At 43.5% G+C, this 288,358-nt stretch overlaps 1 protein-coding gene across 7 annotated transcripts; it reads left to right on the top strand.

Annotated features, from left to right (window-relative positions):
* The first annotated feature begins 118,511 nt into the window (after window positions 1-118,511).
* Window positions 118,512-283,981, top strand: LOC137322503 (glutamate receptor 4). 7 transcript variants are annotated; one of them, XM_067985432.1, is made up of 17 exons: window positions 118,512-118,640; window positions 120,221-120,379; window positions 140,353-140,592; window positions 175,191-175,375; window positions 184,319-184,372; window positions 187,175-187,324; window positions 191,369-191,377; window positions 201,473-201,640; window positions 204,717-204,821; window positions 218,930-219,040; window positions 242,976-243,182; window positions 251,395-251,768; window positions 268,938-269,136; window positions 276,425-276,672; window positions 281,440-281,554; window positions 283,105-283,239; window positions 283,595-283,981. In XM_067985432.1, the coding sequence occupies exons 1-17, from the start codon at window positions 118,553-118,555 to the stop codon at window positions 283,757-283,759; spliced, it is 2,712 nt and encodes a 903-aa protein (XP_067841533.1). In that variant the 5' UTR covers window positions 118,512-118,552; the 3' UTR covers window positions 283,760-283,981. The 7 variants fall into 7 exon arrangements, with proteins under 7 accessions (XP_067841533.1, XP_067841531.1, XP_067841530.1 ...); XM_067985430.1 differs by lacking the exon at window positions 281,440-281,554 and adding an exon at window positions 280,740-280,854; XM_067985429.1 differs by lacking the exon at window positions 191,369-191,377 and having other exon boundaries at window positions 187,175-187,336.
* The last annotated feature ends 4,377 nt before the right edge of the window (window positions 283,982-288,358 follow it).

Genomic DNA, 288,358 nt, shown 5'->3' with positions numbered 1-288,358 from the left:
TTCCTTCCATTCTTCATTCCTTCCTCCCTTCCTTCTATTCTTCCTTCCTTCCTTCCTTCCTTCCATTCTTTCTTCCTTCCTTCCAGTCCTCCTTCCTTCCTTCCATTCCTCCTTCCGTCCTTCTTTCCTTCTATTCTTCCTCCCTTCCTTCTATTCTTCCTTCCTTCGTTATTTCCATCCATTCTTTCTTCCTTCCTTCTATTCTTCCTCCCTTCCTTCCATTCTTCCTTCCTTTATTCCATTATTTCTTCCATCCTTCTATTCTTCCTTCCTTCCATTCTTTCTTCCTTCCTTTCTTCCTTCCATTCTTTCTTCCTTCCTTTCTTCCTTCCATTCTTTCTTCATTCCTTCCTTGTATTCTTCCTTCCTTCCATTCTTTTTTCCTTCCTACCTTGTATTCTTCCTCCCTTCCTTCTATTCTCCCTTCCTTCCTTCTATTCTTCCTTCCTTCCTTCCATTCTTCCTTCCTTCCTTCCATTCCTCCTTCTTTCCATTCTTCCTTCCTTCCTTCCTTCCCTCCATTCATTCTTTCTTATATCCTTCCTACCTTCCTTCCTTCTATTTGTTCTTCCTTCCTTTCATCCTTCCATTCTTCTTTCCTTCTATTCTTTCTTCCTTCCATTCTTTCTTTCTTCCTTTCTCCCTTCCATTCTTCCTTCCTTCCTTCCATTCCTCCTTCTTTCCATTCTTCCTTCCTTCCTTCCCTCCATTCATTCTTTCTTATATCCTTCCTACCTTCCTTCCTCCCATTCCTCCTTCCTTCCTTCCATTCTCTCTTCCTTCCATCCTTCCTACCTTCCTTCCTTCCATTCCTCCTTCCTTCCTTCCACTCTTTCTTCCATCCTTCCTACCTTCCTTCCTTCTATTTGTTCTTCCTTCCTTTCATCCTTCCATTCTTTCTTCCTTCCATTCTTTCTTTCTTCCTTTCTCCCTTTCATTCTTTCTTCCTTTCTTCCTTCCATTCTTTCTTCCTTCCATTCTTTCTTTCTTCCTTTCTCCCTTCCATTCTTTCTTCCTTCCTTTCATCCTTCCATTCTTTCTTCCTTCCATTCTTTCTTTCTTCCTTTCTCCCTTCCATTCTTTCTTCCTTTCTTCCTTCCATTCTTTCTTCCTTTCTTCCTTCCATTCTTCCTTCCTTCCTTTCATTCTTCCTTCCTTCCATTCCTCCTTCCTTCCTTCCATTCTTTCTTCCTTCTATCCTTCCTACCTTCCTTCCTTCCATTCCTCCTTCTTTCCATTCTTCCTTCCTTCCTTCCATTCTTTCTTCCTTCCATCCTTCCTACCTTCCTTCCTTCCATTTTTCTTCCTTCCTTTCTTCCTTCCATTCTTCCTTCCATCTATTCTTTCTTCCTTCCATTCTTTCTTTCTTCCTTTCTCCCTTCCATTCTTTCTTCCTTCCTTCCTTCTATTCTTCCTCTGTCCATTCTTACTTCCTTTCTCCCTTCCATTCTTTCTTCCTTCCTTCCATTCTTCCTCCCTTCCTTTCTCCCTTCCATTCTTCCTTCCTTCCATTCTTCCTTCCATTCTATTTTCCTTCCTTCCTTGTATTCTTGCTTCCTTCCATTCACCCTTTCTTCCTTCTATTCTTCCTTCCTTCCTTCAGTTCCTCCTTCCTTCCTTCTATTCTTCCTCCCTTCCTTCTATTCTTCCTTCCTTCCATTCTTCCTTCCTTCCTTCCTCCTATTCTTTCTTCTTTCCTTCCTTCCTTTCTCCCTTCCATTCTTTCTTCCTTCTTTCCTTCTATTCTTCCGCCGTCCATTCTTTCTTCCTTTCTTTCTTCCTGCCTTCCTTTCTCCCTTCCATTCTTTTTTTCCTTCCTTCCATTCTTCCTTCCTTCCTTTCTCCCTTCCATGCTTTCTTCCTTTCTTCCTTCCATTCTTCCTTCCTTCCTTTCTCCCTTCCATTCTTTCTTCCTTCCATCCATTCTTCCTTTCTTCCTTCCATTCCTCCTTCCTTCCTTCCATTTGTTCTTCCTTCCTTCCTTTCTTCCTTCCATTCTTCCTTGCTTTCTTCCTTCCATTCTTTCGTCCTTCCTTTCTCCCTTCCATTCTTTCTTCCTTCCTTCCATTCTTCCTTCCTTCCTTTCTCCCTTCCATTCTTTCTCCCTTCCATTCTTTCTTCCTTCCTTCCTTCCATTCCTTCTGTCTTGCTTCTTTCCTTCTATTCTTCCTCCCTTCCTTCTATTCTTCCATCCTTTGTTCCTTCCTTCCTTCCATTCTTTCTTCCTTTCTTCCACTCCTTCTTCCTTCCTTCTTTCCTTCTATTCTTCCTACCTTCCTTCTATTCTTCCATCCTTCGTTCCATTCTTCCTTCCTTCCTTCCTTCCATTTTTCCTTCCTTCCTTCCTTCCTTCCTTCCATTCATACTTCCATGCTTCCTTCCTTCCTACTATTCTTCCTTACTTCCTTCCTTCCATCCATTCTTTCTTCCTTCCTTCTATTCTTCCTTCCTTCGTTCCTTCTTTCCATTCCTCCTTCCTTCCTTCCATTCTTCCTTCCGTCCATTCTTTCTTCCTTCCTTCCTTCCATTCTTCCTTCCTTCCTTCCTTCCATTCTTCCTTCCATTCTTCCTTCCTTCCTTCTATTCTTCCTTACTTCCTTCCTTCCATTCTTCCTTTCATCCTTCCATCTATTCTTTCTTCCTTCCTTCCATCTTCCTTCCTTCCATTCTTCCTTCCATTCTTCCTTCCTTCTATTCTTCCTTCCTTCCTCCCATTCTTCCTTCCTTCCTTCTATTCTTTCTTCTTTCCTTCCTTCCATTCTTCCTTCCATTCTTCCTTCCTTCCATTCTTCCTTCCTTCTATTCTTCCGACATTCCTTCCTTCCTTCCTTGCTTTCTTCCTTTATTCCTTCCTTCCTTCCTTCTTTTCCTTATTTCTTTCCTTGTTTCCATTGTTTCCCTTCTTTACTTTCCTCTTTCCCTTCTTCTCCTTCGGTTCCTTTCTTCCTTCCTGACAGCTCACTTCAAGCAGGGTTGGTTAGATGTGAATGATTGCTCAGAGATTCAGTGATAGGGTTACAATATATTTTTCACATTCCCTCACATGAACTTCTCCAATGTTTCAGTCGGCAGATCGAAAAACATTTTAGTGAGATGAATTGTTAAGCTGCACTTCACTGGCTGCCTATGTGTCTCTTTTCTCCTGTAGTGTCTGAGTATTCACAGAAAGTAGAAGGGTGGGACCTCTGATGACTTTCATGTTCGAGGATTCACCAGTAGGCCTGTCATCAAACTGACTACCCCTCTCCCAGAAGTACATTCTCAGCATACACCTCATACTGGGCTCACATGAATAGAAACATCCTCAGCTCAATAGATGTGAATGCCCATTGTCTGAAACACTCTAGTTCAGAAGCCTTATCTGAATCCTAATCTATATTCCCCAGCTCTGCTGTACTGTGAAATTGACCCCTTGACAGCTACATTTAACTTAATAGTAGCATTTTTAACATAACGTACACCAAGATCCTCCTAGATCCTAGAATAGTCATAGATATCAAAATGTGATGGTTAAAGAAAGAGCTTGCATTTATAAGACATCTTTCATGACCTCAGGATGCCCCTAAGTGCTTTACAGCCAATGAAATATTTTTGAAGTGTAGTTGCTGTTGTAATATAGGAAGTAATGTAGGTTGTTAGTTGTAGCAAAATTATAGACCTGTTCTATATAAATATGTTTGCAATCTTTCTATACCTGGTGCACAGAGGAAGTTTACCCCGCCTGAAGGTTATAATTCTATACCTATGAATGCAGATAAAGTTTACATTCTATATAATGGATGGGCAATGAATATGTGCCATTGTTTCCCATGTATATAAAGCATACTTAAATTAGTTATTTTGGTGCATAATGAGATCATATTGTCAAAAACATCACTCCATAGTGCTTTATTTTTGTATTGTTCTTCACTCCATTCTGGAGTAAGTGGTGGTGCACAATATAAACAGCTGCTGTTTTCACAATGTTTTTCTGATTTGACCATAGGAGCCAACTTTCCTGGGTACTTGCATTTATATATTTCAGTAAAGCCGGTGTCTTGCAGGATTTGTAGACACTGCATTAGTTTCATCAATTGGTCTGTCATATTATTATAAGAAATTTAAGATTGGCAACAAAATACTACATGAGGCATGAGGAAGTAAAATGGGATTTAGTGGCAGATTCACCTAAATTATGCCCTATTGATGACAGCAAATGAGGCTGTGGTGCTCACCTTCTCTGCTACGCTCACCTTTAACCCCTGTTGACCACAATGAAAATCAATCAGTCGGTGATGTTTATAGTTATTTCTCAAGTAATCACTGCTATGTCCTGGAAGACGCAATGCTCTATCCACATTCTAATATCCCCACAACATTAACAAAGAACTGAAGAGACAACCTTTGCCGTGTTAACTTCTCTAATGTCTTGGGTTTGATTGACTCTATTCACATACCAATCAGTGCATCTGGTAATAACATGCATAGCCACTGTAACCATATTAATGTTCAGTGGCTGTGTGACATCAGGAATATTATAATGGATATATATGAGTGCCACTTTTCTTCACAGTTCATTCATCCTTTCCAATTCAGAACTGCTGCGGAATTTGTTTGGAGGAAAGATTGACTGGTAACAGTTTGCTAAGTAAGAAGTTTACCTATAGTGTGCTTTTCCACTTGAACTTAATGCGACAGTTCACAATGTCGCCAGAAGTAAGCCTGTGGTACTAGATTGCCTGCTGTAGCCTGCACACTGTGCCAGCTTTGTGTTATCATTGGTGAATTGTCAAGGTGCACCAATGACAAGTAAATGGGAGAGGTTAATGACCAATAAAAAAGTGCGTCCAATGGACTAATGTACTGTCACCAACAGTTATCACCTTTCTTAAGCGGTGGCTTTCAAACTTTTCTGTATATGGAACCTACTACAAATACTGACACACACCCAGGAGCCTCATTTACTAAATTTCAAAAGGCAGCATCAGTTAGCCAAAGGAAAATAATAGGAGTGAATTTCCTCAAAGCCGCTCCCGCTTTGACGCTGTAACTTTGCCAGAAGTGGATCTGGATCATTTTACATGGAAAATGCAAGGTGTGGGCAAGAAAGCAGCAATAGAAAGAGAACCATTTTCCACCTTGCAGTAAGAGATGCAGGGGCTGAGTTAATTGCACAATGGTTCCAGTCACATTTTCTTTCACTGCCCTGACAATTTACAGAGCCCCTCTGCATTAACAGCCCTTGTTACATCCTTCACCACACTCTTAATTCTGCATTAAAGAACATTCATACCATTCAGCCAGCTTCTGTATCAATGACATTCTGATAATGCAGGGTTACAAGTAATAAGTAAACACTCTGCTCAGATGATCTGCCAGCCTTGCCTTCTCCGATGCTTATGGCTTTTCCTGAGTCGTAATGTCTTCTTGCTCCCTTTGGTTGAGGACTATGTTGTCAGGTACTTCTCCCGCTAGTCTTGTTCCTCTCCCTTGCATTATGCACTGTCTTGCCATTCAGAAAGAGAGGGCAAGAGTTAGTGAGTGGCTGTTGAAAAGGTAAATGGAGATGTGTAGGGCTTGTGCATATAGTGCATGTGCGGAGAGGTGGAGAAGAAGCAAGATGGAAAGAGTATGGGGAGGTGGTGAATGTAAAGACAAGTGTGTGGAATGTGAAGTGAGGAAGATGTCCTGGGAGGAGTTGCTGGTTGTGCATGTGCTGAGATGTGAGAAGAGAATGGTGTTAGTGTGTGGTGTGAAGAGAGCAAAGGAAGAGGTGAGTGTGCTTGGAATGAGAAAAAGAAGGTGTTGCACTGCGCCCTTGTGATTGTGTGCTGAAGGATGCGATGGAGGGGAGGGAATTGTTGAGAGTGGTGGGGGAGAGGTGAAAGGAGTGTTGTCAGGTGCTGTTGAGAGAGATGGCGAGATGAGGAGCTGTACTCACCCTTGATGCTCCTGTGAACTTCTTTCTACATTGTATCCAGGTCCTGGAGTAATGCTGCTGGCACTGACCCTCTCAGCCACCTCTGTCCAGGCCTGCTGGATAGTGACCCTGTGGGTGCTGGGAACCATTACCTCCCACCTTGCCCTCACCTCCTCCACCAGGGCCTCAAGGGAGGCATCAGAAAACCTGAGGCCAGCCCTCCGATTCATTACTGCCTCCAGAATTCTGTCTACAGTGTTGGAACAAAATCTGAAAGTAGGGAATGAACCTCACTTTAAGAGGTGCATTCCCACTTTAAATAGGCTTCGAGCAGCCCCCAGGAAATTGCGGAGCAAAAATGAGCGGGCTGCCCATTTCCTGATATGATCGAGTGGGAAAACTCGTCAATCAAATTAAAATGAGGCCCGGGAGCTAAATTGCCTGAGCCCCACACTGGCAATGTCACGAGGGCTTGATGCTCACCTTGCCTCCTGATTCCACCCTGAGTTAAAATCGGGGCTTCAGTTTCTCTGGTCTCTTCTCATAAATAATGCCTCCCATCCCTGGTATCATTTTAGTAAATATCTTCTGTACCCTCTCCACAGCCCTGACATCCTTCCTATAGTAGGATGCCCAAACTAGACACAATTGTCCTGAAATTCTGCAGGGGTTCTCCCTATCTCCTGTCAGAATACCAACATTTCGGCATTTCTCTGAGAGTTCCATTGGTGTGCCATTGGAGTTATGGTGGGGGAGAGAACCACCACGGAACTTCAGGGCCAATATTCTAATTGTGGCCTAACAATGTAGAGGTTTAGCACTACTTTTTTGCTTTTGTACTCTAAAGCCCTATTTATAAAATCTGAGATCCCAGTTTCAAAGATTTGTGTAACTGAACCTCTAAATGACTCTGCTCTTACATTCCTTTTAAAGTGTTACTAGTTATTGTATAATTCCTTTCCACACTCTTCCTCTCAAAATGTATCACCTCACATTTCTCCACTTTAAACTTCATCTGATAACTGTCTTGTCCATGGCCTCCTGAAGTTCCTTGTGGTCCTTTTTCAGTGTTTGCCACCTGCAAATTTTGATATTGTGCTTCTCACCCGATTCAGATCATTTATGTGTATTGTGAACAGCAATCCTCCTACTACTGACCCCTGGGAGAATATCACTGTTTACATCCTTCCAGTTTGAAAAACATCTATTAAGCGCTACTGTTCTCTGATCTTTAGCCAAATTCCTGTTACAAGTTTCTGGTTTGCTATAGATTTCTCCTCGGACTCAGTGGCGTATGTCACTCCCATAAGCAGTTTGCATGCCCTTAACATTCTGGATTTGACTCATGTTGCCCAATATCTATTTATATGATAGTGTAACTCAAAGGATGAAACAATGAATTCCCCCTTGACATATGAATTATATATCCTATCTTTCTCATGTGCTTCTTCAATCCATGCTGCCTGCCCTTAATTAATCTATATCTTTCAAAGTGAGTATTAAGTTTATCCTGTATTATGGGCTCTGAAAACTTACCCGAATATTACTTTGGCAACCAACAAATCCTCTGGCACAACATTCATATCCAAGGATATTTGAAAGTTTGCGGTCAGAGCCTTTTGCTATTTCTTTTCTGTGGTTCCCTCAGTATTCTAGATGCGTGTCATCAGGTAACACATAAATGTATTGGATACACTTGCCCATGATTCCACTTTGCAGAGCATAAAAATATTTGACAGATGCAGTTCAACATAAAAATATGTAACAATATATTTTGGGAATAAGAATAGGGAAAGGAAATATACATTAAGAAAAAGACTTGCATTTATATAGCACCTTTCACAACCTCAGGATATCCCACAGTGCTTCAGAACCAATGAGGTACTTTTGAAATGTAGCCACTGTTGTATTGTAGGAAACATGGCAACCAATTTGTGCATAGCAAGGTCCCAGAAACAGCAATGAAATAAATGTCCAGATCATCTGTTTTGTTAGGTCAAGGAATAAATGTTGGCCAGGACACTGAGAGAACTCCCCTCCTCTTCTGCAAATAGTGCCGTGGGATCTTTTACGTTCATCTGAGAGAGCAGACAAAGCCTCGGTTTAACATCTCATCTGAAGGAAGGCACCTCCAACAGTGCAACATTCCCTCAGTACAGCACTGAGCTGCCAGCCCGGATTATGTGCCATTTTAACTTGCATTTATATAAGGTCATAAGATCATAAGAAATAGGAGCAGGAGTAGGCCACATGGACCCTCGAGCTTACTCCGTCATTCAATCAGATCATGGTTGATCTTCGACCTCCACTTTCCTGCCCGATCCCCATATCCCTTGATTCACCTAGAGTACAAAAATCTATCTATCTCAACCTTGAACATACTCAATGACTCAGCATCCATGGCCCTCTGGGGTAGAGAATTCCAAAGATTCACAATCCTCTGAGTGAAGAAATTCCTCCTCATCTCAGTCTTAAATGGCCGACCCTTACCCTGCAACTATGCCCCCTAGCTCTAAACTCTTCAGCCAGGGGAAACAACCTCTCAGCATCTACCCTGTCAAGCCCCCTCAGAATCTTATATGTTTCAATTTGATCACCTCTCATTCTTCTAAACTCCAGAGAGTATAGGCCCATTCTACTCAACCTTGCCTCATAGGACAACCCTCTCATCCCAAGAATTAATCTAGTGAGCCTTCGCTGCACTGCCTCTAAGGCAAGTATGTCCTTCCTTAAATAAGGAGACCAAAACTGTACAAAGGACTCCAGGTGAGGTCTCACCAAAGCCCTGTACAATTGTAGTAAGACTTCCTTACTTTTGTACACCAACCCCTTGCAATAAAGGCCAACATTCCATTTGCTTTCCTAATTGCTTGCTGCACCTGCATGCTAACTTTGTGTTTCTTGTACAAGGACACCAAAGTATCTCTGAACACCAACATTTAATAGTTTCTCACCATTTAAAAGATATTCTGTTTTTCTATTCTTCCTACCAAAGTGAATAACCTCACATTTCCTCATATTATATTCCATCTGCCACCTTCTTGCCCACTCACTTAACCTGTCTATGTCCCTTTGCAGACTCTTTATGGCCTCTTCACAGCTTACTTTCCCACCTAGCTTTGTATCATCACCAAACTTGGATACATTACACTTGGTCCCTTCATCTAAGTCATTAATATAGATTGTAAATAGCTGAGGCCCAAGCACCGATCCTTGCGGCACCTGACTAGTTACAGCCTGCCAACCTGAAAATGACCCATTTATCCCTACTCTTTGTTTTCTGTCCGTTAACCAATCCTGTATCCATGCTAATATGTTACCCCCAACCCCATGAGCCCTTATCTTGTGTAATAACCTCTTATGTGGCACCTTATCGAATGCCTTTTGAAAATCCAAATATACAACATCCATTGGTTCCCCTTTATCTACCCTGCTAGTTATATCCTCAAAAAACTCTAATAGGTTTGTTAAACACCATTTCCCTTTCATAAAACCATGTTGACTCTGCCTAATCATATTATGACTTTCTAAGTGCCCTGTTACCACTTCCTTGATAATGGATTCCAGCATTTTCCCAATGACTGATGTCAGGCTAACTGGCCTGCAGTTCCTTGTTTCCTCTCTCCCTCCTTTCTTGAATAGCGGGGTCACATTTGCAACCTTCCAATCCGCTGAGACCATTCTAGAATCTAAGGAATTTTGGAAGATCATAACCAATGCATCCACTATCTCTGCAGCAAGCTCTTTTAGAAACCTCCGATACAGGCCATCAGGTGCAGGAGATTTATTAGCTTTTAGTCCCATTAGTTTATCAAGTACTTTTTCTCTACTATATTAATTACTTTAAGTTCCTCACTCTCATTAAACCCTTGGTTTCCCACTATTTCTGGTATATTTTTTGTGTCTTTTACTGTGAAGACAGATACAAAATATTTGTTTAACGCATCTGCCATTTCCTGATTCCCCATTATAATTTCTCCTGTCTCAGCCTCTAAGGGACCAACATTTCCGTTTGCTACTCTTTTCCTTTTTACATACTTGTAGAAGCTCTTACAATCCGTTTTTATATTTCTTGCTAGTTTTCTTTCATGTTCCATTTTCTCTCTTTTTATCAGTTTTTTTGGTCATCCTTTGCTGGTTTCTAAAACTCTCCCAATCCTTAGGCTTACTGCTCTTCTTGGCAACATTATAGGCCTCTTTTTTTAATCTAATACTATCCTTAACTTCTTTAGTTAGCCACGGGTGGATCACTTTTCCCGTGGAGTTTTTATTTCTCAATGAAATGTATATTTGTTGAGAATATTGAAATATTTCTTTAAATGTTTGCCATTGCTTTTCAACCATCATACCCTTTAATTTGGTTTCCCAATCTACCTTAGCCAACTTGCCCCTCATACCTATGTAATTGGCTTTATTTAAGTTTAAGACTCTAGTTTCTGACTTAAATACATCACTCTCAAACTCAATGTGAAATTCTATCATATTATGATCACTCTTCCCCAGAAGATCTCTTACTATGAGATTACTAATTAACCCTGTCTCATTACATAATACAAGATCTAAAATAGCCTGCTCCCTGTTTGGTTCCATGACGTATTGCTCTAGGAAACCATCTTGAATGCATTCCATGAACTCGTCCTCCAAACTACCTTTGTCAATTTGATTTGGCCAGTTTATATGAAGATTAAAGTCCCCCACGATTACTGCATTACCTTTGTTACAAGCTCCTATTATTTCATGATTAATACTCTGTCCAACGATATTGCTACTATTAGGAGGCCTACAAACCATTCCCACCAATGTTTTCTGCCCCTTGTTATTTGTTATTTCTTGATTCTACTTCCTGATCTTCCGAGCCAAGATCCTTTCTCACCACTGTCCTTATGTCATCCTTTATTATTAGGGCTACATCCCCTCCCTTTCCATTCTGCCTGTCTTTTTCAAATGTCAAGTACCCTGGAATATTTAGTTCCTAACTTTGGTCACTTTGCAACCATATCTCTGTAATGGCTATTAGATCAAACCCATTTATCTTGACTTGTGCAATTAATTCATCTATCTTGTTAGGAATGCTCTGTGAATTCAGATAAAGAGCCTTTAATTTTGACTTTTTATCATTTTTTCCTGCTTTGACGTTATTTGCTGATGCACTATTTTTGGTAAACTCTCTGTCCCTTCCTACTTATCCTTACCCAAATCACGACACTGCTCTGTTGCCTTTACTTTTCTCATTAAATTTCTAAATTTCCCCTCACCTGACCCCTCCCGTCCCCTTTTTATTTTAAAGCCTTTCACGACCTCAGTACATCCAATTTACAGCCAATGAAGTACTTCTGAAATGTAGTCACTGTTGTAATAACAACATAAGAAATAGGAGCAGGAGTAGGATATAGGGCCCCATGAGTCTGCTCCATAGGAAACGCGGCAGCCAATTTGCGCACGGCAAGGTCCCACAAAAATCAATAAGATAATAAGGTACTGCAGTACTACCACAGTACTCACTGAAATGTCAGCCTTGATCATGCATTGAGCCAAGCTGACAGGTAAGGTGTCGCAGATTTCAATAATCTTACATGTCTTACCCAGGCTGCCATGCTAATACTTCCACAATGGTTCGAGGTATTAGAACCTTTGTTTCAGCATCTCAATAGCCTGCCACATCAAGACCCTGGTAGTCCTGTGCCTCATTGTATTTCTGTTCCAATCTAGTCTTGGAGTGTGTCGAAGAGGTCACAAGCAGCTAACCAAGGGGTAGGTAATGAAATCCCAGTACCCATGTGAACAATGTATGCTCACCTGCATGATGCAGTTGTGCACTGACAGTTATCTGCTGGAGTTGTTTGAAATGACCCAGTCACGTTAAATTTCAAGGCAGCATTCATTTTGACAGATTTTAACAAAGCTGTCCTTATCCTCAAAGTGTTTTCAAGCTCTAGCTATTGGAGACTGCCCTGTTCGATCATGGTATCTTTTGGTAAATCATATTCTCGACATAAAAATATCCTCGTGTATGTGGATACATGAATGCCTTGGCTTGTATAAATGGGTGCCTTGGTCTTCAGTACCTAAAGTGTAAAGGTATCTATCTACCTTATATGCCTCAACTGATGTTTCACTTCCCCCTTTAGTACCTGTGGATAGAGGAATGCCCATAGATGCAATATAAGCTCTGTGTAATTGCAGCTTCCTTGGTAAACACCCACAGATGGAAGTAGAGTTGTGACTTTTAGAATGTGTGCTTCCATAGCTTCCATACTGAACAGAGACAATAAATAGAAATACATAGAAACACTTGCCTGGATGAGTGCAGCTCCAACAACACTCAAGATGCTTAACACCATCCAGGATAAAGCAGCCAGCTTGATTGGCACCCCATCCACCACCTTAAACATTCACTCCCTCCACCACCAGCTCACCGTGGCTGCAGTGTGTACCATCTACAAGATGCACTGCAGCAACTCGCCAAGGCTTCTTTGATAGCACCTCCCAAACCTGCAACCTCTACCACCTAGAAGGACAAGGGTAGCAAGTGCATGGGAACACCATCACCTGCACGTTCTCTTCCAAGTCACACACCATCCTGACTTGGAAATACATCATCGTTCCTTCATCATCGCTGGCTCAATATCCTGGAACTCCCTACATAACAGCACTGTTGAAGAATCTTCACCACACCGACTGCAGCAGTTCAAGAAGGAAGCTCACCACCACCTTCTCAAGGGCAATTAGGGATGGGCAATAAATGCTGGCCTTGCCAGCAACGCCCACATCCCATGAATGAATTAAAAAAAATAATGATATGGAGACCAGAACTGTGCACAATACTCCAAGTGTGATCTCACCAAGGTTCAAAATATATTGCAAAAAGGCAGAGAAAAGGCTGGGTGAAAATGGAGCTGTTTGTTACATCTACTAAGCAAACTCTGATTTAAGAAAGAGGGCTCAGTAAAATTGATTACTCTCTCATGTCCCTTTGAAATCAACATTGGCAGAAGGATTAAAGGGGACATGAGGAAAAACTTTTTTACCCAGAGGGTGGTGGGTGCATGGAATTCGCAGCCCTAATTGGTGGTAGAGGCAGGGACCCTCAACTCTTTTAAAAAGTACCTGGACCTGCACCTGAAGTGCTGTAAGCTGCAGGACTACGGACCGGGTGCTGGAAGGTGGGATTAGAATGGGCACCTGGCTGTTCTTCGAGCTGGCACGGACACGATGGGCCGAATGGCCCCCTTCTGTGCTGTATCTTTTCTATGGTTCTATGGTTCTATGAGCAAAGACAAAACTGTTCAGGCACTGAGAACACATTATATGGCCATTGAGTCATTAACACAGTTCTCGGGGCTTTAATGAGCTTAGCGCACAACAGGTGTGCAGGCTTTCAGTGCCACAGGAATTTCAATGTGAGGCACAGTCGGTGCTGAGCAGACGTCAGCATCCAATAATATGGGACACTGCTGCCAATGTACATCAGTGCTACAGGCATCGATGACTGCACTATTGGCTCCCTGGCCTCTACTAAAACACTCCTGCCATCTTCTGTATCTCCTCATTGACTGCATCCTATTCTAGATTTTTGGAACTTTACCTTCCATGCCAATTGCCCCAGAACCGACCTTTTATTTAATTCAGTTTGGAGACTAGCACCAAAAGTAGTTGCTGAACAGCATGTTTGCAGCTGATCTACACATCTATTAATTTATAGGGAATCGGCTTACGTCAGCTGTGTTGAAAAAGTGTTGATAGTCACACAGCAAAGGGTTTGATGAAAATTATGTGGAGAATGGTCGAAGTTGTGGTATTAGTGGTGTTGGTCCAATTGTTGCTGTATCCTGGGATCCTATGAGCTAAACAAAAATAGCCAGGTATTAAGCAGTGAGCTTTATCTAGTGAGCATTTATACAATGTATTGCAAAAATTAAATTTGTAAATAAAAATGCATGTTCTGACATACTGTTGAAGATGGAACGGCCTCAATAGTGTAACTTTGGCATCGTGACTAGATGACCAATGTTGGAAGTTGACAGGAAATTAGGACATGCTGACCGCTTGACTGTGGCTGGACCTAAAGAGGGTTGAGGCTCTCACTTTATGTACTCCAATTAAGAACAGATATACCTGCACCTCAGATTTAGTGGATGAACATGTAGATCTCATAAAGAAGGATAGAAAGAACTTGCGTTTATAAAAAATAGTCTCAAAATAGCCTGCAATCTCATAACCACATTTTTTGTGCGACATTTAAATAAGATTCATTTCACATCCTTTCACATCCTCAGCATGTCTCAAAGCTAATCACAGCCAATTAATTACCCTTAAAATGCAGTCACTGTTGTTAAATAGGGAAACATAGCAATCATAAGAACATAAGAAATAGGAGTAGGAGCAGGCAATACAGCCCCTTGAGCCTACTGCACCATTCAATAAGACCATGGCTGATCTTTGGCCTCAACTCCACTTTCGCACCTGATCCTCATATCCCTTCATTCTCCTAAAGTCCAAAAATCTATCTATTTCAGCCCTGAATATAGTCAATGACTCAACATCCACAGCCCTCTGAGGTATAGAATTCCAAAGATTCACAACCCGCTGAATGGAGAAATTTCTACTTAAATGGCCGACCCTTATCCTGAGACTATGATCTCTAGTTCTAGACTCGCCAGCCAGAGGAAACAACCTCTCAGCATCTACCCTGTCAAGCCCCCTCAGGATCTTATATGTTTCAATAAGATCACCTCTCATTTTTCTAAACTCCAGAGTGTATAGGCCCATTCTAATTAATCTCTCCTCATAGGACAACCCTCTCATCCCAGGAATCAATCTAGTGAACCTTTGTTGCACGACCTCCAAGGCAAGTATATCCTTCCTTAGATAAGGAAACCAAAACTGTACACAGTACTCCAGGTGTGGTCTCACCAAAGCCCTGTACAATTGTAGCAAGACTTCCTTACTCTTGTACTCCACCTCCCTTGCAATAAAGGCCAACATGCCATTTGCCTTCCTAATTGCTTGCAGTACCTGCATGCTAACTTTCTGTGTTTCTTGTATGAGGACACCCAAATCTCTCTGAACACCAACAGTTAATAGTTTCTCACCATTTAAAAAATATTCTGGTTTTCTATTCTTCCTACCAAAGTGAATAACCTCACATTTCCCCACATTATACTCCATCTGCCACCTTCTTGCCCATTCACTTAAACTGTCTGTATCCATTGCAGACTTTTTGGGCTCGATTTTAAAATGGAACTGTGGGTGGGTTGGGGGCGGGGGCAAAGAAAATCGCAATTTCCAGGAGCGTGCAGAAATCCCGGTTCCGACACACCTAAGAATGCGTATGACCCAGAGTCATCTGGGTGCACAAGCCGTTCCTGAACTCGGCAATTAAAGCCGGCGGGATGATATTTAAACAAGCAATTCAAGTACTTGAAGTAGTTGAAATGTGCATGAATCTAATTAAGAGTGAAGGCAAGCGATTTCAATGCTGCCTCAGCGTGTTTCCCGTGCTGTGTGAAACACACCATGGTGAATGAGTCGTGTTTCAGCTGGCAGCCATTTGGATATTTAAATGCTTGTTTGACAGATGGGGATAAAAGTTGAGTTATTGCAGCAAGGCACTCAATACTCTCAGACAAACTTTTGGCTGGGAGATCTTTGTGTTTAGACTGAAAATTCTTAGTTTCCACTCAGAACTGTTCTGTTTACACATATTTACCAACTTTTCCGTCCCCCTCAAACCGACACCATAAGGATGGGGGGTACAATAGCTGCATTCACCAGTACATCCAAAGACGAGCAACATCACCAGCCTCACCAGGCACAGCGTGCACTTCTGCCACTTGCAGCTCCACAACACGGTGCTGCGCCACAGGCACCTGCACAAGACCACAGAGGGCAACAACAGAGGGAGCAATGTCGCAGGGGGCATTACCCTCGTCAGAGGGTCTACAGGCCAAGGCTCAGCTTCCTGGACCTCTCTGAGGAGCAGTGTATATGGAGCCTGAGAGTGAGTCGCAAGGTGGTCGCAGACATCTGCAGCCTCCTTCATGCCGAGCTGCTCCCGGCTGGGCCTTGCGGCATCTTATTACCCGTCGCAGTTAAAGTGACCACTGCCTTCAACTTCTTCGCCTCCGGATCATTCCAGGGTGCCACCAGGGACATCGCCGGGGTCTCTCAGTCGTTTGTACACAAGTGCTTGAGGCAGGTCACCGACGGCTTGTTTCGCAGGGCCTCGCAATACGTTAACTTCCCCATGGACGACCTCAGCCAGACGGAGAAGGCAGTGGGATTCCACTCTGTGACTGGCTTCCCTCGGATGCAGGGTGTAATCGATTGCACCCATATAGCAATCCGAGCACCTCCACACGAGCTAGGACTGTTCATCAACAGAAAGCGGCATCAGCTCGTTTGTGATCACCGCAAAAGATTTCTTCACGTGTGCACCAGATTCCCCGGCAGCTGCCACGATTCCTTCATTCTGAGGGAATCCAACATTCTAGCCCTCTTCCACGCACTGAACACCCTTAAGGGCTGGCTCCTTGGGGACAAGGGATATCCCCTGCACACGTGGCTCATGACACCTCTGAGGAACCCCATCAGCGAGCAACAGTGTCAATACAATGACAGTCACATTGCCACCAGGTCTACAATTGAATATGCAATAGGGCTGCTCAAGATGCGATTTCGGTGCCTCGATTGTTCAGGGGGAGCGCTTCAATATGCACCAGCGAGAGTGGGTCGCATTATAGTAGTGTGTTGTGTCCTGCACAACACGGCGCAACAGAGAGGGGTACCGGTTGAGGAGGCCCCATGCCCTCATCCACCAACCACATCTGCCGTCCACATTGAGGAGAAGCAGGAGCAGGAGGAGGAGGAGTAGAATGAACCCATGGGCAGAGCAGCGGCTCACCTGGCTGCTCATGAGGCCAGGGAGTCACTTATATGTGAACAGTTCTCATAAGATCAGAAAGTGAGAAGAGTCCAGTCCTCACACCAACTGGAAAGACCAACGCCAACACCAGCACCTCCCAACCCTGCACAAAACAGTCCTGCAACTATACATACATCCACTGTAAAGTGACCCATTGGGTGGCATCTAGTGTGGGTGTTCATGGTGAAGCACATGAAAGGGCGTTATCACAAAAGCCAGTCAAGAATGGGCAAGATGTGACAGTTGTGGTGAGAATGATAACATTTAATGTGATTTCAACAAAAACCAAATATAAATGAAAAACATGACAGTCTGTCAGACACCCTTGTGCATACCCTTCGTGATCACAAATCCTTAGCCTTTCTCTTCCTACCGCTTCTACGTGTTGCATCCCCTATCGCTGCAGCAGAGGTAGTGGCAGGTTGCTCAGATTGATGCCCGGACTGCTTAGTTGCTTTGGGCCTACGCCCGTGAGGGCCCCTCCAAAGACTGCTCCACCTGCACCTGTGCAGGGGCAGACTCGGCCGCATGGAGAGGAGGCAGCTTTGCGGGTACTGGTTGAAAGGGGGCAACCGGTGAGACATGGGAGCGCTTTGAGTGGTGTCCCCACTTCCACGTCCCCTTTTTCATCATCCCTCTCCTGGGCCAGGCCCACATCAGTCCTACCACCCTGCTGGAGAACAGTTTGGAGGACATATATGATGCCTTGGATACCCAGTTGTAAAGTTTCTGTCTGCCTGTCACTATCTCAGACATTTCAGCAGTTACGTGCAAAACTATCTCAGACAGTTGCTCACATCCCTGCAACACTATCTCAGACATTTCAGCAGTTAAGTGCAAAACTATCTCAGACAGTTGCTCACGTCCCTGCAACACTATCTCAGAGATTCCCTCCCGTACCTGTGCCACCATTCCACTAATGCAGGAGTTGGACTCTTCCATCCTCTGGGCTATTGTGGAGAGTGTGCTTGGCACTTGTTTCAGTACCTTGCAAATGTGCTGCTGTCCTTCAATCATTTTCCTTTTAAGGGATGCCCCCCTGGGTTAAGCATCTGCGTCCAGCTGAGCAGACCCTGGAGAGGAGTCGCCCACCGACGCAGACTCTCACAGTTGCCCCTGCCACCAGTGTCTGCTCGTGCTCACTTGTGTGTGGTGACTCACCAGGTGCCAACCCAACTAACTCACTACTAGGACCCACCAAGGTGAGTATCTGCTCTGGTGGATGGCTCGCTAAGACGTGACGGTGCGCCCTCAGAGGCCGGCAGGTCCTCTGAGGAATCGCCCTCTGCCGTCACTTTGGTCGTTGAAGGGCCTGTAAGAGAACAGAAGGCAATATTAAGCATCATCACAAATGTGCCATATTACAACGAGCATATTGAGGTGTTGAATATGCCAAGCATTGTTAACATGAATTCATGTGTGTGATGAATGTTAACGTTGTGTCACCAGACGTTTGTGGGGTGCCAGCCTCGGCATCCCCGATGGACAGGCACTCGAGGGTGGGGCTGATCTGCAGGACCTTCTCCTCCGCGTCTGTGAGGACTCCCCCTCCGGTCCTCGCTCTCTTGCATGCATTTTGCGCTCTCCTAAAAGGGGAGAAAGTACAGACATGTGAATGAGTGATGGCGAAGTGGCCAACCGACTAATGCATTGCTTTGGGTGAGGCTGACCGTGAAAGAGGTGCATCAGAGGGTGAGTTTGAGACAGAGACATCACATTGGATGAGGATTGGGGTGAGCGGCAGTGGTGGGGTCACAAATTGGGAGGTGAGGAAGTGCTCAGAAAGTTGAGGATGAGCCTTAAGTAGGTGTGAGGAGTGATGTGATGGAGTAGTGTTGGCAGTGCAGAATGAGTTGGGGGGTGGGGGCTGGGGTTGATGTGCAACACGGAATGCAGGAGAATCAGTAAATGTACTCACTTTTGCTGACCTACTTAGGTTACTGAAACGCTTCCTGCACTGGGCCCACATGCGGGTGTTGCTGCTGCTGGTGACCTCCTCTGCCACCTCGAGCCAGGCCTTCTTGGTAGCAGAGGTAGGGCGCTTCCTCCTGTCAGCTGGGTAAAATAATTCCCTCCTCCTCCTCACCCCGGCCAGTAGCAGCTGAAGTGAAGCATCGCTGAATCTTAGAGCAGCCTTGCCCCTGTGCTACTCCATTGGGTCTTCTTGCTCTTTGCTCCAGCAAAATCCAATGGAGCAATGGCCCTTTCAATCCAGACGCTCCAGCTGACAGCCTGTCATGCGGGTGCGCAGTCCGCCCAATGCGCAGCTTTCGGACAGCAAACCCGGAAACAAGGTTAAGGGGCATCAAGTAAGTCGCGATCGTGTAGGGAATGGTAAGTTTTTATTAGTCAGGTTTGCTGCATGCCCATTGAACCCCCCCACCCCGCCCTTTTAAAATCGAGCCCTTTGTGTCCTCCTCACAGCTTACTTTCCCACCTACCTTTGTTTTGTCAGCAAACTTGGATATATTGTACTTGGTCCCTTCATCTAAGTCATTAATATAGATTGTGACTAGCTGAGGCCCCAGTATTGATCCTTGCGGCACCCTACTAGTTACAGCCTGCCAATCTGAAAATGACCCATTTATCCCTACTCTTGGTTTTCTGTTCGTTAACCAATCCTCTATCCATGCTAATATGTTACTCCCAACCCCATGATCCCTTATCTTGTGTAGCAACCTTTTATGTGGCACCTTATCGAATGCCTTTTAGAAATCCAAATATACTACATCCACTGGTTCCCCTTTATCTACCCTGCTAGTTTCACCCTCAAAGAACTTTAATAAATTTATTAAACACAATTTACCTTTCATAAAACCATGTTGACTCTGCCTAATCATATTATGATTTTCTAAGTGCCCTATTACTACTTCCTTAATAATGGATTCCAGCATATACCTGACGACTGCTGTCAGGCTAACTAGCCTGTAGATCCCTGTTTTCTCTCTCCTTCCTTTCTTGAATAGCAGTGTTACATTTGCTACCTTTCAATCTACTGGGACCATTCTAGAATCTAGGGAATTTTGGAAGATCACAACCAATGCATCCACTATCTCTGCAGCCACCTCTTTTAGAACCCTAGGGTGTAGGCCACCTGGTCCAGGGTATTTATCGGTTTTTAGTCCCATTAGTTTGTCTAGTACTTTTTCTCTACTGATATTAATTGATCCCCACCATTTTTGGTCAATTTACACACACCAAGGTCCCACAAACAGCAATAAGATAAATGACCAGTTCATCTGTTTTTGGTAATGTTAGTTGGGAGGTTAGGAGTGAGATACCTCAGGATGCATCTTGAAAATCTTGTTCTATTTAATATACTAGCAGGTCTCCAGTAGAGCTACCCCCAGGGAGTTGGAGGATATGCTGTTTTATTACAGTAGGGATGTCACGTAATGCACAATGGGGTTGAATTCCCACAGGGGTTCTCCTGATTGTCCTTTGTAACTTCAGCGGAAGATTAGCAGAGACCCTGGAGAACTGGCATAAACAATGTTTACAGCGGGATATCAGGAGAACCCTTGCGGGAATTCCAAGCGGTTGAATTGTTAGTATAAAATGCATTGGTCAGGCCCCTCCTGAAGTATTTTGTACAGTTCTGGTCGTCTAATCACAGAAGGGATAGTGCTCCTCTTGTGGGCATTGAAAGGCAAGCAACACAGATGATTCTGTGTAGTAAGAATTTAGGTAATGAGGAGAGTTTAAAGTTGAGTTTGTTTATTATTCAAAAAGAGTCTTTGGGGTGATTGAATTGAGGTCCTCAAAATTATTAAGTAAATTAATAAAATAAATAGAGGAAAACTAATCGGTAGACGCCTAACTTTAAGAGTATTACGAAAAGAACAAAGGGAAAAGTCAGGAGTTTTTTTTTATACAGAAGGTTGTTAATACATGGAATGCCCTACCAGAAATGCTGGAAGTAGAATTCATGCTAATTTTTAAAAGGGAAGTGCATAAATATTTGAAAAAGAAAAATCTAAAAGGGTACGACAAAATAGCAGGGGAATGAGACTACATAAATAGCTCTTTCAGAGATCTGGCACAGTTATGATGGGTCAAATGGCCTCCAAATGTGCTGTAATTTTCCACGATTCTATAATTGACAAGTTGATTCAGGCAAATAGGAATTGAAATACAAAATAAAAATTAGGAAGTTAGGAGTAAGAAGACAAGTCAGTTGAATCTTTGGAACCCAAAGCGTTTCAGAGCTATGGAGTAAGTAATTGGGTGAGTCCATTGAAGTGGATAGTATAAATGGATACATGACAATTGGATGTGTTTCTGTAAAGAGAAGGTATTTAGCGATTATGGTGAGAAGGTGAATAGGTGGGACTGACCTATGAAAAAAGAGCATAGGCAGTTGGATCTTTCCTGTTTTTCAACTTTTATGTTCCTATATTCTTAACAACAATTATTTGTAGGGGACAATATGGCCAATTATTTCTTGACACAAGCTGTTAATTGTATCCATGTGATTTATATCAATTAGTGTTATTGTATTCAGGTGGTGCATATCAGTTAGGAACTCTCTTGTATCCATTTATAAGTGAGCTGATCTTTTTTTTATTCGTTCATGGGATGTGGGCGTCGCTGGCGAGGCCAGCATTTATTGCCCATCCCTAATTGCCCTTGAGAAGGTGGTGGTGAGCCGCCTTCTTGAACTGCTGCAGTCCGTGTGGTGAAGGTTCTCCCACAGTGCTGTTAGGAAGGGAGTTCCAGGATTTTGACCCAGCGACGATGAAGGAACGGTGATATATTTCCAAGTCGGGATAGTGTGTGACTTGGAGGGGAACGTGCAGGTGGCGTTGTTCCCATGTACCTGCTGCTCTTGTCTTTCTAGGTGGTAGAGGTCGCAGGCTTGGGGGGTGCTGTCGAAGAAAGGTGTGGTATGGGTGTAATGTGGAGCTCTGTGAATAAAGACTTGGAAGCAACTGAAGACTAGGCTCTCGTGTTCTATCCTTCACTACCTGGCTATCCAATTTATAGTACAAGCCACCTTTTCTTTGTTGCAATGCTTTATATCATTCCATAAGGTACTGATGCCTTTCCCATCCCTTTTCAAAGCATGCGTTGTCTTATAACTATACCAGCCTCAATGTTTTGAGATTTTGCTAACTTCAGAACTCTTGTTTACAGTGCAATATATATGTATCTTTATTTTTCAGTCCTTCTGCTACAATATAAACAAGATCTGAATCACTGAAGTATATTATTGTCCAGCTGGATCTCCCACTCTTAGTGCTGCATCTGTGTGACAATTTGGAGGCCTAGTGCTGAATCTAGCCGTTTATTGAACCACATACATCACTGGCATACATTTCAGTCTCATTTCCACCCAATTTACATTTTGCACACAATTCTTGAGCACATGTATGCATTATTGAATGCTAATCCAGAAAATGAAATATTAATCATTTGCACTGAGCATATCCAAATGCACTGATGCATGGATGCGTGGTGCACGCAAAAAATTAAATTCAACACAATTCTTTTAGATGTAGAACTTCTCAAAAATTCAGTTTTTTAGTGTTTCACACTCTTTGCATTTTCAGCCAAATTGCAATAGATTTACAGTATACAAGAAAATTAAGTTGAACAATCAAAAATATGATTGTGGCAAAACCTTCATTTCCAAAGCAGTTTGACAGGTTTCTGTACAAATGAGGCACAAACATTTCTTAGGAGGAGAGAAAGAAAAGCTGTAAACTTGACTTCGCAGACGAGCAAATTGTCCGTGCATAACTGCCAATGAACTGAACAATCAAATAACTGACCGTACAGCACTACAGTCATCAAAAGGTGACAAGATCTGCCTATCAATGATGAATTGCTTCTAATAAAAATCTTTCATCAATGGTGTCAGCATCATATCCTTGTCTGACGTACGAAGTGTTGGTATTCTATAAATAATCGGTCTTCAAAACAAAAATAATCTTGTGTACTTTTTGATGCAAGAGTCTCCAGATTATCAACCGTATTTTTATGGTTTCTCCTGACCAGTACAATCATGAGTGGAATTAAGAATTATACTTCAATCATTCCACCATTCACTGTTTCCAATTTGATCACAATGTCTGCATCAGAGGCATCAGACCAGTTGCAATTTGGTCCAAATGATATGGATCATCAGTCTCATTTAATACATGATCATCTAACAATTCAAATCACTTTAGCTCAAATGACATGCCACTGCCTGTGAGTAACGAATTTTTGATTTTACCTACTGCAGCAGATTGCCTGAGTACCAGTGGTGCCTTCATTCCATTCCCTACAGCTGCCATCACATAGCACTGAATGCCAGGTCCAAGAGAGACTGAGGGAAATTATTAGACTTGTTCAGAAGATATATGTTTGTGGGGTTGATTACAACTGCAGATGAAGAAAATTACAATGAGAGAATATTAGAAATTTGTGCAATTTATTAATATGTACTGAAGAAACAGTCATTTTGTCCAGTAAGTTGTAAGTGAAAATTCTTTCAAAACAGTATAGAAAGGTGGAACAGCACCAGATTTCCAAAGAATCCCTGGAGATTTCAAATAACATCTGTGCAGTTTTTCCACATGAAAAATTATGAATTTCTGGGAGTGTAAATATAGCGCAGTACCAAATCTTTCACATATTCAAACGTACTTTAGAAATACAAGTCATGTATGCATACGTGATTTCTCTTTGTTTTTAAAAAATGTGACATCTCCAATGTTTTGAAAATTGGAAACCAAGGTTTTTTTGGAGATGGCTGGAAATGTCTGTCATGTTGATTCTTCTTAATTAACTAACTAACCTGTTTGTGGTACAGTATTGCTCATTTAGTCAGATATTCACTTGACCAGGAATCAAATTAGGACATAATTATGTTTGTTTTCAAACCACAGATCAATACTGATAGAGGAATTTATAATGTGGCACAACTATAAATCTGTGAAGTCCCATTATTTAGTTTCATATGCATTCATTTCAATCACCTAAAACCAATTTTTTTCACCTTTTTCTAAAATAGCACATGTATTTTCTCACCAGAATGAAGGATGACAGCCCATAATTCTTATATTTCCATTTTAGATTCATATTACACCAACCTCCTGAGATCACACAGTTAGTCATGCACTAAGAGCAGTAAGATGTTGGTTCACTCCCGTGTTTTTAAAAAAATTCATTCACGGGATGTGGGCAATGCTGGCAAGGCCGGCATTTATTGCCCATCAAGGTTCTCTGATGATGCACTGGAAGCCTTGGTGGAAGAGGAGGACAGGAGGAGGGGCATTCTATATCCGCAGGGGGCAGGAGACCCTCCAGACATATGCTCAAGCGGCAGTGGGAGAAAGTAGCGGATGAGTTCAATGCCAGGAGCATAGCGCTAAGAACATGGATGCAGTGCTAGAAAAAGTTCAATGGTTTGACATGAGGGGCCAAGATGACTGAGGTCAACTGTCAAGTGGCATTTTCTACAAACTGCACCACTAGCCGCATTCACTGCTGCATGCACTACACCCCCATCACCCACCTAACAACAAACCCTTTCAATCAGAACTCAACTCTTCAAATCAGAAGCTTCATCTCACCCTCACACATTACCATTGTTGCAAGCCACACACCCAAAACTCAAAGGTCACACACACTGGCAGCTATTCAACCATGACTGCCACATCACCCAAACATCTTTCAGGACACTCACTGACACACTTCCCTCTTTCTTGCAAGAGAAGATGGTGCATAAGAGGAGGCAGCAAGAAAGAACTGGAGGACAGGTGAGCCTATGTATCCTAACTCGATGAAGGATACAGTTCTGGTCATCGTTGGAAGGGCCATCGTTGGACCATGGCCACAGGCGGTGCTGGAAGTACCAATGATGAGGGTCTCTACATACCGAATCCTACTTCTCACTTCCCACTTCTGCCTCAGCCCACAATCATTTATGACTCATGTGCTGCAGATGGTGTAAGCACGCACGTCTTACTTTCTCCTCTCCCCACACCACAACTCAACCAGTGACCCTTTGTCATTTCAGATACCCAAGAACTGGAACCTGCACAGTCAGAGGAAGGTGACAGTGATGATGAAGACACACCGTCACTCGATCTTACACTCGCAGCCACCAGCTCAGAGACTGACACTACACGTAGTTTAGAGGCAAGGATAGAGGAGGGATCTGCATGTGGTGAGAGACCGGGCACAAGTGCGCAGGAGCCAGGGCGGTGGGGGGGGGGGGGGGGGAACAGGTACCGCAGGTGCCAGCTCGCCGGAGGGCGAGGTCACAAACTAGTTCTGCAGCAGAGGAGTCAGTTGATGACTTCGATGGGCCAGGCTACAGAAGAAAGCTGATGGGCATACACCACCAAATGCTCAGTGCACTGGAAAGCCTGCTCACAATGGCAAGGGGCATGGAGGAGTCCAGCTCCAACCTGGCACAGGGCTTTGCGCAGAGCTTGGAGCTCATCCTTTCTCACATGGATGGGTGGTCACCTCCATCAACGCACTTGTGGAACCCACCATGATACAACGCCTGATGACCGATGTCACAGCTTCCATTGCAGCACAAACATCTTGCCATCAAAGGTCTGACTCCTGCATTTGGAACTTAGACTGCTGCCTTAAAAGCTCAGACTGCTGCTATTGTGGCTCTGGGTACCACTATTGAAAGGGGCTTCCAGGGCATCACAGCAGTAGAGCAATCTGTTCTTCAACAGATCACCAGGATTGCTGAGGCGCCGCCCCGGGAGAGTGGCAGTGGCACCATGGAAGAGGAACCTGCTGTCTTCTCTCAGGATGACAGCATTCCTGACCCCACCCTTGCCACTCTGCCAGTGCCCTTGCTGTTGCCTGTCAGCCAGCCAGCCCAGATTACTGCAGTCCAGGCCGAGATGGTGCAGTCTGAAGCCGGGTCCTCTAGGTCCAGAGCTGCTCGAGGTCATCCTCCAAGGCCATCTGCATGCTCCTCTATTGAAGGTTAGCAGCCTTCCACCACCCATGCCCCAGCCACTGGGGATGTACCTCGTAGCAGCACTAGGAAAGATAAAGGCACATGAATGACAGGCACTAAGGGAATGCACAAGGGTGAATAGTCTTATTTTATTTGCATTATTTCCTGTGTTAATTTATAAATATGGATTTGAATTTGCATTTGGTGGTGGTTTCTATTTCTGTGAAGAGCTGAGGGAGGATGCGATGTGTAATCATAAAGAGGACGATTTGATGGTCATTTAAGAGAGGAAAGGTAAGAAGTGTGGGACTGTTGGTGATTGGGGAGGTGTTGTTGAGGTTACTGGTATCACTCATTAATAATCTGATCACACAGAGCCCTGGCAAACAGGGCCTGTCTACCTTGTAGCCTCCCTGTCTCGTCTTCCACTTCCTGCTGCACTTCCTCCTCCTCTTCTTCCTCCACATCTTCCTCCTCCTCCTCCCTCTTCTAGCACCTTGTCCTGCTCTGCATGGCCTCTCTTCATGCTCCCAGTCATGTTCAATTCTCAGAGAAAGCCCGAGCAGGCCACCCATGTCTGAACGCAACTTTTTCCAGCACCATATTTTAAATGCCACTAAAAGTACTGTAAGATCAGCCAGACCACTCTCTATAGAATATTGCAACTTTAGCCAAGTATAGGAAACTTCCAAAAACATGTACAATTGCACCAGCAGCCAGAAGAAATAATCCAGTAACTAACCTGTAACTCCTGCACGATCCCTTTAAATAGCACTGGTAGGTGATCCTTCATGCCATTTAAATCCTGTTCAGCCGTGCGAAGTTAAGACAGTGCATTGGCTGGAGCGTAGAGTTGCAAAATGTCGCCGGCAATGCACACTGATTTACATCATAATCTCCCTACTCTACATGCTGCCGGCAGTCATTAGGTGCGTGTGCACAAACCCCGTTACCAAGATTTCACATCGGAAGTGTGCACGCACACCTCGGACGTCATTTTCAGGGCTTAGGTGTCTGCGTAGCACCTACAAAATGGGCGCTACACGGCCCAATTTCGTCCTCATAGTCTCTATCATCTGATTTCTCAACAATGCCCCATGGTTGGTATCTGACAAAGTTACCTCAAATAAGATTCAAAAGTGTATGCTTTCTGTTTTCATGGTGTACAAAAAAACACATTAAAATTCCCTTAGCTGCTTTTAATAATAGCTTCATTGAGGATTTTAATCTTCAGTCCTTCTCCATCAATGAACAGCAGGTGAAGAAGGGACAGGGCTTACAAACAATTGCCATGCTCTGCGAATATCCAATCTTACAAAAATATTCTATTAAAAAAATTCTGGAAGTTGTACACTTAGATGCACAGTGGGAGTGTGTGTCTGCTACTGTATTCTCTTTATTTGATAGTGATAGTTCTTTGAACTCAGTTTCAGGCTCAGGCCTCCAAAGGAAAACATTGTTAAATATATTTCAAACATAGAAACTGCTGTTGTGTAGGCATATATACTAAAGAATTTTCTCTCAAATGTTTAATTTTTGTGTTAATTACATTGTAAACCTTATTTCCTGTAGAAACCATCAGCTTACTGGAGAAACCATGATTTCAGCCAAAATGAGTTTCAAAAAATATTTGGAGCGTTTTCATTGGTTTCCCTTCTGATCCTTGCTGTTGCCAGCAATCTGTTGACACCGATTTCCGCTTACAAGCTTTTTGAAATTTGTAATTGGCAGTTTTTATTCTCACTTTCTATGTGTTGATTGGTATGTTTTGGAATTGTTCAACTGTGATTTGTCACTCTTTTATGAATATGAAATTTAAACCAATCAGTTGCAAGTATGACACAGAAATTTGCATGAGATGAACAGTGCAGTGCGTGGGTTTGACACCAAAATGTGAAACAGGAATTATGAAGAACAAACAATGCACTGCTAGATTTCTTATGGTGTTGCTCACAATGAGCCAGAAGTTACACAGTTGCAAGGGGGTGCTGCAGTGTGACATTGGGAGAGGGATGCACATCTCACTGGAAGAATTTGGAAAGAGGCTTCCTCCAGAAGCAGCAAAGTAAGTGTTTTTTGATTGGTTCTTGGAAAATAATTAAATGGTATTTTCTTTACCCATTGCAGGTAGATAAATCTATTATATATTAAAAACTGTGAGTGGTCGCAATATTCATTACATAGAATTAACATCAAGAAACAGGCCATTCGCCCCAGCTGGTCTATGCTAGTGTTTATGCTCCACACGAGCATCCTCCCACCCCTCTTCATCTAACCCTATCAGTATATCCTTCAATTCCTGTCTCCTCCATGTACTTGTCTAGCTCACCCTTAAATGCATCTATGCTAGTCACCTCAACTACTCCTTGTGGTAGCGAGTTCCACATTCTTACCACTATCTGGGTATAGAAGTTTCTCCTGAATTCTCTATTGGATTTATTGGTAAATATCTTATATTTATGACCCCTAGTTTTGGTCTCCCCCATAAGTGGAAACATCTTCTCTACATCTACCCTATCAAACTTCATCATAATTTTAAAGACCTCTATTGGGTCACCCCTCAGCCTTCTCTTTTCTAGAGATAACAGCCCCAGCCTGTTCAGCCTTTTCTGATAAGTAGAATCTCTTAGTTTTGGTATCATTCGTGTAAATCTTTTTTGCAGCTTCTCCAGTGCCTCTATATCCTTTTTATAATGAATCTTACAACACCAGGTTATAGTCCAACAAATTTATTTGAAAATCAATTTTCAAATAAATTTGTTGGACTATCACCTGGTGTTGTAAGATTCTTTACATTTGCCAACCCCAGTCCATCACCGGCATCTCCACATCCTTTTTATAATATGGAGACCTGAACTGTTCACAGCACTCCAAGTGTGGTCTAACCAAGGTTCTATACATGTTTAACATAACTTCTCTGCTTTTCAATTCTATTCCTCTAGAAATGATCCCCAGTGATTGATTTGCTTTTTTATGGCCTTATTAACCTGTGTCGCTACTTTTAGTGATTTGTGTATTTGTACCCCTAGATTCCTTTGCTCCTCTACTCCATTTAGACTTATTTTCCACGCAGTATGTGGCCTCCTTATTCTTCCCACTAAAATGTAACGCCTCGCACTTATCTATATTGAAGTTCATTTGCCAATTACACACTCATTCTGCAAGTTTATTAATGTCCTCTTGTATTTTGTCGCAGTCTTCCTCAATATTAACTACACCCCCCAATTTGGTGTCATCCGCAAATTTTGAAATTGCACTTCCAATTCCCGAGTCCAAACCGTTTATATAAACTGAATCACAGTGGTCCCAGCACCGATCCTTGTGGAACATCACTTCCCACCTTTTGCCAGTCTGAGTAGCTACCCTTAACCACTGCGAGAATTCCAATGTCATTGCATCAGTATGTGGAGATGCTGGTGATGGACTGGGGTTGACAATTGTAAACAATTTTACAACACCAAGTTATAGTCCAACAAATTTATTTTAAATTTCACAAGCTTTCGGAGGCTTCCTCCTTCCTCAGGTGAATGTTGTGGAAATCAACATTCACCTGAGGAAGGAGGAAGCCTCCAAAAAGCTTGTGAAATTTAAAATAAATTTGTTGGACTATAACTTGGTGTTGTAAAATTGTTTACAATTGCATCAGTAGGTTGCGCTCTCAGAGTAACTTTATGTAACTCATAAACGTAAGTGTCACCCACCTACACGATGATCAATCGACTGATTTTAAGCCTCTTCTGTGAAATCTGAGTGCAATTTCTAACTTTGTCCACGAGGTGGCGATGCAGTAATCAACCCAAACTCCCTCATCCTCCATTAAAAAAGAATTCAGGTACAGGATCTCAAACCATTTTACCTCAGATCCCTGCCCCCTCCCCCACACAACTGAGCAGAAAATCAGGCATGAGATCGTAAACCAACATTCAACCTCAACAACTCCACTCCCCATTGAGCTGAAATTTGGGATGGGATCCCAAACCTACATATAATCTCAACCCCACTCCCAGCAGAATATTTGGATGGGACTATAACCCCCAATACCATTCCATCCTCCCACTGAGCAGAGCAACTGACCCATTTCCCCCCCCCCCCATCACCCCCGGTGGAGCAAAAATATTGAGACCATACCTCAAAACCCGCACTTAACATCTTTCCCCTCACACTGAGTAGAAAATTATCATGCCCCCCCACAGAGCATTTCTTAGGTGATTGGAATCCAGCCTCCTCAGACAAGCAACACCTCCTCCCACACTGACCATTGTTTGAGTGATAGGAGCCCACAAACCTCACCACCCCACCAAACCTGAGCACAGAGGTTGGTAAAGACAGAGAGTGAATTACTAACAGAATGAAGACTTCCAACTGGAAATTTGGTGAGCGTGGGAATTAGGTTCCGGGGGAGAAACAGGTGCTAAGCAATTTAAACCAAAGGATTATAAACCAATCTATCAACTTTTAAAACTTAAATAAAAATACATAAAATTTTTTAAAAGGCTAAGTAATTACTAATTATTTTGAAATCAAGCTAAATCCATTTACTAAATATAATCCAGATCTCAAATGATTATATTAGTCCTAGAAATAAACTACTGATTAAATAAATAAAAACTAGAGATTGCAGTACCGGCTGTATGTCGGTGTAATATGTGGGAGTTCATGGACTGCGAGGCGGTCCCAGATTGCCACATTGCCATATCTCTGGCTTGAGACACTCTGGCTCAGAGTCTTGGAGCTAGAGTGCGAGTTAGAGACACTCCGACACATAAGGGTGGGGAAGGAGGTCCCCACAGACACAGGTCCTATGCAGCAGGGATGAGGTACTTGATATCTGTGAGGATAAGGATGAAGGCTGCAGGGAGTATGCCCAGAATGTTAACTATGGCACCGTAGAGCATGAGGCAGTCGAAGTGGGGGAGGATCAGAATGTAAAGGTAGTAGTCATAGGGGATTCTATAATCAGGGTTATAGATAATGTCCTCTGCAGTTGCGACCGAGAGTCCAGGAAGGTGTGTTGCCTAATTGGTGCAAGGGTGAAGGACATCTCGGAGCAACTGGAACTTGGAAAGGGAGGGGGAGGATCCAGTTGTCATGGTCCGTGTCGGCAGTAATGACATAAGGAAGGACAAGGAGGAGGTCCTGCTAAGGGAATATCGGAAGCTAAGAACTAAATTAAAAAGCAGGACCTCACGGGTGTTAATCGCAGGTTTAATAACTGAGCCATGTGCTAATTGGCATAGGGATAGGCCGATCAGAAATGTGAAAGAGTAGTGTGGGAAGGAAGGGTTCCATTTCATGAGACATTTGCACCAGCACTGGGACAGGAAGGAGTTGTACCGCTGGGACGGGCTCCACTTGAACTGGAATGGAACCAGAGTCCTAGCGGAAAGGATAAATAGGGCGGTGCATAGGGCTTTAAACTAGCAAGATGGGGGGAGGGTTCTGGTAGCAATAATAAAAGCTTAAAGATAAAAGAAACAGGAGATGAGATTAAAGGTCTGACTAGCATAAGGAATAAAGATAACATAAACAGTCAAGGAACAAATACAGTTATAAAACAGAAGTATAAAAGGACTGTTAAAAATAAAGTAAAAGGAACAACTATTACAGATGAATTAAACTGCCTGGACAGCAATGTAAACAGTGTTCAAAATAAGATGGGGAAACTGGAGGCAATAATCCGTAGTGAGGAACAAGGTGTAGTAGGAATAACTGAAACATGGCTACATAAAGAACAGGACTGGCAACTAAATATTACAGCTATAACATAATCAGAAAGGATTGGAAAGGAAGAAAGAGGGGGTGGTGGTAATGTAGTTCCACTAATTAGAAATAATATAATGGCAGTAGAAAAAAGGGACGTAACTAACAGAAGGATAGAAACAAAATCCATATGGATTGAAATAAAATATAAGAAGGGATCGATAGCGCTAATAGGGGTATACTACAGACCACCTAATAGTGGAAAGGAGGTGGAAGAAAAAATATTAAAGATAAATTTAATTCAAACAAATATGTGAGCTGAGTAAAAGACATAGAATAATAAACATGGGAGATTTTAACTATCCCCAAATAAACTGACAAGAAGAGGTAGGTAAAGGGGTAAAGGGAATGGAGTTTTTATAATGTGTGCAGGACTCCTTTCTTACCCAGCGTGTGAAAAGCCCAACAAGAGAGGAAGCACCGCTGGACTTAGTAATGGGAAATGAACCAGAACAGGTAAGAGAAGTAAATGTAGGGGAACATCTAGGCAATAGTGATCACAACATAATATGGTTTAAGATAAAGATTGAGAAGGACACAAGTAAGACAAAGACCAAAATAATAAATTGGAGAAAAGGTGATTTTCAGGGGATGAGAATGAAACTAGGGAAAATAAACTGGAAAAATTTACTGATAAACAAAGAAATAGAACAGCAGTGGGAAACATTTAAAACAGTGATCAATAGAGTCCAGGAGAAATATATCCCACTAAAAAGCAAGAACAAACTAGTCAGTAATGATACACCATGGATGAACAAAGAAATAAGGGCAAAATTGAAACTAAAGAAAAGGGCATACACTAAATACATAGACAACAAAGGAAAGGATGACAATAGAGAATATGCAGAGGTTAAGAAAGAAGTTTAAAAAAAACAATTAGGAAGGCAAAGAGAAGCTACGAAATTAAATAATCAAGGAATATAAAAAGAAATAGTAACGTATTCTAGAAACACATAAATAATAAAAGAAAAATCAGGATAGGGATAGGACCACTAAGGGATGCACAAGATAAACTCACATGTAATGACAGCGAAATGGCAGAAATATTAAATAATTACTTTGCCTCAGTATTTACCAGGGAGACTAACATGGTGGGCATGACATTAGAAGAAGAGATCAAAAAAGATATAAAGACATTTAAGATAGAAAGGGGGGAGATAATTGATAAACTAATCAAACTTAGAGAGGATAATACCCTTGGTCCAGATGGATTGCATCCGCACATTTAAAGGAAGTTAGGGAAGAGATAACAGAGGCACTATAACATATATGTAAAAATTCATTAGACAAGGGACTAGTGCCAAGGGACTGGCAGACGGCTAATGTAATTCCTATATTTAAAAAGGGAGATAGAACCAGTCCAGGGAACTATAGATCAATTAGCTTAATGTCGGTGGTAAGAAAGATAAAGGAATCCTTACTCATAGATCTAATAAACATCTAGAAACTGAAAATGTGATTAAAGAATAGTCAGGACGGATTTCAAAAGAGTAGTTCATGCTTGACCAACCTTATTGAATTCTTTGAAGAAGTAACAGAAAGGGTGGACAAGGGTAATGTAGTAGATATAATGGGGCCGATTTTCGGATGGCCGAGCGATGGCGAGTAGGGGGCGGGGGGGGGGGGCTCCTAAAATGGCGGAATCCCGGAGCGGGTTCGGAGCCTGGCTCCAACCCACTGACTTCCGGGTTCCCCAGTGACGCATTCGAGTGCACACGCAGCTCCTGAACGCAGGACTCTCACCGGCAATTAAAGCCGGTGGGATGATAATTTACATAGTTAGTTACATACTTGAGGTACTTGACAGACCTCATTGAGTGGCGATTTTGGCAGGGGTGCAATTTTGAAGGATCCTCAGCGTGTTTCCCATGCTGTGGGAAACATTCCCTGTTGGAGCAGACGTGTTTCAGCCAGCAGCCAGTGGGAGATGCAAAGGATTACTTGACAGGTGGGGGGAAAACCTCATTTATTGCAGCAGGGCACTCTGTCACTACAGACAAAGTTTTGACTGCAACACCTTTGTCTTTCCACTCAAAATGCTTAATTTATACCCTAAACTCTGCTGTGCAAACATATTTACCTACTTTGCGGACCCCCTCAAACTCACACCGTCAGGATGGGGGGGCGCCATAGCTGCATTCATCACTTCATCCGAGGACGAGCAACATTACCAGCCTCGCCAGGCACACCATTCACCCCCGCCATATGGAACTCCACAACACAGTGCTACGCCACAGGCACCTGCACAAAATAGTTGTGCAACTACACATACACCCACTGTAGGGTGATCCAATGGGTGGCATCAAGTGTGTATCTTCATGTTGAACCTCATGAAAGGGACTTATTACACAAGCCAGTCAAGAATGGCCAAGACGTGGCAGTAGTGGTGACAATAATAATATTTAATGTACCATTAACAAAACTCAAGTATAAATAAAAAACATGACAAACCGTCAAACACCCTTGTGCAACCCCTTTGTGCTCACAAAACCTTCACCTTACACTTACGAGTACTCCTACGTGGTGCTTCCCCTGTGGCTGCAGCAGAGGTATTGGCAGGTTGCTCTTGTTCATGCTCTGACCAATTAGATGTTTTGGGCCTACGCCCTCTGGGTTTCGGTGTCCGCGAGGGCCCCTCCAAAGATTGCTCCACCTGCACCTGTGCAGGGACAGACTCGGCCACCTGAAGAGGAGGCAGCATTGCGGGTACTGGTAGAGGGGGGGCGACGGGTGAGACATGGGGGCGCTTTGAGTGGTGTCCCCACTTCCATGTCCCCTTTCGCCATCATCCCTCTCCTGGGCCAGGCCCACATCACTCCTACCACCCTGCTGGATGACAGTTTGGAGGACATGTGTGAAGCCTTGTAAGGCTAGTGCCGGAGTATCTGCCTGCCTGTTTAAGGCAGCAGAAAGTTGCTCACCCTGACTCTGAAGGGCCGTTGTCAGGGCCTCAATGGAATCATTGGTGAACCGTGCTTGAAGCTTCATGGAGGCTAGCCTTTCCTCCATCGCAGACATTCCCACACTTACCCATGACACTATCTCAGAGATGCCCTCACGTCCCTGTGACAGTATCTCAGAGATTCCCTCCTGTACCTGTGCCACCATTCCACTCATGCAGGAGTTGGACTCCTCCATCCTCTGGGCTATTGTGGAGAGTGTGCGTGGCACTTGTTCCAGCACTTCACAAATGCGCTGCTGCCCCTGAGGGATGGTGACGTGGCCAACCGCTGAATGCATTGGTTTGGGTGAGGCTGACCATGAAAGTGATGCATCAGAGGGTGAGTATGAGACAGAGCCATGACATTGTATGAGGATTGGGTTGAGTGGTAGTGGTGGGATGTGTACTGGGGAGGTGAGGAAGTGCAGGTAAGTTGAGGATGAGGTTTGAGTGGGTGTAAGGAGTGATGTGATAGAGTGGTGTTGGCAGTGCAGAAGGAGATGTGGGGTGGGGGTGGTGATGTGGAAGACGGAGTGTAGGAGAATTAGTAAGTGTACTCACTTTGGCTGACCTAGTTAAATCACTGAAGCATTTCCTTCACTGGATCCATCTGCGGGAGATGTTGCTGCTGCTGGTGACCTCCTCTGCCACCTCGAGCCAGGCCTTCTTGGTGGCAGAGACAGGCCACTTCCTCCCGTCCGCCGGGTAGAAAATATCCCTCCTCCTCACCCCATCCAGTAGGACCTGGAGTGAGGCATCAGTAAATCTGGGAGCAGCCTTGCCCCTGGTCTGCTCCATTCTATAATTTTGGTTGTTTGCTGCAGGACCAGCATTGGAGGACTGCCCCTTTAAATAGGGCTCCTCCAGCTGACAGCCTGTGATGCGAGTGCACAGTCCGCCCGCTGTGCAGGAATATGACGGGAAACCCGAAAGCAACAGTAAGTGACTTCAATTTACCCGCGATCACGTGGGGAACGGACCGATTTTACTGGGCGGGTTACCCACGCACCCAATTGCCCCCCCCCCCAGCTGCTATCCCGCCTCCCTGGTAATATCGGGGCCAATATATTTGGATTTTCAAAAGGCCTTCGAAAGGGTACCACATAGTTGACTCATGACTAAGGTCAGAGCATGTGGAGTCAGAGGACAAGTAGCAGAATGGATAGCAAGTTGGCTACAAAACAGAAAAGAGAGTATAGTTAACTCAGACTGGCAAAAGGTGGGATGTGGTGTTCCACAAGGATCGGTGCTGGGACTACTGTTGTTCACCATTTACATAAACGATTTGGACTCGGGAATCAGAAGTACAATTTCAAAATTTGCGGACGACACCAAATTGGGGCGTATATTTAATACAGAGGAGGACTGTGACAAAATACAGGAAGACATTAATAAACTTGCAGAATGGGCGTGTAATTAGCAAATTAATTTCAATATAGATAAGTGTGAGGTATTACATTTTGGTAGGAAGAATAAAGGGGCCACATACTGCTTGGATGGTGAGAGTTTAAATGGGGAAATGGGGTAAAGGAGCAAAGAGATCTGGAGGCACAGATACACAGATCACCAAAAGTAGCTACGCAGATTAATAAAGCAAACCAAGCACTGGGGTTCATTTCTAGAGTGATAGAACTGAAAAGCAGAGAAGTTATGTTAAACTTGTATAGAACCTTGGTTAGACCACACTTGGAGTACTGTGAACAGTTCTGGTCTCCATATTATTATAAAAAGCATATAGAAACACTGGAGAAGGTGCAAAAAAGATTTACGAGGATGATACCGGAACTGAGAGGTTATACCTATCAGGAAAGATTGGGCAGGCTGGGATTCTTTTCACTAGAAAACAGAAGACTGAGGGGTGACCTGATAGAGGTCTTTAAGATTATCAAAGGGTTTGGTAGGGTAGACGCAGAGAAAATGTTTCCACTTGCGGGGGAGACCAGAAGTAGGGGCTATAAATATAAGATAGTTACTAATAAATCCAATTGGGAATTCAGGAGAAACGTCCTTACCCACAGAGTGGTTCTAACAGCTCATAGGGTTGGGGTAATATATTAGCATGGATCAAGGATTGTTTAACGGACAGAAAACAGAGAGTAGGGATAAACGGGTCATTTTCAGGTTGGCAGGCTGTAACTAGTGGGGTGCCGCAAAAATCAGTGCTTGGGCCTCAGCTATTTACAATTATATTAATGACTTAGATGAAGGGACCGAGTGTAATGTATCTAAGTTTGCTGATGATACAAAGCTAGGTGGGAAAGTAAGTTGTGAGGAGGACACAAAGCGTTTGCAAAGGGATATAGACAGGTTAAGTGAGTGGACAAGAAGGTAGCAGATGGAGTATACTGTGGTGAAATGTGAGGTTATTCACTTTGGTAGGAAAAATAGATAAACAGAATATTTTTTAAATGGTGAGAAATTATTAAATGTTGGAATTCAAAGAGATTTGGATTCTCTCATACATGAAACACAGAAAGTTAGCATGCAGGTACTGCAAGCAATTAGGAAGGCAAATGGCATATTGGTCTTTATTGCAAGGGGGTTGGAGTATAAGAGTAAGGAGGTCTTACTAAAATTGTACAGGGCTTTAGTGAGACCACACCTGGAATACTGTGTAAGGAAGGATATACTTGCCTTAGAGGCAGTGAACAAAGGTTCACTAGTTTGATTCCTCGGATGAGAGGGTTGTCCTATGAGGCGAGGTTGAGTAGAATGGGCCTATACTCTCTGGAGTTTAGATGAATGAGAGGTGATCTCATTGAAATATATAAGATTCTGAGGGGGCTTGACAGGGTAGATGCTGAGAGGTTGCTTCCCCTGGTTGGAGAGTCTAGAACTAGGGGGCATAGTCGCAGGATAAGGGGTCGGCCATTTAAGACTGAGATGAGGAGGAATTTCTTCACTCAGAAAGTTGTGAATCTTTGGAATTCTCAACCCCAGAGGGCTGTGGATGCTGAGTCGTTGAGTATATTCAAGGCTGAGATAGATAGATTTTTGGACTCTAGGGGAATCAAGGGATATGGGGATTGGGCAGGAAAGTGGAGTTGAGGTCGAAGATCAGCCATGTTGTTATGGAATGGCAGAGCAGGCTCAAGGGACTTTATGGTCAGCTCCTGCTCCTATTTCTTATGTTCTTACGTTCTTATGGTTAGGATGTGGAACTCCCTACCACAAGGAGTAGTTGCGGCAAATAGCACAGATGTATTTCAGAGGAAGCTAGATAAACACATGAGGGAGAAAGGAATAGAAGGATATCCTGATAGAGTTAGATGAAGTAGGGAGAGTGGAGGCTCGTGTGGAGCATAAACACCAGCATAGATCTGTTGGGCCAAATGGCCTGTTTCTGTGCTGTATATTCTATATAAAACTGACTATCACAGGTGATCAAAACCCACACTCCTCAGCCTAACAATTCTCCCACCCACTGAACATCATTTTGATGACTGGAACCCAGCCTCCTCCTCCTCTGAGTATCCCACTGAGCATCATTTTGATGACTGGAACCCAGCCTCCTCCTCTGAGTATCCCACTGAGCATCATTTAGGTGATTGGACACAAGCTCCTCACCCTCATCCTCATCTCTCCCACCCTTTCCATCCTCTCCACTCCCTTTCTTCCCCTCTCTGTCATCTCTCCTCTCCCTTCATCTGTCTCTTTCTTCCTTCCGTTTCCCATATTTCCTACCCCCCACTTCCCTCCTCCCTTTACCTCCCTACCTATTTACCCTTCCCCGGCCCTTCCTCCACCCTCACATCTGCCTCCTTTCCCCCCCACCCCCTTCTTGGTCTGATTCAATCATCCCCTGACCTTTAACTCTGCTTGACCTGAATACTGCACTCTCCATGAGAGATTGACAAGTAATTAAATACATCTCTGCATGCAATGTTTGAAGCAGCTCTTTATCTGTACTGTCCATCTATTTCGGGTATTTTTTTTAATAGCAAAGGCCGCAAAATGAGTATAAGCTATTTGGTTAAACTCTGCTGACTTGCAAGTACTATCTATCATCACTGGATGCCAGTTTCATACCAGCATTACTAAGAATGAATGTAAATGACAGAAGGTGAAACATATAATGCTACTACTTCATTGGAATGCACCAACTCAAAAATGGATGAGCACTTCCATTACCTGCTGGAGAAGACTGCACAAAATGGGATGGGTGCAAAAGTGACTGGGATCCAGCATTGTACAACCCTGGACCATTTCCTGCCCCCATCTGCCCAATTAGCACCACAAAATTAGGCAAAGACCGAAACTCAAGGCCACTGATTGCATTTGAAACATTTTTGTTCCAAAATTTCTGAAACGCCGTCCTCTTGGTTTCCCTTACACACCTGTGATTAATTAGAATGTTTTCATTTTCAAACTATAAACAAGGCCCAGGTGTTGCTAATCAAAGCCTTTATCTTTACCTGAAAAGCATCCTAAATTCAATTTGCTCCCCAAAAAGTCAGGTATTATTGCATAGATTGAAGAAAGGCACAAAGAATAGTAAATAGAATTTAAGAACAATGATTAATAGAAATTTAACTAAATTAAAGCACAGGGGCTGGTAATGAGTGTTCTCTGTCTGCCACTCTCTCCCTCTCTCTGACCCACCCATTCTCTCTGAACTAAATGTTAAGCTGTTGATAATAACTGAAGCTGTAACTGAAAAATGTTTTAAAATTAATTCTGAACATTGTTTCAAATTATTTGGAAAAACTCAAAAATTGTTACCTCGCTGGGCAGACCGCATCCTTGTGATGAATTCTGGGATATTCTCTACAGTGTTCACAATCTGACCACGGCATTCTGGGAGCTGCAGACACGGTCTTAGCTTCAGCTGAAAAAAATCTGCATGAAGAATATCAACCCCAGCCCGAGGCTTTGGACAGAGGCTTGGGCCTCAGAACAAAAACATTAACGTAGGTGTTTAAAAACACAAAAAACATTCAGTTCCCAAGTTCAATCATATTATTGTAAAATATGTCATTTTTAATATCTTTATTGTGTTACAAGCCATTTTTTGGACAGTAGAAATGACAGTTACTCAAAAAAATGGTAACTGAAAGGATTTTGAAAATTGATCAGTTTGATTGATTGAGTTTCTGATTTGCCAGTTTTTCATGAGTCTGGAAAATTAGAGGCGAATCAAGATAGTTACAGATTTGTACTTTTTTTTATTTTAGTCAATCAAAAGTAAATTTTGTTCTCAAGTCCAGGATCCAGAGGCAAATGATAGGATAGATGACCCAGGTTGCAGATAGGTAGATGGTGTGTCGTAGTACTGAATTGGGATGGGACATCTCCTTGCAAACGATTAATCAGCTCTGAAACTGTCTCATTGCTAAACTAAAGCCTACAGAAACAATTCTCCTTGGTCATTGCCAAATAGCTGCGCCCGCACTTGCAGATATTGTTACTGGTATAATGGAGAGTATGGGCAGTCTGCATTGGTATCACCTGATATCATTGGCATCTTCTTTATCCTCTTACATAAAATCCTGTGGTAGAAGTGGGTTGAAAGCATTCCAGATATTTTGACCTAGAATGGCAGGTAAAAAATTCAATGGGCCGGAAATTGCTTCTAAGATAAGAGTGAGCCTAACAGTGCTCACCGTTATTAATGGGCAAATCGAAGAACAAGTTCCAGCATGTGTGCATGCACAGTCAAACGCAGAAATCCGGAACTTGCTCTTCCTGATTCCCTGCTGATCTGACAGCTTCGCGTTAAAGGGACTTCGCAGGCGGGAATTAATGGACCAACGTGAACTTGCTCTCTTGCCCAGTTGGAAACAAACTAATCTCGCCAGAAAAACGGTACGCTGAGTTATATCAAGTCTAAAGTAACTTTTAATGGTGTGGTAAGTATTAATGACTGCTGTACAACCTCTCTGGCACAGAAAATGAACTTTTAAAAATGTGGAGTCTCATTACTTCCGATTTTAATAGTTTTTGGACATTTAAAAAAAATTAATTGTAAAATTTTATTTTTTTTACTTTTTCTTTCTGTCTCTCTTATATCAGTCTTTTACTCTTATCCTCTCTTTATTTCGCTTTCGCTATCTGATTTTATAGTACATTTACTAATCTTATCTGACACTTCCTGGTTCTTGCTTTGTTTGGTTTGTGAATGAGCTTCACTTCCTGGTTCTCACAGCGTGGCTTGCTTCAAGCTGATTGGTGGAGGGGACAGAGAGATGCTTTCCTCTCTCACACAGCCCTGGAAAGATCGCTGTAGTTTTTTGAACTCGCATTTGAAGTAAGTTGCTGCCAAAAAGACCGTGGTAACTTAGTGGGTGAATTCATATCTAAGGAGTGGAGGGCACTGTTGGTTCGCTGCTCAGAGCAGATTCTGGGACAATGTAATTTAAGAAATCCCTTCCCAAGAGGTAATAATCTTGCTGGTCTTTAATGCCAATTTTAAATGGGCAGACATTGCATTGTGCAGAAATTGGGCACAAAACCAAGGCAATCAAGGCCAGCTTATAAAGCCCTCATTTGAATGGAATTTCAATGTAATGTTAGTCTTGTTCGTTCTGTTTGGATAAGAGATATGGAATGTTACACTGGTGAGTTTTAGCATTCAGTCATATGTTCTATAAACATATTATCCAGTGTGGAATTATTGAAAACATAAATTATTGTACTCATGAGGAAAACCTTTTTAACTTATGAATTATTAGATCTTCTAATAATGGAATAAATTACACATTGTTACACTCCCCCAATACGCATCTATTATGTTGAAAAGCTTGGCCACTGACATCAGGTTAAAGACTAAGCAATCAAACAAGAATTTTGACTATCAGATAAAATGACGCTGGTGCCAGAACAACAACTTGATACTCGTTGAAATTGGCAGATGTCATGACCAAAACGTTTCAGTTTTCATTAACCTCTTCAGCTTGATTTACACTACATAAATGGCAGATTTCCAGCTGATTTGAAACATTCAGATATAAGTGATGCACCCATCCCAGCCTTAGTAAAAATTCTCTCACGTTTATACTGGAGCTGTCCTCATTGTGCAAAGCAGTAGATTTGTATAAGGCCTCGTTTCACCGCAATTGACTCTTGGCATTCTCAGTGTGGGGAACAAAACTCAGTCCATGCATTGCCCAGTAATTTAATGTCACCTGCAACACAAATCCCTTGGGCTGCTACAAGTGTAATCACATTCAGTTCTGATCATCCAACACCAGATTGAATGGGATCTCTGCGAAGCTATAAATGCAGCTTTGTTAAAATTTCATCTTATAGTGTGTCAGAATGCATATCACATCAAAATTACATTCAGTAGTTATCCTACTTAATCTTTTTAAGTGCACAAGGTTTCAATATGTATTCCCAATAAGTCTGCAGCTGATTACATTCTTAATCATATTTAAACCACATTTACCTGAGGAAGGAGGAAGCCTCCAAAAGCTTGTAGATTTCAAATAAAAATCGTTGGACTATAACTTGGTGTTGTAAAATTGTTTACAATTGTCAACCCCAGTCCATCACTGGCATCTCCACATCATATTTAAATCTAACTTGACTTACATTGTTGTGGTATATATACAGCAGTTTCTGGATTAGTGAAATTTTAATAATGTTTTAATGTGTCACATCTTTCATTCATTTTCTTATTCCCGTTTGTGTTTGTGACATGGAAAACAGAGAATGTTATTGTTTTCAATATAAAATATAACAAGCCATGGTTCATCACATACTAACAGATATTACCTAGATTTACATAGAATCTACCATACAGAAACAGGCCATCTGGCCCAACTGGTCTATGCCGGTGTTTATACTCCATACAAACCACCTTCAACTTTAATTCTTCCCACCATGAGCTCCCCATGACTGCTTTCCCTCTATTCCCTCCTCCCTTAGGTGTGTATCGAGCCTCCACTTAAATCGATCAATGGTATCTGCTTCAACTACTCCATGTGGCAACACGTGCCATATTCTCACCGCTCTGTGTAAAGAATACCTCCTGAATTCTTTATTTGATCTGTTGGTGGCTATCTTATATTTATCCTCCTTTTTTCCTATTGTCTATTGTAATGCATAATAATGTATGTATAATTGTGTGTACATAACATCATATAAAAACTCACACAGATAATTTTACACAAGTACCATTATTTAATGAGCATCTTGGAAAAAGACCTTCACACTTCTGTTGCTATTTTTATATCCTGGAGGCTTGAAATTTAAAATATCAGATAATTTAATGTGTTATTATTTAGATCTTCAGCTGAACTCTAGTTACATTAGCCCCCAAGAATACGCAGCACAACATACAGCACAGTACATTAGTCATCACAGCAGAATTAAAGGACATGTACTTACATGGCATGGGTGCATATTTTTCCCTAACATCCAAGAGCCAATGGTATTAAATGTCAAAACAGAATAGTACCTATTTAAGGGTCTTGTCTTTTACTCAATTAGACATTGTTATTTTGAGTTATGTTATATTTACTTTGCCTATGCATGGCAAAGTGTAAGAGTTATAGCAGTAGATTACATTTTTCCAAGGTTGTATTATTAACTCAAAAAGCTATGGACTGGATTTTCTTCCAATTAATGGTTTAGGGGTGGGTGGGACTTCAGCCTGCCCATGTGACTCCATCATTACTTATACAGGTGGGTTTACAGCAGTAAAACTGCTGATCATTGTCAAAATCAAGGTGTGCTGCAGCATTTACCTGCTGCAGCTGATTAAAGAGCCATGTGCCTTTTGTGAGTTCTGCAACCACACCACTGGAAATGGAAGGTTGCAAGAATGACTGAAGGAGGGGCAGCCTCGGAGGTTCAGGAGCAGGAGGAGCCCTCGGGTATTCTGATGCATTGATGGCATAAGGTGAGAGCTAAATGGAATGGACTCCTAAGAACTGAGAACAGGAAACACCTTATTGAAGTAAGAGAATTCTACTAGCTAGAGTAAGTTAATTAGTTGGCACAATGGGTAGACACAGTGGTAAGAAGTAGCTGTGGTTAGTTTCTGAAATCACTGAAATATTATACTAGAAATTAAAAGTTGATTAACCACATAGACTTCAGAGTTAATTTTTTCTGAATACTGCAGCTTATTGGTTTAAGATGTTGAATGTGAAAGTGTGAGAGGTAAGGTACAGATGAATTTGGGAATGCAGGTCTTAATGAGATAGTTGGGGTGCAGTGGGAGAGGGGGCACCCAGCCATAAAAGAAGGATTTCCATTTGCCTACTCAACGTTTTTTTATTGAAAGCAATTGGTATTGGGTCGGAAATTGCTCCGAGCAGTGAACGAATGGTGCTCGCCGCTCCATAGATTTATTCTCACCCACAAACTTACCATGGTCTTTACTGCGGGAACTTCCTCTAATGCGAACCTGAAGAAAGTCTAGCATTAACTCCTGTGAACCTAGGACCTATGTGGCTGACGAGAGGATCTCTCTCTCCCCTCGACCATTCAGATTTCAGCATCGTTGTCAAGCCGCAAAGAGTCAAAATCTTGAAGTACAAGCTGCAACGAGTCAAATCCAGGAAGTGAAAGCTATAACAGTAAAATCATTGTAAAAACAGTGATGTAGAGACAGCAAAATAAAGAGAGGGTAAGAAATATCGAATTAAAAGACAGAAATAAAAGGAGCAGAAAGAAAAAGAAAAAAAGAAAAAAAAAATGTTTTTTTTAAATGTCCAACATATTAAAATCACAATGAATGAGACTCCACATTTTTAAAGTTTAATTTTCAGTGCTAGGGAAGTTGTTTGGCAGTCATTAAGACTTACCAAGCTGTTAAAGCTTAGTCTAGACCTGATATAACTGAGTGTATTTGTTTTGTGGCGAGATTAGTTAGTTTCCAGCTGGGCAGGAGAGCAAGTTGGCGCTGGTCTGTTAATTCCATTGATTTTAGCCAGCGAGTCTCCTTTAAAACGAAGCTGTCAGATTGCCGGCGAACCAGGAAGAGCAAGTCCCAGATTTCCACGTTTGGTGGCGCATATGCAGTAGCCAGAACTTGCTCTTCGATTTTGCCATTAGTAACAGTGAGCGCTGTTAGGTTCATTGTTAATTTAAAAGCAATTTTTGGCTCAATAAGTTGCTGCCTCCTCTCTCTGGCTGTATTCTGATGGACTTCTTGCTCCTATCTCCTCTCTATCCTGTGCAGTCTCCTCCTAATGTAGGTTTGAAGGGACATCTACATCTTCTTCATCAGCTTCAGAAAGGAGTAATCCTTTCTGCATTACGACATAGTCCAGCACAAGACAAACTACGAGAATTCTAGACCCTCTTGCTGGGCTATACTTATCCAAGCACCTAAAACAAGACTTCAGATTGCTGAGGGCACTGAGGACACTCTCCATCGTGTCGTGTGGCACTAGCACTGAGCTAAGTGGGATAGATTAAGAACACACCTAACAGCTCAAAGCTGGGCATCCACAAGGCTCTGTGGGCCATCACCAGCACCAGAATTGTTTGCCACCACAATCTGTAATCTTAAAGCCTGGCATATCTATCACTCCTCCATCATGATGAACAGATGACCAACCCTGGTTCAGTGAGGAAAATCGAAGAGCATGCTTGGAGCAGCACCAGAGGTACCTGAAAATGAGGTGCCAACCTGGTGAAGCTACAACACAGGACTACTTGCAAGCTAAACAGCAGAAGCAGCATCTATAGACAGAGCTAAGTGATCCCACAAGCAGTGGATCAGGTCAAAGCTCTGCAGTCCTGCCACATCCAGTTGCGAATTGTGGTGGACAATAAAGCAACTAATGGGAGGAGAAGGCTCCATGAACATCCTTAATGATGGTGAAACCAAACATGTGAGTGCAAAAGACAAGACTGAAGTGTTTGCAATTATCTTCAGCCAAAAGTGCTGAGTGGATGATCCTTCTTGGCCTCCTCCTAAGCTCCCCACCATCACAGATGCCAAACTTCAGCCAAGTCAATTCACTGCACATGATATCAAGAAGCAGCTGAGAGCATCAGACACATCAAAAGCTACAAGCCCCAACAATATGTAGCGCTGAAGACCTGTGCTCCAGAATTAGTTTTGCTCTTAGCTAAGCTGTTTCAGTACAGTTACAACACTGGCATCTACCTGACAAGGTGGAAAATTTCCCAGTTATGTCCTGTCCACAGAAAGCAAGACAAATCCAACCCGGCCAATCACTGCCCCATCAGTCCATTCCCAATCATTAGCAAAGTGATGGAAGGAGTTGACAACAGTGCTATCAAGCGGCACTTATTCACCAGTAAACTGCTCACCGATGCTCAGTTTGGGTTCTGCTAGAACCACTCGGCACCAGACCTCATTGCAGCCTTGGTCCAAACATGGAAACATGGCTACTACAGCAGGTCAGAGGCTGGATATTCTGAGGTGAGTGATTCACCTCCTGACTCCCCAAAGTCTCGCCACCACCTACAAGGCACAAGTCAGACGTGTGATGGAACACTCTCCACTTGCCTGGATGGGTGCAGCTCCAACAAAATTCAAAAAGATCAACACCACCCAGGAAGAAGAAGTCCACTTGATCGGTACCCCCGTCCACCAGCTTAAACATCCATTCTCTCCACCATCGGCATATCGTGGCTGCAGTGTGTCCTATCTTTCGGATGCACTGCAGCAAGTCACTAAGGCTTCTTCGCCAGCACCTCCAAAATCCACTACCCCTACCACCTAGAAGTACAAGTGCAGCAGGTGCATGGGAACACCATCAACTCCAAGTTCCCCTCCAAGCCAAACACCATCACGACTTGGACATATATCAACATTCCTCCATTGTCACTGGATCGAAGTTCTGGAACTCCCTACCTAACAGCACTGTGAGAGCATCTTCACCACACGGACTGCAGCAGTTCAAGAAGTAGGCTTAACACCGCCTTCTCAAGGGCAACTAGATATGGGCAATAAATGCAGGCCTTGCCAGCGATGCCCATATCCCAAAGAATGATTTTTTTTAAAAAGATGCCTGTCACGCCTGATAAATGGCAGTTGCTAGATCAGAGATCAGGGACATGAGGATTTTTGGCCATTGGTCTGTAATGAATGTGTCTGAAACAGTTCTTTATAACGTGTAGTAAATCCGCACGTGTCTCCTAACCCAGAAAGACACTCCAGTGTATAGTTTATTTACTACTGCTGGCTATGTATTCAAGCAAGTTTTCATGAAGCCACACTTTCCAACTGAGATTTACACTGCAGTAAATTGTTTCAGTTAATCCAGGTTGATGGGAAATTTTGTTTTTCAGATGCACTGAATGGAAGTTCACTGAACTGAAAATAAGCAGACTAGATTGCAGAAACAAAGAATGATTTCTCTCTTTGAAGAAAGCTTTCTTCTTTTTCTATCCACCACTTCAAACACTAAGGGATACAAGTTAAAGAATAGGAAGTTATAGTAAGAATGGAAGTCTAACAGATGTTTTTTACACCAAGGGCCCACAAATTTACTGACCCATTCCAACGGTGTCCCACCATTGCTCTAGCGGGAACCCAGTGGAGCAGCCAGAAACATCAGGACATGGCCTTCCACAAGAAACTCCTGTGGCCTTGTTTGGGGGGGTGGAGCCTCCACCCATCCCCAAACGAAGTGACTGACATTGGAGCGGTTGGGGTCATGGCCAGGGACTCTCTATTCTGGGAGTTCCTGTTCCCTTGGCCTTAATAGGACTCAGTATATGTTTGGAGGCAGGTAAATGAGTGAGATTTGGTGTACAAGCCGCCAGGAGAATGCAGGTAGACCCCTTTTGTGTGGGAGGGCCCAGGCTACGATCAGGGCTTAAATCCCCATAGGTCATAGAGAATTATTTTAAATAACATTTTTAAGCAGTTCCCTGACACACTGTGCACTGCTTGGGTCTTCGATGGGGGGCAATGCAGATGCACCCCTACAGAGGACCATTCCTTTAGGCTTCTCCTCCTCACCCTGCAAACTTCAGTGGGGTCAGCAGTGGAGATCCGCAGTGGACGCAATCCCGACATAATTTTCAATTTTCAGGGCCAAGGTAACAGCCTTGTGGAATAAGGTAACAAGGAAGCTATTGGAACAAATTTTACAAATGTGTTTGTGAGATATTTAAGTGCATTTCTGGGGAGAACGGATGGGCGATGTCGCAAGAAGACAGCTATGTGTGGTTGAGATCTACCAAAACAGAAATGGCCTGTTGGATCAAATAGCCTTTTCCTATTCCTAAAGGTCTTTATTCATAGTGTTCTTTTCATTTCAACAATCGAAATTTCATTCAAAAACATTCTTATAAATTGTAGTGCACTAAAAAAACTGTCATTGGGGAGATGCAGAAATAGTTTTGCGATTTAATGAGTCTTTTCATATGCGAGACCTGGGTTGAATGCAGCCCACACTAATTGGATAAAATTCCTTCTCTCTGCCAGCTATAAGGGTCCTATGTGAAATGAGTTTGGGAAATCTCAATCAGTTCCCAGAAGGCAAAGATCCACAACAAAAAACTATTCATACTACAGTACCAATTTGTGCTATATTGGCAATCTCACTCAGAAAGGCAATGGCATGTTGTTCTGAAATTACCCTGCTTAGACATCTTAGGGGTTAAATTGGGCTGTATAGTGCCGTTTTTTAGGTGCAGGATAGCATTTTGGTAAAGGCGTTGGCGTGCGCACGCCTAACGACCGCCGATAGCTTGCAGAGTCAGGAGATTATGATGTGAATCATTGTGCAACTGTGATTTGAAGCCACTGCTGCCATTTTGCAACTCCACGTTCCACACAATGCCTTGTCTTAACCTCACACAGCTGAACATGAAGTTAAATAGCATGAAGTACCCCCCCCCCCCCCCACACCAGCACTTTTTAAAGGGATCATGAAGGATAAGAACATAAGAAATAGGAGCAGGAGTAGGCCAATCGGCCCCTCGAACCTGCTCCGCCATTTAATAAGATCATGGCTGATCTGATCCTAACCTCAAATCTAAATTCATGTCCAATTTCCTGCCCGCTCCCCATAACCCCTAATTCCCTTTACTTCTAGGAAACTGTCTATTTCTGTTTTAAATTTATCTAATGATGTAGCTTCCACAGCTTCCTGGGGCAGCAAATTCCACAGACCTACTACCCTCTGAGTGAAGAAGTTTCCCCTCATCTCAGTTTTGAAAGAGCAGCCCCTTATTCTAAGATTATGCCCCCTAGTTCTAGTTTCACCCATCCTTGGGAACATCCTCACTGCATCCACCCGATCAAGCCCCTTCACAATCTTATATGTTTCAATAAGATCGCCTCTCATTCTTCTGAACTCCAATGAGTAGAGTCCCAATCTACTCAACCTCTCCTCATATGTCCACCCCCTCATCCCCGGGATTAACCAAGTGAACCTTCTTTGTACTGCCTCGAGAGCAAGTATGTCTTTTCTTAAGTATGGAGACCAAAACTGTATGCAGTATTCCAGGTGCGGTCTCACCAATACCTCATATAACTGCAGCAATACCTCTCTGTTTTTATATTCTATCCCCCTAGCAATAAACGCCAACATTCCATTGGCCTTCTTGATCACCTGCTGCACCTGTATACTAACTTTTTGATTTTCTTGCACTAGGACCCCCAGATCCCTTTGTACTGCAGTACTTTCCAGTTTCTTGCCATTAAGATAGTAACTTGCTCTCTGATTTTTCCTGCCAAAGTGCATAACCTCACATTTTCCAATATTGTATTGCATCTGCCAAATCTCCGCCCACTCACCCAGCCTGTCTATATCCCCTTGTAGGTTTTTTATGTCCTCCTCACTCTCTACTTTCCCTCTCATCTTTGTATCATCTGCAAACTTTGATATGTTACACTCGGTCCCCTCCTCCAAATCGTTAATATAGATTGTAAAGAGTTGGGGACCCAGCACCGACCCCTGCGGAACACCACTGACTACTGGTTGCCAGTCCAAGAATGAACCATTTATCCCAACTCTCTGCTTCCTGTTCGATAAGTACTTACAGGTTAGTCGCTGGATTATTTCTTCTGGCTGCTGGTGCAATTGTAAGCTTTTTTGGAGGTTTCCTATTCTTGGCTGAAGTTTATTTCAATGGTCTGGCTGATCTTGCAGTACTTTTTGTGACATTTAAAATATTGTGCTGAGAAAAGTTGCTTCCAGAAATAGGTGGCCTGGTGGAGTTTCCTATGGGAATTCAACCTGACTGGGAGAATGAAGCGAGGCCCACAGAGCAGGACAAGCTGCTAGAAGAGGGAGGATGGGAGGAGGAGGAAGTGCAAGAGGAAGTGAAGGAAGAGGAAGAGGAAAGGAGTAACTTTAACTACACCTCTCCATTCACCAAAAGTCCCACACTGTAAGGAAATATAGGTTAAGGTATTTAGGGGAAGCAGGCTCAAACATAAGAACATAGGAGCACAAGAGATAGGAGCAGGAGTAGGCCATTTGGCCCTTCGAGCCTGCTCCGCCATTCAATGAGATCTTGGCTGATCTGATTCTGGCCTCAACTCCACTTTCCCACCTGTTCCCCATATCCTTTGACTCCCTTGCTGATCAAAAATTTGTCTAACTCAGCCTTGAATATATCAATGACTTCGCCTCCACCGCTCTTTGGGGCAAAGAATTCCAAAGGTTCACAACCCTCTGAGAGAAGAAATTTCTCCTCATCTCCATCTTAAATGGGCGACCCCTTATTCTGAGATTATGACCCCTAGTTCCAAATTCCCTTATGAGGGGAAACATCCTCTCAGCATTTACCTTGTCAAGCCCCCTCAGGATCTTATATGTTTCAATAAGATCTCCTCTCATTCTTCTAAACTCCAGTGAGTATAGGTCCAACCTGCTCAATCTTTCCTCATCATAAAACCCTTCCATACCTGGAATCAACCTAGTGAACCTTCTCTGAACCACCTCCAATGCAAGTATATCCTTCCTTGACTAAGGGGACCAAAACTGTATGCAGTACTCTAGGTGTGGTCTCACCAGCACCCTGTACAGTTGTAGCAAGACTTCCCTGCTTTTATACTCCATCCCCTTGAAATAAAGGCCAACATTCCATTTACCTTCCCAATTACCTGCTGCACCTGTATGCCAGCTTTTTGTGCTTCATGTACGAGGACACCCAGATCCTTCTGTATCGCAGCATTCTGTAGTCTTTCTCCATTTATATAATATTTTGCTTTTTTATTCTTCCTATCAAAGTGGATGACTTCACATTTTCCCACATTATACTCCAACTGCCAAATTTTTGCCCACTCGCTTAACCTATCTATATCCCTTTGCAGACACTGTGTCTTCACAATTTACTTTTCCACCTATCTTTGAATCATCAGCAAATTTGGCCTCAGTACACTCACTTCCTTCATCCAACTCATTGATATAGATTGTAAATAGTTGAGGCCCCAGCACTGATCCCTGCAGCACCCAGGAAGCTGTGGAAGCTACATCATTAGATAAATTTAAAACAGAAATAGACAGTTTCCTAGAAGTAAAGGGAATTAGGGGTTATGGGGAGCGGGCAGGAAATTGGACATGAAGCTGAGTTCGGATCGGTCAATGCCCTGTGGGTGGCGGAGAGGGCCCAGGGGCTATGTGGCCGGGTCCTGCTCCGACTTCTTGTGTTCTTTAGATTTGTGGTTGGGATCAGATCAGCCATGATCTTATTGAATGGCGGAGCAGGCTCGAGGGGCCGATTGGCCTACTCCTGCTTCAATTTCTTATGTTCTTATGTTCACCCCACTAGTTACAGATTACCATCCTGAAAATGACTCCTTTATCCCGACTCTCTGTTTTCTTTAAGTTAGCCAATCCTCTATCCATGCGAGTATATTATCCTCAACACCATGAGCTCTTACCTTGTGCAGTAACCTTTATGTGGCACCTTTTGGAAATCCAAATGCACTACATCTACTGGTTCCCCTTTATCCACCCAGCTCGTTACTTCCTCAAAGAACTTTAATAAGCTTGTCAAACACGATTTCCCTTTCATAAAACCATGTTGACTCTCTTTGATTTTATTTTGAGTCTCTAAATGTCCTGCTACTACTTCCTTAATAATCGATTCCAGCATTTTGCCAATGACAGATGTTAGGCTAATTGGCCTATTGACCAGCTTTCTGTCTCCCTACTTTCTTGAATAGGGGCGTTACATTTACGGTTTTCCAATCCGCTGAGACCTTCCCAGAATCGAGTGAATTTTGGAAAATTACAACCAATGCATCCACTATCTCTATAGCCACTTCTTTTAAGACCCTTGGATGCAAGCCACTGGGTCCAGGGGATTTCTCAGCCTTTAGACCCATTAGTTTACCTAGTACTTTTTCTCTAGTGATAGTGATTGTTTTTAGATCCTCGCTCCCCTTTGCCCCTTGATTTTCTACTATTATTGGTATGCTTTTAGTGTCTTCTACTGTGAAGACAGATACAAAATATCTGTTCAATTCCTCTGCCATTTCCTTGTTTTCCATTATTATTTCCCCAGTCTCATCCTCTAAGGGACCTATACTTACTTGAGCTATTCTTTTCCTTTTTATATACTTGTAAAAGCTCTTACTGTCAGTTTTTATATTTCTTGCAAGTTTACTCTCATAATTTATTTTCTCCCTCTTTATTATTTTTTTAGTCCTCGTTTGCTGGTTTCTAACATTTTCCCAATCTTCGGACTTTCCAGTAATCTTTGCCATGTTGTATGCCTTTTCTTTTAACTTGATACCATCCTTAACTTCTTTAGTCAGCCATGGTTGGTACACCCTTCTTGTGGAGTCTTTCCTCCTTACTGGGATATATTTTTGTTGAGAGTAATAAAATATCTTTTTAAATGTCTGCCACTGCTTATCCACCACCATACCTCCTAATCTGTTTTCCCAGTCCACTTTAGTCAACTCTGTCCTCATGACATTATAATTGCCCTTATTTAGGTTCAATAGTTTCAGTAATTTCAGATCCAAGATCCTCACTCTCAAATTGGAAGTGAAATTCTATCATATCATGATCACTGCTTCCTAAGGGATCCTTTACTTTGAGGTAATTTCAGAACAGATCCAGCAGCTCAAAACTGGGCATCCATGAGGCGCTGTGGGCCATCAGCAGCAGCAGAATTGTATTCCAGCACAATCTGTAACCTCATGGACCGGCATATTCCTCACTCTACCATTACCACCAAGCCAGGAGATCAACCCTGGTTCAATGAGATGTGTAAAAGAGCATGCCAGGAGCAGCACCAGGCGTATCTAAAAATGAGGTGCCAACCTGGTGAAGGAACAACTCAGGACTACATGCATGCTAAACAGCGGAAGCAACATGCTATAGACAGAACTAAGCGATTCCACAACCAATGAATCAGATAAAAGCTCTGCAGCCCTGCCACATCCAGTCGTGAATGGTGGTGGACAATTAAACAACTAATGGGAGGAGGAGGCTCTGCAAACATCCCCATCCTCAATGATGGCAGAGTCCAGCACGTGAGTGCAAAAGGCCAGGCTGAAGCGTTTGCGAATAGAACTGAACACTCTGCAAAGGCTATGGGCCCTGACAACATCCCGGCTGTAGTGCTGAAGACTTGTGCTCCAGAACTAGCTGCGCCTCTCGCCAAGCTGTTCCAGTACAGCTACAACACTGGCATCTACCCGACAATGTGGAAAATTGCCCAGGTATGTCCTGTCCACAAAAAGCAGGACAAATCCAATCCGGCCAATTACCGCCCCATCAGTCTACTCTCAATCATTAGCAAAGTGATGGAAGGTGTCGTCGACAGTGCTATCAAACGGCACTTACTCACCAATAACCTGCTCACTGATGCTCAGTTTGAGTTCCACCAGGACCACTTGGCTCCAGATCTCATTACAGCCTTGGTCCAAACATGGACAAAAGAGCTGAATTCCAGAGGTGAGGTGAGAGTGGCTGCCCTTGACATCAAGGCAGCATTTGACCGAGTGAGGCACCAAGGAGCCCGAGTAAAAATTGAAGTCAATGGGAATCAGAGGGAAAACTCTCCAGTGGCTGGAGTCATACCTAGCACAAAGGAAGATGGTAGTGGTTGTTGGAGGCCAATCATCTCAGCCCCAAGACATTGCTGCAGGAGTTCCTCAGGGCAGTGTCCTAGGCCCAACCATCTTCAGCTGCTTCATCAATGACCTTCCCGCCATCATAAGGTCAGAAATGGGGATGTTCGCTGATGATTGCACAGTGTTCAGTTCCATTCGCAACCCCTCAAATAACGAAGCAGTCCGAGCCCGCATGCAGCAAGACCTGGACAACATCCAGGCTTGGGCTCATAAGTGGCAAGTAGCATTCACACCAGACAAGTGCCAGGCAATGACCATCTCCAACAAGAGACAGTCTAACCACCTCCTCTTGACATTCAACGGCATTACCATCGCCCAATCCCCACCATCAACATCTTGGGGGTCACCATTGACCAGAAACTTAACTGGACCAGCCTTATAAATACTGTGGCTATAAGAGCAGGTCAGAGGCTGGGTATTCTGTGGCGAGTGACTCACCCCCTGACTCCCCAAAGCCTTTCCACCATCTACAAGGCTCAAGTCAGGAGTGTGATGGAATACTTCCACTTGCTTGGATGAGTGCAGCTCCAACAACACTCAAGAAGCTCGACACCATCCAGGACAAAGTAGCCCTCTTGATTGGCACCCCATCCACCACCCTAAACATTCACTCCCTTCACCACCGGCACACAGTGGCTGCAGTGTGTACCATCCACAGGATGCACTGCAGCAACTTGCCAAGGCTTCTTTGACAGCATCTCCCAAACCCGCGACCTCTACCACTTAGAAGGACAAGAGCAGCAGGCACGTGGGAGCAACACCACCTGCACGTTCCCCTCCAAGTCACACACCATCCCGACTTGGAAATATATCGCCGTTCCTTCATTGTCGCTGGATCAATATCCTGGAACTCCCTTCCTAACAGCACTGTGGGAGAACCGTCACCACATGGACTGCAGCAGTTCAAGAAGGCGGCTCACCACCACCTTCTTTAGGGCAATTAGGGATGGGCAATAAATGCCGGCCTCGCCAGCGACGCCCACATGAACGAATAAAAAAACAGTTAATTAAGCGTGTCTCATTATTCATTACCAGATCTAAAGTGGTTGGTTCCACAATGTATTGTTCTAAGAAACAGTCCCAAATACAATCTATGAACTCCTCCTCAGGGCTACTTGCCAATTTGATTTGTCCAATCTATATGAAAGTTAAAATTGCCCATGATTATTGCATTACCTTTTTTACAAGCCCTTACTGTTTCTTGATTTATATTTTGCCCTGCAGTGTAGCTACTTTTAGGGGGCCTATATACTACTCCCACCAGTGATTTCTTACCCTTGCTATTTCTTACCTCCACCCAAATTGATTCTACATCTTGATCTTCTGAGCCAAGATAATTTCTCACTATTGTACTAATGTCATCCTTTATTAACAGAGCTACCCCAGCACCTTTTCCTTTCTTCCTATCCTTCTGAAATGTCAGATACCTCTGAATATTCAGTTCCCAACCTTGGTCACCTTGCAACCACGTCTCTGAAATGGCAACGAGATCATACCCATTTGTTTCTATTTGTGCCATCAATTCATCTATCATATTACGAATGCTGTGGGCATTCAGATAAAGAACCTTTAATTTTGTCTTTTTACTGTTTTTTCTGACCCCATTTGCTGGTGCACTCTTATGTTTGTTTGCTCTGTCCCTTCCTGTCACACTCTGGTTATCATTACCCCATCTCTTCCCTGTACTACTTCCTTGTCCTTTCTCTTCAACATTCTAAATTTCCCCCCCACCTGAACCCTCCCCCCCCCCCCCCCCCCCCCCATTTAGTTTAAAGCCCTATCGGTAGCCTTAGTTATTCGATTCGCCAGAACACTGGTCCCAGCATGATTCAGGTGAAGCTCGTCCTGACAGAACAGCTCTCTCTTTCCCCACAACTGGTGCCAGTGCCCCATGAATCAAAACCCACTTCTCCCACACCAATCTTTTAACCACGCATTCATCTCTCTGATCTTACTGACCCTATGCCAATTTGCTCGCGGCTCAGGTAATAATCCAGAGATTATTACCTTTGTGGCTCTGCTTTTTAGTTTAGGCCCCAGCTGCTCAAACTCTCTCAGCAGAATCTCTTTCTTAGTCTTACCTATGTCGTTGGTACCTACGTGGACCACGACAACTGGATCCTCCCCCTCCCACTCCAATTTCCTCTCCAGCCCGGAGATGCCCTTAACCCTGGCATTGGGTAGACAACACAGCCTTCGGGACTCATGCTCTTGGCTGCAGAGAACAGTGTCTATCCCCCCTAGCTCTACTGTCGCCTACTACTACCACCTTTTTTTACTCCCCCCACTTGAATGGCCTCCTGTACCATGGTGCCGTGGTCAGTTTGCTCAAAAGAAAAAGGGTGGCTAAGGCAAATGTAGGTCCTTTAGAGGATGAGACCGGGAAATTAATGGTGGGAAACATGGAGATGGCAAAAATGCTGAACAAATATTTTGTTTCAGTCTTTACGGTAGAGGACACTAAGAATATCCCAACACTGGACAAACAGGGGGCTCTAGGAGGGGAGGAGCTAAATATGATTAAAATCACTAAGGAATTGGTACTCAGTAAATTAATGGGACTCAAGGCGGATAAATCCCCTGGACCTGATGGCTTACATCCTAGGGTCTTGAGGGAAGTGGCAGTAGGGATTGTGGATGCTTTGGTAATAATTTTCCAAAATTCTCTGGACTCGGCAAAGGTCCCGGCAGATTGGAAAACTGCTAATGTAACACCCTTATTTAAAAAGGGTAGTAGGCAGAAGGCTGGAAATTATAGACCAGTTAGCCTAACATCTGTGGTGGGTAAAATTTTGGAGTCTATTATTAAGGAGACAGTAGCGGAACATTTGGATAAACATAATTTAATAGGACAAAGTCAGCATGGCTTTACGAAGGGGAAGTCATGTCTGACAAATTTGCTTGAGTTCTTTGAGGATATAATGTACAGGGTGGATAAAGGGGAACCAGTGGACGTAGTGCATTTGGACTTCCAGAAGGCATTCGACAAGGTGCCACATAAAAGATTATTGCTCAAGATAAAGAATCACTGGATTGGGGGTAATATTCTGGCATGGGTGGAGGATTGGTTATCTCACAGGAAGCAGAGAGTTGGGATAAATGGTACATTCTCGGACTGGCAACCTGTAGCCAGTGGTGTTCCGCAGGGGTCGGTGCTGGGTCCCCAACTCTTTACAATCTATATTAACAATTTGGAGGAGGGGACCGAGTGTAACATATCAAAGTTTGCAGATGATACAAAGATGGGAGGGAAAGTAGAGAGTGAGGAGGACATAAAAAACCTACAAGGGGATATAGACAGGCTGGGTGAGTGGGCAGAAATTTGGCAGATGCAATACAATATTGGAAAATGTGAGGTTATGCACTTTGGCAGGAAAAATCGGAGAGCAAGTTATTATCTTAATGGCGAGAAACTGGAAAGTATTGCAGTACAAAGGGATCTGGGGGTCCTAGTGCAAGAAAATCAAAAAGTTAGTTTGCAGGTGCAGCAGGTGATCAAGAAGGCCAACGGAATGTTGGCTTTTATTGCTAGGGGGATAGAATATAAAAACAGGGAGGTATTGCTGCAGTTATATGAGGTTTTGGTGAGACCGCACCTGGAATACTGCATACAGTTTTGATGTCCATACTTAAGAAAAGACATACTTGCTCTCGAGGTTGTACAAAGAAGGTTCACTTGGTTAATCCCGGGGATGAGGGGGTGGACATATGAGGAGAGGTTGAGTAGATTGGGACTCTACTCATTGGAGTTCAGAAGAATGAGAGGCGATCTTATTGAAACATATAAGATTGCGAAGGGGCTTGATCGGGTGGATGCGGTAAGGATGTTCCCAAGGATGGGTGAAACTGGAACTAGGGGGCATAATCTTAGAATAAGGGGCTGCTCTTTCAAAACTGAGATGAGGGGAAACTTCTTCACTCAGAGGGTAGTCGGTCTGTGGAATTTGCTGCCCCAGGAAGCTGTGGAAGCTACATCATTGAATAAACTTAAAACAGAAATAGACAGTTTCCTAGAAGTAAAGGGAATTAGGGGTTATGGGGAGCGGGCAGGAAATTGGACATGAATTTAGATTTGAGGTTAGGATCAGATCAGCCATGATCTTATTGAATGGCGGAGCAGGCTCGAGGGGCCGATTGGCCTACTCCTGCTCCTATTTCTTATGTTCTTATGTTCTTATCCTCCCTGCAGTCCTTGCTCTCGTCCACACAGCTTGCAAGAACCTCGTAACTGTTAGACAAGTGCAAGGGCTGAGGCTCCTGAAATGCTATCTCCTGGATCCCTGTATCTGCCTCACTCACAGTCACATCCTCCTGTCCCTGACCACGTGCCAAATCTAAAGTATTTAGTCTAAGGGGTGTGACTGCCTCCTGGAACAAAGTGTCCTGGTAACTTTCTCCCTCGCTGATGTATCGCAAAGTCTGCTTTGTTCCTCAACTCTGAGCCGAAGTTCCTCGAGCTGCAGACACTTACTGCAGATGTGGCCGTCCCGGACAAGACTGTCCAGTAGCTCCCACATGTCCTTTAATTGATTTTGTCACTGTCAATCAAATTATTTATAATTTTGATCTAAGTATTAACCTTGTTTAATTTATTTAATTAAGTTTAGTTAATTAGTTAACTATAAATTTAGTTATATGCTATACGGTTTTACTGTAACTTAGCCCACAGTCCTAAGAAAGAGAAATACTCACCACCAATCACCCACCCGCTTCACCTGTGACGTCACTCTTTGATTTTTATCGGAACGCGGTCGTTCCACTCCCGCTCTCGCTCTGCGCTGTTTTTATCCCCGCTCCGCTCTCACTGTTTCCCACCGCTCTGGTGAACTCTCGCTCTCGCTTTGGTCAACTCCCGCTCTCGCTCTGCGCTGTTTTTATCCCCGCTCTGCTCTCACTGTTTCCCACCGCTCTGGTGAACTCTCGCTCTCGCTTTGGTCAACTCCCGCTCTCGCTCTGCGCTGTTTTTATCCCCGCTCCGCTCTCACTGTTTCCCGCTGCTCTGGTGAACTCTTGCTCTCGCTTTGGTCAACTCCCGCTCTCGCTCTGCGCTGTTTTTATCCCCGCTCCGCTCTCACTGTTTCCCACCGCTCTGGTGAACTCTCGCTCTCGCTTTGGTCAACTCCCGCTCTCGCTCTGCGCTGTTTTTATCCCCGCTCCGCTCTCACTGTTTCCCGCCGCTCTGGTGAACTCTCGCTCTCGCTTTGGTCAACTCCCGCTCTCGCTCTGTGCTGTTTTTATCCCCGCTCCGCTCTCACTGTTTCCCGCCGCTCTGGTGAACTCTCGCTCTCGCATTGGTCAACTCCCGCTCTCGCTCTGCGCTGTTTTTATCCCCGCTCCGCTCTCACTGTTTCCCGCCGCTCTGGTGAACTCTCGCTCTCGCTTTGGTCAACTCCCGCTCTCGCTCTGCGCTGTTTTTATCCCCGCTCCGCTCTCACTGTTTCCCGCTGCTCTGGTGAACTCTCGCTCTCGCTTTGGTCAACTCCCGCTCTCGCTCTGCACTGTTTTTATCCCCGCTCCGCTCTCACTGTTTCCCGCCGCTCTGGTGAACTCTCGCTCTCGCTTTGGTCAACTCCCGCTCTCGCTCTGCGCTGTTTTTATCCCCGCTCCGCTCTCACTGTTTCCCGCCGCTCTGGTGAACTCTCGCTCTCGCTTTGGTCAACTCCCACTCTCGCTCTGCGCTGTTTTTATCCCCGCTCCGCTCTCACTGTTTCCCGCCGCTCTGGTGAACTCTCGCTCTCGCTTTGGTCAACTCCCGCTCTCGCTCTTCACTGTTTTTATCCCCGCTCCGCTCTCACTGTTTCCCACCGCTCTGGTGAACTCTCGCTCTCGCTTTGGTCAACTCCCGCTCTCGCTCTGCGCTGTTTTTATCCCCGCTCCGCTCTCACTGTTTCCCACCGCTCTGGTGAACTCTTGCTCTCGCTTTGGTCAACTCCCGCTCTCGCTCTGCGCTGTTTTTATCCCCGCTCCGCTCTCACTGTTTCCCACCGCTCTGGTGAACTCTCGCTCTCGCTTTGGTCAACTCCCGCTCTCGCTCTGCGCTGTTTTTATCCCCGCTCCGCTCTCACTGTTTCCCGCCGCTCTGGTGAACTCTCGCTCTCGCTTTGGTCAACTCCCGCTCTCGCTCTGCGCTGTTTTTATCCCCGCTCCGCTCTCACTGTTTCCCGCCGCTCTGGTGAACTCTCGCTCTCGCTTTGGTCAACTCCCGCTCTCGCTCTGCACTGTTTTTATCCCCGCTCCGCTCTCACTGTTTCCCGCCGCTCTGGTGAACTCTCGCTCTCGCTTTGGTCAACTCCCGCTCTCGCTCTTCACTGTTTTTATCCCCGCTCCGCTCTCACTGTTTCCCGCCGCTCTGGTGAACTCTCGCTCTCGCTTTGGTCAACTCCCGCTCTCGCTCTGCGCTGTTTTTATCCCCGCTCCGCTCTCACTGTTTCCCACCGCTCTGGTGAACTCTTGCTCTCGCTTTGGTCAACTCCCGCTCTCGCTCTGCACTGTTTTTATCCCCGCTCCGCTCTCACTGTTTCCCGCCGCTCTGGTGAACTCTCGCTCTCGCTTTGGTCAACTCCCGCTCTCGCTCTGCACTGTTTTTATCCCCGCTCCGCTCTCACTGTTTCCCGCCGCTCTGGTGAACTCTCGCTCTCGCTTTGGTCAACTCCCGCTCTCGCTCTGCACTGTTTTTATCCCCGCTCCGCTCTCACTGTTTCCCGCCGCTCTGGTGAACTCTTGCTCTCGCTTTGGTCAACAACCGCTCTCGCTCTGCACTGTTTTTATCCCCGCTCTCACTGTTTCCCGCCGCTCTGGTGAACTCTTGCTCTCGCTTTGGTCAACTCCCGCTCTTGCTCTGCACTGTTTTTATCCCCACTTTGCTCTCACTGTTTCCCATCACTCTGGTGAACTCTTGCTCTGCGATGTTTTTATCCCCGCTCCGCTCTCACTGTTTCCCATCACTCTGGTGAACTCTCGCTCTGCGATGTTTTTATCCCCACTTTGCTCTCACTGTTTCCCATCACTCTGGTGAACTCTCGCTCTCGCGCTGCGATGTTTTTATTCCCACTTTGTTCTCACTGTTTCCCACCGCTCTGGTGAACTCGCGCTCTTGCTCTGCACTGTTTTTATCCCCGCTCCGCTCTCACTGTTTACCGCCGCTCTGGTGAATCCATACTTCCGGGTTTCCAGTCTGCAATTTGAGCCCCCCGCCCCCTTCCCGGCTCGGAGTCAAAATCAGCCCCAGGAGACTAACACAGGATAACACTAATCACCGTTAGCCTCTGTAAGGTGTTCCCTTCCACCCTACACTGGTTCTTGGACCTCGGAATTACAAGAACAAAATTGCACGCAACAAACAGGCAACCCAAACTTGTTAGTTTATTAGACCAACAAAACCCTCACCCATGTGGCTAGTCATTACCAATGCTGATCGTAGGCCTGGACCTGGAAATGACTGCAGCCTCCAAAGTGCAAACCCCTTACCGGTTTGCCTGGAACTTACAATCACCCATGTGCTTTGTCATTACCGATGTTGATTGTAGGCCTGGATCTGGAGGTGACTGGTCTCCGTCCGTCTTCACCTGACTGCAGCCTCCACGTGCAGCTGTTGTACCTTCTTAAAGTGTTCCAGTCATGCAAACCACCACCTGGGCCTCATCTGTGGTTTCAGCTATCAATCTGTTGGATTGTTTGACATTCACACCTTTTCATCTGGGCATCTCGGTGATTCAAAACTCCTTAGTTGTGCAGAGCTGTGAGGTCAAGAAACAGCTTCTTATCTCCTCCCCCGCAACCTGCACAGCATCAGGACAATGCGGTATTCCTCACTGTGATGGACCTTTGGCTCACAGCATTGTTTAGGTGTGAAAGGCCTTCCGTTCTTGTCTGAGACTCAGAGGCTCAGTTTGATTATACGTTGTCTCGCTGTTAATGTGTCTTCGCCATGGGGATCATTGTTTGATGTCAATGAGTCTCCGAACCTGATCATGGGCTGGAGAATGTTTGACTGGCACTTGGGGTTAACTGTTTCATATCTCGCAGCCTGTTTCATGTCTTGCAGTTTTACAGTATTTTCCATATTTTAGTCTTATATCTCACCTACCTTCTATAACTTGAGAGGTCCCCCACTCGCAGAAACTCATCCAATTCCCTTCTGAAAGCCCGTAGCAAACCCATAGTTATCGCACATTCTGGCAGTTAATTCCAAGTGACTTTCTGCAAAAAGAAGTCCTTCCTGACATCCAATTTTCTACTGATGCCCCCTCATCCTCCATTCCCTATTTAGGAATGCTCAATACTGACATTAGGTGCAAAGAATGGAAAAACATTGAGAATCATTCAAAGTTTTAATAAAATAGTAAGCGATGGAGCTGTCTTTTCAGCGATTGCTGTACAGAAAAGCACAGTAGTGAGTCTTGTCAATTAAACACAATGTTGAAGGCGATTTGACCGGCTTCATTCTTAGCTACAGTTCTCATATTTGGTACAATCCCGTAAAGATCCTCAAGTCCTCCCACATAAAATTATAACTTTTTTAAACCAATCTCTTTTTTTCTGTTGTATTTTCTGTCTGATAAGCAATTCCCCTTTAATTCCATGTCTCATTCCCTTTTCTAAAAGTTGACCTTCTTAACTGCTTCTTAAAAGTTATTACATTGGTGTCATTTTCAAAAATGCAGAGCTTGTTGTGTAAAGTTTTCAAGGTGTTAGGTTTGCTGTCTTGAGAGATTTTAGTTAATTTTTTTTCATTTTTACAACATTTGATAAACACCACAGTACAATAAAGAAAGTAGAAGAGAAACAAGCAGCAAATTGGGATATCTACAAATCTATGAATGGCTATCGAGAAAACATTGAACAAACACCACCGAAGCAGACTGGCCAGGAAGAGATAGGTGAAAAGAACTGAAACACTAATTGTACATATGGAGCAGGTTTCATTGATTTTGTTTTATGGGATGTCTTATATATGTTCTGTTCTGGGTGTTGGGTAGAAACCTTCTCCTGGTTTGATTGCACTCTATTCACTGTGATTAACGGATACCTGCAATTGAATTGTGAGGCAGTAATCCAATCAACACACTGCTTGAGCAGTTTATGAATTCTATCAGAATGCTGAGATTGGATTAAAATCTTAAATTCATTTAAAGTTATCTGTTACTGTTTATGAGGCAGTGGTGCTTGTTTCTTACCATGATGGTCCAATGTACTGGTAATTTGGTTTGCCATTCATAGTGTTATGAATTTACTTCCTTGACCATGCTTTTAGTCAGCTCCACACCATCTCTCTCAGTGTCTAGTTCTCCCACTATAAAGCAGCTTGGGCCATTTTGTTATGTGAAAGTATAAAAGTTGTTGTTGTCATTGTCCTTATTGTTGTTTCTGCACAACATCAGATAAAGCGTATTGCCGACTTAATGACCTCGGACCTGAAAATGTTTCGTATCATGTGCCAGAACTTGGAATAGTGTACGGTTATTTTCAATAGTAAATTTGCAGGAATATTTGTAACTTGTAAGTCATACAATCAACCTAGATCAGAGAATTGACAGATTCTGGCAGGCATCAATAAATCTAGCATCGATATGTTAGTCAAGGCACTTGTGAACAATTTAGCAGATGTAGTGATATTTTGAAATTCTGAAGCACAGAGTAGAGAACTTGTTAATTTGTCAACGCGCTTCAAAGACAATTTGACAAAGATTGATGTATGGGAAAGTTTATATGATGTTTATTGCTATCTCCCTTATAGGAACATAGGAACAGGAGTAGGCCATTCAGCCCCTCGTGCCTGCTCCGCCATTTGATAAGATCATGGCTGATCTGTGACCTAACTCCATATACCTTTGGCCCATATCCCTTAATACCTTTGATTGCCAAAAAGCTATCTATCTCAGATTTAAATTTAGCAATTGCCGTTTGCGGAAGAGAGTTCCAAACTTCTACAACCCTTTGTGAGTAGAAATGTTTTCAAATCTCACTCCTGAAAGGTCTGGCTCTAATTTTTAGACTGTGCCCCCTACTCCTAAAATCCCCAACCAGTGGAAATAGTTTCTCTCTATCCACCCTATCTGTTCCCCTTAATATCTTATAAACTTCGATCAGATCACCCCTTAACCTTCTAAACTCTAGAGAATACAACCCCAATTTGTGTAATCTCTCCTCGTAACTTAACCCTTGAAGTCCGGGTATCATTCTAGTAAACCTACGCTGCACTCCCTCCAAGGCCAATATGTCCTTCCGAAGGTGCGGTGCCCAGAACTGCTCACAGTACTCCAGGTGCGGTCTAACCAGGGTTTTGTATAGCTGCAGCATAACTTCTGCCCCCTTGTACTCTAGTCCTCTAGATATAAAGTCCAGCATTCCATTTGCCTTCTTGATTATTTTCTGCACCTGTTCATGCCTTATTCCATAGCTTTTCTTCTATTTCCCCTTTGCCCCCATCAAATTCATTTTGTCTGGGAGGAGGAGGCTCTGTAAACATTCCCATCCTCACTGATGGCGGAGTCCAGCACGTGAGTGCAAAGGACAAGGCTGAAGCGTTTGCAACCATCTTCAGCCAGAAGTGCCGAGTGGATGATCCATCTTGGCCTCCTCCCGATAGCTCCACCATCACGGAAGCCAGTCTTCAGCCAATTCGATTCACTCCACGTGATATCAAGAAATGGCTGAGTGCACTGGATACAGCAAAGGCTATGGGCCCCGACAACATCCCGGCTGTAGTGCTGAAGACTTGTGCTCCAGAACTAGCTGCGCCTCTATCCAAGCTGTTCCAGTACAGCTACAACACTGGCATCTACTCGACAATGTGGACAATTGCCCAGTTATGTCCTGTGCACAAAAAGTAGGACAAATCCAATCCGGTCAATTACCGCCCCATCAGTCTACTCTCAATCATCAGCAAAGTGATGGAAGGTGTCGTCGACAGTGCTATCAAGCGGCACTTACTCACCAATAACCTGCTCACCGATGCTCAGTTTGGGTTCCGCCAGGACCACTCGGCTCCAGACCTCATTACAGCCTTGGTCCAAACATGGACAAAAGAGCTGAATTCCAGAGGTGAGGTGAGAGTGACTGCCCTTGACATCAAGGCAGCATTTGACCGAGTGTGGCACCAAGGAGCCCAAGTAAAATTGAAGTCAATGGGAATCAGGGGGAAAACTCTCCAGTGGCTGGAGTCATACCTAGCGCAAAGGAAGATGGTAGTGGTTGTTGAAGGCCAATCATCACAGCCCCAGGACATTGCTGCTGAAGTTCCTCAAGGCAGTGTCCTAGGCCCAACCAACTTCAGCTGCTTCATCAATGACCTTCCCTCCATCATAAGGTCAGAAATGGGGATGTTTGCTAATGATTGCACAGTGTTCAGTTCCATTCGCAACCCCTCAGATAATGAAGCAGTCCGAGCCCGCATGCAGCAAGACCTGGACAACATCCAGGCTTGGGCTCATAAGTGGCAAGTAACATTCGCGCCAGACAAGTGCCAGGCAATGACCATCTCCAACAAGAGAGAGTCTAACCACCTCCCCTTGACATTCAATGGCATTACCATCGCCGAATCCCCCACCATCAACATCCTGGGGGTCACCATTGACCAGAAACTTAACTGGACCAGCCATATAAATACTGTGGCTACAAGAGCAGGTCAGAGGCTGGGTATTCTGTGGCGAGTGACTCACCTCCTGACTCCCCAAAGCCTTTCCATCATCTACAAGGCACAATCAGGAGTGTGATGGAATACTCTCCACTTGCCTGGATGAATGGAGCTCCAACAACACTCAAGAAGCTCGACACCATCCAGGACAAAGCAGCCCGCTTGATTGGCACCCTATCCACCACCCTAAACATTCACTCCCTTCACCACCGGCGCACTGTGGCTGCAGTGTGTACTATCCACAGGATGCATTGCAGCAACTCGCCAAGGCTTCTTCGACAGCACCTCCCAAACCCGCGACCTCTACCACCTAGAAGGACAAGAGCAGCAGGCACATGGGAACAACACCACCTGCATATTCCCCTCCAAGTCACACACCATCCCGCCTTGGAAATATATCGCCGTTCCTTCATCGTCGGTGGGTCAAAATCCTGGAACTCCCTTCCTAACAGCACTGTGGGAGGACCTTCACCACACGGACTGCAGCGGTTCAAGAAGGCGGCTCACCACCACCTCCTTAAGGGCAATTATGGATGGGCAATAAATGCTGGCCTTGCCAGCGACGCCCACATCCCATGAACGAATTTTAAAAAATGAAGTACACTGCTGGCCTTTCGTGCCCTACCCTCCCAGTTACTTATTATCCAGAACCCCTCTTCAGCCCTCTGCTTGCTAACATCATCAGCCTCTCTCCAGCCTTTGGTATTTTCCCTACCTCTTCAAGAAACCGATTGTAAACTTTTCCACCTTCTCTAATTATCTATGTGCCTACCTTTCTCACTGCTCCCTGTTTGAAACCCTGTAATCTGGTTTCCACCTTTCCCATAGCACAGGAAATGCTCTGGTCCAAGTCACCAATGATATCCCTCCCTCACGCTTCTCAATCATCCGACTGCTTTTGACAGCATTGCTCATTCCATCTTCCTCCTGGATCTCTCTTTGGCAGGCTACTTTCATGGTACAGCTCTCTCCTAGTTTCATTCATAACTGTCCAAAAGATAATATCACAAAGGTAATATTGCAAGCTCCATTCCCATCATGTAGCCTCATTAGCAGAAACGTGGTATCCAGAAAGGGCTACAACATGGCAGCCCTGATTTTCTAATGTGCATTTGTCACCTGTGAGGCTCCATCCAAAAGCAGAGACTCAAAAGTACCTCCACATATCTTCCAATGGTTTCTTTTCCATTGACTGCATGGTCACCACTGGTGTAACCTAGGATTCTATGCTTGGTTCACTCCTCTTCATCGTTAGTATGCTGCCTCTTGGTGACAGCATCAGGTTCCGTATATATGCTGATGATACTTAACTTTACCTTTCTGCCTACTCTTTTGATTCCAAGGCTATCATTTGATTCTCCAAATGTCTGACATCAAGTTTTAAAATAATAAAAATGTCCTCTAATTCAATGTAGGCAAAACTGAAGGATCTTTTGTGGCTCCTGTCAGCTCCTATGTACTAAGACTGGTAGTGCAGAACCTTGGCATGTTGCCTGATGCAGACCTTAGTTTTCTTTCCCACATCTATTCTGTCACCAAGAATTACTGCTTCCACTTTCAGAACATTATCTTCCTCTGTCCCCACCTCACCCTCACAGCTGCTGAGACTCTAGAGCAGGAAGGGCACAGGTTCCTTCCAGGGCCTTAGGTATGTTAGTTCATCTCGCTCAGTGTGGTACTGAGCCCCGTACAGAACAGGAAAGGCCTAGGTTCCATTTCCAGCCTGTGCTGAATTATTTGATCTCACCTGATGTGGTCCTGAGCCCCACACTAATTTACACTGTTACCACCTGGTGGCTGGACTTTTCAAAAGCTCTCTAACCAACCTCCCCATTTCTGCTCTCCTTAAACCACAGCTCATACTTATCTGCTGAATGCCCCACATTTCCATTACCCCTATTTTTTCCAGGCTCCACTGACTCCCTGTGCCTCTTTGTATCAATTTCAAAATGCTTGTCCTTACCTTCAAATGCTACCACAATCTTGCTCCTCCATATGTCAGTGACCTACTTCGAGTTTATGGCCTTGCTGAAACCCTTTGCCTCTCTCACACTGGTATCTTCCTCATGCACCATCCTTTTTGCTACACTATTGGTGGCAGCTCCTTCAGCCATCGTGTCTCTGCCCTCTGGAACTTTGTCCCTAAGTTACTTCCTCCCTTCCTGCTTTCAAAAGCCTTCTCAAAACACATTTCTTCAACCAGCTTTTTCAGCTCAATCCCCTAATTCCATTTTTCTGTCCTTCCCCTTTTGATCAGTGTCCATTTTTTTCTCCTTCACACTGTAAAACATTCTGAAACATCTGGCCAACGGGAAGAACACTATATAATTGCAAGTTCTTGTAATTTCATCAATATCAAACACATTTTTATTTTAAGCAATGTCGGATTACCCAAACACTTTTGGAAAGTTAAAACATTTGACATTCCTCATGTAAACACCTTACCTAGAATTCTATTCCTTTTGCACCAGTGTTAAATATAGTTAGTACTTCAATGAGTTCAGCACCAACTGAGTTCAGTGGACACATCAGTTTTGACTAGGTCTTGGCAAATGAAAGTGGCTTTAATGGAGTTGTTACTTGTTGCTGAGAAAATGATTCATCAACATTTTTAGTGTGTCATAACAACATAGGTAATATCATGAAAGGAATCCTTTCCGTTGAGAGCTTTTTTCAGTCATATAAAACAATTTCTCCAATGCCAAATAGAGTGAGAACAGCTTAACTTATTAGCACAATTTGATCTATACCTCTCCTGGGATCCTTACTGAGAGGGAATGAAGCATTTACGTGTCAGAAATAACAAACATTTGTAAATTCAAATTTCTATTTTCAGGGGAAACAGGGGAAAAATGCACCAATTTTTGCTGTGCCGGAAGTACGTCTAATGTCATATTGGATCAGACGATATTTAGGTGACCCTGGTGGCTGCTTCAAACAGGTATTGGGCCCCTTGCTTATAATAATGAAAGGCCTAATACTTGTTTCATGACCCCGCTCCAAAATTTAGTAAAACACCGAGTCGAGCAGCCTAACCAGTAAGGGGACCTTAAAGGGACTGCTAGAGGCCATTAACAAAACAATAATTTATTGTTTTTAACTTAGCTTAATATGGAGCCTGGAAGAGCACTCCGCCCCTCCCCCCCCCAACCCAGGACCTAGCTGAGGGCCGCTGACTGCTTCGCTGCTGGCCCAAATTAGTCTGGAGCACACCGACAAGCTGTCTCTGGACACCCAATTGATGTTCGCAACTTGCCAGAATTATGGTGATGAGGCCTGAGGCATAATTGGGGACAAGTCTCTTCTTCCTCCTCCAAAACCAACAAAAGACAGGTATATCTAGTAGGATGCTCAGTTTCAGTACTGTGGTTATGGCAACTTAAATTGAGGCTGGAAAGCAGTCACAGATGAAAATAAGGGGTTGGTAATAAATCCAAAAATTGTAAAACTAAGCAATAACTGAAACCAGCAAAAAAACCTAAACCAACAATGAGAACTGTAGAATAAAAAAGTTCTCCAGCTAATACCTGCACTCCACTTTAAGAGTGCAAGCTCTAAAATGGCTGCTCAACAATAGATGCTCAACAATGTCATCATGTTCCCAGCACTGAACAGAGGAAATGGCTCTACCATTGAAGCCTGAATGATGGTATTGCACAAAAATTGTAAGTGCTTTCTACTCTAAAAATGCAAAATGTTTGCAAAATGGTGCTCTGTCCACCTTGGAATGTTTTATTATACTCAGGCTGCTATACCAATGGAAGGTGTTTTTCTTGTTTAAATTGTGACCTATGTATTGCAAACGTGAACTGTTCTGAGGCCAATTTTCCTGTCAATTCATGGAATGTATCACAGGCATAGGAAATCACCAGCTGAAAAAGATAGATGCTTGCAAATGGCAGTGATGCCTCCCACATCATTTTCTGGTCTATACATTGGGTGCATGGCACTTTTAATTACAACCCATCTGCTGGACTTTGTGCCGAATATTTTTTTTTAAATTTTGCACTCAGCCCCATTAATGACATGAATGGATTTTCCAATGGGAGTTCCCTCCCCCCATCTAAGGAATTAGAAAGAAGAAGAGGACTAACAAAGTGATACCAGGCACGTCAGGCTGCATGAGAGGTATTGCAAACAGAAGTGAACATATCTCGCTTTGGAAAATGAGTGTGCAGGCAGAAGCTCCAGCTCTGAAAGTAGATTGTAACAGCAGGCCTGACGGCTCAGATATGGATGAAGGCCTGACTAACCGTTTTGCTCCATGGTTCTTCAAAAGCACACTGATGACAGTATGCTTTATATCATAGTGCATGAAGAAAGCATGAAAGAACTTGACTTGCATCCAGCAAAGCCTGATTGGTCACACCGGCCTAATTCCATGAGCCATATTTATACATCTCAGCCATCAGCGTTTCAGACTGTCAGCATTTTGGCAACCCAAACCCCGTGTCAGTATTTGCTGACAAAAATCAGTGCAGGCAAATCCCGTCTCCCCTCAGTCCCACTCCTGCCTGAGTCCTGCTGCTAATGGAAGAGATCACAATCACAGAATAAAGTCGATGGGAATTCTCGTAAGGCTAGGAATTCTTACCTACAGTCGACAGCGGTCAGAATCAATTCCATTAGTAGCAGGACTCAGATAAGAATGATGCTGAGGGGAGAGGAATGGTAGGGAAATGGATGGCAATGAAGGAGACAGGGAGGGGGAGAAATGAATGGTGATCAGGACCATTTTCTGTCAGCTTTTATCCCCATCCCATTAAATTTCACTTACACACAATCTTTCATTCTCACCACTGGTGTACTCCCTACACCTGTCCACAGCTGTACCTGGATCTGTGAATAATTATACAAATGGGCTGATGCTGAAAATGTGAGTGCTATTAGCACTTTACTATTCTGTTCGATAACACCGGTTCTTAATCATTTAGAATACCCACAGATGAAAATCAGGACCATAAAGATTTAACTGGATTTAGTACTGGAACATTTATTTCAGCTCAGTGGCTCCACCTGTGTGACATTATGGCCTGAAAAACATTCTTGCAATAATTTATTTGGCTATGACTTCTATGGCCAAGAAGATAATTTGTTGAGATGGGTCTTTTTATAGATGAGCATTAAGACTCTTTCTGTCAGTAGTTCAGCAATAAATCCAGTGAGTTGCTGCCATTCCCAATGAGCTCTATTTTTCTTTGAAGTGTGCAGTTGAGAAACCACCAGTGGTTGCATATCACCAGCCAATGAAAATGAAACTACAAGCAGTCTTCTTAACCAGCCTCACTAAGCAGAGATGATCCAACTGATCTATATAAATAGGATTACAGGAATACTCAGGTATAGAAAAGGAACATGATAACCATTGTTTCAGCAGAAACCAAAGCAATGATAATATTGCCTCTGTGAAAGCCACGTGGTACTGCCAAGTGGAATTTCTGAGCCATTAAGATAATTGGGGCAAAAATTGGATAAGGGTCTGTTCTGGGCGATGGTAGCGCGATGCGTGACCACCCCACATCTGACAGACCCTATTCAGGCAGCACGTGAACTTCATGCTGCCTGTTACTTACCATGAAATCTCCGTGCAGCAAGTGCAGCCCTCACTGCTGAGAGGCTGCACGGAGAATGAGGAAGTTGGAAATGGGGCGTGCACAGCGCACGTCATCAGCAGCCTGCATTACTTAAAGGTGCAGGCACATTTCCAATGGCAGATACACAGCCAACTAGGAGAAGGGAGAATGGCATTGCGAGTAACTGCACCGGCAAGAGAGAGAGTTCCACGATTCGCGGACGATGCTCTAGTGGAAGGCATGGACCAAAGGAGGGCAAGCATGTACCCGCAGGGTGGCCGGAGACCCTCCTGACTACAGCTGCGCAGGCATTGGCAGGTTGTAGCGCAGGAGGTGAATGCTAGGAGCATTGCACCACACACGTGGGTGCAGTGCCGGAAGAAGTTTAATGATTTGACATGAGTGGTAAAGGTGAGTGAATACAACTGCACCAATACTCCATGCATGACACCTCCCGTCACCCACCCACTCACCAACAAACACTGCCCATCCATACGCAATGCTGCATCTCACCCGTACATAGTACCACACTTGCAGGCCACACAACCACCATTCACAAGTCACACAAACTGACGGCTATTCGACCATGACAGGCACATCACCCACACACCTTGCAGGACACTCACCGACACACTGTCCTCTGCCTGGAAGGAGCAGGTGGCGTATAACACCCAGCAGCAAGAGGGACCTGAGGCTGGACGGGCACATCTGCACATCCTCACCCCCCTAGAGGAGACGGTGCTGTGGATCATTGGGCAAGCCGTCGCTGCAGCCGTCGCAATGTGCTGCACTGGAGGTCCCGGTGAAGGAGGTCTCTGCATGTCTAATGCTCCATCTCCTTTTCCACATCTCCCTCCTCCCATAATCTTTTCCGACTCACGTGCTGCACATGCTGTCAGCACACACCTCTTACTTGCTCCTCTCCCCACTCCACAACTCAACCTGTTTCCCTTTGTCATTGCAGATACCCTTGAACACGTGACGGCACCTGAGGAGGAGGAAGAGGAAGAGGACACTGAAGCCACAGCGTCACTCGATCTGACACTTGCTTCCACCAGCTCACAGACTGACACTGCGCATCCTTTAGAGGTTAGGTTAGAGGAGGGATCTGCACATGGTGAGACACCGAGCACAAGTGCGCAGGAGCTGGGGCAGATGGAATGGATACCACAGGCGCCAGCTCGCGGGAGGGTGAGGTCGCTCACTAGTTCTGCTGCAGAGTAGTCAGATGAGGACTTCGATGGACCAGGCTACAGAAGGCGGCTGATGGGCGTACACCACCAAATGCTCGAGGCACTGGAAAGCCTGCCAGAAAGCCTGCGCACAATGAGAAGGGGCACGGAGGAGTCCAGCTCCAACTTGGCGCAGGGCTCTGTGCAGAGCTTGGAGCCCATCCTTTCCAACATGGAACAGGTGGTCACCTCCATCAGTGCACCTGTGGAACCCACCATGATGCAGCGTCTGATGACTGATGTCACACCATCCATTGCAGCACAAACATCTGCCATCCAAGGTCCGACTACTGTATTTGCATCTCAGACTGCTGCCTTGGAAGCTCAGACTGCTGCTATCATGGGTCTGATACCACTGTGGAACGGGGCTTCCAGGGCATCACAGCACTCCAGCAATCCGTTCTCCAGCCGATCACCAGGATTGCTGAGGCGCTGCCCCGGGAGAGTGGCAGTGGCGCCATGGCAGTCGAACCTGCTGTCCTCTCTCAGGATGACAGTCTTCCTGCTTCCACCACTGCCACTCCGCCAGTGCCCCTGTTGTTGCCTCTCGGCCAGCCAGGCCAGACTGCTGCAGCCCATGCTGAGATGGTGCAGTCTGAAGCCGGGCCCTCCAGGCCCAGATCTGCTCAAGGTCGTCCTCCAAGGCCACCTGGGCGTTCCTCCACTGAAGGCCAGCAGCTTTCCACCACCCATGCTCCAGCCACTGGGGAAGCACCTCGTAGGAGCACTAGGAAAGGAAAAGGCACATGAATAACAGGCACTAATGGAATGCACAAAGATGAATAGTTCTGTTATGTTTGCATAATTTCATTTATTCATCCATAAATGAGAATTTGATTTTGCATTTGGTGGTGGTTTTTATTTATGCAATGAGATGAGAGGGAAACCAATGTGTAATCAGATGGAGGGCGATTTGATTGTCTTGTGGGAGGGGAAAGGTGGGGAATGTAGTTCCAATTATTGATAGCGGGCACGGATCAGGCGAGCACGCACAGCCCTTGCAGACTAGGCGAGTGGTTCCTGCTGCATTCTTGCGTCTTCCTCCACCTCCTCTTCCGGCTCCACCCCCTCCTCCTCCTCCTCCTCAGCCTCTTCCTCCTCCTGCTCCTCCGCCTCTTCCTCCTCAGCCTCCTCCTCCTCCACCTCTGGCTCAGGATCTTTTGCAATCATCGGTGGCAAAGGCTGGTCCCTCATGATGGCGAGGTTGTGCAGCATGAAGCAGACCACCACAAATCTGCCCACCCGCTCAGGGGTGTATTGCACGGCTCCTCCAGACCGGTCCAGGCAACAGAAGCGTTGTTTGAGGAGGCCTATGGTGTGCTCCACGATGTTGCGTGTGGCAGCGTGGCTCTCATTATAGGCCTGCTGTGCACGCGTGCGTGGATTCCTGACCGGTGTCATGAGCCATGTTGTGAGGGGATAGCCCTTGTCGCCCAGTAGCCGGCCTTTGACTTGCCGAGTCGGATGATAGCTGGCACGTTGGACTGCCGCATGACGAAGGCGTTGTGACTACTCCCAGGGTAGCGGGCATCGACCTCCAAGATGCGATGCGTGTGGTCGCACACCAGCTGCACGTTGAGGGAGTGGAAGCCCTTTTGGTTGACGAAGATAGCCGAGTTGATGTCCAGGGCACGCAGGGCAATATGTGTGCAGTCCATAGCACCCTGCACCATGGGGAAGCCAACAATGTGGGCGAACCCCTGTGCTTGCTCGTTCTGATTGTCCTTGTTGAGAGGGAAGGTGATGAACCTGTTCCTCATCTGGTACAGTGCGTGTGTGACCTCCCTTATGCAGCAGTGCACTGCATACTGCGAGATGTTGCACATGTCACCAGCAGAGGCCTGAACTGATCCTGAGCTGTAGAAATTCAGCGCCACATGACTGAGGAGGATTGCATCCGACCTGTGACCTTCACAGCCACAGGCAATGCTGTCCTCACCCTGCTCTGAGGCTGCAGTTGACAGATCTCGGTGACGGCTTCCTTGGTGAACCTCAAGCGTCAGATGTAACCCTCCTCGGTCATGTTGAGGTAAGAGAATTGATCCGGGAAGGCCCTCATTGGGTAGGGTCTCCTGCTCAGTGCCCTGCGCCTCCTCGTCCTCTGTCTTCTCGCAGCTTGACCTTCTGTGTGTGGCCTCTCTGCATGCTCCCAGTCATGCTCAATGCTCAGAGGGAGCCCTAGCAGAGTGCCCATGGTTGGCAGGAATGTTGTTCCACCAGGGTTGTAACTTTCCAAACCCGTAAGTCAATACCTGCCAAACCACTCTCAAAAGTAGTGTAGGAACTCTCAATAAGAATAGGGAGATTCAAAAATCACTTGCTACTCCTCAAGCAGCCAGAAGTAATAATCCAGCAACTAACCTGTAACACATGCATGGCCCTTTAAATAGCGCTGGTGGGGGGTCCTTCAGGCACTGTAAGAAACGTTTAGATGGTCGGGGATAAGACTGTGCGTTGAGTTGAGCGTTAAGGTCAAAAATGGTGTGTATCCCTTTAAATCAGCATTGCACACTGACTGCAGCCATTTTCTCCGTAATTTATATGCTTCCAGCGTCCGGTATTAGCGCATACGCTAACTCCAATACCAAGATGGTGTCTGGTGCACGTCACACAGGAAACGTGCGTGCGCATCTAAGACGCCATCTTGAATGTCGGACAGGCCGTGTAGCGCCGAAACAACGGGCGCTACACGGCGCAATTTAGCGCCCATTGGACCTTAAAGCAACGTCTTTTCTTTCCTCCCACTACCCAACCAGAAGAAATAAATGCAGTTTATCAGGTAAATGTCCATTCAATATGAAAAAAGAGGGTCCACTACCTTCATCACTACCACCAACATAGATAACATAGCCTTCACTCATTATTATCTCTTTCCATATACGGTGGAAACCACAGTGTGCTGGAATATTCAGATGCTCCTGATGATACTGTTCAGCAGGACATTCTAGTCCAAAAGAAGAGAAAATATCAGATGAGGAGATGACATTATCTTAGTGGAAAAGACCTTTAGAACCTGGAGAGAAAGGAGGACTATTAGCCTGAAATAGATTCTGCATTTTCCACGTATTTCTTGATAGAGGAGGTATTTGTCTAACTGTATAGTGATCTAGGTGTTTTGAAGTATCCATTCAGATTAAAGAAAGAGTTTGCATTTATACAGCACCTTTCACTGTCCTCGGGATGTCCCAAAGCATTCAAAACCAATTAAGTACTTTTTTGAGTGTAGTTACTGTTGTAATATAGTCAAATGCCGCAGCCAATTTACACGCAGCAAGGTTCTACGAACAGCAGTGAGATAAATTACCATATGATCTGTTTCTTAGTGATGTTGGTTGAGGGATAAACGTTGGCCAGGATAACAGAACTCCCCTGCTGTTTTTTTTTATTTGTTCATGGGATGTGGGCGTCGCTGGCGAGGCCGGCATTTATTGCCCATCCCTAATTGCCCTTGAGAAGGTTGTTGGCCAGGGGTTGCAGAAACTACTGAGTTTATTCCGAACTGCTAACACACAGGCAAAAGCAACTTTTGAATTGAAGTCACCTGAGATTCCGAGCTGCTGACACACAGGCAAAAGCAACTTTTGAACTGAAGTAACCTGAGTTCAGTTGCTGGCCTGAGCTGGCTGGAACCGGTTTGAATTAGTTAAGTTTTGTGAAAGACAAAGGAGATGTGATAAGACACAAGTCCTTATTTATAAAAGGAGTAATGAGGTAATGCTAACTAAGTCCTTGGGACAGAGCCAATGAGGAGAAGACACATACTAGGCGAGCAAGCCTAAACCAAAGGGAGAGAGAGACAGCACAGCTTGAAGCGATAAGATTCGGAATAAGAATGAAGAATCTGGGGCGTGGAGCCAGAGCGAAGACTCCGGAGACCAACCATCGCGGAAGTGGAAGAACCTACGTCAGGGACGTAGAGATGACGTCGAGAGAGAGAGAGAACGGAACGCCTGGCCAGCATCAGCTCTCCTTTTCGGGTATTATCCTTTATATTCTGTGACCACTCAGGGAGTGTCAGAGAAACCTGGTGGGTGTGCGTTTAGATCCTAGTTTGGGTATAAAACTGTATAACCTGGTGCAAACTGCATGTCCATATCTAACCAGATGTATAAGCTATATGTATATGATCTAACGGCGTGAATAAAGTGAATTGAGAGTTAAGAGAGAATTGACTCTTCTCCTCTTTGTACTAAGCCAATAACCGTAACCGGTAACCTCCGGTCAACAAGGTGGTGGTGAGCCGCCTTCTTCAACCGCTGCAGTCCACGTGGTGAAGTTTCTCCCACAGTGCTGTTAGTTAGAGAGTTCCAGGATTTTGACCTAGCGATGATGAAGGAACGGCAATATATTTCCAAGTCAGGATGGTGTGTGACTTGGAGGGAAATGTGCAGGTGGTGTTGTTCCCATGTGCCTGCTGCTCTTGTCCTTCTAGGTGGTAGAGGCCGCGGGTTTGGGAGGTGCTGTCAAAGAAGCCTTGGCGAGTTGCTGCAGTGCATTCTGTGGATGGTACACACTGCAACCACTGTGCGCCGGTGGTGAAGGGAGTGAATGTTTAGGATGGTGGATGGGGTGCCAATCAAGCGGGCTGCTTTGTCCTGTTATTCATATAGTGCTGTGGGATCTTTTACATCTCCCTGAGAGGGCAGATGAGACCTCGGTTTAACGTTTCATCCGAAAGACGGCACTTCTTCAGGAGTGTACTAAAATGTCAGCCTAGATTATGTGCTCAAATCTCTGGAGGGGGCTTGAACCTACAACCTTCTGCCCCAAGGGTGAGAGTGGTACATTGAGCCAAGGTTGACATCAGGTGCTGCAGAAAATCAGCAGAATAGACTCTGCTCTGCAGAAGGCGGATACTGACGCTCATCCAGATTCACTAGCCTGTTCGGTACATAATGGAAAATTAATAGTTCTCTGGGCGCTATTGTGGCTGTAATCTTTGCCGGCAAGACTCGCATCTCTCTAACTCTTAAGAACATGACTTGTTAGACTTCCTTTCAACTGCTCTGTACCGACCACAGGAGGCCCTAACAGTTGATATGCTACATGTGGGGAACAGTCCTCATTATTCTTTCCAGGCATAGCTCAACGCTTGGTTCTATGAATTTCCTGAATAGTCTGAATCATTGGCCTTGATATTAACCCACCCACGACAGGTGGGAGAGGGTTGAGGGGGTGGGTGTTAAAAATTAAAAATCGGGGAACGTGTCCCCAGCCTGCTGCGTATGCACCTGCCGCCATTTTTACAGCGGCGGGTTGGGTGCCAAGCGTGTGTCCCGTCTTGGAGAGGCGGGATATTTCATTTACATATTTAAATAGGCTTCCACAGTGCAGTTGGGATCCTGATTTAAATTTAACAGCTGCTGGCTGGGTTTCCCAAGGGTCGGCGAAATGGAGGCGGGAGCTGCCGGCTCCAGCAAGTGCTTTTCAGAGCACTCCTTGTGGGCCATGAAGAGCAGGAGTGCTCCCCACGGCCCATCAAGGAAGCCTTCGGACTCCTTTCTGCCGATCGTGGCCACTCCTCCCCGCCGCAATCGGTGACCTCCCTCCCTCCAGCCTCGATCTCTCCTTTGCCATTGCCAGGCTGTCCCCCACCAAGCTCTGATCTCTCCCTCGCCATTGCTGGGCTCTCCCTGGCTGAGGCCTCCTGCCGTTGGTTTTCCCGCCTGGCAGCCGGCCAGCCTGTCAATCTGGCCAGCTGCCAAGTGGGAAACAGAAGAAGAAAATTATAATACAGTCCTGCCGTTAAATTTGGCAGGACCTCCACATCCCTGGCCTCCCCGGGTTTCCCCCATGCTGCTGCACTTCCCCGCACCCTCCCCGCATCCCCGTAAATATCGGGGCCTTTATCTTAAATCATTGTTAGATTAATTCATTCAGGTGGGGTCTACCTATTCAATCAGCAGGGTAGCGCCTCTGCTAAATTTGTGATAATTGATGATCTCTGCATTTTCCATGGACTAAATAGGGCTTTGTAGTGTTGTTTTTATCATGTTCTGAAACTGTGAAGACCAGATGAATATTGATCTTACTGCAGAAAAGAACTTAACGTTCGAGTTGGAAAGCAAAAAAAATACATGCAACATCTTCTCTTCCACTATATTTGCCACAGATTTAAAAATAATGTGTTTCAACCACATTAAAAGAAATATTTCTTTGCCATCGTGCAGTGGTTATATAGAACAGACTCTCAGGAAAAGCAGCTGCAGCTGATTAACTCCTTCAAATAACAACTGGATGAATATTTGTCTGGGGAAAGAACTGGTGGTTATAGGAAGCAGTTGTGGCTGAGATAGTGATCAAATACTCCATGGGGTGTAATAATTCCAGTGATACTAGGGCCAGGGAGATACTGGCCTAGATTTTTCTTTATTTTACTGCCTGTTTTGGGTAGATTGTGGCAAATGGATGAGGAAAATGGGTCAGTGAGACTTCGAATTTTTTTATTATTCATTCTCAGGATGTGGGTGTCAGTGGCAATGCATTTATTGCCCATCCTACTTCCCCTGAGAAAGTAATGGGTCACTTTCTTGAACTGCTGCAGTGGTGAAGGTGGGAGTTCCAGGATTATGACCCACTGATGATGAAAGAATGACAATATATGTCCAAGTCAGGATGGTGTGTGACTTGGAGGGGAGCCTGGTGTTTACCATGTTCCCATGCACCTGCTGTCCTTATCCTTCTAGATGGTGGAGGCCGTGGGTTTGTGAGGTCTGCTGAAGAAGAGCCTTGTTGAGTTGCTGCAGTGCATCCTGTAGTTAGTACACTTTGCAGCCACAGTACCTTAGTGGTAGAGGAGGTGGACGTTTATACTAACTGATGAGGTGCCAATCAAATTCATGGCTTTGTCCTGGATGATGTTGAGCTTCTTGAGTGTTGTTGCAGCTGCACTCATCCAAGAAAGTGGAGAGTATTCCAGCACACTCCTGACTTGTGCCTTGTAGATGGTGGAGAAGCTTTGGAGAATCAGGAGATGAGCCACTCGCCACAGAATAACCAGCTTTTGACCTGCTCTTGTAGCAATGGCATTTATACGGTTGGTCCAGTGAGTTTCTGGTCAATGGTGATGCCCAGGATGTTGATGGTGGGGGACTTGATGCCATTGAATGTCAGGGGAAGGTGGTTATGCTCTCTCTTGTTGTGGCACAGATGGCGCTTTTATGGCACGAATGTTACTTGCTACTTATCAGCCCAAGTCTGGATATTGTCCAGGTCTTGCAGCACGTGAGCACGGACTGCTTCATTCATCTGAAGAATTATCAATGGAGCTGAACACTGTGCAATCATCAGCAAACAGCTCCACCTCTGACCTTATAATGGAGGGAAGTTCACTATGGAGCAGCTGAAGATAGTTGGGCCAAGGACACTGCCCTGAGGAAATCCTGCAGCAATAATCAAGGGCTGAGTTGATTGGCCTACAATAACCACAACTATCTTCTTTTGTGCTAGGTATGACTCCAGCCACTGGAGAGTTTTCTCACTGATCCCAATTGACTTCAGTTTTACTCAGGCTCCTTTGTGCCACACTCGATCAAAGGCTGCCTTGACGTTAAGGGCAGTCACCCTCACCTCACCTCTAGAATTCAGTTCTTGTGTCCATGTTTGGATCAAGGCTATAATGAGATCTGGAGCTGAGTGGTCCTGGCAGAACCCAAACTGAACATCAGTGAGCAGGTTATTGGTGAGTAAATACTGCTTGATAGTGCTGTTGATGACTCTTTCCATCACTTTGCTGATAATTAGAAGGCTGATGGGGCAGTAATTGGCCGGGCTGGATTTGTCTTGCTTTTTGTGGACAGGAAATACCTGGGCAGTTTTCCACATTGTCGGGTAGGTGCCAGTTTTTTATCTTTACTGGAACAGCTTAGGTAGGAGCGCGGCTAGCTCAGGAGCACAGGTCTTCAGCACTACAGCTGGGATTTTGTTGGAAGCCTTCGACTTTGCTATGCCCAGTGCACTTAGCCATTTCTTGATGTCATGTGGAATGAATAGAATTAGCTGATGGGGACCTCAGAAGAAGATCGAGAACCATTGTCCACTCAACACTTCTGGCTGAAGATGGTTGCAAATAAATCAAACTTGTCTTTTGCACTCGTGTGCTGGGTTCTGCCATCGTTGAGGATGGGGATTTTCATGGAGCCTACTCCTCCTGTTAATTGCTTAATTGCCCACCACCATTCATGACTGGACGTGGCTGGGGTAAAGAGCTTTTTTGAGTTGAGGTATTAGCTCAGTCTAAAGCATGCTGCTTTTTCTGTACAGCATGCATGTTGTCCAGTGTTATAGCTTCACCACATTGGCACCACATTTTCAGGTATGCCTGGTGCTACTCTTGGCATGCTCTTCTACACTCCTTATTGAAGCAGGGTTGGTCACCTGGCTTGATGGTAATGGAGGAGTGAGGGATATGTGTGTGGGTCACCAGGATGAAGCATTAGAGAGTAGATGCAAGGTGCACAGAGGACTGGGGGAGACAAACAGCATTAGAATAAAGAGTAGCTTAGAAATAGGAAGGATCAGACAGGGAGAAAATGTGAGGCAGACTAAGATGGGTTTAGAGTGTAGTGCGTAAATGCATGGAGTGTGGTAAATAAGGGTGGTGAGCTGCAGGCACAAGTAGCCATATGGGACTATGATATAGTGGCAATAACGGAGACCTGACTCGAACAAGGGGAGGAATGGGTACTTAATATTCCTGGCTACAATGTGTTCAGGAAAGATAGGGAAGGAAAAAAAGGAGGGGGGGTGGGCATATTGATCAAAGATATTGTTACAGAATGAGAAAGGGATGATGTACTTGACGGTTCAAAGACAGGATCTATTTGATTAAAATTAAGGAACAATAAAGGAGCTATTACGCTTCTGGGTGTATAATATAGGCCACCAAATAGTGGGAAGAAAATAAAGGAGCAAATTTGCAGGCAAATTGCAGAAAGATGCAAGAACTTTAGAGTAATGATAAAGGGGGACTTCAGTTGTCCTAATATAGACTGGGAAAATAACAGTGTAAAGGGCAAAGAGGAGAAAGAATTCCTGAGGAGTGTACAAGAGAACTTTCTTGATCAGTATGTTTCCAACCAAACAATGAAGGAAGCAGTGCTGGATCTAGTTCTGGGGAATGAAGTGCGGCAAATGGAATATGTTTCAGTGGGGGAGCATTTGGGGAACAGTAATCACAATATCATTAAGTCTAGAGTAGTTATAGAAAAGAACAAGGGAAAATCAAATGTGAAAATACTCAGCTGGAGGAGAGATAATTTCAGTGAGTTGAAAAGGGATCTGGCCCAGGTGGATTGAAATCAAAGAGTGGCAGGTAAAACAGTAAATGAGCAATGAGATGCCTTCAAAGAGGAGATAGTTTGGGTACAGACTAGACACATTCCCACGAGGGAGAAAGGAACGGCATCCAAAGCTGCTGCTTCCTGGATGACTAAAGATATAGACACCAAAATGAAATAAAAAGGAGGCTTAAAATAAATGTCATAATTCGGTAGAGAAAAAAGCATACAAAAAGTACAGAGGAAAACTGAAAAAGGAAATAAGAGGGGCAAATAGAGTGTATGAGTATAGATTAGCAGGTAACATAGAAGGGACCCCAAAAGAGTTTTATAAACATATAAATAGTTAAAGGAAGGATGGGGCCAATTAGGAACCAAAAAAGAGATCTTCTTATGAAGGCAGAGGGCATGGCTGAGGTACTAAATGAATACTTTGCATTTGTCTTCACTAATGAAGAGGATGTTACCAATGTCACAGTAAAGGAGGAGGTGGTAGAGAAATTTGATAGGATAAAAATAGATAAAGAAGAGTTACTTAAAAGGTTGGCAGCGCTCAAACTCCAGTCCAGATGGGATGCATCCTAGGTTGCCGAGAGAAGTAAGGGTGGAAATTGTGGAGGCTCTGGCCACAATCTTCCAATCCTCCTTAGATGTGGGAGTGATGCCAGAGGACTGGAGAATTGCAAATGTTACACCCCTGTCCAAAAAAAGGGGAGAGGGATAAACCTGGTAACTATAGGCCAGTCAGCCTAATGTCAATGGTGGGGAAACTTTTAGAGATAGTGGGCTCTAAATTGGGCCGCGTAGCACCCATTGTGTAGGCACTACATGGACTCCTAAGGATCTAAAATGGCGACCGGAATGCGCACACTTCTAGCGTGATATGCGCCGGACGCCATCTTGGTAAAGTCGTTTGCGCACACACAGATAACGAACGCTGGCAGCATGTAAAGTAGGGAGAATATGAGGCAGATCAGTGAACAACGCTGATTTAAAGGGACAGATGCGATTTTGGAACGCAACGCTCCAGCCAACGCACTGTCTTAACCTCACACAGCTGAACAGGTCTTAAACAATAGGGAGGACCACCCATCGGTGCCGTTTAAAGGGATCATGCAGAAGTTACATGTTAATTGCTGGATTATTGCTTCTGGCTGCTGATGCATTTGTACCTGTTTTTGGAGGTCTCCTATACTTGAATACTAGAACTAGAGGACATAGACTAAAAATTAGAGCCAGGACTTGCAGAAGTGAAGTTAGGAAACGCTTCTACATGCAAAGGGTGGTAGAAGTTTGGAACATTGTTCAGCAAATGGCAGTCGATGCTAGCTCAATTGTTAATTTTAAATCTAAGATTGATAGATTTTTGTTAACCAAAGGTGTTGAGGGATATGGGGCTAAGGCGGGTATATGGAGTTGGGTCACAGATCAACCATGATCTCAATGAATGACAGAACATGCTCGAGGGGCTAAATTACCTACTCCTATTCCTATCTTCCTATGATAAAGTTTCAATACTCTACAGGGACTGGGCTGGCTTGCTAACAGGCAACAGCAAGGGCACTGGCGGAGTGGCAGGGGTGGGACAGAAATGCTGTCATCCTGAGAGAGGACAGCAGGTTCATGTTCCATGGAGCCACTGCCACTTGCTGCCTTCTGTTATGCGCCACCTTCTCCTGCAAGAAAGCAGGACGTGTGTTGGTGAGTGTCCTGCAAGATGTTTGGGTAGTGTGCCTGTCATGGTTGAATAGCTGCCAGTGTGTGTGACCTGTGAGTTGTGGGTGTACGGCTTGCAACAGTGGTAATATATAAGAGTGAGAGGATGCATCTGATTGGAAGAGTTGAGTACTGATTGAGTTTGTTGGTAGTTCGGTGATGGGGGGTGTAGTGCGGGGAGCAGTGGATGTGGCTAGTGGTGCAGTTGGTAGGAGATGCCACTTGAAAGTTGACCTCGCTCACCTTAACTACTCATGTCAAAGCATTGAACTTCTTCCTGCACTGCATCCATGTTCATGGTGCTGTGCGCCTGGCGTGACTTCATCCCCTACTGCCTCCCACTGCCTTGGGAGCATATGTCTGGAGGGCCTCTTGCCCAACTCCCCCCCCCCCTCACCCTGCGGATATAGGATGCCCCTCCTTCTGTCCACCTCTTGTACCAAGGCCTTGAGTGCATCATCAAAGAACCTTGGTGCACGCTCTCTCGCAGGCCTGATACAAACTCAGATCGGCAGATTGTGAGGTCTGGCGTGCAGATTGGAGGATGTGGGATTTAGTAGTGCACAACCTTTATTCAATGTTTTAAAATAACTCAACAGTTTGTACACATAGGGACGGGACCTGCATCTGTGTTTTACGTGTCTGATGTCTGATCTCCGTTCAAACTCCGTGTGGACCCATATCTTATATTTTGCAAATATCAGAGTCCTACAAACGTTGAGCAGCCCAGTTGTTGCTCATTAAAAATTCCAGAGGTCCCATCATCACCATGCTGCACTATATTGCAGCACAGATTCACTTCCCAATTAACTTCCACCACTTCCTGCAGCCATACTGCACCTTTCATTTTAAGAGGTGCAGGCTGCCTTTAAGTGGCGCGAGGCACTCACGATATCTGGGCCCCCTGCTGGTGAGCAGCCACTCAGCAGTGCCCGGTTTCGGGGACTATCCAATATAATCCCCAGATATCCGGGATAAAATTAATCAGCACTTGGAAAAATATGAGTTAAATGAAAGCCAGCATGGATTTGCTAAAGGCATCGTGTTTGATTAACTTGATTGAGTTCTTTGATGAAGTAAAGAAGAGGGTTGATGAGGGTAGTACAGTTAATGTTGTATATATGGACTTTCAAAAGGAGTTTGATAAAGTACCACATAATAGACTTCATAGCAAAACTGAAGCCCATGGGATCAAAGGGGCAGTTGCTGCATGGATACAAATTAGCTAAGGGACAGAAAGCAGAGAGTCATGGTGAACGGTTGTTTTTCAGACTGGAGGGAATTGTGCAGTGGTGTCCCCCAGGGGTCGGTGTTGGGACCACTACTCTTTTTCCTATATATTAATGACCTGGACTTGGGTATACAGAGCATAAATTCAAAGTTTGCACATAACGCGAAATGCGGAAATGTAGTAAACAATGAGGAGGATAGTAACAGACATAGGAGGACATAGACAGACTGGTGACATGGACAGAAACATGGCAGATCAAATTTAATGCAGAGAAGTGTGAAGTGATTCATTTTGGTAGGAAGAATGAGGAGAGGCAATATAAATTAAATGGTACAATTTTAAAGGGGGTGCAGGAACAGAAAGACCTGGCAGTATACGTACACAAGTCTTTGAAGGTACAGAATAAGTTAAGAAGGCTGTTAAAAAAGCATACAAGATCCTAGGCTTTATAAATAGAGGCATAGAGTAAAAAAAGCAAGGAAGTTATGCTAAACCTTTATAAAACACTCGTTAGGTCCCAGCTGGAATATTGTGTCTAATTCTGGGCACCACACTTTGGAAAGGATATCAAGGCTTTAGAGAGGGCGCAGAAGAGATTTACTAGAATGGTACCAGGTATGAAGGACTTCAGTTATGTGGAGGGATTAGAGAAACTGGGGTTGTTCTCCTTGGAGCAGAGATAGAGATGTCCAAAATCATGAAGGGTTTTGATAGAGTAAATAAGGAGAAATTGTTTCCAGTGGCCGGCGCAGACACGATGGGCCGAAGGGCCTCTATCCGTGCTGTATAACTCTATGACTCTAAGGGTCAGTAACCAGAGGACACAGATTTAAGATAATTGGCAAAAGAAACAGAGGTGGCATGAGGAAAAAAAAATTTATGCAGCGCGTTGTAATGATCTGGAATGCACTGCCTGAAAGGGTGGTGGAAGCAGATTCAATAGTAACTTTCAAAAGGGAATTGGATAAATACTGGAAGGGGAAACATTTTCAGGGCTATGGGGAAAAAGTAGGGGCATGTGACTAATTGGATAGCTCTTTCAAAGAGCCGGTACAGGAACGATGGGCCGAATGGCCTCCTTCTGCACTGTATTATTCTATGATTCTATGTCAGGCCATGACATTACACATTGTGATGGTAAACAATTCTGCTGCAGCAGATGGCCTACAACGCCTCATGGATGCCCAGTTCTGAGCTGCTAGAACTGTTTGTAATCTATCCCACTTAGTGCGGTGCTACTGCCGCACAGTGTGAAGATGTGTAACTTCTTACTTTACGGTCCGGCCTTTAATCAAAAAGACTCGCAGGTGATTTGTTCAAAGTATTAAGGTTTATTTAAGAGTTACCATACAAGATACAATTGTACAATTATAATACATTAAGTAAGGCGTTAAACAATAGAACCTGACAAAAGATTTACACAACAAGGCTTCCGGGGTGATCAAACCCGAATGACCCTGAAATAACAAGCAGAATCCTCTAACAACTACATGTTATGCTGCTACCTATATACCTATAATCACACAGTAAAATCAGCTGTATCCCAAACAATCTTGGTGTTCACAGATCAATCAATTCCTCTAGGTCAAACACCATCTGCTGACTCCGTATATTTAAAACAGGCAACTAACGGTTTCTCATGCTATGACACACTATAAATATTAGATAATAATGGAGAAATGGGCACAATTTTAATATGCTGGAGGGAAGAGTCTGGGGGGGTGATTTGCGGCACCAAACCCAGAAGGGAAGTAATGAGGCCAATCAAAGCCTCTTCCAGGTTTCGCACCCGGCAGCCAGCCTGATTGGTTTCACCAGGCATGAATGGGAAGCCCTGGGAAAGTTGCCCAGGTAATGTTAATATCTTTTTAGCTATCCAATAAACTACGTTAAGTATCTCAATGAGGTACATTTGCTCCTTTAATTATTAGCCTGCCAGATTTAAGTGGGGGCGGGACTTCCTGGTGACTGCTGTGCGACGCATACAGGTTTGCCTGAGTCTCATTCAAAAATGTGCGGGTTCCAGCCAGGATGTCTGCCCGCTCCCAAAAACAGAGATTTTGTTTGCCTCCCCTGACCTCAACCCACCCATTTTTCCATTTTAAAATCTTGCCTGGATGAGTGCAGCTCCAACAACACTCAAGAAGCTCAACACCATCAAGGACAAAGCAGCCCGTTTGATTGGAACCCCATCCACCACCCTAAACATGCACTCCCTTCACCTCCGGCGCACGGTGGCTGCAGTGTGTACCATCCTCAGGATGCACTACAGCAACTCGCCAAGGCTTCTTCGACAGCACCTCCCAAACCCGCGACCTCCACCACCTAGAAGGACAAGGGCAGCAGGCACATGGGAACACCACCACCTGCACGTTCCCCTCCAAGTCGCACACCATTCTGACTTGGAAATATATCGCCGTTCCTTCATCGTCGCTGGATCAAAATCCTGGAACTCCCTACCTAACAGCACTGTGGGAGAACCTTCACCACACAGACTACAGCGGTTCAAAAAGGTGGCTCACCACCACCTTCTCAAGGGCAATTAGGGATGGGCAATAAATGCCAGCCTTGCCAGCGACGCCCACATCCCATGAACAAACAAAAAAAAACAAGGGTGAGAATTTTAAATTTGAGCCGTTGCTGGTCTGTAAAAACATGACATCAGGTTCCACATGTACGCTGACGACACCCAGCTCTACCTCATGACCAACTCTCTCGACCCCTCCACTGGCTCTGTGTTGTCAGGTTGTTTGTCTGATATTCAGTCCTTGATGAGCTGAAATTTCCTCCAATTAACATTGGGAATACCAAAGTCATTGGACTCAATTTTAGGTGCAATTACGGGTGCGTTGGGGGCGGGGGGCTCCGAAAATCGCGGAAATCTCGTTCGGGTTCGGAAGCCAGCTCCAACCCGCCGACTTCCAAATTTCCCAGGCACACACCTGTGTGCGCGCGGGCGTCCCGAATCCGGAAGTCCTGCCGGCAATTAAAGCCGGTGGGATGACAATTAAAGAGCCAAATGTACCTCATTGAGGTACTTGAGAAACTTTACCTGTGACAGAGTAAGTGATTAGAACGATTTTTAACTTACCTGGGCAGCTTGTCCACCACTTCTGATTCACACCTGATCAGGGAAAAAGAAACAAAATTAATTAAATAAAAAACCATAGAAGGAAGTTAAAACACAAAATGAACCTATCTTTCCATCCTACTCCGATGTCCAATGTCTCCCTCTCCAATCCCCCCCTCTTCATCCCCCCCAATGTCCTCCCGATGTCCTCTTCTTCACCCCACCATGTCATCCCGATGTCTCCCTCTTCACCCCCCTGATGTCCTTCCGATGTCCCCCTCTTCACCCCCGATCTTCCCCTCTCCCCACCGATCTTCCACTCACCCCCCCGATCTTCCCCTCTCCCCCCGATCTTCCCCTCTCCCCCCAATCTTCCCTTCTTCCTCCCCAATCTTCCTCTCTCCCTCCCCGATCTTCCCCTCTCCCCCCAATCTTCCCTTCTCCCTCCCCAATCTTCCTCTCTCCCTCCCCGATCTTCCACTCTCCCCTCCTGATCTTCCACGCTCCCCCATCCGATCTTCTACTCTCCCCCCCGATCATCCACTCTCCCCCCCCCCCCCCGATCATCCACTCTCCCTCCCCGATCTTCCACTCTCCCCCCCACCGATCTTTCACTCTCCCCCCTGATCTACCATTCTCCCCTCCCGATCTTCCATTCTCCCCTCCCGATCTTCCATTCTCCCCTCCCGATCTTCCATTCTCCCCTCCCGATCTTCCATTCTCCCCCCCCCGATCTTCCACTCTCCCCTCCCGATCGTCCACTCTCCCCACCCCCCCGATCTTCCACTTGCCCCCCCCCGATCTTCCACTCTCTCCTCCCGATCGTCCACTCTCCCCACCCCCCCGATCTTCCACTCTCTCCTCCCGATCTTCCACTCTCCCCCCAAATCTTCCACTCTCCCCCCTCCCGATGTTCCACTCCCCCCCCCGATCTTCCACTCTCCCCCCCCTCCCGATCTTCCACTCTCCCCCCGGATCTTCCACTCTCCCCTCCCGATCGTCCACTCTCCCCCCCCCGCCCGATCTTCCACTCTCCCCTCCCGATCGTCCACTCTCCGCCCCCCCCGATCTTCCACTCGCCCCCCCCCGATCTTCCACTCGCCCCCCCCTCCCGATCTCCGACTCTCCCCCCCTCCCGATCTTCCACTCTCCCCCCGGATCTTCCACTCTCCTCCCCCGATCTTCCCCTCTCCTCCCCCGATCTTCCCCTCTCCCCCCAAATCTTCCACTCGCCCCCCCCGATCTTCCCCTCTCCCCCCAAATCTTCCACTCCCCCCCCCCGATCTTCCACTCTCCCCCCGGATCTTCCATTCTCCCCTCCTGATCTTCCACTCTCCTCCCCCGATCTTCCACTCTCCTCCCCCGATCTTCCCCTCTCCCCCCAAATCTTCCACTCGCCCCCCCCGATCTTCCCCTCTCCCCCCAAATCTTCCACTCCCCCCCCCCGATCTTCCACTCTCCCCCCCGATCTTCCACTCTCCCCTCCTGATCTTCCACTCTACCCCCTCCGATCTTCTACTCTCCCCCCTGATCTTCCACTCTCCCCCCCCCGATCATCCACTCTCCCCCCCCCGATCTTCCACTCTCCCCCCTCCGATCTTCCACTCTCCCCCCCGATCTTCCACTCTCCCCCCCGATCTTCCACTCTCCCCCCCCCGATCTTCCACTCTCCCCCCCCCCGATCTTCCACTCTCCCCCCCCCGATCTTCCACTCTCCCCCCTCCGATCTTCCACTCTCCCCTCCCGATCTTCCACTCTCCCCCCCGATCTTCCACTCTCCCCTCCCGATCTTCCACTCTCCCCCCCCGATCTTCCACTCTCCCCCCCGATCTTCCACTCTCCCCCCCGATCTTCCACTCTCCCCCCCCGATCTTCCACTCTCCCCCCCCGATCTTCCACTCTCCCCCCCGATCTTCCACTCTCCCCCCCGATCTTCCACTCTCCCCCCCGATCTTCCACTCTCCCCCCCCGATCTTCCACTCTCCCCCCCCGATCTTCCACTCTCCCCCCCCGATCTTCCACTCTCCCCCCCGATCTTCCACTCTCCCCCCCCGATCTTCCACTCTCCCCCCCCGATCTTCCACTCTCCCCCCCCGATCTTCCACTCTCCCCCCCGATCTTCCACTCTCCCCCCCCCGATCTTCCACTCTCCCCTCCCGATCTTCCACTCTCCCCTCCCGATCGTTAACTCTCCCCCACCGATTTTCCACTCTCCCCCCTGATCTTCCACTCTCCCCCCCCGATCTTCCACTCTCCCCCCCCCGATCGTCCACTCTCCCCCCCTCCTGATCTTCCACTCGCCCCCCCCCGATCTTACACTCTCTCCTCCCGATCTTCCACTCTCCCCCCCTCCCGATCTTCCACTCTCCCCCACGATCTTCCACTCTCCCCCGCTCCCGATCTCCGACTCTCCCCCCCCCTCCAGATCTTCTACTCTCCCCCCCGATCTTCCACTCTCCCCTCCCCCCCGATCTTCCACTCTCCCCCACTCCCGATCTTCCACTCTCCCCCACTCCCGATCTCCGACTCTCCCCCACTCCCGATCTCCGACTCTCCCCCCCTCCCGATCTCCGACTCTCCCCCCCTCCCGATCTCCGACTCTCCCCCCCTCCCGATCTTCCATTCTCCCCCCCCCGATCTTCCATTCTCCCCCCGGATCTTCCACTCTCCCCCCGGATCTTCCACTCTCTCCCCTCCCGATCTTCCACTCTCCCCCCTCCCGATCTCCGACTCTCCCCCCCTCCCGATCTCCGACTCTCCCCCCCTCCCGATCTTCCATTCTCCCCTCCCGATCTTCCACTCTCCCCCCCGATCTTCCACTCTCCTCCCCGATCTTCCACTCTCCCCCCCCGATCTTCCCCTCTCCCCCTCCGATCTTCCCCTCTCCCTCCAATCTTCCCTTCTCCCTCCCCGATCTTCCACTCTCCCCTCCCCCGATCTTCCACTCTCCCCTCCTGATCTTCCACTCTCCCCCCTCCGATCTCTACTCTCCCCCCCCGATCATCCACTCTCCCCCCCCCCCCCCCGATCATCCACTCTCCCCCCCCGATCTTCCACTCTCCCCCCCCGATCTTCCACTCTCCCCCCCCGATCTTCCACTCTCCCCCCCCGATCTTCCACTCTCCCCCCCCGATCTTCCACTCTCCCCCCCCCGATCTTCCACTCTCCCCCTCCGATCTTCCACTCTCCCCCCCCGATCTTCCACTCTCCCCCCCGATCTTCCACTCTCCCCCCCCCGATTTCCACTCTCCCCCCTCCAGATCTTCCACTCTCCCCCCCCGATCTTCCACTCTCCCCCCCCGATCTTCCACTCTCCCCCCCCGATCTTCTACTCTCTCCCCCCCGATCTTCCACTCTCTCCCCCCCGATCTTCCACTCTCCCCCCCCCGATCTTCCACTCTCCCCCCCCCCCCCCGATCTTCCACTCTCCCCCCCCGATCTTCCACTCTCCCCCCCCGATCTTCCACTCTCCCCCCCCGATCTTCCACTCCCCCCCCCCGATCTTCCACTCTCCCCCCCCCCGATCTTCCACTCTCCCCCCCCCCGATCTTCCACTCCCACCCCCCCCGCCCCCGATCTTCCGTTCCAGTGCCGGATGACGTCTCGCTCTCTCCCTTTCTTGCCCCCCCAACTTGCGTTGCAGCTCCTGACGCCAATCAGGCTGGCTGCCAGGCGCGAAACCCAGAGAGGACATTAATAATCAGCAATCACCATGCGATCGCGTTGTTTTGTTTATTCGGGTTTGCCACGCGCACCTTCACCCCGCCCCCCCCACCGCTGCCAACCCGCCACCATTGTAAAATCGACCCCATTGTCTTTGGTCCCTGCCACAAACTCTGTTCTCTAGCCATCAATTCCATTCCCTTCCCTGCCCACTGTCTCAGGCTGAACCAGACTGTTTGCAACCTCAGTGTCCTATTTGACCCTGAGCTGAGCTTTTGACCTCATATCCTCTCCATCACAAAGACCGCCTATTTCCATCTCTGTAATATTGCCCATCTCCACACCTGCTTCAGCCCATATGCTGCTGAAGCCCTCATCCATGCTTTTGTTACCTCCAGACTTGACTATTTCAATGCTCTCCTAGCCGGCCTCACATCTTCCACCCTCCATAAACTTGAGCTCATCTAAAGCTCTGCTACCCATATCCTAACTCGCATCAAGTCCCGTTCTCCCATCACCCCTGTGCTCGCTGACCTACATTGGCTTCTGGTCCGGGAACACCTCGATTTTAAAAATTCTCATCCTTGTTTTAAATCCCTCCAATGGCCTCGCCCCTCCCTATCTCTGCAACCTCCTCCAGCCCTACAAACCTCCAAGAACTCTGTGTTCCTCCAATTCTGGCCTCCTGCGCATCCCCGATTTCCTTCATCCATCCTTTAGTGGCCGTGCCTTCAGCTATCTAGACCCTAAGCTCTGGAATTCCCTCCCTAACATACTCCACCTCTCTCCTCCTTTAAGACGCTACTTAAAACCTACCTCTTTGACCATGTTTTTGGTCACCTGTCCTAATATCTCCTGATGTGGCTCGGTGTCAAATTTTGACTGATAACGCTCCTATGAAGTACCTTGGGACATTTTACTACATTAAAGGCGCCATATAAATGCAAATTGTTGGATTATTGTTTTCGGATGATGTTGCCGAGGGGCAGCATGTAGATGAGAAATAGGAGAGGGCCAAGGATAGATCCTCAGTGGACTCCAGAGGTCAACTGCAGTCACAATACCTCAGCCTTACCTTGTTCTACACCTTTCTACCATATGACACAACAGCAGATCTCTTTGGCCAAACAAGGTTTTGCCACGATGCATCACCTCAGTAAAGAAGTTCACACCAAATGAGTGCTTCTTTTCCTGAAAGACTGTCAGGAACATAAGTAACAAAGCTCAAGATAACTGCACATTGTATTTCAAACAAAACATTTATTTTATTTACAGAAAAACATCATTTGTGTCCAAACTATAAGACTTTTTACTCTTAGCACTGTGTTTCCCCCTCATGCTTAACCGTGCTTTCCTATCTCCTCTCCTAATACCTCGTCTAAGTGCTTCTTGAGGGCCTACAGCATGAGGTGTAATTGGTTGCTCAGACTGCCAAACGGTCATGAGGCTGAGGTGGCCCTCGACTCCTGGCAGCTGGCTCCTGAGAAGGAGGGTGCTCCTGGGCAGCCTGGTCTCATCTGCCACCATAAGCAGACGTACTTTGAGGGGGATTACTGTAGTCCTGGCATCTGCTGCTGTCCTGAGAATTGGCAGTTTCGGCCACAAGGACTTCAGCTGCCACCATTCCACTGGACCCCTGGATCAGCAGCCCCACTGATCAGTTGGATGGCTGGTTTAACAGCAGCTTTCAGAGCTGTCCAGCCCTGAGACACAGCATTGGCTACAGTCTGGAAGCTGTAACCATTGCTGCACTCTAATTTGTCCCAATTGCCTCCAGATCTATAGTCTGTACTTCTATGTAGGTGGAAGCCCTGACTGGTCCCTGGCTGCCTCTCATCTGGGGCTCAGTTGCAGATGGGCCGAAGGGCCTCTATCCGTGCTGTATAACTCTATGACTCTATGACTCTATGTCAATATGGCTGCCACTTGCTGCATTGTTGCATGCAAGGAAGAGAAACCTTCTAAGATGTTGCCACAAAGGAGAGATGTAGACTCAATAGTCACACCTATGAATTGTCGCATATTCTGAATATTGTCCTCAGAGCCTGCACGTGTTGATGTTCATTGAGCATCCTCTTTTGAGGCGAGTGTCCACGAGTTCTGGGTCCCATAACTCTGAAGTCATCGACTGCCTTCTCCTCTGCTTCTGCGAGGAAAGTGGCATGTCCTCGCCCACTCCCACTCCTCCAGAATCATCTTGTGACAATACTCACTATCAGTATCTAAATCTCCTCCATGTGAATCTAAGTCCCTGAACTGGCGCATGTAACAGATGAGTAACAGAGATGGTAATCTGAGGGATGGGTTTGGGCCAAAGCTGGATAGGCTGGGATGGCTTGGCTCTCCCTGTTGCCATGGCTTTTTGTCCCCTCTTCCTATGGCACTTAGCCAAAGGATGGGCCCTCTTCCTACTTCTCCACCTCCTCCTCCTTCTACAGCCTCCATGGCTGTGGTGGATTTGTAGGAAAGGCTGGCAGATGTTGAGAAGGAGTGAGCTTGACCCACTCATGATAAAGGAGACATGGGGGTAGAAGGTTGTGTGAGTTTATGCAATTAGAGCTGGTAAGGCAACATTGTAGGTGCTGTTACTAATCTGGCTCCAGCGCAGCCATGATGGCATGTGTCCCCATGAGGGCCTTCTCCTCTTGGGGTTGAGGGAGCACAGTGTTTGAATGCCCCCTCCAGTGACCTTGCCTCTATCTTCAGTTTTGCGCTTGTTTCTCCTGCAATGACATAAGTAAATAAGGGTAAGGCTGGCAGTGAAGGAGTACGTGGTGAGCGTGATGGGAGAGGTGAAGTGAGAGATGTGGGAGTTTGATGTTAGAATGGAAGAAGATATTTTGGGGGTTGTCAAGTCAGCTTTTGTGTGCTAAGGAAGGCATATAGCCTTAGTGCAGACTAGGGAGCTAGTAGATGCTCTTAACCAGGGTGCAGTGTGAGGGGTTAATAGTGTGAGTGTTGCTTTAAAAGGGTGAAAGGTGTGGTGGTGCCTAGGGTGGGCAAGGAAGAAAGGGAGAGTGTAGTGCGCATGTTACCTTGCCAGTCCTGCTGGGGCTGTTGAATTTCCTGTGGCACTGCTTTTTATTCCTTGTGGTGAAGAAATTGCAGTCATTGTCTGTGCCATCTCCCTCCAGGCAGCACAACTTACTGCTCTGTGAGGGACGAGTGTAGTCCAAAGAGCCTGTGTCTCCTCTCTTTCGCCTCTTGCAACAGAACAGGGAAATGTAGCGAATTGGATCCAAAATTGGCTCAGTAACAGGAAACAAAGAGTAAAAGTCGATGGACGTCTTTGTGAATGGAAATCTGTTTCCAGTGGTGTGCCACAGGGCTCAGTGTTGGGTCCCTTGCTGTTTGTGTGGTATATATTAATGATTTGGACTTGAATGTAGGGGGCATGATTGGCAAATTTGCAGACGTCACAAAAATTGGCCGTGTAGTTGATAGTGAAGAGCATAGTTTTAGACTCCAAGAAGATATCAATGGGTTGGTGGAGTGGGTGGAAAAGTAGCAAATGGAGTTCAACCTGGAGAAGTGTGAGGTAATGCACTTAGGGAGGGCAAACAGTAAAAGGGAATACGCAGTAAACGGGAATATATTGAGAGGGGTAGAGGAAGTGAGAGACCTTGGAGTGCATGTGCGCAGGGCCCTGAAGGTGGCAGTATGGGTAGATAAGGTTGTGAAGAAGGCATATGGAACGCTCTCCATTATTAGCCGAGGTATAGAATACAAAAGCAGGGATGTAATGATGGAACTGTATAAAACGCTGGTAAGGCCACAGCTGGAGTATTGTGCGCAGTTCTGGTCACCACATTACAAGAAGGAAGTATTGCTCCGGAGGGAGTGCAGAGAAGATTTACAAGAATGTTGCCAGGGCTTGAAAATTGCAGCTACGAGGAGAGATTGGATAGGCTGGGTTTGTTTTCCTTGGAGCAGAGGTGGCTGAGGGGAGACTTGATTGAGGTGTACAAAATTATGAGGGGCCCAGATAGAGTAGACAGGAAGTACCTGTTTCCCCTAGCGGAGAATTCAAGAACTAGAGGACATAGATTTAAGCTGATTGGCGGAAGGATTGGAGGGGACATGAGGAAAAACTTTTTTACCCAGAGGGTGGTGGGTGTATGGAATTCACTGCCCAAATTGGTGGTAGAGGCAGGGACCCTCAGCTCTTTTAAAAAGTACCTGGACCTGCACCTAAAGTGCTGTAAGCTGCAGAGCTACAGACTGGGTGCTGGAAGGTGGGATTAGAATGGGCACCTGGTTGTTCTTCGAGCCGGCACGGACACGATAGGCCGAATGGCCCCTTTCTGTGCTGTATCTTTTCTATGGTTCTATGGTTCTAACATCAAGATCCTCTTCAGTGAAGTTCCTATTCTTCTCCCACCTCTTCCGTCTGATGGCCCAGTGGGCACGGTGCTGCCTGCATTGTCGTGCTGCTGCCAACATAGGATGAAGATGTGGGTTAGAGATTTCGTGGCGAGACTTGAGCAGAACTGGGAGAGAAAACATTTGCTGCAACCTTACTTGCCAGCCTCTCAGAGTTTTGTTGAAGGCAGGAGTCTACAGAGTGCTTTTAAACAATTATACCATTATTGAACTCAAGTTTTCTTGGGGTTCTCTGCGTATACTCATTTTACATGTGACTTATGCCAGAGCGTACACTTGTTCATATGCAAATTAACTTACCCAGGAAACTTGAGTGTAACTACCTCTGCTAATCAATGGCATAACTTTCCTGCTCAACTACAGTGTAACTGTGACGTAAATTCAGCGCCATTACATCAGTAATAACAATCTTTAGGGAACAGAATTTTCCCACCATGCCTCAGCTTGGTAAATGCTATTTTGTCACCTTTCAGTGCTAGCCTCCTATTTCTCCTCAGTGCTTCCTCAGTGACAGGAGGCTGGGAAATATCTAGCTATTGCTTTCCTTCAAGACCCTTTAGAGACTGAGGTGGCCCCTGACTTACAGAGGCTGGGGGAACTCTACTGCAGGCTGCGTTTTGCCTGCTACTGCAGGCTGCGTTTTGCCTAGTCTTAGCTACTTTCTGGATACGATGGGCCCCTAAACAGTAGGAAAGCCCAAATGGTACCAATCAGATCCTTGAAATTCTGAGAGACACTTGTCTGTATTCCAACCCCCATTTCTTGGAGGCCAGAAGAGACAGCCTTCTCCACTTTCTCACCCAAGGAATCTATGATAGCCGTCACAACTTCCGTACCATAAGGTATGACAAGCACCAGGCCCATTGATGGAGAGGGGCATGTGCTGCAGCTTGTTCTGGAGTTGCTACGTGTTCCAGAGTTGACTACAGCACTGAACACACATCCATCATGGAGCCGAAGATGTATGTAATGGACTTTTCTAAATGAGCCATCATCTGAAGTATATTTAAGGACACCATCTCCAGTTTGAAGCTTTACATGCATCTTTTTTTAAATGCAGAAATCTCTTATCCGTCCAGTCAGCGATGCCTGCCTGTTCATCTTTCACCTCCAGCTCCTCTGGGGCACTCATGCTCTGTGCATCATTCGTTGCACTCCCCTCAGACTCACTATTGCCCCTGGGTGGGTGTCTCTGGGCTGGTGCTTGGAAGGGAGAGCGTGTATGATGGGGTTGGTGTAGAGTGGGTGGATGGCCCTGAAGCAGAGGTGCCACATTGCTCTTGCTGCTGTTCCTCTGCTTGTTGCTATGCACACCTAGGTGGGCACAAAAAGAGAGGTTAGCATAGATGAGCAGCATAGTGGCTACAGCATATTCAATACAAGGTATTACCTTCAGTATTCATGCCGTATTGTGATGAAACATATGTATTTGCTGCATGAGTAGAAGAGACATAAGAAAATGAATTTTAGGACCATCCCTGCCACTGCCACCTCCCCGCAACTTGTCCATCTCCCATTTCATCTCCCGTTTACCAGCCTAGGACTTCCAGAGTTTCATTGTTGTATCAGTCAGAGGCTAGAGGCTGGAGGTACTGCCACCTGCAGTTGGTTATGGGGCCACTTTCTCCATTAAGGATAAAATAGATTGAGTAATGGTCCTCAGTTTGCCATCATATAGAATCTGGACCATTTTCTTTGGTTCGCATCCTTCCTCAATGTCAAAAAAAACTATTCTCTCCTTTCCCTTCTGTGGGCCAGTAAAGCCTCCTTGGAGCAGTGTGTGAGCTTGCAGCCTCTGGGCCCTGTTGCGTCACCGTCACACATGCTTCTTGTTGCTCCCAGTTTTAAAATTGATGGCCTGCCTTTTTTAACAGCTGCAGTCAATTAACTGCTGCAGCCAGAGCCGCATTAAGAATTGTTGGAGCCCTGAGCACCAAAAACACCACAGGCAATAGCCGAGGTTTTCCTCAGTGGCAGTGTGCCCACAGGAAATGCATCGAGGCAAAAACTCTGCCCGCCCATATGACGTAACTTTGTCTCTGTTGCATTTTTCTGGCCATGGGTTATTATCCTATTCAGGTCGGACTCACAGTGCTATCCATGCTCACTACTGGGGGCTCATCTCTGGGGGGGGGGCTGTGGGGGGAGGGTGGAGAGGGAGGAAAATGCTATTGTTGCAGTCAAGGGCCTGTGCCCAAGGGCTAGCAAAATATGGGGCCCCTTCCAGCACTGCCTGCCGGTTGTGTTAATTGCAATGCACAGCAAGCAGTCACTGCCCCCCATCCATTAGAACATAAAAATATCCAACCTACCCTCACGAAGAGCTGCTAATTAGAAGAAAATCGCTTTTCAAACACTTCTCAAAGGCTTCTTCGACTGTGTTTTCCTACCCTGCTCTCAGGTTCCAACCATGTCTTCCTGCCGCTGGGACCACATGACGGACGCATGGCGCCGGAGCGACCAGTCTCCAGGACGTCTACTCAGGTAGCTATTCCCTCCCTCCCCCCATCCCCCCCAACGCTCAAATTCCAGTGATTGCTTGCTGTGCATTGCAATTAACACAACAAATGCAACAGAGACAAAGTTATGTCATATGGGCGGGCAGAGTTTTTGCCTCGATGCATTTCCTGTGGGCACACTGCCACTGATGAAAACCTCGGCTATTGCCTGTGGTGGGACCCAGACCAGAGTTACATGGTGGAGATGTGAGGATTGATGAATATTGTGGAGTGTTGGTTGATTGCTTTAGGGCATCAGGGAGCATTACCCTCAGGAGGTTAAGGTGCCAATCAGTTACAATTAGGTTTTGAAGCAAGCAGAAATTTGGTTTGGCTATAAATCAATCACAGGTAAGAAAATAGCTGGAGGTTAGATACAAAATACATCACTCCTGGTACTGACCGAGCACTACTGAAAGCAATAGAAAAATCTAAATCTTTGAGTTTTCCTTTAGGTATTCTGATTGAAACAAAACATAAAATGCTGCAAAATATTACTTAACTGTTGAGTTGATTAAACTGATAAAATCTTTTCACTAAGCTGTATTTGTTGAATTCAGTTTATAATATTAAAACCTCAGCTTATTCATGATGGAGGTACAGAGATAAATGGATGATCAAAGAAAAATCTGACATTTCCAATTATTGTGATAATTAACGATGAACGACAGAATTAGCAGTTTTACTGTAAAGTCAATATTGCTATCTACAAAGTAACTGCAAAGTTAGGGCAGTGTTTCTGTGTGTGACAAAATTGCATGTATTATTCTTGAGAATACATTAGCCCTAACGTTCCTCGGTTCCTAGGATGCAAAGCCTCTGTAATCCAGGTGGGTGGAAGAGGAGTTTAGGAGAGGACCTGGTTACACCAGGGGCTCTATTTTCGCACCCGCGATCGGGTGCGTTCGTGGCGGGGGAGCTGCGAAAATCCGGGATTCCCGGGGGGGGGGGTCTGGAGCCCGGCTCCAACCCGCCCCATTTCCGGGTTCCCCACTGACGCGCTCACATGCGCACGCAGCCCCTGCATGTGGGACTCCCACTGGCAATTAAAGCCGGCGGGGTGCCACTTAAAGTACTTCAACAGGTACTTCAGGTTGTTTACAGACATGATTGACCTGTTATTTTAGCAGGGATCAGATTTTGCAACTTACTGGGACTGTTTCCCGTACTGGGGGAAACATTCCCAGTTCAAATGGACGTGTTGCAGCCATCAGCCTGTGGCAGCTGCAAAGGTCCATTAGACAGGTGGGGGGGTGGGGTGGAGACCCTCACTCATTGCAGGAGGCCACTCTATCACTTTGGACAAAATTTGGCCTCCACCACCCACCTCCTAACAACAAAATTCACCAACTTGCACACTTACCCTGGTGTCCAGACACATTTATCTACCTTGCGGACCCCCTCAGATGTACATCTTCCGGATGGGGGCCGCTATAGCTGCAGTCATGACCTCCTCGAAGGGCGAACAGCATCACCAGCCTCGCCGGCCACGCCATCCACCTCTGACACGTGGAGCTCCACAACACAGTGCTGTGACACATCCACCTGCACAGCAGGAGGGAGGGCAAAGGCAGAGAGAAATGCGCCGCAGAGGGCACTACCCTCGCCACAGGGTCCACAGACCGAGGCTCAGCTTCCTGGACCTCTCTGAGCAGCAGTGCCCACGGAGGCTCAGAGTCACTCGACATGTAGTCGTGGACATCTGCAGCCTCCTTCATGCCGAGCTGCTCGCAGCTGGCCCGAGCACCATCTTCTTACCTGTCGCTGTCAAAGTCGCCACTGCTCTCAACAACTTCTCCTCTGCATCCTTCCAGGGTGCCACCAGGGACATCGCCGACGTCTCTCAGTCGTCTGCATAATAGAGCCCTGCAAATACACCTACACCCACTCTGCAGTGACACAATGGGTGGCATCAGTTGTGGGTCTTCATTGTGATCCTCAGGAAAGGGCATTATTGCACAAACCAGACAAGATTCGCAAAGACGTGGCAGTAGTGGTGCCAATATATGTAATGTGAGTTGATCAGAAATTAAATATAAGTAAAAACCATGACAAACCCTCAAACACCCTTGTGCATCCCCTTCATGCTCATGACACGTTTGCTTTACGCTGCCTACTGCACATATGTGATGCATGCCCTGCGGCTGCAGCACAGGTAGTGGCAGGTTGAGTGAGGCTGACCGTGAAAGAGATGCATGAGAGGGTGAGTATGAGATAGAGCCATGAGATTGTATGAGGATTGGGTTGAGTGGTAGTGGTGGGATGAGTACTGGCGAGGTGAGTAAGTGCAGCTAAGATGAGGATGAGGTTTGAGTGGGTGTGAAGGGTGATGTGATAGAGTAGTGTTGGCAGTGCAGAAGGAGATGTGGGGTGGGGGCAGTGATGTGGCAGACAGAGTGTAGGGGAATGAGTAAGTGTACTCACTTTGGCTGACCTACTTAGGTCATTGCAGCGTCTCCTGCACTGTATGCAGGTGGGCGATATGTTGGTGGTGCAGGTGACCTCCTCTGCCACCTCGAGCCAGGCCTTCTAGGTGGCAGAGGCAGGCTGCTTCCTCCCGCCCGCTGGGGGAGAAGATCTCTGTCCTCCCCCTCCTCCTCACCCCATACAATAAGAGCTGGAGTGAGGCATCATTAACCTGGGAGCAGCCTTCCCCCGGGCTGCTCCATGAAGGGGATGCACAAGGGTGTTTGAGGGTTTGTCATGGTTTTTACTAATATTTAATTTCTGATCAGCTCACATTACATATTATATTGGCATGACTACTGCCACGTCTTTGCGAATCTTGTCTGGTTTGTGCAATAATGCCCTTTCCTGAGGATCACAATGAAGACCCACAACTGATGCCACCCATTGTGTCACTGCAGAGTGGGTGTAGGTGTATTTGCAGGGCTCTTTTGTGCAGACGACTGAGAGACGTCGGTGATGTCCCTGGTGGCAACCTGGAAGGATGCAGAGGAGAAGTTGTTGAGGGCAGTGGCGACTTTGACTTTGTAATTTTTCCTATTTCTTGCCGCATCAGTCAGTGGAGGACTGCCCCTTTAAATAGAGCTCCTCCAGCTGACAGACCTTACTGCGCATGCGCAGTCCGCCCGCCGTGCAGCTCAGCAGCGGGGAACCCGGAAGAACAGGTAAGTGGATCCAATCAGCCTGTGATTGAGTGCGGAGCAGACTGATTTCACTGGGCGCATTACCCACGCGCCCAAACTACCCCCTGCCGCGAACCAGCCGCCATGGTAATATCGGGCTCCAGGTCTCCGTCCCTTTTATGGTTTATGCAAAATTCGCTGGAGGTGGGGGCTGTATACTCACTTCAGTGCAGGCATCACAGAAAGAGGCGGGACTGACAGCAAGATATTATCTGCTGGAATTGCAATCAGTTCTGCCTCCATTCCTCCCAATACCCAACATGGAAAAGTGTTCTATTTCCTGGCAAGATGATTATGTGTCAGCCTTGGTTTAGTGGTAGCACTATCACCACTGAATCCAAACGTTGTGGATTCAAGTCCCAGTCCGAGGACATGAGTAAATTAGGCTGGCACTTCATTGCCAAATGGGGGAGTGCTGCACTGTTGCAGGCGCTGTCTTCCAGATGAGACATTAAACTGAAGCACCTTCTGCTCTCTCAATGAATATCCCATGCTGAAAGAGTGCCGCACTGTCGGAGGTGCCATATTTCAGATGAGGCATTAAACCATGGTCTGGTCTGCCCCATCAGGGGCATGTAAAAGATCCCTCTGCACTTGTTGAAGAAGAGAAGGGGGTGGTCCCGGCCAATAGGATTCATTGACTGAAGTATCTTGGAATGTCCTGAAGATGTAAAAGGAGCTGTAGAAATGTAAGTTTTTTCTTTATATTTTCTTCTCCGTCAATTTCCAGATTTTTGTTTTACTTTACATTTATTAAAGAAGGACTAGAGTGATTTTATTGAATATTTCAGTATTCTTTAAAATTGTAGGGCAGATTTTGGGCACTCAGTATCCATCCATCCAGGCTGCTTCCAAGGCTACTTTGAGTAGTATTGATAAAAACTGCAACTGCTGGAAATAAGCAGCATCTGAAAGGAGAAAAGAGAAATTAAAAGTTTTGGTGTGGGCCCTACGTCAGAGCTGAGAAGGGTCTGACAAAGTGTCCACATCTGAAATGTTAATCTTTTCTCTTTACAGATGCTAATGGACCTGCTGTGTATTTCCAACATTTTCTGTTTTATTTTGGGCAATATTGTTGACAGTTCACATATTCTAATGCATATATAATGCAGTGGAATTCCCTCCCTAAACCTCTCTGCCTCTCCTCCTCTCTCTCCTCCTTTAAGATACTCCTTAAAACCTATCTCTTTGACCAAACTGTTGGTCACCTGTCCTAATGTCTCCTTCTTTGGCTCGGTTTCAATTTTTTTTGTCTGATTATGCTCCTGTGAAGCGCCTTGGGACATTTTACAACTTTAAAGGTGCTATATAAATGCAAGTTGTTGTTGTTTTGGTAAATGTTTTATACCAGTGGACTAAAACATTAATTTAGCCAATTAGTGGGGGCGGGGCATCCAATGAATTTAAATTGTGATGTTGCAGATCCTCTGGCTTGTATGGATAGTTGAGAAAAGGCTGGATTACTACAAACAGACTGAAAGACCCTGAGGAAGATCCGGTGGCAGGTAAAAGATCTTCTCACCACTCAGCAGCAAGGTTGATGAGTTTGTTAATGAGAATAAATGGTTTAGTGGGCTAACATTGCCATTTCATTTTTGTTTTTGTCTCCACTTCCCTTCTTTAATGCCGCCAATGTACAATGTCACATTCATTAGCATCAATCACGTACTTCATTGATACATTAAGTTTGAATAATTTGCATAAATTCGACTATTATCATAGGAACATAGAAACAGGAGAAGGCCATTCAGCCCCTCAAGCCTATTCCGCCGTTCAATGAGATCATGGCTGATCTGTATCCTAACTCTATCCACCCGCCTTGACTCCATATCCCTTAATACCCTTGGCTAGCAAAAATCAATCGATCTCAGATTTAAAATGATTAATTCAGCTAGCATGTACTGCTTTTTATAGGAGTTCCACACTTCTACCACCCTTTGCGTGAAGAAGTGTTTCCTAACATCTCTCCTGAATGGCCTGGCTCTAATTTTAAGGTTACGTTCTCTTGTTCTAGACTCCCCCAGAAAAAGTTTCTATCTACCCTATCAATTCCTTTCAAAATCCTAAAAATCACAATCAAATCACCCCTCAACCTTCTATGTTTCAGGGAATACAAGCCTAGTTTATGTAATCTCTCCTCATAATCTAGACCTTGGAGCCCTGATAACATCAGATTTGCTGTTGTAGCTCATGTTAAAGGGCTACATATTGGAATGTGCAGAATCACAGCTGGGTGGTAAGAATATGCCCTAATAATCCCATATTGGTCTAAAAGTGACAAAATGCCCAGCGTTCTGAAAATAGCCCCCATCATGTTTTGTTATGAAATGGCCTGAAAGCGGAAGTAAATCGGGTTTTAAAATGCATTTGTTTGCTATCTGCTTCATTTTTTTTGTAAGTTCACTTGTAGTTCATATCGTTGAAATAAATAGAAGCCTCAGCAAGATTATCCAGTGAGTGGCTGAGCAATCCAAGAAGGATGGTCAACGGCTGATCTCGGTCTGTGCTGAGTTAGCTGATCTCAGTCAGGAGAGCAGCAGGCACACTATAATTGGCTTCCAGACCCCTGGGCCAGAAAGGGGAGATGCAAGCCTGTTGGTATCAGGTGACTACTGATCGGGCTCAGTGTGTGAAGTCACTCACAGTAGAATAGCTGGCTACTATTCATTGTTAAGGCTCATAAATAAGTAATAGCTATTCGGCGAGGTATGGTGGGCATCTGATGCCAGCAGAACTGCACCCCACTGTGACTCACTGCCTTCAGAAAGACAAGATAGAAAATTGGGAGAGAATGACCATGAAAAGTGATAAATATGCTGGAATGTATTATACTTAAACTGCTCGTAATTATGGTTTAAGTTTTATTGTGATATTATTCACTTTATTCTCTAAAGATGGGCGAGTAAGTATCCCAGGATTTATTTTGTGTAGAATGTTTCAAATCTTAACTTCTTTAACAAAAGTGTTAATTTTTTTTCAATTGAATGGAAGTTTCCAAAACTAATATCATATAAGCCATAAAGTATATTATTTTATGCAGCTGGATCTTCTCCACAATTGCACATCTGATGTGTAGAGTTCCTGTGTACAATGAAAATATTGAAAATAAATAGCAATTATCCCATCTTTTTAAAGAAACCTTAAAATAAAGTAGGAATTATGTTGTACATCTCCCATGCACTGGTGAATGAAAAAGAGAGAGAGCTGAATAAAATAATATATATATCTGCTCTGTTTAAAATTGGGCTCAACAAACTCAGTGAACAACATTGACTTTGTTTCATGTGATGCTTTAACGACATTCTCCATATATCCGAACAATAGATTGTATAATCTTCTATCAAAATTACTTATACCCCTTCCCCTAACAGAATCCAATATTCAAACCTTAGATTTTAAACACAGGGAACTATCTATGAGAATTAATATTACCCATTAATAAAAGACTAGTAGACAGGTCTCCCTGATAGCTCAGTACATTTAATCAGTGATTACAGATGAGGATGATCCCTCATTTGTATCCCAGTCTGTGCTGAGTTAGGCGAGTTCAGTTGGGACCAGAGCAGAAGCACTACAACTGGCCTTAGCCCTCCAGGAGTTCCTGATCCCGATCGATATCCATTGATTCATTCTGGAAACGTCTATGTGTGGATGTCCACTGAAGACAGGATCAGTGTCTGCTGTGATCCATCCTTGTAGTTGATACTTACAGGCTCACACATGAAGAATGGTAACTTGGGTGAGATACTAGCACCCATAGAAGTACTCTCCAGCAAAGAGTCAACCCCTTTAGCAGAACAGAAAATTCAGATGGATTTTTTGATAAAAAGAAACAGAAAACTACCAGATCTGACCAGCTCCTGTTGCACTGTTATCCTATGACAATTTATACTCAACTGTGCATCATTAAAAAGCATCCAATCAGGTGAGATTATCTACCAGAAATTAGTGATTTACTGTAGTTCACCAGGAAATGTATTTTATATGGAATTATTATATAAAATACATGGAATTAATAGACAAATGCTTAACACATTCATATGATATCCATTATTTGAATGAAGGTATTACCCGTTTATTTTAAAAGGAGTTACCAACAGCCTTAAAATAGTGGACAGAGGAATGTCATATGAATATGTTAAGTGCATCACCGAATTTCTCCAACAGTAATTTCTAGGCTCACATTTCTCATTCAGAAACAAAAATGTGGTTATATATAAAGGGATGGATTTTCCTCCATTTTGCTGCCTGATTTCAAGTGGTTTTGGGCAGCCAGTAAAAGAAAATGGGATGTTGACACATACCATTGCATTGTTGCCTAACAATGCTTGAAAAGGTTTCCACCAGAAGGTAAGCAGCCAGAAGCACCTGCCCAAATACTGACAGCCGTATCTAAATTAAAACTAAATGCTGCTGTGAAGTCATCCATTGGATTTCTAATGTTTCCACCTATGCCCCATCCATCGCTAAATACAACAGGATATAAGAGGTGCTCAGCATTGTTACGTGCTGCGAACTTTGTAAGTTTGCTTCTCAATAATCATTTTGTTTATTGTCATTAAAACCTTGTACCTTATAGTCTGGGACTTCCATTCTTTATATGGAAATATTCAACAAAGGAAGCAGTAGTGTATCCTTTAGAGATTCCTCTCTATTTGTGTTATTTAGAGGAAGAAGACGAAGATGATGTGGAGGAATGCAGTTAGGCAATGCTAATTAGACACTACAAGAAGCATCTGGCACCCACCTCACACCTGTATCTAGAATCACAGAAAGTTATGGCACAGAAGGAGGCCATTCGGCCCATCATGTCCATGCCGGCCGATAAAGTGTTATCCAGCTTAATCCTGCTTTCCAGCAGTTGGTCTGTAGCCCTGTAGATTACGGCACTTCAAGTGCACATCCAAGTACTTTATAAATGAGTTGAGGGTTTCTGTCTCTCCCACCCTCTCAGGCAGTGAGTTCCAGACCCCCACCACCCTCTGGGTGAAAAAATTTCTCCTTCTACCAATTACTTTAAATCTATGCCCCCTGGTCATTGACCCCTCTGCTAAGGGAAATAGATCCTCCCTATCCACTTTATCTAGTCCCGTCATAATTTTATATACCTCAATTAAATCTCTCCTCAGCTTCCTTTGTTCCAAAGAAAACAACCCCAGCCTACCTAATCTCTTCTCATTGCTAAAATTCTCCAGCCCCGGCAACATCTTTGTAAATATCCTCTGTACCCTCTCTAGTGCAATCACATCTTTCCTGTAATGTGGTGACCAGAACTGTATGCAGTACTTAAGCTGTGGCCTAACCAATGTTTTACACAGTTCTAGCATAACCTCCCTGCTCTTATATTCTTTGCCTCAGCTAATAAAGGAAAGTATCCTGTATGCCTTTTTAACCACCTTATCTACCTGTCCTGCTATCTTCAGGAATTTGTGGGCATGTACTCCAAGGTCCCTCAGTTCCTCTACACCTCTCAGTATCCTCCCATTTATTGTGAATTCCCTTGCCTTGTTTACCTCATATTACCTCACACTTCTCTGGATTGAATTCCATTTGCCACTTTTCTGCCCACCTGACCAGTCCATTGATATCCTCCTGCAGTCTACAGCTTTCCTCCACACGATCAACCACACTGCCAATTTTTGTGTCATCTGCAAACTTCTTGATCAAGCCCCCCACATTCAAGTCCAAATCATTAATATATACCACAAAAAGCAAGGGACCTAGTACTGAGCCTTGCAGAACTCCAATGGAAACAGCTTTCCAGTCGCAAAAACACCCATCAACCATTACCCTTTGCTTCCTGCCACTGAGCCAATTTTGGATTCAACTTGCCACTTTCCCTTGAATACTTCTTTGACCAGTCTGCCAAAAGCCTTGTCAAAAGCCTTGCTAAATCCATTCACACTACATCAAAAGCATTACCCTCATCGACCCTCCTGGTCACCGCCTCAAAAAATTCAATCAAGTTAGTCAGACATGACCTTACCTTAACAAATCCATGCTGACTGTCGTTAATTAACCCGAACCTTTCTAAATGACGATTTATGCTGTCCCTCAGAATCGATTCCAATAATTTGCCTACCACCGAGGTTAGACTGACTGGCCGATAATTACTCGGTCTATCTTTTTCTCCCTTTTTAAACAACGGTACAACGTTAGCAGTCCTCCAATCCTCCGGCACCACGCATGTACCCAGAGAGGATTGGAAAATGATGGTCAGAGCCTTTGCTATTTCCTCCCTTGCTTCTCTTAACAGCCTGGGATACATTTCATCCAGGCCTGGCGATTTATCTACTTTCAAAAATGCTAAACCCTTTAACACTTCCTCTCTCACTATGTTTATCCCATCCAATATTTCACACTCCTCCTCCTCAACTACAATCTCTGCATTGACCCCCTCTTTTGTGAAGACAGACGCAAAGTATTCATTAAGAATCATACCCACATCTTCCACCCAGACCTTTTTGGTCTCTAATAGGCCCTATTCTTTCCTTAGTTATCCTCTTGCTCTTTACCTATTTATAAAACATTTTTGGATTTTCCTTAATTTTATTTGCCAGTATTTTTTCATGCCCTCTCTTTGCTTTCCTAATTTCCTTTTTAATTTTAACCCTGCACTTCTTATACTACTCTAGGCTTTCTGCAGTATTGAGCTCTCGGTGTCTGACATAATCTTCCCTTTTTTGCCTTATCTTACCCTGTATGCTCCGTTTCATCCAGGGGGCTGTAGATTTGGAAGCCCCATCCTTTTTCTTTGTGGGATCATGTTTACTCTGAACCCCTTGAATCTTCCCCTTGAATACCTCCCACTGCTCTGATACTGATTACCTTCAAGTAGCTGTTTCCAGTCCACTTTTGCTAAAGCACTTCTCAGCTTAGTAAAATTGGCCTGTCCCAATTTAGAACTTTTACTCCTGTTCTATCTTTGTCCTTTTCCATAACTATGCTAAATCTGACTGAATTATGATCACTACCACCAAAATACTGTCCCACTGATGCTCCTTCCACCTACCCAGCTTCATTCCCCAAAACTAAATCCAGAACTGCCCCCTCTCTTGTTGGGCTTGCAACGTACAGGCTAAAAAAGTTCTCCTGAATGCAATTTAAGAATTCTGCACCCTCTATACCTTTTGCACTGATTGTATCCCAGTTAATATTAGGGTAGTTGAAATCCTCTACTATTACTGCCCTATTGTTTTTACACTTCACAGAAATTTGCCTGCATATTTGCTCTTCTATCTCCCTCTGACTGTTTGGGGTTCTATAGTACACTCCCAAAAGTGTGACTGCCTTTTTTATGTTCTTTAGCTCAACCCATATGGACTCATTTGATGATCGTTCTAACATATCATTCCTCCTCACGGCCGTAATTGTTTTTTAACCAATATTGCCACCCCCCTCCCTCCTTTTAATCCCCCTCTCCATCTTGTCTGAAAACCCTGTAACCAGAAATATTGAGCTGACACTCCTGCCCCTCTTTAAGCCATGTTTCTGTAATAGCTAAGATATCAAACTTCCACGTGTCTATCAGTGCCCTTGGCTCATCTGCCTTATTCACTATATTACTTGCATTGAGGTATATACCATTAAGCACTACTGGTCTACTGACCAAGGTGCACCTATCTCCACCTGAGCAATGGATAATACGTTTGAGAGACTATACAAATTATGCCACATGTTCATCCCAGTTCTGCAGCTGTTCTTCTTCAGAGCTCTTTATTGCCCGTGTCTGTGAAGGTTACCACTGAATTTCTGTGCTTCAGAATCATTCAGGCTGCATGTTGGGACACTTGTAACATCAGTCAATTGGCACTACATAGTTGCATGCTTTGATACTGCAGGTCAGTATAATACCTTCCACATACTCATTGCTTAACATCATCTGACAGGATTTCCCTAATCACCAGCTGCACCCAGATCACCTTGTGTGCACTTTTCCACAATGCAATCAACTTTCTAAACTAGAAGGAGTTTTGTCCAGTTAATTGTTGTTTTTGTGTCTTCACTCTCTTCCCTTGGACAACAGTGTGAAGTAGCATAAGGATTAACCGTCTGACAGGCCATGGCGTGAACGCTTCTTCCGTGGCTGCAACCATTTTTGTACCAGCCGATAAGGTGGTTACAGCGGGAGGGTTTTATGGACTCCCACAGCCCATATGACAAGGAGGCCACCCACACCCTTGGGTATCCCGCTGAGATTCAACCTAGAATTCAGAGCCAGAGCTCAAATCTTCACTTGTTGGGGCTTTGGAGCGGGGTTTGAACCCTGCACCTCTGACTCAGAGGCAGGAATGCTACCATTAAGCCAAAGGCTCACTCAGTCCAGCTAGTTAGTGATCACAAACATCAGGTATTGCATGTAAAATGCTTTCTAACCATAAAGCACAATTCTTTCATATTGAGGCAATCCATCATACCACGACTGCATGCAGCTGAAAGACAAGTATCAGGGTAGCTCATTGGAGATCTGGGTTACCCTCTGCAGCAATGGCTGATGACCATAGTTCCCTAGGACTCCAAATGAACAGTGATATAATGAGGCTCTTGGTGTCTATCAAATTTTTATAGAGCAGACAACAGGCATCTGAAGACATGCGTCAGATATCTTAAAAGATCTGATGGAACTCTGCAGTGCACGTTCAGCCAAGGTACCAAAGAACATAGTGCATTCTGCACAACTTTGCCCTTCAAAGAGGATTCTTGATGCAAGCACCAGAGGAAGAAGTGGAAGGAATCCCAGGCCAGCAGAGTGAACAGGAGGAAGGAGCATAGAAATACCCTTTGCCAGTTACAAGACATCTACTGGAAGAGCTAATGAGGGACAACTTTTTCTAATTGTTACCTGTGGCCACAACAATCAGGTTGCAATGATCCTCCTTTCCAGAAACACCAATCATTCGCATGCAGAGATTTGGCTTTCATATACGACTTCCAAGCCTGCCATTTCTGTAACATTCTCCGACATTCCCTTACTTAGCCAAATCTGCACATATAGCTCAGCTGCAAACCATTTTTCAATTTACAAAGTTCTGTGTGCCTTCCAACTCTTTCGTTGCACTATGGTGCCTGGTATGGTATTCTCTTTAAATTTTAATCCACTTCTTCTACTCAGAACTCTCTCAGTGCAGGAGGGTGTAAAGTGGCTGGCTGGTACTACTTTTTGGGGATGAAGGTGGCACTCCTCTCAGGGCAGCTGAGGCTCCAGACAGTTCTGCTACAGGCCGTGCCTTATCTACTGCTTCAAGGGCACTAGGGCCTTAACTAGTTTCTGCCATATGTGTATGCATCTGAGAGGACTGGCAGTACTACGTGTGTGCAGGCCTGACAGAATCATACAGCAGAGGAGGAGGCCATTCAGTCCATTGTGTCTGTGCCAGCTCTTTTGAAAGAGCTATCCAATTGGTCCTACTACCCTGCTCAATCCCCATAGCCCCGTAAATTATTCCTTTTCAAGTATATATCCAATTCTCTTTTGAAAGTTACTATTGAATCTGTTTCTACCACCCTCTTAGGCAGTGCATTCCAGATCAGAACAACTCACTGCGTGAAAAAATTCTCCTCATCTACCCTCTGGTTCTTTTGCAAGTTCTGAGGGATACCTTTCTGCATTCCAGCCCCAGTGTCTTGGAGAGCAGAAAAGACATCCCTCTCTATTCTACCACCCAAAGCCTTTATGGCAACAGTCACAGGGTCAGTGTCAGAAGGATTAATTGCCATTAAGTTCTCTGTAGGGTTTGCGGGGGGGAGGGGGGTCTTTGCTGAAAATCATTCTGGAGTTGCCACACCCTCCAAGTTGACCACAGTGCTGAACACATACCTATCAGGATGCCACAAATGTAGGTAATAGACTCATTCAGCTGAGCATCACATTCTAGGACATTGTCTCCAGTGGAAATGAAAATCAGGAGAGATGTATAACGGTCGGCTGAACCTGTTTTACACTATCACCCAAAGTCAAAATTACCCCCAAGTACTCATTTGGCTTAGTTTAGCTGTACTTTAACCATGGGTGAGGATATTACCATGAATCAAACCTATCAATATATTACTGCTGGTGCTAATACTGTTGCCCTCTCCCAGCAAGATCTTTTGTTGATTAAGATGAAAGTCTACTCCACATTACAAATTCAGGACTACTTTATGGATTCGTTCAAGGATGTTTAAAATCAAATTCAGTTTTACAAGAATGTTTTATCAAGTAATAGTTAAGTTTAACACTTCACAGCCTCTTTATGTCCCCTCAGATCATTTTGGAGCTTTTGCTGTAAAATATGAAAATTAAGTTGTTACTTCATTTTTAACCCTTCAGGCCACCCTGAGAATTATTGATCTTTATATTCAATATAGCCAGATTCTTCACGTACACTGTTACAAAAACAGAAAATGCTGGAAACAATCAGTAGGTCAGTCAGCATCTGTGGAGAGAACAGATGAGTTAACGCTTCAGGTGTAGATCATTCGTCAAAACCTTATTACACTGCTGCCTACTCTCTCAAACTCTTTTCACCTTTATCCCTGGGAAACAGTAATATAAACATGGACACCATTGTCCCTACACATATCCTGCCTTGGTTTCTCTGGTTGACTTATCTTATTCTGCAGTTCTGTACTAACAAGAAACTTAGAGATTGATGTTAACTCCTGGACAGGAATGTGGCCCAACAAGCAGCAGGCCTGTCCAGAACAGCAGCGGGAAAGCTCAGCCGTTTTTAATGGCCGGACCTCATTAATGTGCCACTGGCTGACTTCCCGACCAAAATGGCATGCCCAGATGTTAAAATTGTGCAGCAGGAGACCGCCATCGAGGGCCAGAAAAAACGGTCCCTGGCACTAAGGTAGGTGGTAAGGAGAGGCGATTGCGGTTGGGGGAGGGAGGCCCGGGTCCGAAACTGGGCTCACACGATGAAGCTGTTCTAACGTTACAGCCAATTTCCTCTCTGGAATGTGTTAACAAAGCTCATTGTCTCAAACTGATGTGGTATGCCAGAATTTCCATCCTTGAAAAGACACTTCAGCTAGAGTTAATTTGCATACGCATAACATAGTTGTTCTGTAGATTTCATCCCTTGTGAGCTGAAGTTAACTTAACAGCAATATCTTAATACAAATTAGCCCAAATTCCTCCTCGGTCAAATAGTCAAAAATTCCAACACATGCACAACTGAGGTAAAGCTCACAGGTCTGCAATTTGAGGGTTTGTTCCTTGCCTCTTTTTTAAAACTAGGGGTCGCATTTGCTACTTTCCAATTCATGGGATGTTACCTAATTCTAATCAACCTCGGAAGATATTAGTGAGGGAATCTGCAATCTCCCAGCCAACTCCACCAGTACCCTTGGATAGAAATTGTTAGACTCTACAGCCTTGTTTAATTTAAGAGTCTTAAATTTGCTACTATACCTTTCCTTCTGATACCAGGGGTTTCTATTCTGCTCTCTCCCTTATGCTCTCTGTCAACTTGGGCATTCTCCCCACTTCCAATGGTAACAACAAAGGGATATAAACAGTGGGCAAGAAGGTGGCAGATGGAGTATAATGTGGGGAAATGTGAGGTTATTCACTCAGCATCTACCCTGTTAAGCCCTCTCAGAATGTTTCAATGAGATCACCTCTCATTCTTCCAAACTCCAGAGAGTATAGGCCCATTCTACTCAATCTCTCCTCGTGGGTCAACTCTCTCATCCCAGGAATCAATCAAGTGAACCTTCGTTGCACTGCCGCTAAGGCAAGCATATCCTTCCTTAGATAAGGAGACCAAAACTGTACACAATACTCCAAGTGTGATCTCACTAATGCCCTGTACAATTGTAACAAGACTGCCTTACTCTTGTACACCAACCCCCTTGCAATAAAGGCCAACATACCATTTGCCTTCCTAATTGCTTGCTGTGCCTTCATGTTAACATTCTGTGTCTTGTGTATAAGGACACCTAAATCTCTCTGGACACCAACATTTAATAGTTTCTCACCATTTAAAAAAAATGTTGTTTTTCTATTCTTCCTACCAAAGTGAATAACCTCACATTTCCCCACATTATACTCCATCTGCCACCTTCTTGCCCACTGTCTATATCCCTTTGCAAACCCTTTGTGTCCTCCTTACAACTTACTTTCCCACCTAGCTTTGTATCATCAGCAAACTTGGATACATTACACTCAGTCCCTTCATCTAAGTCATTAATATAAATTGTAAATAGCTGAGGCCAAGCACTGATCCTTGCGACACCCTACTAATTACAGCCTGCCAACCTGAAAATGACCCGTTTATCCCTACTCGCTGTTTTCTGTCCGTTAACCAATCCTCTAGCCATGCTAATATATTACCCCCAACCCCATGAGCCCTTATCTTGTGTATCTTCTCCCTAATGCCTTCCAATACCTCTCTTTTCAATCATATCAGTTTTACTCTCCTGTTTGGTCCTTGACTTGTTCCTTGGATAAAGTGTCTTTGTAATATAAAAATGATCTCCTAAAAACATTCCATTTCTCACCACATCCTTCCCTTTAAATATTTCTCATTATATTCCTTTCATATGGCATTTCATCTGCTCAACACCTGCTCTCCTGGAATCCAGTTAATTAAGTTTAATTAATCTTTTCTTTCACTGTTTCAACCTAAAAATGAAGCCTTCATGATCACTAGATCATAAGTGTTCCCTTACTTCAACTTGGCTTATTACTCAACTTGCTTTTCCTAATCCAAACAGTAGACTATAAACTATAGATGTAACTAAATTGGAACAAGTTATACTTACTCCAAACATGGCTTCACCAAGCAACAGCAATAGCTAAAATGAAATTAATTTTTCTACAAAACCTATTAAAACCTAACCCTCATAACCATGTGAGAATTAGAAAACGTTTGATCTTGTTTTAACATTTAAGCCTAGAAATTACTGTTGTCCTCTACTAATACTGCAGAAAAAACAATGTCATACAAAAGCATTAATGTCTGGAATTTCTGTGGGGGTTCTCCCGATCGGAAATTACTGGCATTAATGCTTCTGTATGACATTCCTCTAACTGCAGTAGCAGCAGGGGACAACAGTAATTTCGAGAAAGATTGACGGAAATCCTGGAGAAATGGCACAAATGGCCATTTATGCCATTCCTCCAAGAGTTTCACCGATCTTCTGTTAGAGTTACGGTGGCAGATCAGGAGATCGCATGGCCAAGGAAGGTAGGTCCATTAGGAGAGCCCCAATGTTTGGAGGGTGGGGGGCTGGAGTGGCAGCTGTGGAGGCTGGATTTGTGGAGCCTGGAGGAGCACTGCAGAAAAAGAAAGAGGAACTTACCTTTGGGATCCTCTTCAGCCAGGCTGCCAGCTGGTATTGGTCAGAGTGTGCATGGCACATGCTCTGATTAGTTCATTCAAGAATGGCAATCGGGGCCCCACTGACGTCGTAGGAGCCGATTTCCATTTTAAATGGACCTACAGCCTGACTCCAGGTGCTGCTCCAGCCACCCAGTGGTAGAACCCGGTGAACGTTGCCGCAGCCACAGCAACAGTGGGAACAGAACGGTTGGTCATTATCCCTATTTACATTGCTTTCTGATTGTTTTATGTTGGTTTTTATGCATTTTCTTAAACATGCTGTGCTTAATGGGAATAAGTGATGGTTTGATGGCTTCAAACTTTAATTTTCATGACATCAATAAGATAAAGAGGGACTTAAAGAAGGACGATGGCGTATGTTACATAGGAAACATAAGAACAGGAGTAGTCCATTCAGCCCCTCAAGCCTGTTCAATTAGATCATGGCTGTATCTCAACTCCATGATACCCTTACCCAACCAGAATCTATCGATTTCAGTCTTGAAAATTTCAATTGACCCAGCATGCACAGCCTTTTGGGGGAGGGAATTCCAGATTTCCACTACAATTTGCGTGATAAAAATGCTCCCTGATTTCCTGAATGGTCTAGCTCTAATTTTAAGATTATACTCTCTTGTTCTGCATTCCCCGCCAGAGGAAATAATTTCTCTGCACGATCCTATTGAATCCCTTTATCATTTTAGACACCTCGACTAAATCACCCCTCAACATTCTAACTCAAGGGAATACAAGCCAAATTTATGCAACCTGCCCTCATGATTTAACCCTTTAAGATCTTCCGTGCTTTCCTTGGGCCATGATTGTTTATTTTGTTTTCTGCTTGTTTTACATTGGTTTTTACGTTCCGGCATATGCAAATGCGATTCTCAAAAAATTTGGGGTTAAATTCCCATTGACGAGATCGGCGTAGAAACTGGCTTAAATTTCAGCATTATTATTGCGTAAGTGTGAGCCAGGAAATTCCAGGCCTTCATTGGATGAAACATTGCTTCACATTCATGAAAGCTTTTTTTGCTCAAATTAGCTATGAGCAAACAAAAAAAAACAGAAAGAGAAAGGGGAAGAATAACAGATGTTCAAATAAAGTAACATAGAAAGATAATTCTATTAATCCAATAAAAACAGGATAAAAACTTCAGTAAGATCAGTGAAACAAATGGATCTTGCCGGAATATAAAAATTGGAACTCTTGGCTTATGTTGTGCCTGGAACAAAAACAAGTAAATCAATAAATAGAACAGGTAGTGCTCCATTCCTTCAGTTGCTGCCCGTCACCTCTGGGAGCCGAGGGGAAGAACATTTGAATTCAGGATAAAGTTAGACATTGTGAATGTGTGTGAGAAATAGAAAGAATAAGAACTTCTGATCTGCAGACCTGCAATCCTAAATATTGTGGAAGTTTCCTTCATGTCAATCAAAATATAGTGGACCCTCGATTTATGGCTTCACATTTAAATCACTGCAAATAGCAGCTGTGTTTCTTCGTTGTTTTGCCCAGGAAAACTGATGGTCCAGTGCACAGTTACACCAACATCACAAGTAATAGGCAAACAAAATATATGCACTATGGCAAAGAGCTTAATTTATATGTTTTATAAGGTTACATTTAAAAATACAGTAAATTACTTATGTTTGAAAATGCACAGATTACTCCATTGTACTTGTAAATTTATAAATAATGCAGGGCCTACAAGCTCTGGGCACTCCCCCCTCCCCCCACCCCAACCCTAGAATAGCAGTTCAATACTTCACTCCTTGACTAAAGAGGAGTGCCACAGAACCATACTTTCAGGGGGCCCCCAAACCCATTGAATCAGCTCTCACTCTGAAAGCATGGCCAAGAGTAAGTTGCAGCACAATTCAATGGAGAACAGTAGAGAGCTAACATGAAGTCTTAGATCTATGACTTGATATATTGACCAAAATATAGCGAAATACCTGTTTTGCAAAGAGGTTTTTTGTAACCTTTTTCGTGGACTAAGATGCATGAGCCACATTATTAAAACCACAGCACTAAGATCTAGGGCGGAACTTTCAACTTCAGTGGGGGCAAAAGACGGCTTGTAGCAGATCGGCCCCCATTATACACCCCACCTGATTTTCCTTTCCATTGACTTCAGGTGTTGTATATAATGGGGTCAATCTGCTACAATCCGTTAATGCCCCCGCTGAAGTTGAAAATTCCATCCACAGAGGCCCAACACATTCTATTCTGAGCCAGAAACAGAAAATGCTAGAAATACACGACAGGCCACTCTGTATCTTAAAGAGAAAAGAGAGTGAATGTGTCAAGTGTGTAATCCTTCATCAGCATGATTCTGACAAAGGGTCACATCAGAAATGTTAACCTACCTTTTCTTTTTACAGTTGTTGACAGACTTGTGTATTTCCAGCATGATTCTGTTTTTGTTTCAGATTTTCAGTATTTGTAGGTTTGTCCTTTCTTTCACACTATTTTGTGTTGAGGTGTCCTCATGAATTTCATTCTTCATCCTTGCCAAGTGTAATTTCAAGTATCAGTTCCATATTACACATACACAAGACAGCAGAAGTTTATGCAGTATATGTGGCTAAAAACACATAATAAATAGTTGTTGTCTCATATATATGGAATACAGAAGAATTTAATACACATATAGTGAATGATACCATGACCAGAGCTATGACTGGAGCCTCAAGAACTCAAAAAAATCAAATAGCTATGTGTCATTCTTAACATCTCATTACAGCAACTTGTGCTTAATAACTGCACAGTGTTTTACATATGAAAAGAGATTGCCATCCCAAACCATAATTCCACAATGAAAGGGCAAGAACATAAGGAATTATGGACTAAGAAAAGTCCAATTGTCCATCAAACCTATGCCTTCTAATGGACTATACACAATCACACGTCCATGAACTCAACTCAACTCTGAAGCAAGGTGAATATTGGGCAAAACTTCCAAGAAATGAGAAAAGCTCTATGATATTTCTCACTAATCCTTGAAAGTAACTGAGCAAATATTCAAGGAGATAAGGACCAATCCTATTCTCCCATAAGGGAGCAGCAACTCACATGGAATACATCACAGTAAGTTGCGGGCATACAGCCTTTGATTTTCCATCCATCATCAGCAGACAGAGAATCATAGGTTGCACACTCATGATTTCCAGAGATGTGCTGCCTGTGAGAGCTGGGAAGCCCCACTGGGAAGCTGGATCCAGATCGTGGCATCACCCCCATAGATCCAACATTACAGTTTACATTGTTCAATCCCAATGAGTTGAATTTGCAGATCATATTGTCATAATCCTAGTAACACTAAAACTGTAAGGTTCCATAAGACATTTGATCTATTTCTATACTTATCCCTATGACACTCAAGCAGGTAGCCTTCTATTGTGTTTGGAATCAGATATTCATGCAACCTTGTTTTTAAGGAGTTGGTTTATAAAGCTTTAACTGATTTTGATGGAGGTAAATAACAACCAGTATGGTGAAGCTTCAGTGTAGTAGGGAGGGAGTGCTGCACTGTCAGAGGTGCTGACTTTTGGATGAGGCTTTAAACCAATACCCCATCTGCCCTCTGAGGTGGGCATAAAAGATCCCATGGAACTATTTCAAAGGCGAGCAGAGAAGTTCTCCCGTGTATCCTGGCCAATATTTATCCTTCAACCAACATCACTAAAAAAATACAGATTATTTGGTCATTATCACATTGCTGTTTGTGGGACCTTGATGTGCGCAGATTGACGTTTCCTACATCCCCACATAGTGAAAAAGCAATATTCAAATAAACTATCTAACAGAAGCAGGATGTTGGATTTACATGGTCCAAACCTAAGTACATACATGGATATATATATGCACATTCACACGGAGATTTACACACGCGCACAAACACATATACATGCAGACGCACATATGGATATAGTAGCAGTAGCGGAAGGTGGATAGGCAAATATTGAACTAAATAGCCGTCACGTGAAAACTCACGTTAAATTCTTTCCTGGGGATCCAACTGCATTATGCGTGTGCTGGGAACATGAGAAGGGATCAGTCTTAAAGCGATCATTGGTTCCAGGGTGGGAATGATCCCATGCAGCTTAATAAAGCCTGCGATCATCTCTGGTCAATAGGGCTGAGTGAGAGTGCCGGAGATAGATAGCGCATGTCTCATCTCTCCTGCCAGCCACTAGACGCTCCCAACACCACCATCTTGCATGTGCACCGATCCCAGCGCCACAAGATTCAGCTTGGACACATTCTCTCTGACTGTGGAGACTGCGGAAAAAATGCCCAGGGTGGATTGTTAGGAGACCGCGCTGTGCCCTGTGTGTTGCCATCCTCGATGCCTCTCAATCACATCTAACAGAAGAAGATGAGGCGGATCGGCAGGCAAATTGTCTTGCTTTGCTCTGGCTTTTTGGGGCTTGCTCTAGGAGCCTTTCCCACCAGTGTACAAATAGGTAAGACAATTGATCCGATTTCTTTTTTCCCAAAAAAAGTATTTCTCGCACATTGTGAATATGTGTAACGATCTGTCAATGCGCCCGTGTATCTTCGGCTGGTGCATTTAAAACACAATAACCAGGATCTCTTTTTTTCGCTCAAGAATTTGCGATTATATATAAATATATATATATATTTGGAAAATCGGAAGTTAGTTATTTTGGAAAGGTCGAGGTTTGTAACATTTTGGCCTCTTATAATGTTGTTTAGAGGCAGTAGTTCTTGGCGTTTTATTGTGTTGGAACACTGCAGCAGTTGTGCTGGCGAAGAGCTTGTTAATGGGATGCTGCTGGCTCATTCGGACTGTTGTTGCTGCTCGCCAGTTGCTCAAAAAAAAGTTGATCTTCTATGTGTATATTTTGCATTTATTTCGTTCGCATTATGTGCTGTAGTATAAAGGAAAGACATTTTAAAATCAGTGTAGCATTGCATCAGATCCCAGTCAGCGGTTACTAATGAGATGTATTACCTGATTCTGCTATTTTATATTTATATATATATATATATTTGGTCATAATAATGAGATTGGCTGAGGGGAAAAAGTTAGCATTGTATGTGGGTTTTTTCTGTATGCGGGCAAGTTCTGGAGAAAGGTGATTCTGTTAACATTGAATGGTGTAAAATGTAATACCAGTTATCCCGCACATGCTGCAAAGTTAGTTATTATTATATCTGTACCGCTTTCTTTCTGCTGATCTTTTTTTAAAGAGGTAATGGATATGTCTGGTGTTTTCCAATGTGTGGGACATTGCATCGAATGTCATTTACCAAGGCCGTGTTAATGAGATGCTTCGGATTCCGCCTCCACTGCAAAATGAGCCATGTTCAAAAGTTGATTTTTCATGTGTGATTGGCCTTTTTTTTTGTCATGGCGACGTTCATTTTAAGTGTGGTTTGAATTTCTTAATGGCTGTGGAAGTTTTCTATACATTAGGATAGTGTATTTCTAAAAATCAGTGCTTTTAGCTAATAATCGATGTGTCCCATTCTGTCTTCATTGCACGAAGAGGCACGGCGAAATGCTGACGTTATTTGATCTGTAAACATTTTGATTGGGGGGGGGGGGGTTGGAAGCCGTGATGGTTTTATGTAAGAGTTTAGGGTACTTTTTAGATATAGGGCTCTTATAGATCATAATATTGCATCAGTTATATTACTAAAGACTACAATGAAATATTGCTATTCAGACCCATCTTCTTTCGCACAATAATACATTCACACCGCATTTTAAAAGTGGATCACTTCTCTTGTTTTGATTGGATGGAGTGCTGATTGTCGGGTTTTGTGGGATGACAATGTCTTCAAACCGTACAAGTTTACAAGAAGAACTGTAACCAACATGCTCCCCCCATCAGAACAATGTTGCTCACCGAATAGGCGCTACTATTACCTGAGTTCTATGTCGCTTGTTATTTTTGTAGCAGTATGATGGGTTTCCGATGCATTAATACATCGAATCAGCTTTGGTACCACTGAGGTTGCTAATGGGATGCTATTAGCTGATTGTACTTCCATTGCTTTTTTGTTCTTGTTTCAGGAGGGCTCTTCATGAGATATTCTGACCAGGAATACAGTGCATTTCGTTTTGCAATTTATCTTCACAATACTAACCCCAATACGACTGAAGCACCTTTCAATTTGGTTCCTCATGTGGACAACATTGAAACAGCCAACAGCTTTGCTGTAACAAATGCCTGTGAGTAGAAAATGCTTTGCTTGAGCCGTTTATCGAAAAGAATTGATTGCCACAGGAAAACTCAAGACTGCGGCGAGTGGCCTTTTTAACATTTACTGAAGCCTTTCTGTTGTGAGCACGTGATTGAAAAGAGTAATTAATAGTTGCAGTCACTAAAAAAATGTTTTTAGACCAGATGCCACTAAGTGCTTTTTACATATGGTTACAGCTTGAGGATTGAAGAATGTCAAGAAGCTTTTTCTTCTAACGCAGTATTAATTTTTTTGCTTTTGCAGACGAAAAACAGTTTGGCTGAATCATTACATTTTATGATGCTCTCACAGTTTTTGGCCGTTGCAAGGAAAATGAATAAAGGAATTTCCGCGTAATTTTTCCTTTAAATACTCTGGTGTCAGCAAATATAGTTTTTATTGTAAAAATAAACTGGTTAATCACTCCCATTTGAGGTTAAAAATAGAAACATCTATTGAGGTTCATAAATAATGAAAAGATCTTACGTTGCAGTTGGATTTATAAACGTCGGTCAAAGAGCATTCTGCTTCCAATGTCAAGAGTTAGATTGTCAGTTTCCATTGGTTCGTCCCCACATCCTCACCTTGGTATCAGGGTGACTTGTATCGTTTTTGACTCGTGCATCCATTCTTGATGGTACCTGAACTGGAATTAGTACCCCGGGTACATTCACTTAAAGCAAGATGGCTAAAACAGAACTGTTGGAACATCATATTTAAAAGAGCAAGGTCTCCTGGGCAGACTATCAGCAAATCTAAATTATTTGCTAAATTTCTGTTTCATTTATTTTGTCATAATGATTCATTTTCTGTCTCAATTATGATATTTAAAGGCAAAGGGAAAAATGTAGCAGCTAGACACCCATGAACATAATGTATGGTAGATACCAAGTCTTCCTGAGGCAATTGATGACCAACAGCAATGGTCGTAGAATAAAGGGAAAGGCTATTTCCATATATGCATTAAAATGAAGATTGTATAATTTATAATGAGTGTACCTGAATTTAATTACATTACAGCCTTGAAGGTCGAAGTGCTGTCTTACACTCATTTTAATAAATATTGAAAAATTTAAATAACAATAATTTGCATTTATATAGTGCTTTCAACATAGAAAAACATCCAAAAGATGCTTCCTAAGGTGCAAGGGAAATGATGGAAGCTGAGCCAAAGAAGAAGGCTTGGTCAGAGGTGACTTTCAAGGACGGTCTTAAAGGAGGAGAGGAAAGTGGTGAGGCGAAGCATATTAGAGTGGGAATTCCAGAACATGGGACCTGGCAGCTGAAGGCACAGATACCAATGGTAGAGTAAAAGGAAGGAAGATATATAAGAGGCCAGAGTAAGATAAACAGAGAGATCTGGAGATTGGGGGGTTGCAGAGATTAGGAGGGGCAAAGCTATGAAAAGATTCAAACATGAGGGTGAGAATTTTAAATATGAGGCATTGGGAGACCAGGAACCAATATAGATCACGGAGGGCAAAGGCAATGGGTGAAGAGGTCTTGGTGTGGCATAGGTTATGAGCAATATAGTTTTAGATGAATTGAAGTTTACTGAGGGTGGAGGATGGGAAGCTGGCCAGGAAAGCATTGGAATAATCAATATCTGGAAGTGATAAAATCATGGATGAGAGTTTTTGCTGCAGGTAGGCTGAGGAAAGGGCAGGCGAGATTATGGAGGTGGAAGTAGGTGGTATCTGTGATGGATAGGATATGAGTTTTGAAGCTCAGCTTGGGGTTGACTAGGATGCCAAGGTTGCGAACAGTGTAGTTCAGCCTGAGGCAGTGGTCACGGAGGGGAATGGAGTCAGTGGCAAGAGTACGAAGTTTGTGGTGGGGTCCCAAATCAATGGCTTCAGTCTTCTAGTGGCAGGAGGAAATTGTGGCTCATCCAAGACTGGATGCTGAAGAAGAAGTCTGACAGCACAGAAGCAATGGAGGGGTCAACAGAGGTGATGGAGAGGTAGAGTTGGGTATCATTAGTGTACATGTAGGACTGACCGCGTGTCTGCAGGTGATGTTACAAAGGGACAGCATGTATCTGAGGAAGATGAGGGAGCCAAGGATGGATTCAGTGCAGGACTCCTGAAGTGACAGTGGAGCAATGGGAGATGCTCTAGCTATGATTAGAAAGGTAATAATGGAATGAGGATAGTCCCACCAACCTGCGCAATAGAGGAAGGTGTTTGAGGAGGATGAAATGCTTGACTGTATCAAAGACTGCAGAGTGAATAAGGAGGGATAATGCACCATAGTCACAGTCACAGAGAATTGTCATTCATGACTTTGATTAGTTCCATATCTATGGTTTTGGTATAATCTGCTGGATGTTTTGAGCTGAATTAATTAAGATTGTAAAATGAACAGTTATATGGGATAGAATACTAGCAACACAAACTCCGATAATAAATGATCTGGACATGCACTGTAATGTCACATTTTGACACGTGGTTGCTAGTAATGGTGCTGTGAAATGGAGCATTGAAAATGACAGGAAAAAGGTGTCAGGTGCCTCTTTGTGCAGTTGAGATGATAAACACAGCCATATGTCTGAAAAGTGGAATTTAGATTAAAGAATATTTTCTTAGCACCCCTCATGTCTCAGTGAGCATCTGAACCATGCACACTCTGGAGGATCCCAGCTTCAATTCCTGATTTGTGCTAAGTTGGCTGATCTCAGCTGGGACGGTGAATTGAAAACTGCAGTTGGCCTCAGCACCCCAAGTTTAGGAGGAGTAAATCAGCCAGAGCTCCTGCTCTTGCAGCAACTCATGCCAGAAGCAGATAGGCATGGATGTCAGACGAGGACAGGTTTGGGCTTGTTTGGGATGCCCCTCACAGTTGACCAGCCTGTAATACTCACTATCAAGGCTCGTACGTGAATAATGGCCATTTGGGCGAGGTACTGGAGGGTGATCAATACCTGTGGAACTGTACTCAGCAAAGAGTCAAGGCCTTCAGGTGAGGAGGTAAAATTGGTAAGATAAAATAAAATAAAGAATATCTTCTGTTTTCAGTTTCACTGAATAAACATTCATGAAATATAAAGCAGTTCATAACCAATATCTCATGAGCTATGAAAGTAAAGGGATTCTCTCAGACGGTCCTGTCACTATACCTTCAAATTCACCCCTAACAGGAACACAGATTCATTCACATCTATCTCCAGGAAAAGGGTCAAGTGTTGAAAGGAGAGATGAAAAAACACACAGATGTACACAGAAACATATAGTGCAAGTACACTGCTGAGAAGCCCATAATAGTCACATCATTTACTGGTACTTATGATAGAAAAAGAATTTCCAAGTGGTACCTGCTTGGAAGATATTAGTCATTGTCTGAGGCAGGAATTCTTGTTTGTCAGTTTAAACAATCGAATAAATAAGAATGTAAAGCTGATCCAGTGGTATTTGAGATGCTGTCTTTCAGTCCTTTCATCAGCTCTCTATAAAGCAGTTTTAGGAGTTCTCAGCCACAACACTTGAGTGGACATTTAGATAAATCTAATTAGACCCAAAATGGTCCAATAGAGGTAAAAACAGAAAATGCTGGAAATACTCAGCAAGTCAGGCAACATCTGTGGAAAAAGAAACAGAGTTAACGTTTCAGGTCAATGACCTTTTGTCAGCATCCGCAGTATTTTGCTTTTGGTCCAATAGAGGTCTTGTCTTTGACATCTCGATGGTGTAGCAATAATAATTTCCTTTCTTTCAGTGTGTGAATCCAATTAGCCTATGATGCAATTGAAAGAGATGTACTGATCTTGATTTGTAATTTCCAATGTTTCAGAACCTGTCCCTGTAGGAAACTTGCATCTAGGTGTTAGCAAAGATATACAAAGCAAGTGTGCAAGTTCAAACAGAATATTTTCTTATTCTGTGCATGTGCATGTAATGAACAACAAATATAAAGACATGACACACACATAAACAGATTGAGACACAAAGTACAGAATCCAACTGACATATATGAATACAGTGACTAGCATGTACACATAAAACAATTGCAAATGGGTGACTTATGCAAGATAGACAGTGGACACATAATTACATATTAGCAAACATTCGACTGTTTAGCCTGTGCCCACTAATCAAGTGTTGTCCAATAGAAATTGCTGACTAGCCACAGGTGTAGCTATGCAAAATGATTTTAGCTACACGCACTCATTTTAGTAGAAAATGCCTTACATACACACACAATGCAGGTAAATGTACTTCAAATGTACGTATTTATTTAACAAACATCTACTATCATTCAGTAACCAAGGAAGTAAAGAATTCACAATGACCATAAAACACTCGCACCACTCTATTTATTGCCTTACCATTTTATCAACAAATGAACAAAAAGGTTAAAGTGCATACACTGTACGATTATGAGTACTGAGGTGGTGTCTATTACTTATCTTTTATTTACTAATCAGAAATTAAATTAGGCACATCTGGATTCCCAATTAACCACATGTGGCTAGTGGCTAATGTATTGGACAACAGTACTCTATTCTTCCAACTGTTGGACTTCTGTGCTGCCCCTTTCCTGCACTCCACCATCAGCAAAAGAGTCTTCAGATATGTTAGCCGTCCTCTCTAAACCCCTTTGCCTTGTTACTTCTCTCACCACCTCCAGAGCCTTTCAAAATCTTTCTCATGGTCCTTTTTTCCTACTACTGCTCAATGTCTCCTCTATGAAGTGCTTTGGGTGCTATATAAATGCAAGTTGTTATTAAAGGAAATATAACTTTATGTAACCATGTAAACAAACAGAAGCCTAGCTACACTGAAGTATGTATAGGTAGATATGAGAAAACAGATGCACAAAATAAAACATGTGTGTACAAAATTATGAATGGACTTCAAACCACATATACAAACTTCAAAACCATTTAGTGACATAACAGTCACAATCTTAGAGGACGTGTTCATCACTGAACTGTGTACACACAAACACATCAAGACAAATACAATATACATATAGATGAAAATAGATAGCAACATTTACCAAAACATATATATGTATATACTCTATTCAGTACTTGTATGTATGATACAGAGCAAATAACACAGATAGTTGTAGTCTGAAAAATGATTTTACAAATATCTCTATTTTTGGCTTTGTTCTGTGTGAAATCTGGAAGCACTCAAGTGAATTCTATTAAGTGGCTGCTGCATATTCCAAAAAATATTGCAAAGCTAATGTAAATCAAATGACAAGGCAATGAACATAACACTTGCCCCTTAAGCCAAAGCTGACCAGAATCCTTAAAAAGATCAATTGTCTGATGGCTGGAGGACACTGGCATCCATGTAATTGAATCTACTGAGATGACGTGCACTTCCACAACCTGGGTGTACCCACTACTGTCCAAATAAAGAATGAAGATGAAACATTTTGTAGTATTCTACCAGCAACGTACATTAAACAAAACCTCTGATTGGCAGTTGATCCATGATAGGTGCATATTGCTAATCTCCATGTTATATAAATACTGACTTAACACATCTTTCTGCCACATCTGCCATTTAATCTGAAAGTCATACTGAATTATAAATACATATGCAACCTTTTGGATTCTTTATCCTATTTTTAATCTATTTCATGTATTTTTTTCACCTTTTGTTGTCACTAACACTCCAATGGCTGTGTCTGCAATTTGTTTCAAAACATCTAACACCTGGACTATGCTATAATTCCAGGTTTCCTTTTTGACTTGATGAGGCTTAAATGCATCTAATTAGTCTGAATCTTTTTATAATCCCTCAGCTGAACTTGAGAATACTGGGATGACTTTTTCTGTTGCCACAGTTGTTCATCCCTGAGCCATGGCTTCATGCTTCATCCCTAAGCTCTAGAAGATACATAGTCACTGTTACAGTTAGTTGAGGCAGACAAACCACTGCATTTTCAATTGATACAATGGCAGTGTTTGGTAAGCCCTGTACCACATTCAATCATACACATAGCACACTAGTGGAGGAAGTGATGGTTCTTCCCACTAGTTGTGATACTCTATTTAATGACACATATAACAGTAGGCCCTCATTGCAACATGCAACTTTAGAGCCAGTCAAATGTGCCTTTATAATGATGTGTTGTGAATAAGATGACTCTCAGCTGGCACAAACAGAATGCAGAAATGGAAAGTGATGTTAAAAGTAATCACAGTATTGTCCTCTGGAGTCAATTGTTGTACCTGCAATGTGGAGCCATGCTTTGATCGGCATCTAGCTCATAGATCTGAGGAAGCCAGGGTCAAATAGACTGACTTTAAAGCATCGCTATTTGAATGGGAGTAGCACCTCTTCAAAAGCTGTAGAGGACAAGAAGCTAAGAAAGGGTTGGAGACATATTTGAAACGTAAGACTTTAAATGTCATGCTGAGTACTCGGAATATCTGAATGCAAGTTCAGTTACAATCGTGCAGTGCTGCTATCTACTGTTGGCTTTTCACCTTTCAGTTCATTGAGCTGTCGCGTACCTTTCTGCAGGAAGGACTGTTGCAGATAGCAGAACTCCACATCTATAACCTGAAATTTTATTCGGGTATTTGTTTGTGCCCTGCGTGAAATTTTTACGCCTCCAGTTTTTAATCTCAGTTTCCGATCCTCCACAATTTTATGAAAAAGGCGCAGCCACAGCTCAAACAATAATAGCCTGCAGTCACTTAGTCTCACCTTGGTTTCCTTGAAGCTTTCAAACTGATCGTGATTGCAGCTTGTGTGACGTTAAAGGGAAAACAATGTGCTTGTGTTTTTTTTTAAAGCTGCTGTACCCTAAAATAAAAATAGCAAAACCACTTGGTGGATAAAGATTACCTGCAGAATTCACACTCCTAATGGGATTCATTTTGAAGATATTTGCTTTTTGGTAGCAGAGATCGATAATAGGAAATCTAGCGTTTGCACGCTTGCAGCACTGCACTCTGCTTTTAGGAGCTGATTTCAGGAATTGAGGTCAAAAAGTTCACTGCTGTGAGTATACGATATTCACACGTCCGCTCCACTAACAAATAAATATTTTCAAAACATACCACGTTACAAATGAGTTTTTGCCCTTTCAAGAGAGAAATGTCATTGCGGGGCCCAACACCTTTAATAACAAATTGCCTGGACTTAATGTTTCGGCCTGTTAATAACAGCAGGCATTTTAGGACGTAGATTCAGGAAACTCAGGCTCATCCCATGTTGTAAGTGAGATCACCACCTGAATGTTGTGCTCAGGGGAGGGGGGTTTGCATGACATTGCACGTGATTGTGAAGTCTGCGCTGTTTAAACACAAAGGCTGAGGAAATAGTTTCCAGCATTCAGTATTGATTAGAACTTTTCATAATTTTTATAGCAGCCCACTCATGATAATCGAGTTGAGATTATCATAGAATCATAGAAGTTTACAACATGGAAACAGGCCCTTCGGCCCAACATGTCCATGTCGCCCAGTTTATACCACTAAGCTAGTCCCAATTGCCTGCACTTGGCCCATATCCCTCTATACCCATCTTACCCATGTAACTGTCCAAATGCTTTTTAAAAGACAAAATTGTACCCGCCTCTACTACTGCCTCTGGTAGCTCGTTCCAGACACTCACCACCCTTTGAGTGAAAAAATTGCCCCTCTGGACCCTTTTGTATCTCTCCCCTCTCACCTTAAATCTGTGCCCCCTCGTTATAGACTCCCCTACCTTTGGGAAAAGATTTTGACTATCTACCTTATCTATGCCCCTCATTATTTTATAGACTTCTATAAGATCACCCCTAAACCTCCTACTCTCCAGGGAAAAAAGTCTCAGTCTATCCAACCTCTCCCTATAAGTCAAACCATCAAGTCCCGGTAGCATCCTAGTAAATCTTTTCTGCACTCTTTCTAGTTTAATAATATCCTTTCTATAATAGGGTGACCAGAACTGTACACAGTACTCCAAGTGTGGCCTTACTAATGTCTTGTACAACTTCAACAAGACATCCCAACTCCTGTATTCAATCCGAATATAAGTTATCAGTATAATGAGTTACATTGTTTTGCTGAAAAAATTATGAATGGGAAAATAAATTTGAAATCTCTGTCAATTCAGTCAAAGTTATGATTTTTTATTTTCTCTTGCCCCGTCAACAATGTCCAGACACAAGTGTGTTTAAAGTGCCTAGCTTTGTTCTCATAGAGATAAAGAGGAATATTTTTCTTCTCTCACTATTTTTAATGAAAAATTAGATGTGAGGTTAAAGCAGTGTGACTATTTTTTCTCTAATTGCTCATTTTATTGGATAAAGTATATGTGAGTAGATACCCGGGGATGTTGCCTTTATACTCATGTATACTGTCTCTGTAAAATTAGCAAATGGAGAAAATGTAGCCTTTCAGAGTTTAAATATCTGAAAATGTGGTAATAAGAATGAATTGTTAAAAAAGGGAAAGAGTTAGGAGTGGTTTCTGCACTCCAAGTGACCCAAGTTGGATTTCTGTGTTGTTTAGTAAACACCTGAATTTTAGACCTCCTGAAGACAATGGAATGTTTGTTCTTAATCCAATAATTAAAATGGATCAACAGGAGTCTTTATGGAAAGAATTTTAACCCCCCAGGATGAGCGGGAGAGGGGTGTGGGAGGGGAGGGGTTAAATTCTGAAAAATCTGAAACTCAACCCCAACCTGCTGCGAACGTGCCTACTTCCAGTTTAATCGGGGGGAGGGGGGCAGGGGAGTAACCTACTCTCGAAAGGCGGGTCAGTAAATTAAATATGTTAATGAGGCTGTATACCTCAGATTTTAACAGATATTTACATTTAATGGCAGCGGGCCAGGTTTCCCAGGGCTCGGGAAACCCGGCAGCTGAAGGGAGGCGAGAGCGGCCTGCTCAAGCAGGTAAGTGATTTTCCAGCACTGCTTGTGGGCCGTGAGGCTAACCTGCCGCAATCGGCCTCCCCCACCGTGAACCGCCTCCTTCCTTCGTGATCCCCCAAGCGCCCCCCCGAACATGCGATCTCCCCCGCCCCCCCCCCCCACCAATCTCTCCCTCCCTCCCTCCTCTCCGTTCCCGGACTGTGGCCTTCCAGCACAGGCCTTCCCACCCGATAGCCAGCCAGCTATCGGGTGGGAAGGCCTTTGCTGGCTGCTGGCAGGGAAATGGAGAAAAAAAATGCAAATGAAGTCCTGCCTTTAAATTCGACATGACCTCCACGTTACCCGCATTTCCAGGGTTCTTGGCCACTACAAACCCCACCCCACCAGCTCCCTCTCCGTTTCCCCGTAAATATCGGGGCCTATGTGTTTGAATGTTAGTGTCATTCAAATACTGGAAAAGGGACAAATGTTAACTTAGAATGTAGTTAATCAGTGACCTATCATCAGGTCACTGAGATAGATCCCGATTCTGGACTAATCCCCTTACAACTTTGCTTAATGGAACTGGTATGCTGTATCATTTACAGCAATAACACATGTGTGACTCTGTGTATGTGTGTGTGTGTGAGACTGACTATGTGTGCGTGTGACTGTGTGACTGTATGAGTGACTCTGTGTGTGTGTGTGTGTGTGTGTGTGTGTGCGTGTGACTGTGTGCGTGTGACTGTGTGTGTGAGACTGTGTGTGTGACTGTGTGTGTGTGTGAGACTGTGTGTGTGACTCTGTGTGTGTGTGAGACTGTGTGTGTGACTCTGTGTGTGTGTGTGACTGCGTGTGTTTGACTGTGTGTGTGTGTCACACTGTGTGTGTGAGAGAGACTGTGTTTGTGACTCTGTGTGTGTGTGTGTGTGTGTGTATAGAGACACATACCAGGAACGTCTACTTCCAAAATGGCTCAGAATCTATTTTCTGGTTTATTGGGCCAGGACCTGCAGCTGTAGAAAACTATGAATTGTGATTTCAAAGTCATATGGAACACAGAAACATAGCAATTGCTGGACAAGAAAAGACCAAGATCCATCGAGTTGCCGTCTACCAACCTGATACTCGCATGAAACACCAATAATGGAGTTGTTGATAAATCACAGCAATCAATCTCTATCCATTAGTCCACAACAGAGCCAGACATGACTTGTGGAAAACTCCAGTAGTGGCAAGCTTTAGAAACCATGAGGGCAAAATTGGGCCGTTTAGCGCCCATTTTGTAGGCACTACGCGGGCACCTAAGTCCCGAAAATGGCGTCCGACTTCCGATGGGAATTGCGCAGGACACCATCTTGCTAAAGGTGTTTGAGCGCACGCACGTAACAACCGCCGGCAGCATGTAGAGTCGGGAGATTATGACACGAATCAGTGTGCAAACACTGATTTGAAGCAACCGGTGAAATTTTAATGCCACACTCCAGCTAACGCCCTGTCTTAACCTCACACAGCTGAACATGACTTAAACGGAATGAAGGACCCCTTACTAGTGCTTTTTAAAGGGATCATGAAGCACTCACAGGATTATTTCTTCTGGCTGCTGGTGCAATTGTACATGTTATTGGAAGTTTCCTATACTTGGCTAAAGTTGCAATATTCCATAGAGAGTGTTCTGGCTGGTCTTGCAGTACTTTTAGTGGTATTTAAAATATGGTGCTGAAAAAAGTTGCTTCCAGATATGGGTGACCTGGTAGGGCTTCCTCTGGGAATTGAACATGACTGGGAGAATGAAGAGAGACCAAGCAGAGCAGGACAAGCTGCCAGAAGAGGGAGGAGAAGCAGAAGGAGGAGGAGGAGGATCAGGGCATATCCAAGGAGGGTCTTCACGGACCAATTCTCTTACCTCAACTTCAGCGATGACCAGTGCATCAGACGCCTGCGGTTCACTAAATAGGTTGTGACTAAAATTTGTCAAATGCTGCAGCCACAACTGCAGCCTCAAAGCAGAACAAGGACAGCATTGCTTGTGGCTGTTAATTTTTATGGCTCTGGCTCCATTCAGGCTGCTGTTGGAGATATAAGCAACAGCTCACAGTTTGCAGTGCACTGCCATATAAGGGAGGTCACTGAGGCTCTGTACACAATGAAAAACAGATTCATCTCATTTCTTCTTGACAGGGACAAGCAGGAGGAGCGAGCATGAGGTTTTGCTCATCAAGCTTTGGCGAGACAAAGGCTGGCTATTGGGTGACAAGGGTTATCCCCTTATGAAATGGCTCATGACTCCGGTCAGGAATGCATGAGAAGGGGAAAGCAGGTCTACAACGAGAGCCATGCTGCCACACGGAACATCGTTGAGCACTCCATAGGCGTCCTCAAGCAACGCTTCCACTGCCTGGACCTTTCAGGAGGAGCCCTGTAATACTCAGCTGAGCGGGTATCCAGATTTGTCGTTGTATGCTGCGTGCTACACAACCTGACCATTATGAGGTATCAGCTCTTGCCACCAGCTATCAGGCGAGATCCTGAAGAAGAGGCAGCGGAAGAGAAGGAAGTGGAAAAGGCAGAGGAGGAAGTGGAGGAGGTGGAGCAGAAAGTGCAGCAGAAAATGGAGGAAGAGGCAGGGGCCTTTACCTTTCCTAGGGCGCCTATGAGGTGCATCCCCAATGGCTGGAGCATGGGGTGGGGAAGGCTGCTGACCTTCAGTTGAGGCGAGTGCAGATGGCCATGGAGGACAAGCAGCTCTGGACCGAGAGAGGAAGTGGAGGAGAAGGAGCAGGAAATGCAGCAGGAACTGGAGGAAGAGGCAGGGAGGCTAAACGTAGGTAGGCCCTGCCTGCCAGGGCTCTGCGCGATCAGGCCTGGGCTCGGCCTGGGCTGTAGCAGTCTGGGTTGGCTGGCTGACAGACAACAGCAAGAGAAATGGCAGAGTGGCAGAGTTGGGAGCAGGAATGCTGCCATCCTGAGAGCCGAAAGCAGGTTCCTCTTCCATGGCGCCACTGCCACTCTCCCAGGGCAGCACCTCAGCAATCCTGGTGATCTGTTGGAGAACAGATTGCTGGACTGCTGTGATGCCCTGGAAGCCCCTTTCAACAGTGGTACCCAGAGCCACGATAGCAGCAGTCTGAGCTCCGAACACAGCAGTCAGACCCTTGATGGCAGATGTTTGTGCTGCAATAAAAGCTGTGACGTCGGTCTCTTCATCATCACTGTCTTCTTTCTCTGCCTCCTTTGACTGGGAAGGTTCCAGTTTTTGGGTATCTGAAATGACAAAGGGACACGGGTTGAGTTGTCGTGTGGGGAGAGGAGAAAGTAAGAAGTGCATGCTTACACCATCTGCAGCACATGAGTCAGAAAAGATTTTTTTTATTATTCATTCATGGGATGTGGGCGTCGCTGGCAAGACCAGCATTTATTGGCCATCCCTAATTGCCCTTGAGAAGGTGGCGGTGAGCAGCCTTCTTGAACCGCTGCAGTCCGTGTGGTGAAGGTTCTCCCACAGTGCTGTTAGGAAGGGAGTTCCAGGATTTTGACCCAACGACGATGAAGCAACGGTGATATATTTCCAAGTTGGGATGATGCGTGACTTTGAGGGGAACGTGCAGGTGGTGTTGTTCCCATGTGCCTGCTGCTCTTGTCCTTCTAGGTGGCAGAGGTCGTGGGTTTGGGAGTTGCTGTCGAAGAAGGGATGAGGGAGAAGTGAGAAGAGAGAAGAAGGCTTAGGTATGCAGAGACCCTCATCATCTCTCCAGTAATGCCTGTGGCCATGGCCCTCCCATTGATGGCCAGCACTGTCTCCTCCATAGGAGTTAAGACATGTAGACGTGCTTGTCCTCCTCCAGTTCTTTCTTGCTGCCTCCTGTTATACGCCATCTTCTCCTGCATGAAAGAGGGAAGTATGTCAGTGATGTGGCTGTTATGGTTGAATAGCTGCCAATGTGTGTGACCTGTAAGTTGTGGGTATGCAGCTTGCAACAGTGGTAATATGTGAGGGTGAGATGAAGCATATGCTTTGAACGGTTGAGTACTGATTGAACGAGATTGTTGGTAGGTGGGTGATGGGGATGTAGTGCGTTGAGCAGTGGATGACGCTAGTGGTGCAGTTGGTACGATATGCCACTTAAAACTTGAACTCACTCACCTTGACAACTCATGTTAAATCATTGAACTTCTTCCTGCACCACATCCATGTTCTTGGCGCTATGCTCCTGGCATTGAACTCATCCACTACTTCCTCCAACTGCCCCTTGAGCATATGTCTCTTACCCCACTGTGGATACAGGATGCCCCTCCTTCTATTCACCTCTTGCACCAAGGCCTCTAGTGCATCATCAGAGAACCTTAGTGTACGCTCTCTCGTAGGCGCATCTAGTACTCATTTTTCAGGTGTAAAATGAGCAAACCGATGACAAATTTAGCAATGGGATGGCCTGTGCCGATCTGTGCATGCGTTAAGGCTGCTGCTAAGATTTGTGGTGCATTTGTTTTAGGTATCACTGGGCGGCTGCCTAAAGCAGGCGTTCAGCATCTTGCATATGTTAATGAGCGGCCTAACGCCTGTTGTAGGCCCGCTTTTCCAAATTGGGCTGCCGTGAGCAGATCAGGCTCAGGTTTTCTTTGTGTGGATGCAGCCTAGTAACTGGCTGCCACCAAAATGGTTAGTAAAAAATGTTTACAAGCTTGATCTGGAGCCAGAAGGAGCATTCCTCCCAGCTCCACAGCATTCCTGAAGCTACCAGCCCGCAACCAGCCCCCCTTCCGTTGTCCATTTTCTGAGGTGAGGCAAGCGGTCCGAGATTCATCCTGCTGAAATGCGCGAGCTGCCTCTGGAGGCGCGACAGATGCCAGTAGTTCGCGCAAGTTGTTGAAATGAAGACTGAGGCCCAATTTCAGGCCGGCCTCGAGCCTCCCGGCTGGGGTGCAGGTTCTGTACGCACTGTTAGTTATGGACCTGAAAACGAGCCATAATCAAATTCTACCCAAGGTTTGCAATTTAAAACTAGTTTATAAACGTCTATCACTCTACCAGCTTTCTCCAGTGCATAAATGAATGGTACCAGGCCATTGAACCATTTCATTTTCAATTAAATCATGCTCCAAAACAATCACGTTGATTATATTATGGACAAAATAAAAGTTAGCAAAAAATCTTTGAATTGCACTGGAAGCAAGTTTCAAGAATGTCGACAATTTTTTTCTGGAGTACAGCATACCATCCCTCCCTCTCTCCTTGGCACACGTGATACAATTACACAGCGTAGAATCGGTTGAGAATGCAATACCTAACTGCACCAATAACATTATTAAGGAACATAAAAAATGGCATTTGGTGTTTATTATGTAAGATTAGCTGCTGTTACTTTCCATAAATGGTTAAACTTATTCTTGGATTTGAAAAATAAACCAGCGGTAGTACTTGAAGATTGTATCACGCTGCTTGTGTGCTGATAGGTCTGACTTGGGGATTCGAACACACTTTACTTCGTGGCCTAGTGGCTGTGTTGAAATGAATGAGACCATGTGACTAAACACAATTGATTTGTGCTCACGTGGGATACGCACTATAACTAGCAAATCTGCAAGCTTGTATTCTACTAGGGTCAAGGATCACACAATAGAATTGCCCAATGTTGTGTGGTCACCAGTGTGCTTGACGAAACCAGCATATATCATTTAATCTGTCACTGTATTCACTTGAATGAAGCTGCTTCATTCATTAAACTGTGGAATAAATAGATTATTCAAGAGGCAGGGTTTATTTTCATTGTTAGTCCTGCAGTGTTATGTGTGATATTTTAAATAAAAGATAACAGTTTTCTGCAGATGTTGTTTGGGAAAATGTTCATGAAACGTGCTGCTGATTCCACTCCCCGTTTTCTTTTCACAAAAGGTCAGATATGAATAATGAACATGAAGGTCTCATTAGACACAGCAAAAAAAAACGTTTTACAATCTGTCATTTGCCAGGAAGTGTATGAATAAAACATTTCAGGGCTGACAAGAGCACAGGTAGTTTAACTTTTTAAACAGAGGAATGATAGGCTGATGGGGCAGGATAAAGCCTCTCAAGGTTGAACTGATGTTTCAACCTCCAGTTCTTTGTCCCTGTTATGTTGTATTTATCAATGAAAAGAAGAGGCAAATGTGGGCCTAGAAATTGGGCGCCTAAGGGTCCGATATGGCAAGCAGCACTCATTCATCCATCCTGGGGCAGTAGTGCGCTGTCCACCATATAGGATTGGGCTATTCCATAGACGACTAAGGTGAACACTAACTATTCAGGAAGCTCGTTATAATATTAAAATAAGGGTCTTATGCTGGTTGTAGGACCCTTTTGTGAAATTGGTCTTCCCCAGCACCTGATTCACGATATGAAAACTCACCGAGCAAATCATGGCACTAACAGTCAGCAAGGACCCTACAGGAGGTTTATTTAAAGGGCTCATCCCCTCCATAACGGGTTAGTTGCTGGTTTGTTCTCTTAGACTGCAAGTCAACTTCTGTGCCTTTTTTTGGCTATTTTCTCCATTCCACTACTGACTTTGAGAGTTCTGGGAACAACAACGTGCTGGTGCTGGACAGCTTGCCTGCCTTACAAATATTTTATTTCACTCATGAGTGGTCTGGTAGGTCTGCCTTTGGGGCTGGAGGAGGAGGGGGAGCACCAAAGAAAACACGAGCAACTGGGTGGTGGAAAGCTGCTGAGATTGCATTGAGGACACTGCAGATGGCTGTGGAGGACGAACTCAAGCAGCTCTGCACCTTGAGGGCCCGGCTGCAGATTGCAGCATCTCGGTGTGAGCCGAGGAATCTGGCCCAGCTGACTGTGTGGCACTGACAAGGGCACTGGCGAAATGGCGGTAGTTTGGGCCCTCGAAGTCAGAACTGTGTCGTGTGCAGCTGAGCTAGTATCTGATCTCGCGAGCTGGCACCCGTGCCATTCAATCTCCCTGCCCTAGCTCCTGCTCTTTTGTGCCTTGTGATTCTTTGCATAACGACCCCTCCTCTAGCCTACTCACTAAAGTATACGCAGTGCCAGTCTCTGAGCTGGTGTTTGCTATGGTCAGATCGAGTGATGCTGTGACTTCAGGAAGCCTGCCCTCCTCTTCCTGAACTGGCAGAAGTGTCTCCGCACTTTCAGCACCTGAAATGAAAGAGAGGGACAAGGGTTATCTTTTAGTGTGAAAAAGAGCAGAAAGGGATGAGTGGCTGCTAAACGCAGCTATAGTTTGTCATGCAGAGTGTGTAGGGTGAGATAGAAATGAGAAGGGAAGAAGAGGATATGGTGTGAAAAAACCCAGCGCAACGTCTCCCTCAGCATTGCCACCCTTCACAGCCATGACTCGCCCCGTGCCCGTGATGTCCAAAACGTCTTCCTCAAGTGGGCAAAGGGTGTTCAGGTTACATCTGGCATCTCCGGTCACCACCTGCTGCCTCGTGTGCATGGCCTCCTCCTGCAAGGAAGAAGTGAGTGTGTCAGTGGCAGCCTTGTGAGCTGTCTTGAGAATGTGCCTGTCATGATCAAATAGTACAGATGTGTGTAAGATGTGAGCTGTGGGGAAGTGAGGGTTGCAATAATATGCCTATCCTGGTCAAGTAATTCATATGTTGTGTAGAAGATGTGAGGTGTGAGGAAATGAGGGTTCCAATAGTGTGAGAGTTGGAGGTGCAGAGTGTGTGAGTAAGAGGAGAAGGAGGTGGATTGTAGTAGTGTGAAGGAAATGAGGGAGGGGAACGTTGTGAGTAGTGATGTTGCAGGTGTGAGGAGAGAGTAGTTGAGCTTAGAGGAAGGATTCTTATCATAACAACTCTGGTGAGATCATTGAACTTTTTGCACCATTACAGCCATGCCCTAAGGAGCTAAGCTCCTTGCATTAACCCCTTTGGACACTTCTTCCCATTGTCTTCTGAGATGTTGCCTGGAGGGTTTTCTGCCTCCCCCAGGGGGTACTGGATCTCCCTCCTCCTGCTGACAGACCGGACAAGAGACTCCAATGCTTTATTGGAGGGCCCAGGTGCCCTTTCTGGAGGCCTTTCCGCCATTTTTGACTTTTAAGAACGTTTCCTGCTGCATTTACATTGTGTCAGACACCTGATTTCCTGCCCCATTCCCCCATTCCCATTTTCGGACGCGATCGAATTTCTAGGCCGGGATCTCGCTGTGTATGTGATGGGTTAGCCTCAGAGTGCTGACCATGCTCCCATTTTTTGTGGCTTGTCTGTTTGATTTTGTTGCCCCTGGTGATCTTGATGTGTCTTGGTTTCATAAAATCAAAATACTTGAAGTATTTCAAACACATCAGTAATTGTGTTTTTCAATTAATTAAAAAAACAACAGAAACAAATTGGAAATGTAAAGCAACAAAGAACATAGGTGGACCTCAAGCTCTGGTATCTCTTGTAGTGTTTTCAGTAATGAATGAGTGGTTGCATATTTTATTGACATTTGTTTGATGTGAATTGTGTACACTATTTTGTCAAGGGGGCTCTAATTGGCTGATTTAAAAACCCACTAAATAAATGTCTAATTGAATCCAGTGTCAGGTTACAAAAGGGGTAAATTTTTACTTTAAAAAAAGATGATGAACAGAAATATTATCATTAGGCTTCCAGCCTAACCAGTAATTAGATTATAGGCAGGCCATAAAACACGATCTGGCTCCCTGGGACCAACTGTAAAATCTACAATTGAGGCATGGCTTGAATTGGCCTGAGGACATTTCCTTGTTCTGCACCAGAGATGCTGGTGTGAAGCCAGGAGGGATGCAGGCAGCAATGTGAAATACACTGAGGAATCCTGTTCAGAATTTAATAATGGTAGTGAGCTTGGAGGCTCGTGTTTATCTCGACTTTTAGCTGATCACTGTCCAGTTCAACCTGCCTCTTTGCTTTGTACTAAAATGCACAGTGGTGACCAAAGAACTAAACCTCACATTTGTCACACTGATATCCAGATCTGTGCAGTGATTAGATGCTGCAGTCCTGTAATATTACAGCATGCTCGCTGAGAATTTAGCAATTAGCTTTTTTAATTGTAATCCACACGCTTCTGGACAAACAATCTGGCCGGAGCTGGTGCGACGAATGATCATGACGGATTTAAGGGCCATTTATGTTAATTTGATTTAAAGTCATTTTTGTGAAAATTACCATCACATTAGGATTTTAAAAAATGATTTTCTGTGGATGTGGATGAGTTAGATGCAGGTCTTTCACCAATAGAACCTAGGTTTGAATCCAACCATAATTGATGGGATGAAAATCTCCTGTGTGCTTGTTATTAGGGTCCAACATGAAATGAGTCTGGACAGTCTCAGTGCGGTTTCCCGTAGGTGTACAAAACCTCCTCTCATTGGTACTAAATTGGTCGTCTCATGCAGAGAGGCTTGATGTTGGGGGCAATTTTGACTTTGTGCGATAGTGTAAAACAGGTGATCGTGAATCGGCAGCCCGTTATACATCTCTCCTGATTTTTATTTCCATTGAAGTCAAATAAAAATCGGGTGAGATGTAAATGCCGATTTGTGATCACTCGTTTTACACTATCGCTTAAAGTCAAAATTGCCCCCATTGAGACGCATTGGAGGGAGCTATCCCCTGCAGTTGGTTATGATAAACCTGATCTGGGAGTGCTTGATACAATGGTTGACAAAAGTGTCCAGCACTGATATCCCTTGCCTTGATGAGCATAAAAATAATCTTTTCAAAAATAGGATTTTATGGCTCTAATAAACGAGAAGGTGTAGAAGTGGCTTTGCAGACTCACTGAATGCTTTGGCACCTGGTGAAGAAAACAGTGAAAATAATCAGTGAAAATCGTAAAACCACAGCTATGCACGTAGCTATACTTTTTCATTATTAGCTAGATAACTACATACCATCATGTTAATCACTAACTAAATAAAAATTGCAAAAGATAAAAAAAACTGCAAATACTAAAAACTGAAATAGATTCAGAAAATGCACCCTTCGGATGACACCTGAAATATTCACCCATCTTCTTTCTTTACAGATGCTTCTGTGCACTTCCTGAAATGGGAATTTAGGTTTATTAAAATAGACAATGACTCACTTGTTTGAAGCCGGTGATATCTACATTAAGTTTCTTCCCTCATTTCGAGGATATTAAATTGTGTTGCTGTTAATCCTGTGCTCTGAGGTGTGCAGTCTGGAGCGTGAGCTAAAGCTCAGACTTCTGATACTTTAACCAAGAACAGAGTTGCAACAACACAGAATCAATTTGGCAAAGCCTATATAATATGTCAACAGCATACACTCTCAACACCAACAAAGATGGAACTCCTGGGAATTTTGATCTAAAGTACATTTCTAGGAATGGTAGAGATTTTGTGCAATTTCCAGTGTGATACAGAGCCACAAAGGCCAGGAACCCTCCAGCTTCAATCTCTAGCCTTTGCTTACTCAACTGATTTCAACTGGGGTGACAGTAGGGATGCTACAATTGACCTCAAAGTCCCCAGACTAGAGAGGGAAAATAAACAACAGGAGTTTCCACTCCTAACTATTATCCAGTGACCAGTGGTAAAAAGTCAACATGTGGACACTGGATGAGAACAATATTGGCTGTGATACCCCATATGGTAGAATAGCTGGTTGGTGCCAACTCCATGAGGTCACACAAGAAAAATAGCTGCTTAGGTTTGGTACTGTCGGGATACTGGCACCCATGGGACTGAACCCCAGAAAAGTCACCAGCTTCAAGAGAGGAGAAGAGAGGGGCAACCTGGAGGAAAAAATGAAATATTGAATGTTGACGTATTTTCTTTGTAATAAGTTTGAGAATAAAATGTTCACCCTTAAATGTTGGCTCTCAGTATAGTGACAAACTTTAAAATGATGGATGCGTTTCATTCCAAAAGATCCCATAACCTTAATTAAAAAAATGCAAATGACCAAATGGAAGAACAAGCCATGTGTTATTAGCTTTATTAATATTATATTCATTAGGAGTGTGCAGACCAATTGTAAATAATATAGTACTCAGAACATGGAGATGTAAATTAATCCAGTTATTACCATGTCATCTGTGGACTAATTAAAGAGTGGTAAAATTGCCACTGAACAGTACCTAGAAAATGGTGATGTGAATAAATATGATTATAACGGTGATTTATTCTTCTTTTTGCAGTCTGTTCTCAGTACTCCAGGGGAGTGTTCGCCATCTTTGGCATGTATGACAAGAGGTCTGTGCATACGCTGACATCTTTCTGCGGAGCGCTGCATATATCTTTGATAACACCGAGCTTCCCGACGGAGGGCGAAAGCCAGTTTGTGCTCCAGCTACGGCCATCTTTGAGAGGGGCATTGCTCAGCCTGCTTGATCACTATGAGTGGACTAAATTTGTCTTTTTGTATGACACTGACAGAGGTGAGTTTGATCTTCAGAATGTCTGAAAATTTATCCCCACTCGGCTTTGAACCTGTCTGTCTTTGAAACATTCAGTTAATGTTCAAGTCAAAAAAGGATGTGTAACATTTTGGATGTATGGGTGCTAACTTTTGCACCATAGAACATGTTGAGAGTTTTTTTTTTCAATATTATTGTTATTTCTTAAGGAACCTGAGTTTTAATCTATATACTTGTTACAATTAAAATGTTATTTGAAGGAAACAGTTTCTATTACAATAAGACTGCTGCCAAGTATAAATTGTAAACAATTTTACAACACCAAGTTATAGTCCAGCAATTTTATTTTAAATTCACAAGCTTTCGGAGGCTTCCTCCTTCGTCAGGTGAACGATGTGAAAATGAAATCCTCGAAATGAAATCGCATTTATAATTCACAGAACAATGCTTGGTGATTACAGACAGTTTGTAAAAAACTGTCTGTACTCACCAAGCATTGTTCTGTGAATTATAAATGCGATTTCATTTCGAGGATTTCATTTTCACATCGTTCACCTGACGAAGGAGGAAGCCTCCGAAAGCTTGTGAATTTAAAATAAAATTGCTGGACTATAACTTGGTGTTGTAAAATTGTTTACAATTGTCAACCCCAGTCCATCACCGGCATCTCCACATCATGGCCAAGTATAAAAGCAGATGGGGCAGGATTAGGGAAGCCAAGGGTGGGGTCAAGACTTGAGTTTTGAAATTTGCTTTGCTGTTGATGAAAATTCATTGAAAGCTAAGCAACACTAATAATTAACATCTTCACCTCATAAAACAGTGCCTAACAATAGACCTTTGACATCTTGTTTGCATTTTTAGAAATGTCTGGATAATCAAATAGTGGCCTGTCCAGTTCAAAATTGACCAGTAATAACTCTGCTTTCCAGTTGAATAAGTGCAACATCTTTTGTGCGGGAAGGAAGACAGGAAAGTTGAGCCTTTGTAATTTGTCCTCTTTAATTCTTCTTCTTTTGAATTTGTTTTCTTATTCCCTGCACTTTCATGTTTTTAAAGCAATGTGAACTGTTGAGCTATAGTTTTATGAAAATTGCTCAAAGTGTTGTGACTGAGAGTGTTCAAACTCTAGTGAGAGTTTCTTAGTTATAGACCAAAATTGACAGATGATATTATTTAACCGGGTCACAGTTCTCTTGAAGAGCCCAGTTTGTGTTGATTTATGTGTGGTAGTTAGTCAGTAAAATGGTTAATCCAAATACTAGGTCCTGATGCAAATTGCAGGATGACAGTGCCACCTGCTGGCCTTAAGTCAGCCAATTGAGATGAAAGTAGACAACACATTTTTCTTTGTAGGTCACCTGTCGATACTCATTAACAAGACCAAAATTGCACTTTGTCTCCACTTTCCCTCTGCTCTCAAAAAATAAATACTGATTACTTCAATGTAGTCAACAAAAATAAATCTAAAGCAGTATTTCGGTGAAAGTGCTTTTTTCATGGAACTCCTAAATTAATCGGAACAAATAAAGATTGAGCAGCAGTTTGTTCTATATATAGAAAATTGACCTGGAATTGACATGCAAGTTATTCCAGCGGGAATAAAGGAATAGCCATTTACACTTCAGGGGAAAGGAAAATAGTAGCAATAATGTGTCTTTTGTTTTCTGGTGTTTTGTAATATCCTGAGTGAAACTGTTGCATGTTCCTGTGTGTGTTGCTAGCCATTAGTGATTTAATTCCTGTTCCATGTTCAATGTAGCATCAACTTCATCAGTTTTGACATCAGAGTAATCATTGATGCATCCAAATGTTTGTGCTGGTGACTAATGCACCATATTAGACATTGGCTCCTTGGGTTACTGCAATTGATTTCATGATTCTTTGCAATGCCGTGCAGTTTCAATGTAAATGGGAATGTATCACGCTGTAGCATGAAATGGCAATTTAACATTAGTTTGCCCTGAAGCTGTGTATCACCCATCTTTGCATTGCACTAATCAAGCACCTTTGTGAAACATGCAAATAACATGTTTAGCAAAAGAATATCCATGTGCGTCATTTATTACCTTGAGCCACTGTCACTTAAATGAAGCCTCCTCATTTTGTGAGGTGGGTAAAACTTACAAAATGTTAAACCTGATCAAAAAGTGATTTTGAATCATTCCTCTTTGTCTTTGTATTTTTTAGCCTTGTTTTAATAGTAAGAATGCATAACTTCACACTTAGTGGCTCCACTTTTCCTTGGTGATAATGAAGACAATTTTTAGTTTGTATCTTAAAATTAATGATAAATTCCATGTTGCACTGAGAGTGGTGCCACTCTGTGTTAGTGCCCCGTGCTGCATTCCTACAAACTGGTGCTGTGTTAGATTTTGTTTACCTCTAGAATTGACTATTCAAATGCTCTCCTGGCCGGCCTCCCATCTTCTGCCCTCCATAAACTTGAGCATATCCAAAACTCTGCTGCCTATATCTTAATTCGTACCAAGTCCCATTCACCCACCATCCCCTACATTGACCTACATTGGCTCTCGGTCCACCAATGCCTCGATTTTAAAATTCTCATGCTCATGTTCAAATCCCTGCTTGGCCTCACCCCTCCCTATCTCTGCAACCTCCTCCAGTCCGACAATCCTCCGAGAACTCTACGTTCCTCTATTTCTGGCCCCTTGTGCATCCTCGACTTCCTTTGCTCCACCATTGGTGGCCATGCCAATTAAAATTAAAGTGCTGGTGAGTGGAGAAACTAATTGTGGAAGCATTTGAGAAGATGGGGACTTAGGCAAGCAGGCAGTCTTCTTGTACACTATGACCAAATCTTTAATCTATTGACTGAGTCCTTGTCTGGACCATTTTGGTGGGATGGGGGTCAGATTTTGTTTGAATTAAAGTGCCAGCAAACAAAATAGAACATATGGGACAAGCTTTTATAGTAATCATCTGGTTTTATAGTCAACATGTGCCTCACTCACTTTTAAATAACAGTCAGTACTAGGCTCAAAGACATCAAGGTGACATAATTACCCTTCCCATGCAGTGTACGTGTCCTGACTGAATTTATGGCACATTGTCTGTTCTGAATAGTCAGTTTTACGGACTCAATATAGATATCTGTTAATCGGTATTGTTTATGAGCATTAAAGCATAGGGTCAATTTTCAGGTGAACGATTCCTTCGGGCAGGAGACGGATGGTACAAGCCCACCATCCACCCAAGGTGCATCCAATTTTCATGCTCGGGCCTCATTTCCATACTGCCAGCGAACTGCTTGTGTATTTTCAGAAGCTTGCTGATTGGAGAGGGTCGCAGATCTGACGGCTCCATTGCAGAACCCAGCTGGTAGATTAAAGGAGGGGGGCGGGGGGGGAGATAATCCCGGGAGAGGGTCCTGGAGGGTCAGGCATCCTGACCCCACAAAAATCAGGAGTAACCTGCAGCTGGGGCCGCTGATTAATCTACTCGATGCCAATTACTAATGGGCGAAGCGTACATGATACTATAAAATTGTATTGTCATAGCACCTGATTTGCATAGGTTAATGAGGTTCCTGTCTGTTTCTGGCATGCAACTGGGCTGCCCATTTCAAGGCCCCCACCAAAATGACGGCAGTGGGAACAGGGTGGTATGTGCTACGCCGTGATTTTCAGCATGCTACCGCCCTCTCCTGCCTGGCAGCAAAAAATGAAAATCATCTTCCATAACTCATTCTAACTTCAAACAGAATTGAATTTCACTTGTAACTTTTTACAGATCCCATCTCTTTGTAAGTGCTGTTGGTTTTGACAGTGACATTAGTTGGGCGGGAAGAGAATTCAGCTTTCAGATTATCAGTCTTACACTGCTTTTTAAATGTTAATTCAGGGGAAGCCAGCCTCTCAGACTCATTCACTGGGGAAAAAAATCCCTGAGTTCACTCTGACTAGACTCCCGGATGTGACTTACTTTTGAGTATATAGTCCAATAATTTCAGTCATGTTTAGTACAAATAAATGTTACCATTTGTTTTTATGGTCATAAACGTTGACCCTGGATAGATGTAGAGATGGATATTGTCTTAACTGCCTGAGTGGTAACCACTATCAAACCCACCCAATTTTCATTCCATTGAAATCAATAAAAAATAAAGATCTTTCATTCACATAGCACCTTTCAGGATCTCAGGATGTCCTACAGCACTCTTGAAGTGTAGTCACTCTTTTAATATGGGCAGCCAATTTGTGCATAGCAAGGTCCCACAAACAGCAATGATTTTAATGGCCAAATAATCTGTTTTTCAGTGATGTTGGTTGAGGGATAAACATTGGGCATGACACCGGGGAGAACTCCCCGGGGGTTATATTTAATAACCCCCGAAAACGGGCCTGGGATCGCGGTGCGCGATTAACCCGCACTTGTTGGTTGTGATGCAGGCAGCACGTAACATTCGCTACCTGCGCCGTTGAGTGGCTGCACACACCAGCAGACAGTCCCGATACCAGGAGTAGCTAGCACCACTTAAAGGCAGCCTATACCTCTTACAGGGGAGGTGCACTGTGGCTGCAGGAAGTGCTTTAAGTCCACTGGGAAATAAATCTGTGCTGGACTATAGTGCAGCATGGTGACGATAGGCACTCTGGAATTTTTAATGAGCAACAACTTGGCAGCTCAAAGTTTGCGGGACACTTATATTTTCAATATATAAGATACAGGTCTGAACGGAGTCCGAACGGAGATCAGAAATCGCACACATAAAACACAGATGCAGGTCTAGTCCTTAGGTTTAAAAACTGTTGTTTTATTTTAATATATTGAATAAAGGTTTCACAAAACTAAATCCCACATCCTCCAATCTGCATGCCAGACCTCAGCAATCCACCGATCTGAGTTTGTACCAGGCCTGCGAGAGATCGTGCACCAAGGTTCTCTGATGATGCACTAGAGGCCTTGGTACAAGAGGTGGACAGAGGGAGGGGCATTCTAAATTCGTGGCGGGGGGTGGGGGGGCGGGGGCAAGAGGCCCTCCAGACATATGATCCTGAGGCAGTGGGAGGCAGTAGGGGACGAGGTCAATGCCAGGAGCATAGCACCACAAACATGGATACAGTGCAGGAAGAAGTGCAATGATTTGACATGAGTGGTCAAGGTGCGTGAGTTCAAGTGGCATCTCTTACCAATTGCACCACTAGCCGCACCACACACCCCCATCACCCACCTACCAACAAACTCTTTCAATCAGTACTCAACTCTTCCAATCAGATGCTTCATCTCACCCTCACACACTACTACTGTTGCAAGCTGCACACCCACAACTCACAAGTCACACACGCTGGCAGCTATTCAACCATGACAGCCCCATTACCCAAACATCTTGCAGGACACTCACCGACATACATCCCGCTTTCTTGCAGGAGAAAGTGGCACATAACAGGAGGCAGCAAGTGGCAGTGGCTCCATGGAATATGAACCTGTTGTCCTCTCTCAGGATGACAGCATTCCTGTCCCACATCTGCCACACCGCCAGTGCCCTTGATGTTGCCTGTCAGCTAGCCAGCCCGCTCCCTGTAGAGTATTGAAGCTTTATTATAGGAATTATAGCTTTATTATATAACTCCTGCATGATCCATTTAAATAGTGCTGGTGGGGGAGTCCTCCGTGCGTTTAAGACCTGTTCAGTTGTGCGTTGACTGGAGCGTGGGGTTCCAAAATACCAATGGCCCCTTTAAATCAGCGTTGCACACTGATTTACGTCATAATCTCCCTATTCTACATGCTGCCAACGTTCATTAGGTGCGCATGTGCAACCGCCTTCCCCAAGATGGCATCCTGCGCACGTCACTCACGCACGTGCACACCCATTTTGGACACCTTTTTTGGGCTTAGGTGCCATATAGAGCCTACAGAACGGGTGCTATGCTGCCCAATTTAGCCCCACCCTACTCTTCTTCCAGTAGTGCCATGGGATCTTTTATGTCCACCCGAAAGAACAGACATAGCCTTGGTTTAATGTCCAGGCAAGTTTTTAATTTTTTACTGATTTATGTGGGGCAAGGAGGAGCATGAATGCTGGCCCCACCAAAATATTCCCTTCTGCTGCTGGACCGTTTGCCGCCACCCCCATAACCCCTCGATTGCTTCTCCCCCCTTTGACACCGAGCTTCTGGATCAGCTCCATGGAGGAGCCACTGTATTTGTCGCCTCTTCCCTGGGAAATGTTATTTTTCTGCTTTTCTGTCAATGTCCTGGAAACCAGCATCTAAAACTGTTTGATTTATGCTCCTCACAAGAACTGCAATGTGCTGTTCAAGAATATTGTGAATCATTCTGAGCTGTGAAAATGATCAGATTTACAGAATTAGGAATAGTCCAAGGTGAGTGTGAATTAAAACAGTAACAGGGACATTGTTTTAATTGAATTCTGGAACAACTCCTAAAATAACCCAACTGTGGAAAAGAACTGCCTCCAATTTCAAAGAGTCACTGAGATATGTTATGGGGCAGAAGAAAGTTGCTATGTGCTATACCATGCTTTGGGCCTTCGGATAGTCACACATCTACCCACTCAGGAGTGGTAAAAGATGGGTGGGTGCACATCTATCCCTGAGACAGATAACATGTGCTTTGTGTAATTCAAATGTAAGGTTTTACCAGATCTTTGATCTGTGCTGGCCTAGCTGATTTGAGCGACATCAGTCGTGGGAAACAATTGGCTCAGTATCCCAGAGCTGGGGGGAGGGGCGGGGGGATATCAGACAGGGGTCCTGGTTCTGATTACTCACACATTATAGTAATCAGAAGCTGGAATCCTGCTTGATATGCCCCCTAAGCCTCGGAACACATAGCCAATTATTTCTGTAATACGTGCATATGCAGTGTTGGATGTGGATAGAATCGGGTTCAGCTGTGATGACTCTCATGGTAGAATAGAATGTCAAAACTCACTCTTGGACTGGGGCATGAAGAATGATTACTTTGGTGAGGCATTGGAGGGCTGTCAATGTCAATAGAACTGAGAGAGGCACTGGGGTAAAATTCAATTTTGGGGGCAGAAAACAGGCAGCAGCGGATTGGCTGCCGATTGTAAACCCTGCCCGAATTTCCTTTTCGTTGTCTTCTATCGGGAAGGTTGTATGACAGATGATTGATCTGCCACCGCTCGTTTCTCACCCCCCACCGAAGTTGAATTTTACTCCCTTGTCTTTTTGAATTTTGTTCCATTAATTGATTGTTCCATTTACTTGTTCAATTGGATCTCATGGCATCATTGGAACAAGAGCAGGAGTTCTTCTGGTGCCCTGGTCAACATTCCTCTCTGAACTAATGTTTGTGGGACACTGCTGGTGCAGAATAGCTGATGTGTTTGTCTACACACCAACAGTCACCGCACTTCAAAAAAATAATTAATTGTGACACGCACTGAGATATTCCAGCAACACAATAAGGCACTAAATAAATGCAAGTCAGTCCTTTTCATTCTCCGAACATGAGTCAGCTGGGAGGGGAGGAGGAGGAAAATGACAAGAAAACAAAAATGGTTAATTTTATCATGAATTTTGTTAAATGACTTTTGAAGTTAATAATTGAGTCCTGAAATCCAGCGCCTGACATCCTTTCAGTTCTATCCTGGATAGATAAGATGGAACTTGACAAATAATTGATTTCTCACACCAGTCTCGGGTTGGCTGCATGTTTCAAAATTATTTTAAACACTGGTTTTGTCAGATTAATTTGAAGTGACATTTTGTCATATTCCCACACAGAAATGAAATGTAGCAATGGGAAACTGCAGTATTATTGCAAAAGGCAGCATTAGTCTATTAACGTAAACTCCACCTATTTATTTTCTTCAAGTACCTTAATCTCAATATAATGTCACTGAATTTCAGGGGTTCAGGCTTATGGTAAGGTGACATTTCTATTAGAACACATAGACAGGAAATTATACTAAAATGTTGTCTTTTTACTGGTGAAATCCCTGAGGTCTTTCTCATGGTGAGTCAGTGAATATACTGTTTTAATGAGCAAGGGGCAGATGTGAAAGCAATATTGCGATTGACAGAATTTGGAAAGAAGTTTATGAGAGGTGTGCTCAGAGTCAATGAAGTAAGTATTTGATCGTTTCCTGGAAAATCTGAAGTAATTGTGATTTTCTATTGCGTAATGGACAATGTTAATGTGTTAGATGCAAAACTTTTACATAAATAGATAGAGTTCAATGTTATATTAAAGGTACCAGTTTGAGACAACTACCCGTTTAGAGCAATGTGGAGTTGTCGGACACAAGTTATACTCACAGCTCTGCATTGCTCCACGCTGTTCCCTGGCACCTAAACGCCAGTTACATTTTTAATGTCAATGAATTGCTGAAGAGAATGCCATTGCCTTGCCAACATTATACTGTTTAAAAGTTCCTTGGTAGCCCAATCAACCACCTGGGGACTGTAAAATTGGCTCCACACTGGTTACAGTTCCAGTACAAAGACAAAACCCCTGGAGGGCAACTCACATTGCTTGCTAGAATTCAATCGAGCTCACTTCACTCCCTAGTTACACTATGCACCGATGTGAAGGCAGCCACTTCGCTTCAAGACAACTTTTGTAGTATAACTGGATTATAATATATATATAATTTATTCACAAAGGATATATAATCCACTATTAATGAGCAGTGAAATAAGTCTTAAACATAAGAACATAAGAAATAGGAGCAGGAGTAGGCCAATCGGCCCCTCGAGCCTGCTCCGCCATTCAATAAGATCATGGCTGATCTGATCCTAACCTCAAATCTAAATTCATGTCCAATTTCCTGCCCGCTCCCCGTAACCCCTAATTCCCTTTACTTCTAGTCTTGATATCCCCATGGTTATATCCCATGGTTCCCTGGTTAAAGTTTTCTCTCTATCAGTTCCTGCTATTTCATTGACAAAAACTGAGTAAAGTTGTTCCTCTTCCAACTTCTACCTTTATACATTGTAAAGAATAAGAGAAATCAGTGGAGTCGATTATATGTTATTATGCCCCAACCTCAGTAATCCTTGACTTTTTGAAGGAAACTTTGAATTTTCCAGGTGGAGGGTAAGTCACTTGACACGCAGAGACCTTGGGGGAATTTTAACCCCAAGAACGGATGGTTTGGGGGCGGTTGGGAAATTAAAATAATAGATTTTTCCAGCATGACCGCAACCCGACTCCAACACTCCCGCTTCCGGGTTTAACGGAATTGGATGCGTGCGGGGCTCCATAATTAGTGCAGGCACGCGGATATTCATGGGAGCAATTGACCTCATTATGAGACATTAAGTAGGTGTTTTTAAATTGAATTTAAGAGACCTTCAAATTTAACGCCTCCAGCACGGTTTTCCTGTCCAAAAATCTTCCCCCCCCCGCCCCTCCCCCCCTCTCTTCCCGGCTCCAAATTAATATCCAGGCCCCTGAAGCTATATTAAAAAAAAACATAAAAAGGACATTAAAAATGACTTCACGAATAACGAGCAGTTAATCGCATCGGATGCTTGTCTTTGGGAGGCAGGTGGAACAGTGATGAACAATTGTTCCATGATTCTGTAGCTCAGAGAAAAGAAAGAGCAAGAAAATTGTAGCACTGGCAAAGAGTAGGTCAATAAAAGAGAATATGTGTGCAAAAGCTCTGAATACATCCAGCCTAAACATACCACTGGCCTATCAGCAGGGATACAAGTCCAGTTATCACTGCTATGAAATCCATGACCTTTGAGACTGGCCCAATGGATAACAATGTTCTTTTCCAAGCCCTGTATAGCCTTACATTGCTAAAGACATTGGACTATATCAGAGGAAAGAGGTTAATATCCTAACCAGCACCAAGTCCCGCTCACCCATCATCTCTGTGCTCGCAGACCTACACTGGCTCTCGGTCCACCAACGCCTCGATTTTAAAATTCCCATCATTATGTTTAAATCCCTCCATGGCCTCGCCGTTCCATATCTCTACAACCTCCTCCTGCTCTACAACCTGACAACCCTCTGAGAACTCTGGAGTTCCTCCAATTCTGGACTCTTGTGCATCTCCCACTTCCTTCGCCCCACCATTGGCGGCTGTACTTTCAGCCATCTAGACCTAAGCTCTGAAATTCCCTCCCTAAACTCTCTGCCCCTCCATCTCTCTCTCCTCCTTTAAGACCCTCCTTAAAACCTGCCTCTTTGACCAAGCTTTTAGTCATCCGCCCTAATATCTCCCTCGTTCTTTGGCTCCGTGTCAATTTTTCTCTGATTACTCTCCTGTGAAGTGTCTTGATACGTTTTCCTACATTGAAGGCTATATAAATGCAAGATGTTGTTGTTAGTTAAGTGCATTTGATGACGTGTCATGATCTTCAGGAACATGCTTCATTGTTTTAGGAAGTCGGGTGAAATTTTTGCCTCCCCCAGGATTTATCATTACTACCGTTTGGAGATTGCACTACTTAATGGATAAGGCAAGCTCAGCGGTCTTTAATTGCCCTTTGATAACAGTGTAATAAAAGCTAATAGAATTCTAGGTTTTATCTCGAGCTATAGAATATAAAAGCTAAGAGGTAATGATGAGCCTATATTAAACCTTAATAACACCTCAGTTAGAGTACTGTATGTAGTATCAGGCTCCACACTATCGGAAGGATAATGAGGTTTTAGAGAGGGCACAACGAAGGTTCACTGGGATGTTGCCTGGTATAAAGTAATATAAATACAAAGAAAGACTTGAAAAATTAGATCTTTTTTCGTTAGAACAACACAGATTATGGGGCGATATAAAAGAATTGTTTAAAATTATGAAAGAATAAATAGAAGCAGAGTGTTTCCAGTAGTTGAGAGGCCAAGAACGAGGCACCATAGATACAAGATTAAATGTAAGAGATTTAGAACAGAGGGCAAGAGAAACGTCTTCACACAAAGAGTTGTGAGGCTGTGGAATTCACTGTGGTTGAGGCAGAAACTATGGCAACTTTCAAGATTAGATTGCATAGGTGGATGAAGGAAAAGGTGTTGAAGGGATATAGGAACAAGGTGGGTAAATGTAATTAGGACTATTTGCCTGCATGGATGGTAAACGCCGACATGGACTGGTTGGACCAAATGGCCTGTTTCCACGTTGTATTTCTATGTATTTTCATATGTTCTCCAGTGGAAAGGCCAAGCTGACAGCAATAGTTCCAACCATTTAAGAATGGGGAAGGTGTACTCTCTACTGATCTGGAAGAATTAAATCCTGGATTGCAGATTTTAAAAATATACACACTGCTATAGTTTGAAGTGTAAGATTAAGAGGGAGGACTATGAATGGTTCTTTCAAGAGTGTGGTAGATCCCAAGATTCAGAAGGAAAAAAGCGTTATTAGACAGGCCAACCAAATTAACTGAAATACAACAAGCAGTAGAAAAAATGGAGACTGTAAAGTCACTCGCTTTGGATGGCTTTATTGTAAAATATTATCAGAAATATCTTCCTTGGAATAGTCACAACTTCTCCATACAGCTGGATGCATTAGGCTGGGAAATGTCAAACTGACTCGATAAGCTTTAATCTCAGTGTTGACTTGGGGGAAGGATTATAGCCAGTGTGGAAGGTACAAGCATTTATTGCTGGTGAACGCTGATTGTGAGATTTCGACTAAGGTCTTGGGCAACAGGATGGAGAGATTTACTGGTGATAATTTATAAATGCCTACATCGATATTTTCCTCTTGGTGTTAAGGCTAACAAAAGTGTTGAGTAAACAGCAGAGGAAAAAATGTCATTAATGAAAATAGAGTGAAAAATGAGCTCTACTCTCTGAAAGACTCCAAGATGTTGAGAGCTGAAAGGCATATAACAGATAAAATGGCAAAAAATTAACTTTGTTAAGAGCTTATTAATGCCCACTGACTCCCACAGCTACTTTGATTACACGTCCTCCCACCTCACTTCCTGGAAGGGTTCTATTCCATTCTCCCAGTTTCTCCGTCTCCGTCGCATCTGTTCTGACGATGCCATCTTCCACACCAGTGCTTCCGACATGTCTTCCTTTTTCCTCAACCGAGGAGTCCCCTCCACTGTAGGTGACAGGGCACTCGACCGTTTCTGTCCCATTTCCTGGACCTCTGCCCTCACCCCTTCCCTTTCCTCCCAGAACCAAGGTAGGGTCCCCCTTGTTCTCACCTTCCACCCCATCAGCCTCCATATTAAACGTATCATCCTCCGCCACCTCCAGCCCGATGCCACCACCAAACAAATCTTCCCCTCCCCTTTCAGCATTCCGCAGGGACCGTTCCCTTCGTGACACCCTGGTTCACTCTTCCATCACCTCCAAGACCCGCTCCCCTTCCCAGGGCACCTTCCCGTGTGAGCGCAGGAGATGCAACACCTGCCCGTTCACCTCTTCCCGTCCCACCATCCAGGGCCCCAGACACTTCTTCCAAGTGAAACAGTGGTTTACTTGTACTTCTTTCAATTTAGTATACTGTATTCGCTGCTCACACTGTGGTCTCCCCTACATTGGGTAGACCAAATGCAGATTGGGTGATCACTTTGCTGAACACCTCCGCTCAGTCCACAAACGTGACCCTGACCTGCCGGTCGCTTGCCATTTTAATTCTCCATCCTACTCCCACTCTGACCTCTCTGTCCTTGGCCTCTTACACTGTTCCAATGAAGCTCAACGGATCCTCGAAGAACAGCACCTCATCTTTCGATTAGGCACTTTACAACCTTCCGGACTCAACATTGATTTCAATAACTTCAGGCCGTAGACACTGCTCCCATTTTTTTTGTGGGACAGCAGGTGCTGGTAACGGTTCTGCTGTCTCCATTTACAGCTCCTCTAGACCCATCTTTTGTTTCTTAACTTGTCCCATTACCACCCTCCTTGCCTTGCACCATCATCTCTTTCATCATTTAATCACCTTTGCCCTGCACCCTATCACAGACCTTCCCTTTTGTTGTTTCCTCCCCTCCCCTCCCTCTCCCGCCCCTTTTCCCTGGCTCTGTATTTGCTTATAAACTGTTAACTCTTTAACTTCTTCCAGTTCTGATGAAAGGTTTTCGACCTGAAACGTTAACTCTGTTTCTTTCCCCACCGATGCTGCCTGACTTGCTGAGTATTTCCAGCATTTTCTGTTTCTATTTTAGCTGACAGCCATCAGCAGTTCAGCTACCACCACACTGCTAAAGGCCCTTCTACCTCAAAACAGTTCAAACTACAATGCTAGTCTCCACTCAACACACCATGCTGGACCTCTGCGACAGTCCCAGTGGCAACACACACACTGAATTGAATGAAGTTATGGCTGACATATCAGCTTTAACTTATCCCCATTTTGTAAGTGAGTAATTTAGTAGATTTCTGCCATTCATATGATATATATGTATGTTGTTAACACATGACCCTCATTCTCTGGCAGTTTGCTCCATCTAAGGATGATTAATTTATTAGCTGTCAGCTTCTGGACAAGTTAATCATTCTTAATATGGAGAATAGTAAAGACCCGAAATTCCAGTCTGCGTGAAACCGAAATCACAGCGGATCACCAGATTGGAGGCTGGAAAATGGGACAGAATCCAGTTTTGCTAGGATTCTGCCCCATTTCCAATGTCCTACCATCTTCCAATGAGAAGGGGGGGGTGCACCTTGGGAGGATCTTCTGACCCCCACATTAAAGGGGGTCGATGAGGTCATCCAAAACTCTGCTGCCTGTATCCTAACTCGCACCAAGTCCCGTTCACCCTTCACCCCTGTGTTCACTGACCTACAATGGCTCCCAGTTCGGCAACTCCTCGATTTTAAAATTCTCATCCTTGTTTTCAAATCCCTCCATGGCCTCACCCCTCCCTATCTCTGTAACCTCCTCCAGCCCTACAACCCTCCGAGATCTCTGCACTCCTCCAATTCTGGCCTCTTGCGCATTCTCGATTTTCTTCGCTCCATCATTGGTGGCCGTGCCTTCAGCTGCCTAAACCCTAATCTCTGGTATTCTCTCCCCAAATCTTTCCATCTCTCTACCTCTCCTCCTTTAAGATGCTCCTTAAAACCTACCTCTTTGACCGAGCTTTTGGTCATCTGTCCGACTATCTCCTTATGTGAAAAGCAAAATACTGCGGATGCTGGAAATCTGAAATAAAAATAGAAAATGCTGGAAATACTCAGCACGTCAGGCAGCATCTGTGGAGAAAGAAACAGAGTTAACATTTCAGGTCTATGACCCTTTGTCAGTACTGGAAATTTTTTTTGATAATTGCTTCTGTGAAGCGCCCTCAGATGTTTTACTACGTTAAAGGTGCTATATAAATGCAAGTTGTTGTTGTTTAGACAGAATGGCTCCTTTCTGAGCTGAAAGCTGCTATATTCAATTTTTTTATCTTCGGCTCAACGGGCCTTGGGTCTCCTCACCAAGCAGTTGTGGGCCACTCCACTTTACAACGGTGATGTAGGGGCTGATAAGTACAGATGGCTCACCTCATCATCCAAATCTAGTCCCTGACCACCCGTGAGAACTTAGGATCTAACACTTAATTGGCTCCCCAATAAAGTTGTAGATAAATGCATCATATGCTACGGTACTGAACCCTACAGACCAAGAAGGTTTGATTCCAGGGCTGTGCTGAATTAGCCGATCTCAGCCTGGACAGTGATGAGTGAGCTACAGTTGGTCTCAGTGTCCAAGGGCCAGGTTCCTCACTGCTGATTGTCATCTTATGGCCCCAATGTGTGCTGACACCAGTCCAACAGTTTTCAAATAAAACTGTTGGACTATAACCTGGTGTTGTAAGATTCCTTACATTTTACCAAGAGTGGCCACTCGGAGGAGGTGTCAGAGAGCTGTTAGATGCATGTGGAACTGTACCCCAAACAGCCTTGAGAAGAAATGGGAGAAAATTGGGAGAAAATATTTAAAACAACCTCGCTGTTAGTTTTAAAAACTCCAAGTAGATTAAGAAATTTCTTTTAATGCTAGTTGAAAGCTCTCTCCGTGTACAAAATTCCTGCTTTACCCTCACTCGTTGCTATGACAATTTAGTTTGCCTCTTTCACTAGACTCTTCTTTTGTTTGTTTCTTTTTTATTCGCTGTCAGATTATTTACATGTGAACTAATTTTGTTAATGCTTCATTCATTCAGCACAAGATCTGCTCGCCTTGTTTTTCTCATGTAATGAAAGAACTAGACTATCTCAGGAAGCATCTCTTAACATTTGAGATGAAAAAAGACACCAATGCTGGGAATCTGAAGTAAAAACAGGAAGTGATAGCAATGCACAACCGGTCAGTCAGCATCTGAAAGAAAAAGGTTAATGTTTCAGGTGTGACCCTTCACCACTTAACTGTGTATTTCCAGCATTTACAGCTTTTTTCTTAGCATCTGTCTGATGTGGTATGTACTTAGTTTCAATGGGAGAAGGGCAGGGAGAGAAATACAGTGCTCCACATGATGTGTAATAAGCCTTCACTTTGTATGACCTGTGAATAGTAGGGGAAATCACACAACCAATGGAGCACGAACACTCATTTTCCAGAGCTACAAGACTTCATTCCCCTTGCAGCCCCCCTCCCACCCGCACACCTGACGAGAACAGGTGGGGGGAGTTAAAACCCTTGTAGTAACCTATTCACCTGATTGTCGCTGGCTACGCGCCACACACTGTTTTAACAGGTGTGTTCTGACCAGCCAACGAAGGTCTCACACCAGACATGAGGGCCTCATTGATATTCAAAAATCGGGGTCTGTTGACGTCATTCTGACCCCGACTAGTTTTTAATTCTGGACAGCCATGTTCGGTGCCCGGTGCCAACCTTGCCAGGGGCATTGTACCCAAGGAGCAGCAGTCCCAGAGGAGGGGAGAAAACATAAGTAAAATTTATTTTTTAAATGTTTCCATGTGGCCCAGGAGCATCAGGAGCTGGTGTCGGTTTGGGTGGGAGTCGGGCCTAACTTAATTAAATCAAAGAAAACCCAAAGATGTTTTATAAATACTGATTCCCATTGACTTCAATTTAATTAGGGCTCCTTGGTGCCACACTCAGTCAAATGCTGCCTTGATGTCAAGGGCAGTCACTCTCACCTCACCGTATGTCAAGGAGCATACAGGGTAAGATAAGGCAAAAAAGGGAAGCTTATATCAGATACTGAGAGTTCAATATGGCAGAAAGCCTAGAGGAATATAGAAATTACAGGGGTGAAATTAAAAAGGAAATTAGGAAAGCAAAGAGGGGGCATGAAAAAATATTGGCAAGTAAAATCAAGGAAAACCCAAAGATGTTTTATAAATACTTAAAGAGCAAGAGGATAACCAAGGAAAGAGTAGAGGCCTGTTAGAGACCTATTATGAGGGGCCTAGATAGAGTGGTTAGGAAGGACCTATCTCCCTTAGCAGAGTGGTCAATAACCAGGGAGCATAGATTTAAAGTAATTGGTTGAAGGATTAGAGGGAGTTGAGGAGAAATGTTTTCACCCAGAGGCTGGTGGGGGTCTAGAACTCACTGCCTGAAAGGGTGGTAGAGGCACAAACCCTCATCGCATTTAAAAAGTACTTGGATGTGCACTTGAAGTGCTATAAGCTACAATGCAACGGACCAAGAGCTGGAAAGTGAGATTAGGCTGTATAGCTGTTTTTCAGTCAGCATAGACACAATGGGTCAAATGGCCTCCTTCTGTGCCATTAACTTCTGTGATTCTATGATTCTGTGAGGCCCAGGAGTTAAAATGGCCTGGGCCTCACGTTGGCGAGCCAGGGAAAGCTTAATGCTTGCCACACTAGCCCCATGCTCACCTCTTGCTCCCAGTTAAAATCAGGACTGTACTTTCTGCTATTGAACAATGAGTAATAAATTAAATACAATATAGTTCCCAGTAGACTGCTGGAAAAAAAATGGAACTATGATTCAGGAATCAAAAACAAAATACTGTGGATACTCGGGAATCACATGCTTTCACTCTGACATTACTATTTTATATTCCCTTGAATTTTCCTATGTTATACCAACTTTCCCATCTGCCTGATATGTATGGATTCCAGAAAAAAAATCAAACAATTATCTTAAATGCCTGGCAGTCGGTTTAAGACTATAATTATTAAAGCTCATGGCTGGTTGCTAGGAGTTGCACAGCAAACCACCAGGTTATCCAACTCACAGTCTGTAGGGAAGTATCGAGTCCCAGTCATGCTGACTACAGAATTTGGAGAACAAATCCCTGTCCTACCATTCTATGGCACTGGATATCTGCGAGAGAGTAGTGAGCATAGACTGGGGAGGGAAGGTGTAATGTTTTCTGTCAATAATTTTAATGAAAAGGGATTCCTGTTTTGTGCTCATGCTGATGTTTCCAGTAATATATTGACAGGACGAATTTAACCTTCCTCAGATAATTCTCAGAGCTGCAGACCCAGTGGGCCAATTCTGTGTTTTGAACTCATCGCAATTCAAACTCATTTTCTCTGTGCTGGTTCCTGTTTTTTAATCATCTGTCTCACTGTTTAGTTTTAGTTTTCTATCTTATCATTTATTTGTTTTCAATAGTGGTTTGTTGTGTCTCTTGCCTGTTTCTGATCCCCTTTGCTAGTGTCTATCTTGTATTTTGACCTGCTCCACTGGTTGTTCTTGTCTGACCTACTCTGCTAGTTTTTTTGTCTCTTAATCAGAAGCAAGTGAAAGAATGATTTTCATCCTCTCACTTGCTTCTGATGAGCCTCCACTCATCTCTCCTGTGTTCTGCTGTAGTATTCTTGCTAGTGTTTTCCAGCATCTAACAAGTGCCCTGTGTTTTTGTCAGACTTGCTCTGCCATCTCTCCTGATCTTTGACCTTTGCCTGATTCAGTTTTAGTCCCTATTTATTAAATGTCTCTAGCACTGTAGCCATGACAAAATAAATTAAGAATTATATATTCTAAAGTTTTAAAAAAACCTCCGTCAATGGCTGTGAGAAGTGTGGTGTGGCTCTGAGCCACACAGACCAGAAAGGTCCCAGGCTCAATCCCTTGTTTGTGCTTTAGTAGAAGCAACAATGGCAATGTCATCAGTGGCCTCACCATCAACCAGCTAGCAGGAAGAAAATTCTACCAGGGTTCCTGCTCCTGAGCTCTATCAGTTTCCATTAATCTGCTGCTGAAACAAAAGCAAGGAGTACTGTGATGTAGCAGGTCATATATCTTTAAGTATTTTGGGGTAGAATTTCTGCAGGAGTTCTCCCGATTTCCTACTGTAACTTTGGTGGAAGATTGGCAGAAACCCCAGAGAAATGGCGCAAATGGCTGTTTCCGCCTACCATCAACCAAAGTAACGGCGAGAGATTGGGAATAACCCCTATGGGAATTCTACCCATTCACACATCATTTAAAGGGATCCACAATTGCTCTCAGGTAAAGCTGTATGGAGCCTTTGGAGACATTTCTCTTGTAGTAGCTTGTGAATACTTGACCTTAAAATTTGTAAAATTTCCTTTAGTCGACACTGCAGGCTCTGAAATGTAAAGGGGCTTTTTTTCTTCATGTCCTTGGGAAAAGTGCTGAATATGTAACAAACAACGTATCAGTCAGCTGTTTAATACGAGCATGAAATGCAGATTGACTGATGTTGCTGATATCCCCTGTGGCAGCTGGAAAGAGCTGAAGGGAAAGAAATTCAGGGTTGCAGTGACCTTGACTGCAACATGGAAGAAGAGAGGCTGCTGTGGTTCAATCAAGTGCTCATGAGATGCTCTTGATCGATGACCTCTAGAAGGTTAGGCCTGAGAGGGCCCAACTGCAGACTGCAACAACTTGGCATATGTCAGGATCTGGTGTTGTCGTTTACCTCGAATAGTTCATCTGGAGTACAGGATGTTGACGGTGGCACTGCATCAGGCAGTGTTCAATTGTTTGCATAGGCGCTCCACATTCATATCTGGGGGGTGGTGGTGGGGGGTCGTTTCTCATCTGACTAGAGTCATGCATCTGTTTATATCCCTCCTTTTTATTGAAGGTGGTGCAATTCCCAAGAGGCAGTATAATGGCAGTGGGTGGCAGTTGATTTGAAAATCCTCGAGATGATCCTACAGAATTGATTGAGCTCAGTATCAATGTTGTGTGTATGGCTTGAATGTGACCACACTGGGACACAGTACTCGGCAATTGGATAACGCAAGGGGGACTGGTTGCTCGGAGTGTTCTTGGGTCAGCTCCCCATTTTGTGTTGGCCAGTTTTTGGAGTACACAGTTCCTGGGGTTTAGTTTCTTTTTCAGCTTCTTGATCTTCTCTTTGAATATCAGCGTTTAGTCTAATGTACACCGACCCGAAGGTACTCCGGATACTCATAGTGCTCGAGGATTGAGTTTTTGCTTGGCCTGACGGTGTTTCAAGCGGAAGGCACACACTTGTGTCTTGCAAGGGTTGGCATTCAGGAACCATGTATGATAGTATTCTCCAAGTACACTCATGGAGTCACTTAGTATGCGTTGAATGTCCTCAAATCTCTCTAATTGGGTGGCGATGCAGAGATCATCTGCACAGGTGAATCTTCGCATGAACCAGAATTCTCCAATGTGCTTTCTGGTGTCAGGGCAGGAATTCATTCAGAGGGTCCCAAGGGTATGGAAGTATTGTCAGCATGAGAGATTACGTAATTTTCCATTGCCTGGTATATCTGGGGTAGGAAAAGTAATTGCAGCCTCCCAATATTCCTGATTGCACAGGAGGTGGTGTTAAATGGTCTCTTGTCAATCAGGAAGCTGATTATTACCACATTCTCAGGTATGAGCACCCACAAGTGTCTTGACATAGCTTCAACTTCAGAACTGATTTTTTTACATTCATGGACAAGGGATTAAATTGGTGCAGAGAGTACAAGAGAGTGTATTGTACACGGTCTGTGGAAGGAACGAGACTGATGGGCCTTTTCTGGTTCCATGCTTTCTTGTGTCCTTCTGAATACATATTTGTGCATGCTGCCTGATACAAACTTGGCTGCCTCAGCACGGATTGACTGCTTGTCATTTACAGAGGTCAGTCGTATTTGAATGATGCATCTCAGCAGGAGAGGTAAAATAGATGTCAACAGTAGCACACGTAATATGAGCCTAAAAATTATTGTTGGTAATATTAGCAGATATGACATTCTTCTGTCTGCTGTTTTAACACAGGGGAAATCTATTTATTTTAAATTAGTTAATATCTCTGCCAAAGTAAACAGAGTGAGGAATGTCATCTATGGGTCATGTCATCTGCTGATATTGCCAAAAGTAATTTCTAGTCTATAGAGACCAGAGCCAATTTTATCTCAGTATTTGTTGAACTTTAGATGGTAATGATCTGACTAGAAAGAGAAGTGTGTTTAATAGCACTTTAATATTACCATACCATCAGAGGCAGAGATGTCTAAGGATAGAGGCTGTGTGCCTGCCTTCAAAGCGACCGAACATCATCAAATGACATGGTTTCTTTCACTGTTCCTGGAAACAACTTGGGCTACCAATTGGACCGCATAGCGCCCGTTTTGTAGACGTTACGCAGCCTCCTAAGGACCACGCGTGCTGCGCCGGACACCATTTTGGTAAAAGCATTCGCGCATGTGCAGATAACGAACGCCGGCACCATGTAAAATAGGGAGAATATGCAGTAGATAAGTGAGCGACGCTGATTTAAAGGGATAGATGCAATTTTGGAACTCAACGCTCCAGCCAACACACTGTCTTAACCACGCACAGCTGAACAGGTCATAAACAGCCTGGAGGACCCCCCACCAGTGCTATTTAAAGAGATTATGCAGGTGTTGCAGGTTAGTTGCTGGATTATTGCTTCTGGCTGCTGGTACAATTGTATGTGTTTGTTGAAGCTTCCTCTACTTGGAGAAAGTTGCAATATTATATAGAGAGTGGTCTGGTAGGTCCTGCATTACTGTTGGTGGCATTTACAACAGTGTGCTGAACAAGGTTTCTGCCAACAATGGGTGGCCTGCTAGGGCTCCCGCTGGGCATTGAACACGACTGGGAGCATGCAGAGAGGCCATGCAGAGCAGGTCAAGCTGCAAGGAGAGGGAGGAGGAGGAGGCGCAGGGCACTGAGCAGGAGGCCATAGCCAATGAGGACCTTCAGGGGCCAATGCTCTTACCTCAACCTGAGTGAAGATCAGTGCATCCGATGGCTGCGGTTCACAAAAGAGGTCGTGACAGAGATATGGCAACTGCTTCAGCCAAAACTGCACCCTCAGAGCAGGCCAAGGACAGCAATGCCTGTGGCTGTGAAGTCAACCGTAGCTCTGAACTTTTACGGCTCTGGGTCCTTTCAGGCCGCTGCTGGCGATGTGTGCAACATCTCGCAGTTTGCAGTGCACTGCTGCATAAGGGAGGTCACTGAGGCTCTATACGAGCTGTGCAACAGATTCATAACGTTCCCTCTTGACAGAGAGCAGCAGAATGAGCGAGCACGAGGGTTTGCTCGCATTGCAGGCTTCCCCATGGTGCAGGGTGCCATTGACTGCACACGTATTGCCATGGGTGCTCCACATCTCAACTCCACATCACAACTTATGCGGCAGTGCAACATCCCACCTATCTTTCAACTGGCACGGCAAGTCAAAGGCTGGCTGCTGGGCGACAACAGCTATCCCTTCAGGAGGTAGCTCATCACTCCGGTCAGGAACACACGTACACATACAGAGCAGCCTACAGTGAGAGCCATGCGGTCACATGAAACGTCATCGAGCCCACAGTAGGCATCCTAAAGCAACGCTTCCGCTGCCTGGACCGTTCTGGAGGAGCCCTGCAGGTGTCAAGATTCGTCAGTTTATGCTGCATGCTGCACAACCTCGCCCTTATGAGAGGACAGAGAGGACAGCCCTTGCCACCGCCTATCCGGTGAGACCCTGAGGCAGAGGAGGAAGAGGCGGAGGAGGAGGAGGAGATGGAGGAGGAAGTGGAAGAAGAGGCAAGGAGGTGGCGGAGCAGAGGAGGGGCCCATAAAAAGGCGGGAGTCAGGAGCGCAGGAGGAGCGGCCGAGCTCGAGCGTCAGGGAGAGAGAGAAAAAAAACAAAGTGACGTCAACACAAGGGAAGGAGCTGATTAGTGAGTAGCTGATTGGTGAGTGTTTCTTTTTCTGGTGAGTGCTTTTTTTTAAGTCTTTAGTTTATTTTTGTTAAGTTTAGTTAATAATCTAATAAACAGAGGCATGGCAGGGCAGCTCAGACCCGTTGAATGCACAACTTGTGCCATGTGGAAACTCCAGGACGCTTCCTGTGTCCTGGACAACCACAGGTGCAGGAAGTGTCATCAGCTGGAGGAGCTCGAGCTCAGGATTTCGGAGCTTGAGCGGGAGCTGACATCACTGCAGTGCATCTGCGAGGTTGAGAGCTACGTGGATAGCACGTTTCAGGAGGTGGTCACCCCGCAGCTTAAGAGAGTGCAGGCAGAGAGGGACTGGGTGACCGCCAGACAGACAAGGAGGATCAGGCAGGTAGTGCAGGAGACCCCTGAGGGCATCTCGCTCTCTAACCAGTATTCAGTTCTGAATACTGGTGAGGGAGAGGGTTCCTCTGGGGAGTGCAGCCAGAGCCAAGACCATAGCACCATGGGTGGCTCAACTGTACAGGGGGCGGGGGTGGAAGGGGAAAGGTCAGCAGAGCAATAGTGCTGGAATTCTATAGTTAGGGGAACAGACAAGCATTTCTGCGGCCGCAGACATGAGTCCAGGATGGTATGGTGCCTCCCTGGTGCCAGGGTCAAGGATGTCACTGAGCGGCTGCAGAACATTCTGGAGGGGGAGGGTGAATAGCCAGAGGTCGTGGTCCATATTGGTACCAACGACATAGATAGAAAGAGGGATGAGGTCCTGCAGGAAGATTTTAAGGAGTTAGAAAAAAGAGAAAGAAGCAGGGCCTCAAAGGTAGTAATCTCCGGATTACTCCTGGTGCCATGCGCTAACAAGTATAGAAACAGGAGGATAGTGCAGATGAATGCGTGGCTGGAGAGATGATGCAGGAGGGAGGGCTTTAGATTCCTAGGCCATTGGGACTGGTTCTAAAGGAGGTGGGACCTGTACAAGCCAGACGGGTTGCACCTCAACAGGGCCGGGACCAATATCCTTGCAGGGAGGTTTGCTAGTGCTGTTGGGGAGGGTTTAAACTAGCTTGGCAGGGGGGTGGGAACCTGAGTGTAGATTCAGATGGGACAGAATCAGAACTGGAGATAGAAGGCAAAAAATTAGTGTGTGACTTAGGAAGGCAGAGGAATCAAAGGTTAGAAATTAAACAGCAAGGGAGTTTGGCAGTGCTTAAAAGTATATATCTCAATGCAAAGAACATAGTGAATGAGGCAGATGAGCTGAGGGCACAGATAGACACATGGCAGTACGATATCTTAGCTATTACAGAAACATGGCTTAAAGAGGGGCAGGATTGGCAGCTCAACGTTCCTGGTTACAGGGTTTTCAGATGAGATAGAGAAGGAGATAAAAAAAGAGGGGAGGGCAATTTTGGTTAAAGAAACAATTACAGCTGTGAGGAGGGATGCTATGTTAGAAGGATCATCAAATGAGGCCATATGGATTGAGCTAAGGAACAAAAAAAGGGGCAATCACACCACTGGGAGTGTACTATAGAACCCCAAACAGTCAGAGGGAGATAGAAGATCAAATATGTAGGCAAATTTCTGAGAAGTGCAAAAAGAGAGGGGCAGTAGGGGAAAGTAGGGGATTTCAACCCTAATATTAACTGGGACATAAACAGTGTGAAGGGTATAGAGGGTGCAAAATTCTTAAATTGCATTCAGGAGAACTTTTTTTAGCCAGTACGTAGCAAGCCCAACAAGAGAGGGGACAGTTCTGGACTTAGTTTTAAGAAATAAGGCTGGGCACGTGGAAGGAGTATCAGTGGGAGAACATTTTGGTGGTAGTGATCATAATTCAGTTAGTTTTAGCATAGTTATGGAAAAGGACAAAGACAGAACAGAAGTTAAAGTTCTCAATTGGGGACAGGCCCATTTTACTAAGCTAAGAAGTAATTTAGCAAAAGTGGACTGGAAACAGCTACTTGAAGGTAAATCAAAGTCAGAGCAGTGGGAGGCATTCAAGGGGAAGATTCAAGGGTTGCAGAGTAAACATGTTCCCACAAAGAGAAAGGGTGGGGCTGCCAAATCTACAGCCCCCTGGATGTCAAGGAGCATAGAGGGTAAGAAGAGACAGAGAAAGAAAACTTATGACAGACACCGAAAACTCAATTCTACAGAAAGCCGAGGGTGCAGGGATGAAGTTAAAAAGGAAATTAGGAAAGCAAAGAGAGGGCATGAAAAAATATTAGCAAGTAAAATCAAGGAAAAAGCAAAAAATGTTTTATAAATACGTTAAGAGCAAGAGGATAACTAAGGAAAGAGTAGGGCCTATTAGAGACCAAAAAGGTAATCTGTGTGTGGAGGCGGAAGATGTTGGTATGGTTCTTAATCAATAATTTGCGTCTTCACAAAAGAGAGGGATGATGCAGACATTGTAGTTAAGGAGGAGGAGTGTGAAATATTGGATGGGATAAACAAAGGGGATTAGCATCTTTGAAAGTAGATAAATCACCAGGTCCGATGAAATGTTTCCCAGGCTGTTAAAAGAAACAAGGGAGGAAATAGCGGAGGCTCTGACCATCATTTTCCAATCCTCTCTGGATACAGGCATGATGCCAGAGGATTGGGGGACTGCTAACGTTGTACCATTGTTTAAATGGGAGCGAGGAATAGACCGAGTAATTACAGGTCAGTCCGTCTAACCTCGGTGGTGGGCAAATTATTGGAATCAATTCTGAGGGACAGGATAAACCGTCACTTAGAAAGACACGGAGTAATCAAGGACAGTCAGTATGGATTTGTTAAGAGAAGGTCGTGTCTGACTAACTTGATTGAATTTTTTGAGGCAGTAACAAGGAGGGTCAATGAGGGTAGTGCACTTGATGTAGTCCACATGGATTTTAGCAAGGCATTTGTCAAGGTTCCACATGGCAGACTGGTCAAAAAAGTAAAAGCCCATGGGATCCAAGGGAGAGTGGCAAGTTGGATCCAAAATTGGCTCAGTGGCAGGAAGCAAAGGATAATTGTCAACGGGTGTTTTTGTGACTCAAAAGCTGTTTCCAGTGGGATACCGCAGGGCTCAGTACTAGGTCCCTTGCTTTTTGTGATATGTATTAATGATTTGGACTTAAATGTAGTGGGCATGATTAAGAAGTTTGCAGATGATACAAAAATTGTCCGTGTGGTTGATAGTGAGGAGGAAAGCTGTGGACTGCAGAAAGATATCAATGGACTGGTCAGGTGGGCAGAAAAGGTGGCTAATGGAATTCAATCTGGAGAAGCATTTGGGGAGGGCAAACAAGGCAAGGGAGTACACAATAAATGGGAGGATACTGAAAGGTGTAGATGAACTGAGGGACTTTGGAGTGCATGTCCACGGATCCATGAAGGTAGCAAGACAGGTAGATAAGGTGGTTAAGAAGGCATATGGAATACTTTCCTTTATTAGCTGAGGCATAGAATATAATAGCAGGGAGGTTATGCTGGAACTGTATAAAACACTGGTTAGGCCACAGATTGAGTACTGTGTACAGTTCTGGTCACCACATTACAGGAAGGATGTAATTGCACTAGAGAGGGTACAGAGGAGATTTACGAGGATGTTGCCAGGACTGGAGAATTTTAGCTATGAGGAAAGATGGATAGGCTTGGGTTGTTCTCTTTGGAACAGAGGAGGCTGAGGAGTGATTTAATTGAGGTGTACTAAATCATGCCGGGCCTAGATAGAGTGGATAGGAAAGACCTATTTCCCTTAGCAAAGAGGTCAATAACCAGGAGGCATAGATTTAAAGTGATTGGTAGACGGATTAGAGAGGAGCTGAGGAAACATTTTTCACCCACTGCCTGAAAGGGCGGTAGAAGCAGAAACCCTCAACTCATTTAAAAAGTACCTGGATGTGCACCTGAAGTGCCATGACCTACAAGGCTACTGACCAAGTGCTGGAAAGTGGGATTAGGCTGAGTGGCTCATTTTCGGCCGGCGCGGACATGATGGGCCAAATGGCCTCCTTCTGTGCCATAAATTTTCTATGATTCTAACAAGGTAGACAGGCCCTGTCTGCCAGGTCTCTGTGTGCTCACTTTATTCATGAGCGATATCAGTAAACTCAATAACACCTTCCGTCACCAACTGTCCTTCACTCCTCACCTTTCGGCTCCCACGTGACCATCAAATCATCCTCCTTATGATTACACGCTGCTTCCTCCCACAGCTCATCGCATGAAGTCGTGTAAACAACATTACACTATTCACCCTTGTGCATTCCCTTAGTGCCCATTGTTCGTGTGCCTTTTCCTTTCCTAGTGCTCCTATGAGGTGCATCCCCAGTGGCTGGAGCAGGGGTGGTGGAAGGCTGCTGACCGTCAATTGAGGAGAGTGCAGATGGCACCTCGAGCAGTCTGGGCGAAGAAGGGCCCAGCTTCAGACTGCACCATCTCAGCATGGGCTGCAGCAGTCTGGCCTGGCTGGCTGACAAGCAACAGCAAGGGCACTGGTGGAGTGGCAGGGGTGGGAGCAGGAATGCTGTCACCCTGAGAGAGGACAGAAGGTTCAACTGCCATGGTGCCACTGCCACTCTCCCAGGGCGGCGCTTCAGCACTCCGAGTGATCTGCTGGAGAACGGATTGCTGGAGTGCTGTGATGCAGTTGTACCCAGAGCCACAATAGCAGCAGTCTGAGCATGTAATGCAGCAGTCTGAGCCCCAAATGAAGCATCCAGACCTTTGATGACATTGGTTTGTGCTGCAATGGAAGCCGCGACATTGGTCATCAGACATTGCATCATGGTGGGTTCAGCAGGTGTGCTGATGGAGGTGACCACCCGTTCCATGTAGGAAACAATGGGCTCCAAGCTCTGGGCAAAGCCCTGTGCCAAGTTGGAGCTGGACTCCTCCATGCCCCTTGACATGTGCACAGGCTTTCTGGCAGGCTTTCAGTACACCAAGCATTTGGTTGTATACGCCTGTCAGCCTTCTTCTGTAGCCTGGCCCATTGAAGTCATCATCTGACTCCTCTGCAGCAGAACCAGTTTGTGACCTTGCCCTCCAGCGAGCTGGCACCTGTGGTATCCGTTCCCCCCGCTCCGTCTCCTGCGCACTTGTGCTCAGTGTCTCACCACTTGCAGATCCCTCCTCTAACCTAACCTCTAAAGGACGCGCAGTGTCAGTTACTGAGCTGGAGGATGCGAGTGTCAGATCAAATGACGGTGTGGCTTCAGTGCCCCCCTCCTCCTCCTCCACCTCGGACGGTGCCGGCTCCAGTTCTTGGGTATCTGCAATGATAAAGGGAGATGGGTTGAGTAGTGGAGCAGGGAGAGGAGAAAGCAAGACGTGCCTGCTGATTCCATCTGCAGCAAGTGAGTCAGAAAAGAGTGAGGGATGAGGGAGATGTGGGCAACGAGAAGGAGGATTAGGTATGCAGAGTCCCTCTTCATCGGGACCTCCAGTGCCGCCAGTGGCCACGCCACAGCGACGGCCTTTCCAATGATGACCAGCACGGTCTCCTCCATAGGAGTTAGGATGTATAGGCATGTCTGTCCTCCTCCAGTTCTTTCTTGCTGCCTCCTGTAATGCGCCACCTTCTCCTGCAAGGCAGAGGGAAGTGTATCAGTCAGTGCCCTGCAAGATGTTTGGGTGATGTGCCTGTCATGGTTGAGTAGCTGCCAGTGTGTGTGACCTGTGAGTTGTGGGTGTGTGGATTGCAAGAGTGGTACTATGTGAGGGTGAGATGCAGCATCTGAAGTGCAGCATTGCATATGGATGGGAAGCCTTTGTTGGTGGGTGGGTGAGGGGGGGGGCATCGTGTGTGCAGTGGTGCAATTGGTAGGATGTGCCACTTGACACTTGAATTCACTCACCTTCACCTCGTGTCAAATCATTGAACTTTTTCCTGCACTGCATCCATGTGCGTGGTGCAATGCTCCTGGCATTCACTTCCAGAGCCGTTTCCTCCCACTGCCTCTGCAGCTGGTGTCTGGAGGGTCTCCTGCCACCCTGCAGATACAGGATGGCCCTCCGTGCGTTCACCTCCTCCACCAAGGCCTCCAGTGCATCATCAGAGAATCTCGGTGCACGCTCTCTTTCAGGTCCAGCCATTACACTTGTCTTCCACCACCGATTCCATTGACAGTGCACCTCCCCTTTAAGAGATGCAGGCTGTCTTTAGGTGGTGCTGGCCACGCCCCATATCAGGCCCCCTGCTTGTGCTTGTAGTCACCCAACAGCGCAGGTAGCGTTGGCTACATGCTGAAATCATGAAGATGATCCGGCAGTACGAATCTCACTTGCTGCCTGCATCTCAACGTCCGGGCGCGGGTTAATCGCGCACTGTGACCCCCGTGCCCAGTAGAAAGGTTACAGCGCGGAAGGAGGCCATTCTCCGGCTGCAGGTGTAAAATGGCTTCCCCCGCCACCCCCCCCCCCCCCCCTCCCCCCAGTGTTTGCTGCTGGGGGTGCCATTTTCTTACTGTCATAAGCTGAGCTCCCAAACATCTTGTACACGCCAGGCATACAGTTTTCACGTAGCTAGGCTGTGTAGAGCTTTTCCCGACCACGGGGAGCCCCTACGGCCAGAATCATAAGGTCGCAAACACAGCTTCATGTGCACAATTGTTGCATTACTGTTGCTAGTACTCAAAGCCCACAGTGTAAATTTTGCATGTCAGCCATCCTAAAACACTCTGGAACCCTGTACACTGTCAACATGTATTAAGGGTTTCATACCATTGCCTTGTACTTGTGAAGGTCACTCCACCCAGAATTAGATAAGAATTTTTTCAGTGATTTGTACTTCAACAAATAAGCCAAAAATTTATTTCAAAATGAGGCATGAGAGACATGTTAATAAGATGATAGTTTAATAATTCTAATACAGGAGGGACTTGTCCAATATTTAAACCCTTATTGAAACTGGAACAAAGCAGCTACTCAGTGACTAAGATGTATGATTACTGTCACTAGGTCTGTACTCCTAGGGAAAGAATGACTTCAATCCAAAGCACCAGCTTTTACTTCAGTAATCCCTACGCAGTGCAGTATTTATTTAGCTAGACTGTTTAGGCCAAAGGCTAATGACAGGTTTGTTTTCAGATGTCTCTTAGGTGGCTTCAGTTAATCCATTTGTACTTGGAAGCGTATGTTTGAAAGTGGCAATAAAACTATACTCTAGCTAATGTAAACATCAGAAAATCACTTGCTTTGGAAATTGTATTTAAAAAGTACCTAATCAGTCTTGGGTTTGGTATCGCTCTGAAACCAAGGTCATGGCAGTGTTAAACTTGTCACTCTAATTCAGTCAGAAATCCACGTAAACATGGCAGTGACTAAGGTTCATCAGCTTTTCATCAAATAGCACTGGTGCAGTTTGTGTGCAGTTATACTAAAGTTCATTGAGAATCAGAGCAATCTCCCTGTAATCTGCAGTGTAAATAGGGACAGCTCATTGTAGAGGGGAAGCCCAAATTTAGAGCAATAACATCAGTTTAGATTTCAAGTATCAGAGGAAATTGGTGTAACGTGCCTATATTCTGACTTTGTACAGTGGAATAAAATTTAATACATAAATTCTTGCCAGTCAAGTACTCTAAATAAAACAGAACATTTTATTTTTTTTTATTAACTACTACTCAGTGTGTTATGTGCAAAATTTTTTATAAAGACAGGTGAACTATAATGCAAAAAAAAAAATTGTCCCCCTGGTCAGCCCCAATTCTGCCACGTGAGACTAGGGCCCTAATTTTAACTTCCCCCACCTAGTGGAAACAGGGTTGGGGGGGGGGGTCAGTTAAAATAACAGGGGCACGATTTTAAAAGGGAAAAACGGGTGGATTGGGGGCAAGGGGGCATTCAATATTGCAACCATTTCAGGCATGCCCCTAACCCGCCTCCAATCTGCCCACTTCCGATTTTTACTAGGGCAAGACGAGGGCCGAGCGACCAACCCGCTCCCAGGAGGCAGGTTGGTGATTAAAACCTTTCAAGGAGGCTGCGAGCCTCCATTTTTTCAGAGTTTCCAATCCTGGGGGCCGGGATTCCCCGGCCTTCTTCATGCCACGTGAAAGAAGGCGAGAAGGCCCGAAACTAACAGGTAAATGCCTTTCTGGCACAGCTTGTGAGCCCAGAGGAGCAGGATTGCTTACCCCGGGCCCAGCAACCTACCTGCAGCGACCACCCAACGATCGCGGACCACCCCCCCCCCGATCTCCGACCCCCCATAACTATCGTGGACCCCCTCGATGACCCCAGATTTTCCCCCCCCGAACAAACGTGGACTCCCGCAATGACCTCCGATTACCCCTCCCAACCTCCCAACAATTGCGGGCCCCAGCAATGACCCCTGATCCTGACACCTCCCCGTGACTGACCCCCCGATCCCTCCCTCCGGGACTGACTCACCCCTGTGACCCCCATGCCCACCGGTGCCCGCATGCCCCTGTGCCCCCATTCTCCATGCCCACCCATGCCCCGTGCCAACCCATGCTCTCTTGCCAACCATTGCCCCCTTGCTTACCCATGCCCCCATGCCTCCCTCCATCCATACAAACAAAGACTTACCTGAAGACTTACCTGAACATGTCCTCTCCTTCGCTGCTCTCCCGTCCGACTGAGACCAGCCTGGCGATCAGGCCGGCCAGTCGGACAGCAAACCAACAAAATAAATAAAAGATGTCCTTACTTCAAAATCATAAGGACATCCGGAAAACTCGTACTTCCGGGTTTACCGTCCGCAATTTGACCCCCGCCCCCTTCCCATCTCGGGGTCAAAATCATGCCCCAGGAGTCACTTACCCCCTCTGGTTTTGCTTCTTTCCAGCCGTGTCCCCTTATTAACCTGCTCTTTTGAGCAGGCAAGCAGAGCACCCGCAGGAAGGAAGCGGTGTCCTGTTTTAAATATGCAGATTGGGTCCAATGCCGTCATCACGACCCGATCTGAGGCCTGAGCAGGGGGCGATGGGGATGCAGTGTTGGTTTCCCCATGAGACAAAACTTGCCGAGAGCCAGATCCTGGGCCAGGGAAGCTCAGAAGGTAAGTTTTAAATTTATTTTTCCTGTTTCCTTGTAGGCCAGGAAGGGCAGGAGTGCTCCTCTGGGCCTCACAAGGAAGTCTTAGGCCCCCCCTTGCACCGGGCTACCCACCCCCCTCACCCCAATTATGGCAAGACCTCCCTTCCCCCCGATCGCAGCAAACCCTCCCCTTTCCCCGATCATGGCCAGACCCACTAATTGCCAGGGACCTGCTCTACAGGTCTCCGACTGCTGCTTCCTGCCGCTTGCTTGCAGACCAATTTGGCCGGTTGTCGGGTGAGAGTCTGCAGCAGGTTATTTAAATGAGGCCCTGCCACTCAGGTCGGCAAGGCTTCCACGTCCCTGGACCTGCCAGGTTTTCCCCTCAATACCATGCTCCCCCGCACCCTCCATGCCTCCCCATTAATAGCGGGGCCCAGGTGTACCAACGCCAACACTGTTCCAATACTCTATTCCCTCCCCACTCCTTGAAGTTTACATTTATACAACGCGTAAAGTGGCAGGTTCAAAGAATTGAGAGAATATCGCAATTGTTGTCAGGCAGTACTGTCTAAACATGTACATCCTGCTCAACACATTCAGTGAATAACTGTAAACTATCAGTGTATGAAGTACCAATTGAGCACAATGTCAACTAATTGAATTGTATATTGATGTATGTTAAAGTTCAAAAATAGAAAGAGGTGTGAAGCGACTGAAATGACTAAATGTTATGTGTTGATAACTGTAGAAAAGGCTACTGGAAGTTGGAAGAGAGAACCAGAGGCAGAGCATGTCTAGTGTGAAACAAATCTCATTATGAAGGAATCCAGCACCTAAATTAAAGATAGGCAAGTTTTGAAGACTAATGTATCAGCAATACATCAATGTGACAGCAAGAGCTAGCTGGTAACCAAAAATTGTCTCAACCATTTATTGAATAATTGTTCTTTTTGGATAAAAGGAACAATAACACATACATTTTCTTTGAATTTGTGCAAAGTCTCTTTTAAAAAACCTCAACAGGCTTCCTTTGGCTCAGCCGGTAAATACACTGTCAGGTGTGTAACAGCATCATACAGACCAGGAAAATCCTACGTTTGACCTCCTGTCTGTGCTCAGTTAGCTAATCTCAGCTGGGGCAGTAATGGAGCACTACAATTACCTCAGCGCCCTGGACTAAAAATCAACCAGGGCTCGCGCTTTTGATTGCTGTCTAGTTGTTTCTGCTGGAACATGCACATTTTTTTTATTCGTTCATGGGATGTGGGCGTCGCTGGCGAGGCCAGCATTTATTGCCCATCCCTAATTGCCCTTGAGAAGGTGGTGGTGAGCCGCCTTCTTGAACCGCTGCAGTCCATGTGGTGGAGGTTCTTCCACAGTGCTGTTAGGAAGGGAGTTCCAGGATTTTGACCCAGCGACAATGAAGGAATGATGATATATTTCTAAGTCGGGATGGTGTGTGACTTGGAGGGGAACGTGCAGGTGGTGTTGTTCCATGTGCCTGCTGCCCTTGTCCTTCTAGGTGGTAGAGGTCATGGGTTTGGGAGGTGCTGTCAAAGAAGCCTTGGCGAGTTGCTGCAGTGTATCCTGTAGACGGTACACACTGCGGCCACGGTGTGCCAGTGGTGAAGGGAATGAATGTTTAGGGTGGTGGATGGGGTGACAATCAAGCAGGCTGCTTTGTCCTGAATGGTGTCGAGCTTCTTGAGTGTTGTTGGAGCTGCACTCATCCAGGCAAATGGAGAGTATTCCATCACACTCTTGACTTGTGCCTTGTAGATGGTGGAAAGGCTTTGGGGAGCCAGGAGGTGAGTCACTCGCCGCAGAATACCCAGCCTCTGACCTGCTCTTGTAGCCTCAGTATTTATGTGGCTAGTCCAGTTAGGTATCTGATCAATGGTGACCCCCAGGATGTTGATGGTGGGGGATTCGGCGATGCCAATGCCATTGAATGTCAAGGGGAGGTGGTGAGACTCTCTCTTGTTGGAGATGGTCATTGCCTGGCACTTGTCTGGTGCAAATGTTATATGTGTGTGGGTATTAGGTGAGGACAGAATTAAGCTTGGCTTTGATGTCCCCTCTCTGTTAAAAAGCCTGCCACAGCTCACTGTCTAGACTATCACATGAACAATGGTTACTTGGAGGGTGGCTGACATCTGTGGAAGCGTACCCCAACATGAGTCAGTGCCCTTAGGAGCATCAAGCAGGGATTTGAAGGGGAAAAGAAATCACTGTATTTTTGATCTTGCTGAGCAGTAATGCACCACCACTTCATTGGTGATCAGATCGATATAAAGACAAAAGGTTAAAATTGCACTGTGTGGTATTAGAAATGAATATTTTAACACATCCATATGAAATTCCTTGGCTCACTATTTTAACAAACCCACCTAAATTCAAAGATATTTTTTATTTCTCCTTTGGAAGTAAAATGTGTGTATGCCTGTGTGTTCATGTGTGTGTGTGTGTTAATGTAAGGTTCATAAACCAAGTAGTCCTCATAGTCCTGCTGGATCAGTGATAAATAAATTCTTACTAAAAGACTAGCTTTCAGCATCTCCAGTTCCCAGTGCAGTTTGATCCTGCTGCAATGTGCTGTTTCTGAGAATCAATGCAGTCTACTGTGCAATAATATGTCAAAGGTTTGATATGCCTCAGGCTGATGCAGAACCATCTATAATATGCTTTATTCTATCACTTCTGAAAATTAGATTTTTTTTCTCTACCACTGTACTTATACAAACATGACAAACATGTATTTGGAAATAATTGCATGAAGATATGTCAAAATGTTTAATAAATACATAAATCTACTAATCAGATACAGTCTCTTAGTTATTGTCGTCCTGATGAGATAATTTGATTGACATTTGTAGTTTGTGATCTTCCTCCACTGACTCTGTGTCTCTCAGTATTGATTTTACTCCAATCTAAAACACTTCTTTGTCATGTTGTATTTCATAAAATGGTTCTGGTTTTACATGTTTTTACCATTTTATGTCAGTGTCTGGTACCATGAAAACACATTACTTTGCTGTGCTTCATTTTATAACAGTGACATGGTTTCATACAAAGTGATGGGTAAAACCTTCCATGAATTAAAGCTCTTTGAGTTACAATCATACTGCTGTGCACTGAAATTGGCTGGTTGAAAGAAAATAAAGAATTGAAACTTGCCAGTCCTTATTAAATGAGCTTCACTCGTTCCCACTCAAGCTCATAGCTGGTGAATTGTGTGGCTGTTATGTGTTCTACTTTGGAAGGGGGGGAATTGGCAAGGCCAGTCCAGCCCCCAGTACTCATTTCCTGATAAACAATGATGAGCACTTTGCCTGTGGAGATGTCCAAGTCTCAGAATGTCCTAGCCAAAGTTCTTCCTTGTGGCATTGGAGGAGCTGAAATGAAAATATGTTTTTTTTTTACAATTTAATAAATTTTCCCTAAGAAGAGGTGCACACCAAATCCAAACCTTTTCCTTATTTAAATCATCTCATGGATTTTATTGAGCATCACCATCTCATTCATTAAAAGAATGATAAATCTGAGTTATATAGTTAGCCACCACTAAACTCTATAATTAACCATCAACCAAAAGGTGAATTTTCCATAAAGGAAGTTTGTTTTATGACCTATTGCAGGTTATTCCATACTGCAGTCGATTATGGAAAAAGCAGGACAGAATGGCTGGCAAGTCAGCGCTATCTGTATTGAGAATTTCAATGATGCTAGCTACCGACGTCTTTTAGAAGACCTGGAACGAAAACAGGAAAAGAGATTTGTGATAGATTGTGAAGTAGACAGGCTCCACAACATTATGGAACAGGTAATGCTATTGAATTCAAACAAATATTAGTAATGCATTTATCATCTAAAGCACATTGTGGAACACTGTAGAAATGCTTATTGCTAAAAAATTGTACAGTTGGAAAACTGATCACACTTTACGCACAGCAAGTTCTTGTTGGTAATACATACCTTTGAGATTGCAGTAGGACTTCAACATCAAAATCAAAGCTAAAATAAGATTAGAATTGATCAATTTATTCTGAGAATACTGTGGAGTTGTACAGAAAAAAGGATATTCATATTTTGAAAAAAGAAAAGGTCACTACATATCTGCAGAAGCAGAAGGAATGGAGTTGTGACGTTATCTTTCCATCTGCTGTAAGTCCATCTGTGAATATCAATTGCCATCTCATTAAATTTAAAAGTGTCTGTCATATTTTAAACTATGTTTAAGCAGTCTCTTCTCATCAGGCACTGGATGTATGCATTGTTTTTAAAGCACTTTGCTGCCTGTTAATGTGCAAGTATTGAATTTTAACCAAATTTGACAAGTTGCTGCCATGCATCAATCTGTGGGATCCTTTATAAATTGGTACAAATAAAACCAATGGAGTTGCTGACAGTCTGCCTACAACAGTGAATACATTTTATTTGCCGACATATTAGACTGGGACCTGACAGTGTCAAAACATTCAGGCCTTTGGGTATTTTACACCGATCTATCTTATACTGCAATGCTGCAGTTGAATAATATGACAGCAAGAGCTCTCTGTGACAATTTAAATAAGAGTTTCCCTTAGCAGTGGAATTTACCTACCGGTTCCATGGGCTTTAAGCCAACGACAGATCTCAGATCTTCAGCCTGCCGATTTTTTTAACTCTAGGTTAATAAAAACTACGGGGGTAATTTTGACTTTGGCCGATAGTGGAAAACGGGTGATATCGATTCAGCTGCCCGTTTTACATCTTTCCTGATTTTCATTTCCATTGAAGTCAAGTTTAGGGAGGGAATTCCAGGGCGTGGGGTCTAGGCTGCTGAAGGCATGGCTGCCAATGGTAGGGAGAAGGGGGACAGGTGGGATACACACGAGAGGTAAGAATCAGAGGAATGGAGAGTTCAAGGTTGGGGGTGGGTATGTAGAGCTGGAGGAGGTAACAGGGGTAGAGAGGGATTTAGACAGAAGGATGAGAATTTTAAATTTGAGGCGTTAGGGCATCAGGAGCCTATATTAGTCAGGGACAGTGGACTTGGTGTAAGATAGGATATGGACAACAGAATTTAGGTTGAGCTGAAATTTGCAAAGAGTGGAGGATGGGATCCTGGCCAGGGGGAGTATTGGAATAGTCAAGTCTGGAGGTGACAAGGACAAGGATGAGGGTTTCACCGGCAGCTCGGCTGATACAGGGACGGAGGCAAGCAATGTTAGTGGAAGTAGGCAGTCTTTGTGATGGAGAGGATATGAGTTGCAAGCTCAGCTCGGGGTTGAATAGGACATCAATGCTGCGAACAGTCAAGGTTCAGCCTGACACAATGACTGGGGTGGGGTATAGGGTCAGTGGCAAGGGTAAGGAGTTTGTGGTAGGGACTGGATGTTAGATAAGTAGTCTGACAGCACAGAGGCAGTGGGGGGGGGGGGTGGTGGAGGCGGGGGGAGGGATCAAGAGAGGTGGCGGAGAGATAGAGTTGAATGTCGTTGGTATACTTGTGGAACTGACCACATGACTATGGATGATGTCCTAGGGTGCAATGTGTAAATGTAGAAGAGGAGGGGGCTAAGGATAGATCCTTGGGGGAATCTGGAGGTAACGGTACAGATGGTAAGAAGAGAAGCCAATGCTGGATAGGTAGCAGTGGAACAAAGTGAGGGCAATCCCATTGAGCTGGACAATAGAGTAAAGGCGTTGGAGAAGGATGGTATGGCCGCCTGTGTTGAAGCCTGCAGAGAGGACAGGATGAGGGGGGATAATACTCCAGACAATATTCCTCACCCTCTCTCCTAACAATACAGTTGATTCCCTTGAAAAGTTCAAACCATTTTACTCCATTCCTATTCATATAATAGCCCATTGATCCCCATTCAAATAACCCTGATCAACTTTGTTTTGAGGTACTTTATTAGCACAGCTTTTGTTAGGAATCCAATCTATATATATCACCATTAAATAAAGTTCTTCAAATCTCTAGTCTCACTTTCAAACTGCATGTAGCGGTGTGATCATGTGCAAACATGTGATCTTAAAAACTGCAAGAAACTACCATGATCACATCATCCCTTACATTTCAATTCATTTCAAAAGCATGTTATCGTGTCCTACGGTCCCACTTAATTTATGGATTTGCAAAATTTGACTTTTATTTACTCTACATTTTGTTTAAAAACGAGAAATCACACATTACCTGTTACCCCACCAATTTTAGTGTTAAAAGTGCTAACACTGGTTGCTGCACTTATGTCTGTGTTATGCAACAACAATTCCTATCTGAAAACAAGAGTGATCCTAGTTACATTAATGACATTAAAAGCATTTAATGAGTGCTGATGATTAGAAATGACCACCTACTGTATTAGGTAATGATAGCTATCAGCTCCCATTGTATGAGGCGACGATAGCTATTAGCATTAGGTTTAAACATTAGAGAAAAATCTATTAGACTTTGATGCAGGAGGTCGAAGATATATGTTGCATCTATATTACGACACTGCCACTGGAAGCACCAACTGATAGCAGCATTTCTGCAAGTACTCGAAACCCGTGCGCAACATCAACAGGGTAAATTCAGAGCATTTGTGGCCGTCGTGCATTCTGGAGCGGCTTCCACTGGAAGTGGTTCTGCAATATGTAAACATGATATTATAGGAAATGGAGCCTCGTTCAACGGGAGCATGGATTGAAGAACTGGGTGAATCGTGTTCGCTGACCTCCATGCCTGAGTTTCTGGTCCATGCTCCCATTGAATGTGGCCACACTGAGTTTATCCTTATGTCTTCACAAAGTCAAGGCCAAAGCACCACTAGACCACCTTGGACTGGACACTCCCCATTAGACTGCAAGATACTGGATGCCTTCTCCTTCCCCCTCTACCCACCCACCATCCCCACCACACCCTCCATCATCAAGTTTATCCACTCAGGATCAACAACAAAGAATATAAGACTTTACATGGGGTCATGTAAATCCAAAGTGTCTTGGAAATGGGCTAAATTGGGCCAGTTAGGTTTAAAACATTTATTGGGGGCCAGTAAACACCCGCCAGGCTGATAGATTCATACAGATTTGTTATTTAATGTCTCTGAAAATCAGTACAGTCAACAGAAAGAAAACAGCTTTGTAAGAAACTCACAGCTGACTGTTCTGCATTTGTGGGTAGACAATGTTATAGAATCATAGAATCCTAGAATGATACAGAACAGAAGGAGGCCATTCAGCTCATTGTGCTGTGCCGGCTCTTTGAAAGACCTATCCAACTAGTCCCATTCCCCTGCCCTTTCCCCATAACCCTGCAAAATTTTTTCCTTCCCTTCAATTATTTATCCAATTCCCTTTTGAAAGTTAGTATTGAATCTGCTTCCACCACCAGTTCAGGCACTGCATTCCAGATCATAAAAACTCACTGTGTAAAAAAGAATTCTCCTCATCTCGCCTTTGGGTCTTTTGCCAATTATCTTAAATCTGTGTCCTCCGGTTACCAACCCTTCTGCCACTGGAAATAGTTTCTCCTTATTTACTCTATCAAAACCATTCATGATTTTGAACACTCTATTAAATCTCCCCTTACTTAACCTTCTCTGCTCTAAGGAGAACAACCCCAGCTTCTCCAGTCTGTTCACGTAACTGAAGTCCTGTATCTCTGGTACCATTCTAGTAAATCTCCTCTGCACCCTCTCTAAGGCCTTGACGTCCTTCCTAAAGTGTGGTGCCCAGAATAGGACTCATTCAGAAAAAGCAATTTAAATATGAGATAAGCAAAGGAAACATATTACTAATGTTACTGTAAACTAAAGAACCACCAGTGTAGAATCTGTCAAGAAAATCTTTTGTGCTATAATAAAGTAAATCTTGGATGCTTGTAAGCAAATTGCTAAATAGATAAAAAATGAAAGAGACCAAGTAAATCAGCTGTTAGTCTTTTGGAGCAATTCCAAAAATAAAGCACGCTAGTGAGATAGCAAATTCTGCTGAATGAAAACATTTTCTGTTTGTTGTGAATTCATTAAAGCAGAATCTGCGTCTGTCCATCATGGGATACATCTTAATTCTGCGTATTCCAGGACTATACTGCATAAACAGGCATGCTCTCCAGTTGTGTACAACTAATAGCCTGTTTGCCACTGCAATGGTTAAAGGAATCAAATTGAGATGCACAAAAAATTCAGAGGATTAGGCTGTATTGCCAAAGTTGATAAGAGGCTTCCTCTCACTGGACTCATTGTCCCTTTTGAGAGTAGACATCCTGGAAATCGAACACAGATGTGCGCTCACGTGTCCATCAGCACTGACTAGATCCTTCAAGTTCAAAACCTTTTTTCAAAGTTTAACCAAGCATAATCCATGATTTTACCATGCTAGACACAAGGGGGTAGATTTTGTCTTTGTGAGATAGTGTAAAACAGGTGATAGCAAATTGGCAGCCCATTTTATATCTCTCCCAATTTTTATTTCCACTGACTTCATTTTCCATCAGAAAAGAGAATCGGTCGTGGTGTAAAATGGGCTGCTGATTTGCTATGAGCCCGTTTTGCACCATTGGCGTAGAACGATTCCAATAATCTTTTTTTTAGAAAAAGTAAAGGGCGCCATAAAGCAGAAACAGGTTAAGTAATAATTAAAACTCTGAGAGTGTCTTATAGCCATGAACATAGTTTTTAGCCTAATTGATATTTTGCACACAGGATACTGACTGTAACAGTAACATTTACAGATGGTTGATTTACTGGTTGATATCTTTTGCTCTTTCAATGAGTTTTCCAATTTCGATGTCTCTCTTCCACCCATGCTCCTTCCACTTTTACATTTGATTTGTATCTTTCATTAGCGCCATCAAGCATTTTTCTATTTGGCTTTTGACTCCTGTGACTACAACAACAACAGTAACAACAACTTTCATTTATATAGCATCTTTAACATAGTAAAACATCCCAAGGTGCTTCACAGGAGCGATTATCAAACAAAATTTGACACCGAGCCACATAAGGAGGTATTAGGACAGGTGCCCAAAAACTTGGTCAAAGAGGTAGGTTTTAAGGAGCGTCTTAAAGGAGGAGAGAGAGGTGGAGAGGCGGAAAGGTTTATGGAGGGAATTCCAGAGCTTAGGGCCTAGGCAGCTGAAGGCACAGCCGCCAATGGTGGAGCGATTAAAATCGGAGATGCGCAAGAGGCAAGAATTGGAAGAGCGCAGTGATCTCGGAGGGTTGTGGGGTTGAAAGAGGTTACAGAGATAGGGAGGGGTGAGGCCATGGAGTGTTTTGAAAACAAGATGAGAATGGTTAAGTGATTTGGTTTCTGGTTCTGCGGAGGTTCTCCTGTTCTCATGCGTAACTATGGCTGAATTTCAGGGCCTCTGTCTTCTACTATCTTTGCCCCATTTTGTTATTCAGGTTGAAATCAGATGACAGGAAGAGAAGATATTGAAAGTCCTCCCAATTCTCTTACATTTCCCCACTATCAACACTCATTGACCGATTTCCTTCACTTGATAGGACCGTTGATATCTAGGAATTTTTGCAGTTTGCTTCACTGTCTGACATGTATCATTCTACATGTAAGAAAAGACCATCAGGCTCATCAAGTCTGCCCCATCTAGTCAGTGGTGACCCTCGCAACGTTGCTGGAACTTTCACCTTTGGCGGGGGCATAAAATAGGCAATATCGGTTCAGCTGCCCGTTATACACAAAACCTGGTTTCCCTTTCCATTGTCTTCTCAATGCCATGTCAGCCATTGGTCAGTGGTAGCACTCTCGCCTCTGAGTCAGAAGGTTGCGGGTTCAAGTCCCACTCCAGAGACTTAAGCACAAAATCTAGGTTGACAATTCAGAGGCGCCAACTTTCTGATGAAACGTTAGGTGGATGTAAAAGATCCCACGGAACTAGTTGAAGAAGAGCAGGGGAGTTCTGCCAGTGTCCTGGCCAAAATTTATCTCTCAACCAACATCTAAAATAGATAATCTGCTGTTTGTGGGAGCTTGCTGTGCGCAAATTGGCTGCCACGTTTCCTACATTACAACAGTGTTTACGTTTCAAAATGTAATTTTGTCGGCACTTTGGAACATCCTAAGATCATGAAAGACACTATATAAATGCAAGTCGTTTTTTCTTACAATTATTTTTGGCAGTTGGTCCATTTACTGCCACATTGAAACAGAATCCTGATGCAGAGCTGTGTTATTGCTGCATGCTGTGATTTGATTCCAGTGATTGTGGCAAAGAAACAATTGGAAAATAAATTCATCTAATGGACAAGATTGATGTCCTTTTTTTGTAATGTGTTTTTTAATTGCACAAATATAGGACATTCGAAATTCCACACCATGATTTAAACCTAACCGACCCGGCAGGAACTGATGGGATCAGATCAACCATCTGTTTTACACCCTGCCCAATTTTACTTTCCTTTGAAGTCAATGTATGTAGGACAGGCGGCCGATCTGATCCTGTCAGTTTCCTGCTGGGCGGTTTGGTTAAAACTAACCCCCATTTTTGGCACTGTATTACTGCAATCCTGGTTGGGCGGGAATAAACTGTGGCAAACACGTTTGCGCTGATTTTCCGCTCTGTTCTGGCCCAATTGATAAGGAGGGCGGGCACTTTGTCCATCTGACCTCCCCCCTGTCATGACATCACACTTGGAGGCAAAACTGGAGGAAAGCCGAGGTCCCCCAGAAATCCTGCCAGCTCTGCCCAACGTGCAGCAAGCGGCAAGTACGCCTGCATGAAGTAGGCCTGCTTGTCGTACTGGTGCCCTGACCTGGCCCCACAATGCCAAAACCAAACGGCAGACGATTCAAGAGAGATCGATTCTGTATGTTGAGCAGCACAACAATGAGGGACCCAGGATGAGGCAAAATGTTTCAGGTCAGCAGTTATATCAGATCTGCCTGCATCCTCCCCTCCACCTCCACCCCCCTAATGGAGCTGCAAGGTGCCGTGCTGAAATCCCGCTGGCTCCATGGGGTGGCACTTCAGTAGCATTGGAGTACTGGCACGGGCGCCTCCTCTATTATTCAATGACCCCCCTCCCTGTCATTTGGGACAGGGTGCAAGTGAAGGAAAATAGGCGCACAGAAGTCTATGCCCCACTGCACTTCTGACATCAGAGAGGGATTTATAGAATTTCGATCCCAGGATTTTCATCACTCATATATTGAGCTGTTGGCCATCGTGTCACAATATTGGTGAGGTGAAATTATCCTTGATAAATGTGTTCTGATTATTCAGTCCACATCATTTGATTTTCCCATGTGATTTTCTCACAATTTTAATAATTACAAAAGTCCAAAATAGATTTTTCCTCCTAATCATTTTTAAATTGTGCATTTCCCCTTTACAAGCTGGGGGAAAAAATTGATTCCAGTTGAACCTATCTTCCTCCATATCTGTTCATTAATTTTAAAAAATCTCTGCATCCAGAGTGTCAAAAATTATTACCAAAAAGATCATTTTTTAAAATTGTATTAACCTATAATCGTTTCATTAGTGAAATGTTATCACAGATAGTTCAGCTCTTTTTTAACTCTAATTTTCCTTACTGGGCATGTTTCATATGCATCAGAAGACAACCAGAGAAGAACAGCTGAGCCTAACCATTCTAAACCGCAGTATCTTTCTCTGCATTTCTCTCTCTGTTCTCCCTTCCCTCCCCCAACCCCCCACTACAAGCCTGGCAAACAAGCTGGCAGTGAAATTCATGGCTGCATTGGCAGGCAGTGGGATCAATGCAACTTTAAAATGATAACAAAATGTAATTAACAAAGCCATCAACGTTGCAGAATAGTGCGAGTGACATTTATTGTCAGCAAGAGTGACACAGATTGCAAATCCATTGGAACACATGGAGCTGTGCTCATTTTCAAAAATTACATATGTCAAAACAGGTCACGTTTTTAAACAAAACTGAGTGATGAATGACACTTGGAAGGTCTGTAATTAAATCACCTGATATGGCATTAATGGGATACAATGCATACCCTATTCACATAGTATTCATAAAATTGTGAGCGGTGTTTCATTATATATAGGGTACAGAGGCTAAAAGGAACAGGGGCTCACAAACCTACTGAAATTAACAGTGTACGAAATATGCAGTGCATCAAATAAACATTCTTTAGAGATACCACTCTAGATGCACTGTAGGCCAGAAATGTGCCAGTTAACACTCTGGGTGGTGGCCCACACCTTTAGAGGTGCAACAGAGGCACTTGCCCCAAGTTACTGCACTGACTGGGGGGAGAGCTTGAAGCACTTATCAGGTTGAAGAGAGGAATTTTTACTAATTCCTAGGAAAACCAGGGCCTTTGTCCTGAGGTAATCAATGCCCTCTGGGGTTGATTTCCTCAGTTCGTTAATATGTTTGGGCCCTTCAGAAAGCTCAGTATGGAACCCATGCCTGCCCAAGAGGCGCAAACTGGCACAGCCCCTAACTGCTGCTGGGAAGGAGGGAGAAAATGGAAGATTCACCTGCACCTCCCAATCCGAATCAGGATTTCAGACATTGGGCTAATGGGGCAGAAATCCAATGGAACAGTGTTCTGCCCCAAATTCTGCCTCCCTCTCCCATCCCCACAGAAGAAACGCCAAATTTCCATCTTCCTTCAACTCAGGAGTTTTGGGCCCAAAATTCCTTTATTTATAACAATCTTATTAAAATAAAGTTTTCTAGTTGAACCATTAATTTACATTAACAGTTAATAAAAAGGTAAATTGCATTGTGTTTCTATGTACTGGCAACTAATGTTCTAAACATTTCTTTTTCTTTTTGCTCAGATTGTAAGTGTCGGAAAACATGTCAGAGGCTACCACTACGTCCTAGCCAACTTGGTGAGCACGGGATTATTTTCTAACTATTCACTAGCAGCATCACCTAGTTTCATTTTAAATGTCAGATTTCCAAAGTTTGCTTCAGGGTTTCCCTGTTTTGTGGTTTGGCCAGTGGACCACAGTCCTTTTATTACTGGATGCATGGAGGGAGAATTCCATAGAGTTAATGACATGAGTTTGACATGACTAACCATTTATTGTGCAATTTAATGTGAATAAGTGTGGGATAATACATTTTGGGAGGTAAAACAAGGAAAGAGAGGATGCATTCAATGGAAAAATGCAGATGGGTGTAGATGAACAAAGAGACTTAGGGGTTCATAGTATCATAGTAGGTACAGCACAGAAGGAGGCCGTTCGACCCATTGTGCCAGTGCCAGCTCTTTGAAAGACCTATCCAATTAGTCCCATTCCCCTACGCTTTCCCCATAGCCCGAAAATTTTGTCCCTTCGAGTATTTATCCAATTCCCTTTTGAAAGTTACAATTGAATCTGCTTCCACCACCCTTTCAGGCAATGCATTCCAGATCATTACAACTCGCTGCGTAAAAAGTGTTTCCTCATGTTGCCTCTGGCTCTTTTGTCGATCACCTTAAATCTGTGTCCCCTGGTTACTGACCTTTCTGCCACTGGAAACAGTTTCTCCTGATTTACTCTATCAAAACCGTTCATGATTTGAACACCTCGATCAAATCTCCCCGTAACCTTTTCTGTTCTAAGAAGAACAACCCCAGCTTCTCCAGTCTCTTCACATAACTGAAGTCCCTCATCCCTGGCACCATTCTAGTAAATCTCTTCTGCACCCTCTTTGAGGCCTTGACATCTTTCCAAAAGTGTGGTGCCCAGAATTGAACAAAATACTCCAGCTGTGGTCTAACCAGTGTTTTATAAAGATTTAGCATAACTTCCTTGCTTTTGTGCTCTATGCCTCTATTAATAAAACCCAAGACCCCTTATACTTTTTTAATAGCCTTCTGAACTTGTCCTGCCACCTTCAAAGATTTGTGTACATACACCCCATGTCTCTTTGTTCCTGCACCCCCTTTAAAATTCTACCATTTAGTTTATATTGCCTAGCCTCATTCTTCCTACAAATGCATCACTTCACACTTCTCTGCATTAAATTTCATCTGCCATGTATCTGCCCATTTCACCAGTTTGTTTATGTCCTCCTGATGTCTGTTACTATCTTCCACATTGTTATTACATTTCCGAGTTTCGTGTCATCTGCAAACTTAGAAATTATGCCCTCTATACCCAGGACCAGGTCATTATTATATATAAAAAACAGCAATTGCCCTAATACTGACCCCTGGGGAACACCACTGTATACTTCCCTCCAGTCTGAAAAACAACCGTTCACCACTACTCTCTGCTTTCTGTCCCTTAGTCAATTTTGTATCCACGTTACCACTGTCCCTTTAATCCCATGGGCTTTAATTTTGCTAATAAGTCTATTGTGTGGTACTTTATCAAATGCCTTTTGAAAGTCCATATACACATCATCAACCGCACAACCCGTTCACATTCCAGGGAATTTTGTATTTGAACGCAAGTAGATAAAGCCATAAAAAAGCCAACAGCTTTTTGGATTTTTAAATAGGGGCATAGAGTACAAAAGTAAAGAAGTAATAGTAAATTTGTACAAAACATTGGTTGGGCCACATTTACAGTACTGTATGCAGTTTTGGGTGCCCATTATAGAAAGGACATTAAAGGCATAGAGAATGTGCATTCAGCACGATGGTGCCAGGATGAGAAACTATAGTTCTGAGAAGCAATTTGAGATACCTAGCCTATTTCCTTTGGAACAGAGAAGGCTATGATGAGATTTAATAGAGGTTTTTAAAATGATGAGGGGTTTTGATAGAGTTAATAAGGAAAGACTATTTCCTCTGGTTGGGAAGTCAGTTATGAGGGGTTATCATTTTAAAATTTTCACTAAGAGTGGTAAGAGAGGTTAGGAGAAACTTTTTACACAGAAGATATGAGAGCATGGAATATATTGTCACAGAGAATGGTTGAAGCAGAGACCATTGCATCTTTTAAAGGAAAGTTAGTTAAATATCTGTAGCAGAGGAAAATACAGGGCTATGGAGAGAGAGTGGGGCAGTGGGATTAGATTTGGATTGCTCTAGCAAAGAGTCAGCACAGACACAATGGGCTGAATGGCCTCCTTCTGTTCTGTAAACTTCTATGGTTCTATTACTTTATTTACATGCTTTAATGAAACATTTCCCTGATTGTCAGTGGGTTTACACAGTGAGTAAGTCAGCAATACAGACAAGTGAGATCTTGGGTTCGATCCATTTCTGTGCGCTGATTTAGCTGCTTTCAGCCAGGGCATTGGTAGTGTGGCTATAATTGCCTTCAGCACCCATGAGTTAAGGAGGAGAAAATTGTCCAGAGTTCCCATTCCCGTTTGCTATCCAGAAAATCCCTGTTGTAAAGGTGCATGCAGGCTGAAGGCGGGATTGGATCAAAAGGCTGTGAGAGTTATTTTGGTGGGCACAAATGAAAACATTTGAAAGTTCCTGCATTGTGCAGCGAAAAAGAATTAGCATTTCAGGTCCGCAAAATAGTTGAGAAATTTAGAATGGCTAATACAGAAAGACTGGTCTGAATGATGCTTATGACCAGAATTTTATTATTCCAGCAAGACCAGGTGAATGATGGAAACATTTTATTGAAGTATTCATAGGCTAATGGTGTATTTTTAATGGTTTTCTATTCAATCCACGGAACTGATGGGGAGAGATGAACCAGACCATGATTACATGGTGACTCCTCTTGTGATTGCAGGGATTCATGGATATAGCACTGGATAGATTTATGCACGGAGGAGCGAATGTAACAGGATTCCAAATAGTGGATTACAGCAGACCCGTTGTTACTAAATTCATGCAGCGCTGGAAGAAGCTGGATCAGAGAGAGTTTCCTGGAACAGACAATGCTCAATTGAAGGTACAGTTATGACATCTTATAAGACAGCAGTGAGTGTACACCCTTATATCCTGGAAATAATTTTTGATGATATCAGTGGATTAATATTCAACTCGTTCATATTATATTGCTCTGCCTGCTATTTTATTGCAGGCATTATCCTATTTATTTTAAATGGATTAAAACCTCCGCTAAAATAGAGGACAGAGGTATGTCATAGGCACACATTAAATATTCACCATTAAAAATGGAAACAGTAATTTCTAGGCAGTAATTTTTTTTAACTGTTCAGAAAACTTTTGAATTTCAACTACTTCTATTGAAAAAAGGCTAAAATAGATGAAAAATGTAAAATACAGCAAATGCTGTATTTTACACTTTCAACAGCCTGTGAAACCTATTACATTGAAGAACGTAAGCATAGGGGAACTTCTAGGCAATAGTGATCATAATATAATAAGGTTTAAAATAAAGATTGAGAAAGACATAAGTAAGACAAAGACCAAAGGAATAGATTGGAAAAAAAGCTAATTTTGAGGGGATGAGAATGGAACTAGGGCAGGTAAACTGGAAAAAAAGTTGACAGTCAAAGAAATAGAACAGCAGTGGGTAATATTTAAAACAGTGATCAATGGATTTCTAAAATGCAAGAACAAAAGCAAGAACAAACTAGCCAATAATGAAACACCATGGATGAATAAAGAAATAAGGGTAAAATTGAAACTAAAGAAAAAGACATAGTCTAAATACATAGACAGTAAAGGAGAGGATGACAAAAGGGAATACGAAGAGGTTAGGAAAGAAGTAAGAAAAACAACTAGGAAAGCAAAGAGGAACTACGAGATTAAATTATCAAGGAATATAAAAAGAAATTGTAAAGTATTCTACAGGCACATAAATAAGAAAAATCAGAATAGGGGTAGGGCCACTAAGGGATGCACAAGATAAGCTCATAGCTAATGACAGAAAAATGGCAGAAATATTGAATAGTTACTTTATCTCAGTATTTACCATGGAGACTAATAAGGTGGGCAGGATGATACAATAGATCAAAAAAGGTATTAAAACATTTAAGATAGAAAGGGGAAGATAATTGATAAACTAATCAAACTTAGGGAGGATAAGATCCCTGGTCCAGATGGATTGCATCCGTGAATATTAAAAGAAGTTAGGGAGGAGATAGCAGAAGCATTATTACATATATATAATAATTCACTAGAAAAGGGAAAAGTGCCAGAGGACTGGTGGACAGTTAGTATTATTTCTATTTAAAAAGGGAGTTAGAACAAGTCCAGTGAACTACAGACCAGTTAGCTTAACGTCAGTGGTAGGAAAGATAATGGAATCCATACCTCAAAGATGTAATAGAAAGACATCTAGAGAATGAAAATATAATAAAGAATAGTCAGCATGGATTTCAGAAGGGAAAGTCATGCTTGACCAACCTTATTGAATTCTTTGAAGAAGTAACAGAAAAAGTAGACAAGGGGTTTGCGGTAGATGTAATATATTTGGATTTTCAAAAGGCCTTCGATAAAGTACCATAGTGTAGACTCATGGCTAAGATCAGAGCAGGTGAAGTCAGGGGGCAGGTAGCAGAATGGATAGCAAGTTGGCTACAAAACAGAAAACAGAGGGAAGGAGTTAAGGGTAGCTACTCAGACTGGCAAAAAGTGGGAAGTGATGTCCCACAGAGATGAGTGCTAGGACCACTGTTATTCACAATTTACATAAACAATTTGGATTTGGGAACCGGAAGTACAATTTCAAAATTTGCGGATGACACCAAATTGGGGGGTATAGTTAATACAAAGGAAGAGTGCGTCAAAATGCAAGAGGACAGTAATAAACTTGCAGAATTGGTTTGTAAATGGCAAATGAATTTCAATATAGATAAGTGTGAGGTGGTGCATTTGGGTAGGAAGAATAAGGAGGCCACACACTGCTTGAATAATAAGTCTAAATGGGATAGAGGAGCAAAGGGATCTAGGGGTACAGATACACAAATCACTAAAAGTAGCAACACATGTTAATAAGGCCATAAAAAAGGCAAATCAATTCATTTTTAGAGGGATAGAATTGAAAAGCAGAGAAGTTATGTTAAAATTGTATGGAACCTTGGTTAGACCACACTTGGAGTACTGTGCACAGTTCTGGTCTCCAAATTACAGAAAGGATATAGAGGCATTGGAGACGGTGCAAAAAAGATTCACAAGGATGATACCAGGACTGAGAGGATATCCTTATCAGGAAAGGCTGAACATGCTGGGGCTCTTTTCTCAAGAAAAGAGAAGACTGAGGGGTGACCTGATTGAGGTCTTTAAGATAATGAAAGGTTTGATAGGGTCGACGTAGAGAAAATGTTTCCACTTGTGGGGGAGTCCAAAACTAGAGATCATAAATATAAAGTAGTAGCTAATAAATCCAATAGGGAATTCAGGAGAAACTTCTTTACCCAATGAATGGTTAGAATGTGGAATGTGCTACCACAAGGAGTAGTTGAGGCAAATAGCATTGATGCTTTTAAGGGGAAGCTAGATAAGCAAAATGATGGAGAATGGAATAGAAGGGTATCCTGATAGGATTAGACAAAGTAGGGAGGTAGGAGGCTGGTCTGGACCATAAATGCCAGCATAGACCAGTTGGGCCGAATGGCCTGTTTCTGTGCTGTAGTTTCGATGTAACTCGATGTAAGGTTAGAAAGAAGCCTTTTTATAGTTTTCTCCACAATCAGACAATTTCTCTTCTTTCAGACCTCAATTTGTAATAGTGTTATAGTATGGGGTCCCTGTATCAAACTATTATTGTCACTTAACCCTTCTCTTTCCAAACCAGCTGTGAATTTAATTGAATCTCGTCAATGTTTTTAGGTGCGAAATTGTGGTTAGGAATAGTTTTGAGGCAGTGATAGAAAAGGGAGCACAGGGCATTCAATGCAGAACTTATCCTCGGGAGAGAGCAGACTGTGCTTGATCTGTGGAAAGAACTAGCTTTTTCTTATTCTGTCATTTCTTGAGTTTTGTTGTGATGGTGCTCAAGGGTGCTTCACAAGCACTTCTCCAGAAACAGTGATATTATTCCCCTACACATACAGCCTGGTGAAGTTATATAGTGAGGGAAAATAGCTTTTTTTCCCATTAAAAAAAAGGACCTAAATAAAGATGGATTGCAGCTACTTAAGTGGTGATGTTGAGTCCCATCTCATTAATAAGTCTTGACATGTGAATAGTCCTTGGGAGGATTGAGTGATGCAGTGGATTTGTGCAATGTCCTTTCACCTCTGGGTCCTGCTCTTGGTCCAGCTGAGACTGATGAGGTGAAAGTCTCTTCTGTCTGTAAAGATTTGACAAAATAAGTTTGGGAATCAAGTACCAAATGAGTTCAGGTCCATAGAGCAAATTGGATCCAAAATTGGCTCAGTGGCAGGAAGCAAAGGATAATGGTCGACGGGTGTTTTTGCGACTAGAAGGCTGTTTCCAGTGGGGTGCCGCAGGGCTCGTTACTAGGTCCTTTACTTTTTGTGGTATACATTAACGATTTGGATTTAAATGTAGGGGGCATGATTAAGAAATTTGCAGATGACACAAAGATAGGCCATGTGGTTGATAGTGAGGAGGAAAGCTGTAGACCGCAGGAAGCTATTAATGGACTGGTCAGATGAGCAGAAAAGTGGCAAATGGAGTTCAATCCGGAGGAGTGTGAGGTAATGCATTTGGAGAGAGCAAGCAAAGCAAGGGAATTCGCAATAAATGGGAGGATACTGAGCGGTGCAGAGGAAGTGAGGGACCTTGGAGTACATGCCCACAGATCCCTGAAGGTAGCAGGACAGGTAGATAAGGTCGTTAAGAAAGCATATGGAATGCTTTCCTTTATTAGCTGAGGCATAGAATATAAGAGCAGGGATGTTATGCTGGAACAGTATAAAACACTAGTTAAGCCACAGCTTGAGTACTGCGCACAGTTCTGGTCACCACATTACAGGAAGGATGTAGTTGCACTAGAGAGGGTGCAGAGGAGATTTACAAGGTTGTTGCCAGGACTGGAGAATTTTAGCCTGAGAGGGTGGTAGGGGCTGAAACCCTCATCTCATTTAAAAAATACCTGGATGTGCACCTGAATAGCTGTGACCTGCAGGGCTACGGACCAAATGTGAGCATGTGGGATTAGGCTAGGTGGCTCGTTTCTCAGCCGGCGCGGATACAATGGGCCGAATGGCCTCTTCTGTGCCGTAAATTTTCTATGATTCTAACTCATCCTAAATTGATATCAATGAAATGTTAATCAGGTGGGTTCCATAATGGGCAGGTGATCGTTCTGCCAGCTTACTACCCATTAAATCTACCCAATTGTTCCACATGGCAAGACATTGCCCTGTCTTACACTGAAATACTGCAATGCTTGCCTGTGGGTGAGGGCATGAATGAGTGAATGAATTAGGAGTTAAGCAATAAAAAGCAATAGGTGCTGGCCATGAGCTTAAGGCCTCCAATGTTATTCTCCCTTATTCCTTCTATTGCTTCCACTCCCATAATCTTGATGAGCCTTTCTCATAATGAGTCTAGGATCACAGCTTGGTGACTGACTCCTGTCTGCACATACTGTCGCTTTCTGCAAGCAGAAATAGCTGCTTAAGGTGAGCCTTGCAGCAAGGACTACCGTCCCCTGCATTTAGCAGCAATCTTACATGTGAGATTGCAATCTCACTTGAAGAATGTGATTTCGTGCCAAAGGTTGGTTCTGTTTTCCATAATACAGAATGGTTGAAAAAGTCCTATCGTTCACATTGGTTTCTCTGCACTATGGGAAAGTCTCATTTGGTGCATGTGGAAGATATGTCTGCCTGCTGAACGAAAAGTGCATTGGTACACCAGAATAAATTACTGACTCAACAGATGGGCCTATCACTCTCCATTCAACCCTGTTGGTTCTATATCGATCTCAACTCTGCCTAACAGAAAGTGAGAATGCTGTTCAACTGTTAAATTAGGAAAAAGGGTTGTCTTCTGATTGATGCGCTGGGTACAATTTATTGAAAATCAATTATATTTAAGTATAACTTAATACATTTACATAGCGCCTTATCACATCCTCAGGACATCTTAAAGTGCTTTACAGCCATTAAACTACTGTTCAAGTCCATTAACTGTTGTTATGTAGGTAAATGCAGTAGCCAATTGGCACACAGCAAGGTCCCACAAAAAGCAAATGAATGAATGATCAAATAATCTGTTTTATAGTGGTATTGGTTGAGGGAAGAATGTTAACCAGGACATCAGGAGGACTGCTTAATCTTCTTTGAATAGTCTCATGGGTTTCTTTACAGCCACCTGAGCAGGCAAACAAAGCCATGTTCAACATCTCATCTGAAAAATAACACCTCTGACAATGCAACATTCCCTCAGTACTGACTCAGAGGAGAGAGTGCTACCAACTGAGCCAAACACACAAGATGAAGAGATTTTCCAGCTTGCTAGCTCCTATTTGATCTTGGTCTTTATCTTGAAAATAATGAGTTTTGTTACTTTAAGGTAATGAGGTAGAGGCTTTATGATAAGAAAAAATGCAGCTTATCCAGCTTATCTGTGGTGTAAAGACCGCAAAAGTAAAGTTAGTGTAGACTTTTGCTTCTAAATAATCAAAAGGAAAATGGGATGGTGTGCAAACTACTAGTCAGCAGAGCTTAGAGGCCAGCCTCATTAAAGCTGCTATATAGCATTATAGCTGCTAGCTGCAAGTTGAAAATTACCCCCAGCATTTAATTTTAACTGATAGGTAGGGGCAAGTGTTGCAATTGCTATAAATAAATACATATTTCTTGTAATATAGCTTAATATATTTTCTAGTCTCGTCAATCTCTTATAGCATTGCATATGGGGGGTCAAGACCAAGTGTAGTCTTAAGGTGAAGTGAGGTTGAGTTTGGGGGATAATTGGACCAGGGGACACAGACATAATTCAGTCCCCATTTTAAAGTCATACTTTGCGTCCATATTTTTATATTTCCATTATAAATTTCTAAGTTCATAATGGAAACTGCCTATGTATGCTTGTCACCATTGGCAAAGGCCTAGAAACAGGCTTCATGATCATTCTCTCAGACACAGGTGGAGGAATATGGGCAATTTATACTAAAAACAGGTAGAACAAAAAGACAGCACTAACTTTTTTGAGCCAGTGTGCCACTCTGATGCATTATAAGATTAGCTGTACTGTTTAAAAACAAGAGTTTTCACAGGTGTAGATGCAGTTATTGTATGTGTGTGAAGCATGGACAAAGCTTGTGGTGATTAATTAAAATTGGGCCTGTGATCTTTTCAGTCTGTCTCTCTCCCTGTAGAGATCAGCATACTGTAAGTTCTGTGTATATTTCTGTGTCAGCACTTTGCAACATTTCCCCAATGTACTGCATGTCATGAGAGAGATCTTCAGCTCCAGCAGACGCTTATTGTGAAGTAATTATTCGGATATTAGTCTGATAGAAACCAGGGTAACTCATTCATTGAAGAAAAGCCAGCAGGCACTGCAGGGGCTGAAAATCCCACTGGGACGATTGAAGTCACTGAGATTCAGAGTCAGAATAAGATGAATAAAATTCCGAAATAGAATTGCATAACTTTACTTACAGATCAGAATTTATAATACATGAAATTGTGCACGTCCCAAATGACAGTGTTGCTCTGATCTTCCTCTTGCACAGAGAGTGCTTATGCAACACACTGCCGTCCCATCTTACTGTTCACAGAAGGCCACATGTTCCAATGCTCTCTTCCTTTTATAGTTTTGGTTTGAACCCCACTTATATGTTCATTGCAGCAAATCCAACTATGACTTCTAATAGAGGGCCTTACCTCCTTATCTCTACTCCCCAATTTCTGGTCTTTCTCACTCTTCCTATATGTTGTAAAGTTAATGTTGAAACAGTCTTTCACTTACTCCATTTTCAAATTCAAAAGCCCTTTTTTAGGGACCATTGGACAAAACGTCTGATTGTTGCTGGAAATACATCTACCATTGTCCTCACCATCTAGAATTGCTGTTACATCTCAGCGGCGCGTCAGTGGGATGTACCTTGCAGCAATGCATTCTACCCAACAGGACAGTTTAATATATCTGTCAACCGGAAACTTGCTGATGCAAACAAGACAACAGGCCAAAATTCTTTGGGACCTGATCCCAGTGGTTAAGGCAGGATCACACCCGTTGGTGCCCTTCAGTACTGACCCCAGCAGAATTTGCAAGCTCACTGGGAGAGCATCTAATTAGCATGGTACAGGCAGGGCGCATATGCCCAGAAACTTCTTCCTTCATCTGTCTTTGGTGGGGGTGGGGGCATGTCCAGGCGCCCCACCTGACTCTAGTGATTTTCCCCTCAGTGCTCTTTGTAAGGGGTGCCAATCTGTCGTCAGATTTCGATAAAATAGTTTACTCTCTTTGGGGGTTGAGCCCTACCAGTAAGGCCCACACCTCTCCAGTGGTGGCCATTATGCCTCACCTCACTCAGCATACTGGCCTCCACTGATACGCCGGGACCCAATCCAGCCAAAGAAGCGAGAACGTCTGACGTAGGGAGTCCCTGCCCCTGGCTCTTCCCCCTTGCTATAATTTACCCTAACAAGGCAACCAGGAAACTCCTGGAAACAGAGAAGATCTGGCACATGTTTTCCTGGGGGTTCCACTGGATTCCCACTGGAGTTACGTCAGTGGAGTGGCAGAACCCTCAAGAAACCAACAATTTTATGTATGGGAACAGTGGAATAGTTATGGCCAATATGAAGCAAGTTCACTGATGTCTCTAGTGGTGATATCACCAGCTTTCATCTGATCTTTTCCCCACTACAGTATTTTATTCCTTCAATGGGAATCAGTTTTGCTTGGGAGCTCCCTGTACAGCTACTACCCACCTATTGATGGGCACTCCAGCTGGCAATACACTGAAACAGTGCCTTAGAAGAGTATCCCCCACTGCATCAGTCTATATTTTCCCACTTATCAGACTAGCCTTTCTTCTGATCTCTCAGTGAGACTGCCAATTTATGCTGAACAGTGGGCTCTTGGTCCTCATCATTCCTGAGGAACTGGGATGAAATCTCATGAGCTAACTTCTCATCTGACCCTTACAAACAACAAGAAACTTTAGCCTGGAAATTCTGCAGCAGTTCTACCAATCACCTGCCGTAACTTCGGCAGTCGAACTCCTAGTAAAATGGCACCGACTGCCATTTTCAGCAATTTATACATTTTTTGGGGGGTTCAGCCAATCTCCCACTAAAGTTACAGCAGGAGATTGGGAGAATCCCCATGAAATTTCAAGGCCTTTCATTCCATCACTTACACTGAATTCAAAGCTGAATAACTGTACTAACCCACTGCATTACCCACATTCCTCCATGACTATTTTTTATCATTCATAGGCATCAAATATATGTTAGCAATCAAATGCTGAATTTTCAAAAGCTCAGTTTTACACTGTGTTTTCACTAGATCTCAAAATGTTCATGGGAACAGTTATAATTTGCACTATCACTATTTTAGCATAGGTGTGATAAACTTATAAAATTTGGAAGAATGTAGGAAAATAACCTTCTTTAAGACACAAAACCTTCATTTCCAAAATAATTTGGCAGGTTTCTGTACAAATGAGGCACAAACATTTCTCAGGAGGAGAGAAAGAAAAGCTGTAAACTCAACTTCACAGAAGAGCAAACTGTCAGTGTATAACTGTCAGTTCAAAAAAACAATCATATAACTGGCCACACAGTCATCAAAAGGTGACAAGATCTGCCTATCCATGAAGAATTATTTCAATGAACATCCTACATCTGTAGAGTCAGCATCACATCCTTGTCTAATGCATGTATTGTTGGTATTTTACACATACCAGGTCTGCTAGACAAACATCTGCCATGAAATTCATGGGGGTCCACTCCACCAGCCCAGATGCAGCAGAGCGGAACCACTGCCCACCCTAAACCTAGACTGGAGATCCCGTTCCCAATACTGGGGACCGGGTCACTTGTATGGCCGGAGTGGACCGCCAGTGCAAGGCCACTCAGCTTTCCATCAAGGGCTAGCTGAGGACAGGACACTGGTCTCATTTAAGAAGCAGCTAGATGAGGTAATGGGAAGACGGGAGGGTTTGTATTCTGGAAGGATGGGATCAAATGGTCTTCTTATCTGAACTGATCTTGTGATTACATACTTCAGTCATTCTACTGTTCAGTCATTCTACTGTTCACTCTTTCCACTGTCCATGAATAACTTTTTTACCAGCAAGTGTACACTGCCTCAATAAGTATTTTAATCTATTCCCTTTTGCTGCCATCACAGCTCCAAAAGTCAGTCCTAGAAAATAGTGGAGAAAATCAGAACCTCAGGCAGAGTATAAATTATACTGTAATAGCGTTGTGGAGATGATCATCATTGCTGATGGAGCAAATTACAGCATGGCTTATTTACATGCAGCTACTCCAGGATACTGAAGGAGCAGCTGAAATAATATTGGCCCATCTCTGTGACATGAAAATTGTTTTTAAAATGGCACATAGAGGGACTGGCCCCTGATTGTTCAGTGGCTAAGTGTTGCTTGATGTAACACTGAGGTGTACAGATCAGAAACAGCCCAAGATCTATATTAAGTTAGTAAGACACAGACTTGGGCCTAGGAATTAAAGCCAAACTGAGTGCTGTTTTTTTCAGTCGCTACAGTTGGCCTCAATGTCCCAGAATAGTCAGGCAAAAAAAATCAAGCAGGGATCCTGCTTCTGATTACTATCCATTAACCCCTACTATGTGCATTTATTCAGCGCCTTTCACAACGTCCTAAAGTACTTCACAGCCAATTAAGTCCTTTGAAAAGTAGTAACTGTTGTAATGTAGGGAAATGCAACAGTCAATCTGTGCATAGCAAGGTCCCACATTCAGCAATGAGATAAATGACCAGATAATCTTTGTTTTCATGGTACTGGTTGAGGAATCCATGTTGGCCAGGACAAATCTGCTGCTCTTTTTCAAATAATGCCATAGGATCTTCAGGATCTACCTGAGAGGGTAGACGGGGCATCAGCTAAGGCCTGGGGTTAGGACCGTGCTACCCATGCCATTGCATGAGGGCCCAAGCTAGTCAGGGGCCCTGAGCAGATCCAGTGAAAGAACACCCTCGCAATGCTAATAGTTGATCCCTGATAATATTACCTATTATAAACATGCCTTTTCACGATCGTACATGTGTGGATTTAACACCAGATTAAATAAGTAGTATTTAGAGTAATTTTCTTGTAAAATGTTGGGGCCACAAACCAAACCTTTGCAGGGACCCTTGCAATGCAAATGCCGCTCCTGCCTCAATTTAATGTCTCGTCTGAAAGACAGCATCACCGACAATGCAGTACTCCCTCAGTACTGCACAGAAGTGTCAGCCTAGATGATGTGCTCAAGTTTCTGAAGTGAGCCTTGAACCCACAATCTGTTAACTCAGGCAAGAGTGCTACCTTGAGCCAAGGCTAACACCTTGGCAAAGTACTATAGGGTTACCAGCACCCATGGAACTGTACTCCAATATAACAAGGAGAAGGAAGTAAAGTAAAGAAAACTGGGGGATAAGCGGAAAGAGCTGAAACAGCAAGGTATTTACAAAGAACTCTTGGAAGTTTCAAAACAATATTTACAAACATTTTTGTCACCATTTTAAAAATTAAGAATTTTTTGGAAGTACATCAAATCTATTACATCTTCCAATACACACTTGAAATACAAGTCACAAATGCAGCTTTGAAATCTCCGATACTTTGAAATTTGGGCCCTGAACCATTTTTTTCCTTTGGGAAAAGGTTGCTGTCTGTACTGTCAATTCGTATTAACTAATGAACCTGTATGCTGCACAATGTTGCATACACATTCTGTTATTTACTTGACCCAAAATTAATTGGAACATTATTTTGTCTGTTTTAACTGGATGAACCCGCCCAGACACAAAGTGGGTAAATTTGTCCAGGGTTTTCCTGTGGATCTTTACAGTGGGCAATCAGGAGAAACCCCATGGAAATTTACCTCATAATGTTGGTGATAAGATTGAAAGTTAACTAAACCAACTATTAAAGAAAAGAGAGGATAATAAACTGAGGAAATCTCAAACTGAACATACCAGCAGTAGCCGCTTCACGTTCAGAAAGGTTAACTTAGGGAACAGACTGTCGCCTAACACAATGAATGCAGACTCAGTGGAACCATGCAGAAAATAAATCAATGGTTTTCTCATTCAGTTGAAGTGGAGGATAGAGTCTTGGTGCCAAGGCAGGAGGGAGTTGAACATGGTCTGACTGTGTTCGGCACATGAACTAAGTGACAGGGTAAGATGGATGAACCAAATGGGCTCTTTTTGTTCTTACGTTCTTATGAAGCATGGCGCCTACCTTCAATTTAGCTTTTAGCCTTTCTTCACAAAAAAGGAATGTTCACTTGCAGTAATCCCTCTGGAGGAATTGACTCAACTGTAGTACAACTTAAAGGATCATTGTCTTTGTGAAGAAATATTGGCAGACTTTTTTCATTGTTTGCAAACACACATGATGATACAATTCAACCTGATTTACATCATTGTAATCATTGTACATGATGCCATTGTGACAAATGGCTCTTCCTGCTCTTAACTCTCCCCATACAGTGAAAGGTTAGCTGAATAGTTTTTCATTACAAGAAGATATATTTCCTACTTTTATAATTGGGCTTTATACTTTTTGCTCACATTAGAAAATTAAGCAAAATAACAGGCCAGTTATGTGATCATATTGTGTACATTATATGCGAGGAGCATAGAGAACTCCCTTCATGCACAGGGAGTGCATTTGGTGCCTGGCTGAGATATCCTGTGAACCAACAGCTCTCAAGGGCTTCTGGAAAAATGTAATGCTGCAGCCACTTAAAGGTACATGGCTGCATAGGGGCGCAAAAATTGTTTCAGCTTTTATAAAGGCTGAAAATAGTTTTTTGAGTATTTGTTGGCCTTTCCAAAGAAGTGTCAGTCAAATAGCAAGGGAATGCAAACTCAATGTGGAGGCATGAAATGGATTGTGTGAGCAAGTGATGGAGAGGTGCAGTACCCAAACTGTACCTTTGATGGCTGGAGAAGTAGCTGCACTACTGCGTTAGAGTTGCCCTTTTTGATACCCCAGCGCACTCTTCCCACAAGATGGCAGTACACCATGTCTGGCAGGAGGTAGCAGCCAGGCTCAGCACCGTGTACTGAGGAAATTGGACAATTGTGTCATGTTGCTGTTGCTCTTCGATGGGAAAGAAGATTAGACCGCTGGCCACGCTGACTCACACATTGACCACCTGTTTGATAAATGTGCAGCCAAAAAATAATGGGAATACAGGAAACCACAGGACTGGAAAAGACCGTTACAGTCCACCTGACCATGATGCAAGGTCAGTTCATTTAAATACATTCACAGGATGCCGTGCATGATTTCCTGTGAGTGCACCAGGTTCAAGGGGGGTATTTTCTGGTGCCAGCAGCTCTTTAAGAGCTGCTGATTGCCCATATCGCATTGCCACTTCTGAAGAGGTTAAGAAATGGCTGCAGCTGGGCACATATCAGATCGATGAATATTTGGACACTAAGGGAATCAAGGAATATGGGGATAGGGCGGGAAAGTGGAGTTGAGGGAGAAGATCAGCCATGATTTTATTGAATGGTGGAGCAGGCTCTAGCGGCCGCATGGCCTACTCCTGCTGCTATTTCTTATGTTCTTATGTTCTAACAGCACTATTTAATGATACAGTTTTGGAGGTGCTACTGTAAAAGGTCCTGCAAAGAAGTGTGGTTCTTTTTGGATCCTCCAGTGAAGAGCAATGCCAGAGCAACCTGGATAGGGGTGTCAGAGTCAGTACTGTCTCACTTGTGCCCCAAACCTGGGAATAGATAGGAAGAAATCTGTTACTCCAAGGAAGGTCAGATTTATTTGCAGGATTCCTCAATCCTGCGACCAGCCCAGAGCTCAACCTTGTTACCAATCTTGAGCTCAATTCCCTATGATAGCCTTCAGAGGACAACCATGACAGGCCTTAATGGAATTGCCAATTGCAGTTCAATCACTGAAATGAATGTAATTTATATGTGCGAGTCATTCATTAATTCTTATTGATCATATGCTTCTGAAACTAACACTTAAAGTCATCTTATGTCCAGTCTCTTCGTTAAGAATGACTGACTTCTCAGTTGTAAGTTCATGGGCAAGTCAGTCACTTTTAATATAGCAATTAGGACATTATTTATAAGTAATAGTTTCATTGTGTGGGCTGTCATTGAATGGTGAGCCCAAAGACGGCAATAAAGTTGACCTGAGGGCTGGGAGCATGGTTCAGGCAAGAGCTGCATATATTTACATGTAGGAGAATGTACATCTTCTAGGCAATCAAGTGGGATGTATGAAAATTTCCTACTAGCCATGATTTTTCTTTCTGTTTTGCTCACTGCACCAGTGGAATTATGAATTGTTTTCCCTTCTTCACCAGTTAAGCCATTCAGTCAGCTGCTTGAAAAATTTGAAGTCAACATAATGAAAGGTACAGTCTGATTAGCCACTTTCTCCTGGGTATATTCGAAGAATCATAAACCTGACAGGAGGAAACCAGACCAAAAAAAAAATGGACCTCCATTATTGGATGTTATTCACAACCAAATTTTGGATATAAAATACAAATTCTCTTCAAAGGGAAAATATAATGCCAAAAACCCATTCAAACCCTCATAGTAACAGTACCAAAACACTAGTTCTACACAGTGTCATGAAAGTGTTCCCAGTTTTATTGTAGTATAGGCACAAATCTCATTCTTGAGTGACTCATCCCAAAAGCATGTTCATATCTTGTACTTAGAACACCAGATATTTCAGTTAAGTGGTTGTGTCTCTAATTTTATTAAAAAGCCAGTGTCCAACACAAGAATGAGCATAAGATTAATAAGCCTCAAGCGCAACTAAAGATTCAAAGAATACATTTTGTTTTTTTACCATAGTGTAGTAGATATAAGCCTAAAGATATTAGCAGACACAAGCTTAATGTGTGTGGTGGTCCTCTGGCTGCTATTTTCTGTTCTTTTGAATGAAATCTTAGATGAAATATAATGTGTCTTGAGCAATTTGGATATATTTCGTTTTAGTACACATCTGCACTAACGTACGATGGGATTCTCGTCATGGCTGAAGCATTCCGCTATCTCCGAAGACAACGGATTGGGATTTCAAGAAAAGGAAATGCTGGAGACTGTCTTGCGAATCCTGCTGCTCCTTGGGTTCAAGGTATTGACACAGAAAGGGCACTGAAACAGGTACAATATTATTTACTATGATTGAGTTTGATAAATTGCCTGCTCTATCATATTGTAGTTTAAAATAATCTATCCAGTCTTCCCAAAGGTTCTGTGGAATTTGTTCAGTCACAGACTGAAGAAGTCCAGAGCACAGAATTTTGGTGCACTACCACATTCCATCAGGAGTGGCAGAGCATGAGTTTGACACTGTGATTCCCCACATCTCAACTGGGCCATCTGCAAAAGATATCAATTATAGCTGATGTGCTTCCCCATATTAAGGAAGTGAAGGTCACAGAGCAAGCCTGCCTGCAGTTCCCTCCAGTTCCTTATGCCAACCGGTTACATTAACAAATGCTTTGAATTAAGAAACCTGTGTGACCTTTCATTTGGTGAATGGTGCACAGTACTGCAGACCAATGGAACAGGAAACAAAAGATGTACAAAAATGAGGGGAAGGAATGAGCAGTCACAGACTGGATGCTGCTGTGCAACTAAAGATAGCTGCAGATTTTGGAGATGCTACTGTAATATTTGGCAAAACTGTCATCTAAAGCAAACTAGATTAATATCAAACCATAGTGAGGCCTGTATGTCCACTCCTTGGGCTAGATTTTGACATTATGCGATAGTGTAAAATGGGTGATAGCAAGTCGGCAGCCAGTTTTACATCTCTCCCGATTTTTATTTCTACTGACTTCGATGACATATTAATGTACAATAATGTACAACTGCACCAATATGTAAACTACTGTACAATTTATTCTTTTACCACTTTTACCCCAATACCTCTGCTACCATCGTAGCAAATTCAGGAGGTCAGAGTTGTTGCCATGGCACTGATTAAAATACAACGATACTGATGTACACATGCATGTATCTGTGGGACTCAGGGTTTCAGATTCTTGTGTTCCAGCCTTTTTATTCACTGAAATTAAAATTAATGGACAGAAAATCATGAGAAACACATGTCCAAATTCCATATATGCGCATCTGGTGTGCAAAGCTTTGTGTCAGGAGCACTGAAGACGTAAATTTATCCCAGAGTTTTTCAGTTTGTTCAACTTTTCCCCAGGTTTCAAATACTTTTAATGCACAGTTTTAAAATGATTAATTTAAGAATGAAAGACTTGCATTTATATAGCACTTTATCACATCTCTAAACATTTCACATGTAATGAATTACTTTGGAGTGCAGTGACTATTGTTATGTAGACAAACAAAGAACCATTTTCACAAAAAAGACCCTTTGGACAGCAGCGAGATGGAAGATCAGTAAGTCTGTTTTTGGTGGAAATGGTTGAGGGAGGAATGTTGGACAGGACATATAGAGAACACTTGTGCTCAAGTCCTGGAATGTGGCTTGCACACACATCCTTCTGATTGAGAAACAACAGTGCTCCAATTAAGCTAGACTGCCACTTGAGAATTTCATTCACAAATAAAAATAATTATAATTTCTCCAAGCTATAATTGGCTCAGAATGCACATAATGAATAAAAACCTCTGCACAGTTCATGAACGCTGCCATTTCCTTTAAACAGACGGAGTATCTGAATTAGAATTATCCAAAAGTAGCTAACTACAAGGCAATTATGACAAAAGCCTGGGAACAGGTCAGCTAATTGCCCTTTTAATACGTGCCATTGTACATCATAAAGAAGAGAATAATAAAAATAACATTAAAACATTAAAATGGTTTTTAAAAAAGGGCAGCTCATTTCCCAAAAAGCATGAGGGGGAGGTGGTTGAATGAAAATTGCAGCTGGAAAACAGTAGAGATGACAATGAGTTTTCTGTCTGGTGCAAGTATTTATTCAAGGGTAGTGAATGAGGCATGTGATAACTAAACTGTTCAGGACCACCTGTGGCCATGTAATGACTTGAATCCTAATAATGAATGTTAGATTGCGATTTGCAGCATGAGTTTCCATCTCTATCCAATGAATGCAACTTCACAACTGTGTGGTCTCCTACAGAGAGCCAGCACCTGAAAGAACAACAGTATTACTCTAAACCCCATCAATTTAACACTCCCATCAGAAAGCGAAATGCTACCCATGGCTTTAGAAAGGCACTCAGGGTAAGATGTCCTCAGTGCACTATTCATAGCAAATTCATAAACATGTTCACTATAAATGACTCCCAAAGGAAATTTTTCTCTGTAGTCAATAGTTTTTAATTTTCTTCATCTAACAGTGAATTATTTAGTCCTGAAACATGGATAAATAACATTTAGCTGAAAATGTTTAGAGTTATTGTAACACAAAAAATAAAAGATTTCACAGCAGTTGGGATGTTTGTTTTATGATGATAAGTGATAAACAAAAGTTCAACTAAAATTTACCTTCAATGGCATAGTTTTTAATTAATATTGAACAATGTGAAGCTCAGCCACACAGATAATGGGATCTTACATTGCCAGTCTGTGCTGCGTAAGCTGATCTCAGCTGGGATAATGCTGCAATTGACGCTGTACTAGGGAGAGAAAAAATCAGCTTATTTCCTGCCCCTGATCACTTCCTGTTAACAGCTCCTGGCTGAAAAGATGCATGTGTGGATGGTGGCTGAGGGCATGATCAGGCTTGGCTGCAAAGTTCCCAGTTGCCCAAAGGCCTGTCAACACTCACTCTCTAGGTTCACACATGAAGAATCATAGAATCTTACAGCACAGAAGGAGGCCACTTGGCCCCTCTTGCATGTGCCAGCTCTTTGAAAGAGCTATCCAATTAATCCTACTCCCCTGCTGTTTCCCCATAGACCTGCAAATTTTTCCTTTTCAGGTATATATCTAATTCCCTTTTGAAAGTTACTATTGTATCTGCTTCCACCGCCCTTTCGGGTCAGTGTCACCACCCTTTCAGGTCACTTGAATGCAGTATATTCCAGATCATAACAACTTGCTACATAAAAAAAAATGGCCATCAGGTCATGGCTAGCTCCCATAAAACTGTTGCCTCAGCATTAGTCAGCATCTCCAGGGTAGGAGGGAAGAAAATTAGAACAGAAAACTATCTTAGTGTCATTCTGTGCTGAAATTTTCAATGCCATTGGAGATTACAATAAATATATTTCTTCTCGCATTCTTTTAAAGGTCCGGATCCAGGGCTTAACAGGAAATGTTCAGTTTGACAATTATGGTCGACGGACAAACTTCACAATAGACGTATTTGAGCTGAAAAATGCGGGCCATAGAAAGGTGAGTTACCTTGAGCAGTGAACGAATAAACCTACATTGGTATTAACAAATCTCCGGTCTTCAAAAGCCACAGGTCACAATGCCAGTGATTACACCAGTGCTCTCCATCGCCAGATTTTGTGGAAGAGCAGTTAAATTAGCATGGGGCTGGCATGCCATTATGACTGTAACTCCAGCACCTATCTGCCTGCCGCTGTTGCCAGGAAATCCGGCTCTTAGCCACCATCAGAGAAATTCTGGCGGTTCCCCCGTGATCCCATGGAATAACCCACATCGTTCAGTGGGGGCCAATCCAGAATTTTTTTTTAAAATTCCCTTGTCTTCGGGGTTCCGGGCTGCTTCCCTGGCCTGGACCTCCCGTTCACTTGCTGCCTTCTGGAGGCCTCATCTCTTACGGCATGCCAGCATCCAGTCTTACGCCAGATCCCTTCTGGACTGGTTAGGTGGGGGCTCCCAACATAGAGAGTCCCGTCCCCTGGCTCCACCCCATTGACATCATTGGCCTTGTAAGAGGCAGGCAGATGTTCTGCTTCCAACAAAGTTGATCAAGAACTCCCAGAGTCAAGGGTGGAACTGGGTGTATCCAAGCCCTTCATTTCTGGTTTAAAAGTAACCTGCAGAAACTCTGACGTTTTTACTTTGTTCAGACAAGTCCTTGACTACAAATGAGTACCAGAAATGCCAGAAATTGAGCACTGTATAACTACTGAGATTTTTTTTTTATTCGTTCATGGGATGTGGGCGTCGCTGGCGAGGCCGGCATTTATTGCCCATCCCTAATTGCCCTTGAGAAGGTGATGGTGAGCCGCCTTCTTGAACCGCTGCAGTCCGTGTGGTGAAGGTTCTCCCACAGTGCTGTTAGGGAGGGAGTTCCAGGATTTTGATCCAGCGACGATGAAGGAACGACGATATATTTCGAAGTCGGGATGGTGTGTGACTTGGAGGGGAACGTGCAGGTGGTGTTGTTCCCATGTGCCTGCTGCTCTTGTCCTTCTAGGTGGTAGAGGTCGCGGGTTTGGGAGATGCTGTCGAAGAAGCCTTGGCGAGTTGCTGCAGTGCATCCTGTGGATGGTACACACTGCAGCCACAGTGCGCCAGTGGTGAAGGGAGTGAATGTTTAGGGTGGTTGAAGTGGTGCCAGTCAAGTGGGCTGCTTTGTTCTGGATGGTGTCGAGCTTCTTGAGTGTTGTCGGAGCTGCACTCATCTAGGCAAGTGGAGAGTATTCCATCACACTCCTGACTTGTGCCTTGTAGATGGTGGAAAGGCTTTGGGGAGTCAGGAGGTGAGTCACTCGCCGCAGAATACCCAGCCTCTGACCTGCTCTTGTATCCACAGTATTTATGTGGCTGGTCCAGTTAAGTTTCTGGTCAATGGTGACCCCCAGGATGTTGATGGTGGGGGATTCGGCGATGGTAATGAGATATATTTTGACGTGATGATTTGATCTTCAAAGCTGCTTGAGTATATCCAATGGTCTTTTAGTCTGACAGTGAGGGGATGAACTGAATTTATGACTAAGCCTGGAGCTTTGAGATCATGTGACAGAAGGTCAGGTGATATAGGATATGGTGTGTGTAAGACTGAAAAATGATTTGCCCTGTGCATATTAGACTGGTATTTTACAATTAATCTTTATTGTGAAATACTGCAGTCACTCTTGCAAGTCCCAGTGTATTCACACTGTGCCATAATTTTGCACCTCATTGAAACCCTGAAAAGTTGATTATCATAGCTCCGCCTCCAGTCAAGTCAATGGCGATCGCGGATTTCCTGGATTTATGCTCATTTTCTTTTCGTAGCCACTTAGACTGAAAAATAATGATGCAGGTGAATGTACTTAAATTCATGAGTTCAAAATAATTCATTAAAGTAAACCAAAATCTCTGCTCCTTCTTGATATTTTTAATTCTTAGCTAAAAGCCACCAAAACACTTCTTCTTCAGCATTGCCTATTAGGTTTAGTGCATATTGTGTGTACAGTGTAAGGCACTGAAGTGGGAGAGAAATTTGTTTAGGCATGTTTTCAGGTTATATTCAAATTACTTTTCCAGGAAAATTTGGACTAAGTTTGCAACAGGAAGATCGGGGCACGAAAGGCGTAATTAATGTGTATGTCGTAGATTGTGCTGTTCTAGGAAATTCTGGCCCACTAAAATATATTTAGTTAAGTGCCTACTTATCCATTATTCCTAGTTGCATCCTTTGAAAAATCCTGCATTGAACTTCTAGGTTTAACAAGGCTGATATCAGCATATCTAAAGAATTAATTCAGAGTCACGTGGAGGGTTTTATCAGTTTATCTCTGAGTGCTCTGGATGCAGTATTGTGACTGGAAGCTGCTGCTTGTGCTAATTATAAATTCTTCTGTGTTCTGACAATCAAGTGGTGACATTACTTGTCCTACAATAGAATTTCGCCTCTGGTGCCTTTCCCTTGCATATGTGGTTAATGTACACTCGCTGCCTTTGAACGAGACAACTGTCTGGCAGTACTGAATAGACTACTGGAGAAAACATCCTGAAGAAAAGATGATGTTATTATCATTAAATCTATGGCATAACAAGGCAACCTGGGGACAACCACTGTTCAACAATTATCATCAATGGACTGGGAATGTGGGGGCTGATTTTCCTGTCCAGCATGTTTGAGAAATGCTTTGTTCCCAGGCACAAAGAAGAGGAAAAGTGGGAGGAGACCAGTGACACTGGCTTGGCAATGAGGAGGGAGGGGGTGTTGCTTGCCCTCCTGTCTCAATTTCTTGCGGGTTCATTGGAAGGGCACTCAAGCATAGGGGTGGCAGTAGAGGTTAGCGTTATGCCTTGCAACTGCTCCCCCCACCCCACCCCAGACCAGAGGAATTGGTGGGGGGGGGGGGGAGATGTAGATAGCAAGGCAAGAGAGGCCTATAAAGGTAATCATGATGTGGAGATGCCGGTGATGGACTGGGGTTGACAATTGTAAACAATTTTACAACACCAAGTTATAGTCCAGCAATTTTATTTTAAATTCACAAGCTTTCGGAGGCTTCCTCCTTCCTCAGGTAAATGTTCAGGAGCTCCTCGAAGCCTACGCATTTATACATATAGAACAATACATGGTGTTTACAGAATGCCCCTGCAACTGCCCGTTGCCAAGGCAATCACCGTGTTCAGACAGAGAGGTGTCACCTGCAGAACCCCCGAATACACATTCAACAAAAAAACAAACAGGAAAAAAAAACAGAGAGAGGCAGAAACATCCGGAAGGCAGAGAAAGCCAGCAAATGACCCATTATATTAAAAACAGATAACATTTGTTCGCTGGTGGGGTAACGTGTAGCGTGACATGAACCCAAGATCCCGGTTGAGGCCGTCCTCATGGGTGCGGAACTTGGCTATCAATTTCTGCTCGACGATTTTGCACCTACCTTTGAAACCTGCTCCGATGTCGGATGTCTCCCGCTCCGATCTTGCCCTCCCGATCTCCCTCCGATCTTCCCCTCTCCCCACCCGATCTTCCCCCTCCCCCCCCCCCCCTTCCAGTCCAACGCCGGATGACGTCTGGCTCTCACTCTTTCCCACCCCCGCCTCACGTTGCAGCTCCAGATGGCAGCCAGCCTGTCAATCAGGCTAGCAGCCGGGCCCGAAACCCGGAGAGGGCGTTAACCACTATCAATCAACAGGTGATCGCGTTGGCAACGATAAGTTTGGTTTATATGACTTTGCCACGCGTCCAATCGCCACCCACCCCCCCCCCCCCCCACCGCTGCCATCCCGCCTGCATGCTACTATCGAGGCCAGTGAGAGGGGAAACATTAAGGGGTTTAGCATCTTTGAAAGTAGATAAATCGCCAGGCCCGGATGAAATGTATCCCAGGCTGTTAAGAGAAGCAAGGGAGGAAATAGCAGAGGCTCTGACCATCATTTTCCAATCCTCACTGGCTACAGGCGTGGTGCCAGAGGACTGGAGAACTGCTAACGATTGTACCGTTGTTTAAAAAGGGAGAAAGGGATAGACCGAGTAATTACAGGCCAGTCAGCCTAACCTTGGTGGTGGGCAAATTATTGGAAAAAATTCTGAGGGACAGCATTAATCATCATTTAGAAAGGCACGGATTAATCAAGGACAGTCAGCATGGATTTGTTAAGAGAAGGTCACGTCTGACTAAGTTGATTGAATTTTTTGAGGAGGTAACAAGGAGGGTCGATGAGGGTAGTGTGTTTGATGTAATCTACATGGATTTTAGCAAGGCTTTTGACTATGTCCCACATGGCAGACTGGTCAGAAAAGTGAAAGCCCATGGGACCTAAGGGAAAGTGGCAAGTTGGATCCAAAATTGGCTCAGTGGCAGGAAGCAAAGGGTAATGATCGACGGGTGTTTTTCTGACTGGAAGGCTGATTCCAGTGGGATTCTGCAGGGCGTAATACGAGGTCCCTTGCTTCTTGTGTTATATATCAATGATTTGGACTTAAATGCAGGGGGCATGATTAAGAAGTTTGCAGATGATACAAAAATTGGCTGTGTGGTTGATAGTAAGGAAGAATGCAATAGACTGCAGGAAGATATCAATGGACTTTTTTTTTATTTGTTCATGGGATGTGGGTGTCGCTGGCAAGTCCAGCATTTATTGCCCATCCCTAATTGCCCTTGAGAAGGTGGTGGTGAGCTGCCTTCTAGAACCGCTGCAGTCCGTGTGGTGACGGTTCTCCCACAGTGCTGTTAGGAAGGGAGTTCCAGGATTTTGACCCAGCGACGATGAAGGAACGGTGATATATTTCCAAGTCGGGATGGTGTGTGACTTGGAGGGGAACGTGCAGGTGATGTTGTTCCCATGTGCCTGCAGCTCTTGTCCTTCTGGGTGGTAGAGGTCGTGGGTTTGGGAGGTGCTATAGAAGAAGCCTTGGCGAGTTGCTGCAGTGCATCCTGTGGATGGTACACACTGCAGCCACAGTGTGCCGGTGGTGAAGGGAGTGAATGTTTAGGGTGGTGGAAGGGGTGCCAATCAAGCGGGCTGCTTTGTCCTGGATGGTGTCAAGCTTATTGAGTGTTGTTGGAGCTGCACTCATCCAGGCATGTGGAGATTATTCCATCACACTCCTGACTTGCGCCTTGTAGATGGTGGAAAGGCTTTGGGGAGTCAGGAGGTGAGTCACTCGCCGCAGAACACCCAGCCTCTGACCTGCTCTTGTAGCCACAGTATTTATATGGCTGGTCCAGTTAAGTTTCTGGTCAATGGTGACCCCCAGGATGTTGATGGTGGGGGATTCGGCGATGGTAATGGCATTGAATGTCAAGGGGAGGTGGTTGGACTCTCTCTTGTTGGAGATGGTCATTGCCTGGCACTTGTCTGGCGCGAATGTTACTTGCCACTTATGAGCCCAAGCCTGGATGTTGTCCAGGTCGTGCTGCATGCGGGCTTGGACTGCTTCATTATCTGAGGGGTTACGAATGGAACTGAACACTGAGCAATCATCAGCGAACATCCCCATTTCTGACCTTATGATGGCGGGAAGGTCATTGATGAAGCAGCTGAAGATGGTTGGGCCTAGAACAATGCCCTGAGGAACTCCTGCAGCAATATCCTGGTCAGGTGGGCAGAAAAGTGGCAAATGGAATTCAATCCAGAGAAGTGTGAGGTAATGAATTTGACGAGGGCAAACAAGGTAAGGGAATACACAATAAATGGTAGGATACTGAGAAGTGTAGAGGAACAGAGGGACCTTGGAGTGCATGTCCACAGATCCCTGAAGGTAGCAGGACAGGTAGATAAGGTGGATAAGAAGGCATACGGGATACTTTCCTTTATTAGCCAAGGCTTAGAATATAAGAGCAGGGAGATTATGCTAGAACTGTATAAAACACTAGTTAGGCCACGGCTAGAGTTCTGGTCACCACATTACAGGAAAGATGTGATTGCACTAGAGAGGGTACAGAGGAGATTTACGAGGATGTTGCCAGGACTGGAGAATTTTTGCTATGAGGAAAGATTGGATAGGCTGGGGTTGTTTCTTTGGAACAGAGGAGGTTGAGGGGAGATTTAATTGAGGTGTATAAAATTATGAGGGGCCTAGATAGAGTGGATAGGAAGGACTTATTTCTCTTAGCAGAGAGGTCAATAACCAGGGGACATAGATTTAAAGTAATTGTTTGAAGGATTAAAGGGGAGTTGTGGAGAAATATTTTAAATATTTTCACCCAGAGGTTGGTGGGGGTCTGGCACTCACTGCCTGAAAGGATGGTGGAGGCAGAAACCCTCCTCTTATTTAAAAAGTACTTGGATATGCACTTGAAGTGCCGTAACCTGCAGGGCTATGGACCAAGACCTGGAAAGTAGGATTAGGCTGGATGGCTCTTTCTCGGCCGGCACGGACACGATGGGCCGAATGGCCTCCTTCTGTGCCATAAATTTCTATGATTCTATGATAATTATGTAAACCCAGAAAGGAAGAGTGAGTTCAGGTCATTGCAGTGAGTGAGTACAGACTGTGCTGTGAGTACAGAAAATTCAGGTTAGAGATCAAGCACCCAAAGAACACCGGTAGCACTTAACCACGGGCTTGTTAGGCCACTTAAAAGGAAAGTTAAGAGTCAATTAAGTTGGTGAAGGACTAGAGTCACATGTAGGCTAAAACAGGTAAGGATAGCAGGTTTCCTTCCCTAAAGGAAATTAGTGAGCCAGTTGGGTTTTTACAACAATCCAACAGCTTCATGGTCACTTTTACTGATATCAGTTTTTTAAAAACGTTTTTTCCAGATTTTTTAAAAACTGAATTGAAAGCCAAGGTATTGGAAGGGGGAGGGGTGCAATTTGAGCACTGCCTCTGAGTTGGGAATTGGAGAGGGGGGGAATCAAGGTAGGTTCCCAATACTATTTGTTATCCATTAACTCCTGCTGGAAAGTGCATGTGTTAACACTGAATAAAGACAGATCTGGCTTGACAGTGATAGCTCCCTGGTCAAATAGCTTGCTAACACTCACTACTCACTATCCAAGCTCTTAGTGAAGCCATCAATTCTGCTCTCCCAGCTTACTTTGGGAAGAGAAAACTCTGCATTAATTGCCTGACAAAGCATATTATGTTCGCCTATATCAGCAGATGCGGGTGTTTGAGTGCTGAGGGGTGGGCATGGAGCTCCTCACATGCACCTGCCTGTCTGGTATCCTTCCACTGCTCCTCATCTTTCTTCCATACACCTCTGATAGGTGAATTCCCATTGGAAAACCCATTGGTGCCAGTAATGGTGCTGGGGACAAAAAAAATCACAACGATTGGCACAAAGGTTTATGAGAACCTAAGTATCAGCAAGAAATAATAGAAAAAAGGTGAAGAAGTGGCTGAAATGAATTAACCTTAACATTAATGTGCCTTTTCCATGGTCTTCCATATATTTACTGCTGCTTAGCAACTCTGGCATCCATTTTACATGGATATGGTTTATATCTGACATCCAGCTAAAACATTAAGAAATGGCATGCATGATTGCCCTGCCCCCAAATTAATGATAAAATGAAGCAACAGCCTATTTGAGGAGATGTATCTTATGTCGCTAGTCCGCGTCCCACCCCCGGAAACTACACCATGGCACAAAACGGGCAGAATTCTGGCAGAACTGAACTCCCATCCATTTTCTGCTTGCAGCCACCCAATTTACCTGAGTACAATGGGCAGTGGGAGGGGAAAATCCAGGCTTAGATGTCTTACCTTTCATCTGTTTAACACTGTTCACATGCCCCAGCAATGCAGGTGCATCATCAAATTCAGTATAATGATCACAGCACTGCCTCCCTACTGGATCAGCCAGTTTATCAAATGAGTAACTGAGCTGCACAGACCAGGAAGGTCCCAGGTTTGATCTCTGGTCCATGCTGAGTTAGCTGATCTCAGCTGAGAAGGCGGTAGAGGTGTTATAGCTGACCTCACTACTCATTAGATTATGGGAGGGAAAATCAGAAGGGTTTCCATTCCTGATTGCTCTCTCAGCATTTGTAGAGCCTGTCTTTTTAATAGGGAGTCTTCACTGGCACTATGAAAAAGGAACAAGTTAAATAGACACATTTTATTTGACTGCATATAATCAAACAGCATTTTCGTAGTTACAAAAAGATTTCAATTCTGCTCTTAAGCCTGGAAGCATGTTTACAATAGGTTCCTGTCCACTTTCTGGGAGATAGGGTTTGGAAATCGCTGGGAAATTCTGCAAAGTTCTGTGCTAAAAGTGAAGCCTTACAAAATGTATCCTATACAATTGTGCCAATCATTGAAATTAATCAAGAGTACTGAGCTCCTTGGTGGCTTTAGTTTCTCATTATCTAATCAAACATTGTCTGATTATGGACCGTTCAGCAGTGAGTTGTATCAGTGCCCTTTATACAATCTGCAGATTTACTGTTTACTGTGAAATTGCAGCAGGTGCTCTGCAAAGCACTTGGTAAAACAGTCAGGAGTTATTTACTGCGGGCATGCGTCAGAGCAGAAACTCCCACATCTTGCCTTCAGTCTAGATCTTGGTTGCAAAGCAAGAGATTTACATCAGACTGGTACAAACTGCTGCATGTGAATCGCTGATCAGATTTAATGCAAACAAAAACTACTGGCTGTTTCTTCAGTCATGTAATTTAATCAGATCTGTCAAGTCTCAGTTATTTCCAATAACGGTCAATGACATTTTGTGAAAAAACTTCCTGTTTGTCTCACGGTAAAAGGACAAACAGATCAAAGCATTGAAATCGGTTTGCAATTCATGTGATTCTTCTTTTTAAAAAAAAGCTCACTGTTTCCAATGGTCTGACCTTGGCAAAACTGATTTAATGGCATTCAGAGGAATCCCTCACTATAAACCCCAAGGGACTGAATTCAGTTTGTCAATGTGATCATAGAGAGCTGATAGTATCAACCGAGTATAAGACTGCATCTTTGTACATAAATGGTGCTATGCCATAGCTCATATCAGATCTGTGGAATAGATCATCTACTGTTGCTCTTTAACGAGTGCAACCATCTGCCTGAGGCTAGAATTTTCCTGTTGGATAGTCTGGAAGTGTAATACTTAAACAATGTTGTGGTTAAATGCATGTTTCTGTTTAAGGGTGAAATTCCTCCTGTGCTTAATTTTCAGAACATAGGAATAGGAGTAGGCCATTTCAGCCTCTCAAGCCTGCTCTACCATTCAATTAGATCATGACTGATCTGTACCTCATCCCCATTTGCACGCCTTTATTTCGCATCCCTTGATCACTGCCATTAATAACCACCTTCTGTCTACGAGAATGCATCTAAATTCTTTATTCCTTATCCAACCCAAAGACTTAACCAGTTGTGCGTCACCTTGTCAAAGGCATTTTGAAAATCAAAGCTATATAATGCTGACCGAGCCACCAATCTTGTAACTTCCTCAAAATATTGAGCCAGGTTAGTGAAACATGACCTTCTTTTCCAGGGACAATGTTGAAGCTCTGTAATAACCTCGTCTATGTCAATGTGGTCATACAGTGTATCTCTAATGATCCCTTCTAGCAACTACCCAACAAAAATCTGATCGACCTTAGTCTTGAAAATTACAATTGACCCATCAGCCACAGTCTTTTGGGGAAGAGAGTTCCACATTTCCACTGTCCTTTGTGTGAAAAAAGTGCTTCCTGATTTCACTCCTAAATGGCCTAGCTCTAATTTTAAGATTAAGTCCCCTTGTTCTGAATTCCCCCACCAGAAGAAATAGCTTCTCTGTATCTACCCTATCGAATCCCATTTTTTAATCATTTAATGTATTCTGGCCATTTGCAATTTGCAGAATTTCCCAGGATCAACCCAAACATTAACAGAAATTGAAGGGTAAAAGGGTGTGTCCATTCGTCCTTTGAGGGTGGTGAGGTTCTTTGTTTTTTGAAGACTGAAAGAAACTGGAGATTGAATTGTCAAAGCTTTATTTCAGGCAAGATTGGCATTTATTTAAATTTGCTCAAAGAAATGGGGTCTGTGCTCTGCAAGCCCCTTGTTCATATATTTAACAGCCTGCTGGGTCTGTGATTGTTCCCATGGACTGGAGAGAGAGGCTCATGTGGTGCCAGTATTTAAAAACAGGCCCATTAGCTTGACCTCAGTTAGAAACAAGTTGCTAGAAGGGATCATTAGAGATACACTGTATGACCACATTGACATAGATGAGGTTATTACAGAGCTTCAACATTGTTCCTGGAAAAGAAGGTCATGTTTCACTAACCTGGCTCAATATTTTGAGGAAGTTACAAGATTGGTGGATATAGGTAGCTCGGTCAGCATTATATAGCTTTGATTTTCAAAATGCCTTTGACAAGGTGACGCACAACTGGTTAAGTATTTGGGTTGGATAAGGAATTATGGGTTGCATAAAGAATTATTTGTATTCTCGTAGTCAGAAGGTGGTTATTAATGGCAACGGTTCTGTGTGAGGACTGATTACTACTGAGTCCTGCAGATGTTAGGACCATTGCTCTTCAGCAACTTTATCAATGATTGGATGAAGGCACCTGGGGAACTGTTTGCATGCTCATGGATGATACAAAGATATGTTCAGGTTTAAGGGCCTTAGATGAGAAAAGCAGGCTAGAGACAGTTCTAAATGTGATGGGGGAATGGGCTTGCATCCAGCAGATGTCATTTAATATAGATAAATGCAATGTTATGCACATAGGAGCAAAGCCAAGCATGTGTACACCATGCAAGGTCATGTGCTCAAAGCTGTTGAGCAGGAGAAAGACCTGGTATTATTGTACATGAATCTCTGAGGCTATTGCAAAAGCAAATAGAATGTTAGGGTATATTCGAAGACAATCAAATACAAAACAAAAAATACTATACTCTTTTTGTATAACCCCTGGTGTCCAATTTTATTTCCCTCATATGGTGGGTGATTTAGAGGTGCTGGAAAAGATTCAGAGATTAATACCTAGTTTAAAGATCCTTAGTTATGCAATAGGCTTACGCAGCTGGGACTTTTTACTCTAGAAAAGCTCTGGACTTCAAAGGGATTTGATTGACATCTTTAAAATAATGAAAGGGTTAGATTCAGTCCATGTGGATAGGCTATTTGAGATAGATTGGGAAGGACCAGAGGACATGAGTATAAGTTACATAAGCACAGAACTAGGTAAGATATTAGGAAGTGTTTCTTGTCACAGAGAGTCATCAAGTTATGGAACAGGTTGCCGGTTTGTGTATTGAGTACAGATTTGCTGAAAACATTCAAAAGGGAGCTCGATGAGTCCTGGAGGTAGGTGAGTACTGGAGGGTGTGTCTTCCAGTCACCGTGGCCTCCTGGAACTTGTTTGATTGCCATCAGGAGCCGAAGAGGAATTTACAAGAGTCTTTTCATAAACTCGTCTAAGGTTTTTGTTGCCTCTCCCAGGAGACTGTGTGGCTGGTGAGTGGGGGAGGGAATTGGCCATTTGGGTCATACTATGTACTTTGTTACACCTTGACAGCATAGGGCAGGCTTGATGTATCAGCATGGTCTTTTCCTGGCCTTCGTTTTCCCATGGAATGACACATGGGGAGTCAAGACCAGGTCAAGAAGGGTTAGAGAGCGGGGGGATAGTTGAACCAAGGTGGAAGAGGGAGAGGGATGGGGAGGGGGAGAGAAGAGAAGAATGAGAAAAAGTGAATTGGAAAAGGGGCACAGGGGAGGAGCACAAGGGAGAGGAGGGGTAATGGCAGACGGGGAGAGGAAGAGGACAAGGGTAGGGAGACAGAAGGGAGGGGAGAGGGAGGTGTTTCATGCCAGCACTGATGAAGCACCCTTGCTGGTGCGATAGATACATCTATTCCTGTTATGCGAACATCCCTGTCCCGGGAATAGGGACAGCATCTCTGTGTTCAGGCTAGGACATACTGGGGTTCTATGGGAACATTGTTCTATGGGAATGTATTGTGTCCACCGACTTTTCTTTGATTTGGGTTCAGACTGAACTCGAGTGAAAAAGTTTGATTTTGCTCTAGTGCATCTGAAATGATCACTTTATATTGCTTTAAAGGGATACTGTCTTTCCTCAAATGTTTTTATCAAAACCTTGTAGTTCATTTGCCAAGCAGCATGATGTAGTGACACAATTTGAGTCAAAATGCACTTTTGCTTTGCCAAGCTGTTATTGCACCACTTGTACATAACACCATCAAAACAAAGTTCCTTCCCAGTAATAGACAGAGGGGGTTAAATTAAATAACCCCCGAAACCGCGATTAACTCACGCCCAATCATTGCGATGCAGGCCGCACGTAACATTCGTGCTGCTTGGTCATTTACCTGATGTCTGCGAGCAACCAGGCCTACCTGTGCTGTTGAGCGGCTGCTCACCAGCAAGAGGCCCTCATATCGTGCGAGTGGCTAGCACCACTAAAAGGCAGCCTGCACCTCTTATTTGCAAAATATAAGATACGGTTTCGCACGGATTCTGAACGGAGATCAGAGACACTGTTTATAATCGCACATGTGAGAAACAGATGCAGGTCCTGTCCCTATATTTACAAACTGTTGAGTTATGTTAAAACATTGAATAAAAGTGACGAACTACTAAATCCCACATCCTCCAATCTGCACGTCAGACCTCACCAATCTGCCGATCTGAGTTTGTACCAGGCCTGTGAGAAAGCGTGCACCAAGGTTCTCTGCTGATGCATTTCAGGCCTTGGTGCAAGAGGTGGACAGAAGGAGGGGCATCCTATATCCGCAGGGGGGGGCAAGAGGCCCTCCAGACATATGCTTAAGAGACAGTGGGAGGCAGTGGGGGACGAAGTCAATGCCAGGCACATAGCACCACGAACATGGATGCAGTGCAGGAAGAGGTTCAATGCTTTGACACGAGTGGTCAAGGTGAGGGAGGTCATCTGTCAAGTGGCATCTCGCACCAACTGCACCACTAGCCGCATCTACTGCTCCACGCACTACACCCCCCCCATCACCCACATACCAACAAACTCTTTCAATCAGTACTCAACTCTTCCAATCAGATGCTTCCTCTCACCCTCACACGTTACCACTGTTGCAAACCGCCCACCCACAACTCACAAGTCACACACACTGGCAGCTATTAAATCATGACAGGCACATCACCCGAACATCTTGTGGGACACTCACCAACACACGTCCCGCATTCTTGCAGGAGAAGGTGGCGCATAACAGGAGGCAGCAAGTGGCAGTGGTTACATGGAACATGAACCTGCTGTCCTCTCTCAGGATGACAGCATTCCTGTCCCACCCCTGCCACTCCGCCAGTGCCCTTGCTGTTGCCTGTTAGCAAGCCAGCCCACTCCCTGTAGAGTATTAAAACTTTATTATAAGAACATGGGAAGATAGGAACAGGAGTAGGCCATTTAGCCCCTCGAGCCTGTTCCACCATTCAATGAGATCATGGTTGACCTGTGACCTATTTCCATATACCCGCCTTAGCCCCATATCCCTTAATAACAAAAATCTATCAATCTCAGATTTAAAATTAACCATTGAGGTAACATCAACTGCCATTTACGGAAGAGTGTTCCAAACTTCTACCACTCTTTGCGTGTAGAAGCGTTTCCTAACTTCACTCCTGCAAGTCCTGGCTCTAATTTTTAGGCTATGTCCCCTAGTCCTAGTATTCAAGTATAGGAGACCTCCAAAAACAGGTACAAATGCATCAACAACCAGAAGCAATAATCCAGCAACTAACCTGTAAATCCTGCATGATCCCTTTAAATAGCGCTGGTAGGGGGTCCTCCATGCTGTTTATGACCTGTTCAGCTGTGCGAGGTTAAGACAGAGCATAGGCTGGAGCGTTGAGTTCCAAAATTGTATCTGTCCCTTTAAATCAGCGTTGCTCACTGATCTAACACATATTCTCCTTACTTTACATGCTGCCGGCGTTCGTTATCTGCACGTGTGGAAATACCTTTAACAAGATGGCATCCGCCGCAAGTCACACTAGAAGTGTGTGCGCGCATTCCAGGTGCCATTTTGGATCCTTATGAGGCTACGTAGCCCTACAAAATTGGTGCTACACGGCCCAATTTATAGCCCAGAATCTTTAAATGAATAGATTCACATTGATAATAGCAACAGAGCAGTACACAAGCAAAAATCAAAAATCCCAAGCACTAATTACTTACTTTCTGATTCATAGATTGGCTACTGGAACGATGCAGACAAATTAGTTCTAATTCAGAATGAGATGATGTTCCCGAATGATTCTTCAGCCATAGAAAACAGGACTGTTTATGTCACTACAATATTGGTAAGCCAGTTGTTTCTTGTTTTTTTCTGGTAGATACACGTTGTACACTCCAGGTACTTCTTGTTTTCAATTCTTATTTCACCAGCTTTAAGGGGCAGAATGTTATTATTTTTGTCATTAACTCATTGTTGTTTTAATTGTTCTCTGACAAGATCTCCAGTTTTAAATAGAGTTTCCCGCTTCTGTGTCTTTACCATGTCACAGACTGCCTGGGGAATAAGGTCAAGCTGCAGCCATCTGTGCTGCAGCTTGCACACCTGCAAATGGCGGAGTAGCAATGCTGCTGGCCAATCTTTAATGTCTCTTAATATTTAAACTTTTTGAAATTGATTTTAAGGGGAAAATTTGCAGGGCTATGGGGATGCAGCAGGAGAATGGGACTAATTGGATTGCTCTTTCAAAGAGGCACGATGGGCCGAATGGCTTCCTTCTGTGCTGTATCATTCTATGATTCTCTATCTTTATTTGATAGACAGTTGGCTGTTGAATTGCTGTAGTGGTGTTTCTGTCACCAGCTTTAATATTAAGGGTATATGGCTCCTTAAACACAATGCTGTATTTATTAAACTCCAAACCAAGAAAAGAATATTAAATCAATAAATTGAAGTAGTAGCATATCAAAAAAGTGTTGTATTAAAAAGGAGACAATAGCAAAACAAGTTTTTGGTTTGTGTGGGTGTTTGTTACAGGTGACTGAGAACTGTTGGTAAAATTTCAATCTCTATCTTCACATTGCATCACAGAGCTTGGCAAAATGTTCAGTAGTACCATAAAATATCATCTGAGATGCTTACTCCTGTTTGTCAATGTCAGAGCTGGGCCACAGAATACCACAGAAAGGCAGTCCTGCTGACAACTAGTTTATATTGTGTGTGAGATCAGCCTTCAGACCAGCACTATCAACAATGGAGGTGTGAGATTTTCACTCACCAACAAAACACCTGAATTGTCCACCTGTGCCAAAAACATAAACATGCCTAAAAGATGAAAGCCACAACTGTATGTAGGTCACAAGAGACAGCCAAGTGACTAATGTATATAGGCCTAGAAATTACTGCGGCCCCACTCTGCCAGTGTAAGTATGGCAAGCTGAGTCCGCCCTTGCTCAAGGCTGGAGACCCTGTTCCCCATTTGTATAACCAGGGAGTGCACCGGTACCTACAAGGGTGCATCAATGGCACCTGCCCTGGCCTAACCTGAACCAATCTACCATTCGTAGGCGAAGCGGTGCCTTGCTGCTCCACCTCATCTCCTTCCGAGACCCAAATGGGACAAATAACATGTTCCTTTAAAAAAAAATCTCCTGGTCCATGGGAGTCGCTATGTTGCTAGAGAAGGTAATTTATCCTCTCCTGGATTGATTCCCTTATTCTAGTAAAGGTTTGGGGCCTTTGGAAGACATCGAAGAAGTCACACCAGGTCGCAACAGGCATGACTTCAGCTGAAACTTTTCAATAGTGTAAAGGGAGGAATTTCCCATGGAAGCTTGAGAATTCCTCTCAACACATCCCCTTGACATAGGGCAATGGGTGAAAAGTCTGCCCACAGGTTCCCCCCACCCAATTATAATTTAAAGGTTTGGGGTGGAATTCCAGAAGAGCTGGTTCCCGAGCCCCCATCCCGGGTGGAAATGGGATTTATGCCCTCTGCAACCCAGGAATTTTGAGGCCATTGTGTCAGCTTGGCTTAGTTGGTAGTGCTACTACTTTTGAGTCAGAATGTTGTGGGTTCAGGCCCCACTTCAGGACTTTAGTGCATAATTTAAGCTGACATTCCAGTGTAATATTGAGTGAGTGCACCATTCAGATGAGACTGTCTGCCTGTTCCGGTGATTTAGGTGGAGGTTAAAGATCCCTTGACAGTATTGGAAGAAAAAGGAAGAGTTCTCCCTTGATCAACATCACCAAAATCAAATTAATGCTGTTTACGCTATTTCTCCGGGGTTTCTGCAATTCTTCTGCCGAAGTTATGATAGACGAGTGGGAAATTCCCCATGGACATTCACACCCAGTAATTCAAAGTGAAGTGTTTTGAGGTGTTTCTGCAAATTGTAATAGGTGCCATTCTTTCTTCATATTGCTGTGGAATGCTCAGTCACCCATGGTACATTGATACTCCTTACCACCTACTGCAGTATTGTAACAGTATCAGCTTGCCTCAGTTGGTAGGACCCTTGGCCCTAAATCAGAATGTAGTGAGTTCAAGGCCCACTTTGGACTTGAGCACAAAATCTAGATTGACATTCCAATGCAGTATTGAGGGACTGCTGCCTTGTCAGATGTGCAGGCCTTTTGGTGAAACAGTAAATTGAGGCCCGGAGTGCCTATTCAGGTGAATGACAAAAAATGGGAAAAGTGTTCTATTCCCAGCACTGACTTCATTCACTTTGGTTAAATACAAAAATTCACACATGGACTGAAGGGAGTCAGTCATATTGTATTTCCTATAATAAAAGCAGAAATAATGCAAAACAAAAAATGTTATAAAGTCCCTAAAATTATCACCTCAGAAGAATCACTTGCTTCCTATCACATGACAAGATCAGTTGTCATTACCTAAACAAGGAAAGAGTGAACAGGATGGTTAATAAGAATATAACAGTTGGTGACCCAAAATGTATCCAGGAAATATTAAGTATAGTTTGCTTTCCACATTTTTTCTAGAAGGTAAAGAGATGTCCCAAAAGCATCAGTAAAAGCTTTTCTAGTATGAGCAGAATTTTAGTGGACTTGTCTTTCATAGATAAATATCTGCGTCCCGAACCAATTTACATTCATATGCAGTGAACTGGCAGTTTAAATCAAATGTACAATTAGTTGAATTAAATTAGCTGCTGATTTCACTGGTGATCCTGTGTGAATATATGCCCATTTTACAGGGAGGCGGAGTACTGACACTGGATTAATTAACTGCACTTCACCTCTGTTTACTTGCAACATTCCCAGCCTAGAGTGGAGTATTCGAAATCTTAGAACAGAAACAGTACAAGTAAAACAGACTCTCTTACCAAGAGGGACAGTGTCCTTTTAAGATCAAATAGACAGGAATTGGAAACTGTCAAAATCTAATTGCTTAAGGGAAGGTTTGGAATAAATTGCTTTGATTAATAAGCCTCTGGCTTGTTACAGTTTTACAGAATTAGAACAGTTAATTACATTTATCTGAACACTGACAACCTCTTTATGTCATGTGGGTGAGAAGATCTGCAGTGCCCAGTCTAGTGTGACAATTGGAAATTTATTGAACACCTGCAAGTGTAAATCAGTGCTGCCAATGAAGATTGCCTCTGTAGAGTTCACGTAATAGAACCACAGGGATGATATAAAGAAAAACTGCGAATGGTGGAAATGTGAAATAAAAACAGAAAACACTGGAAATATTCAGAGAATCCATCAGAATCGTCAAAGAGAATAGATAACTTATCATGAACCTCTCTTTTTGTTATTCAGATACCGATGAAAATGCTTTGATTTCCAGCATCTTCTGTTTTTTGAACTACAGGGATGCTTTACTCATGAAAATCTATTGCTTTGCAATAACCGTACATTGCTTTGACATGTAAAACTGCCTTGCCTTCTATACAGGGAGGTTGGACCTGGATTGGTCCTCATGTGAGCCTATGTTCACCATTTAACAAAAACACGTAGATAGGTAAAGTGATAAAAATGCTATTTTGTTTTATGTTGGGTTTTAAGTATCCCATTTAAACTGATGCTCAGTGGGATCCATCTGAGATCATGTTGGATACTGATTCAAGATCTGCAAGGTTTCCAGTACCACTCCACTCAGATAATTTGAAATTCAAAGCACTTAGTGGCCAACATTCAATAATCACAATGGCATTCCCTACTGCCAAAGTAGACTGGTCTGTTTGCATGGCTGTATATACACCAGTCTGCAGGCCTGTGCCTCGGGCGCAGGGGAGGGAGTCAGATGGTTTTGGTAAGCCTCTTTTTTATGGGAATTCCAAGATTGAATGAATGGATGTGAGGGAGAAAGAGAGATCCAGTTGGTAAATGCCTCATGTGGTGTAATAATGAGCAATACAAACCATGACATTCCTGGATTCAATCCTGCTCTGTGCTAAGTTAACTGATGTCCCTTAGGGTTGTTTGTATAACTACCATCAGCATTCCTGGACTAGCAAAGCAGTGTTTATCTTGGATTGCTTCCAATACAAAATTTGTGGTACATCCTGGACAATATGCAATTTTTCAAAAAAAAACAGATTCTGCAAATTGATGTTGTCACACTTTTGTGACTAGGAAAATCTTTGACATGAAAATCATGTGAAAGGAACTGATTTCCAAGTGCTGTAAGATGTTAACAACTCCATTGCTATAGTAGAATCTTATTTTATTGATCACCCCTTGTTCGTAGTGATTTGTGGATACAATGCTCAAAATGACATTGCCGGACCCATTTGTATTAACCTGAGTCCTGCTGGACTCCCCATATAGAATTAGCTCCATTCTCAGCCTGTTTTCAGCAGAACATTAGTCAGCTGTTCAAAGTGCTGGCTGTTGAATAGCTGATCAGTAAAAGTACCAATGCACCGCTCAGCCATCATGACATTTTGATAAAATTACTAAAAGATATAGATCAAAGTTTTGAAATACTGAAGGTGACAGGCTTTTTGATCCATCTCTTCTGATTTAAAAATGTGTTGTGAAACCCATTACTGTTAATGGAATGTTTCTTAGCACTCACCAGCTGAGGACTGCTCCTCTCAAAGTGGTGGCTTTGGTACCTCAGATATTTAAAGGAACTGAGATGCTCATAATGCCTAACACCTTCAGTAGTTATATTTTAATCGTTTATATTTTAGAAGTTTAATCTATAGCCTCGAAATTACCGTTGGTGATATTAGCGGATGAACACTTAAGATGTTTGCAGAACATTACTTTGTCCATTATTTTGCAGAAGTAATTAACCCATTTAAAATAGCAGATAGAGCAATGTCATACAAACACATTAAGTGTTCATTTGCTGATATCGCCATCAGTCATTTCTGGCTGATTATATATCAGAATTAGGGCAATGATTGAGTACAACACAAAATCCACAAACAAATCCATGAATTCCAGTATTTACAGCATGTAGTGTGATTTGCTGTCCAAGCACCACAATTGGTGGATGAGCAATTGGAGAATGAGCAATATTGAAGACCCATCGCCAGACCAGCCACATTGCTGCCCGGGATGCCAGGGATGCCCTCATATCTCACAGGTTCTCTTAGTCTGCTGTTCTCCAGATCTTTTTTGTGCACCTCTCTCTTGTGAACCTGCAGATCCCACCACCACAACCACCAGCTCTCCCCGCTTCACAAAAAACAATCCTTCAACCACGCATACATCCATTGCACATCCCATCATGTATTTGCATTCATCATGAAGCAAATAAAAGGGTGAGTTGGCACTCAGGACGCAATAATGGGCAAGACATGGAAGTGGTGCTAATCAATAAATTTTATGTGCCAATATAAAAAAAGGAAACTTCAAAACATAACATTTCTTCCAACACCCATGTGCACACCCTTGATGAATTACAATTGCTTGAACATACACTGCCCACCGCTTCTACATGGTGCGTACCCTGTGGCTTCAGCAGAGGTAGAGGCCGGCTGCTCAGATCCCTGCCCTGACTGCTGAGATTTCTTTGGCTTACGACCTCTGGGTTTTGGAGCCTGTGAGGCCCCCGCCAAAGAATGCTCCACCTGTACCTGCGCAGGGACAGATTCAGCCATCGGGAGAATCTGTACTGGTTGGGGGGGAGGGGGACAACGGATATGACATAGAAGCGCTTTGAGAGGAGTCCCCACTTCCATGTCCCCTTTCGCCATCATCCCTCTCCTGGGACAGCGCCACATCATTCCTATCACTCTGCTGGAGAGCAGCTTGGTGACCTGTTGTAAGGCCACAGATAAAGTATCTGTCATCCTGTTTAAGGCAACAGACATGCTGGCTTCCAAAGTCTGCACGGCCATGGTCATGGCCTGCATAGACTCATTTGAGAGCCCTGCTTGAAGCTCTATGAAGGCAGCCACTCTCTTCATGGCAGACATTCTCACAATTACCTGCACCAAAAAAAAAACACCAGTCCACTAATGTTGGAGTTGGACTACTCCATCTTCTCTGCTATTGTGGAGAGTGCACACGGCATGTTTTCCAGTACCTCACAAGTTTGCAGCTGTACCTCAATCATTCTCATTCTCAACGATAGCCCACAGGGTTCAGCACCTGTGTCCAGCTGAGCAGAGCTTGGAGAGGAGTGCGCCCTCCGATGCAGACTCTCCATAGCTGTCCCTACCACCAGTGTCTGATGGTGCTCACCAGGTGAAAACCCAATTAACGGTCTAACAGGACCCACCGAAGTGCGAGTATTTGCGCTGGTGCATGGCTGTGTGCTGTATGACCGTGCACCCTCAAAAGGAATTAGCTCCTCTGAGGAAATGTTGTCATGAATCTCTGTAGATTGTTCCTGTACGTGTGAATGCCCTGGAAGGCAAAAGAAAGCGTCATGAATTAGTCATCTTGCCAGTCTTGCCATACTCAGTCTTCTCATTGTTCAGTCATTGATGAAATAAAGTCAGCATGTGTGTGAAAGATATTTAAATTCTGTCACCAGCAGGCATCTGCGAGTTCTCAGTCTCTCCATCTCTGAGTGAGAGGAATGCAGATGTGCCACTCATCTCCATCATGTCCTCCTCTGCATCTGTGAGCTGGACTATTTGTGGAGGGCCACCTCCAGTCCTCTCCCTCTCCCTTGCATTTTGCACTTTCTTTTCCTACAAAGGGCAAAAGAACAGAACTGTGAGAGATTGAAGGTCACATAGTCACCTCATGCATGAAGGTGACTATCAGACAGATGCATTGGGTGAGGGTGACTATCAGACAGATGCATTGGATGAGGGTGACTATCAGACAGATGCATTGGGTGAGGGTGACTATCAGACAGATGCATTGGGTGAGGGTGACTATCAGACAGATGCATCACATTACGTGAGGATTGGGGTGAGTGATTGCAGTGGATGGATACATGGGGAGGTGAGGAAATGCATAGAAAGTGAAGGATGGTTGCTGCTGAAACATAAGTGTGTGTGAGAAGTGATGTGATGGAGTACACTTGCCAAGACAGAGTGAGAGGGGGTGTTGTACACCACAGGGTGTCAGTGGAATCAGCAACTGTACTCACCTTTCTTGACCTGGTTAGGTCATTAAAGCGCTTCCTGCACTGCAGCCAAGACTGGGGCACCATGCTCCTGCTGCTCACCTACTCGGCCACCTCCAGCCATGCCTTCTTGGTAGCAGAACCAGGTTTCTTCCTCCCATTGCTGGGGTAAATTATTTCCCTCCTGGTCCTCACTGCACCCAGCAGTACTTCAAGGGAAGCATCTGTGAAGCTGGGTGCTGGCCTTGCTCTTTGTGAATCCACAGCTTCACTTCCTCCTTTCTCCTCCAAAATCCATTTTTGCACTGGCCCATTTAATTGTGGACTTCAGACCCCGTCATGCCACTGCACAGCTTAGAAATGCGAAACCCAGGAGAAAAATATATTGCTTCAATTAAGTTGCGATCGCAGATTCCAACCCGCTCACTTCACCTTCAGGTTTTGTGTCCGATAAGCGTCCCCCGACCGCACCCCCCCACCCCGCCCCCCGCTCTCTTCCCGGCTCCATGTTAAAATCCAAGCCATTGAAAATGCCAGTTTTTGAGATTTCCTGAGTGATAACAAATAATTTATCATAGCAAATCATTTGCCTTTGTCTCAATGGTTGCGTAACACATCTGGATTGTCACATAGTTTACTCCTTAAAATGCTGGCCAGTGCTGCTCACCTGTTAACAACGCTGCTCACCAGCACTTTAGAACAGCTGAGCAGTGGTCTGCTCACAGTGCTAGTTTTGGGCTGAGAGCTATCCAACAGGGCATTGTGGGATTGCCACCTTCTGATTTGGTGACCACTCAGTTATAGTGGTTACTTAAGGACATGTCCAAATCAGTTACCATAACTAAATTGCATTGTATTTCTTTTTTAATTAAAGTCAAAGTCTCTTTACTTCACAAAACCAGCACATCCAGAACCCAGGTTGCAATGCGTGTGTTATTAACTTGATTTCTGTAATTAAAACTGCGGTCAAAGAGTTTGTTGCTTCAATTGGCAAGAAGCTATTTCTGTTTCTATGTAACATGACATCCTGTTCACTTTGTGAGTGACAGCACTTTTGAAAGGACCTAAATTGAGTCAGGTAAAGATTAATAGGCTACATTGGTATTAATTCACAACAACGTCAATTTCAGTTAGAAGCAGTTCACTAATTCTAGGGGAAAAGTCATGAGTGTAAAACAAGGAAACATGTCCCTTAATATCTAGAACAATAAGGCTAATTTTCCGGTTTTGCATTCCCAGCAGGGGCATGTTGTCTGACAGGAGTGCATATTAGAAATTCAACATGCTCTGTGCACAATTAATTTATACAATCACAAAATCATGCACTGTGTGTACCCAAATTTCTGATAAGCACTCACAGGAACATAGGAACAGGAGTAGGCCATTCAGCCCCTCGTGCCTGCTCCGCCATTTGATAAGGTCATGGCTGATCTGTGATCTAACTCCATATACCTGCCTTTGGCCCATATCCCTTAATACCCACCAGAAGTGTGATGTCTGAAAATTACCCTCTGTATAATGCAAATTTACTGTAAATTAGGCCCAAGTTAATTTTGGGCACTACAAATTATCTGCAAAGTAGGAAGTCATTCAGAGAATCTCACAAGGTACAGCTCTGAAGATGAAAAACAAAAGTGGGGTAGCCTCGATTACATTAAATTCAGGGGATAAAAACAGAAAATGCTGGAGAAGCTCAGCAAGTCAGGCAGCATCTGTGGAGAAAGAAACAGAGTTAACGTTTCAGGTCGAAGACCTTTCGTCAGAACTGGAAGATGAAAAGTCTTTGACCTGAAATGTTAATTCTGTTTCTTTCCCCACAGATGCTGTCTGACTTGCTGAGCTTCTCCAGTATTTTCTGTTTTTATTTCAGATTTCCAGCATCCGCAGTATTTTACTTTAAATTCAGGGGAGCTGGCTGCAGTTTCTAACAGTAACAATTCTGCTAAATTAGAGACAAATAGCAAAAATAAATGGTAAGTGACCTTGCAACTTTAAAATAAATTAAATCTAGGTTTTATGTTCATCATGGTAGAGGAGTGATGCTGGCGAATGAATCTGGTGTTCCCAGGGCAGGTGTAGATAAGGCCCAATGGCCTAGAAATTGGATCCAGATGCAATAGCCACTGACGTGCCTAAAAAGGCCGGCAGCAGGACCATGGAAAATTGGTCCACCAGCCTTATTTGTATATTATCAAGCAAGCAAGGGGCACCAGTCGTAGAAGGGAGGGGAGCAAGATCAGCCAGCTTGGACTCCGGCCAAGGGCAGCAGGTAAGTCCAGTGGGTTAAAGGCAATCGGAAAGGGGACAAGTAAGGACCAAAAACAGTGCACATTCAGGTAAGTATAAAATTTTGTACTTACCTTTTTGGTGGCAGCCTCCAACAGCCCCTTTAAGGACCGTTGGTTCGGCTGCTGTGCACCCTGGACAACTAACCACAGCATGCATGGTGCACTCTGTGGTCAGTTGTGATCCAATTTGGCAATGGGCCTGAAACGGGCGTTAGGTCCCTGATTTGCAAAGGCAATGGGCCTAACACCTGTTTCAGGCAAGCGCCCTGGACGACTACAGGACGCCTTAATCAAAACTCTGAGTTCTGTTGTCTGGATTTGGCTGTCTGGGAATATACTTTGATATGTTCCCACACCACTGATTCTGCACAATTGTCACACATGTTGATTATCAGTATTATAATAAAACTGCAACAAATAGTTCCATTTAATTAAAGGTTCTCAAACCTATAGTGCTCATTTTAATATATAGTCAAAGCCACGTGTTTAGATCTAAAACACCAAATTGTTATGAAGTCCACATTCATTTCTCCCTCAGTCATTGCTACCATGTTTATATAAGTCTGGTTACAAATAGTGTTTATTGTGTACTGATATGTTGCATTTAAAAGACTTTCACGATATTTCAATAATGCTTACCCAATCATATGAATGATAAAAAAAAATAGCTGGGAAAGCAAAACTGTTTCAATGATATTTACTTTGGAATTTTGGTTTCCCTCATATTTTATTCAAATCATAAATATTTGACATTCATCATGTTATGATAACGTCTATTATTATATTAATGTAAGCCAATAATACAAGCAGTAAGCCTACCAGGTTATCTTTTGGTTAAAGGCAGAACAATATTGGCCTCAGCAATCATGAGAGACACTGCAAACCTTTGAAAGCCACCCCCACTGAGGATTATGGAGATTACATGGATTGAGAGAGGGCATAACCCAATATATATTGTAATCAAGTCTAAGTAAACTAGCTGGACAAAGACATTTGTTAGTTTGGTCCTCTGAAAGAGTTCCATAATTAACCTCTCAATCATTCAGTAATTGAATTCACAATAATAATGATCAAAAAAGATGGACTTCAACAGTCAATTTAGGCAAAAATGCACACTCCAAAGAAACAATAAATTTATAAATATTACATTAAAATACTTTAAAATACACCCATTTTCAATAAAATGAAGTAATCACTCTATGCAATTACCAGGTACATTGCAGCGATCATTCCAATATGTGGATGGAGCAATGGAACAATAACAATTTGCCTTTATATTGAAAAACATCCCAAATCATTTCAGTGAGGCATAAGAAAAAAATGGACAAAGAAGGAGATATTAGGAACGGTGATCAGAAGCGTGGTCAGGGAGGTGGGGGTGAAATTGGTTTACACCCCGATTTACTTTTCCATTGACTTTTTAAAGGACACAAGCCAAGCAACATTCTGCTTGAAGGCAACTCTCAGGAATGCTGCCACATGTTTCACCATGGATTTATGGGAGTTGGATCCATCCATCAGACCAGGAGCTCTTGATTTCAATCACATCAATGTTACAATGTGGAGCCTGTAGAATCTAGATACTTCCCCAGAGGATGAACAAAAAAAGCTATAGAACTAATAGTTCTACTAAGCAGTTATATTTTATCCCTTTCACTTGCTGATTGGTGTCTGGGGATTGCCCTCCTTCATATTAGCATTCCCTTACCTTCTTTTGCTAGAGAGCAAGAAAGAGAGAGGAAACAGCACTAACTCCCAGCTAAGTGCATGAATTTGAAATGCATTGTCATTTGAGCCCCATCTGCTCATCCCCTCACATTTTTTAGACAGTGAATTTTTAATAGCATGTGACGCCCTGGGAACAAAGAACTGTCATGGTCCATCAATCTCTGTTCATCATTGATGTTTTCATCATGCACATAAAAGGTCTGCAGCAAGTACAGACAAACTGTTTGCAATATTTTCCATGTATCAGCAAAGTAACTGCACAATATGAAAAACTATACACACATTCGCTACCACCTACACTGTCAACAGCAAGTAGTGTGTAACGTTCCATCCTCAGCCATTGCGTTTCACTGCGTATTACTGCATCTTTTGAAGATGGCAATCAGAGAGAATAGAAATCATTAATAATGAGACTCCAGCTGCAGGTCACATCCAGATGAGTTCTGTACCGCAAGCTGACCTAATTTCCATCAAATGTTCCATGGTAATCACATCACATTCCAGTTGCTGGAGCTATTTTCTGTTGAAAATTAGTGAAAAAGAATGTTCAAAATAAAAACATTCTAAATATACACTACACAACGACAGACTAATGAGCACTCATGCTGTGTGAAGCTATGTTGGTACCAAAGCAGAAAAGAACATAATGCACCGTTAAAAATATTTTTTTTTCGCTTCTTTGCAAGATTGACTTTACCTATTTGCCGGGGAGGTTCACTAGGGCTGTGGGGAAGGGTTTAAACTAATTTGGCAGGGGGGTGGGCACCAGGATGTAGCATCAGAAAGGAGAAACAAGCTCAAAGGATTGGGAAAGACAGATAGCACTAGAGTAAGAAAAGTACAGTATTAGGTGGGATCAGACTAAGAGAGAATACGAGAAGGTCTAAGAAAGGTTTAGAGTCCATGTGTGTAAACACGTGAAACGAGGTAAATAAGGTTGGTGAGCTGCAGGCACAAAGAGTCACATGGGAATATGATGAAGTGGCGATAATGGAGACCTGGCTCAAAAAAGGGCAGGATTGGGTACTAAATATTCCCGGATACAAGATGTTCAGGAAAGATAGGGAAGGTAAAAAAAAGGAGGGGGGGTGACAATATTGATTAAGGAGAATATTGCAGTGCTGGAGAGAGAGGATGTCCTTGAGGACAGAATTTATTTGGTTAGAGTTAAGAAACCATAGAGGCGCCATTACACTACTGGGTGTATTCCATAGGAGCGACCTAGAGTAAAAATACTTAATTGGAAGAGAGACAATTTCAGTGGATTGAGAACAAATCTGGCCCGGGTCAATTGGAATCAAAGATTGGCAGGCAAAACTGTAATCGAACAATGGGTGGCCTTTAAGGAGGAGATGGTTCGGGTACAGTCTAGGTACATTCCCAGAGGGGGGAAAGTTAGGGCAACCAAAGCCAGAGCTCCCGGGATGATGAAAGAGATAGAAAGTAAGGTGAAGCAGAAAAAGGGGGCAAATGACAGATGTCAGGTTGATAATACAAGTGAGCACCAGGCTGACTATAGAAAGTACAGAGGAGAAGTGATAAGGAAATAGGAGGGACAAAGAGAGAGTATGAGAATAGACTGGCGGCCAACATAAAAGGGAATCCAAAAGTCTTCTATAGGCATATAAATAGTAAATGGGTAGTAAGAGGAGGGGTGGGGCCAATTAGGGACCAAAAAGGAGATCTACGCATGGAGGCAGAGGGCATGGCTGAGGTACTAAATGAATATTTTGCATCTATCTTTACCAAGGAAGAAGATACGGCCAAAGTCACAGTAAAAGAGGAGGTAGTTAGATACTTGATGAGCTAAAAATTGATAAAGAGGAGGTACTAGAAAGGCTGGCTGTGTTTAAAGTCGATAAGTCACCCGGTCCGGATGGGGTGCATCCTAGGTTGCTGAGGGAAGTACGGGTGGAAATTGCAGAGGTGCTGGCCATAATCTTCCAGTCCTCCTTAGATGTGGGGGTGGTGCCAGAGGACTGGAGAGTTACAAATGTTACACCCTTGTTCAAAAAATGGTGTAAGGAAAACCCAGTAATTACAGGTCAGTCAGTTTAACCTCGGTGGTGGGAAAGCTTGTAGAAACGATAATCCGGGAGAAAATTAATAGTCACTTGGACAAGTGTCGATTAATAAAGGAAAGCCAACACAGATTTGTTAAAGGCAAATCATGTTTAACTAACTTGATTGAGTTTCTTGATGAGGTAACAGAAAGGATTGATGAAGGCAATGCGGTTGATGTTATGTATATCGACTTTCAAGAGGCCTTTGGTAAAGTGCCACATAATAGGCTTGTCAGCAAAATTCAAGCCCATGGAATAAAAGGGGAAGTGGCAACATGGATACAAAATTGGCTAAGTGACAGGAAAGAGGGTAGTGGTGAACGGTTGCTTTTTGGACTGGAGGAAGGTGTACTGTCATGTTCCCCAGGGGTCGGTAATAGGACCACTGCCTTTTTTGATATATATTAATGACTTGGACTTGCACGTACAAGGCACAGTTTTAAAATTTGCAGATGACACAATACTTGGATGTATAATAAATATTGAGGCAGATAGTAATAGGCGTCAAGGGGACATAGACAGGCTGGTGGAATGGGCGGACACATGGCAGATGAAATGTAACGCAGATTAGTGCAAAGTGATATATTTTGGCAGGAAGAATGAGGAGAAGCAATATAAACTAAATGGTACAATTCTAAAGGGGGTGCAGAAACAAAGAGACCTGGGGGTATATGTGCACAAATCTTTGAAGATGGCAGGTCAGGTTGAGAATGCGGTTAAAATAGCATACGGGATTCTGGGCTTTATAAATAGAGGCATAGAGTACAAAAGCAAGGAAATTATGTTGAACCTTTATAAAACACTGATTGAGCCACAGCTGGAGTATTGTGTCCAATTTTGGGCACTGCACTTTAGGAAGGTTGTGAAGGCCTTAGAGAGAGTGCAGAAAAGATTTACTAGAATGGTTCCAGGGATGAGGGACTTCAGTTACACAGATAGACTGGAGAAGCTGGGGTTGTTCTCCTTAGAGCAGAGAAAGCTGAGAGGCAATGTGATAGAAGTGTTCAAAATCATGAAGGATTTAGATAAAGTAAATAATAAGAAACTGTTCCCATTGGCAGAAAGGTCACGAACCAGAGGACACAGATTTAAGGTGATTGACAAAAGAACCAAAGGCGACATGTGGAAAAACTTTTTTTATGCAGTGAGTAGTCATGATCTGGAATGCTCTGCCTGAAAGGGTGGTGGAAGCAGATCTATTGTGGCTTTCAAAAAGGAATTGGATAAATACTTGAAGGGAAAGAATTTGCTGGGCTACAAGGAAAGAGAGGGAGAAATGGGACTAACTGAATTGTTCTTACAAAGAGCTGGCAAGTGCTCAATGGGCCAAATGGCCTCATTCTGTGCTGTGACCATTCTATGATTCTATTTAGTTTTAATATGTATAAACTGAATATATTATTAAACTCCATTAGATGTCATTTATATCCCATTTATGACACTGACCATCACTCACTCAGGATTTCATCACTCATGAATTATCAAATCAGCCCATTTGTGGCATAAATCATATCCTACATAATGTATTATCCATGAGGTAGAACCTTTACATTTATGATGTGGAGATGCCGGTTGCTGGACTATAACTTTACATTTATGGCACTGCAGGGAATAAAATTGCTGGACTATAACTTTACATTTATGGCACTGCTGGGAACGAAAACAAGTATCTTCCCTTCACATATATGTTAGAGAAAATTGCACACCCAAACAATATCAAAGACCCAGTTTTAGTGTCCATTGATGCTGTTTAGCTTTTAAGTCATCTGTGTCATAATTTTATGTAAAGAGATAAATTACTTCTGAGAGAACACTGAAAACTCATGAACAAAATATTAATTGATTGCATAATACTAGTAGCCGTCCAGTTTATTGCGTCAGCTAATGGCTTGATCATCTTCCCGTCTCATACTTTCTGCTTCATCATCTTATATTTGTACCACAGAAAGCACCTGGTTAATTAGAATTAGACTATAAATATGTTCCTGGTTGAAATATATTCCCGACGTTCACTGGTGAAAGTTGACTACAATTCTGTTGTTTCTGTTAATATCAAAAAACACATTAGGGAGCAAGTGGGCATGATATTTATTTGACAGGTAAACACAGCATCACTCATGGTTATATTGACTCATTGTATAAATAGCATATCCAATAGGATATGGATTCATTATTATTTCCATTTCCTCAGAGCATTCACCAGCAATGCCCTTGATGGGATAGATTTTTGGCTTCACTGCCTGGGAGGTAATCTGTTGGAGTGGATTGCCTGCCCTGTATAGAACCTGTCCGATTTTCATTCCATTGAAATCAATGCGGCAGATTTTCATCTTTATCGCCTGGGCGGTAATCTGATTTCTATTGAAATCAATTAAATTAAAATTGTGCAGGATTTGTAAAAGGCTGGTGATTCACTCCACCAGATTATCGCCCAGGCAATGCAAACAAAATGCTATCCCAATGGAATGAAAATCGGACGGGTTCTATAAAGGGCAAACAATCCACTCCACCAGATTACCGCTCAGGCAATGAAAATGAAAATCTACTCCCAGGTGTCTGAACACAGCCTAATGTATCACAAAAGTCAATTAGCTTTTCTCCATTGCAGCAGTGGAGACTTGTGCTCCAGAATTAACCGCGCATCAAGCCAAGCTGTTCCAGTACAGCTACAGCATTGGCTTTTACCCGACATAGTGGAAAATTGTCCAGCTATGTCCTGTCCACAAAAAGCAGGACAAATCCAATCCGGCTAATTAATGCCCCATCAGCCTACTCTCAATCATCAGCAAAATGATGGAAGTTGTCGTCGACAGTGCTATCAAGCGACACTTACTCACCAATAACCTGCTCACCGATGTTCAGTTTGGGTTCCGCCAGGACCACTCGGCTCCAGACCTCATTACAGCCTTGGTCCAAACATGGACAAAAGAGCTGAATTCCAGAGGTGAGGTGAGAGTGACTGCCCTTGACATCAGGGCAGCATTTGACCGAGTGTGGCACCAAGGAGCCGTGGTAAAATTGAACTCAATGGGAATCAGGTGGAAAACTTTGCTGCGGCTGGAGTCATACCTAGCACAAAGGAAGATGGTAGTGGTTGTTGGAGGCCAATCATCTCAGCCCCAGGACATCGCTGCAAGAGTTCCTCAGGGCATTGTCCGAGGCACAACCATCTTCAGCTGCTTCATCAATCACCTTCCCTCCATCATAAGGTCAGAAGTGGGGATGTTCGCTGATGATTGCACAGTGTACAGCTCCATTTGCAACCCTTCAGATAATGAAGCAGTCCGTGCCGGCATGCAGCAAGACCTGGACAACATCCAGGCTTGGGCTGATAAGTGGCAAGTAACCTTCGCGCCGACAAGTACCAGGCAATGACCATCTTCAACAAGAGAGAGTCTAACCACCTCCCCTTGACATTCAACGGTATTACTATTGCTGAATCCCCCACCATCAACATCCTGGGGATTACCATTGACCAGAAACTTAACTGGACCAGTCACATAAATATTGTGGCTACAAGAGCAGGTCAGGGGCTGGGTATTCTGTGGCGAGTGACTCACCTCCTGACTCCCCAAAGCCTTTCTAACATCTACAAGGCATAAATCAGGAGTGTGATGGAATACTCTCCACTTGCCTGGATGAGTGCAGCTTCAACAACACTCAAGTAGCTCGACAACATCCAGGACAAAGCAGCCCACTTGATTGGCACCCCATCCACCACCTTAAACATTCACTCCCTCCACCACCAGCGCACCGTGGCTGCAGTGTGTACCATCTACAAGATGCACTGCAGCAACTCACCAAGGCTTCTTCAACAACACCTCCCAAACCCGTGACCTCTACCACCTAGAATGACAAGGGCAACAGGCAAATGGGAACACCACCACCTGCACGTTCTCCTCCAAGTCACACACCATCCTGACTTGGAAATACATCGCTGTTCCTTCATCATTGCTGGGTCAAAATCCTGGAACTCCCTACCTAACAGCACTGTGGGAGAGCCTTCACCACACGGAGTGCAGCAGTTCAAGAAGGCGGCTCACCACCACCTTCTCAAGGGCAATTAGGGATGGGCAATAATGCTGGCCTTGCCAGCAATGCCCACAGCCCATGAAAGAATTTTTAAAAATGGAAGTGATAAGGTGAATCATAACTTATTTCAACACATTCAGGGACACTTCTTTCTGATTCTTGTTTAACAGTTCTGTAATATTGATAAATTGTGTTCCTGTCACATGTTCTCTCTTTCTCATTCACTTAGTTATGTGGACTAACCAAGTTTTTATATACTCTAGTACTTGAAGCGATGTCTACCAACAAATGTTCACAGTACTTTTAGGTTGTTCTGTCCCTATCTTTTCCACTCTCAATATTTTATGGCCTCTCCATGCCCAGTTATATCAGATTTCTTTACTTTGCATCACAAATCCACACAGAATTTTACCTAACCTTCTCATCCTCAAGCTAAATCTATAGATTTATGCCACTGTCACATTACCATTTATTTATAATCATCGAATTCATTCGTTCATCAATAGTATTTATTTAAAATCAGTGGGCCGGATTTTCCTGGGAGCGGCGAACGAATGGGCGCCTGCAGTTGGTTAGACTTGCACTTGCCCATAGACTTTTCATGGGCTTTTGCACAGCAAGTTCCTTTCTTGGGCGCTCAATCCAACACGGTGCCCTCTACAGGGCATCTGGGACCTGTGGTGAACAGGGCAAGCTGCTGTGTATCCCCTTAACCAATCAGATTGAAGCGTGCATCCACGCCGAGTCAGAACCAGGAATTGTAAGTTAGAATAGTGAATTCAGTGTCATATCAGGTACAGAAAGCGAAATAAAGAGAGGGTAAGAAATACTGAATTAAGAGACAGAGATAAAAGAGTCAGAAAGAAAAAGTAAAAAAATAAAAATTTAAAGTTTTCTTTTTTAAATGTCCAACAACAATTAAAATCTGAAGGAATGAGACTCCACACTTGTAAAAGTTAATTTTCAGTGCCAGAGAGGTTGTTTGGCAGTAATTAAGACTTACCATGCTGTTACAAGTGTGCTTAGACTTAAAATGACTTGATGTACCCTTTTTTAGTGAGATTAGTTCGTATCCATCAGGACAGTGCAGGAACTTCACGCCGTTCCATTCGTTTGAATGGGGAGCCAGCCAGTGAGATGTCGTTCTCGCAGAGTTTATGGAGGAGGATCATATCTGCTACAGTAACTTCTGGATTTCCACGTTTAACTGTGCGTGTTCAGTCACTAGAAGTTGCTGTACCAGATGCACAGAAATAACAGTGAGTCCTGTTAGCCTCACCGTTATTTTCACAGGAAAATCCAGCCTAATATGTACCTGGTTTCAATTTGCAGCCGTAGTTTTGCTCTTAGAATATATATTTCTAATGTCTTCAAACATAGTTTATTAGACTGCCTTTGACATTTTGTGACTACTTCCAATCACATTTTCAGAAACACCAGGTGCTCATTTTCAGCATCCACCAATGTGAGTTTTTTAACATTTAATCCATGCATATAATGTTTCCATGCAAGGAGGCAAACCGCATCAGGGACAGTATTAGGGTCATTCAAAAGGCAGCTAGACGCTGTGATGGGAGGGCTGAAAGTTTTTTATGGAAGGATAAGCTAGATGGGCTGAATGATCTCCTCATCTATATTCATCTTTGTGATGATGTAAACACATCATTATGAATCATTTGCATGTCACTACCAGCCTTTCTATTTATTGTGTCTGCAAATACTCAATCATTTCCCTGTCTCATAATTTATGTTTTATCAGCTGATATTTGTCCACAGGCAGCACCTTGTTAATTAGACCATATGATTTATTCTGGTTCGTGTTTGGTTAAAAGATATTTCTGCCTTTCACTGCTGGAAATTGATTAAAATCTTCAACAAAAACTCCACCAAAAGTATATTCTGTATTTCATGCATAATTTGGCTTACACCATTATTTTTGAATCCAATGTCAATATTTCATTATCAGCAGCTTCATTTTAGCTATAATAATGCAGTATTCAATATGGCAAGTGACACCATCATACCAAATACTGGTTGACAGGTAAATGCAGCACTGAATGTTATATCCTAGTACCAGTATTAAATATGCCTTTCCCAGTATATACATCAAGTATTATTTTTATTTCGTCATGAATTTCACCAGCAGTGCCATTCATGTGCCTGAATACAGCCTGAAGTATTACAGAAGTCAATTAGCTTTTCCTTATTGCATTTGCAGAACTAATAAATAGAAGTAATGAGGTAGGATCATAACAGTATAGTCCATTCTGATTCTTGTTTAGCATCTGCATGGCTGATATTCATCATCTGGGATTAACTGTATTATTGTAGAAAAAAGATTATTCATAAGAGCATAAGAAAGAATGGAACCGGAAAAGGCCATTCAGCCAATATATTAATATACTGTGTGGAATATTTGATCACCACTGTCTATAACTCTCCCTATAGCCTCCATTGCCATTCCCAACTAAATATTGATCTGGTTCTTTTTTGAATGAGCCAGTGGACTCAGCTTCAACTGCTTTTGCTTTTCAATGTATCCACCATGCTGTGGGACAAAAGTTTCTTCTAGTCTTTAGTCTGATAACAAGTTTGTTAATTTTAAACTTTTAGGGCTATGCTCACAGTCCAAGTCAAATGGCCTCCTTATATCTGTATCATCTATATCTCTTAATATTTTAAAGATATTAATCATGCCCCTCAATCTTCTTTTCTCCAATGAAAACAAGTTCAGGTCTATGTGTTTTTCTTCATAATTTAGAGGTCTAAGTCCCAGAATCATCCTTGTCACTATTCTGTGAATCCTGTCCAGTGAGTTTTATCCAGTGAATAGCTGAGCCATACAGAGTAAGAAGGTCCCAAGTTCAATCCCCAGTCCACAGTTTGTTCTCAGCTAGCTGATCATCCAGGGTAACAGAGTGGGATACTACAATTGGCCTCAGCCATTTGGGTTAAGGAAAGAAAAACAATCACTGAGTATTCCCACTCTTGGTCACGGTCTCCTGCTGGAAGTGCATGTATGTGGATAACCCTCCTTTCCCATGGTCAAAAAACATGTCCGACATTCACTGTCTAGGCCCTCTCATGAAGAATGGCCACTTGAGTGAGGTACCAAATATCTCCTGTACCCGCTGGAAACAAAGTCCAACAAGGATTTAAAATCTTCAGCAAAGGAGGGAGAAAATTGGAGGAAAAAAATTAAAGCATTTTCTGTGGACTAGAGAAATTAAATTCTAACAGTTATATTATAGTGTTTTTCTTTTTCATAACCTATTAGGTTTTTCATCAGTTGGAGACATTAACTAATTTTCAGAACCTTGTGACAGCAGGAATTAAATAATCTGCACCATAACATTAGCAAATCACATTGTGTGTAATTCAGTTATTGCAAGACAATAATTAGTAGGTTAATTATCACATCAGTTGAACAGATTGGATTCTTTGAGTCTGTACTAAAATACACAGCCATCACTGTTCCAGCATGTGACAGGACACAACAATAAAGTAAATCTATAACCAGCTGTGAAAGTGCTATTGTCTCCTTTCTATGCCTAGTCACTGCATCCTGATATTGATAATACTGCAGTCTCTCTGCAGACAGGACTATTTAGGTAGAACTGCATCGTGCAAATTTTACCACCTGTCTATCAATATGAGGCCTGTATTTCTAGGGACTGGGCAGATCAATTATGTATTAAGCAACTCCCATTTTCTATAAAAGTTCCCCTCATTTTCTGCACCAGTTAAGACTAGGGGTCTGAAATTCTGTCCAAGTGTCAGAGTGGGTAGATTCTCCAAAAAGGCAGGCACTGTGGGCTGAACCTGGTTCTGCCAGGATTCCATCCCGTGCAAAGTGCCCTGTAAAATCTGATGGAGGGGAATGAGTATGTCTTCTGCCCACTCCATTAGGTCAAGAGAGCATGTCTGGGTTTGTTCCCTTACTACTCTGGGAATTTTGCTAAGTGCACCCTTATAAGGCCTTATTGGAACTGAGAGCTGGCAGGAATTGCAGAGGCCCTTGTTTGTGGCCCAGACTAAGGTAATAAAAAGGCATTTTGTCTCCCTTAGGAGCTGAAGACTGAAAGGCTTACATTTTCCTTCGGTCCTGGGATGAGTCTCTGGGTTCCCCTATCAGAGCAGTGGTCGGCCGCTTCATTTCACCGGCAGATTGGGGTGGAGGCCTCTGAAGCACCCTTACAGCCTCGGGTGACCCACCCTAACCATGTCCTTGGGATTTGCATCCTTGCCTTTGGATGGATGAGCATTCCACTCCACTGCACTTGCGCCAGCAGAGCAGACCCATCTGAATTTTGACCTTTGGGACTTTACCTTAGGTCGCCAGGGTGAGAATCAAATGTTGCGAGCTATGCATTCATTTGATTACAGCATAAAATAATGCATATTTCTATGTAAATAACTGACAGTGAGTTTTGTGATTCATTGAGTATTGTAGATAGTGGATGGGTGATCTCATTTTCCATGTCATCAGGAACTACTCTTAGGACATTTCAGCATACAGAACTGCCTCAGTTCTATTTCTGCTCTCTTGCTGAACTTCCATCATATAAAAGCATACATTTACATCCATAATACTTTGATTGGCTAAAATGAACAGATTGAAATATTGCAGAAAGTGAGTGTTGTATAATGACTGCAAAATTGAAATTCTGTAAAATAACAGTTCCATAATTTTATTGAATTCACAGAAGATCAACTAGTGAATTATTCCTGGAATGTTTCTTTGATGGCCAGACTAAATCATCATTTAGCTGTAGAGTTTGGTTACTGATATAGTATTTGTTTGGGCATTGTGGTCACTTTTGAACTTTATCATTAATATAATGTGATCTTACTATTTTTATTCACTGTGACTATTGAAACCATTGTGTCAGCCAATGAGTTGGAGGCGAGTGGGATGTATAGCCAGCAAGACTTATTTGAATTTTACAGCAAAACAGAGCAAACAGCAAACCAAAGTCTATTTACAAAGTCTATTTAAAAATAGTCTGTACGAACTGCAGGAAACAGAAATCCTCCATAAAATTAATCCCAGTCACTTACAGCAGTGCTGTCTCCAGGCGTGATTGACGGGGAAATTACCCAATCATTTCCATTCTGGCCGGGAATAAAGGTGTCACTATATGCAGCCATTTTTATCACTCTATTTATAGGCCTTAAAATTACACTGCATGATAGTGGAAGTCAAACATTATGCATTTGCAATTCCCCTCTGTTATTTTGGTGGAAGCATTAACCCATTATTTTAGATTCAGTTTCCGATTGAATTCATGGTTCTTTTTATGATGCAACTCTTTAGCTACTCTAGTTCACTCTGAAGGTACTGTTTAATGATCCAGTGGTGCTTTTCTAATTAATTTGTAGTTTCCCGTTTTTAAACACAGCAGAGCCAACACGTCTGTTTCTGGTCAAATTCTGGGTGGTTTAATAGGCTACATGGCTGAGGCTAAATGAGTTACTGTCACTAGAAGTGCTTCTCAACACCTGAGCCCATTGAATTATTGACCACCTGGATTGATACTAACAATAATGAATTGCAAAGTGTGCACAATTGCGAAAGTCAAAGGATTACTGTAATAGCTTATTCTTCAACAATGCACGTCTTCATTAATGGGCCACGATTGTTAGAAAGGTCATATCTATCATCAAAAACTTGGCAGTTCTTGATCCCTTTCATTCTCAGATTCACACACAAGACCCTGCTGGATCCTGCATGGGCAAATTGATCAGCATCCTAATCTGTACTGTTCACAGAATCTTGGTCAGGTGAAGTTACCATCTCCGCCTGTTGGGTTTCAAGTGACTGGGAGAATAAATTTAATGAACCTTGGAATTCCCTCTGCCTTCCACGCACTCGCATAGTCAGACGCACTCTCATACATAATCATGGATCTGGGTTCATCCCAAGGTGTCTAACACAAGAAGATGCCAACAGCAGCGCAGAGAAAGAGCCCACATTGAAAAAATTATCCCAATGCATTTGGAAAGTGAACATAATCTTTTGAGACCAGACTTTACGTCAGGTCACTTGGAACCCAATGGACAGTGATGGCAGCTTCGCCTGACTCTTGTAATAAACATGGCCCATTAGGATTGGATCTGTAAGGCAGTTCTACAAAATGTAGAAGAGGCTAACAGTTCCTGTGAGGAATTTGGGCAATGTGGCACACAGAGGAATCCCAACCACTTTGAGAGCTGCATTTACACATTGTATTAAAACCTAAATTTTGAACAGGATTGTGCAGAAGTGTAAGTAAAGGGCTTTTAAATGCTAATGCAGGTGACTGTTAGTGCTCCTTGTGCTTCTTCAAGGAAGTTGTGGCACCTCATCAAATGCCCTCCAAGAACCAGACATAGTAAAATCATTATATTAGCATTCCAGTTACGTGCAGTCTTTCTTGATAAGACCTGCTGAGGTAAAACTTACATACACTGTAAATTGAATAAAAACAAGAAATTAAATATAATTTTTCTTTCATTGTGAATGATTTTTATCCTGAATGTAACTGGGAACAATGCCTATGCTACAGAGTTTTATCAGAGCCACTGCTGAGGAGGGCTTTTAAAGCGACTGACTAAATGAATTTAAACTTTTTTGTTGCGCTTTGCAGACTTAATCTGTTCTTTGGTTATCAGGAGGGTCCATATGTCATGCTGAAGAAAAATCATGACACTCTGGAAGGAAATGACAAGTATGAGGGTTACTGCGTGGATTTAGCTTCAGAAATTGCAAAGCACATTGGTATCAAGTACGAGCTTAAAATCGTTCCTGATGGGAAATATGGAGCAAGAGATCCAGATACTAAAATCTGGAATGGAATGGTGGGCGAACTTGTTTATGGAGTAAGTATCTTTTATACAATAGCTGGAAAAAGAAAAAAATTCTTCCAATATTTTTGGAAAGTAATTTGGGACATCTTGAGGTCATGAAAGGCACTATACAAATGCAAGTCTTTCTTTCTTTCTTTGAAATCCCTCTTGTCTGTTAATTTTAGTGCATTGGCTAATGCATTTGTATCAATTTCTTGCATGCACTATTGAACAAAGTTATTAACCCATATATTTTAAATGACTTTGTGAAAAAAGCATCTGAGGAATTTGGGCAATGTGGCACACACAGGAATTTCAACCTCTTTGAGAGCTGTCTATATACATTGTATTAAAACCCAGATTTAGCAAGATTGTATGAAAGTGTAAGGATAGGGCTTTTCTGTGTCTATAATTCTATATTAAACATGGGTTGGCCCTTTGTCTGCTCACTTGCAGTTTGTATTGCCAGTCCTAATTACCAAATGCTTAGGATGATGTTATAGACATCAAAATATCCGGAAGCAATAATACAGGTAAGTTTGAAATGTTTTCAGAAGTGAATGTCCAATAATCCAGTTATGAAATAAATGGGTCTTGAATTACCATAAGATTCTTTTGATCTCTTCAGTGAGAGATCAGCATTACCCATATAAACGGCCATTTTTAGCCATTTCCATCGTTTCTCCAGGGATTCTGCTGATCTGCTGCCAGGGAACCCCTGTGGAAATTCCAGCCGATGGTTGAAATAACTAAGCTGAATAGTAGGTGACCAGCAATATTAGTAATGCTATACGCAAGGGAGAGATTTGAGACAGAAGTACAATGTAAAGTTTATTACTCTGCTTCCCTTAATAATACACTACATTACATCAGACAATTTGGAAATGGACATGAAGATATGGGGTATAGAACTGAAAGAATCATATCTCCCTGCAGCACAATAGTGATGGTGCTTGTCAAGTTTCAGCTTTAGTGGAAGTGTTAAACCAGCAGCCCTTGGTAGTTTCAATTGAATCCTGACATTCATATCTCACTGGCAGATCTCTGCTTGTCAACAAGAGGTGCTATGGAGGAGTATCCAGGACTTAATTCTGAGAAACAATGTGATCACTGTATCCAACACAGTTACTCATTCTGTTTACTGGTGCTTATTTTGATTTTCATGATATTCTGAAAGCTTTAACTGATTTATGTTCAGTAGTTAGAGTATTGGTATTGAGTAAGGATGAGGCCTTTGAAAACACCCTTTCTCACTGTAGTAGCCAGCCTCTCATATCTATTAAATTTGATACTTGGAGTATGCATTTCATCGAAAACTTTCATGGTAACCTATGCCGTATGGGCAAACTCATTATACCAGCTGCATTACCAGTTATGCCTGTAGGTAGCCCAGTGATAGCAGTTTTCAATTTCAAAAGCATCACACCTTGCCTGGGACAAATTCACAGAAGGAGTGATTGTAATGATATAAGCAGACATTTTAAGTTTTGTTCTAAAAGACAAAGTTGACTTCAAAACTTAAAATAATTCCAGTGAAATGTTCTGCAATTCTGGGCACTGGCCACCTACATGTGTCCAATTAAAATCAATAGAGCTCCTTTCAACTGAATCAATGGAAAGACTGCAACAGCCAAGTCTTGGGTCCCGCTGAGAGGGAATGCTTGCAGGACCCCTCCCCCCAAGCACTGAATGCAGTTTAGGGACCTGCAGATGAAGTTAAACCACCCGCCCACCTCAAACCCCTTACTGGTGAAACGAATTTCAGGATCGGGGGGAGGGGAGGGAAGGTTTATCTGCCCCTCGCCTCTGTTCAGATGAAAGTCTGGGCAGCACCTCCCTTTATTTCCACTATCCATCCTCCTCCTCTGTTGTCCCCATCCTCTCCCCTCACCTCCTCCCATCCCCCTACCTTTCCCCTCGACTCCTTCCACTTCTCCCCTCATATCCCTCTCCCTCTATAGCTCCACATTCTTCTCCAATTATCCCCTGCTTTTTAACTCTGCTTGAGCTTAATATTGCACTTGATCTTGACTCCCTGAATACAAAGCCATGGGAGGTTGACTAATAATTATATTTTTCACAAAAGTGAAAAAGGACTCTTTTGCTAATCCCATGCACTTCTTAAAAATGTGCCAAAGCAACCACAGTACATTGGAGCACTATGTTACTTGCTATGATGTGGTCAGGTGCAACATTAGTTGAGACCCATGATACTCAGAAGATTTCCTTTGTGTTCTAGGGCGTAGCAAAATTGTAAATATGCTTATAGAAAATATATTTATGATTTCGCTATAACCAGCGCACAGAGGAAATCCACCCCTGATGCAACTCCCACCAGCGAGAACAAGGTCAAAAAGGATATCTGACTTCCCAAAAAAGGAGAGAGGGAAGTAAAGTTAGAAGATGATTCACCCTGGCTTGCTATTTTCACATCATGGATCGGCTACAGAGGAATGTTAACAGAAGTCTGGGAAAAAGGTTGTCCAGCTGCTGTCTCAGACAGGAAATGGAGCATGGCACAGGAAGACGTGGCAGAAGTAGCACCAAAGATAAAAATCAAACATTTATTGGAACTTACTAGAGTTTACATGAAGTTTTAATTCCCCTCCACTCACAAGAATATTCTTTTCATACTTTTGAAAATTATAAAAATTATGGATGGCCCTAAGAAAGGTGAGAGCGAGAAACCAGGTATTATAGACGAGTTAGCCTAACATCTGTTGTCGGGAAATTACTAGAGTCTATAATTAAGGATAGAGTGACTGAACACTTTGAAAATTTTCAGCTGATCAGAGAGAGCCAGCATGGATTTGTAAAGGGCAGGTCATGCCTGATGGACCTGATTGAATGTTTTGAAGAGGTGACTAAAGTAGTGGACAGGGGAATGTCAATGGATGTTGTTTACATGGACTTCCAGAAAGCATTCAATGAAGTCCATCATAACAGACTGTTGGCTAAAGTTGAAGCTCGTGGAATTGGGGGCAAATTATTGACCTGGTTGGGAAATTGGCTGAGAGGCAGAAGACAGAGTGCAGGGATAATGGGCAGGTACTCAAATTGGCAGGATGTGACAAGTGGTGTCCCACAGGGATCTGTGTTGGGGCCTCAACTATTCACTGTATTTATTAACAACTTAAATGATAGGATAGAGAGCCACATACCCAAGTTTGCCGATGACACAAAGATAGGCAGCATTGTGAGCTGTGTAGATGGAAGCATAAAATTATAAAGAGATATTAAGAGATATCATAAATGAATGGGCAAAACTCTGGCAAATGGATTTCAATGTAGGGAACTGCGAGGTCATTGACTTTGGACCTAAAAAGGATAGATCAGAGTCTTTCTAAATGGTGAAAAGCTCAAAACAGTGGAGGTCCAAAGAGACTTAGGTGTCCATGTACACATAGGAACATAGGAACAGAAGTAGGCCATTCAGCCCCTCGTGCCTGCTCCGCCATTTGATAAGATCATGGCTGATCTGTGATCTAACTCCATATACCTGCCTTTGGCCCATATCCCTTAATACCTTTGGTTGCCAAAAAGCTATTTATCTCAAATTTAAATTTAGCAATTGAGCTAGCATCAATTGCCGTTTGCAAAAGAGAGTTCCAAACTTCTACCATCCTTTGTGTGTAGAAATGTTTTCTAATCTCGCTCCTGAAAGGTCTGGCTCTAATTTTTAGACTGTGCCCCCTACTCCTAAAATCCCCAACCAGCGGAAATAGTTTCTCTCTATCCACCCTATCTGTTCCCCTTAATATCTTATAAACTTCGATCAGATCACCCCTTAACCTTTGAAACTCTAGAGAATACAACCCCAATTTGTGTAATCTCTCCTCGTAACTTAACCCTTGAAGTCCGGGTATCATTCTAGTAAACCTACGCTGCACTCCCTCCAAGGCCAATATGTCTTTCCGAAGGTGCAGTGCCCAGAACTGCTCACAGTACTCCGGGTGCGGTCTAACCAGGGTTTTGTATAGCTGCAGCAAAACTTCTGCCCCCTTGTACTCCAGTCCTCTAGATATAAAAGCCAGCATTCCATTTGCCTTCTTGATTATTTTCTGCACCTGTTCATGATACTTCAATGATCTATGTACCTGAACCCCTAAGTCCCTTTGGACATCCACTGTTTTTAACTTTTTACCATTTAGAAAGTACCCTGTTCTATCCTTGTTTGATCCAAAATGGATGACCTCACATTTGTCTACATTGAATTCCATTTGCCACAGTTTTGCCCATTCACCTAATCTATCAATATCCCTTTGTAATTTTATGTTTTCATCTACACTGCTTACAATGCCACCAATCTTTGTGTCATTGGCAAACTTAGATATGAGACTTTCTATGCCTTCATCTAAGTTGTTAATAAATATTGTGAATAATTGAGGCCCCAAGACAGATCCCTGCGGGACTCCACTAGTCACATCCTGCCAATGTGAGTACCTTCCCATTATCCCTACTCTCTGTCGCCTTTCGCTCAGCCAACTTCCTAACCAAGTCCGTACTTTTCCCTCGATTCCATGGGCTTCTATCTTAGCTAACAGTCTCTTATGTGGGACCTTATCAAATGCCTTCTGGAAGTCCATATAAATAACATCCATTGACATTCCCCTGTCCACTACTTTAGTCACCTTTTCAAAAAATTCAATCAGGTTTGTTTCCCAACTGTGTTGTTTAAGGTAACTACAGTACAAAAGGTTATAAAATCATCAGCGCATTTTAGCAATTGTCTCTTTGGGAATATTTTAGGTTTTTTGCCCCAGGAGACTTGTGTGAAGGACGCAGAGTAATGAGCTTGATGTACATAGTAGACAATGTCCTTTCTTCATAAATCCACTGCATCTCTGAAGGAGGTTTTCAGAAGTGCCTGCTGAAATGTTCTGCATGTGGTATTGATTGGCTCCACCATGCAGAGGAAGGAGCCGTTCTGGTTTAACCTCTTAATGTGCTCCCACTGGAAGCTGACAGACTGCACACTATTCAAACAGTACAGACTTCCCCTGACACCATCAAAGCAAACAAAAACGCCTTGGTTGTTACTAATCGCACTCCTGTTACTAGAAAGCTAGCAGTATTATCTTTCAGTAGAAAATAAGTCAAGGGAATTAAAAAAACACCCTTAGCAAATGTATGTTCAGTTCTATAGTTGAAATTATACTTAAAAATGTGAATACGTTTCCTTATTTTGTTTTATTTTGATATGTTGTTCCGTTTTTCTTTTTAAAAATTCAGCTTTTCCTCTGCTGAACAAATTGACTCTTGCTGGGGTTTGGTTCCATGGGTGTCTTTTACTACTTTATCCATGTGACCATTTTATGTGTGAGTCTAGACAGAGTTTTAGCAGGCTTTTCAAGTTTGGAGGGTATTATCGCCAAGCCCAAACCTGTCCTCATGTGACAAGTGCACAAGTGCACTTTCCAGCAGCAGTCACTGGACAACAGCAAGGGATGGGAACTCTGAGTGATTTCTCCTCTATCTGTGTATCTCAACCATAGCCCTGGCTGAGAGCAACTGTCCAGCTAGGGTTGCCAACTCTGATTGGTGGCATTCCTGGAGGTTTGATCACGTGACTTTCTGGCCACGTTATATTTGACTGTATGACATCTGGTCACATGACATCCAAGTTCCAAGAACCAGGAGGCACCCCGTGAACAGCTGAAGAGGGGAAACTGAGGGTGGGGGAATGACTTTCAAAGGAAAAGCTAGAGGTGAGAGGAACTTTGATTCCACCAGTAACAATTAGTAATTCACTGAAATTGCACTGAAAACTAATAGTAATACTGGTAAGGCTCAGATTCCCCTCAAAGTAATACAATAACTCACTGATAGTCTATATGTAACTGGTAGTAACAGATGTAATGCCCCGATATTCTACCTGTAACTAGTAGTAATCCTATAAGCCACTGATATTCACCCTGAAACTACAAACAAAATCCCCTTGTACTGCACAAAGTGCGGAACGGCTTCCCAATCAATGCCACTTTTAATAGGCCCGATCTCTTTCCCTATCTCCTTGGACTCTGGTTTGGATTCAGGTTCTGTGTGAAGGTAACAACTCTGAACCGCGAGCCTCAGTCAGAGCCAATCTGTACTTGGACTTCAAATATCAAAACTGGCCGACACAGACTGTTCTGAACCAAACTAAGAGATCACACAAAGGGCTGTGGTGTTTGAGGCGCTTCTCACAGGGCATATCGTCCTGAACTCAGCTCAGCACCAACATTTCTAAACCACTCGCCTGAAAAAAGGAGAGTTTTCATAGAATTATAGAAATTACAGCACAGGAAGAGTCCATTCGGCCCCCGATGCCTGAGCTGGTGCTGGAGCTCTCTCTTGTAACCTCATTCCCCCCAGATCCCTTTATATTCCTCCTTTACAAATTCCCATTCCCTTTTAAATAATGTTCTAATTTATACCTCAATAGCCATGTGGTGAAGTATCCCATAGTCCAGTAGCCCTCAGTTCAAGAACCTTCCTTCTATCTTCCTCCTTGGTTCTTCCAGTGAAAATCCTCAGACTCCGTCCTCTTGTTCCCCATTTGCCCACCAGTTGAAACAATCTTTGTAAGGTTCCCTACGTTCCACTCACCCCTTTACTGGCTGCTCCTCTCTCGGCACCACTCCCACTCACCATATTGCTGCTGCTGCTGTTCTGGCTCTGCAGAAAATGCTAGTTCCCACACCCAACCCATTTCCCTTCTCTCCCCTTCATTCAAGCCCCAATCCCCCAACCTCCAGTCCCCCTCTTTCCCTAATGCCCCCATCCCTTGACCCCCATTTTCATCTTCCTCTTCCTCTCTCCCAATTTACCAGTCTATCTCCCCAGTCACCCTCTCTGTCCCTGACCCCCTAACCCCATTCCCCGGTCTCCGTCTTCACTGAGCCCCCATCGCCCAGTCTTCCTCTCTCTCAAGCCCCGTCTCCCTCCTCCCCCAAGTCCCAGTCACCATCTCTCCCCTTTGCTCAAGTATCAATCCCCCAACCCCCAGTCCCCCTCTCTCCCCAATCTGCCTCTCCCCCAAGTCCCCATCATCCAATTTCCCTCTCTCCCCAACCCCCCATCCCCTGATCCCCAATCTCCATCCCCCGACGGGGGTGGGCCGCTGCTATGTGAAATTTAAAGCACGAAGATCTTCCAGGCTAAGTGGTGCATTTATTCTCTAAGGTATTGGTGAAGCCCTTCCTCCTTTTGTTAATCTCCCCAAGGCCATGTACCATTTGTCAGCTGGGAGGATAGACAGGCGACCTTGTTTCAGGCCTCTCTACCCATTAGTATTGATTCAGCCCTGAGGAGGTGTAAGAGAGTGCCTTCTGACCCCAATTTGTTTGCATTAAAATAATTGACAGCCTTCCTCCTGATGAAATGCAGCCTGACTTAGCAGGAATATTTTTACATCAATAACGTTGCATTTATGCTTGCTGTGCATCTTCTACATTTAGCGTACATGAAAATTAGGTCGTGTTCTTACAAATTATACTGACAAGTTGGGATTTTTAATAGTAAATAATTTAGTGTTTTAGGGCTAGTGCTGGCAATGACATTCTGAAACTCTGGTCCCAGTCTCAGGAGCAGTAGTCCAGGTATACTGACGATAGCAGTGCTGGAAATCTGGCAGGCTCCACTGACTCACCAGTATTGTCTTCACTCTGCCATACAGGCCTACTCTGGGCCACAATCAGATCCCAATCAGCTTCCCTGCTCAATGGAGAGTATTTGTATCAAGATATAACGTGATGGTCATATGTTACAGCATTGAGACATTTATTATCTGCTTTAGTGTGCTTTCTAAAGGGACTGTTAATCTAGGTTTACAAGTGTAAGTGAGTACAAATGAGTATCTTTCCTATAGATGCATCTAACTACTGATAAAATGCCCTCTAGACAAATCGCAGAGGACACTGTAATAATTTTTAGAATTTGTTTGAATATAGCAAAACTGCAAAAATGCACAACACATCTATAATTGAGAGGATGGGGCCTCCAGGCACCTTGTTTTCATTCTTTCTTACAAATTGGGGTGTCAGAGAACTGGTAAAATGAATGAACAATGAGTAAATCATATAGTGTAACCATCCACATTGCACTTCTTGAAATATTAAATTTTGAAATCTTAAAGAAAGCAGATTAAAGTAACTGCACCTTTGGAGGTCGGAGATTGTCTTTTAAGAGTTGACTGCACTGGTGTCATCTACCCCATGTGTACTTTAAGATATGTGTTTAAAAAAGATTTTCCCCCATTTCACAGAGAGCACAGATTGGTGTGGCACCACTGACTATTACTTTAGTACGAGAGGAGGTCATCGACTTTTCCAAGCCCTTTATGAGCCTGGGCATTTCCATCATGATCAAGAAGCCACAGAAGTCCAAACCTGGCGTCTTCTCCTTTCTTGACCCATTGGCGTATGAAATTTGGATGTGTATCGTCTTTGCCTACATTGGAGTCAGCGTGGTACTGTTCCTGGTCAGCAGGTTTAGCCCTTATGAGTGGCACACTGAAGAGCCAGAAGATGGACAAGATGCATCGCCGAGTGATCAACCGCCCAATGAGTTTGGCATCTTTAACAGTCTTTGGTTTTCTCTGGGTGCCTTTATGCAGCAAGGATGCGATATTTCGCCAAGGTTGGTCATTTATCTATTAACTCTGTGCATTTTATGGTCAAGCCTGATGCCATGGTGCATATACATTACCTTTTCCCCCTTCAATATAAGTATACCCTTTGTAAAATTTATTTGAATGCTTCCACAAACGGTAAGGTTCCAAGAGAAATTGCTGCTTCTTTATAGATAAGTGAAATGTGTGAATGACCTCTATACTATCATTTACACATTTCTGCACGTAAATTATATACACCATGCGTAGACCGTAAAATGCATAAAGTTATGCTGACTTTGTCCCCTTGGAGGACTACCGTGTGTTTGCTGCATACCTTATTTTACGGTCAACCGTCCAGGTGTATATAAAATTTCACTTCTTTCTGATCTGCACCCATTTCTGAAATGAAAAAAATTGAACTCTAATGACCAAAGTTTATTGCTGAATGATTTTTCAGTATTCAAACACAGGAGCTCACTTTCGACCATGTGTGAATATATATCGATCATATATGAAAAATCTTACATCTGCATGCACTTCCTGTCAACTTTTTCCATTATAAATTCCTATGTCCACATTTATAATGGAAACTGTCTATAGAACTTGTCACACTGTAACTATACTTTCCTGCCAGTGGAGGCAGTGATTCTCAGTTTAGCTCCCATGGAAGATCTACTGTATTCATAGATTTTTTTTTTTAAATTACCCTTATACATTTTACAAAAATAAACTAGGGCTATAAAATGATTTAACATAATATGTCCCAGTGAAAAATGTACTGTCCCTTTATTTGTACACTGCATCCATGTTTAAGTTGTTCGAGACACAGTTAAGCAGAGGTTCTAAAACAAGTATAGACAGAGATGATGAACTACCTTGGGGAATATGGTGGTTAATGGGACTGAAAATCGATAAATCCCAAGGACCTGATGATCTACATCCCAGGGTTTTGAAAGAGGTGGCTAAAGAGATAGTGGATGCATTGGTTGTCATCTTCCAAAATTCTATAGATTCTGGAATGGTTCCAGCAGATTGGAGGGTAGTAAATGTAACCCCACTATTTAAGAAAGGAGGGAGAGAGAAAACAGGGAACTATAGACCTGTTAGCCTGACATCAGTAATAGGGAAAATGCTAGAATCTATTATAAAGGATGAGATAACAAGACACTTAGAAAATAATAATAGGATTTGGCAGAGTCAACAAGGATTTATGAAAGGGAAATCATGTTTGACAAACCTATTGGAGTTCTTTGAGGATGTAACTAGTAGAATAGATAAGGGGAAACTAGTGGATGTGGTGTATTTGGATTTTCAGAAGGCTTTCAATAAGGTCCCACACAGGAGGTTGGTGAACAAAGTTAGAGCACATGGAATTGGGGGTAATATACTGGCATGGATTGAGAATTGGTTAACAGACAGAAAACAGAGAGTAAGAATAAATGGGTCTTTTTCAGGTTGGCAGACTGTGACTAGTGGGGTACTGCAGGGATCGGTGCTTGGGCCCCAGCTATTCACAATCTATATCAATGATTTGGATGAAAGGACCAAATGTAATATTTCCAAGTTTGCTGATGACACAAAACTAAGTGGGAATATGAGTTGTGAGGAGGATGCAAAGAGGTTTCAAGGGGATTTAGACAGGCTAAGTGAGTGGGCAAGAACATGGCAAATGGAATATAATGTGGGAAAATATGAAGTTATCCACTTTGGTAGGAAAAACAGGAATGCAGAGTATTTTTTAAATGGTAAGAGATTGGGAAATGTTGATGTTCAAAGGGACCTGGGTGTCCTTGTACATGAGTCACTGAAAGCTAACATGCAGGTGCAGCAAGCAATTAGGAAGGCAAATGGTATGTTGGCCTTTATTACAAGAGGATTTGAGTACAGGAGTAACATGTCTTACTGCAATTATATAGGGCCTTGGTGAGACCACACCTGGAGTATTGTGTACAATTTTGGTCTTCTTACTTAAGAAAGGATATACTTGCCATGGAGGGAGTGCAACAAAGGTTCACCAGACTGATTCCTAGGATGGTGGGATTGTCGTATGATGAGAGATTCAGTGGACGAGGCCTGTATTCTCTAGAGTTTAGAAGAATGAGAGGTAATCTCATTGAAACATACAAAATTCTTACAGGGCTCAACAGGGTAGATGCAAGGAGGATGTTTCCCCTGGCTGGGGAATCTAGAACCAGGTCACAGTCTTAGAATAAAGGATAGGCCATTTAGGACTGAGATGAGGAGAAATTTCTTCACTCAGAGGATGGTGAATCTTTGGAATTCTCTACCCCAGAGGGCTGTGGAGGCTCGGTAATTGAGTACATTCAAAACAGGGATCGATAGATATCTAGATATTAAAGGCATCAAGGGATATGTGGATAGTGCAGGAAAATGGCGTTGAGGTAGATCAGCCGTGAGCTTGTTGAATGGTGGAGCAGGCTCGAGGGGCCGGATGGCCTACTCCTGCTCCTGTTTCTTATGTTCTTATGTTCCAAAGCTACTGAGACAAAGGGTGGGTCATCTGTGGAATGAATTTGTTAGAGCTGAATAGTATATGGATTGCAAAATTGAACTAATATCTTGGAGTTTTTCTTGATTACATTTGGAAGTCTGGGAGAAATTTCACAGACCTCCATCACCTCCCTCAGGAAATTAAGTGGGTTGGATTGAGTTCATAGTTGTACAGGGTCTATGAAAGGAAGGTGCCTGTTAGGTCAAAAAAGCTTTTCCCATTTTCTTCCATTTCTTTGCCAGCTTTCAGTTTTGTACAATCAGCTTCAGTTTCTTTCAACACAATGGGCAGAGCTAAGAAATAAGCACATATATATTCCAGTGCTGACATTCACTGAGGTTGGCAGAAAATTGGGAATAAAAGACCTGCAGTTGCTTTGATGTTTTTTTAAATTCGTTCATGCGATGTGGGCGTCGCTGGCGAGGCCGGCATTTATCACCCATCCCTAATTGCTCTTGAGAAGGTGATGGTGAGCCGCCTTCTTGAACCGCTGCAGTCCGTGTGGTGAAGGTTCTCCCACAGTGCTGTTAGGAAGGGAGTTCCAGGATTTTGACCCAAAGACGATGAAGGAACGGCGATATATTTCCAAGTCGGGATGGTGTGTGACTTGGAGGGGAACGTGCAGGTGGTGTTGTTCCCATGTACCTGCTGCTCTTGTCCTTCTAGGTGGTAGAGGTCACGGGTTTGGGAGGTGCTGTCGAAGAAGCCTTGACGAGTTGCTGCAGTGCATCCTGCGGATGGTACACACTGCAGCCACTGTTCGCCGGTGGTGAAGGGAGTGAACGTTTAGGGTGCTGGATGGGGTGCCAATCAAGCGGGCTGCTTTGTCCTGGATGGTGTCGAGCTTCTTGAGTGTTGTTGGAGCTGCACTCATCCAGGCAAATGGAGAGTATTCCATCACACTCCTGACTTGTGCCTTGTCGATGGTGGAAAGGCTTTGGGGAGTCAGGAGGTGAGTCACTCATCGCAGAATACCCAGCGTCTGACCTGCTCTTGTAGCCACAGTACTTATATGGCTGGTCCAGTTAAGTTTCTGGTCAATGGTGACCCCCAGGATGTTGATGGTGGGGGATTCGGCGATGGTAATGCCGTTGAATGTCAAGGGGAGGTGGTTAGACTCTCTCTTGTTGGAGATGGTCATTGCCTGGCACTTGTCTGGCACAAATGTTACTTGCCACTTATCAGCCCAAGCTCATTCTGACTGTGGGTGGCCTAAATAAAACATGGAGGTTGATTAGGAATTGGCGAAAGGAGGAAATAACAGATACTAGCTTTGGGAATGATATTGAGTTGTGGAAATGTACAGAATATACTACCCAGGGATCAGTGCTAGGGCTCTACTGTTTCTAATCTACATAAATGATCTGGATTCTGAAAAACACATTTACAGATGTTATCATACTAGGGAAGGCAGCAGAGTCTAATGAGGCAACCAAGGAGTTACAGAAGACCCTAGATAATGTTCACAAGTGGGTGATCTAGAGCAGGTGATAGTTAAAACAAAATAAGTGCAAGGTCTTACACATTAAAAGAAAAAATATGGGGCATAATTAATGGTGTTTAACTAGCTAGAGAACAAGCTGAAGGAAACCTAGATGGGGTAATGGACTCAACTCTGACCATGTGTACTCTTTGCAAAGCAGCAATCAATAAAGCAAACAGCATGCTGAGCTATAATGCCAAATCAGAATAGTATAAATGCTGGTGCTGAAAGGTTTTCTGGTCGAGCCGCATTTTGCATAATCCATTCAGTTGTGATCACCAAAGCACAAAGGAAACATCCATTCCCTAGAAGTGGTGCAGGGAAGGGCCACAAGGCCGATCCCTGGTGATAGGGAACTTATAAGGAAAGTTTAAAAAAACCTTAGGCTCTTCAGTGATGAAAGAGAATAAATGAGAAGGGAAACTGACAAAAGCAGAATTGAAAAGATTGATCCTATGCTCGGTTTCAAGTTAAACCACAGTTGCAGGACATAGGGACCTGGATACAAACAGGTAAAAAGCAACTTTGAGACTGATATCAGTAATCCTTTGCACAAAGAGTGATTAATACCTGGAATGGTCCTCCTGGTACTGCTGTGGAGGCAAAAAGTCCAGAGTTATTTAAGAGACAGTTAGATGCTGTAATGGTGAATCATTGTCCTCTATGGAAGGATGAAGAAGATGAGCTGAATAGCCTCCACTATCGTTTTACCTTTGTGATCCAGCAATGCTATGGTTTATATAAATCAAAAGGCTTTCATTTCTTTAATGTGCAGATGTTATGTGACCATCAATTTAGGATTATATACGTTAATACCTGTTTTCATGGGAATACCTATAGTTCATATATCCTACATCAATCTAGCATAATTAAGTTCTTCCAAGGGACGGTAAGATTGGACAGCTAACTGCTGAGAGATAGTAGCTACACATTGCAACTGTGGCTCATGACACCTCTGCACAACACATACACTAGAGCTGAGGTGCAGTACAATAAGGTCCATGCCCGGACCAGGGTGATGGTTGAGCAAGCCTTTGGTGTGCTCCAACAGCAGCTCAGTGATCATCGCCATTCTGCTGGCTGCTTCATGAATGACTCTGAAAAGGTAATCAACATTTTCCTGCATTCTGTACAAAATTGCCATTGACAGTGGCATCAGCATGCAAATCACCGATGATCAGCAAGCACTAGGGATTAGGAATGTAAGGTGGGTTTACTGGCAGCAAGAGAATGGTGGCGTCTTTGTCTTTTGTTGGCTGCAATCATACAAATCCTATCTGCTTGTCTATTGTTTTCCTGCATCTTACCAGTAACCTATATGTTGATATCTCTTGATGTTTACAAAAATAGCATAAGCAGCACAATGTTTTAATTAGTGACAGTTGGGGTGGCCAATAAGTATAGCCCACATCCTAAGAACAAATAAAAATAAAATAATTTAACTTTAATGTACAGGTCCACGTGTATACCCTAAATGTCTCTGCGCCTTTAATGTAGTTTAGGTGCTTGACTATGATATGTCAAATTATGACTAGTTATGTGCAAATATTTATTTGTTGCACATTGGAAGTGGTGCTACCATGTAACTGGATGAGATGAGTTTACTGTGTGTATAGCCTTAGCCCATTCTTGTGTACCCCCTGATGACTAGTGATCAGCACTGGCAGTAGCCTGATAGCATCTTACCCTAACTCAGTGGTAGCACTCTAACCTCTGAGTCAGAAGGTCATAGTTTCACACTCCAGGATTTGAACATGTAATCTAGGCTGACACATAATCTAGTGCAGCACTGAGGGAACGTTACATTGACCGAGCTGCCGTCTTTCGAATGAGATGTTAAACGGCGATCATCTCGTAGGCCAGCAGCAGGTCTGAGTTTTTTTTGTAGGCCCGGGAAGGGGGCACTCATGTTCCTCCTGTTCCACAAAAATAAAAATGAATAATTTCTGCACCCATTATTTGAGCAGCTTCCAGCGGTCCCTTTAAGGACTGCGGGTTAAGCCGTCAACCCATTGTTACCTTGTGAAATGCAATCAGGACCCCACTGCAGGTGCAGGAACCCGATTTGTATACTTAAGCAGCCTCCCACTGGAAACAGGGATTGTAATCGGGCGGGTTCTACAACAGGTGGTTATTCCGCTCTGTCAGATTACGGCTCTTGCGGCAAAGTTGGAAATTACCCCAATATTTAGTTCGCAGATATGAATGACCTATCAAAAATAAGACTTGATACATTTATTTTTCATAAATAAGAGGTTTTTATAATTGGATCTCAGTGGAGGGTAAAAAAAATCAATTCTCACTCCCATTGAGAAACTGCATGAACTATAATTTACTGTTTCTCTTCATCTGTCTGAGTGATGACTTCATGCTTTATTTGTATGATTATATTGAGGACATTTTGTAAGTTGCTAATTAATGGCATATGCTGCTTTCATTTTTCAATATATGTAACATTTGCAATATAGTTGTCGCAGTAAATACATTTACTCTTCATTCCTATTCCAGTACATTTCTAAACCAGGCAGGCTGTGTCCTTGAAATTATTTTGAAGGTCATCTTGAAATTGTTTGAATTTTAGTCAGTGACATAGGCTGAAGGTGCTCCCAGGGCCACTATAGAGCATACAAATCGTAATAGTTTGCTTTAATGGCCTCTGCATTCTGGGTGAAATTATCCAAGATGTTATGTCACATACAACAGGGATTTATTGGAAAATGGCAGGTGCAGTGTCCATGATTGCCTGTGCATTCATTTCAATGGACAATAAATCACAGGCAGTGCTCCTGTGATTTTCCAATAAGCCACCCATTGTATGCAAAGCAACAGAATGTTACCAGGGCTCCATGGGTTAAATTATGAGGAGAGATTACATAAACTAGGCTTGTATTCCCTGGAATATAAACAGTTAAGGGGTGATTTAAGTGATGTTTTTTAGGATTTTGAAAGGAATTGATAGGGTAGATAGAGAGAAACTTTTTCCACTGGTGGGGCAGTCTAGGACAAGTGGACATAACCTTAAAATCAGAGCCAGACCATTCAGGAGAGAAATTAGGAAACACATATTTACGCAAAGGGTGGTAGAAGTGTGGAACTCTCTCCTACAAAAAGCAGTAGATGTTAGCTCAATTAATAATTTTAAATCTGAGATTGATGGATTTTTGCTAGCCAAGGGTATTAAGAGATATGGAGACAAGGCAGGTGGATGGAGTTAGGATTCAGAGCAACTATGATCTAATTGAATGGCAGAACAGGCTCGAGGGGCTGAATGGCCTACTCCTGTTCCCATGTTCCTATGTTCCTATGCGGGGTCTCAGAAACTTTCACCCTCTGTCATTACAGCTAAGTACTTGAATAAGTAGATTTCTGTCCTGAATGTTTTTTTGCTGTGTGTTTTTCTGTGAGGAGAGGAATGTCAGTGCTGGGGAATGGAACACTTTTCTACTTATGGCAGCACTCTCCAATCAAGTTTAACATTGTCAGTTGCAAAGTAAAGCTTCCTCTGTTCAGTCCCAACAACTTGCTTTAATCCCAACCTCAGAAAAGCACCTCATATATATCATATCATCACTATTCTGTGTTGCCATTGATTTGATAAACAGATCTATGAGTGAGCGACAAGTAGCAACCTCTTAAAAAAAATATCAGCTTGAAAATTACTATGAGTGACTGTAAAACAGTGGCTCTGCTGGCTGTCAAGTCCTGCAGGAGAACACACATGGGAAATAAGGGCATAGTCATGCAAACACCTAATGCACTCATATCAAATTCCTCTCTCCACTATTTTAACGGAGGTATTAAAGCTGTTTCTGTTAAAATAGCAAAGAGAAATTTGACATGAGCATGTTAAGCATTCACACAATAACATCACCAATAGTAATTTCTAATAACTAACATGTTTTAACATCTCTCAAAATAAATACATTGAAAATCGAGTTCGCAGTAAGTAACTTATTTAATTAGAAACTTTTAAATAGTGAATATACTTTACTATGAGACAAGGAAGTAAAACACAAAGATGGCATGTGTGTCATTCAGGATTGTATGTCACAATGAGTCACTGAATTGTTCATTAATCAAAGCACAAAGCTCTGTAAATGGCTGTCAGCCCAGGCTCCCATTGATAAAAAGTACAGCTGGAAGACATGTTTGTATTTGTACCTATTGAACACACATCTGTGTTCACTGTGAGTCGGACCTCTACCAAAATTTAGACTATCACGTTACTAGGGCACATTACTATCGCATTCATAACCTAGACAAAATCTCATCTGAAAGCAGCCAGCTATATTTTAATTTGCTATGTGTTTTGAAGAGCTGATATCTAAAGCCATTGAAAAATCAACTATGTTTGTTAGAGTAGCTTCCATACATTCAGTTTTAATTTGAAATGTTCTTTTTTGCACTACTTCCTGTCTCTTGAAAAATTTCCGCAGTTTTGAAAGTGAGCCATAAATCCCAGGCCGATTACACAGAATACAAAATTGCAGACAACTAGCAGTAAATCAGATAATGCTGCCACATATAATTTGATCGCATATATTCACTGAGTTTGAAATACACTCACAGATATTCTACTTATGCTTTCAGTCCTTTATCACCTCCATACTTCACTGGTTAAAGGCATTGTTACTCATTAACTTTAGTTGTAGGCCACAATCTCAAGCAATGTTTTGTTTGAGAGTCAGTATTAGAAATGCAAGCTACACTAAGGAGTGACAGGATGCAAACTGACTACAGCATATCTGCCTTGGGGTGTTGCCAAGTGGCCCTTTTAGGTGTACTAAAACCTAACCTAAACCTCTCTGCCTCTCTACCTCACTCTCCACCTTTAAGTCGCTCCTTAAAACATACGTCTTTGACCAAGCTTTTGGTCACCTGTTCCTAATATCTTTTTATGTGGCTTGGTGTCAAATTTTGTCTGATAACGCTCCTCTGAAGTGCCTTGGGATGTTTTAACTATGTTAAAGGTGCTATATAAATGCAAATTATTGTTGTTGTTGTATGTTGTGATAGCCGCATTCCTAACATTGCAGTAAAGCAAGAGAATAGGAGGGATAGCACTAAATCCCAGCTCAAATAACATCCGACAGCTCAAAGGGCCATAATGGAGGTTCAGAGATAATGGTAGGAATCTTACAACACCAGGTTATAGTCCAACAATTTTATTTTAAAATCACAAGCTTTCGGAGATTATCTCCTTCGTCAGGTGAGTGAGTGAATGAGAGGTTCTTAAATCGCATATCTTATATTAGGCTGGGACACCATCACACCAATCAAAGGTGTCGTTGGTGTTCAGACAGGTTAGCCACGGAAAACAGTAGGTCCCAGTATACTGAATACACAATGGGTCAAATTACACAGACAGAAAGAAAGAGGCCCGAAAGGCAGAGAGAGAGAGATAATTTCCAGTTGTATTAAAAACAGATAACTTTTTTTTCCTGCTGGTGGGGTTACATGTAGCGTGACATGAACCCAAGATCCCGGTTGAGGCCATCCTTATGGGTGCGGAACTTGGCTATCAATTTCTGCTCAACGATTTTGCGTTGTCGTGTGTCTCTGAAGGAGATAATCTCCGAAAGCTTGTGATTTTAAAATAAAATTGTTGGACTATAACCTGGTGTTGTAAGATTCCTTACATTTGTCCACCCCAGTCCATCACCGGCATCTTCACATCAGAGATAATGGGGTAGAAGTTGGGGCACACCCATTTTTTGGCATGTGGGAGGCGCAGTGTACAATCCCTGCGCCTGAACGGTAAGGCCCGAGGTGCCCCGAATGTTGTGCCTCGGGCCTCATTTCCATCAAGCCGGCGTGATGTAAACAGCCAGCTGACGGAGCGTCAACAAAGATCAAGCCGCTGCTAGTGTCGTAGCGGCCCTCGGGTAAGTGAAGCTGGGTCAAGGAGAAACTGACGACGAGGGGGTGAGGGGATCGAAGGCCATGGAGGGGGTTTGGAAGCTGGGAGGGGAGAATGGAGGCCGGGCTGGAGATCGCAAGCCAGAGGGGGAATGGAGGCCAGGATGGAGATTGGAAGCCAGAGGGGGAATGGAGGCCAGGATGGAGATTGGAAGCCAGAGGGGGAATGGAGGCCAGGATGGAGATTGGAAGCCAGAGGGGGAATGGAGGCCAGGATGGAGATTGGAAGCTGAGGGTAGGGGGGGAACAGAGGCTGGGGAGGGAGATAGGAGACCAGAGTGATCGGAGGCCAGGGGGGAGTCAGGGAGATCAAAGGCTGGGGGGGGGGGGCGCAGAGGCCACGGAGGGGATCAGAGGCCATGGGGATTGGAAGCCGTAGGGGGGGGTCTGAGTTATGAGGAAAGACTAGAGAAACTTGGGCTTTTCATCCTATCTGAGAGATGAACTTCCAGAAGTATATAAGATAGTTTAGGGAATGGAAAAGGTCAATCTAGAATGCTGCTTTAAATTAAACTGTAGGAGTAGGACAAGCGGACACAGGTTCATACTAGTAAAAGATAACTAGGACTGATATCAGGAAGTTCTTCTTCATGCAAAGAGTGTTCAACACCAGGAATGGACTTCCAGGAGAGTAGTGGAGTTAAAAACCCCAGAATCATTTAAGAAACATTTTGATGCAGCAATGGGAAGAGTGTAAGGTTGTTCTGGATGGAGGAATTAAGATGGACTGTATGACCTTTCTCATCCATAAGTATCTTGTGATAATGGATATTTAGGGCAGTCAGGGTTTCTGGAAGAGTCTGCACTGAAATTACTCATGGGCTATGATATTGGTGCCTGCAGCAATTAATCTTTCTGGCAACAAAATACATATCTGGATTCCAGAAACAAATGTTTCATAAGCTAAGTTCTAAGAAAATGAATTAAATAAATTAAAATGTAACCCAGAACACATCAAGAGATAAGGATCTACACAACAGTACTTACCATAGAACTACCTGCTCCTTTAAATAAATGCCAGTGTTATTTTGCAGTAATAATTGCTTTGAAAAGAAAAACAGAGGACATGTCTCCCAGAGTTTAACCGTGTGAATTTCCAAGAATGAGGCTACTCCTCCAAAAATCAAATATAATTATTTTCCTAAACCCTTCCACCTTGCTTTAACTTTACCCATCTTCAAAAGCCTCCTAAAAACCTACTCTTAGACCTTGCCTTTGAACTCTGCTCCCGATTATTCCAATTCCTGCTCAGTGTCTAAATTCTCACTTTCTTCTGAAGTACCATTAAGACATTTTTCTATCTTCAAGGCACTATAAAAGTGTACATTGGCCATTTGCAAGTGTGAAGTTCTACCTGCTATGAAGTAGTGCTGTTGCTAATTTTGACAATTCTGAGCACCGCCAGAAGTGGTCTGAGCAGTAGGGAGAATGCCATCCAGTATTGAAGTGGAATTGACTGCAAAACATCCCCATTCTGCTTCGCTACTTTATGTGGTCCCCATAGCACTGTACCTGGACAATACCCTGTTAAAATAAACTTCTAATACATGCTTCCTCCATAATCGATAAGGGAAAATTTATTCAAAGAAAAGTTGTAGTTTTCTTAATCAAAATGTAATCAGCGTTCCTGCTCCAGCTATTTGCTTTTGTTCTCAGCGGATATTTACATGCCATGGGCAGTTGAACCTGCAATAAATTAATTATAGAAGCCTTTATTTCATGGAATCATACAGCATAGAAGGAGGCCATTCAGCCCATCGTGCCTGTGCTGGCTCTTTGAAAGAGCTATCCAATTAGTCCCACTTCCCTGCTCTTTTCCCATAGCTCTGCAAATTTCTTCTTTTCAAGTATTTCTCCAACTCCCTTTGGAAAGTTACTATTGAATCTTCTTCCACCACCCTTTCAGGCAGAACATTTCAGATCATAACAACTCACTGCGTAAAAATATTTCTCCTCTTCTCCCCTCTGAATCTTTTGTCATTACCTTAAATCTCTGTCCTCTGGTTATCAACCCTCCTGCCACTGGAAGCAGTTTCTCCTTATTTACTTTATCAAAACCCTTCATAGTTTTTAATTTTGAATTATTCTTGCTGAACTATTAAATAGTAATGCTTTAAGCACACACATTTTATTGTGGTTTTTTAAATCTATTTTTTAATGAATGGCACAGGCCATCAAATGTCAATCAGAAACCAAGGGGTAGATTTTAACCCCCGTCGCCCAGCGAGAATGGTGCATGGAAGGGGTTAAGATCAGGCCGAGTCCATTCCGGCTGCACCCTTCCCACCCGGCAACATCTTATCTTTACTGATGTTGAAGTTGGCTGAGGCTCCGGCTCCAGGCAAACGAGGGCCTAATTTAAATATAAAAGTCGCGGCCCAATGACGTCATCAGTGACGAGACGGATTTTTCCAAAGACTCGGGAAGGCCCACCTGGTGTCAAAGGCGCCAGGGAAATCTGACAGGATGCAACAGAGCAGCCAGAAGATGCTAAGAGAAGTAAAATTTTTGATTGTTCGAATGGAACAGGAAGAAATCCTTCGGCCTCTCTTGCTCTGGCCGTCCCTTTCTCTCCACACACTGGCATCTGTTTGGGAACCCTACCCCCAGAAACATTTACCTTATGCTGGGCCCATTCCTTACGTCCTCACTGGTGGACGCCTCAATTCCCACTCCCTCCCGCCGGCCAGGTAGTGGATCTTGCCAGGCTCAGGCGGGACTCTGGAAAGTTTATTTAAATGAGGCCCCGCCGTTAAGATCAGCCGGGCCTCCACGTCCCTGTACTCCCCAGGTGCGCTGACCGCTTTGGGGGCACAGGCACACTGTACCCACCTCCCCGTTAAAATCTGTTGTACTCATTGCCAAATGCGCTATTCCCACTGTTTACTAGCTCTGTCTACTCAACTTGTATATATTGTCAGAGTTCCCCTGATAAAACTGGGTAAATGTACTGCCCTCATATGGAACTGAGTCATACTTAGCAGGAAGACCTCAGATTCAATCTCGCCAGTTAAAGAATCATAGAGTCATACATCACAGAATGAGGCCATTTGGCCCATCCTGCCACCTCTTTGAAAGAGCTATCCAATTAGACCCACTCCCCCGCTCTTTCCCCATTGCCCTGTAATTTTTTTTCTTTTCACTATATATCCAATTCCCTTTTGGCTCAGTCTGAGTTAAATTAGTTGATGTTAGCCTTGGTGGCAGGGAGGCATCGCTATAGGTTTCGGTGACCTTGGACTGAGGAGGGAAAAGATCAGTCAGAGTTCCCAGTCTTGCTGGAAAGTACACATCGATGAACATTGAGTAAGAATTGGAACAGGTTCAGCCATAATGTCTCCATTGTCAAATAACCTGCCAACACTCACTGACCAGGTTCACATAAAGAATAGCCACTTGGATGAAGTACCCAAACTACCCTGGCTGATCTTTCTCCTCCTTAGCCTAGGGTCACTGAGACCAACTGCACCAACTCACTGTCACCTTGGCTGAGGTCAGCTATCTCAGTCAGCACCTTCTAGCGAGGAGGGGAGAAAATAATTTCTTTTGAAGCATATACTTGTCAAGTGCATACCAGTTGAGCCAATATATTTTTAAATAATTTTCTTGGTAAACCTATTAAGTGCATAAAAGAGGGTTTTATGTTTCTATTTTTGAGGTCAATATAGACATAAGCAGGAAATTGATTTCCCCATTCTGGCATTTGTGAATGCTAATCTTGTTAATTACTCATCCAAAAGGGTCATTTTAATATCCCATTATTCACAAACTGCAAGAGTCAAACCATTATAAATGTCAGGCTTCTAAATTCCAAATGTGGAGCCTCTGCAATGCACTTATGAAAGGCAGACCATGTAGGCTGTATCCCTGTAATAAGGAAGCTGCTGCTCTAGCTTTATTGTTCTCTCAGTTGCAGAATGGAAATGCTATGTGCTTGTCATTTGCAACTAAAAATATCACCTGATATAATAAAATAAGGCATGTTTAAGAATACTGAAATTGCCATGAACACTGCACCTGCTTTTTAACGGGGAAAGAAAATGCCTCTTAGATACAAGTATTCAATAATGTTCTCGTCTATAGCACTATCCATCTTCACCCAAACTTTTAAGCAGCTGGCTACAGAAAAGACATCGTTAGTTAGAAGATGTGCTGAAGTGAAGCAAAACTCATTAGAGTGCCTGTTTGCTTAGTCAATAACACTATAGACCAGAGGTTTATAGGGACATGTGGAAAATATACAGCAATGAGTTTTTGCGAAGGTCAGGTAGTCAGTTGATTTTTTAAAATACATTTGATGATCTGCCAACATATATTCCATACTATGACAAAGTGATCAGGTGGTCCAGTAGCCATATCACCAGAGTGTGGAGTCTAAACTGAGAGGACATCTCAGGAACAGTATTCAAAACTTCCAAGGAAGACCAAATGAGTTTGGGACAGTACTTTTTTCACAGAAATAGGTGGTGTCCAATGATATCAGCGGATACAGGCATTGCTCTGGACCGTTGTTAGGTCTCAAATATCCATGAGTTCTGCCATATTCCGTTGCATATTGGATCACTTTCATTATAAAGAACCCCAGATCTAATTGTGTTGCATTTGCAGATGTAAGTCTACTGATATGATGTTAAATTGAAGCTCCCTCTGCTTGACTCAATTGACCACAGCATTCACTAGAGAAAGGGTAAAGATAGTAGCTTTGCCAATATTTCTGTAAAAAAAAGTAATCACTCAAAACCCCATTCCTTAGGTCCCAATTAACGTGGAATGGGGGAATTTATTGATTGCACAGCAAAAAATACTAATCCTAATTATCATCCTGCAGTTGATGCTATTACATTTGCCAGCACATCTTTAAATTTGTAAATCAAATTACCCTTAAGGAGTATATTTTCCTAATTTTACCAAAAAAAGTAGAGTTAAGTATAAAGCTGTGTCCTGCATTATTGCTTTACATTCATTTCTACTTTTAGCTGAAATTAGGAAACGGAGGAAAATAAACCCATAATAATCCTTAAATCAGTTAATACTTACAGAAGCATGTGAAGTACTAATATTTAATTTTATGGCTGTATGAATGCATTTATAAATTAATGTACTGTCAATGCATCATGGAAAGAAATCTTCAGTTTAATCAATGATTTGCATTAGTGGTAATGTGATCTAGTACAAGGTATGTTGGTGAAAAGATGCCAAATCCAAAGTATTAACTGTAACCACTGTTTTATAAAGATCAAGGTGGAAATTTCAGAAATAATTTCCTACGGTAGGAATATTTTAACAGTCTGATGTGTAAGATGTTCCTGTGAGTCTTCTAAGGAAATGTTACTGATATGTAACGATTGTACTCGTTGGTGTTTGTTATTTCGTTCTCTGTATCTCTGTACATTCATTTTCTCAATAAATTAATATTTACCATATCTTCATATTTTGGTTTCTTGTATCATTACTTTTTGCTGTCTTCTGTCTTTCTCTCCCTCCGTTCTTGTGGTTGTGCTGTGATTTTACATTGCAGTTTAATTTTCTTGTTTTCAGTAATTAAGTAAATACCATCAATAGTGTCTGGTTACTCCTTTAATGCTGTGTTTTCAGCAGAGTTGCATTTTAAAGCAGCAGTGTCCTGTTTCATTGGCTTATTTATTTGAGATTTTAAATTGTTATAAGTGCAGCTTATCAACCCCACTGATATAACTGTCTCTTGTTAACTGATCCAGATACTTATATTGTGTTTTGAATTCTGCACATAATAACATTTATAAATATTACTGCAATTTGTTGCTTTAATTTAGGTCAGTTCTCATAGAGTCATAGAGTCATAGAGTTATACAGCACGGATAGAGGCCCTTCGGCCCATCGTGTCCGCGCCGGCCACGATGGGCCGTATATATTCCAGGCAGCATGAGTCCTCTGAGAAAATTATTTGTGCAAAGTTACAATATACAAACTGCCAAATCATTTTTGCAATGAAGATAGCTTCCCTCTGAGAGAAATATTTTCAGAAACTCAAGTCAATGATTTAAATGTTTTTTATGTCTTTTAATCACTTTTTTCTTAAGGTCAATGTCCATTCTTTGGAAAATTGAATTGACCTTCTCAGGGTCTGACAGCCTAAGTATGTCCACTGTGAAGGACACTGCAACTTTAAGATAGCTTCTTCAGTGTGATTATCTATGTGTGTACATGCACCATATGTGTTGAACAGCCACTGTGTTGATGTGCTATAGGTTGCTACCGAGACTACCATCTGTTTTATTAACCAATAAGCATGATGAAATTCAAGTCTACCTAATACTCCAATTGAATGTTTTCAGTGGTGTGAAGATCAATTTATTTTAAGCATATGTATTTTAAGCCTTTTTAAAAAATTGACCATACAAGTCTAAAAACAAAAGTATACAGTATCCAAAGGAAATGAGGCTGTCTTGGTAAGGAGCAGCAGCACTTACTGCCTGGTTTGTCCAGTCTTTTTCTTCCCGTGTACTATCAGTATGCTGTGGCACCAAATAATTTGCCTCCCATGCATACAACATGCAGCCACTGGAAGCTATCTGTAATGTCCCTTGGCTTTTGCTGTACAGACTGCCCAGGGTATACGTAGAGTTGCCACTCATCTGGTTTTCGAGTGAAATGTCTGTAAATTTCCAAAATGTAAATCAAATACCAAAAGTGTTTTTATAAATAAAAGTCCATTTGATTCCACTTATTTCTGTGTCTTATAAAGTGGGTTGATAGTTCTGGGAATGATTGCAGTTTTCAAAGTATTTTGATGAATCGCACAGCAAACTTAAACCATGATCCCATCACTTGCCCTTTGTCACACTTTGTACTTTTGGAAGAGTGGTCCCCTTGGCTCAACAGAAGAAAAGCCCAGGTACTGGAGGCTATGCAGCTGTAATTGGAGGAGTGCTGCTTCCCATTAGAATGAATGGAAATAGGTATCGTGTCATTTTACCATACCTACCCCACATGACTTCACCAGAAGACGCCATATATATTCCAGGCAGCATGAGTCACTGCTCTTGTGATTAAAACAATCTTCTTAAAGCTACCGCCATTGGGCTGGTTGAGAAAGCTGAAGCATTTTAAATAAAGGTTTGTTACGTAGATTTGAATTTGAAATGTTTAAATTACAGCGTAGGAAGGTAAAGAAAGAAAATAGGCTCTAATTTTTGATTGAGACAGACTATGATGTAAAGAGCTGTAATTTGCTGAATTAGATGTGCCATTCTTACGCTTCAGAATAATATTTAAAAGATGTATTTTTCTTTAAATATTTAGATCACTGTCTGGACGCATTGTCGGAGGAGTGTGGTGGTTCTTCACTCTGATTATAATTTCCTCCTACACGGCCAATCTTGCTGCTTTCCTGACTGTCGAGCGAATGGTGTCACCTATTGAAAGTGCTGAAGACCTTTCAAAGCAAACTGAAATTGCTTACGGATCACTGGATTCAGGTTCTACAAAAGAATTTTTCAGAGTAAGTCTCCCTGTTCCTGGTGGGGTTAGGTTATTGCCCATTTCAGTGTGCTATATTAACAAAGTAAATCAATATCCAGTCAGACCAAACACAAAGGAATACACATGTAGTTGGCCTGGAATGGTAGAAAATGGAAGGTTACAATAATAGACTGAGATGATCAAATTCTCCATGCTGCACATTGGTTCTTGTGTTGCTGGGGATGGGGGAGGAATTGTCTGTGGAGGGCAGCAGGCCCGAGTTGAGTAGTAGAGATGTGGGAACGAATGAATATTCTGAAAATTTGTTTGATTACCATTACAGGTTAGGGAGTATTGATGCAGAAATTAAATAGATGGGGTAGAGGCTATGATAAGATCAATTGTACTTAATTTGTTGGAAGGATGAACGGATGAAAGATCTTTTCTCGTTTCATGTTTTTTGATCTTCCTAAAACCTAAGTAATCAGTGTTTCTGTTGCGAGGTGCAGGTTAATGGTTCCATTGATCCAGCAATGGATGTGTCCATTCAGAAATATTGGGGGCTAAATTGGGCAGCATAGCACCCGCTCTGTAGGCGCTACACAGACACCTAAGCCTGAAAATGGCGTCCGAGATGCACGCACGCACACTTCTGGCGTGACGTGCGCTGGACGTCATCTTGGTAAAGGTGGTTGCATCTAACGAATGCCAGCAGCAGGTAGAGTAGGGAGATTATGACGTATATCAGTGTGCAACGCTGATTTAAAGGGACTGCTGCTATTTTGGAACTCCACCGCTCCAGCCAACACACTGTCTTAACATCGCAGAATGTAACAGGTCTTAAACGGCATGGGGGACCCCCCCACCCCAACCAGGGCTATTTAAAGGGATCATACAAACTAATTGTTGGATTATTGCCTCTGGCTGCTGATGCATTTGTACCTATCTTTGGAGGTCTCCTATATTGAATACTAGGACTAGGGGACATAGCCTAAAAATTAGAGCCAGGACTTGCAGGAGTGAAGTTTGGAAACACTTCCACACGCAAAGGGTGGTAGCAGTTTGGAACGCTCTTCTGCAAACGGCAGTTGATGCTAGCTCAATTGTTAATTTTAAATCTGAGATTAATAGATTTTTGTTAACCAAAGGTGTTAAGGGATATGGGGCTAAGGAGAGTATATGGAGTTAGGTCACAGATCAGCCATGATCTCATTGAATGGCGGAACAGGCTTGAGGGGCTGAATGGCCTACTCCTGTTCCTATGTTCCTATAATAAAGTTTCAATACTCTGCAGGGAATGGGCTGGCTAGCTGGTAGGCAACAGCAAGGGCACTGGTGGAGTGGCAGGGGTGGGAAAGAAATGCTGTCATCCTGAGACAGGGCCGCAGGTTCATGTTCCATGGAGCCACTGCCACTTGCTGCCTCCTGTTGTGCGCCACCTTCTCCTGCAAGAAAGCAGGACGTGTGTCAGTGAATGCCATAGAATCATAGAAAGTTAGGGCACAGTAGGAGGCCATTCGGCCCATCGTGTCCGTACCAGCTGAAAAAGCGCTATCCAGCTTAATCCCACTTTCCAACACTTGGTGCCTAGCCCTGTAGGTTACAGCACTTCAAGTGCACATCCAAGTACTTTTTAAGTGAGTTGAGGGTTTCTGCCTCTACCACGCTTGCTGGCAGTGAGTTCCACCACCCTCTGGGTGAAAAAAAATCTCCTCAGCTCCCGTCTAATCATTCTATCAATTACTTTAAATCTATGCCCCCTGGTCACTGACCCCCCCTGCTAAGGGAAAGAGGTCCTCCCTATCCACTCTATCTAGTCCCGTCATAATTTTATATACCTCAACTAAATCTCCCTTTAGCCTCCTTTGTTCCAAGGAAAACAACCCCAGCCTATCCAATCTTTTCTCATAGCTAAAATTCTCCAGCCCTGGCAACATCCTCGTAAATCTCCTCTGTACCCTCTCTAGTGCAATCACATCTTTCCAGAACTGTACGCAGTACTCAAGCTGTGGCCTAACCAATGTTTTATACAGTTCAAGCATAACCTCCCTGCTCTTATGTTCTATGTCTCGGCTAATAAAGGAAATTATCCTGTATGTTTTATCTACCTGTTGTGCTACCTTCAGGGATCTGTGGACATGCGCTCCAAGGTCCCTCATTTCCTCTACACCTCTCAGTATCCTCCCATTTATTGTGTATTCCCTTGCCTTATTTGCCCTCCCCAAATGCATCACCTCACACTTCTCTGGATTGAATTCCATTTGCCAATTTTCTGCCCACCTGAGCACTCCATTGATATCTTCCTGCAGTCTACAGCTTTCGTCCTCACTATCAACCACACGGCCAATTTTTGTATCATCTGCAAACTTCTTGATCAAGCCCCCCCACATTCAAGTCCAATTATATACCACAAAACACAAGGGACCTAGTACTGAGCCTTGCAGGACCCCACTGGAAACAGCCTTCCAGTCGCAAAAATACCCATCAACCATTATCCTTTGCTTCCTGCCACTGAGCCAATTTTGGATCCAATTAGCCACTTTCCCTTGGATCCCATGGGCTTTTACTTTTTTGACCGGTCTGCCATGTGGGACCTTGTCAAAAGCCTTGCTAAAATTCACATACACTACATCAAACACGTTACCCTCATCGAACCTCCTTGTTACCTGCTCAAAAAACTCAAAAAATGTTCTGCAAGATGTTTGGATGATGTGGCTATCATGGTTGAATAGCTTCCAGTGTGTGTGACCTGTGAGTTGCAGGTGTGTGGCTTGTAACAGTGGTAATGTGTGAGGGTGAGATGAAGCATTTGATTGGAAGACTTGAGCACTGATTGAAAGAGTTTGTTGGTAGGTGGGTGATGGGGGACGTAGTGCGTGGAGCAGTGGATGTGGCTGGTGGTGTAGTTGGTATGATAGGCCACTTGAAACTTGAATTCATGCACCTTGACAACTCATATTAAATCATTGAACTTCTTCCTGCACTGCATCCATGTTCGTTATGCTATGCTCCTGGCATTGATCTTGGCCGCTATTGCCTCCCACTGCCTCGGAAGCATATGTCTGGAAGGCCTTTTGCCTCGCCTGCAGATATAGGATGCCCCTCCTTCTGTCCACCTCTTGCACCAAGGCCTCTAGTGCATCATCAGAGAACCTTGGTGCATGCACTCTCGCAGGCCCGTTACAAACTCAGATCAGCAGATTGGTGAGGTCTGGCATGCAGATTGGAGGATGTGAGATTTAATTTTGTGAAGCTTTTATTCGATATTTTAAAATAAAATAAAAGTTTTTAAACATAAGGATGAGACCTGCGTCTCCATTCAGACCCGTATCTTATATTTTGAAATTATAAGAGTCCCACAAACTCCGAGGTGCCAAGTTGTTGCTTATTAAAAATTCCAGAGTTCCCATCATCACCATTCTTCACTATAGTCCAGGACGGATTCACTTCTCAATGGACTTAAAGCACCTCCTGCAGCCACAGTGCACCTCCCCTTTAAGAGGTGCAGGTTGCCTTTAAGTGGTGCGAGCACTCCCGATACCAGGGCCCCCTGCTGCAGGGTAGATAAAGGGGAACTAGTGGGTGTAGTATATTTGGATTTTCAAAAGGCATTCAATAAGGTGCCACATAAAAGGTTGTTACTCAAGATAAGGGCTCATGGGGGTGGGGGTAACATATTAGCATGGATAGACCATTAGGACAGAAAACAGAGAGTAGGGATAAACGGGTCATTTTCTGGTTGGCAGGCCGTAACTAGTGAGGTACCCCAAGAATCGGTGCTTGGGTCTCAGCTATTTACAATCTATATTAATGACTTGGATGAAGGGACTGAGTGTAAAGTATCCAAGTTTGCTGACCATACAAAGCTAAGTGGAAAAGTAAGCAATGAGGAGGACACAATGAGTCTGCAATTGGATATAGACAGATTAAGTGAGTGGTCAAGAAGGTGGCAGATGGAGTATAATGTGGGGAAATGTGAGGTTATTCACTTTGGTAGGAAGAATAGAAAAACAGAATATTTTTTTTAAATGGTGAGAAATAATTAAATGTTGGTGTCCAGAGAGACTTGGGTGTCCTGGTACAAGAAACACAAAAAGTTAGCATGCAGGTACAGCAGGCAATTAGGGGTCCAAATGGCATGTTGGCCTTTATTGCAAGGGGGTTGGAATACAAGAGTAAGGAAGTCTTAGTACAATTGTACAGGGCTTTGGTGAGACCTCACCTATTGTACTGCGTACAGTTTTGGTCTCCTTATCTAAGGAAGGATATACTTACCTTAGAGCGGTGCAATGGAGATTCACTAGATTAATTCCTGGGATGAGAGGGTTGTCCTATGAGGACAGATTGAGTAGAATGGGCCTATACTTTCTGGAGTTTAGAAGAATGAGAGGTGATCTCATTGAAACATATAAGATTAAGAGGGGGCTTTACACGGTAGATGCTGAGAGGTTGTTTCTCCTGGCTTGGATTGTCTAGAACTAGAGGGCATAGTCGCAGGATAAGGGGTCGGCCATTTAAGACTGAGATGAGGAGAAATTTCTTCACTCAGAAGATTGTGAATCTTTGGAATTCTCTACCCCAGAGGCCGGCGGATGCTGAGTCGTTGAGTATATCCAAGGCTGAGATAGATAGATTTTTGGATTCCAGGGGAATCAAGGGACATGGGGATCGGGCAGAAAAGTGGAGTTGAGGTTGAAGATCAGTCATGATCTGATTGAATTGCGGAACAGGCTTGAGGGGCGTTATGGCCTACTCCTGCTCCTATTTCTTATGTTCTTATGTTCTTATGTTCTTAAGCTGTGCGTGCAGCCACTCAACAGCACTGGTAGCGTTGGCTGCACGCAGCAATCATAGAAATCATCAGGCAGCACGAAAGTTGTGGGCTGTCTGCATTGCAACCAACGGGCATGGGTTAATCGCACACCTCGATCCCAGTGCCCATTTTTGGGAGTTATCCAATATAACCCCCATTGCCTCGTATTGTTTCATATCATGTTTGTCCTTTTTTTGGGGTAGCTTTTCTTCTGCCTGATTTTTCTGCCTTTCTTTCCTGCTCACTTTTGTGCAGTATCCTTTAGTGGGAAACATTCTGGCAATGGTTGTCTTCAGGGCTACCTTCAGTGCTTTTCTGAGCTTGACATGGAAGTGATATTGAGCATCCATGTACAGTGAGTTGTTTGTCTGTAAACTGAGTCATTTTAGATGTCAAATAATTAGAACCAAGAATCCAGTTCAGTGATTGAATCTTTTAAATGTGAGGTGAATTCTCTGCTGCTAGTTCAGGGTATAAGCTCACAGTGATGCCAAAATGTATTATAACAATAGTAAAAATGTAGAAATTCTAGAGATGGAAGCTCTTTTTTACAGGAAAATTAATAAAACAGTTTCACCAAAAGTTGCACTGCAGCATTTATACGAAGAGAAAATACCAAACGTGAGCTAAATCTAAATTTAATTGATTGCCCAAATGCTTGTTCTGACTTCCAAAGCTCCATCCCACATAAACTCCCAATTGTCTAAAACTCCATTGCCCACTTCCTATCCTACACAAAGTCCTGCAGACCCATTCCCCTATCCTTACCAACTTCCACTGGCTCTTCATTCCCAACACATTGGAGTGGAAATTCCTTTAGGCCCATTCTGGGGCTTGAAATGGGCTCATGCACAGGCGCGAAAACAGCCCAAAATTGCGCCTCGAGTCTCATTAATAGTAATTGGGGCTGTGGCACCTCCACAGGCAGCCCATCCATTTAAGAAAATGAATATCGGGCCACTTGCTTCACAGGCAGCGGCCCAAAGATAAGTCCCGAGAAGGGGGGTGGTGGAGTAGCAACGGGGACAGGGGGCTGATTGGGACTACTGTGGAGTCAGGGGAGCCTGCCATAGCAACGTTTTTTGACATTTTTAAATAAAAAGCTTCCCAGCCGGTGAAGAATCCTGAGTGGAGCAGGCCCGATATCCAATTTCAGCAAGGGGGCCTAAAACAGGCACTGGGGCCCCGATTTACACAAGTAAGGCTGCCTTACATGTGTAAATCGGGGCTGCCCGATGGCTGCCATGGATGCCTTAAAAATGGCCCAACCCAGTATCGGGTTGACATCTTTCAGGTGTACTTTGAGTGCAGGACATTAGTTCCCAAAATTGGCCCTCCTTGCACCCATTTTACACCTTTAAATGGGTGCAACGAGGTCCAATTTCTATCTCATTGAATTCAAAATCCTTGCCTTGTTTACTAATCCCTCCACAACTTTGCCCGATGTACCACGTGGCTGCAGCACAGGTAGTGGCAGGTTGAGTGAGGCTGACCATGAAAGAGATGCATGAGAGGGTGAGTGTGAGATAGAGCCATGAGATTGTATGAGGATTGGGTTGAGTGGTAGTGGTGGGATGAGTACTGGCGAGGTGAGTAAGTGCAGGTAAGATGAGGATGAGCTTTGAGTGGGTGTGAGGGGTGATGTGATAAGAGTAGTGTTGGCAGTGCAGAAGGAGATGTGGGGTGGGGGCGGTGATGTGGCAGACAGAGTGTAGGGGAATGAGTAAGTGTACTCACTTCGGCTGACCTACTTCGGTGATTGAAGCGCCTCCTGCACTGTATGTAGGTGCGCGATATGTTGGTGGTGCAGGTGACCTCCTCTGCCACCTCGAGCCAAGCCTTCTTGGTGGCAGAGACAGGCTGCTTCCTCCCACCCGCCGGGGGGAAGATCTCTGTCCTCCCCCTCCTCCTCACCCCATCCAATGATACCTGGAGTGAGGCATCATTAAACCTGGGAGCAGCCTTCCCCCTGGGCTGCTCCATGCTGTAATTTTTCCTATTTTCTGCAGCTTCAGTCAGTGGAGGACTGCCCCTTTAAATAGGGCTCCTCCAGCTGACAGACCTTGCTGCGCATGCGCAGTCCGCCCGCTGCACAGCTTCCCAGCGGGAAAGCCGGAAGCACAGGTAAGTGGCTCCAGTTAGCCTGCGATTCCGTGCGGAGCACCCCAATTTCACCGGGCGCGTTACCCATGTGCCCAGTCGACCCCCCCACTGAGAACCCGCCGCCCTGCTAATATCGAGCCCATTAACTCTGTTTCTTTCTCCACAGATGCTGCCTGACTTGCTGAGCTTTTCCAGCATTTTCTGTTTTTATTTCAGATTTCCAGCATCCGCATTATTTTGCTTCTGTTTTCAAAATCTTTCTCATTGACCATGCTTGCAGTCATCACTATGAACTCTTCAGATACTGCACAGCATCCATTTCTCCTCTGCTAAGCACTTTGGGATGTTTACTATGTGAGTGGCATTATATAAATGCAAGTTGTTGTTGCTGATTCCAGTTTCTCTTTTTCAGAGATCAAAAATAGCAATATATGAGAAAATGTGGGCCTACATGAAATCTGCAGAACCTTCTGTTTTCACCAAGACCACAGCTGAGGGTGTGGCCCGGGTCCGCAAATCCAAGGGCAAGTTCGCTTTCCTTCTGGAGTCCACAATGAATGAATATATTGAGCAGAGGAAACCGTGTGACACGATGAAAGTAGGAGGCAACCTGGATTCCAAAGGATACGGAGTGGCGACGCCTAAGAACTCCCCATTAAGGTGGGTGGGATAGTATAACAATATGTCATTGTGTTGTTATAGTATTCCACCTACCCTGATGTCCCTTGTATTTCTTTTATCTTGTGTGACTATGGTATGTGCATGATTTCATTTCACATCTTTGAAGACAATGCAGGTAATGAATGTTCCACTATTAAAAAAAGATCATCTGTACTTTCCTTCGTGACACTAAAAGCTGTTGGAGGAGAGAACAAAACAATTCCACTTTAGTACTTTTATAACATAGAACTCTTTGTGACTCAACAAATAAAGTATGTGTGAATTTTAATGTAAGTATCAAGAACTGCACAGCAGAAAACTTTATTTTCCATTATGCAAAATTTAATCAAAAATTAGCAAGATACTAAATAGAAAGAAAGAAAAAAATACTTGCATTTATTTATATGGTACCTTATCGTGACCTCACGATGCGTCAGGGTGCTATACTGCTAATGGATTATTATATACAGCAGTCCCTGCTGTAATGTAGGCTAATACAGTATTTTAGAGTATTCAGTGGTAAGGAAACATTTTTTAATTACTTTTTGTAGCACCACCAACCATAAATACTCACATAGGCATCTTTCTTATCTTCATTTTAAAGCATCATCTTATCCAGTCGGTAGTAGATTATTCTGTGATGCTGGGCTCCAGGCGAGTAACTGCATTCGAAGGGAATGCTGGTCAGAGAATCAGGGCTACAATGCTGTAGCTGTATCTTTAACCCACATTCCCATCTGGTGTGACCCCGGTGGCAGACAAGATCACAGAATTACGCCCCTTGTGTTCTTCTAATTACATATGAATTACATAAGAATTTACTAAGGTAAGCCCCCAACTTCCAGTCACTAACAGGTATTTCGTTCTCATAACTAGTGATGTTCAAATGCCTGAGATCTTGAGCATTGTTTGACATAACCACTTTTTTGTGCCACAGTTTTTGTGTCATTACTTCCATTCCCCTTGAGTCTTTTTGTGTATTAGGTGAGATAAGAACAGGTTCTGACCATAACAGAGACGGGTGTCTCACAAATTTGACATACTGATTCCTGAGCCTAGAAATTCCTAGTTAAATTGTACTGGGCTGACAATGAATGGACAAGCCTGAACTTTCCCATAGGCTAATGCAGTAGAACTTAGTATACACGCCAAATGCAACCCATTTCCCTCTCGCCTGTCACCTTTGCCAAACTTGCTGCTCCATTATTTTTATTTGTTTGTTTTTGGGATGTAGGCGATGCTGGAAAGACCGCATTTATTGCCCATCCCTGGGAACGTGGTGGTGGGCCTTCTCCTTGAACTGCTGCAGTTCTAGTGGTGATGGTGCTACCCCCATAGGAGTTAGGTAGGGAATTCCAGGATATTAACCCAGCGACAATGAAGGAACAGTGATATGTCCAAGTCAGCATGGTTTATGACTTGGAGGGAAACTTGGAAGTGATGGTGCTCCCAATGCATTGCTTCTCTTGTCCTTCTCAATGATAGAGGTCGAAGGGAAGCGAGGTGGTATTGAAGTAACCTTGGTGAGTTGCTGCAGTGCATCCTGTAGATTGTACTGCAGCCACAATATGCCAGTGACGAAAGAGGTAGACAAGGGCACCAATCAAGAGAAATGTTCGGTTATCTCCAGGGTTCTAATGTGGACTATTTGGTTGCGGTATATTGTTTGACTATTAAGAAGAAAGCTATCCCAACACCTTTAGCACATGTGGAAGGGTCATATGATAATTCCCAATCGCAGCAATATGGAAGTTAGACACATCCTGCCACTCTATTGCTAATGCATTTCTGAGAGTGACCCTTAAACAACACATTGGTTGCGTTTGTGGCCGACATTAATGAGCAACACTGGAGTAACGTATTCTCCACCAACCCTGATTGATGTGATAGTTAATTCTGTTTTTGAACTAAATAAGGAGATGGCCTGACAAACAGAGCTTTGCCATTTGCCATTCAATGTGGATCTTCAGTGGATCACTAGATGGTGGATGAGAATCACCCTCCCATTTTCCCTCTCTCTCTATGGGGAAGCATCTCAATGAAAGCACGGCTGAGATCAGGAATTCATATATTGGAAAATCATTGCCACATCCTGCATCCTACCACTCTCTGGCACTGAGCATTGGCAGCTCCAGAGACCTGTTCTGCTATGTTGCCTGGTATATACTCTTATTTAAGGTTTCCAGTTTATTTAGGAAACACTGTGCATAAAATAATATCTGTTATTCTGTACATTTTTCTAGTTATACGGAATGTAATTTTTGCAGATATCATGGTATGCATATTTCAAAAACTGTAAAGGAAATTCATTACTCAAAGGGACATCCAACAGCTTGGAAAGAATATTAGGCACTGCCTGCGCTATGCCAAATATGAGCATAAAAGACATCTTTTTCTATAACAACGTTTGAGCACCTTTTTAAAATCATTTCAGAAGCATTTGCTGGTATATTCCAAAGTGCAGAAATTTTAAAGGTACACTATTCATTGAACAGGCTTAGTCCATTAGACCTTAATGCCTCTGTACATAGCTCTAGGACTACATATCCAAGAATAAGATTTTTTATCATTTGTCATTTCAAGATCCTATCCCATGGCTTGTGTCACAGTCCATGATCGTCTGCAGATTAGACTCACCATCAGTGCAGCAACCAGTCTGCCTTGCTTGACAAACAGGGGCTTTTTGCCTAGGGAACCTGTGGAGTTGGAAGAGCTTATGTGTGAGAACAAGTCAGACTGGGTGAAAATAACTTGATGATTAAGAGAATTATATCATTATTTTATATTATAAAAGGAATATCTAGCAAAATGAAACGCTATTTTCAGAAGTATACAAATCGGGTATTGCTAGCAGTAGATTCGCTGTAACAGCTGTCCAATCAGTACGACATGTTGAAACATTAAAGTTTATGCTGCTTTTGGATGAAGAACTTCCCACTGTATATTAAACTTCTGCCACATCATGTTTTGTTGCAGAGATGTCACCCTGCCCTACTTCATTGGGTATGATGATTCTTTTCATGGATACATTTCAAGGCATCTTGAAAAGTTTTAGTTGTCCACCAATGTGTTTCCATTTATAATTATTTTGCTGAATCACTTCAGTTATTTTATTTGGAGAGTATAACCCTAGATAGGACTGGGACAATAAACTATGATAAATCACAATCAGGACAGTGTCAATTTAGATCATTACAATTCCACGAGAAGGACATTGTGAAAATCCTAAGATTTAGGATTACTGCTATAAACTTAGGGACGGAGGTTAGAAGACATGTTTCCAACCAAAAAGTTATTAGATTATAGAATGCATTATGCTAAGTGGCTGTTGGAGCTGTCAATCATAACTTTTAAAGGGGAATCAAATAAACACCTAAAGATGAACAATCTTGAGGGACGGGGGGGAAAGAGCAGAAATGGGATTAGAATGGAAGCTCCAATGTGGAACTAGTACCTCCACAAGCACAATGGGACAAATGGCTTCCATTTACGCTGAAGTTTCTATGATTCTATTCAATTCAAAATTCAAATTTACTATCACTTACTGAATTTCTTCCGCTTTCTGTTTGGTTTCTATCCTTCAATATTCATGTGTTTTTCTACCATGCAGTAGCAGCATTTACTGAATATATTTTGATGACTCCTAATCAACCCTCTCAATGGACATACTGGGGGTAATTTTAACTTTTGGCAATAGTGTAAAATGAGTGATATTGGATTGACCGTCTGTTATAGATCCCACCCGTCATAGATTCCGCCCGAATTTCCCTTCCATTGAAGTTAATAGAAAGAAAAATCGGACGGGGTGTATAACGGGCGGCCGATTCGATATCGCCTGTTCTATATCGCTAAAAGTTAAATTAACCCCCGTTGGCTTTGCAGCAAGAGGACCCATAATTATATTGAAAAGTTTGTAAAGCACGACTTGTCAAAACATGATTGCTGAATCAAAGGTGCGCATGATAAGGTGTTATTTAGCATGGAACGGAAGAAATTACTATTGTCCTCGTCCGTCTCAATTTTTAACAGCTGTGCACTTTCTTACAAGTATGTTTTATCGTTTCAAGAAATGCTGTTAACCTCGCAGTTTTAAAACTGAATGAACAAGGACTCTTGGACAAATTGAAAAACAAATGGTGGTACGACAAAGGAGAGTGTGGCAGCGGGGGAGGTGACTCCAAGGTTAGCCTCAATGTCACCACAAGTGGGTAACAGTATACTAGTAATGGGTACGTCTGCTAGAGTATGAAATGAGCTCTACAGTAACTCTCAATATTGCGTAACAGCAGCAGCTAAAAATCCTGAGAGGAATTTTATTCTTTTTAACAAAATAGCAAGATGATGTAAGTACTGTCAAAACATAAATATTTGCCTCCTCTTTCCAACGCAGTACAATTTTGTAAATTATATATATCTCATATAAATATAGATATATATATATTTATTTGCATTTAATAGTTCCTTCAGGTTATTTCACTTAAATAGGTTTTTAAACTTGAAAGCTGCCTTTAAAGTCTTCTTGCCAATATTTCTGGCTTCACAGTATTTGCACTTGCTTTTATTTAAATATCTTCCTAGCAGTATGTGCCTATTACCTAAAGCGATAAAGCAGGTCCCAGTTGCATGTCTGCTTCTGTACTTGGGACCTATGCAGCATTCACCTGCTGGGGCTTTGGTTTATCACTTTGTTAAGAAATTCTGTGTGGCTTTAATTGAATAACATAAAATAACATATATAATGTTATTTATGTTATTTTCCACGTGAAGAGTTCCCGTAAACCTTGCAGTTTTGAAATTCAGTGAGCAAGGCATCTTAGACAAGCTGAAAAACAAATGGTGGTACGATAAAGGTGAATGTGGAGCCAAGGACTCTGGAAGTAAGGTCAGTCGCTGCAGTTTGGGACCTACTGTTGTCTTGTCAGAACAGATTAGGAGTCTAAATGCACACTTTTAATATATATATCATTTGTATGATAGTTAAATGTAGTATATTGTTATATTCAGCACCAGTATGTTGCAATAAAGCATTGATTTTATTATTGTGTAAATGACATAATGAAAATATCTCAACTCACTTAGTAAATTAAGACATAGTTAGTCAAAACAGGACTCAAAATCAAATTCACTGTGCAGCTGAAAATTGGAACGCAGTACCACAGCATGATGCAGCAATTATCAATAACCATTACTGATCATGCTGGTACATTAGGATTAACCTGGTACTATTTAAGAAGCAAGAAGTGAAAGACACATAGGATAACTCTGTTCAGGAATAAAGGATTTGTAACAATCAGTCAACTTTATAGTTGAATGAATTATATGAAACACAGACTGAAATATTGGCCCTCTTTTGTCTGTTTATTTATGTAACACCTTATCCTATCTCTCAGAAATATCCCAAAGCACTTCACATACAATGAATTACTTTGAAGGTATAGTGCCTGTTATTATGTAAGCAAATCTTGCAGTCATTTTGCACATAGCAAGATCTAACAAACAGAACAACATAAATGACCAGTTAATCTGTGTTTGGGGGAGAAATATTGGCCAGAACATCTCCCTTTGAATGCTGCCATAGATCTTTAGCATTCAACTAAAAAGAAAATGGATTCTTGGTTTAATGTCATATTCAAGGGGCAGCACTTCCTCAGTACTGCATAATAGACAATCTGGTGAAATCAATGGGATGAAAATCGGGCAGGTTCTACAACGGGCCAGCAATCCACTGCATCACACTACCCCTAGGCAGTAAAGACGAAAATTCCCCCCAGAGACAGTCAGACCTGTTAAATGACTAATTTCTATGCTACATTAATGTGCTACATTGAAAGACCTTTGTAGACAACAAAGTGTATCAGATTAGCCATGTTTGTGCTCTTTCCCCCAACCTTGTTCTACCAACCTCTTTTGTCCAAAAAGCTATTCTTGCCTTTCTATTTCTGACTCATACAATAGTAACAGTGTACACCATAGAACACAAAATGTCACTGCATCATTCAACATCCTTCAGAGACATACTCACATTGTATAGAAAACATCTTTTGTCACCTGCCTGCTACATTTAAAAAGATCCTTGAATATTAATATTCTTATTCATTCCCCACTGACTATCAATGCACACTTCATATTCACGTGTGATATTTTAAAGGATAAAGTTTCATGTAAAGAGCTAAAAGATGGCTTATAATTTAATCTCATGATCTATCTTCATTTGGGTCATGGTAATAGCAGCAAATCTTTTATCAGATTGTGTTCCTAGCTATTTAGTTGTGTATGTAATAATAATATACACACTTTAGTAAATGCAAGTTATTTAATCTGTTTGTTCAAGGAATTGTTTGCCTTAAATATAGGTCATCGTGTTACTATTGTATTGTCCTGTCTTTGTTACCCACTACTGAGGTCTAATCGATTTGCCTTGTTTCTTCTTAGGACAAGACGAGCGCTTTGAGCCTTAGCAACGTAGCTGGAGTCTTCTATATTCTAGTTGGAGGCCTTGGTTTGGCAATGCTGGTGGCTTTGGTAGAATTCTGTTACAAGTCCAGGGCAGAGGCGAAGAGAATGAAGGTGGCAAAGAGTACACAGAATTTTAATCCAACTTCCTCGCAGAATACCCAGAATTTAGCAACATATAGAGAAGGTTACAACGTATATGGAACCGAAAGTGTTAAAATTTAGGGGTAGGATTTAGGGCCTAATAAAGTGGGTGGTGCATTTGTAATGAAGTGTTGTGGTATGATGTCTAGTGGTACCGCTTGCTTACATATTGAGCTATGGCCATAAAAGAAAATACTTAAGAGGATGTTACAGTGTTCTGCTGCTTATTTCTTAGCTAAGAATGACTTTTTGGTGTTTATTGTATTTTGTTGTTGCTTTTATCAGATTAAGGCCATGCAGTAATAATATTTTTTTTTCAATCCAGCTGACTTTTTCGGAAGCTATGAGAAACAAAGCCAGATTATCCATAACTGGAAGCGTCGGAGAAAATGGCCGTGTATTGACTCCAGACTGCTCGAAGGCCGTGCACACTGTTCCTACCATTAGACAGAATCCAGGATTGGCTATAGTAGCATCGGATCTACCATAAAAACCAAATACTATTTGAGTGCCTTAAAAAAAAATACGGAACGGTCTTGATGACTAATGGTAATGCAGCACAGACTGTGACAACATTGCAAGAATCCTCACTTAATGTGAAGACAAAAAGTAGGGTGGGAGAGAACTCGCTTGAAACAGATCACCATCAGGAAAAAGTGTGCATGAGCTCTGTTTAAAACACCCCAATTCTGATTTGATATCAGGAAAATTCTGTGAAGGTTGCAGAACAAAGCAACTAAAAACTTCTGAAGAAATACATGCCAATAAGGAATTGAAATCATTACTAGTAGAAATTCAGATGTGAAGGACCCATTGCTAGACCCACTTGGCTTTTGTCTTGAGACACATTATGAAAATAGCAGTCAATGAACATATTAGCCTGCGTCTAAATTTCAAAATATCCATAGAGTAAAGGGGAGTGAACCACTTATACTGGAAAAAAAACCCACCGAACTACAGAGGGAAATAATAACCATGTAAAATTTGTGAAAATTTTACTGCAAATGTTATCTTTTCTTTAAAAAAGGAAGATGTTTTTTCTTTGAAAAGGAACAAAATAAAATGCTTGCTTTTTAACGAAAGTATGTTAATGAGAAAAAAAATCAGTAGTGGAAAATAAAATTCTTTTTTTAACCATTTAGGGAAGATTCCATTGCAATAGAGGAAACTTAATGCCACATCTTATTAACGTATAAAAAATACTTTTGTAAGGAAGAAAACGCATTGTCTTCTTGTTTGCTGTTTCCATTTCATTCACTACAATTATTGCATCATTCAAATTGCCACAGTCTGCATCTGTCTTACTTGAAGGGGAATGTTAGTTTACACCTCAGTCTACAATGTATAGTCAAAACAAAATATTGTACTGTGTAATAAATTGTGCTTTTTTGTACCCACTAAAATGAATAAAACTGAATAATTCTTATGATATTTATTTGAATATCAGAATGTTAGTAATATCCATACTTTATAGACACTTTTGGTATGGAACTAAGTACTTGCTATTTGAAAGTTCTATGACCTTCAAATACATGATATATTTCAATGCAAGATTAAGAGTAACAAAATATTTGAAAAACAATATTTATTATCAGGCCAAATTATTTTGAGGTTTTAAAACTTTTTTGTTTGTTTCAGTTTAGTAGTTTCTTATAGCTTCCATGTAGCATTGTGCACCATTTCCCTTTTAATTTTATTGTATTTTATTTAGTTCTCTCAATTGGCTTCATTCTTTCGATTTTGTAGAAATCAACAACCTTGTCTATACATCGAGTTACATCGAGTCGACAACACAGAAACAGGCCATTCAGCCCAACTGGTTTATGCCGGCATCTATGCTCCATACGAGCCTCGTCCCTCTCTACTTCATCTATCCCTATCAGCATACCCTTCTATTCCTTTCTCCCTCGTGCTTATCTAGCTTCTCCTTAAACGCATCTATACTATTTGCCTCAGCTACTCCTTGTGGTAGTGCGTTCCACATTCTTACCGCTCTTTGGGTAAAGAAGTTTCTCCTGAATTCCCTTTTGGATTTATTAGTGACTATCTTATATTTATGGGGTTAGAAATTCGGCCTTGTAGCGCCCGTTGTATTGGCGCTATGTGGCCTCCTTAAGTTCCAAAATGGTGTCCGGAACACACACGCACGCTTCTAGTGTGACGTGTGCCGGACTATCCTGGTAAAGGGGTTCGCGCAGGCGCAGATAATGAATGCCAGCTGCATGTAAAGTAAGGAGAATATGTGTTAGATTAGTGTGCATCGTTGATTTAAAGGGATAGACACCATTTTGGCACTTAACGCAGCAGCCAACGCACTGTCTTAACCACGACCAGCTAAACATGTCATAGACGGCCTGGAGGACCCCCCCCCCCAGTGCTATTTAAAGGGATCATGCAGGATTTACAGGTTAGTTGCTGGATTGTTGCTTCTGGCTGCAGATGCATTTGTACCTGTATTTGAAGGTCTTCTATATTTGAATACTAGGACCAGAGGACATAGCCTAACATTTAGAGCCAGGAATTGCAGGAGTGAGGTTAGGAAATACTTCTACATGCAAAGGGTGGAAGAAGTTTGGAACGCTCTTCTGCAAATGGTAGTTGGTGCTAGCTCAATTGTTAATTTTAAATCTGAGATTGATAGATTTTAGATAACCAATGGTATTAAGGGATTTGGGGCTAAGGCGGGTATATGGAGTTAGGTCATAGATCAGCCATGATCTCATTGAATGGCAGAACAGATTCGAGGGGCTAAATGCCACTGCCACATGTTGCCTTCTGTTATGCGCCACCTTCTCCTGCAAGAAAGTGAGACGTGTGTCAGTGTTTGGGTGATGGGCCTGTCATGGTTGAATAGCTGCCGGTGTGTGTGACCTGTGAGTTATGGGTGTGCTGTTTGAAACAGTGGTAATGTGTGAGGCTGAGAGAAGCATCTGATTGGAAGAGTTGAGTAGTGATTGAAAGAATTTGTTGGTAGGTGGGTGATGGGGGGTGTAGTGCGTGGAGCAGTGGATACGGCTAGTGGTGCAGATGGTAGGAGACGCCACTTGACAGTTGACCTCACACCTTGACCACTCATGTCAAAGCATTGAACTTCTTCCTGCACTGCATCCATGGTCGTGGTGCTATGTGCCTGGCATTGACTTCGTCCCCTACTGCCTCTGAAGCATATGTCTCGAGGGCCTCTTGCCCCCTGCGGATATAACATGTCCCTCCTTCTGTCCACCTCTTGCACCAAGGCCTCTGGTGCATCGCCACAGAACCTTGGTGCATGCTCTCTCGCAGGCCCGGTACAAACTCAGATCGGCAGATTGCTGAGGTCTGGCCTGGAGATTGGAGGATGTGGGATTTAGTAGTGTGCAACCTTTATTCAATGTTTTAACATAACTCAACAGTTTGTAAATATAGGCACGGGACCTGCATCAGTGTTTTACACGTGCGATGTCTCATCTCCGTTCAGAGTCCGTGCGGACCCGTATATTACATTTTGCACTTATATATATGATGTAGGCTGCCTTTAAGAGGTGCAGGCTGCCTTTAAGAGGTATGAGCAACTCACGCGAGATTTGGGGCCCCTGCTGGTGAGAAGTGCCGAAGCTGAAGAGAATATCGCAGCTAGGCCTCGATGCTGTGCTACTATCAGGTTAACGAGGAGGCAGCACGAATCTAACATGCTGTCTGTGTCGGAACCATGCCCGGATTTGGGATTAACCAATTTAACCCCCATGATCTCTAGTTCTGGACTCCCCCACAAGTGGAAACATTTTCTCTAAGCCTACCCTATCAAACCCTATTATCTTAAAGACCTCTATCAGGTCACCCCCTCAGCCCTCTCTTTTCTAGGGAAAAGAACCCCAGCCTGTCAGCCTTTTCTGATAAGTCTATCCTCAGTTCTGGTGTCATCCTTGTGAATCTTTTTTGCACCTTCTCCAATACCTCTATATCCTTTTTATAATATGGAGACCAGAACTATGCACAATACTCCAAGTGTGGTCTAACCAAGGTTCTATACAAGTTTAACATAACTTCTCTGCTTTTCAATCCTATCCCTCTACAAATGAACCCCAGTGCTTGGTTTGCCTTTTGTACGGCCTTATTAATTGCTACATGTCCTCCTTATTCTTCAAAATGCACCACCTCACACATCTATATTGAAATTTGCCAATTACACATCTATTCTGCAAGTTTATTAATGTCTTCTTGCATTTTGACATATTCTTCCTTTGTATTAACTACACCCCCCAATTTGGTGTTTGCAAATTTTGAAATTGGACTGCCAATTCTCGAGTCCAAATCGTTAATATAAATTGTGAACAACAGTGGAACCAGCACTGATCCTTGTGGAACACCACTTCCCACCTTTTGCCAATCTGAGTAGCTACCCTTAATCCCTACTCTCTTCTGTTTTGTAGCCAGCTTGCTATCCATTCTGCTACCTGTCCCCTGACTCCACATGTTCTGACCTTAGCCATGAGTCCACCTTATCGAAGGCTTTTTGAAAACCCAAATATATTACATCTACTGTATTACTCTTGTTTACTCTTTCAGTTACTTCTTCAAAGAATTCAATAAGGTTGGTGAAGCATGACTTTACCTTTTGAAATCCGTGCTGACTAATCTTTGTTATATTTTTGTTTTCTAGATGTTTTTCAATTACATCTTTGAGTAAAGATTCCATTATCTTTCCTACCACTGACGTTAAGACAATTGGTCTATAGTTCCCTGGACTTGCTCTATCTCCCTTTTCAAATATAGGAATAACATTAGCTGTCTGCCAGTCCCCTGGCACTATTCCCTTTTCTAATTAATTTTTATATATATGTAATAGTGCCTCTGCTATCTCCTCCCTAACTGCTTTTAATATACATGGATGCAATCCATCCTGTCCAGGTCTTTTATCCTCTTTAAGTTTGATTAATTTATCAATTATCTCCCCACCCCCCTCCTTTCTATCTCAAATGTCTATATATCTTTTTTGATCTCTTCTTCTAATGTCATGCCCACCTCGTTAGTCTCCCTGGTAAGTACAGAGGCAAAGTAACTATTCAATATTTCTGCCATTTCGCTTTCATTACCTGTGAGTTTATCTTAT

Source organism: Heptranchias perlo, chromosome 6, assembly GCF_035084215.1.
Source record: "Heptranchias perlo isolate sHepPer1 chromosome 6, sHepPer1.hap1, whole genome shotgun sequence".
Taxonomy (NCBI): Eukaryota; Metazoa; Chordata; class Chondrichthyes; order Hexanchiformes; family Hexanchidae; genus Heptranchias; species Heptranchias perlo.
Note: the sequence above shows the minus strand (reverse complement) of the source record. Positions and strands in the feature narration are given on the sequence as shown.

Excerpts from the sequence above, each read along its gene's own strand:
- LOC137322503 (XM_067985425.1), top strand. The coding sequence starts at position 118,553 with ATGAGGCGGATCGGCAGGCAAATTGTCTTGCTTTGCTCTGGCTTTTTG. Across the intron at positions 219,041-242,975 it reads TTTATGTCACTACAATATTG|GAGGGTCCATATGTCATGCT; the intron begins GTAAGCCAGTTG and ends TTTGGTTATCAG. Across the intron at positions 251,769-268,937 it reads GGATGCGATATTTCGCCAAG|ATCACTGTCTGGACGCATTG; the intron begins GTTGGTCATTTA and ends TTAAATATTTAG.